Here is a 288,358-nt window from a genome sequence, read left to right as displayed (position 1 = left end):
TACGGTATTCCAATATTGAGACAACAATAAGTAGGCCTGCACAGATAGATAAAACCATCATCAGAAGCAAGTAAAGCTTCCTAGGGTATTCCAGTCTTGAGACAACAATAAGTAGGCCTACATAGATCTATCAAACCATCATCAGAAGCAAGTGAAGCTTCCTACGGTATTCAAATATTGAGACAATAATAAGTAGGCCTACATAGAACTGTAAAACCATCATCAGAAGCAAGTAAAGCTTCCTACGGTATTCCAATATTGAGACAACAATAAGTAGGCCTACACAGATAGATCTGTAAAACCATCATCAGAAGCAAGTAAAACTTCCTACGGTATTCCAATATTGAGACAACAATAAGTAGGCCTACACAGATAGATCTGTAAAACCATCATCAGAAGCAAGTAAAGCTTCCTACGGTATTCCAGTATTGAGACAACAATAAGTAGGCCTACACAGATAGATAAAACCATCATCAGAAGCAAGTAAAGCTTCCTACGGTATTCCAATATTGAGACAACAATAAGTAGGCCTGCACAGATAGATAAAACCATCATCAGAAGCAAGTAGAGCTTCCTACGGTATTCCAGTCTTGAGACAACAGTAAGTAGGCCTACATAGATCTATTAAACCATCATCAGAAGCAAGTGAAGCTTCCTACGGTATTCAAATATTGAGACAATTATAAGTAGGCCTACATAGATCTGTAAAACCATCATCAGAAGCAAGTAAAGCTTCCTACGGTATTCCAATATTGAGACAACAATAAGTAGGCCTACACAGATAGATCTATAAAACCATCATCAGAAGCAAGTAAAGCTTCCTACGGTATTCCAATATTGAGACAACAATAAGTAGGCCTACACAGATAGATCTGTAAAACCATCATCAGAAGCAGGTAAAGCTTCCTACGGTATTCCAATATTGACAACAATAAGTAGGCCTACACAGATAGATCTGTAAAACCATCATCAGAAGCAAGTAAAGCTTCCTACGGTATTCCAATATTGAGTCAACAATAAGTAGGCCTACACAGATAGATAAAACCATCATCAGAAGCAAGTAAAGCTTCCTACCGTATTCCAATATTGAGACAACAATAAGTAGGCCTGCACAGATAGATAAAACCATCATCAGAAGCAGGTAAAGCTTCCTACGGTATTCCAGTCTTGAGACAACAGTAAGTAGGCCTACATAGATCTAATAAACCATCATCAGAAGCAAGTGAAGCTTCCTACGGTATTCAAATATTGAGACAATAATAAGTAGGCCTACATAGATCTGTAAAACCATCATCAGAAGCAAGTAAAGCTTCCTACGGTATTCCAATATTGAGACAAAAATAAGTAGGCCTACACAGATAGATCTGTAAAACCATCATCAGAAGCAAGTAAAGCTTCCTACGGTATTCCAATATTGAGACAACAATAAGTAGGCCTACACATATAGATAAAAAAATCATCAGAAGCAAGTAAAGCTTCCTACGGTATTCCAATCTTGACACAACAATAAGTAGGCCTACATAAATTTGTAAAACCATCATCAGAAGCAAGTAAGCTTCTTACGGTATTCCAATCTTGAAGCAACAATAAGTACTAAGTAGGCCTACATAGATCTGTAAAACCATCATCAGAAGCAAGTAAAGCTTCCTACGGTATTCCAATATTGACACAACAATAACTAGGCCTACATAGATCTATAAAACTATCATCAGAAGCAAATGAAGCTTTCTACGGTATTCCAATATTGAGACAATAATAAGTAGGCCTACATAGATCTGTAAAACCATCATCAGAAGCAAGTAAAGCTTCCTACGGTATTCCAATATTGAGACAACAATCAGTAGGCCTACACAGATAGATCTGTAAAACCATCATCAGAAGCAGGTAAAGCTTCCTACGGTATTCCAATATTGAGACAACAATAAGTAGGCCTGCACAGATAGATAAAACCATCATCAGAAGCAAGTAAAGCTTCCTACGGTATTCCAGTCTTGAGACAACAATAAGTAGGCCTACATAGATCTATCAAACCATCATCAGAAGCAAGTGAAGCTTCCTACGGTATTCAAATATTGAGACAATAATAAGTAGGCCTACATAGAACTGTAAAACCATCATCAGAAGCAAGTAAAGCTTCCTACGGTATTCCAATATTGAGACAACAATAAGTAGGCCTACACAGATAGATCTGTAAAACCATCATCAGAAGCAAGTAAAGCTTCCTACGGTATTCCAATATTGAGACAACAATAAGTAGGCCTACACAGATAGATCTGTAAAACCATCATCAGAAGCAAGTAAAGCTTCCTACGGTATTCCAATATTGAGACAACAATAAGTAGGCCTACACAGATAGATAAAACCATCATCAGAAGCAAGTAAAGCTTCCTACGGTATTCCAATATTGGGACAACAATAAGTAGGCCTGCACAGATAGATAAAACCATCATCAGAAGCAAGTAAAGCTTCCTACGGTATTCCAGTCTTGAGACAACAGTAAGTAGGCCTACATAGATCTATTAAACCATCATCAGAAGCAAGTGAAGCTTCCTACGGTATTCAAATATTGAGACAATAATAAGTAGGCCTACATAGATCTGTAAAACCATCATCAGAAGCAAGTAAAGCTTCCTACGGTATTCCAATATTGAGACAAAAATAAGTAGGCCTACACAGATAGATCTGTAAAACCATCATCAGAAGCAAGTAAAGCTTCCTACGGTATTCCAATATTGAGACAACAATAAGTAGGCCTACACAGATAGATCTATAAAACCATCATCAGAAGCAAGTAAAGCTTCCTACGGTATTCCAATATTGAGACAACAATAAGTAGGCCTACACAGATAGATCTGTAAAACCATCATCAGAAGCAAGTAAAGCTTCCTACGGTATTCCAATATTGAAGCAACAATAAGTACGAAGTAGGCCTACATAGATCTGTAAAACCATCATCAGAAGCAAGTAAAGCTTCCTATGATATTCCAATACTGACACAACAATAAGTAGGCCTACATAGATCTATAAAACCATCATCAGAAGCAAGTGAAGCTTCCTACGGTATTCAAATATTAAGACAATAATAAGTAGGCCTACATAGAACTGTAAAACCATCATCAGAAGCAAGTAAAGCTTCCTACGGTATTCCAATATTGAGACAACAATAAGTAGGCCTACACAGATAGATCTGTAAAGCCATCATCAGAAGCAAGTAAAGCTTCCTACGGTATTCCAATATTGAGACAACAATAAGTAGGCCTGCACAGATAGATAAAACCATCATCAGAAGCAAGTAAAGCTTCCTACGGTATTCCAGACTTAGGACAACAGTAAGTAGGCCTACATAGATCTATTAAACCATCATCAGAAGCAAGTGAAGCTTCCTACGGTATTCAAATATTGAGACAATAATAAGTAGGCCTACATAGATCTGTAAAACCATCATCAGAAGCAAGTAAAGCTTCCTACGGTATTCCAATATTGAGACAACAATAAGTAGGCCTACACAGATAGATCTATAAAACCATCATCAGAAGCAAGTAAAGCTTCCTACGGTATTCCAATATTGAGACAACAATAACTAGGCCTACACAGAGAGATCTGTAAAACCATCATCAGAAGCAAGTAAAGCTTCCTACGGTATTCCAATATTGAGACAACAATAAGTAGGCCTACACAATCAGATAGATAAAACCATCATCAGAAGCAAGTAAAGCTTCCTACGGTATTCCAATCTTGACACAACAATAAGTAGGCCTACATAAATTTGTAAAACCATCATCAGAAGCAAGTAAGCTTCCTACGGTATTCCAATCTTGAAGCAACAATAAGTACTAAGTAGGCCTACATAGATCTGTAAAACCATCATCAGAACCAAGTAAAGCTTCCTACGGTATTCCAATATTGACACAACAATAAGTAGGCCTACATAGATCTATAAAACCATCATCAGAAGCAAGTGAAGCTTTCTACGGTGTTCCAATATTGAGACAATAATAAGTAGGCCTACATAGATTTGTAAAACCATCATCAGAAGCAAGTAAAGCTTCCTACGGTATTCCAATATTGAGACAACAATAAGTAGGCCTACACAGATAGATCTGTAAAGCCATCATCAGAAGCAAGTAAAGCTTCCTACGGTATTCCAATATTGAGACAACAATAAGTAGGCCTGCACAGATAGATAAAACCATCATCAGAAGCAAGTAAAGCTTCCTAGGGTATTCCAGTCTTGAGACAACAATAAGTAGGCCTACATAGATCTATCAAACCATCATCAGAAGCAAGTGAAGCTTCCTACGGTATTCAAATATTGAGACAATAATAAGTAGGCCTACATAGAACTGTAAAACCATCATCAGAAGCAAGTAAAGCTTCCTACGGTATTCCAATATTGAGACAACAATAAGTAGGCCTACACAGATAGATCTGTAAAACCATCATCAGAAGCAAGTAAAACTTCCTACGGTATTCCAATATTGAGACAACAATAAGTAGGCCTACACAGATAGATCTGTAAAACCATCATCAGAAGCAAGTAAAGCTTCCTACGGTATTCCAATATTGAGACAACAATAAGTAGGCCTACACAGATAGATAAAACCATCATCAGAAGCAAGTAAAGCTTCCTACGGTATTCCAATATTGAGACAACAATAAGTAGGCCTGCACAGATAGATAAAACCATCATCAGAAGCAAGTAGAGCTTCCTACGGTATTCCAGTCTTGAGACAACAGTAAGTAGGCCTACATAGATCTATTAAACCATCATCAGAAGCAAGTGAAGCTTCCTACGGTATTCAAATATTGAGACAATTATAAGTAGGCCTACATAGATCTGTAAAACCATCATCAGAAGCAAGTAAAGCTTCCTACGGTATTCCAATATTGAGACAACAATAAGTAGGCCTACACAGATAGATCTATAAAACCATCATCAGAAGCAAGTAAAGCTTCCTACGGTATTCCAATATTGAGACAACAATAAGTAGGCCTACACAGATAGATCTGTAAAACCATCATCAGAAGCAAGTAAAGCTTCCTACGGTATTCCAATATTGACAACAATAAGTAGGCCTACACAGATAGATCTGTAAAACCATCATCAGAAGCAAGTAAAGCTTCCTACGGTATTCCAATATTGAGTCAACAATAAGTAGGCCTACACAGATAGATAAAACCATCATCAGAAGCAAGTAAAGCTTCCTACCGTATTCCAATATTGAGACAACAATAAGTAGGCCTGCACAGATAGATAAAACCATCATCAGAAGCAGGTAAAGCTTCCTACGGTATTCCAGTCTTGAGACAACAGTAAGTAGGCCTACATAGATCTAATAAACCATCATCAGAAGCAAGTGAAGCTTCCTACGGTATTCAAATATTGAGACAATAATAAGTAGGCCTACATAGATCTGTAAAACCATCATCAGAAGCAAGTAAAGCTTCCTACGGTATTCCAATATTGAGACAAAAATAAGTAGGCCTACACAGATAGATCTGTAAAACCATCATCAGAAGCAAGTAAAGCTTCCTACGGTATTCCAATATTGAGACAACAATAAGTAGGCCTACACATATAGATAAAAAAATCATCAGAAGCAAGTAAAGCTTCCTACGGTATTCCAATCTTGACACAACAATAAGTAGGCCTACATAAATTTGTAAAACCATCATCAGAAGCAAGTAAGCTTCTTACGGTATTCCAATCTTGAAGCAACAATAAGTACTAAGTAGGCCTACATAGATCTGTAAAACCATCATCAGAAGCAAGTAAAGCTTCCTACGGTATTCCAATATTGACACAACAATAACTAGGCCTACATAGATCTATAAAACTATCATCAGAAGCAAATGAAGCTTTCTACGGTATTCCAATATTGAGACAATAATAAGTAGGCCTACATAGATCTGTAAAACCATCATCAGAAGCAAGTAAAGCTTCCTACGGTATTCCAATATTGAGACAACAATCAGTAGGCCTACACAGATAGATCTGTAAAACCATCATCAGAAGCAGGTAAAGCTTCCTACGGTATTCCAATATTGAGACAACAATAAGTAGGCCTGCACAGACAGATAAAACCATCATCAGAAGCAAGTAAAGCTTCCTACGGTATTCCAGTCTTGAGACAACAATAAGTAGGCCTACATAGATCTATCAAACCATCATCAGAAGCAAGTGAAGCTTCCTACGGTATTCAAATATTGAGACAATAATAAGTAGGCCTACATAGAACTGTAAAACCATCATCAGAAGCAAGTAAAGCTTCCTACGGTATTCCAATATTGAGACAACAATAAGTAGGCCTACACAGATAGATCTGTAAAACCATCATCAGAAGCAAGTAAAGCTTCCTACGGTATTCCAATATTGAGACAACAATAAGTAGGCCTACACAGATAGATCTGTAAAACCATCATCAGAAGCAAGTAAAGCTTCCTACGGTATTCCAATATTGAGACAACAATAAGTAGGCCTACACAGATAGATAAAACCATCATCAGAAGCAAGTAAAGCTTCCTACGGTATTCCAATATTGGGACAACAATAAGTAGGCCTGCACAGATAGATAAAACCATCATCAGAAGCAAGTAAAGCTTCCTACGGTATTCCAGTCTTGAGACAACAGTAAGTAGGCCTACATAGATCTATTAAACCATCATCAGAAGCAAGTGAAGCTTCCTACGGTATTCAAATATTGAGACAATAATAAGTGGGCCTACATAGATCTGTAAAACCATCATCAGAAGCAAGTAAAGCTTCCTACGGTATTCCAATATTGAGACAAAAATAAGTAGGCCTACACAGATAGATCTGTAAAACCATCATCAGAAGCAAGTAAAGCTTCCTACGGTATCCCAATATTGAGACAACAATAAGTAGGCCTACACAGATAGATCTATAAAACCATCATCAGAAGCAAGTAAAGCTTCCTACGGTATTCCAATATTGAGACAACAATAAGTAGGCCTACACAGATAGATCTGTAAAACCATCATCAGAAGCAAGTAAAGCTTCCTACGGTATTCCAATCTTGAAGCAACAATAAGTACGAAGTAGGCCTACATAGATCTGTAAAACCATCATCAGAAGCAAGTAAAGCTTCCTATGATATTCAAATACTGACACAACAATAAGTAGGCCTACATAGATCTATAAAACCATCATCAGAAGCAAGTGAAGCTTCCTACGGTATTCAAATATTGAGACAATAATAAGTAGGCCTACATAGAACTGTAAAACCATCATCAGAAGCAAGTAAAGCTTCCTACGGTATTCCAGTCTTGAGACAACAATAAGTAGGCCTACATAGATCTATCAAACCATCATCAGAAGCAAGTGAAGCTTCCTACGGTATTCAAATATTGAGACAATAATAAGTAGGCCTACATAGAACTGTAAAACCATCATCAGAAGCAAGTAAAGCTTCCTACGGTATTCCAATATTGAGACAACAATAAGTAGGCCTACACAGATAGATCTGTAAAACCATCATCAGAAGCAAGTAAAGCTTCCTACGGTATTCCAATATTGAGACAACAATAAGTAGGCCTACACAGATAGATCTGTAAAACCATCATCAGAAGCAAGTAAAGCTTCCTACGGTATTCCAATATTGAGACAACAATAAGTAGGCCTACACAGATAGATAAAACCATCATCAGAAGCAAGTAAAGCTTCCTACGGTATTCCAATATTGGGACAACAATAAGTAGGCCTGCACAGATAGATAAAACCATCATCAGAAGCAAGTAAAGCTTCCTACGGTATTCCAGTCTTGAGACAACAGTAAGTAGGCCTACATAGATCTATTAAACCATCATCAGAAGCAAGTGAAGCTTCCTACGGTATTCAAATATTGAGACAATAATAAGTAGGCCTACATAGATCTGTAAAACCATCATCAGAAGCAAGTAAAGCTTCCTACGGTATTCCAATATTGAGACAAAAATAAGTAGGCCTACACAGATAGATCTGTAAAACCATCATCAGAAGCAAGTAAAGCTTCCTACGGTATTCCAATATTGAGACAACAATAAGTAGGCCTACACAGATAGATCTATAAAACCATCATCAGAAGCAAGTAAAGCTTCCTACGGTATTCCAATATTGAGACAACAATAAGTAGGCCTAGACAGATAGATCTGTAAAACCATCATCAGAAGCAAGTAAAGCTTCCTACGGTATTCCAATCTTGAAGCAACAATAAGTACGAAGTAGGCCTACATAGATCTGTAAAACCATCATCAGAAGCAAGTAAAGCTTCCTATGATATTCAAATACTGACACAACAATAAGTAGGCCTACATAGATCTATAAAACCATCATCAGAAGCAAGTGAAGCTTCCTACGGTATTCAAATATTGAGACAATAATAAGTAGGCCTACATAGAACTGTAAAACCATCATCAGAAGCAAGTAAAGCTTCCTACGGTATTCCAATATTGAGACAACAATAAGTAGGCCTACACAGATAGATCTGTAAAGCCATCATCAGAAGCAAGTAAAGCTTCCTACGGTATTCCAATATTGAGACAACAATAAGTAGGCCTGCACAGATAGATAAAACCATCATCAGAAGCAAGTAAAGCTTCCTAGGGTATTCCAGTCTTGAGACAACAATAAGTAGGCCTACATAGATATCTATCAAACCATCATCAGAAGCAAGTGAAGCTTCCTACGGTATTCAAATATTGAGACAATAATAAGTAGGCCTACATAGAACTGTAAAACCATCATCAGAAGCAAGTAAAGCTTCCTACGGTATTCCAATATTGAGACAACAATAAGTAGGCCTACACAGATAGATCTGTAAAACCATCATCAGAAGCAAGTAAAACTTCCTACGGTATTCCAATATTGAGACAACAATAAGTAGGCCTACACAGATAGATCTGTAAAACCATCATCAGAAGCAAGTAAAGCTTCCTACGGTATTCCAATATTGAGACAACAATAAGTAGGCCCACACAGATAGATAAAACCATCATCAGAAGCAAGTAAAGCTTCCTACGGTATTCCAATATTGAGACAACAATAAGTAGGCCTGCACAGATAGATAAAACCATCATCAGAAGCAAGTAGAGCTTCCTACGGTATTCCAGTCTTGAGACAACAGTAAGTAGGCCTACATAGATCTATTAAACCATCATCAGAAGCAAGTGAAGCTTCCTACGGTATTCAAAAATTGAGACAATTATAAGTAGGCCTACATAGATCTGTAAAACCATCATCAGAAGCAAGTAAAGCTTCCTACGGTATTCCAATATTGAGACAACAATAAGTAGGCCTACACAGATAGATCTATAAAACCATCATCAGAAGCAAGTAAAGCTTCCTACGGTATTCCAATATTGAGACAACAATAAGTAGGCCTACACAGATAGATCTGTAAAACCATCATCAGAAGCAAGTAAAGCTTCCTACGGTATTCCAATATTGACAACAATAAGTAGGCCTACACAGATAGATCTGTAAAACCATCATCAGAAGCAAGTAAAGCTTCCTACGGTATTCCAATATTGAGTCAACAATAAGTAGGCCTACACAGATAGATAAAACCATCATCAGAGGCAAGTAAAGCTTCCTACCGTATTCCAATATTGAGACAACAATAAGTAGGCCTGCACAGATAGATAAAACCATCATCAGAAGCAAGTAAAGCTTCCTACGGTATTCCAGTCTTGAGACAACAATAAGTAGGCCTACATAGATCTATCAAACCATCATCAGAAGCAAGTGAAGCTTCCTACGGTATTCAAATATTGAGACAATAATAAGTAGGCCTACATAGAACTGTAAAACCATCATCAGAAGCAAGTAAAGCTTCCTACGGTATTCCAATATTGAGACAACAATAAGTAGGCCTACACAGATAGATCTGTAAAACCATCATCAGAAGCAAGTAAAGCTTCCTACGGTATTCCAATCTTGAAGCAACAATAAGTACGAAGTAGGCCTACATAGATCTGTAAAACCATCATCAGAAGCAAGTAAAGCTTCCTATGATATTCCAATACTGACACAACAATAAGTAGGCCTACATAGATCTATAAAACCATCATCAGAAGCAAGTGAAGCTTCCTACGGTATTCAAATATTGAGACAATAATAAGTAGGCCTACATAGAACTGTAAAACCATCATCAGAAGCAAGTAAAGCTTCCTACGGTATTCCAATATTGAGACAACAATAAGTAGGCCTACACAGATAGATCTGTAAAACCATCATCAGAAGCAAGTAAAGCTTCCTACGGTATTCCAATATTGAGACAACAATAAGTAGGCCTACACAGATAGATCTGTAAAACCATCATCAGAAGCAAGTAAAGCTTCCTACGGTATTCCAATATTGAGACAACAATAAGTAGGCCTACACAGATAGATAAAACCATCATCAGAAGCAAGTAAAGCTTCCTACGGTATTCCAATCTTGACACAACAATAAGTAGGCCTACATAGATCTGTAAAACCATCATCAGAAGCGAGTAAAGCTTCCTACGGTATTCCAATAATTGAAACAACAATAAGTAGGCCTACATCTGTAAAACCATCATCAGAAGCAAGTTAAGCTTCCTACGGTATTCCAATATTGAGACAACAATAAGTAGGCCTACATAGATCTGTAAAACCATCATCAGAAGCGAGTGAAGCTTCCTACGGTATTCCAATATTAAGACAACAATAAGTAGGCCTACATAGATCTGTAAAACCATCATCAGAAGCAAGTGATGCTTCCTACGGTATTCCAATATTGAGACAACTATAAGTAGGCCTACATAGATAGATCTTTAAAACCATCATCAGAAGCAAGTAAAGCTTCCTACAGTATTCCAATATTGAGACAACAATAAATAGGCCTAAATAGATCTGTAAAACCATCATCAGAAGCAAGTAAAGCTTCCTACGGTATTCCAATCTTGAGAAAACAATAAGTAGGCCTACATAGTACTAAACCATCATCAGAAGCAAGTTCGCCGTTATGTTTGTTTTTGTTTGATTAGATATCTAGCGATGCAATGGCCTCATCTACCAGTAGCAAGACTGTTTCCAGGTCTGGTCTGGAGTCCTTGTCCTCCTGGAGACAACAGCCAACTGCCTCCTGTAGCGTCAGACACTTTCCTCGCCTCATAATCCTCCGCAATATGTAACCAATGCTAAAGATGTCAGCCTGCAACGATGTTCGAAGCCCACGTCTAACTTCTGGTGCCAGATGTGGATGTTTGGTCACGTCTGACTGATACTGGTAGCCTCGCTTATACGTGCATAGACTCAGATCCACAAAGAAGGGTTCTAAATTATCGTCAATCAGAATCTTTGTGCCCTTGATGGCATTCACAACAAATCCTTTAGAGTGTAATGTTTGCAGCTTCATGCAGATCTTTTTACCAAGAATGATCCACTCTTTTTTGGAGAGATGTGGGCCATACCTGATAAACTCGCCCAATGTCGTGCCTTTAGTATACTCGAAGAGCAGAACTGGATGTTGAGGCTGGCACTTACGGCTGGCCACGCCGCGGAACATGGGTGTTACATCTGTGTCATTGAGAAAGGAATAGACCCTAGCTTCAAACATGAAGCGCTCCCTGTTGGCTAATATCTCACACTTTTTAGCAACACAATTGATAGTCTGGAAGTTCTTAAGACGGAAGCGAACAACAAACTCCTGCCCCAACACATTCCTCGCTGGCCTCCATCTTTGCCCTGATTCTGGTGGCTTCTGTTGCCATCGGACAGAGTCAGGCTCTATTACCTCAATCACCACAGTGGCCAGTGGATCATCCTTCGGTAGGATCTCGAGCCCAAGTCGAACCAAACCTGCTGCCTCTAATTCTTCCTGACTTCTTTCATCTCTTTGCTCTTCGGAGTCAAGAGTGGTCTGAATCGTGTATTCTATGATCCCCATTGTCTCACAAAGACTTCTTAGGCTTGCCTCGGCAGAGCTGGCTGTTGCTCTTAGATGTGGCCGTAGCTTCAGGCACTGGTCAAACTCATCAGACAGTTCAGGGATGTCGATAGTGTGGCAGATGCGACCTATCATGATTCCTAAACTCCAAACATCTCCGGCCTGGCTGCATTGGGATCCATTCTTTATCTCAGGTGCGAGAAAGTGAGAACGGTCTTGTTTGGCTTCGGATGGGACATTTGTGTAGCAATTATTCTGACCAACAATGCTCGCGTTCCCGAGGTCAATGATGACAGGTTCATATGCCATGTATGCAGGGCTATCCGCTGATTTCACGACAACGACATTGTCCGTCTTCAGATCACAATGCAGGATACCCCTGGAATGAATTGCTGCGAGGTGTTTTGCCAATCTGTAGCAAATAAAAATCCATTGCTCTTTGTTTGGCCCAGGGATTTCGCACAGAAGTTCGAATAATGTCTTGCCATCACCGACCTTCTCCGTTATAATGCCGAATGGAAGCTTGTCCTCCTGGAAGACTGGCACCAGTCCATGGAACCGAGGAACAGAGGGACAGTCACCAATATAAAGGTTCATCTTGACCTCCTTCTCAAGGACATCTTCGGCTCGGCTGTGAGATGCAAAATATCTCTTCACAACTACTTGCATCGTCTTCCCACCTCCCAAATCCAGGGAACCAGACACGGTATCACCAAAAGCACCTTTCCCCAGAATGTGCATATCGGAGTCGTAGGTTATTCTCTTGGATGGGACGAATGGCATATGCGCCTGCTGGATATACCCAGCTGTAGCAGCCCTCCTTGCCAGCACCATCATCCTGTCTATCATCATCGTAATGGTTACGTCTTCTTCGTTAGACTCGGTGGGAGCCGAAAACTTCCATGCGACCTGTCTGATGGGTGGAATCTTGTTTAAGATATGGGGACGGCATAAGATGTCTTCCAACATATCAGAATCCAAGAAATAATCTGGAAGGGTTATGGACTTGAACTCTGGCGGCGGCGGTGGTGGTGGTGGTGGTGGTGGTGGTGGAGGTGGTTGTACTTGTAGAAGTTGATAAGACAATGGCTGGTGACCTTCGTCATGTCGAGGCCGGGGCGGCGTTGGATGTGCAATATCAACCGGCCTAGGCATCAGACTAACAAACAACGCGTGGTCATCAGTTCGTGTCGGACCGAAGACGGGAGCCAAAACTGGAAGCTTTCTCGGAATGAAGTTCTCAAATCCAGGTGGTGGTCTTGGCGTTTCATAATAGAATCCAGGAGGCGGTGTGCGATAACTTAGGACAAATCCAGTGTAAGGAAACAGGCAAAGGTAGTCATCAAGTAGTCCAACCTGGTGATAGTCGGAAACTTCGGCCAATTCGGTTGGTGGAATTGGTAAGGTCATATCGCAAGGTTGTTCTTTCGGTAAGACGGAAACGGATTTATACTGATGAAGAGCGGAAACTCTGGCAGGTTCGGGCAGTCGGAAGGTCACCCACTCATGTTGTTCTTGCGGCGAAACGGAAACAGAGACAGAGTCATGTTGTTCTCGCGGCGACACGGAAGCTTCGTCTTCATGAAAAGCGGAAACTGTGGCAAGGTCGGGCGATCGGAAGGTCACAGAGTCATGTTGCTTTTGCATGGCTTGCGGCGAAGCTGAGACTTTGTCTTCAACGGCTCGAGGCTGATGAGAGGCGGAAACTATGGCAGGTTTAGGTGGTTGCCAATTTACATAGTCAGCTGGTTCCTTTGGCAAAGTGGAATTAAAGCTGTCTGTGACTTGGTGTTGAGCGGAAAGTTCGGCTCGTTCGGTTGGTGTGACTGTGAATACGACATCTCTGGGTTGTCTTGTTGGGGAAGAACACGCACTGATCCCTTCAATACATCCAAGCTGTGGCGGTGTCGGCTTCGGTTTCCTCAGTGGCGAGTCACCCATTGCTAAAATATCAGACCGCAATCTCCAGCTATGCTGAAAAACATCCCTAGCTATGATATTCATCAGACAATCACACGCATGATCAGAATTAGAATGAAAACATCTCACCCCATGGCAGCCTCCTGTCTTGAAGTTGATGACTGGAGGTGAGATCATGTACTTCTTGTAAAGGCTCTTCCTTCTTGCCAGCTCGCACCAGTGTGCACTGGTGATCTTCCACCACGTCAGGACTTTGGCGAGGGTTCTATTGACAGAACCATGGTGCTGAAAAATAAGAGCACAAATTGAAGTTATATTGATTATCCTGTAAAATCAATCATCGCGGTTTTTGTTGCAATTTTAAGAATAAGTCGAAAGATATACATTGTATATGTATCCAAAGATCTTTGGTGTGTTTTTAGACATGTTCTGGGCCACTGGTCTAGATTAGAGACCAACTAAGACCGACATGTAAGGTCAGAGGAGAGGAGGATTTGCACCTCATAGAAAACGTGTTTACAAGAAGTCGCCTCGCCCTCGTTAAAGGAGGTGGTAATTTTATCAGTCTCTCAATCGCATGCAGAAGTTCAGTTGCCTTCTTCTATTAGACTTTTTTGCCTTCTTCTACTTAATTAGACTTAGTTTTATGAGACAAAATTTAGTTTGTTCTATTGCTGAAAGTTATATGAACATGATGTTTGTGGGATAAACAAAGCCGATTAATGATAAAAATAAACAGAGGCAAATGGTCATTGGTTAGGAAAACTTGCAATGTTATTGTTAAAAATAGAATAAGCAATAGCATAAAGGTGGTTGACAACACAAAATAGCACGAGAAAGCAATCGGGCAAAATGGCTAAGAGACATTAGCAAGTAAAGCAATCAATCATTAAAACATCATGAAAAAAATCAAACAAACGCGCATATATTTGTTGCAAGGTTATGAATAACAGATCGTCACAGAAAAACGAAAGTGACGCAATGGGTGGCATCTTACCAATCTTCTTCCAATCCTGGTTTAATTGAGTTATATCAATTAAAGGACTACAATTACAATATACAAAGATAGGTGCTGTTATATCAAGTTACTTATAAGTTGTATTGTACATTCTCTTAAAATGGTCACATCCCTGAATCAATGGTAAAAAATGCTGAACAGAAAGAAATTATATTCATTGATTTTAATCATTTGTTGTGCTAAGTATTTTGTAGCAGTAGCAGTCAATGAATAAGTTGCAGTGGTGACTAATTTCGAGGCACTATTTCTGGTCACTAATTTCTTGGCAGTTTGTTGTAATAATGGGTTGAATGGGCTTTGTTGTAATAATGGGTTGGGGGGGGGGGGGGGGTGCAAGGGAACAAGAAAGGCAAGCGTCAATATTTTTGTCGAACACAAAGTAATGAAGTGAGGGGAGCTTGGAAATGTTAAGATGCAGCTTTTAGACTAGTGACTCCATTTTGCCAATCTAAGAAACAGCTGAACTCATTAAAAATCCACTAAATGGTTAAAATATTACTCGGAGGATATTGTCACCTTTGGTCTGCATGGCCTCCGAAGTCAAACAGATGTGACAGGCGGGGGGATATAGGCGATGAGAGACACACACTGCAGCCCACAGCCATTGAGCCAAGGACAGGGGTCGATGACAAAACAGTATAGTCATCCTGTGATTCTGCATGATTTATACATTGACTAAACTACACTCCGGACGCAGTGGACCGACCTTCTTCCTCTTCATAAAGGAGGCCTAATTAGGATAACGCAATGGACTGCCCCTGGAGTCAACACTGACAACCTCTGCGGGCTGTATCGTAGTACTATTAATCCGCGAAATTTCATGGGACCGGGATTACCATGCTGTATAGGTCACTTTTAAATGGATTATACTACAGACATCAGGCCGCCAAAAGTCTATTTCTGATGTTATTCTTGTGTGCCAGTCGCAAATGCACTGTTGATCTTGACCCCCAAGGTTTGAGATCGCCAAGTCATTCAGTGGAGCCGACGGCAGTTATAAAAAAATGCATCTCATCATGCCGCGAAGACGTGCAGCAACTGCGGGACCATAGGCCTGCGCCCTCACTCTAATAGTGATATCCTAAGGATGGGGAGCGGGAGCGGGAGCGGGAGTCGGCATGCGGGAGTCGGCATGCGGGAGCGGGAGCGGGAAGGGGAGGGCGAAGGCAGTGCCAAGGGCAATGGCAATGGCGATGGCGATGGCGATGGCGATAGCGAGGGGAGGGGGGAGGCCCGGAGGAGGGGAGGGCGAAAGAGTATAGAGTAAGGCTGCCCTGCTGAGATCAATTCAAATCACAAAAAACTGATAAATACTTCATGACACATGATAATCAGGCATGGCGGGAAATCATCTGACAAAATTCAACTCACCCTCCGAGCTCCGGCTGAAGCTGGCAAAGACATTGCTTTTTCGGCAGCAGATGGAATTTTCATCGGATGAGGTGATACTCTGGTTGCAGAGCATCGTCCTGGTAATGACTTCCTCATGTTTTGGCGACGAAAATTTAATAAATTCGTGATAAATACGAGATAAAATGCCAGAAAATATTCGAAACGTCTCCAACTTCGAAGAATTTCTCTGGAATGGTTGTCAAGGCGTTTGCGTAACGCTGGCGTCACGACGTCATTACCTTATTAGGCGCTCAAACGATCACGTGATCCGGATGAACCAATGAGTGGCGCGAAGACGTTCTCACGTCAATGCCGCTGGACGACGTCACCGCCAAATAAGGAACACAGGACGCAAGTCAACAAAAGAGCAATCAATTCCCGTCTTCTTCTCCGGGTTTTCGCGGTATTTTCTCAGCCAGTGCATGCAGAGGAAAACCTCCGGTGGAGCCATCAAATATGCCTCGTGTTCCAGAACCGACCAGGTACGAGGCATCCTCAGCTGGAATCCATGTAAGGTCGAACGTACATTTGAGTCATTGAAGGGTAATTTTGCTAAATTTGATGTTGTCCTGAAGGCCGCAGCCCGATTTGTCCGATATCCGCCAACCTACAGAATGCGATGCTGTCGTCTAACGCTAAGAAGCCGGCAAAATATAAGCATATTTTCTGTAACTTTGTTATTAATGTGCTGTGGTGGGAAATTGACAGAAAAGGCAGCCATTGCATTTGACATAGCGAGCAAGTGGCAGAACTTGGAGGTAGGGCCTTGCGGCTGATATATTTTGAGCGCTGACTTAGCACTCATCAGCATCAGCGCTAATTTGACATTGTTTCCGGAACCCAGCTAGTGCCACACAAGAATAAACCTGGTGCCAGGTGCAGGAGAAGGCGCCTCGCTATAAGAGATTGAGCTGTTTCAGGAACTGGGCCGTGCAATCTTTATCGGGAGTATTTGAAAGCGATGTTCTCTCCTTTTCCATACATGTCACCTTCTTTTTACTCAGTTGTACTTTGGAAGGAACTAATTTCTTTATGCAAGCGGCGATCGGCTGTGTCAATCGCACTTCTGGTCAACGCTATCGATTTGGGGATACGCTACGATAGTGATATGCTACCAACAAAAGGTGCCTTGCTGACCAAAAAAATGTCAGTGCACCAAACTTTGAACCCTGCGCCTTTGAACCCTCTATGGGCTGCCCATGGAGTCCAGTCTAATGAATCCGCCAGCGATAACTCATCCAGCTGATTGTAAATACTCAAGACTGGTAATCAATCCCCCGGCACTAACTCTTCCAGCCGGTTGTAAATACCTAGTTATGAACAAGACACAAAACACTTATTCCGCATATTATGTCAACAAGAGTACCCTTCTAAATGGTCACGATTCCTCAGCTTTCAACTCATCCAGCTGGTTATATTCCCTGTAATAGACAGGAACTGTGACCTTTCTAGCTGGTGACGGATTCCCAGGCGTTGCCTCTCACTGCTCGCAAACGTGACTCATCCAGCTGGTTATATTCCCTGTATAGACAGGAACAGTGGCCTTTCTAGCTGGTGACGGATTCCCAGCCTCTCGCTGCTCGCAAACGTGACTCTTCCAGCTGGTTATCGATTCCCTGCGGTCAACTCATCCAGCTGGTATTAACTAAATTCCTTCGATATGAGCATGGCACTTCCAACTCGCCATTATCTCCCTGGCATCTCTTCCAGCAGGTTATGACCAAATTTCCCAGATGTGTACATGTCCCTTCCAGCTGGTCATTTATTCCCTGACACCATGACCTCTTCCAGCTTGTTATGAACATATTACCCAGATGAGAGCCAGTCACAAATTCCTTGGCATTAACTCTTCTTGCTGGTTATGAACATATTACCCAGGTGTGAAGAAGATTTTGAATGTCCCGGGCACAAAAATTCTATGTGCTTTTATCTCCAAGTTATTGACGATAATAGCCTCTACAGAACTATATGCCATAATCCGTCAGAATATAGTTGATTGGACACTTTTGCCAGGGGGTGTTTTCTACTTCTCCGCCAGCATTAACTCTTCCAGCTGGTTATTTCCCAGGTAAACTGAGCTGGTCATGAACACATTCCCTAGACCATAGGCAGATGTGAACATGACACTTCCAGCTGGTCATTACCTCTTCCAGCTGGCTATTTCCCAGATAAACTGAGCTGGTTCCCCAGATCATAGGCAGATGTGAACATGACACTTCCAGCTGGTCATTACCTCTTCCAGCTGGCTATTTCCCAGATAAACTGAGCTGGTTCCCCAGATCATAGGCAGATGTGAACATGACACTTCCAGCTGGTCATTACCTCTTCCAGCTGGTTATTGACTAGCACAAAATACCAATATATAAATATGATAAGAAATGCTTAAAATCATTTTTGATTTATTGTCACATACACCACATGACTTGACCATTGTACAGAAAACAACTCCACCAGTAGAACTTGTATAGGGTCTACAATACCCAAATGATGAATAAGGAGAAAATATTTATCCAACACTTTGTAGATAAGAGTTTTGAACAACATTTCCATCATTGCCAGGGCAGAGTGGGTTAATTCAAGTCTATAACTTGGCATAAGTGATACATTGTCACATGATTTGCTCGATATTAGCGGGTAGCGATAGGTGGCGGGACGAAGAGACATAAAGAGTTCTCCTCAAAATAATTGTAGTCTGATATTTGTGTGATTTCTTCTCCATACATCAGTTGAATACAGCTCTAAAACAATTAAAAAAATCACAGCAGCTGATTTTAAGCTTGTAATTGAATGGTCATCTTAAAAAAGTTTTGAGAATCCAAGTCCAAAGAAGCACTTTTTGGTGGCAATGGCAGTTTTGCGCGAAAGCTTCAGTCATTTCTCTTGGAATCGATTTGAAGACGCAGTTGTCCTGACCTCTCACATAAAATCAAGGAACAAAAAAGGTATCTCAGCTTCCTGTACTCCACTCTTAATTTTCTTCAAATTCACTGCTATCTTCGAGATATTTCTTTGTTAGATTCACAACCTCATCTGGAAGGAGAAGAGACAAGTTAGGACGTGTTTCAAGGAGCCTCATGGCCTAGTGGTTTACACTGCTGGCCACCACGCAATGGGGCCCGGGTTTGATCCCGGGGAGAACCCATGATCGTATGTCTGGATGAACCGGCGTGGCTTTCAAGGAACTAAAATTCCTGGCTCTTCAGTCCTTCGAATGAGACTCAAAACCGAGGTTCCTTGTACCTGGTGTCTATGCCAGGGCAAGCTAAGACCCCACCAAGTGAGAAACATGAGTAGCTTGCGTGGACTTTATCTCTCTCGCCAAAGTCGGACCACTAGGCCAATAAACCCAATTGGTGCCTAACCGTAGTGGCACGCAGGATACGCTCATCCCGCCTTGGAGGAGGATTACTCCTAGGAGAATGACCCCTCCAAGTGCAGAGCGAACGCTGAAGAAGAAGAAGACAAACGTGTTTCACTTCCAGTTAGGGACTACGCCGAGTTATAACCTTTTTAAATTGGTGGCAACTTCTTATGTCTATCGTACAAAACAGCTCACAGGAGCCACCACAATAGATGTATACAAGGTTTACTGCTAAACAGATGTATATAAGGTTTACTGCTAAACAGATGTATATAAGGTTTACTGCTAAACAGATGTATACAAGGTTTACTGCTAAACCATGTACCATATTTTCACTTTCAACTCTTCAAGGCATTTTATATGTTTTGTGATCAATAGGGGGTGCCACCTTACGACACCAGCCAGATGGGGTAAAATATTACACCAAAATTCCCGGACTGGGAAACAAAGGAGCTTGTGCATATTATGCCAAAACTGTACCCTTTTAACAGCTATTTTTTCCTATATGGGGCCGTCTGCACCCAACCGCAGATTTTCCACAAAAGTGCTTAGCGTAAAAATAGTACTTCGGCTGTGTAGGTCTACGCTCTGGGACAGACCCCCCCCTCCGCTGTACCAACCCCCTCCCCCTGGTGCATACGTAGATGTACGTTCCCACTGGCCCAGTGAGCCCTTACTCACTAGCAACAATAGAACAGCTTCTTGTCTTCTGGCCCGTCCTCTGGTCCATGTAATCATCGTAACGGATTTTACCATTCACAAACAGGCGGTCACTGGAAAGAGAGAATATAAGATCATAGAGCACAGCTTCAAAAGACAAATAATATACGACCCGTCAAAGCAAAATGAGGCGGATGTCGCACAGAAGATGAAACTAAAGGGACCAGGAGATAATGGTAGAAACAGCTGTACTCAGATTCCGCAAAAGGCTGACAATAGTGAAATGAACAAACAGTCTATCTCAACCTGCCAAGCTCTGAGCAAAGTGCGCCTGGTTTTGCTGTGACAGGTCACATATGGTCTGCTTTTAGATTACAGTGAACTTTCCTCTGCATCCTGGTTGTGACTTTGTCCTCAAAAGTCCAATTTGGGACAAATGGAATGCACAATTGGATGAGAAAGACCTAGAACACTGTTAATTTAGCTTTTTGACCATAGAAGGATTTGTTTTTTCCAAAAAAGAGACAAGCTCGCTAATTTCAAGTCTCTTAGCCTTACCCTTTTCTAATATTCATGGCAACTGATTGAACGACATTTCGATTAAAGACACTAATCCGATGCCAGTCTGTCCGCGTGATAAACTCGTCTGAAATGAGAGATAATCTTTTAGATAATGGCTGATATGAATAAAGTCTAGCAAATGCTTTTACTTGAATTTTGTACAGAAAGGCCTGGTGTATGTACATGGAGTTTTAGATAAAAGTATTTGCAGGTATTTATTCATAATACCAAATGTTTATGGGAGAAATTAACGATTCCAAGAGGGGGTCAAGGGCCATTGAGTGAGTACGCAGCCTTTTTCTGGTCTTGTGCAAATATATTTGATGTTAACATCTTGAATAAAGGTGTCGTGGATCCTGTCGTGGTGCATATGCTTGTGTGTCCCTGTGACCCTGTCGGCTAAGATGGCAGGAGCCTGGCTCCTGGAAGGTTTTCACCATCCCAGACTGGACTAAGAAGAAGTCCAGACCAAAGTTGGATCCAAGTATTGGTGATGGCACTTGGAGGAGGTAGCCCCACCCAAGTATACACACTCAAAGTCAAAAATGATACGTTTTGCGGTAAAAATTTTAGAAAGTAGGAAACCCGTAAATAAACCTGCCGCAAAAGTTTTCCGGGCGACAGTATTTCTTAGAGCAATCAGGGTGTCTCAAAAGACAGTAGGCTGTCCTCCAACAAGGCCAAGATGCACCTGATGAAAAGCTGCTACGGTAAGTCAGGCTGTCTCAAAAGACAGTCGGTTGTTCTCCAACAAAGACAATATGTACTTGATGAAACACCACCAGCGCTGATCTGACTTGTGATCAATATTCCAAAAAAAGTTTGGAAAACTTACTGTCTTTTGGGTATGAGGTGTTTGTGGCCAATGTGAACACAATCACAGGTTTGTCTTCGCTGCCCCGGACTTCTGGATCACGTCCAACCCGGCCCATTAGATTGACTTGATTGATACCTATAGGAAGAATTCAAGACCGGCCCATTAGATTGATGTCAATGGAAAAGAAGCACACGATTAAACGCTTGTGATCAGAACTTGGCCATAGTGATATATAAGATAAAGGTAAAAAAATACATATTAAAATTCATGATCTGTTCTATTCCACAACCTACACTTCTCCGAAGCCATTCTCCTTTCTCCCATCTCTGGTTGTGCAGCTTCACAATAACATCGTGTTATCTCACCAACTGCTCTCTGAAACAAAAATATAAGTAGTTCAAAGAAAGTAACATGTCTCCAATCATTTTAGCCACAGAGGTCTTTCAGAAGGTGACGGGTCCCAGTAGCAAAATCCTGGATATTTTTGCTGTTATGACGATGTGACATGATCCACGATGGCAGAGTTGTGGCAACTTGTGCAGCGGTCAATGTAAACCCTGACACCCCCCTGGTCAGGGATCGACGCTACATCGACGTCTGAGCGAAGGATTTTTTTTCAAACGACGATGTCATGGCGATAAGCTGAAAAGATGTTGGTGAAAAACCGTCGACAGCCTGGACATCAGGTGAATTAGCTTTGTCGAATGCGTGGCGCATGGTTTTTTCCTTGGTGGCGAACGTCTGGCGATCAGGAATCTTGCCCGGCCAACGACGGCGTATCACCATCAGATCACCTCATTATCATAATATCACTAATATAGGCGAGATGGCGGGGATGGCCACACATGTGAAAAGGTGAGCAGAAATTGCGTTTAAAGTGAGCGGGAAGTCCGAAATTGAGCGGGAGGATCTGGGGGTGTGATCTGCTTCGGTATCACACCCTGTATGTGTTGATCTGGATTTCGTCTGTTGGATGACGTCACGAATTTCCCGATAAGTGTTGCCGCCAGGCATCGACGAAGTTGTGTCACCAGTGGAACAACGTCATGTTTCCTGACGTGATGTCATGGTGGCCGGCAGCGGGCAATTTTTCACAGATTTTGAGCACTGAATTGCCTTTTTTGGCGAACATCTTGGTATATGATAATCATAAAAGAACTCTCGTGTGATTTGTGTCAGTGCGCAGAACACACTTGTGATGGTCTGTGATTTTTCAGGCCGAAGACCATCACTCGCGTGTTCTGCACACTCACAAATCCTACTCGAGTTGTTTTATTATTGTCTCCTTTCGAAGAGTGACTTTGACAAAAAAATTAGTTGGGCAATATGATTGATTTTATTGTTGTTCTCTTTGACACATTCTTTTTTTTTCTGTTTTTATTAATATGGTGATATCCTGACGTACGTCTGTCTTCTCAATGGTGAAGAACAGTCGAAGCCCTGACCTGTGCAACCAACCTAGGGTGGTGAAGTTCTGGTGCATGTCCGCACCACCCTGGGTGCAAAAGGGTCGATTCCTGGGCGCATTGAAATTTCCAAAATGGTGATGAAGTGTCGAACGCCTGACCAGGGGGGTGTCAGGGTTTACATTGACCGCTGCATTGGTGATACCATGGAGGTATAAATAAGTCTTATTTATAGGCCTACCTCCATGGTTAATGAGGGTTAATGACAGGTTATTGGTTCATCCGGTAATCCAACCCATAGCAAGGTCCAGTACATTTTTCATTCAGAGTAGATCTAATCCCGGACAACTGATCAACTTAGAAACATCGAGCTAAAATTCAAGATTAACAGCAATACAACATCTCAAACAAATCTTACAATTGTTTTCAATGGTCCCAAGACTCTTTTCAGCATGATTAACAATTTAAAAGTGTAAAATTTAGAAGTTTGTTTTCGTTCCAAGCCCACGTGCCACCTTTATTTAGCAGACGAAACTACAATACAATCTACGGACTGAATATGCGAAAAAGTATTCTATAAAATTATCTAAAACGCTTTAAGACATAAACAGGACACAGAACTCAGCTAATTTTTTTGTTTTATTTTTCGTCATTGTCTTAAATTTAATACAAAGCTGAATAAGAAAAACGGATGGATAAAGTTGGCCGCTGTCCCGCACTTGTCAAAGTAATGATGGATTCCTTCGATTCTGGCTGAGAAATCGCAATCAAATTTTTTCTCGATTTAGCCTTCAAGAAAATCAGAAATGGCATCAATTATCAAAAACACAATACTGAAGCATTTATCTAAGTGAGTATACACGTCTGCACCATATATGTTTTGTAACATTCCGTCTAGCAGCTGTTAAACTTGCGACTACTTTAGAGAAAATGGGAAAAAAAACACCACTTTCTTCTTCTGACATCATCGAGGCCAAGGGTAGGCTATTGATCATCTTGACATGTCAGTCAGTCACGTCTGTCTGACTTGTGATTGTCTGAGTCGTCTGATCGAGAGAACTAGGCCTAACTGTAATTGACTCGAGGTTGGTTGGCTTCAACGTGCTCATGCCAGGCATAGCCAGGCATGCCATAGGCCTAATGTTTTGAGCAACCCAACTCCAGTCCAACACTTGCCAAGAACTTGTTGAAGAAGTCAAAGAACCGGAAACTACCAGAACCAAAGAGTCGGACAAGACAAGATCAGGTCACTGAGAGTGACCCTCTGAGTCTGATACTCACTGACAAGTGACAGTTTCAATGGAGTCTATGATTATGAACGAACAACTGTCACTGAGTCTATCAATGCCAGAAAATGTAAATGCCCCATTTGCCATATTTGCCATATTTGCACCATCCTCGATCCGGGCAATGTCTTCACATGTATATCATGGTCTTTGCATATGCCTGGCCTAACGTCAGACAACATAACATTGCTATGTTATCGGGACATTCTGTGTACCATTGCTTCTTTCTTATAGGATTAGGAATACGTCATGACGTTTTGCAAGAATACGCTTTGACGAGGCAATATTAGCGTCTTTGACGTTGAGAGTAAGACTCCTGAAACCTGAGGCCGGTAGAAATAAGCATGATAAGCAATGATTGTGTCTTTGATATCTGCTGATCAAAATCCTCGAAACCCTGAGTTTTTGATAAAAACCCCCCTCCCACCCCCTTTAACTAGCATCTTTTTTTAATCTTTAATACCCCGTATGGACCTTTTCAACAAAACAAACCAGGGCCAAAACAGAACAAGTACACCCACTTAGAACTCATTAGAAGGCCTAAGCTAACTTCGGACAATGTCATTTAAGCTACTGTGATCATTGCTTTAGGTTTTGAATAATCAGTCTCGCTATGGTGGTGGTCATGATATTTTGAAAAAATCAATTAGGATATTGGTTAACCCTTCTGCAAGGTAAAATTTTGTTGCCATTTTTCAAAAATTTGCTTTGAATCCTGCTGACAACATTCAGGGGAGCACTGTCCTCCTACATCTGAGTATGTGTTGTGTGACAACGCCTTGTTCGAGTATTGTCAATTGTTGTGACATGCATGATCTTTTATCCGTCCCAGGGATATTTCACCACACACTTATAAATCCATCTCCACTATTTGTTCTTGACTCACTGTCAATATTTGACTTATGTGATGTTTGTGGGACTTCACTGTCTGTTGGAGCTCTTTTCCCTCGATCTGGCTTGAACAGAAAATGGCCTGGATGAGTGTTCAATAAATAGAGCAGAACCTCTCTATAAAGGACACTGTTGGGACTGACGAATGCTCTCCTTGTCAATGTCCAAGAGGGTCCTGATTATAGAGGTCAATATCAATCCCAATGTAAACCAATTTGCTACCAAACGGCGTGTCTTCAAAAGAGAGGATGTCCTTAATAGAGAGGTATTCAGGTAAGGGAGGTTCCACTATATAACAGTAAAAACTACCCTTGCCCAAGCTTTCACTTTCTTCATACATGTCATAACGGTGGTACATTGTAAGGTCTTGTAGAATATTTAGGATTGAATGAAAAAATAAATAACAGGTTTTGAACTTTTCTTCCTGTGAGTGAGATTTAGTCCCATATCGAAACTCTGCAATGTGGGTTTGGGGAGCTCAAACGGTACCCTACTGGCCATCCCTGAGTATCCCTGAATGATAATTGTCAAAATGATATACTAGAGTAGTAGAACATGCTGTATGTTCTGTATGAAGTCACAGCATCATTGTATTTTTAAAGGGGAACTATAGGCAGGAGCAGAGGGGCTAATTTGGCCATCTTCAGATGACTAATATACACAGTAATAATGGTACTGGGTCTTGTCAAATTCAGCACTAATTATATTCCTCGTACAAGCGGGAATCACTTCGATGTACTGTGAGCTGTGAGAGACCCTTATTGGCAACTTGATGTAACTTTATCTTGCCTACCTAGCTCCTGCCTATATTGTCCCTTTAACACCCACATGATAATCGACAAGTGGTAACATCTGGGCTTAAATAATCAAGCAAATATTTGCGCAACTTATAACAGTGTAAATGGTGAATTACACTCACTACAATAATATCAAGTGGCCCATCTGCCATCTGTGTTCCTAATGCTACATACAGTTCATTTATCATGCAGTTTTTAGAACCCCATCCATATCCTACATATCCGTCAGATACAGTCTTGTAACAGATTTTATTGACTGATTCATCTGTTATTGGTGATAATTTTACAACGAACTGGGATGGCGTTTAAGAGATCTGAAATGATTTCATCTTTTGTGGCCTAGAGGTATTTTGAGATGTCCCTTAAAAGGAGTAGACAGTTTGTACATGATGTATTTACCGGTGGGTGAGGAAAATACAATGGAACTTCCCTTAGCGGAGGCCACTTCTCTATTAAGGACAACCTCTCACTAAAGGACACTAGGTTTTTTCCCAAATTGGTTGTTTCCATTCAATTTGACCTCTCTAATCAGGACACCGCACTTGTCAATCCAGAGGGTGTCCTTAACAGAGAGGTTCTACTGTAAAATGTAGTTATACACAAAGCCGTGGTGCCACTATCGCGCATGCAAATTTGCTGAAACTTGGTATTTATAGTATTTGTACTATCAGGGGAGGTGGGGGGAGGTCAGCATTACACTTGTCAGAAGGAGATAAAGATTGCCATGCAAAATAAAGACAAACATTTTCAGATATCTTGCTTTAAATAATTTGTTTCCTTGGAAATGGCTTCATGTAAATCTATACCGTAGTTTGTAATGCTATCAACTTGAAGTTATTGCGCAAGTGGTGCGTTGCAGTTTTCGCATATCCTGCCATATTCCAGATAGTAGGGGGTAAAACTCGCCTCTGGATTTCCCTGGAATCCACACAGAATCCATCAGTGTTGACAGAAAGCCATGCCTACATAGCAAACAGAGTTGAGATTATGATCAATCATTATGATGATCTACATGTAGTGAACTGTATATTGATTTTCCCCTATTGACCCGGCTGATTGGAGATGTAGATTAGTCATGCTGCATCGGTCATGTTGGCAATACTAAATAGTGCTGGAGCTAGTGTTATACATTGTCTTACTCTCCTCAGCCAAGACTAAAGCGCTAGCTGCAAACAAGCGATTTTTGTTGCGGCAACCTGCTATGTATCCATGACAACAAAGAATGTACTCATAAAAGAAGCCAAGAAACATTCATTGCCAATTCTGTGTCGTGCTTTCCGCATGTACATGTATTGTAAGACTAAAGCTCTCCGCAGAGGAGCAATTTTTGTTGTTGCAACCTGCTGTGTAGCCATGACAACAAAGAGTGTTAACAAAAGAAGCCAAGAAATTTTCATCGCCAAGTCTTTGTGGAAAAATTCAGAGCTTTCCGAACCCCGTGGTGGTTTTCTTTACACAAGACTGAGAGATCAAAATAACATGATGCTGGATCAAATTGAACAAATTCCATGTGAACTTACACACACTGCACCATCATCTAAAGAAAGGTTAAAAACACTAAACAATCTCATGAATCTGTCCTGCTTGATAATGAATTTTCGGGTGTCTTTCCTTGTTGCGTTTTACTTCCCCTCTTGAAATGACATGTCTTGACAAGAGGGTTACCACATCTAAAAAGAAAAGAATTTGTCCTTATTAATGAATTTGTGGGCGTATTTCCTTGTTTCCTTTTATTTTGCTTCATGAACAACACCAGGATAAGCGTTGATACCATATTTAAAGTAAGTTATAATGCCAATGGTCTTGTCCCGATCTGCTTACTTTGATCGGTCTCGCAGACATCCGGGTGAGAGGATTTATTCCATTATTAGTCTACTCTTGGGGACATTATGTAGGCTGTGTATTTGCTTGATGCACAGTTTCTTGTGCTGGTCCGGGAGGTCTGTGTACCCTTAAAGCTCTCCAAACAGAAGATAACGCATCTTGACCACCGAGGATTTACTCCTCAAATCTTTGTTATATGACCACTTTAAGCTGTCATCTCCTCCGCTCTAATCCACGGTAGATAGGCTGCTATATATAGCTATATATAGCATACAAGTATGCAACTCTCATCGAAGGACTGGTAAAACTGTCTATCTACCAGTAAAGTATGTGCCTTGTGGGCAGAAACCCTAGTAGCCAGGCCCTTCTCATTGTTGCCAGTTCCTTTTTGCAACACAACAATTTCGTAAGAAGATTAATACTCTCAAACTCTGTAAAGTATTTATTTGATTTGGAGATTTGGCCCGGGAATTTGGCAATGGAAACTTGACCGAGCAGGTAGGTATATAAGGTAGCTGAGCTAGGAATGCACATGTGCTACATGTACTGGCTACTTGAGCACTGCTGCCTACTTGCAAACTTTAGCACAAATGCATGCCGATCCACCGTCGTCGTGCGTATATATCCATCCTTCACCGCCGATAACTCCCCCTGATCGGCTGTCAGAAGGGCTGTTACTTTATGGGTAGTCTCCCTGCATTCCCTTCCTTTCCCGCGCGTCCTATGTCGCGACAACACCGACGTTACACTCACTAGTGGTTGTCGCATGAGACATGTACTGAAAGCCATCATATTTGAAGACCAGGTGTTCAATGAGTAAAGGGTTCCAGGGATGCTGACCTGACCCAAATGCACAGTGCATGTTGTATGGAAGAAGGGTAACCTGATCCGGAGCACTATCAGTTCAGGCCGTCATTCAATTACTTTTTGTCGAGCAATTTGATTGGCCACCCGTTTATGATGGTGCGTCCAACTGATTACCTGGTGGGAGTTATCGGCGGTGAAAGGAGGAGACTTTAGGACTGATATTCACCACTGATAAGTTGGCATGGCATGAATGCTGATTTTGCAAAGTCAAAATTCAGTCTTTCAAACAAGTAATGCCGATTAAGATAAAAATTTAAATGAGTTCACCGCCATCGCTTTGCCTGTACAATCTGCAATGCATCATTATGCATGCCTTTGCACTAATTCTAGATTTGGGGTAGAAAAGCACACTCGCTGATAATTAGCATGATAACAATGGGAAATTGTGATAATTAGATGATGTGCACTGACAGTAGGCAGCTGGTATATATTACAGATGCAGTACTGGTAGCATACGAGTCAGGCCACTGAAAATTGATGTCATGGTACTCGTCATCGCCATCAACAGCGTCAACATTTGAGGGATAGAGTGGTGTGAGATGCTGTGACTCACTCTGTGACCCTTTCCCCTCAAGCTTCTCTAGAAGTACTGTAAAAGAGAAGATTTTTGCTGCAGGAAATTTTCGCGATCACTGAAGGATGAGGCCATTTGCTGCAGGTTGAAGATGCTTTTCAAAAAAATCAAATATGCCCAAAGAAAATGGGCCTCAAACTGATTTTTGCCAACAAATTTATTGTGAGTTCCAGGCTGATGAGTTAAATTACGACCACTTAATGTCCTAGACATTGATGATAAATTCCTCAATATGCAACCACCTCCTTGATTGGCAAACCAGGAAAATACCATATTTGACACTGCCCTCGAAGGAATTGATTTCCGAGATGTGGATGACTCCGACACAATGCCTGCTAGTTCGTAGAAAGTCCTTGGTGTCAATTTTAGATGATATTCTTCCAAGAAAGTGCCTCAATTTACCATCACCTTTCAGCTGATTATTCAGTGTTCACCTTACCATTTACACTGCAAACATAAGTTGGTCAATTTGATCATTTTCACCATGCAGCCTAATTAGAGTTGGTTGTTTGGGGCAACATGTGCAGTTTGCTGGGTGGAAGAATTATCAATGCTTCCAGCCAGCCACATCGCGTTGCACGAGATATCTAAGCACCAATCCTGTTGGGAGTATCTTATACAGGGTGAGCTTCTCGCCTTTGCTCCCGTGCAAATCACTGTTTGGCCTTTACCCCTGTATTTGGACGAGAGACTAGAGACTAGAGACCAGCCACACTTCCTTCGTGATACAGATTTATCTAGGGTGAACCTATTTCCATTGCTCCCTGACAAATCCTTGTCTGACCTTGACCCCCATATTTTGTTACTCATAGCTTACATTAGATTAGCTGAGAGACCAGCTTCACTTCCTTAGAGACACAGATCTATAGCTATGGGATGTACCTGTTTTACACTGACTCCTTGACGAGTCCCTGTGTAGTCATGACCCTCTAATTTTGGCTGTTGGTAGCAAACATTAAATCAGCTGAGAGACCAGCCCCACTTCCTTCAGATAAAGATCGATATCATGATGAAGCTGTACTCGTCTCCATCGATACATTGACAGTTACATTGTGATTATATCCTCACATATCGCAGATATTGATTCATGTCTGGTGAGTTTGACGCATTCCTGCGGTTGTTTGAGTGCACTGCATTACAGCATGTGCTTTTGGGCGCTTGCTGGATTAAATTTACGCAAATTGGGCTTCCTATACTGAGTGAAAAACACTTTTTCAGGCATCAGGTTTAAACAAAAGTTTGTGAAATTATCCACCGACCGGTGTCAACGTTTCCGCACATTATTTTGAAACTTCGCTTTCTTGACCGAGTCAAATCTCACAAGGAAGGTAGAACTTTCAAGGGAGCCAAAATCTTTTCAGGTTTTCTATTACTACCCTTCAGACAATTGTGAAAGCGTGTCATCTAGGATCAAATTCAGTTTTGTGTGAAATCATTGGTTGAGTCAATTTATTGTTTTATACTTTTGGCATCAGAAACATATAAAGTAAAGTGGTACAAACATAGGATAGGTACAGTTATAGCCACTACAGTGTGAAAATAGCTGTCAAAGTACATTTCAATGCACACAAAGCCAAGGCTATCATTGTGCTGGGCTATAATTGGGGTATGGGAAAAAAATAAGACTCCATGCACAACGATTTAGATGTAAACGTATTTTCGACTTGTCACATGGCAAACAATACTCGTCAATAGTGATAGATAGATCTCAAAGTTAATATGGGTCACAGCCAAAGTCTGTTCACCAAAGTAATTTGATATTGTGAAATAAGAGCGTGAACAACCTGGCCCGGCCTACATTATTTGGTAAACAGCTTGAACAAGAAAACGTTTGCAGATTAATGTTAGACCAATAGCTCAATCCCCCCTCGCCATCGTTAGCAGAACAGTATCGAATGTCTTCTGGTGTAAATTTTCTAAATCACCCAAGACCCTTTAAAAGATTAAAGCAAAGCTGGGTTTGCTTGGGTTTGTTAAAAGTGGTAACTAAAGCTTCCAAATTGGGTCTCTAGTTATAAAATTCCTTACTATCAGTTAAGATTCTCAAAGAAACCTAGTATCAAGTATGAATTGAATTCTTGCTACTATCGATACCACAGCGTTTCTCTGCCCAGCCACACATTCTGTAGCCCTGAATTCCCTGCTGGCATCATATCCATTATCCCAATCAATATGTTCTATGAATAAGATGGAATTTAATAGTGTGTGTTATTGATTTGTCCCCCTGGTTACATAACATAGTCTGTGGGCTGTATTGAACAAATCAATCCCTCAATCAACGCGGTCAATCACGACTTAAGAAAAATTGAATCAAGTGGACTGACAGTTTGCAAAGGGTGCAGCAACAGAGATTTGAGAACTTATATCTGCACTCTTCTCAAAAGACTAAGCATTGTCAACCATAAAATTTTTGGGATGTTGAAAATTGGCAACTTAGCTCATTTTCCATTGGTGGTAAACCTGATGAATATTGCCGAGATTTAATGTTTAAATGCATCAGATTCAGCGAATCAACTTTTCACGTTTTTAAGTTCGTCTTAGACGTTTGCAAAAATTGTGTGAATAAGCATTCGTGACAAATTTACAGTTAACAGAATGACATCACCACCTGTGGACATTTATTGTAATGTCATGGCTATCTTTTACTGCTTGACATTGGTGTGAGATAAGCTTGGTGACGTCACATTACTTCTTGAAGTGCAATAACATTGGCACCATTCCTTAGCAACCAATATGAAGTTGGTGAAGTTCTAGATTGGTACCCAATCATTTCACAAGGTGGCAGCACAGAGGACGAATGAGACGATCGGTCATGCCTGCCTGGCCGAAGACTTTAGTGACTGGGCAGAAATAACCAATTATACATGCTTCCCGAAATTGGTGGCTTGCAATGTATTGGAACTAACTTTTTCCCCCTTGTCCGTCATTAAAGGCATTCAAGTGTGTTGGTCAACCATGACTATATCCTTTGTCCCTCCACCATAAGGCCTAGTTTCCCCTTATGATATCACTATTTCAGGCACTCAGCGCCCCATTTCTGGAAAGGTGTATTGGTGCCTACCCATAGTGGCAGGTAAAAATGCTCATACCACCTTGGAGGAGAAATAATCCCTGGAGAATAACGCCTCCAACTACAGAGTGGATGCTGAAGAAGAAGTGGAAGACGATTCTGCCTGGCATTTTATGCAAATTTGATTTCATCCACTACTTTGCAAAATGAACAAAAGAAAGCTTCATTCCATCATCGTCTTTTGTACCTCTCAGTATACCAAAAAGCTATTCAATCGCTGCTATATTTGATGTTACATTTCTATCGTTGAACGGCTGTATGCTGCTTTGGAAAATTTGTGAGGATGTCAGGTTAATGGGGATGCCATCAGAATCGTTCAGGTGGGAGTGATCTTCATTCAGGTCATGTCTCCGCAAAATTGCCGGTCGGTGAATAGAGTTTGATACAGAATTTTAAGTGTAAAATTAGCCAGCTGAAGATTATATAGGATTCTTTGGAGAATGAAGACTGATAAAAAGGTTAAGTTTGAATTTAGAAATGAACAATGGCACTGCTAAACCTACCGACATGAATATGAGAGAAGTCATTAACTCAAAATCGCTACTGTATCCGGTATTTACCAGGTTTGTACACTGCGTTCTAATAGTCTAATTCTAATAGTAATCCGTTCCGCTTAATTTTCCCCAAGTCCTTTTGCTCACCACAGTCCCTATAAGTTTTTGGTTTTCCCCCGGAATAACGAGATGGCTGCACTGTGTTCGATCCGATGAAGACTTCGTCCCTAAGATTTGGTAAGCAGTAGCGAAAGAGTTAATCAAAAACGTTTTACTTTCTTTTTCCAGATTCACCAAGAACCTCTCCGCTGACAAAATCAAGTTGAGCACACTGAAAGGAGAGGGGGACCTTGCCAACCTAGAACTCGATGAATTGATGTTAATGGAACTGCTAGACCTACCAACATGGCTTCAGATCAAAAAGGCTGTTTGTAATAGGGTCTCGGTCAAGGTGAGTCTATCAGAACTGAATTGATTTTCTGTTGTTTTCAGCAGAAGTCAACATGTTCACAAACCATGTAGGTCCGAGTGAACCAAACCCCCTCTTCCAGCTGGATATCCCTCAACCTTCACAATACCTTGAAGTAAAAATCTCTGCAGTGTCCATTCCACAAACTGTCCCCCTAACCTCATCTACAGTCCTAATCACTATTGACATTCCTTCAATCGCGCCTGTGGCGTATCAGTTGCGCCCCACTGATGTGCAACCCAGCGCGTAGGTCATGCGTAAAATGCGTGCAACAAGTGATTAGCGTGTCACAGACAGGCCAGTGACGCACCACTGAGCCCGAATCACACGTACGTTGCGTGTAACTGTTGCTAGGTAGAAGGGATCTCAGTTGTGACTTGGACTGTACTTGGACCAAAACCCCATCTTCCAGCTCCACTCCCTTCTCCTTCACCATACCTCGAAGTAAAAATCTGTGCAGTGTTCTTCCCTCAAACTGTTATCTGCTAGCCCACACAGTGCAATATCATTTGACCACCTTTTCTTCCTTTGCCCTCCCACTCTGTCCTTTGCTGACCAATTTGATTATTCCGGAAGGATTGACAAAGAACAAAAAAAAAATGTTCTCGAGAGTATTAATAATCTAACAGGAGGGCATTTGGCGCAGGAAGAAAGTTAAAAAATGTGTCTTCTAATTTCGGCCAAGAGAGGTTCCACTGAACGCGATTTGATTCCACCAATGAGGTGCCCTTGCACTTAAAAAGCCTGCTTTAGAATTGAGTTATGAGTGGGGGGTGAGAAGGTAAGGGGGGCCATTGACATTACAAGTAGAACCAGCAGTCCTTTTTAGACCTTAGGTTGTGCTCCAGATACGCACCTTTGTCAGATGGCTATGATCAAATGGAGCTGTCTTCATGTGGAAACAATCCTCTGCTGCAACATTGTCATCTCCTTTCATCTGTTCGTGCACCGGATGAAAGGTGAGCTGGCTCGATCATGATGAGTTTATTGGAAATCAACCCACACTGTTGTCGTGTTTCCTTTATACAGCTTACATCGTGTTGCATCTCAGAATTGTTAACCTTATATGTTGTCAGTTGAAAATGATATATACTGCAGTGCTGGAGAATGAAGACGTTCCAAAGATTTGTCGAGTGGTTGACTTCAGGAGAATTGGTGTGGGGCCTACTAATTGATAAATAGTTTTGGTCATGGGGGGACATCTCCGAGTTTTTGCACCCAAGGTGTTAAACCACAAATCACTTTTAAACTAGGATTTAAATCAGAGTTAACTACGTTGTTGGAAGACACTGTGATTTCAGGCTCTCAGAAAGAGCACTTTTGTCCATTTACTTATCGAAAAACGTCGCTCTTTATGTTGGGAATTGAATGGAAAACAATGCAGTTGAGCAAGATGAAGTCTGCAGGACATCAAAGCTAGAGTGGTTGGGCAACAATTCCCTTCGACGATAATCAGTCCCGTAAATTCCTCCCCGCCCCTTCAGCATGTTTAGCTAATATTCTCTGCCTCGTCTTCCTCTGACAACATCGATGTCGTGTCCAGATATGAATGCCGGCCACTCATTTCGATATTGGATATTGAATAATCTGCATCTGGCTGTCAAATCGAATGATGGTGCGGCAGCAATGGTATTGGTGTTCTACATCGTCATGTACAGTAGAACCTCTCTATTAAGGACACCCTTGGGACTGATTAGTGCTGTCCTTAATAAAGAGGTGTCCTGATTAGAGAGGTCAAATTGAATGGAAACAACAAATTTGGGACCAAAACTAGTGTCCTTAATAGAGAGGTTGTCCCTGATAGAGAGGTGTCTGCTAAGGGAGGTTCTAGGGCATGACGTGCTATGCACGACACTTGCACATCATGGGGCCATGTACACGACGTGCCGTGCACGTCATACACTGTGAAAGGGTTAAAGACTGGTGGCGATGGAACTTGCAGCTGAGAAATTCGAGACAGTTTTAAGTGACGTACGCAACAGTTGTAGGGGATAGAAATTAAGGAAATTAGCAATTTAGATTTTTTTAGTGAGGCCCATAGCTAACCGTGGGAGAGAGCGGGGTGATACGTGTGTCATACAGGATTTGGCCCCTTACAGTTTTGTCCCTTTGCACTCCCACATCCAACTAGATGACCTTTGCCCCCCTCTCCCTTCCCAACACCAAAGGCTCCTCTTCCATGTCTCGGTAGTTCGGGCAGGCCGGTCCAAGTCACAGAGCTAGACATCACAATGCAGCTGAATGTGGGGAATGTATATATAGTAATAGTATTCAATTTCCTTGATGGTCAGAGAAATTGCTATTGAGTCATAGTGACAGGAAATAGATATTTGTTCTTGGCTGCGAGCGATTTATTTTGGCGTCAGAAATCCCGCTATTACTGCTGATTATTCTCGCAGTTACTGCTTGTAGCGACAAGGATTGTGACAAGTCTATAAATCACGTTGGTTGATTGTAGATCCTACTATTGGTACTGTACCCTGCTAAATTTTCACTTCATTTTTGTGATTTGCAAGATTTTCCAGAAAAGTTTAGAATTCACGCTGAAATTTAGAATTTCAATTTTTCTCCCTCTAGGTTCAGTGGACCAAGTTGAAGAGTCAACCAATATGTCTGGTAAGTCAAGCTATTGAAAAACCAAGGGGAAGAACGGTTGCATAGTGGCAAGAGCGCCAAACTCTTTACCAGGAAGTTGTTGATTCAGCTCTTGGAATGATTATCACATTTGGCAGTCTGTAACTCAATTGTGGCGGTCACAGCAAAACCAGGCACATGTCGCACAGATGATGAGCCTAAATGACAACACGATATGATATAAGAAATTGATGTAGTCAGATTTCACAAGAGGCAGGTAACATTGAAATGAACACCAAGTCCGTCTCAACCGGCCAAGCTCAGAGCAACAAGTGCTTGGTTTATCCCTGGTGGGTCACAGTCGGTGACTCTAATAATTGAATGATCTTGACAACCTGCCTCCAGACCAATTTGCCAAGTCATGTATGGCATCATTTGACATTAATCCTTGTTAATTGTCATGTTGATGTAGCAATTAGCTAGCTGTAATTAAACCGTCATGACTTTTGTTTGCTTTCTTGATGAGGTCAGGCATGTCAGAGTGGTAATGTTCGTGGTATTTTGATGGAAGAATTTGTTGGCAACATCAGTGGATTAGTACTTAGTAGGATTATTTCTTCAGCAAAGAAAGCTCATCTTTTTATGCTTCAGCCCCACCGGCATTAGTAGTCCATTTTTTCAGGACAGTGGAGAACTTAGAGTTGCCTTTGGTTATATTTTTGGCTGCCTCACGTCGATAAGCAAAAAATCAGGCAAACGCTGCATTCTGAGCCCTCAGATATACAATTGTAAAGAAAATGAGTTATTGGATTTAATTCGTTGTCATGATAATGCCATATCGGTTTGACACCACATTTGTCATTTATGATATCAGTATCTACCAGTCTATGTTATACAAGAGGTCATGAATCTTTCATATTGACAACATGACAAAGAGATAAAAAGTCTGCTGGGCTCATCGTCAGGCCAAAGCTTATCCCAGCAGTGTTTCCTCCAGAAGTATATTCCAGGGCGGACAACAGAGATGTAGGGTATGAAATAAACGGAATGGTTGAAATTGCCTAGGTTGTAACAATGATTTAGCAGTTCATCTCATTTCTACGAGTGCTTTTCAGGCTAGACTATAAAAAGTGTAACGTCAAACGAAAATTTCTAGAAATACAAACGTTTCTTTTTCACAAGCTCATCTGTGAAATAACATGGTGTATTATCTGCTGGGAGATATTCTATTTCAAAATCTTGACACTGACGGAATAAAGAATAGATCAGCATTATTAGAATACGTCGAGTCAGCGTTATTAGATCAAGTCATGTCACCCCCACCTGCATTAGAGTTATTATCATAATCCTAAAAATAAATATCCACCGCCTCTGCTGTGACATTTTGAAAAACCTTATTAATTGCCTAGAGTCACATTTGCTAATTTCATTTAAAAATGATGGTATGCCTTCGTGTTTTTTTGGTCAGAATATTCGGAATATGACAATGATTTTGATGAGAAATTCTCCATGAAAACTCTGCTACATTTGAATTGATGATGTCTTAGTCTAGCAAGAGGGGAGGGGGCAGATGTCCCCCCAAGAATCACAAAAAAACAGGTTTTTCATGCAAATTCTAGTTGTTTTTTGGGTGACTGAGGGCAGAAGAGGTGTTATGCCCCCTCCCCCATGACTGAAAAAGACTGCTGAAATACAATGTGAAGTACAAAATTTTATAAACTAGGGTGAGCAGCCTGTGATGTCATGTGAAATGTACATTGTATGAATCTGGATATGATGAGCAATTAAATCAATGCCATTCTTGGAAAATCATAACGATCTTGTTTTCACATTTCAGTTCCTTGACGAGGTGATCGTAGAGATGGAGACCTGTGAAAAGCCACGAGGATCGGCCTCCAGCTCTGGCAACTCTCAAGTTCCTAGTTACAGGTAAGAAGGAAATTGTCATCTTCATTTTGGTACCCCCCACATCCTAAAGAATGAGTTCCTCAGATTGCCGAAAATCTTAGGTGATCAAAGGAGGTCTTCCAACTTACCGAGCAGCCTGCCCCAGTAAGTTGTGCACAGCTCCCGTAAATCTTAGGTGATCAAAGGAGGTCTTCCAACTTACCGAGCAGTCTGCCCCGGTAAGTTGGGCCCAGCTCCCGTAAATCTTAGGTGATCAAAGGAGGTCTTCCAACTTACCGAGCAACCTGCCCCGGTAAGTTGCGCACAGTTCCCGTAAATCTCAGGTGAGCAAAGGAGGTCTTCCAACTTACCGAGCAGCCTGCCCCGGTAAGTTGGAAGCAGATAGATTGTGCTTGGAGCATTCATGCAGCCCACGTGCAGGGTGTGCATAGGTTGCACATACATTGCTCATAGCGTACACAAATTAAGGGATGTCAGTCGTGATCGGGACTGTATCTGGTAAATAATCGGCATGGTTTGAGAATGTTCTGATTGTGAAGTGTCATCGAGAATTAATTTAAAGTTCATTTTGTAACTTGAAACTAGATAGTTCTTCATTGTAGTATTCAATGTGAAGTAGTGAATAAAGTGACAAACGTCTGCATTCCACGATAACTGAATCATAATCGTTCCAAAACTCCCTTGTGTGTTTTCAGTACGGAAGGCAAATATGGCTTCAGTGACAAGGTCGTAGACGGGATCTACCTCTCTATCAACTCTGTGATCGTCAACTTTGTGGCAAATGCCTTCAAATGCTCCCTACAGGTAAGTCATTTGTGTCCTCGGGTAAAACACTTAGTTACTGTTAGAGGGTATCTATCCCTCTATCCACTCTGCGATTGTAAACTTCATGGCAAATGCATTCATATCATGTTCTTGGCCAAAATTCTTGATTGTAGACAAATTTTAATAGAGGGCATCCATATAGGGAGGTGTCCGCTAAGAGAGGTTCCACTGTAATCTTAAACTCGTTCCTCTTTCAGTTATCTCGCGTACAACTAAAGAGCAAGACGCCAACCTGGGCAGATGGCGACCTGCGTATGACTCGGATCAGGGATCCGCAGCGGGGAGAGATCCTGCTCTTCAAGGAACTCGAGTGGCTGACCACGAGGATCGAGGCGAGCGGGCTGGAGGACCACAAGGACATCTGCTCCACGCCGCTGCGGCTGATCGCCAACCAGGCGAAAATACGAATTGTGATAAAGAAGAGATTAAGTGGTAAGTGTTGGTTGAGCAGAGTGGAGCATTCAGTGCTCTTGTTGTGGTTGTGCAGGCCATTTTAACCCTTAACTGAAAGTGTGTTTGGTTGCGTATTGAAGTGAGGGTTGCACAAAATAAAGTGACTCAAACAGAGAAATTGTTGGTCGTAAGTAACAGTTAACTAATACTCTTCTTGAAAGGGAGTCAAAACCATTTGGTGAACACCTGATTTTTCGTCAACACTGGCAAACACGAATGGAAAGTTATTTGGTTATTTCTACTGGCATCGGTCTGATGTGCTGCCTCGTAGAAAAAAGGTAGCTTTCCATTCTCATTAAAATTGTTTCCGATTTTATCATGATTGCGTCACACGCTCAGCTCATCTTGGATGGCCTGCTGCGGGTCTTTACTGTCTCTCAACTAATGAGGCGATCCCATGTTAGCTCGGTCCCAGACTCGGCCTTTATCGGGCAACAAATTTGCAAGATCTTGTCATCTGTGTACGTTACATTTTCAGATTGTGCCATAATCGCGTCGCGCGTCCAGCTCATCTTGGACGACCTACTCTGGGTGCTGACCGACTCTCAACTCAAGGAGGCCATAATGTTCGCGCAGTCGCTCAAAGAAAGCATCGCGAAATCGGCGGCTTTGAGCAAGATGGAGGCCTCGCGGAAAGTCCAGGTTGGTCTCAAGAGTAGCTGTTAAATTGACCCCGATGGGTTTCGTTTCTGTAAATCCTGTGTAAATCCTTCACTTCCCTGTTGATGACCTATTTCAGTGTATTGGTCTTTCAACCAGTCATGTCGCTGTACTTTAGATATCTTAATTGAACACATTGGGGAGAATACTTTATCACGTTTTTACCATGACCAGTGCGATTTTTGCCGGTGCAAATAATTTCATGCTGCAACCGACAGCTTTCCTGGGCTGTGAAGATTGCCACGGTGGTTTAGCCAGTCATAGCCGTCGCAACGACTTTTAGATTGAACTCAAAAATATCTGTTGTAATTACCGCTTTCTCATCGTGTAGCAACGTTACTGGAAGCGGTCCATCCATCGTGCCAAAAATGGCCAGGTTTACATAAAGCGTCACAAGTATTACGCTTGGGCAAGTAATCAAAAACAATCTCAGCATGCCAGGTACGGATCATTATGGGAGAGAAACATGTAGTAGTGTCACCAGCTTCTTCTACTGATAGAAATTAAAACCTGGTTTCAGTGCCCATGTCATACTTTATTCCTCATCTTCTGTAGTCTCTTGTGGATGGTCTGGTGCCATGTCTGTCCCTTACCGGTCTCACAGGAGAGGTTCGTTGTCTATCTCTGGGGACATATCTTTTGGGAAGGTTTTTTTTTCATTTTATTACTGCACAAGGCAGAGACTCGATTTTTTGGAGGTACATCAAGGAGAGGTTTTTTTATACTTATACTACAGCTATCAAAGAGCTTTAGATGATTAATTTGACGGTAATACCATTATTTTGTTGCTACGATGCCTTCTTTGCTGATTTATCTGCATTAGGTCCTTCCCCTTGAGGTCAACATCCCCTCACATTCCTCTCTTTGTTTTAAACAGTTAGTTCCCCAAATGCATATGATCTTGATATCATGGTTCTTCTGGTCATTTTGAGCAGTCGCTGGGGGAGAAATTCGGGTTCTCCCCCGACTTGCACCCAGAAATCAGTGTTTTCCCTGAACTTGTACCCAGAAATCAGTGTTCTCCCTGGACTTGAACCAGAAATCTGGGTTGTCCCTTAATACTTGAACCTGTAATCTTGGTTCTCCCAGACTTCTACCCAGAAATCTGGGACATGAAGCCTTGTAGTTTCAGCTTAAAGTGATACTATGATGTGATTTACAACATTTTGCGGAAATACGTCCGTTTTTAATTGTTGATCACAAATGTAAAGCTCAAATTTTCCATTTTTGATTAGATTTATTATAAAATCGCTGAATGTAAACCACCGCGACCACGAAAATGTTCATGTTGTGACGTCATCAACGAAAACGGCATCGAAGCGAGCCGTCCGGGCGGGATTAAACCATCAATTTCTAGAAAATGTGCATTTCGATTCGAAAACCTTACCGATTTATGAGAAAGTGACGTAGTCATTTGTCAAAAACAGCTAAAACATTATATGGTGACATTTGACACGAGTTACCCTTTAAGTCTTTGGCCCCAAGAACAAAATTTATTAATTTTGAATATAATGTCTCTTCATTTATTGTTTAGGAAGCATTGAAAGCGCAGAAGCCTGGGGCAAGTGACTTGTTTAATGAGTGCTATGACTTTAACATCTGTCGTTTAGTTAGTATTAACACACCTTGATTTCGTTTGTTCCTTTCACTCCCTATTAACCCTCTTGCTGTGGAGGTCGCGGTTTTCAATTTTAGATATTTGGTAAGGTACGGATGGAACATGTACATTAACATGTATTAACATATAGGTCAGACTGTTCCAAACCGAAAGTGAGCCTCTCCAGCAAGTTGACATTAATTTTTCGGTTGTGTTAATGAAAATTGATTATTTTGCCGAAAAATGAAAGGAATTCTATTGGTTTGGATGCAACCAGTTGACCTTGTGTGATTACATGTACTTCCTATCGATGCAAAAAGCTGCTTATTCTGAACAATATCACTGCTTCCGCTTCATTATCATATTATTATAATATAAACTCTTACCCTTAACCCCATTGCAGTGTGACAAACCTTTTTTCAGTGCAAAAAGGTCAAATTATTTCTGTGGCCGGTATATAAATTTACTTCACTGTTCTCCGTTCAGTAGAGGTAGCTTCATTTTCTGAGTTGGCCTTCCTCTGTAAATATACTTCCTTAACTAATGAGCCACTTCTTTCAGTAGTTCAATTAGTACCCTCACCATACAGTCCACATCACAATTGACATCTCTTAAATTGTGTCAGTACCGCGTCACTGACGCGATACCCAGTGCGTTGGTTATATGTATGTCGTGTATAATATACAGGAAGCATAGCGCACCAAGTGTCATAACATGTCATTGTGGGTAACTCACGCGAAGCAGAAAGGATGTCAATTGTGACTTGGACTGTAGAACTTAAGTCGGAACAAAAATATGTTTGGTCAGAAAAAATAAAATAATGGTAGACACTGCTTAACATCATATTACAGCATCTAATTTTGCTGTAAAAGCGTCTTATTTTGCTCTAAACTTGTTACTTCAGGAGCAGACTGTGAACAGTGCACAATACACATCCCAGCAAGGACAGTACAGCAATGCTCAGATGTCACAAAAAGATCTCCAAAGCAACGTCTCCAAGGTCTTCACGCGGTTCGATATCATCGAGACGTCGTATCATTTGTACACGGGCAGGATCGACCTACATCTGTGCGGAGACATGAGCACTGCTGCCGGTAAGTTGTGCCAATTTGCCATGGATGCCAATGGGTGGTTCTTCCCCGAATGACTTCGCTAGTACTGACAGCATAAGAAATGAACCTGGGCATGTGTTTTGTCTGATTTAACCGATTTGCTTCAACTTTAAATTGAATAGTTTAGTAATACTGACAAGCATATTCTAAATTCTTGGTTCTAATAATTGGAAAATTAGCATTAGCACTCTTCCTTCTTTAACTTGATCCACTCTCTGTTCCTCAAAACAGTCGATGTATGTAAAAAATATCTGGAGAGTAAGTAACCTCGTCCCCAGAATAACCTCGTCTCCTCTGATGCATCGTGTTGATACACTCTGTCTAACAAAACATTTGTTATAAACAAACCTCTGCACGTAGTTATTCCAACACTATTGTAGTTACACAGAGTACAGAACTAATTTTGTGCACAAAATTGTCCTGCAAATTTACAGTACCAGTCACAATAATTGACTTGTACCTAGTCTCGATATAACTAAATGTTATGTCGGGATGTTATAGACACTGAATCCAAGTACCACTTAGTCTAGTGAGCCATCTGCCTATTGGTAATTAAATAAGGATATGTCAGTTGTGACCGGTACCGTACAGTCTCTGAAATTGTAAGCCCCTGCTACAGGGTGTAACATTGAAAATGTTTTCTTAGACATATGTGTTGCCTCTTATTCCGGTATATGGTTGGACTGATCAAATGTGTTGCATTTGGCAAGCTGTCGTTCTGGGGCTATGATATCATTTTGCGTGATTTCTCCTCCGTTCCGTTCATGAGACCGCTCTACTGCTACTCATTAAGGACAGAAGGCAATTCAGATGATTCTTCACTGACCATCGCACAGTTGAGCAGTCCACAGCTAGGTTGCATCCGCGGTGTTATTCCGTGGTTGTTGAACATTTCAAGGCAACTGCGGACATGTTTGTTGGCCTTCTTGTCACAGCAACTAATATCAAAACGTACAGCATTTGAGCTTGTAGCAACAGACAATTCAACATCTTCAGAGCTGCTAACAATAATACTTTTGGAGTATTTACACTCTTTTTGGAGTATTTACCCTCTTTTTGGAGTATTTACACTCTTTTTTTGAGTATTTACACTCTTTTGGAGTATTTGCACTCTTTTTGGAGTATATACACTCTTTTTGGATTATTTACACTCTTTTTGGAGTATTTATACTCTTTTTGACTGACAGAAATGAAAAAAATACTCTTTGACTGCTGGATTTTGCAAAAAAAACATGCGTTGGGGGTACGCTTTGGATGTTGGTTGAAGTTACTAGAATACTCCAGTATTTGAAAATTGTGGCTGAAAATACTCCGAAATCCACTTGAAATACTATTTGGATATATTTGGAGTTGCCAGGTCTGTGTTTTCATCAAGTTTTCTTGGACATGTCTTGATGTTTGCCTCACCGTTGCTTACTGGTGGTTGGGAACAAAAAGTCGACATTGCCAAAGATTGGTTGAGTCTATCTGTCTTAATCCTGTATATGCTGTGAAAAAGTCGATAATATGTCGGCGCCGTTTTGGAGGGTAATTGTCAAAAGTTGATTTCCCGCGTCCGAAACGACAGCATCTCGATACCAGACTTCTGCTTTGGCTGCATTAGCGACAGCTTTCCTTGCGTAAATGTGATGAAGCCGTCCACTTTTGATGGTGCCTACTGTTGCGTCTGTCCTTCATGGGTTGGAGTATGGCTGTTTTATCATTGTGATGTTTTAGGAGACCCGCGTGAGGAGAGGGATTATGCATTTCATTCTATTGTACTGTAAACTTGTTACTTCTTTGCCTACCCAGGAGAGTAGAAATGGCACTATCAACATTTTCCGATGTAAAATTTGGAAAATGTTGAATGTGTTCAGAAGTCTATCAGGAATCATTGTTTATAACATTTCTTCCTTGCAGAACTGTATTTCTATGTTTTACTGTGAAATGTTCGTGAAGCTAAAAGTTGGCGATTTTGCTCATTTTCAATTTGCGGTAAACTAAATATCACATTTGCTGCTTTACCGCGAAAATTGTTGCGCTTTTTAAGATTGCGCTTTACGGTGCATTTGTGAAAATTGTGAAATAAGAACGCTCGCAAAAATTTCACTGTTTACTGGACAGTCCAAATCACAATTGTCATTTTAAATTTGCGTCATTGATGCACTACCCAGCTTGTAGGTCGTGCATAATTTATGCAAAACATAGAAATAAGCACATCATTTGGGCGCATAACTCGCGCGTACGTTGCACGTCAATGACGCAGAACAGGACGGAGGTCAGTTGTGATTTGGACTGTACATGCTACTTTACTGATGGCTGCTGTCAATATTTTAGAATGGATGTGGACAGTATGGTCAAGATCAGTCCTGGGTAGGCCCAAATATGGTAACGTTCTCAAATTTTGGATTGACCATGACGGAGATATAAATATATTGCATTGTTGCTGAAGTACATCCTGTACCTCATGGTCTTTTACTCCCTTTGAATGTAGCCGGCTTGGTGGTCCAGATGGTGACCAGTTTACATGGTGTAAGGAATTAATACCGTCTTTGGCTGACAGGCCTTGGTTGTCCAATCGGGATCCTCCTTGGTTGTCCAATCGGGATCCTCCTTGGTTGTCCAGTCGGGATCCTCCTTGGTTGTCCAGTCGGGATCCTCCTTGGTTGTCCAGTCGGGATCCTCCTTGGTTGTCCAATCGGGATCCTCCTTGGTTGTCCAGTCGGGATCCTCCTTGGTTGTCCAATCGGGATCCTCCTTGGTTGTCCAGTCGGGATCCTCCTTGGTTGTCCAATCGGGATCCTCCTTGGTTGCGTCTTCTTGGACCGCTGCAAACAAAACAAGGAATTGTGTATTCACAAATATTGATACAGTATCTTGTGACCAAGACCTTTTAGAATTCAGAACTTCTGCTCCAATTCTTTTGGAATCAACTCCCTGCATCCACCCATGGAGCAGATTCAGTATTAAATGCACTCTTCAGGGCCAGGGTAATAAAATTCACATGTCCAGACAAGATTTTTACAACAGAGAGAGTCCAGTACAAATCTATTTTTGATTGATTGATTGATTGATTGATTGATTGATTGATTGATTGATTGATTGATTGATTGATTGATTGATTGATGTGATCTTGACCATAAACTGCGCATCCGTCATGTCTGTGCTTCCTATCCTGTCTTTCCGTCGCGTGCCGCCCCATCCTTAATCACTAATCTTAATCTTCTCTCGTTTTCCCTTCAGATCCTGCACTCAGAGGTACACCTGCTTCACATGGTTAATGCTTAGACTCTGCGACTATACTTTGCTTCAAACTCCGTTGATTCAGATTTGCTAATGCCGCTTTTCTAGGAGTTTTGGTGCACTCATGTTATGGAAGTTTAGACCAGTGACTTGTCACAGGGCCCTATACATCCTTACAATCCTCACACATACGGTTCAAAACGTACAAAAGATTAAACCAATTTCCACAGAGTTTAATATGTATACATATAAGGATCTGTGATAAGTTGCTGTTCTCAACCTCCCTAACAAGACAGCTCTTGCCGGCTCATCCATATGTGACAGTCTCTAATTCAGATAAGGTCCAAAGAAATTATTCAGCTTAGTTTCATATAGATATCAAATGAGTTACTAGAACCAGGGAGTTTGAAGTGGAGTATAAGTCTGTTGTTCTACTAGGTTAAACTTTGTTGTGGCCGAATTCTGATGAAATAACAGGTGGACTCAGTGTTGTGATTTTTTTGAAAACTCAAAGAACAGTTTACTATTGTGAGGTCATGTGTCTTGACTGTACTGTTTTGCTGTCTTTGTTGCCATATCAAACATCATATCAACCGTGAGAAGATCAGGCTGGGCTGTAACGTGTCACTTTATATACTAACAAGTCATTTCCAAAGAGCGGGCTGCATAAGATTCACGATGTCACTTTTCACCCACATGTCATATAAGGAGCCTTAACACCATGGTGCCCAATGACGTAGTTCTACGTTATAACGCCAAACCGTTCGGTGCCAAATGACGTACATTTACGTCATGAGATAGGGGTCCCATTGACTGGCAATCGTCTCTTTGAAACGATGTACGGTAAACTAAATATTGTCAAGCTGATAACCCTGAACCAAAGAAATTTCCTGAAGGTGCAGTCATTTCAAAAACTACACTTCAGTCCAATTTTTTGGAGAACAAAACTGTATCAAAAATTTACGATTGAGTCCGCCTTTGGTACTGTTATTTCATGAGGCAAGGTATTTGTGTAAGTGTTCTGTTGACTGAGTTCTGCACCAGTGAATGTTATTTTGGCAAAATAGCATTACTCAAACCGATAGGATTGGCTTTGAACATTATTGAAAATTTACAATGTAGCAATTACTTTTAAAGCTTGAATGCATTGCGTACTGGTCTCCCAAAACACCGCTTTCTCGGTGGTGCAAATTACGTACTTTCTCAAATTGATTTTGGGAATGGTTATCAAGATGTACTTTCGTTCAGTTTCCTATTTTAATCAATTTAAAAGTTTGGGGAGAAAGGTTGAATTCTCTAATCACTAATCATCCTTATTTTGTCGTTGTTATAATAGAGACTTTTTGTCATCTCTTCAGATTCCTTGTTTTTCTTCGGGGACTTTTTGGGTTGTCAATTAATAGCATACAACATTGTGGGTGATAAGTCATGAAATTCTCATTCACAGCTTTTAACACTTTCAGTTTTTTGACGCATTTGAAATATTTTGGCCCGTTCTTTTAAATCCCCTTGTGGTTGACCGAAATGTAGCCCAGCATGCCTGATTGTTGTCCATTTTAACGTGCTGCGCAGACACCAATCACTGCGACAGAACTATTATTACTACATATGACGATTGTGGTTGCAATGCAGCCTCTGATTGGTTTAGTTGCAATCACTTGTCATATTGTCATGGCAATATCGCAGGTTGCAGCGACTAATATCGCCCGTTTGCGCAGCTTTTTATTGGAAAGACGTTTTCATTGCGTGAAGTAACTTAGTATGTAGTTTGACCGTGTTCTCTGAATTTTTTGGTGACATCTAGTGTCTTGGTGTGTACTCTATGTAATTATGTGTTCCCAAATCTTCATCTGATCGTATCCACAGCATGTGAATTACAAACAAAGCATGCGTTATGTAAGTTGTGTTTCAGATCATCAAGACGCATTCATTTCCTCATGTTTATTGTCCTCACCACCGAAATCTTCATCTTCGGTCCAGAAATAAACTTTGTATTTGTGACCCGTCACAGCAAAATGGGTCGCATGTCTCACAGAAGATGAGCCTAAAATGACACCAGGACATAATAGAAGAAATTGACACACGCAGATTTCACAAAAGGCAGACTATAGTGAAATGAACAACCAGTCCGTCTTAACTTGTCAAGCTCGAAGCGACATGCGACTCATTTTGCTCTAGTGGGTCACATATATTGTTCACTTTTGATAGAATACAAAAAGTCTTGGCCTTCACTAAAACTCCAACATGTGTAGTCTGTATTGCGCATGCGCAATATGATTTCAAGACCTTATCCCAGATGTGGGGCAGTTGATAGCCCCCCCCCTCCCCCCCCCGTCTTTGTTGAGACTCAGCTTTTTAGTTCAGATTGGATGCGCGATACTGACAAAGCACTTTGAAATATGTTTGGAAGCTTTGACTTTTTGATCTATCAAAAGTGTACATTACAAAGTTTAGAACAAGACTAATGTATATCCGAATGTACAGATGAACGCTATTTATCAATAACTTTATCGATGCCTTTTCTCTCATATGGATAACTTTGCCAACTTAAGTGCAGGAACAAGTTTACATCCAAACATTTTGTTAAACATAAAGTTCTCTGGTCCTGCTTGATTTTTGGGACGGAAAGATCTTGATTAGAAATTGAGCAGTCCCGGCATGTGAGAAGATAACACCTAGTATCAAAAATTTGTCCTACAACTTGCTTCAAGCATCCCTAATTCCTGATATATCAGTTTCGTACTTCTTTGCTATATTCCATTGTTTAATAAACTAACAAAACAAGCCGTTCTGGATTTTACTGGTCAGTGAAAACTCACATTTTGATGATCTTTCCAAATCCTAACTGATCCATTTTGTACTTGCTTACTATCTTCCCTTGTTAAATGATCCAACAAAGACGGCCACTCTTGCTTTTACTGGTCAATGAAGACTTCTCACATTTTGCTGTATTTTCCAAATTCCTGCCAAAAATGTATCCTTTAAAATTTCGCCACCTGATATTTCTCTCTTTTCCTTGTAGCTGTGAGTAATGAATACGCCAAACTCCTCGACAGCGGGGCCATGCAGATCACGCTGAGCAAACTCTCCATTGACTACTACCCCTTCCATCCAGCTGGTAAGAAAGATTTGTTACTTTTGCCTCAAGTAAGACAGAAATGGTCCCATTGAGGACCACTCATCAAGTCCATTCTGGTGAATGTCAATAGGTTTACAACTGCCACCATCAGGAAGTGCTCACCAAGAGCTCTCCGATGAATGTTCATGTCTGTTGGTAAAGAAATTGTACCATCAGAAAGTGCTTATCAATAGTTTCCAAGTGAATGCTCATATCTGTTGGTTTACAATTAGTACCATTAAAACATGCTTATCAAGAGTTTTCCAATGAATGCTCATGTCAGTAGGCTTACAAATGGTAACACCAGAAGGAACTCATCAGGAGCTTTCCATTGAGTTGTTGTGTCAATGGATTTACTAATGGTACCCTCAGGAAATGCTTACCAAGTGCTCTCTAATGAATGGTCAGTAGGCTTGCAAATGGTACCATGCCATACAAATGGTGCTAGGTAGGTCACAGATTACACAAAACTCGCAGACTATCATGCTTGTCTAAGGAATATAATTGTCACAACGACCCCTGAACAACGTTTTCTCCTCCAACAGGTGGAGAACGATCCCATTGGATGAAGTACAACGAGTACATGATCAACCGTTGTACGTGGGCACAGAAACTCCTGGCGCAGTTCCGCGACGACGTCATGATGGCCCGCAGCAAGGCGAAGCCCAGTCCAGTAACCTCACCCTCCCATGGGCCAGGCCCGAGGACACCAACAAAACAAAAGCAGACAAAATTATTAGAGTGTTGTTCCGTCGTGAGGTTGGAAGATTTCACGTTCTTCCGAGTTTCCACGGCGGATTCTACTCGACGGAAGCCGAAGAAGTTTTTTGCGTCGGATAAGAAGCAGTTGTTCCTGCCGCCCGAGATGTCTGCTGTCCATATTGAGTTCACGGATTATTACTTTCCAGAAGGCATAGACTACCCGGGTAGGAATTTGTTGATGATACATGACCCAAACTACTGATCATACGTGACCCAAACTACTAATCATACATTACCCAAACTACTCACTATACGTTACCCAAACTACTGACCGTACGTTACCCAAACTACTGATCTTATGTTACCCAAACTACAAGTTCAAACATCTAACGAACGGCGTAGGCCTTCCCCTCTCAAGGAAAATGTCTCTTTTTCTAAACCCATTTAGGGCATTATTCCTTTTCAACATCTTTGGCCAGATCAAACCCATTGATCTCCCAAGAAAAATGTCCCCATATGTCTAGAAGCGCATACACGTCCCCTCTCTAAAGAAAAACTTCTCTTTTTATGAACCCATTATTGTTTCAGTACCCCATTCCAACATCTTTGGCCAGATCAACCCCATCCATCTCCACCTTGACTATCTAACTCTCATTTGGATACAATCCTTTGCCATTAAACTATTCAAGAGTGTGGTAAGTACCTCTGGAACCAGTGGAAATACATATGTCACCAGTAACTGCAGTTAAACACAAAAGGATCTTAAAGGAGTCCAATGGATCTAAGGATTGATGGAACAATGATCAGGGCAACAGGGTCATATCCCAAAGGTTGTTGGTTCGATTCTGTTTAAGCCCATTAAACTGGACACCAACTTTATTCAGTGACCAATTTGTTTAAGTGACCAACTTGTTTTAACAACCAACTTGTTTTAGCGACCAACAAGCAGGTCAATAAAACAAGTTGGTCTCTAAAACAAGTTGGTCGTTAAAACAAGTTGGTCCCTTAAACAAATTGGTCACTGAATATTTATTGACCTGCTTGTTTTAGCAACCCACTTGTTTGAGTGACCAACTTGTTTTAATGACCAATTTGTTTTAGCAAACAACTTGTTTTAGTGACCAACTTGCTTTGAAAGACCAGGCCCATGACTGAATATCATCGCTGATTATCAAACCAAGATGACCAATTTTCTTGTAAGAGTCAAACTTGTGTTAATTTTGCTGGATTAATCGGACTTTTCTCTTGCAGACGCCATTAATTGAGACGGACAATCCCACCACACCAGTTCCCGTCGAACACAAGGATATAAGACTTGAGGCTCTCATGCCAAGGGTGAGTAACTCGGATTGTCATTTGTAATGTGTCACTTTAAGAATGAAAAGTCATTTCTAAAGAACGGGGTACATAGGAATCACAATGTCACTTTTCACCCTCGGGTCAAGTCATGTTTTCAAGCCTAAAGTCGTAAACGAATGACAATGTGATGATATGAATCCTATATCAATCCTATAGAAAATTCCATGGAGAGCACTGAATAGGTAACAAATATCCATGCAATATCTACAAAATAGACATTATTCAAAGTATTTCGAAAATCCTCAAAAAGTGTAGAAATAGTGACATGTTTTGGGCAGGCCAGGGTATATAGACTGAACAAGAAGACCTCCCTGGCTTCAAAAGGTCCACTTGCTAAGCGGTAAACTTTATCTGTGTTGATCATTTATAGATTGTTCTGCCGGCCGAAGACATAAAACCTGACGAACCGGAGAGACCGCAGGGTCTACAGATCCAAGTCTCCAAACTCGTCATCACCAACAGTCGCATTGAGGAGAAGTGTTCAAAGGATCAACTCTACGGCATTCTGCAGGAACTCAAACACGGCAATCTGTTCAATAGTAGCGGATTTCCCAACAAGGAGGCCGATTTGATACCGATTCCGATGGAATTGTTGCGCTATGCCGTAAACGGTGAGAAGCCGACTCTGGACGACATCAACGAAGTATCGGAGAAGAAGGAGGAGTTGGAAGTGCCGTCGTCGCCGGGGTCCGAGACGTATTTCAATCTGAGTACGAACTCACTCAAGGAGGAGGCCGCGGGGGACGTGTGGTATATCGGGGCGGATCAATTCTGGTTGGAGTTCACGGACGTTCCGAAGCACAAAAACCGGCCTGTGCCATTCGTTGAGTCGTTCCCCTTGAACTTGTGGGTGAGCTATCCGCAGGGATTGAAAAGAGACAATGGGAAAAAATCACGGAACGACTCGCGGTCTTCGTTGAAGAAATTAAAACAGTTCTATAGTTTGGATAGTAATAGTAGCACGGAGGATCCGTTCGAGGGGAGCGCATTCAAGAGTATGGAAAGCACGAGTTTAACCTCCCCAGCCACGATGAACCTGTTTGTAAACATTCCTGCGAAGGTATTCGTTCAACTTGATCACTATCAATTCGTATTTTTGATGCGTCTCGTGGATACCGTGACAAAATATCAAACAGAAATCGAGAAAATCACAAAAGCGTCATTTCCGTCCGCTGAAGCGTCGGTCGCTGATGCTGCTCTGCCTCCCAGTACGGTGTGCGTTTCGTTGTCGTTAGAGGAGTTGGAGGTAGCTATGCTGTGCCCGCCGATGGTCGACCGGAATGAGTCGATGGCCACGCGAGAACCGCCGGAGAGTCCCAGCTTTGACTCGAGCAGTGCGAAGCATAACGACGAGACGTGTTCTTCAGTGACCGACGACCAGCCGACATCTCCAGGTTAGTGACGGTACTTTTTAACGTCTGCCTACGACACTTGATAAATTGCATGTCCTTATTTTAGTCCTTATTTTATCATCAGAAAACTTATTTTGATATATTTATATATTGCTCGGGAACGATTTTGTGCTGGACATGTGACCGGTGTTTGAAATGACTAAATGACTTGTTGTAAAGTAAAACTTTTGTTACTTCTGTATGTAGTGGGCAGCCAAAATGCGACAGCGATGGTGCCCACTTCTTAATATAAATAAATAAATAAATAAATAAAATAAATAAATGACTACAAGTACGCTTACCCTGGCTAATTATTTTTTTCACCTTTTTAAAATTTGACTCTAGCAATCCTAAAAATGCTTGTGATTGTAAAGTCTATGAAAACTTCAAAGGACGACAAAGTCTACCAAGACTGCCAAACTTCAATATAATTTTGACCAACCTCCAATTTATCAAGCCAAAATATTGCTTAGATCTTTGTGGGCGTGTTTGCCAGTAAATTATAAATGACTTCTGATCTATTTGTTATTTTCAAATTAAGATTCCCCCTCCTCCGACCCAGCGAGGAGAATGAACGGCACCCTAGAGATTCCCACCGCCATCAGCAAGAGTTACAGCGACTCAGAAATCCTGAATGTACCGTCGATATCAGAGCCAAAATCTGACGTCACAGACTACGATCGAGGGCAACAAGCGCCCATGACATCAATGATGTCGCCGTCTCATTCTCAAAAGGGGACGGAAATCAAGAAATCATTCAGTAGTGCGTTCTCGAGTTTCGATACGGCGATCTCCAAAGGTTTTGACAAGATCAAACAGACTTTGGACGTTTCCGATGATTCGTCTCAGTGCGAGGAATGGGAGACTTCGTCGATTAAGAGCAGTATGTCCGAAGAGGACGACGATTTTCTTGTGATCACTCTGGGGAATGCGAAGGAGACTGCCGCGTTCAGACATCAGCGTCACGAGTCGAATGCGAGTGGAAGTGACGCGACCAAGGACGACGACGCGACAAGTCTGACCACGCTGAATATGTCACATCACCTTGACCCGCTCAAAAATAAGGTGAGAATATTACTACTGTGTGTCTTAAAAAAAGAAGAACAAAATATCCTATTGGTAAATTGGGGGAGAAGTGGGTGGTAAAAATAGTTAAAAATCCATCTGAGATAAGTTGAGAAAGGTTCTTTTAAAAATTCCTAGGAATTTTGTGATTTAATTGTGGAATGAGCAATCCTCTGTTAACTATCACGGAGACGACTATTCTAAGAAGTGATTTTAAAGGCGGCGTTAATTTCTGATCATCTTTGTCAATTTCAGATGAATGTGACTACATTCCGTATCCTTCACGCCGAGCTCATTGCACAGGTCAAAGGTCAAGACGTGAGCGTCAAACTCCAAGTCCAACATATCATGCCAAACGCCATGGGGAACATTCTACCGGAGGAATTCCAAAGCAAATTCAATCTCGGCCCCAAGGATAGCATCGACAAGCCTCCAAGGTTGGAATACTTCCCGATCAAGTTGAGATTTGACACTGGTCCGTCTGCCGAGCAATTGTCACCCGGATCCCTTGAAAAAGGTAATTGACATTTGTTTTTGCAGTGTTTGAAATCACCTCACCAGTACCTCATATTCTCTCTGGGTAACATGATATCTGATGATGTCTGAGACTGCGGGCTTATTATGCCATTGTGTCGTGGCTTCGGCAGCTTCCCCTTAAAGTTCTCCACTATTGCTGCATCCCACTTCACTTTCCCCAGCCCTCTCTGGTTCTTCCTCATCTCCTTTTGCGGCCATGACCAGTTCTGGGTGCCACTGCATCAGTCACTTTGGAAGTCAGCCGTCTTTACTGTAAACAGCTTGACCGTACCATCGATGGAGTCTCACTTCTGATAAATAAGACAAGCTGGTTGTTGGTATGCTACAGATGTCGGTGTTCCATATGCCTTAGAATCTTGTCAACCTCGGGATGTGGTCTTGGCAACGGTTGCCATACGTACCTATTGTCTCTCTCCATCAGAGTAGTTCCCTAAGTCACGGTGATGTATAGCATCGTTAAAATTACCTCCAACTTGGTGGTGACCCTTGGCTACATCACACCAGTTTTTGAGACTCAATCATGGAACAAAATTCCTCTTTATATCATCATACCTAATTTCTTTCCCGGTGGATTTAAAGCCTTTCTTTTGTAGACTGAGGCATGAAATTTACGCAGATGAAAAAAATGATGCATAAACTACATGATTGGGGAAAAAAAAGGCCCTATGTCTTCATAAATGAGTTGTCTTGTATTACATCGCATTCATTCGAAGGACCGTGGTTCCCGAGGTGTGTGACGTAGCCGGCTGTCACAGCCTGTCGCAAACTGTGGCCTGGTTGCTGAATGTTCTGTTTCTCTCGCTGCAGGTTTCCTTCATATCAAAGCCAAGGATGTGATGTTGGACATTGCGATGTCGAGCGTGCAGGGTCTGGGCGAAGTCATGGAGGAAGAGGTGGTGCCCCCTACCATCCCCATGCTCATAGAGGTCAACAATACTCAGATTAGCATGATGGTGAGTGATCACTTCTTCTTCTCTTCCTCCTCCTGTTCAAGTGTTTTTGCTAAACGTCTGAAAAGGCGGAGTAGAATGGGCCTCCCCTCCTCCTCCTCTCCCTCCTCCTCCTCTCCTCCTCCCTCCCCCTCCTCCCTCCTCCCCTCCTCCCCCCCCTCCTCCCCTCCTCCTCCTCTCCCTCCTCCTCCTCTCCCTCCTCCCCTCCTCCTCCTCTTCCCCTTCCTCTTCTCGTGTTTCAGCTAGAAATCTGAAAACGCAGGGCAGAATTGGACAAAGGCAGGATGCAGCGCCCTGCTTTAAATGGAAACGCATTGGCCAATGATTTTGAATAGGCTGGGCCTTAAGAAAGAAATTCGAATAGACCAGGCACACCCTGCTTAGCTCTTAACAGAAGCACTATCTTTGAAATTTTGTAGGCACACCTAGTTGGGCCATATTTCGTCATTACTGGTCGAAAAATTTCGACTCTGGTACTATGTTAGAAGACAATCTTAGTTTGACAAAGAGTTTTCTAAACTACTTTAATGGCTCAGGATGCTTTGAAGTTTACCCTAGTTGAACTGGATATCGGTACCGACTTCATGATCTGAGTTCAAATACATGATTACAGGTTTTAGAAATATGTATGATGCTCTCAGGTTTTCATTTCACCGATAATCATTTTCATCTCGACAGGAGGACCGTCCACCCAGCTTCCGACACACTGCTGCACCCATCCCTGTCGATCTACTCATTCAAAACCTTGTGATACGCCGCAATGAAGATGGGGTCATTAACATTCAAGGTAGGATGAGAGTTTAGAACTATAGCCCTGAGATGAGGAGCTTTCCAGCGTGGGGGGGGGGGTCTAAAGTTTCATTTCATCTTGTGTAAAGTGCCATTCTTTGACGCCATTAGCCATCAAGTGTTTTAGATTTACAATTTCTACTGAAATAGAAATAAGATTATAGGGGTTGGTGCCAAGCTCATCTGAGGGAAATATTTTTTGCTGAATCAAGCATAACCAAGGCCTCTAACTGTGCATACAAGTCACCCAAAGACTACCAATTTGCCCGCCTAGCTCTTGCCTATAGCCCCCCTTTAAAAAAAATGTTGAAGCCAGCAGGACTTATCCTTATACAATCATGCCCTTTTCCAGGTGGCCCTCGACCGATGTCTCTAAAGAGCATCAGTAGCATCAGTCTACCCACGCCAGATAGCGCCACCTTCAGTGCAAATCCTGAAATGTCGCCGACTCAAGATGAAAAAGACGAGGGGAGCGAGTCCCTTCTTTTACGGTTGGTCAGCAGTAAAAAGGAAATGCACCAGAAGGATAGGACGATAGACGGCTTACGAAACCAAATCGAGAAATTAAAATTAGAAACTTCAAAAATGACGGAAGTGCAAGAAAAATATAATCAACTCACTGAACAGGTTGAAGTTGATGGCGTTTCGAATTCTGCGCTTTTAGAAAAAGTCAAAATGTTAGAATTGGAAAATCGACAATTTGTCGAGGAAGTTAGTAAGCAGGCGGACGAGTTGCGCCGATTGAGGGACGATTATCAGTCGCAGGCGTCGGCGTTGATGATTTTACAAGAGGAATTGATAGCAGTGGAACAACGCGGGAAAGATGTTGGTGGAAGTTGAAAATAGGACGTGTTCGTGGGAGTTGAAAGTAGGACGTGTTCGTGGAAGTTGAAAGTAGGACGTGTTCGTGGGAGTTGAAAGTAGGACGTGTTCGTGGAAGTTGAAAGTAGGACGTGTTCGTGGGAGTTGAAAGTAGGATGTGTTCGTGGAAGTTGAAAGTAGGACGTGTTCGTGGGAGTTGAAAGTAGGTTGGTTCGTGGAAGTTGAAAGTAGGACGTGTTCGTGGGAGTTGAAAGTAGGATGTGTTCGTGGAAGTTTCCGTTGTGCCATCTTGAGACTGACGTCATATATGCTGTCATGGACACACTTTGGCACCGATATGAAATCAACAATGCAATAATAATCGAGACTCTCGTATGGTGTAATATGTGTTTTGTGTGAAGTTAGAAAACTCTTGTTCTCTGTGATAAAGATGAGCTTAGAGTTACTGTGAGACGGGCTGGTCTGTTCAATGTGGCAAAAATATATTTGGTAGAGATTGGAAAAAATTATGATTTTAATATGATGGACCGATATTTTGTCCAGTGTTTCATGATGTGCGTCTGAAATACTGAAAATTATTTTGAGAACTATGATATCAGCAAATTAACGTTACAACCTGCATGACCTGATTACAATCATCATCTTGCGGCAGTGTGGAGTGATATTTCATAATGCGGATATTGTATTACATGAGAGGGACTACTTTTTCTTGCTCAAGCTTCATCCCACCTTGTAGACCCTCAGACACCAGGTGGTTCAAGATATTTTTGCTTGCTCTGGCAAAAAGAGGCAGAGATATGTGCAGTCGAACCTCCCTTAGCGGACACCTCTCTATTAAGGACAACCTCTCAATTAAGGACACTAGTTTTGGTCCAAAATTGGTTGTTTCCATTCAATTTGACCTCTCTAATCAGGACAGCACTTGTCAGTCCTGAGAGTGTCCTTAATAGAGAGGTTCTATTGTACATGTAAAGAAGAAGAAAAAAACACCTCTAGAAATTGGAGAGAGCGTTTTTAAAAAGCAACATCCTAAAGAGTCTGTTATGAATCATTTACGTAATATTGTGAGCATACCAGAATCTTGTCTTCAAGATTTTCTTAGAATCTCTATTTGCTAGAGCAGTTTGGATTTTCCTGCACTTGGCTGATTATTTTTAAGGCACCGTATACAAAATGAAAAATGCGCACCATGAATTAAAGTGTTCCATTAAAAATGGAACGACTCGGAATATCATTGAAACACCATCTGCGTTAATTTATTTTTAGATGTATCAAATTAGTCTTATTTATTTCTGTCTCTTGAAAAAGTGTGTCTTGATCCTTCATATCCATGACAGATAGCTTTTACTGTAAACCCTGAATTAGTTGTGTTCCTTTTATTTCGATGTTTTTCTTGTCTACAGGTGATGATCCCGAAACCAGTTCAATTTACTTTTAGTAGGTTGTCAGTTTCACAAACGTGTCCAAGTTAGTGTGAATTAGGGCATAGTTAGATCATGTCAAATGGAAAATTTCTGGAAACATATATGAAGGATGTTTTTAGATAGAATCTTTTATCAGCTGATTGTTGCTATAGTATTGTTCCTGGGTTCACCGTCGCGTGACACTGATCTCAAAATGTAAAAATTCTACTCAAATTTGCATTTCTACATTACTCGATTTCATGCTTTTAAAGTTGAAATGTATGTCTTTGGCTCTGTAGGCCTTGAGACATATCATTTACAGTCATATCTTGAAAATTTGAATTCGCCTATGCATTGACCAGTGAAAAAAATTAACTTGTGTGTAAAATATCGATGTGCGACTCTGAAAATCTGAAAATAACGATATTGCCAAAGCTCAGAGAGATATATCCAGCCTGTTTCCATAAGCTTAATATGAAACAGCAATACTATTTTAGTAGAAGTCGTTACTCTTTTGTAATAAGTTGTAACTTCTTAAAAAATTTGGTAGAAGTTGTAATCCTAAGTTGTAATATTTTGGTAGAAGTTGTTATTCTTTGACAGTGACGGTGCATAATATAGGTTTGACACTTGTTTTAGAAGCACAACTTTTTTGAATTCATCTGCATAACTAACATTACGAATAAGTAAATATTAGTGTTTATTTGTTCTTGCTAACACGAAGGCTTTGCCCATATTATCACCATTTGACCATTGTCAATTCAATTTCCAATTATGTCACTTCAGAGGCCTCAAACCCGGTAAATACCGGGTGCAGTAGCAAATGGCATAATGCTTAAAGGTTGACAGACAAAGTCCGCTTTATCATGCACCATCTGGCACCCTTGGTGCTCTTCAAAGACTTGTGCTAACAAGCAGTAGCTTGAGTGCTCAGCCGGCACCACTGCACAGTTACTCAGCTTCTGTATAGAGGGCACTTCTAAAACATTTTAAAATATGTTCATAAACATTGCACCAGCTTGTGAATGCCTCTTGGCTCAAGAGAATTCAACTCTTTATAAGCATAGTTTTACTTTTCCTGTGATAAATTTTGTTTTCTGTTTTGTGCTTGGAGCTAATGATGTTTATGATTTTATAGTTGCCTGTGTTATCAGAAAACCTTTAAGCTCGATATTGGTTTTAAGACAGTGACGTTGTAATTGTTAAGTTTTTGGCCTGCTTTGTTCTAAACTTCCCACCGAACTCCAAATTATAGTTTCCCCTTTAGCCTGCAGGGGATGTGTCACAAAGTAGCTTTTTTACACAAATCTAACTCTATCAAAACCTAAGTGTTGTGCAATATTCAGAAATTCCCTAGTTTTGATATTAAAGGTCAAGTTCCTTCGTTTTAGAATTTCATTTGAAAATTGACTTTAATTTGAAAATCGGGGAGGTGCTCTGGGGGATAAGGTGTTATTTTAAGAAGTCTAGGAAACTCTTTTTCTATTTCCATTGAGCAGAAAAAATGTGCCATGCACAGTGAGCAGCCCACCAATCTATCTCCCACCTCCGCTGCAAGCATTCCTGACAACCAGTTTAGGTCCACTAAGTGGTTAAGTGGATCTTCGTGCGTGCAACCTTGGTTTCTTCAGAGAGGTTCTTCTCGATACAGTCCAAATCACAATTGACATCCATCCTGCATTGCGTCAGTGACACGCAGCGTACGCGCCGTGTTGTGCGCCAATGACGCACCAGTGATGCCCTTGTCTCTAGGTCTTGCGTTATTACGCGCAACCTGCACGCAACTTACATGTAACCTATGCACTGGGTAGCGCGTCAATGACGCGATTTACGGGGTGTCAGTTGTGATATGGACTGTAGGATAGGTAAGCACTTTGAGACTGTTGTACAGAATGCTTCAATCAACGCACCTGCAGTGGGATAGGGTTCTCCCTAGAGGGGAGTATACACCGATGTGATGTGATAGTTTGATTAAAGGTGAGTAGATACTCTAGTTTCATCGATCTAAGACCGGTTGATTAATTACTACAAAATCTCAAAAAAGCCAAGCCAGAGCATGACATCAGGAAAATCTGATAAACTTTAGGTCGTTACTCAAAATGAACATGTTGAATGTCATCAAGCAGCCATATGCATTATATCCAGGTTGAATTGAATATCCAAAACTGATCTTAGAGCGGTGAAGCTAAAGTACTTGTAAATATATGCATTATTGGTGAAACCGAGAGAAAAATAATCATGTAAATACATGTATGTGTATGTGTTGTATTTTTTACAAGATTTGTTTGACAAAATTGGTGAAAATCACCACTAATGCAAATCAGTCAGTATTTGAAGCTTTTGCACATGAAGATATCTGTGCTGTATAAAGTTAGGAACTTGCTGCCATTATACAATTCACCTTGAACTTTAAAGTGTCGTGATTATTATCTGCAGAAAAGTTTTTACAGTCATTCCTTGTTTTAACTCCCATTGGCCCTAAAAAACAATTCTAATGATACTCTGCCACTAGCATGGTGGGTAGGGTAAAGGTATTGGCTTATCTTAGCAACACAATAGTAACAAGGCCCTCCCATTACAGTGTCGGAGGAGTACAATCGGATAAAAATAATAAATGTGGGCCTTCACGCCCCTCAAAATTAACTCACCTTTTGTCTGTTTCTTTTGTGTCGTCACTTCCTCTCAAGGTAAACACGTATTTTTCATAGGCAAACCGATACCTTTAGCCACCGTGACTGGGGTCTTTGAAAGATAAGTATTTGTCTGTAGGGTGTAGCAAAAACCTATTTCAGTAACCTCGTCTATTTATTCTTGCAAAAACAGATCAAATATATTATTGGTGTCAGTGATTTTGATGTTTAAATATCAATAAGTGGTCAGGTTTCCTGCCAGGAATATCTTTGCAATATATCATTTTATGCAACATCTGAGGACAATTAAGGCCACCAATAATTGATAAAGACTAAGAATTTGGAAGTCTTTAACAATTCTTGGTTATGCTAATGTTTTAATGAGCTTTGTAGTATTAGATAAACTATTTACTTGGTAGTGTTAGAGCTGCAATGGCCTGACACTTCGGTAGTCTTAGATAAACCAAACTACTTGGTAGTTTTGCCACGTAATAATAACTACTTGGTAGGATTAGCTAAGTAATAATAAACCTATTGGTAGTTTCAGCTAAAAAAAAATTTAAAAACTACTTGGTAGTTTTAGCTCAAGTAATAACAAACAACTTGGTAGTTTTAGCTAAGAAATAATAAGCTACTTGGTAGTTTTAGCTCAAGTAATAACAAACAACTTGGTAGTTTTAGCTAAGAAATAATAAGCTACTTGGTAGTTTTAGCTCAAGTAATAACAAACAACTTGGTAGTTTTAGCTAAGAAATAATAAACTACTTGGTAGTTTTAGCTAAATGATAAACTACCTGGAAGTTACAATAAGATTGTTGTTCAGTGTTATTTTTTATACACCGTAGTTTTAAAGGGATGTTGTCAATGTCTTTGAAAACCGTATAGATATTTATGAGCATAATTCATGGGGTGTGGTGTGTTAAAAATCAAGGTAGGGACATGCAATGACTGAATCATGTGTTACTATCTTTTTGGCTCACCATATGGGAGTCTATACAATACCGCAGTGTCCGTCGTCATCGTCGTTGTCTGTATCCTGTTTCAAAAACAGTGGCACGTTTCTTAACCGCCAGAACTGTGAATTTTGAAACTTAGTACACAGGACCCCAGGTCAGGTGACCACTGACAATGAATTTGGTCGATCTGATTCTTGACTTGGCCACCAGGGGGCCAGAAGTGGAAACCTAAAAAGTGTGACATCTCTCTTATGAGTCATACCGACTTTGGTTTGACCTTGATCCTATACATGTAGAATGTTCCTTAACCAGGATGAATTCCTAACCTCCAAAGATCTAGACGGTGAGCACAATGGCCCCTGGCCGTTTCATTACGAATGTTGCATGCCCGTAGACTTTTAAATCGCTTCTGTGAACATGAATATACGATTGTCTCATCATTGACTCAAATGTTAATTTAAACCAAGCAGAATCATATTGTATATTGTGTAGAAAGTGTTGCCTGTTCGCGTTACAAACTGTGAATAAAATCATATTTTGTACAACCCTTGGTCACTGCTTTCTTCTCTGCCCAAATTAGATGAATTGGAGCCATGGATTCAGGTGACGCTCCAAAGTTTTAGCTGTTGACATCATAACCACACGTCCTCGAAACTTCATGTGGTCTTCTAAGGGCCTTCCTCTCGGAAATAAAGGTTCGGAACCTGAAGAAGCTTGTCCATTCGGGGTCTAATTATGTCCTCCTCCAATATTAGAATCCTGGAGATTTTCGTGTCTCATGTTTTGGAGGACAGTCTCTTCCAAGATGGGAAATTACAAGATTACAAATTGTGAATAAAAACCATATTTTGTACAACCCTTGGTCACTGCTTTCTTCTCTGCCCAACTTAGATGAATTGGAGCCATGGATTCAGGTGACGCTCCAAAGTTTCAAAATGGGTCAAGTGTGTCGGGGATGGACACTTTTGGCCTATTTTGAAACTTAGGACAAAAACAGTATTCCTTCTCTCTCTTGCTATAGCCACTTGAGGACAGACCCAACCACTGAGACAACTCAAATAGTCTGGTCCCTGAAAGAGCTCTCACTGTCTTCTTTTGGCCACACTTAGGTTTGTCCGGCTATTTGTTCAATTAAAAGTCTCAATCAGAAAGGACGGTTCGTAGTCGCTGTTACAGTAGTTCTGTTTCTGTCCTACCCCGCTGCTCCCTGCGATCAGCCAAGACAACGGATTGTCCACAGCCGAAGAGAGACAAAGTTCGAAGGCCGATGTATCATCTGTCAATACTCCAGGCTAGGAAAGAGTTTTTTCACTGAAAGAGGGTGCCATATCAGAAAAGACATTCTAATGAACGTGTCATCCAAATTTGCAGCAAATTACCTCGGGAGCAGTCAGGTCCGATTTAGTCTGGTTGTGACTGTCTCATGTCAATCACAGTGTTGGCAACATGGTGTTGGAGCAGTCAGGTCCGATTTCTTCTGGTTGTGACTGTCTCATCTCAATCACAATGTTGGCAACATGGTGGTGGATCAGTCAGATCCGATTTAGTCTGGTTGTGACTGTCTCATCTCAATCACAATGTTGGCAACATGGTGTTGGAGCAGTCAGGTCCGATTAAGTCTGGTTGTGACTGTCTCATCTCAATCACAATGTTGGCAACATGGTGTTGGAGCAGTCAGGTCCGATTTAGTCTGGTTGTGACTGTATCATCTCAATCACAATGTTGGCAACATGGTGTTGGAGCAGTCAGGTCCGATTAAGTCTGGTTGTGACTGTCTCATCTCAATCACAATGTTGGTAACATGGTGTTGGAGCAGTCAGGTCCGATTTCTTCTGGTTGTGACTGTCTCATCTCAATCACAATGTTGGCAACATGGTGGTGGATCAGTCAGGTTCGATTTAGTCTGGTTGTGACTGTATCATCTCAATCACAATGTTGGCAACATGGTGTTGGAGCAGTCAGGTCCGATTTAGTCTGGTTGTGACTGTCTCATCTCATCACAATGTTGGCAACATGGTGTTGGAGCAGTCAGGTCCGATTTAGTCTGGTTGTGACTGTCTCATCTCAATCACAATGTTGGCAACATGGTGGTGGATCAGTCAGGTCCGATTTAGTCTGGTTGTGACTGTCTCATCTCAATCACAATGTTGGCAACATGGTGGTGGATCAGTCAGGTCCGATTTAGTCTGGTTGTGACTGTCTCATCTCAATCACAATGTTGGCAACATGATGTTGGAGCAGTCAGGTCCGATTTAGTCTGGTTGTGACTGTCTCATCTCAATCACAATGTTGGCAACATGTTGGTGGAGCAGTCAGGTCCGATTTAGTCTGGTTGTGACTGTCTCATCTCAATTACAATGTTGGCAACATGTTGGTGGAGCAGCCAGGCCAAATTCGTATTGGTTGTGACTGTCTCATGAAAATGAACCCACAAGTGTCATGAACTCAACTTAACTACAGAATAGTTTTTATTTTTATTTATTTATAATAAATAGTACATTCTGCACACTTTGTCACACCCAAATTGACTTCAGATGCACAAAGATTGACTCTTGTTGCACCCAGATTGACTCCTGTTACATCGAGATTGACTCTGGTTGCACCAAGATTGACTCTGGTTGCAACCAGATTGACTCTAGTCACATCCAGATTGACTCTTGTTGCACTCAGATTGACTCTGGTTGCACCCAGATTGACTCTGGTTGCACCCAGATTGACTCTGGTTGCACCCAGATTCACTAGTTGACAATCTGTGAAATGAAGATGGTGATAAGCAAAAGAATTTAACAAAGAATCAGAACAAAATTTTAGCGACCATATCAAAACTACGTGACACTACAATATACAGTAAATCTTTTATACACTGGACTCGTTTATACCGGACACTCACATATAATGGACTTGTGTGATATCAAGCAATCCGGTCAAATTTCTGATGGCAATGTTTATAACTGATTATGATGTATTAAGATAAAAAGTGCCTGGTTCAGTGATACTGATGTTTACTAGGTTTACTACACCAAACATGTTGAAAATAAAATGTCAGTTCTTACATAGCGCTTTATTATGTATGACATTCTCAAAGCGCTTTATCATGTGACATTCTCAAAGCGCTTTATTATGTATGACATTCTCAAAGCGCTTCATTATGTATGACATACTCAAAGCGCTTTATCATGTGTGACATTCTCAAAGCGCTTTATTATGTACGACATTCTCAAAGCGCTTCATTAAGTATGACATTCTCAAAGTGCTTCATTATGTATGACATTCTCAAAGCGCTTTATTATGTATGACATTCTCAAAGCGCTTTACATTTATTCATTGGTCTATCCCGAAAGCTTTTTGACTAGGACTAGGATGATTTCCGACTAGTTCCCATTTACTCACCTGGATGGAGTGAGGCCTCCAAGGCAAAGACAACTGCCTCCAAGCCGTCTGTGGGGAACGAATCAGGGATCTATATAATGGTTTGGGCTCTTCTTTGTAATTAACCCGATCAGTCAAAAAATGTGAAACTTCTTTTCATATTTTGACCTACCAAAGCACATCCGAGATTTTTTGATACATTCTCTTAAACTGACAGCTTTTTAGTCATCTTAAGAACACTTTTAGCACTGTGTAACATCACTCCCACAACATATAAGACTGATCTGCCCCCTGGCGAGAGAGAAAGGAACCAATCTACAATAATACAAACAGACATACATACATAAATTCATAAGCACAAAAAAACATTAGAGCACCGTTCCCGCAGACTGACTAGCCATCCACCCTAACAAATTTTGGAATAGCCCTACCTCATATCAATTCATGTACATTGCACTGGAAGAGCTCATTCTCGAAAGGGTTCCATGGTAAAATAATCCCACCATCTCAAAGATGCTAAAGGATTTTTTGAAGAAAAATGTCAACAGCATTAGTCACAATGGGGTTTACTTTATAGTTCAAAACACCATTTTAAACTGATAGCAAAACCAAAAGAAATTACCGTCATATCAAACATTTGGCATATACGTAGAGTTTACTTTGAGCAATCACAGATAACAGCCAGGGTCCCCCTCCCCCCTATCCCACCCCATCTTGTCCAATATAATACAAGACTGCAATATTTTACAATTAGCGACATCTTGTCCAACATAATATAGACTTACTTTACAAACTGTTCTCATTAATTAATCGATTTTGTACAGATTTTCACAGATATTAAATCAAGATTGGGGAGTACCTCAGCAGTGAGTGCATCAAATCTTGAGTTTGTCAACTCCATATTCTTCGGGCTTAAAATCACAGCAACAAAGTCGTCATTTGATGCGCAAACAACTGCCCAATAGCCCCCAACACAAGCAAGTTACAGATATGGAAGGTGTGATTTTAATACGTGATGTTCGACCAGCTGCTGAATAGCGGAGACAAAGCTTCCCGATGGCACGCTCCACTCATCACACCCGGGAGGGTTATGACGACGACGCCAAACTATTTGAACTAAACGACCCAGACACGCTGCTTGTTCTCTGCAATAGGCGGCGGGACCGGAAACGCTCGATCGCCCCCTGTAAATCCTCCTCCTTTTCGAAAAACTTCACCAGCGGCACCTCGGTTAATAACGACGCCATGAACTGCTCATAAGTTATGGACCAATCCAGGTCAGGTTTGTAAGAACTCGGCGTCGAATCGGCCTGGTGTCCCTGGCCTGAGGCGGATATCGGTATCGGCTCAGACTGAGCTGGCCCCAGCGCACCTTCAGGTATACTCGTCGATTCCTCGGTTTTATCCGCATCCTTAGTGCTGGCAGAATCCTCAACTACCAGATTCGGCGTTGCATCCTCCGTAGCCACCTTGTTGACGTCATCAACCTCATCCTCCCCAACTTGACCATCCCCTGGGGCAACGGCTTCGGGATTCATATCACTCTCCTGACTCCCAGCTACAGGAGTGGCAACATCATCAACCGGCGGAGAAGAAATAACCGTATCCACCGGACTGGCTACATCGCTATTCTGGCCATCCAGATTCCCACTGCTGACGCTCTTGTCGAAGTTCCCACTACTAAGGGACTTCCCACTCTCCTGAGACGAGCTATGCTTCAGGTAGAACTGCTTCCCGACTTCCCCAATCTCCAGCAGCAGGGTCCCGACGGTGGCTATCGAGTGATACAGCTGCTGTTCTTCTGAATTTTCACTGAACATGTCGTAAAGCGTCTTCCACAGTTGGATGAACTGCTCCTGAAGTTCCAAGTGAAAAAAGAGCAATATAGTTAGCAGGACAATTGATTCATGGTGCCAAGTTCAAGTAACACCTTCAGGGTCGGAAGTAACCCCCACAAAAACACCCCCCTTTGATCAGACCCCCAGAGAAATATATCTATTAAAGACAACTGCATAAAGCAGTTGTACACACATTTTAATCAATCAGACAAATGCAAAACTTTTTTTAATTTGTATGGTTTCGAACCTACCTGGTTCATCCTGGGAATGGCCTTGATATCCGAGCGGCTGTCCTGTTTACTCAAACGACTCTTGTAGCCAGCACCATACTTGTAATCAAAACTTCCCGTCAGGTCTGAAAAAATTATATTCATCAGAAATTGAACAGGACTCTTTTGCGTTGAAAGTTTTGCAAGAGAAATGACAATTTGATTGATTGATTGAAAAGGCTTTCAACAAACACCTCACCCGTATGACATATTTTCTTTCTCACCTTTCGATGTACTTGGCTCCGACCCCAAACTGATCGAGTCGCTCTTCTCCAGCAATATAGGTGGCGCTGTGTCTCCACCGAGGCTATCCACTGGCGACGGTAACCCGGCTCCAGCAGACTGGTTGCCGATGTTTAGTGACTTTGGTGTACTCGGTATAGGCTTGGCGGGGCTCGACTCTGGGACTGGGGGAAGAGGCGAGGAGCCAAGAGGACCTTGGGTTGACTTAGCAGAATGTGGCGAGGTTCCCAACACTTCTGGAAAATTAACATGGAATAGAGGAAAGTAAATATATTGCATTCACCATGGCACAATTTCTGGTCGAATTCACCACAAAGGTATACAGTGACCAAACTATAGTGGAATTTAGGATTCATCATAATGGTATTCAGTGACCACACTTTAGTATAACTTGAATTCACCATAATGGTATTCAGTGACCACACTATAGTGGAACTTGGATTCACCACAATAGAATTCTGGATTCACCACAATGGTACTCAGTGACCACACTATATTGGAACTTGGATTCACCATAATGGTATTCAGTGACCACACTATAGTGGAACTTGGATTCACCATAATGGTATTCAGTGACCACACTATAGTGGAACTTGGATTCACCATAATGGTATTCAGTGACCACACTATAGTGGAACTTGGATTCACCACAATGGTATTCAGTGACCACACTATAGTGGAACTTGGATTCACCATAATGGTATTCAGTGACCACACTATAGTGGAACTTGGATTCACCATAATGGTATTCAGTGACCACACTATAGTGGAACTTGGATTCACCATAATGGTATTCAGTGACCACACTATAGTGGAACTTGGATTCACCATAATGGTATTCAGTAATCAGTGGACATGCTGCAGTAGAAAATGACGCAGACTGATTGACGGGTGATAGCTTAATTGAGCTATGATTTGTCCATCCAGGATCTACGCCAGTTTGAAATTTTGAGCAGACGTGCACAAGCGAGTGTCAGCCAAGCATAGTAGTAGCCATAGTAGCCATAGTAGTAAATGATACCAGTAGTTTTTATTCACAATATGTTGATTTTTTGCATCTGAACATTTTCTTCTTGTCCCTGGGCATCTCTAGTTAATTACCTGTACAAAGTTAGCCAGATAAAATATCTATGAAACATATGATTCATAAAGACCATGCCACAGTTAGAATACTGAACATACCCCCAGAGCCCAAACCTACATACCCCCAGAGCTCAAACTTACATACATCCAGAGCCCAAACTTACATACATCCAGAGCCCAAACTTACATACATCCAGAGCCCAAACTTACATACATCCAGAGCCCAAACCTACATACTCCCTGAGCCCAAACTTACATACCCCCAGAGCCCAAACTTACATACCCCCAGAGCCCAAACCTACATACCCCCAGAGCCCAAACCTACATACCCCCAGAGCCCAAACTTACATACATTCCGTGCCCAAACCTCACATGAAGAAGACAGCACAATTACAATACTTCAGCCAGGGGGAGGGCTTTAGGGATCACTTTATGACTTGGGGATGACAATATGACAAAAAAATTAAATTAAAGATTATCCCCAATGAATTTGAATACCTACACAAGCGTCTTCCCTTCCACTCCAAATACCAAAACAAAGTCCTCGTCCCTCCCTCACTACCCCCAGGTAACAAAATTATGATTTCAAGCAGAAGAAAGAGTCCTCCCTGTCCCCCGAGTGACAGATTTTGGTACCTACCGGGGCCAGGGCTCTCAGCACCCAATGATTTAGTTGGGGAGCTACTCTCATCGTCTTCAAAGAAATCAGTAGCTTCCACAGCATTTTCTGTCCCACCTGACGAAAGAAGACGGGAGACAAGTTTAAGGATAGAGACGAAACATGCGATGTCCGGAAAAGCGGGGTGAAGTCCCTGGGTTTCGTCAGATAACTGTTGCAGGATACTGGCTTCCCTACAGGCTGTACTCCTAAGGAATTGATACCGAACTTGAAACACTGGTGGTCTCACATGCCAAGGTTGGAGCTAAGTTGCAGGCAAAAGCCTGATTTTGGGCAAAATAGCTGTGGCATTTGGTTAGGCAACCAATACAGACAGCCAGACATCAATTTCTTTTCTAAAATACTTCAAACAAAACACTTAGATTTGATTTTGACTGCCTCCATATTCTGTACCGACCCAAGCGGTCATGGTTGCCTCACCACCGCTACCATCAAAAGGAGGCTCAGTGGGCGCTAAGTGCATCATGCACTGTTAGACAAGGTTCATTGTAATCTAGGTGTTTTAGAATAAAGAATGAGGTCACACGACTTGATGCTGCGGAATTTCAGGAAATTTCTGCTTTTGCAAATAATGTCGATTATTTGAGAAGTAAACGGAAGATGAGGTCATGAACTCATTGCATCATGACAAGGAAAAAGTTTAGTTTTTTTGGCTCAGATGTCCGAGAGTGAGATGCTAAACCACGTTTGGTGCTGCACTCTAGTGGAGGAATATTGTCTTTAGTCTGAGAACAGCACGGAATAGGGGAAGCCCGATATATCCTAGAACAGTTCGCCTGGACCCAGTGACTTATCTCGAGTGGCCAATTCACCACAAAGCACAGGACTTCATCAATAAAAAGGTTTCGCTACCACTAACTTATAAAACAATGGAACCTCAAGCCAAAACATGCAACTAAATTAACCGAAACTTGTGGGAAAGGAAATATGTCTGGAATCCAGCCCGACCTGTACAATATCACAAGGCTGGAATTTCCGTACTCAACTCAAAAAGGTGTAAGGAGCAATTGAGAAAAAAAATAGATAGGCTAAAGTGTTGAAAAGTAACATAACGACTAATTAAGATTAGTTGAGTTTTTACTCACTGTAATTAGTCTTTATTTTACTTGATCAACCTAATTAATGTTTTGCAAAGCAGAAGTGGCATAGCATACAAGTCACCACATCTCCTCCCTATTTCAAGAAGGATTGCCAGGGCCATTTCTGCCGGCAAAATTAAATCGTTTTCCTCGAGAGAAAAAACCCCCAGAAATCCTCTCAATACCGGAAACATCAGACATCCGACTACTTGACGAAATCCACGTATCGAGGTCTCATTTTTTCCTAGAAAGATTTTCAATCCACTGACACAGGGGCTTTTAAAGGCCTACAGTGTTCGTTAGGAATTTGAAATTTATAATTGAATTTGAAAATTTCAAATTTCATAAATATGTACCGAATACAAATTTCAACATTGCCATCGTGTTGACACGTACAAATACGATACATACCAGGTTTCAGCAAAGTTGCATGCATGATAGCTGAATTACAGCATTGTGTAAAAATGCATTTCTATTTTCCTGGACAACCAGTAGTACGAACGGCCTAACCTTTAAGTTTTGGGTGGTGGAAGTAGGGTGGTTTTTTTCAGAACACCCTGTAATATCTAGGGCAAGACGCAACACAAGAAATAAAGAAACAAAAAGTGCCAACGACACCCATGCAAGTACATACTTGACTGTGGTTGAGTTGTACCTGACTGTGGCGATTCAAGGTCCTCGATGTCCGATGGTAGCAGGGCGGGCGGGAGGTGGAGACGATATAATAGCTTGGCTCGCTCGGGGAGGTCAGCGAGGTTCATCACGCCCATACACCACGCAAACTCCTTAAAGTTGATCATGTTGTCTTTGTTCTCGTCTAGGATCTGAAATGGACGATTGTCTTGAAAATTCTGTATTGGAGGTGGCATTTACAAGCCTTGCCCCATTCTCTGAGGAGTACAGATTCTGGACGATCCTATAGGTCCGAGGATAAATGTTTCCTGCAGATCCCTGTACGGTGATGGGAGCTTCCTTGTCCTAGCGGAAAGGCTTTGGAATAAGCTTCATGTTGACATTCAAAAGGCTAGACTGTTGCCAATTTCAGGCGTGGGCTAAAAACCCACATTTTTAGATGATGTTTTTGAACCGTATCAGTGCAAATATTTTGGATTTTGCGGTATATGAATGTAAATTTCATCAACTGTAAGTTTCATTTATTCAAATCTGACTTCATGGTGCAATTATATCCTCTTTTTGGCAAAAAAACGCTTCCTACTCCTTTTCACCAAAAGGAGAAATACCCTTCCATTTTTAAATCCTGGCAGAAGGACAACCAAACCTGTGACACGTCATCATACACACTCACCCTGAATAATCGTAAAGCGAGCAAATGCGCGATGCTTCCTGCCGCCCAGGGAGACAGCGCCAGGAACATGGTCTTGAATTGATCGAAGTCGATTTTGTATTGTTCATAGTAAGGTCGCGAAGGATCATACTTCTCCGAGGTCTCGACGGTTTGGTTGGTCCTCCAATAGTAAGAAGTCAGATATTCCTCCTGTAAATATATTTATAATGATCGAGTTATTAAAAGCAAAGTCCATTAGTGCATTCTGTTTACAGTACAAGTGCACGTGTTCAACTGTCAAAGTGGTTCAATAAAAAAATTAGGGCCTGTCATCTCGGAGATCCCAGGTTCAATTCCCAGTGTACCTATATATGTTAGAGAGAGAGCAAGTCTTTGACAGCGTAGGTTTCTTCGGGGTCTCTGGTTTCCTCCTACTTAACATTACAAGTCCCCAAATAAGGTTTATAGAGCATACAATGTCCTTGTTGACACCCCTCACACTTTTGATGGCTTAAACCATCATGTTGTACTTTAGTAGTAAGTATTAAGTAGTTGATGCGCATCAGCTCAAAACTCATTATTTTTAACTCGTGCTCAACTCGACCTAGAGTAGAACCTCTCTTAGCGGACACCTCTCTATTAAGGACACTAGTTTTAGTCCCAAAGCGGTTGTTTCTACTCAATTTGACCTCTCTAATCAGGACACCTCTCTATTTAGGACAGCACTTGTTAGTCCCGAGGGTGTCCTTAATAGAGAGGTTCTACTGTACCTTGAAAACCAGGAACAAATCTTCCAAATCTTTTCCCTTCGCATGGACGTCCGCCATGACACTTCGAATCACGTTCTTCATCGTGCTATCCTCGATACCCTGTACGACCTTCAGCCGATGTTTCAAGCGGAGTTTGTCGATTTGCTGGTTGGTTATCAGACCGAAATCCTCGTAGCTTTTGGCGATCAGCTCACTCACATCAATGGAAGTCTATAAGATAGTCATATCGCAAACTTTTACTGCAATTTCACAAACTCAAGATCTATTGTACCGTAAACTACAAAATTGTACTGTAAACGACAAAATTTCTGTAATTCACCAAAAAACTATAATCACTCTTTTCATTTTTGCATATCAAGATCATTCACAAAATTTGCAAAAATAAAATTCCCACAAAAATTTGACGGATACATTAAAAACACAATACATGTGGTGTTTTCCAGCAAAAAAACGTTGTCGGGCTACTGGCTTTAAACTTTTAAAAGTTACATGGTACCAGGATCTAAACACTGACAGCATCGTTATGTTACCTTTTTCTCAGGTTTTTCCCGAGCCAAGGCAGCGGTGTGATGGGTAATGGGAAGAGTGGCATCACGGTTGGTCACATTCTCCAGATAATTGGCGAGCAGCGTGGCCGCCTCGCCATCATCGTAGCAGTCCAGCAGGTCTTCTTTCACGGTGTTTACGATGGCCAGGGAGATTTGAAATGCAACCTGGAAAGCAAACTAAATATCTTTACAAACAGTCAAGTTTATTCTAGTGTCACCCTATATATCTTTACAAACAGTAAAGTTTAATCTAGTGTCACCCTATATATCTTTACAAACAGTAGTTTAATCTAGTGTCACCCTATATATCTTTACAAACAGTAGTTTAATCTAGTGTCACCCTAAATATATTTACAAACAGTAAAGTTTAATCTAGTGTCACCCCATATATCTTTACAAACAGTAGTTTATTATAGTGTCACCATACATATCTTTACTAACAGTAGAGTTTTTTTAATATAGAGTCACCCTATATATCTTTACAAATAGTAGTTTATTATAGTGTCACCCTACATATCTTTACAAACAGTAAAGTTTAATCTAGTGTCACCCTATATATCTTTACAAACAGTAGTTTAATCTATTGTCACCCTATATATCTTTACAAACAGTAGTTTAATCTAGTGTCACCCTACATATCTTTACAAACATTAGTTTAATCTAGTGTCACCCTACATATCTTTACAAACAGTCAAGTTTATTCTAGTATCACCCTACATATCTTTACAAACAGAAAGTTTGTTCTAGTGTCACCCTACATATCTTTACAAACAGTAGTTTAATCTAGTGTCACGCTACACATCTTTACAAACAGTAAAGTTTAATCTAGTGTCACCCTACATATCTTTACAAACAGTCAAGTTTATTGTAGTGTCACCCTACTCGTCCTGCCAGGTTTGACTGTTTGCTCCCAGACTCCTATCTGTAATGCCAGGAACCTGCCGAGAACGCACCTTTGCTCCGTCATAGAAGAAGCAGTCGAGGATGTTGACGGCACTAGCAAACGGCATGACGCTGAGGAAGATGGTCAGGAACCAGGAGAGAGATATCATACTGAGGAGGCCCAGGTCATCGAGCTTGTCGTGTAGGTCAGGCAGGTACTCACGGATCAAATCCTCAAACACACCTGCAACACAGATGACAGATTACACATCAATCAATCAAGCAAATTGTCGTTTCTATGGCACAACTTTCCAGGCAGAAGAATCCTGGTCAAATGTATCATATAAACTGTTTGGAATGACAGATTTCCACCTACCTTGATCGATCAGTGCTCCGACCACCTTGGTGTTATAATAATCGGGCAAGAGCCTCTCACAGAGTGCGACGAGCAACCAAAATGCCTCCTCCTCGCTCGCATACAACAGGAGAACACTACAGACGATGTTCATGGCCTGGCAGTAGCCGATGTTAGGATTGCGGTAGGCGTACGCGGTCAGGACGCGACGCAGAGCGCCGATACCGAGCTCGGACTGGAAGGCAGGGTGTTCGGGCAGTGACCTGGAATGGTATGAAGATGCAAAAAATTGAATATGGTCAATTACAGAGATATTTCATGAATTATGTGGGCCGTGTGTCTGGTCGGCCCCCCCCCTGGATCAACGCCTGAATATTGTTCATGAATTATGTGGGCCGTGTGTCTGGTGGGCCCCCCCTGGATCAAGGCCTGAATATTGTGCATGATATTTTGGAACAGACCAGGAACATTGGTGAGAAAAGTGCTGTTGGTCATCTGATGAAAATATTCAATCATTATGTATTACCTGTGCAAGTCTCTCTCAATCTCATCAGTTGCCAGCGACGACCTTCCCAAACTCTGCTCCACCAGCGATGCATAGTAACCAGGATTAGTCGCCATCTCGTTGATTGCCCCGGAATACAGCATCCATATCTCCCCTCGCAGATTCTCTGGGATGCCCTTCAGGATCAACTCTCGAGTTCTCTGGGTCCTATACATACAGATACCTCTGAAATAGTTGATAACTTGGTTAGTGAACATAAACTGGAATGACTAGGCCATTTCACGGGCCAGTTCTATCGATGTTTCTTCCAAACTTTTTTGACAGATTCAAATAGAAAAGAGATAAAAACGATGGTTGCAATCCCAAAACTGACATCACCAAGCTGGACAGGAAGGAACAGGTGACAATCTAGCACCTACCACACTGGCACTGCCACCTTAAGAAATACATTTACAGAATAGGTTCGTGAGAATGTGCTCAATGTTAATGTTGACTCCAACTCATGCGCTTCAGACTAGCTCCCTATGAAGAATAGAGAGGAATACTGGCCAGAGGACACCACCCTGACCACAAACTCTTGAGCTCGGTGGCGAAAATCATGCAAGACTTCGTAACAGTTTTGACCCCCCTCCCCTAATTTGGACATGGCTGGCATTTTGTTGCCTCGAACTCCTCGAACTAATTGAAAGCCCAGAACACATTTGTTGAATATGTCACAAATATTTACCTTCCATACTCGGAGAAATGGACAGACCACAGGTGTTCCTTCACGGTTTCCGCAGCCGAGACCTCATCCGAATCTCGGCGGTGAAACAGACTGATGAGCGCCGGCTGGAAGTCGATTTCGTCGGTACCAGTCTGTGCCGTGTCTCCGCTAAACGAGCTGCTGATACTCTCGCTTCTGGCAACCCTGAAAATCGTAAATCGTGACAAAATTCACCACGAGGCAGCCAGCTACCCACAGACAAACCACTGATTTCTAGAGTGAGGCAATCATTTTTGATATCACAAACTCAGGATCTGTCAAGAAATCAAATTCAATACATTTAAAACTTGATCATGGTAGGAGGCCCAGGGTTATATCTTAAGGTTTTGGCCAGGTGCAGCACTAAGCCCACCTTGGGAGAACCATGCCCTCTGTTTGCATGTTTTGGGTGGGTGCAGCACCAAGCCCACCTTGGGAAAACCATGCCCTCTGTTTGCATGTTTTGGGTGGGTGCAGCACCAAGCCCACCTTGGGAGAACCATGCCCTCTGTTTGCATGTTTTGGGTGGTTGCAGCACCAAGCCCACCTTGGGAGAACCATGCCCTCTGTTTGCATGTTTTGGGTGGGTGCAGCACCAAGCCCACCTTGGGAAAACCATGCCCTCTGTTTGCATGTTTTGGGTGGTTGCAGCACCAAGCCCACCTTGGGAGAACCATGCCCTCTGTTTGCATGTTTTGGGTGGTTGCAGCACCAAGCCCACCTTGGGAGAACCATGCCCTCTGTTTGCATGTTTTGGGTGGGTGCAGCACCAAGCCCACCTTGGGAGAACCATGCCCTCTGTTTGCATGTTTTGGGTGGGTGCAGCACCAAGCCCACCTTGGGAGAACCATGCCCTCTGTTTGCATGTTTTAGCCAGGTGCAGCACCAAGCCCACCTTGGGAGAACCATGCCCTCTGTTTGCATGTTTTGGGTGGGTGCAGCACCAAGCCCACCTTGGGAGAACCATGCCCTCTGTTTGCATGTTTTGGGTGGGTGCAGCACCAAGCCCTCTTTGGGCAAAACCATGCCCTATATTTGCATGTTTTGCCCACATCATTCTGCCCTTCCTAAATATGTCAAGACAGTTTTCTCCTACTTGCATGCATCTAAGTAACACCCGTCCTTATCTAGAAACCTAGTTCAGAAAGAAACCTCTTCACACTGAGATTGTGTCAAAAAGTTGATATTTCAAACGATTTCCCCAAAGGATACCCTAACCAAACAGATATAATACCACAATACTGCTGTGGAGGAGTTGCCCATTTTGCCAGCAAGTGCCACTTTTTGGGAGATGGCATCTGCACTTCGAAATCCTAGATACTGTGTCGTTGTTAATAAGGTTGAGGGTTGCCTGTACAAAAAGCCTCTTTCACCTGTAATAGGCGTATGGGCCTACTCAACCGGCTTTATTAGGTCAACACAGTATATTCTTGAGACCCAGCAACCACCATACTCGTCACCGAAATAAGAAAACAGAAAACAAACCTGACTGCTGGCTGCCTCGACAAAAAATCTGAAATCTTCTCCAGAATACCGTTCCGGTCTTTCAGGTGTGCGAAGATAAAGTTCATCTTCCCCTTCGTCGTGATGAGAAGAGCATTTGGCATCGTGCCGCTGGAATTCTCAACTTTTTCCACGACATATATCTCCCTCATTGGTATGACGACAGAAACTTCATCTTTTATCTGAAACACCGTATTAAAGAGCTGAAAATGATGGGTTAGATTATTTTAGAGATGTGTTTGTGTCTAAGTGTATTAGTTGGTTAGTAGTAAAGCTTTGGTGTTAGTGCAGTTTATTTTATTGTTGTGAGTAATTAGAGATAAAGAAACTAGTTTATTATCGGTAACAGTTGAAAGGGACAATCCAACCCAAAGCAAATTTCCAGCATGTTAGTTACCGAGAATATGTATCAAATGTTTCCCTTGGCACTTTAGCTGAAAAGGGCAATGTCCTAGCTAATTCTGCCATGAGTTTCATTGAAGTTGTATTTGTTTTTGATAACACCCCCCCCTCCCCCACTGGGAGGTGTCAGACATATGGATAGCCCCGTGGATTGTGTTCTATTTGGACCTGCGGGTGAGTTCTTTACCCTAAGTTTTAGCCCTGTTTGGCAAGACAATACCGACAGTGAGGTATCAATTTCTGTTTAAAAACACCTCAAGCTAAACAATGAAACGTGCTTTTGACTGCCTCCATATTTGCACCAACCCAAGCGGTTACGGTTATAACCACGGTCATGATCATAATCATAACCGATGCCATCAAAACGAGGCACAGCGGACACATAGTGCATTACACATTGTAAACTGTGGTTCATTGTAACCAAGGTGTTTTAGAATTTAGATCAGACTTTCCAGCACGGCGAACGACAACTTTTACCCACCCTGCTCGTAAAGCAGATGTAATTCTCCGACAGGTACAGTCGCCCCGGTTGATGAGTCTTGCTGTACGGAGCCCACAGAGCACAATCGGCATCACCATCCAGTTTCTCCTTCATCGGCAGATGGAAGACTTGGCGGAACGCCTCGCTTCTTGCACGAGCATCCAGGTCTCGCTTCAGAGTGGAGACCTTACGAGTTTTTCTCCTAGTGGATAGAAAAGGAAAGATTAAAATGTTGTAGCAGATGGGATCGGTTGTAGTCGCCTTCATAACCAGACGGAAGACTGGGCAGAATGCCTCACTTTTAGCACAAGCATCGAGGTTTCACTTCAGGGTGGAGGCCTAGCGAGACCTAACTTTCGCAAACTGGCGTGAAGCAGGATGCTGGATGGATGTCATTTGTGATTTGAACTGTACTACGGTGCAATTATATGAGATTTCCATCTAGCCATTTAGCCATAAAATACCCCTCCCCACAAACCAACTTTTGACCACAAATGCTGCAAGTAAACTACATGTATAAGTCATTACTTGTCTGGTTCTGACAGCTATGATACGTTGGTCCAAAATGATCATGTAGCAGTCAATGACATCCCCCACAATCTCCCCCCTCTCACAAACCAACGTCTGATACATGTACGAGTCATTACTCACCTGGTTCTAGCAGCTATCATATGATCCTCTTCAAATGCTTCGTCTGATAATAATCTGAACAAAAGAGAAAAACAGGCATAAATTGTCACAACCAATTTTGCAAAAATGTAGTAAGTAGTAACTTCAACAAATTTTGGGGTTTATAGACATTTTGGGGGGGGGGGGTTTAGAGTCATGGCCAGCTCTCTGGATTGGCAAATGGCAAATGGCAAATGTGAAAGGTTAAACAGACCAGAAAATCACATCAAAGTCATCAGCACAAAGTTAGATATGATAGTGGTAAAACCTGATAAGGTCTCCTGTACCCACCAAATTTTAAAACATGACACTAAAACTTTACACAGGCGTCGGAATCGAAAGAATTAGATGAAAATACGTCACTGTGTAACCTGCCTACACTTTTCAAGTCCGGGATATCCAAAACTTATTAATAAGAACACAAAAACGTGAGTAAAATTCACTTAGAACGATCAAAACATGCTGTGAGGAGGATGAACTGGGGCATATTTCTTCCCTTTTTAACCTGCCTTAGATTATCAAATTCAAACCCTGTCGTGAATTTACCTTGGTATTCAATGCAAGGACGTGATACTGCCCTTGTCAATACCAGATGGACTCAAGCTATTTGAGTAAACTAACCCCGAGTGCACTTTTTTGCTGCTTTAATTGTGACGCACACATTTTCCCGGACCTTCCCCAAGACAGGTTAATTGGTAAGTTAGAACGCCTGGCTTGAATACTCATGATTCTCGGAAAGATGGAGAATTGACTCTCCAGGGTATTTAGGAGCCAATTGAAAGGGTTTAAGATCTTGACGGAAAGTGTTATAACATTGACCTATAACCTCTACTGCCAATACTTATCTAATTGAAAGGTACCAACACTCACTCACTCACTCACTCTTACTCAATCACTCCCTCAATCACGTACGTTATCATCCATTTTGATATTTCTATGTCACCTGTGCCACCAGTAATGTGAGTGCCACCTCATAGCAAGACCACTACTACAGTACCAGAAATCACCAGAGGATTGGACGAACAAGACACAATTAAGCGCCGTGGAAACAGGCGATTTTAGCTGCTGCGATGGAGCGATGACAACGTGATGAGTAATTGCAATTCAACCAATTGGCGGTCGATTTCCAACCGCAACCGTCATATACTGTCATCACCATATCACAGTTTGCAGCAACTAAAATCTCTCGTGTGCAGCATTTTAGTTCGGGTTTTACAACAGCACAAACAATTACCGATAAGTAAACTGATAAAACACGCAAGATCATCTAAATATGTAAAGAAAATTTGGAGATTCTATCTGAAATTTATTCAATAGAATTAAAAGTAGGGATAGTTAGTGAACCTATCCAGGCCTTCAGATCATATTGATATGGCAATGACTGCTCCTTGAGAGAAAAATTTCATTTGGACCCCCATTTTCTGCGACAAAACCCAGAAAACAATTTAGAAGTTGACTGGTGATTCGAGTGGTAGCAGACGCACAAAAAGAACATTCTTATGGTCACACTTCTGCGCAACATAATCTAATAGCATTCCGCGAAGTTACTATTTATAGCTCACAAGGTCATTTGCATAAGATATTGATGACGTTTTAGTCACGTGACAGTCGGACATCGACACTTATTTCTACGCATTTGAGCTTATTTCAAAGTCAATTATCTTTGACCCCGCATTGTTTTTAGCATGAATGATACCATAGGGTCAGAGAGAGAAATATTCAGAACAATTATGTAGTATTTCCAACACTCGGACATGTGCCAGATTGAATCTAACTGCCCTAGTTAGAAAGCCTGAATCCATTACGAAACCCCATGTTTGTCCGACATTGCCTGTAATTCAGCGATGGGGAAATAGAGGGCAGCAGCTGCAGTGACCTCATCATCGCGGAATGCTATTGGGGCTTGCTACCATGACAGGGATGCTCTGAAATGATTGGCTGAACCCCTATTGGCCGAGTACACAAGTCCTTATTAAAGTGTGTGTTCTGCAGAAGTCGAACCGAAGTGATGTTCTGACACCGTGTATGCCATCACGAGAATCACTTCACTGGTAAAAGAGTCAGTAGATAGGATTTAAAATTGTTAGAAATACAGCTCATCTGCGAGACACCAGCAAGATAAATCAAAACTTACCAAATTTCTGTGCCGAAATATTGCCACATGAACTGCACTGGCTGCTGGCACTGGCACATTCCGTTTTCACCGTGTCGAATGACCCTGCTATACTACCAATGGCATGTGCTACAATCCATGGTATAGCCCGTACTGTATGTGTTTGTACAAGTCTATAAACAGTTTCGATATAGCACATACAGTTGGACCAGGTGCACGGGACTATAGCAATCTATAGTGTTCTGTCTATCTGTCTACTGTGTAAGTCTATCATATTTCTGATACTCATTTGCAGAAGTTGATTATAGCACATGCATTGGTAGTACAGCAGGGTACTAGGTACACAGTGTTTTAATGAACACTTTAAATCTAAAGGCCTGCTACCATGCACTGTAACAATCTATGCAAGAAATGAGCCAGCTTCCCCAGGACATACAGCATTATCAGGGGGTTTGATAGCATGGACCAACTTCAATCAATATTTGTTTGTGTGAAATTGACCCGAGTTCCAAACCACGAAAAATTCGGCAGACTTTGCACTGCTTTGAACACTGTCTGGTGAGGCAATGATGTCTGAGCACCTGGGACCCTTCGACTTATGTGAAAACCCAGACTACTGTTGGGAATAAGTACTAATTACCTGCTACTGCTGTGGGCATCTTTTGATGATACTTCTGCCCACCAACTATGCTAGCAGACAATTCCCATTACCAAACCCCCACTGGGGACAACTGTACTTTGTTAGGGGTAACAAACCGGCAAACTGCATTAGTGGAGTCTCTCATGATGCAGTATGTATTTCCATTGGTAAAATAATTGATAGACATTGTCATCATGTTCAGCATTTACCAAAGTGGACATTTGAAAGGGGATCACCCATGCTGGGAAAAAGCGTTATTCCCTATTTCCACACAAGATAGCAGTATCTTCCAGGGATAGCACCTGAAGCCCTCGGCCTAGGATGTCCTGTGAAAGTTGTACCAAGCAGACGGAGAACCATCTCTAACAGCCTACCTCATATGCTTTGAGATTCTACAAGAGAAGACGTCAACATCAACAATTTCGATTCTACTCTACATGTAGGTTGCCCCGTTTCAACCACTGGCAGCCTTAACTGCACTTTCTGGTACGACCAGTGGGCCTGACCAGTTGTACAATTATAAACCCAGTAACATGTCTAGACGTTGCCCAGTTTCAAACCTCTAGCAGTCTTAACTGCCATTTCTGGTACGACACCATGTCATGCATGTAGGCCTGACTAGTTGTACAATCACAACCCCAGTAAAATCATTGCCCCAACTGTCTTGATGACAGCTGGCAGTACACACTGTTGCACCAATAGGCTCTAGTTTGAGGGGCGGGGCTATAAATGTACCACAGTACTTTACTTATCAGTTTAAATAGTCCAGCAGGAGAGGTAAGGCAATCATGTGGCTATGGCAGTCTTTTGTAGTGTAGTGTTCAACAGCAGATAACAAAGGGAAGGCCCTATATGCCAAGGTTGGCCTTGGTGGTCACGATGGTAATTCGTAGGGAAAAACACATCAGACTTGCAGAAAACACTTTCCAGCTTGCAGGAAACACTTTCAGGCTTGTTTCGGAAAGCACTTTCCGGCTTACAGAATTCTGCCTTGAAAAAAACACTTTCTCCTTTGCAAATAATGCAGTGGTTGACAATATTCATGATCTGCCCTGGAACGATGACGCAATACTCACTGTCTCATCGCGATATTAGCCAGCTGTTCCATCAGGCGGAATGTCTCGTAGCTGTGCAGCAGCATGGAGAAAAAGTGCTGAAAAGATCGAGTCAAACTTATTGTCGGAATGGGAATCAAGGCAGCGGTCACGCAGCGCTTATTTTAGCCGGACTTGGCAGCGCGGCTTGAAAATGTAAACGGAGTGGTATTTTCAATTACTTTGAACAGACATATTTCAAAGGTACAGCCATTTTGCCAATGACCCTGAAAGCACTCTTTCCCATGAGAGTCTGGTTTCCTACAATCCATGAATTGTCCAGTGAAGCAGTTGTCAGTTGATGTCTCTGTCCAAAGTACCCAGGAAACATAAATTACAAATGCATACCAGAAACTCTCCTGTTGTAGCCGAGGCCACACCAGTCACTTTATCTGTATGGCGGGCCTTCCTTCATTGTTTTGCCAATTTTGGAATAAAAATAAAGTTGTTTTCTGACTTACATGTGCGTCTCTAGTTGTGACTTTAATACTGTCGGGAAACAGCATGTTGTTGCCTTTCTCGAGTTTCTAAAATAAAAAAGTTTACAATCAAAATAACGGCGTAGCCCACACACCCAAAATTGAAAATTTGTGAATTTGAATTTCCGTGTAATGACACATTGAATAAAATTCAACATTGCTGTTGTGAACACCTATATAATGTACATATAGTCTAGGTCAATTTTGAGATGTCTGGTTACTATACAGAAGCAATGTTTAGTTCAATTTACTTGTGGCACGGATCAAAAGAATGAACACAAACTGTGTCATCTGTTAAACAATCCTGTCAGGATCTCAGTCTGTCTCCATTCCCAGGACAGGCCAGCTTCGCAAGTTAGAAGGCCTGCCTTATTGTCGGCAAGCTGGGGAACTAATTTTCCAGGGTGAATGAGGAAGAGCCAACCATGACATGGAACAGAGTCGATCCAATTTGGCGAGGGGCGGGGTCTTATTCTCACCAAAACATCAGTCCATCTGATAATCAGTTTCGCCTCTTTGCCCATCAGGAATGAATAGAAGCAGAGATGGTTCACACTAAGGTAGAGCCACCCCTGACGTGGGACGCGACCTTTCCAATAACTACAGGAGTAATCTGGAGAGAAAAATTATAGAAAATTAGAAAAGTCAAAATTAATTAATTAAGCTTTGGAGAATTTCTTCCACAGAATAGAACAGGTAAAACTCAGTGTTTTTCCTAGCTTCTGAATAAAACGCGTCAGACCTACCGCCATTTTATCATCGACCGTAGAGGCTTATAGTCCCATCATTCATGTCATCGCAAATATTATCGATGGACTCCTAATGCATAAAAGAAGTCAGAATTGTCAAAACCAAAGGACAAGACAATTGGCTGGAAAGCTAGGAAGAACTTTCTGACGTGACACTTTTCAGGACTTGTTCACCCAGGATTTTTCTTTAGCAACTCAATAAAAGATAACTGGTGCACTTACAGTTTACTAGTTTCTCCTCCAGAGGCATATTAAACAGCTTATTGAACTTGAACGAAGCAGATTTAATGTTGGTCGACTCTGCATCATCTGTAATTAGAAACCATTTGGAATTAGACTTCACAATTAGACATCAACCATCGAAAGACGTAAATATAAGAATCAAGATATTGAGTCCAGAGCACGTGAGCTATTAAACTTGACTTGTTTTTATTGTCTCTTTAGACGATACCTGGGCAATCTTTACTGCAGGAGGAAACCGGACGACCCGGAGAAAACCTACACTGTTGACAGGGGTCGCTCTCACTATCAGATGACTGAACAAGAATTGAACCAGGGACTTTAGAGGTGTCAGGTGGGGACGTTTCCATGGTGCTACTCAGGCAGAGGCATGACATTTCATAGAGCGTTAAGAACAACTCATCACAATTGGCAATATTATCACAAAGAAGGCAAATGGACCCTTGATTGTAATTCGATATATCTCTAAGCTAACTAATCATATCGTGTAGTGACATTTCAATATAACAAATTAATATAAGATGTTGCCAATATTAATTTTCTCCATCATGTCAGTTGCCAGCTCACTGATTCCGAACATGTGTCAAGCGAAATAGAAAGGAATAAGTTTGATCATAATCACTAAAGGCCAGTTTAAAATCAACTAAAACAAGCCTTTTAAAGAAAACTCACAAAATCCCTGAAAAAATTACAAAGATATTCAAATTCAAACACAAATTCAATTTTTCGTACCTTCAATATAAGGATCGATGGCGGTGTTAGCGCACAAGCTCTCGATCTTGCACCTGACGAACTCCGTCGATTCATCCTCCGACTCAAATGCCGATAACGTCTGCATCAGGTTCTGTTCCAACCATTCCCAATCTAAGAAAATCTCCTTCTTAGTCGTTGCTATGGCAACAGCTATAAATAAAGAAAAGATCGTCCTTTGAGGTCAAATGCGACAATCTAGAAAGGCCACTTTCTTGTGGGCCGTATTAACCAGAAGAAAAATATGACAGAGAGATTAACTGAGGGTATGTGGAGCGGAGTCTTTTTTCAATTCATGTACATGTAGAGACACCAATCCCATCAATTGGTTACAGCCTGTTCAGGGGTTGTACATTGTATGCGGATGATTAGCATTTTTCCATTCATGTGTATGTAGTTCAAACTCTTTTCTCCTGGAAATTCTCATAGATACTGTGCCCCCCCCCGCGGTGTTTTATTTAAGCGACCTACAAACAGGCAATTTTTGTCCACGCAACCTGCGATCAAGAATATGGTGATTGCTGCAACCATCGATTAATATCAAACCCAGTAACTTCTGGTTTTATCTGCAGACAAGAAATTTTTCATCGCTCATCACAGTGATAATTGTCACAGCAACAAAAATCGCTCATTTGGGCGCTTTAGCAGTTGGTATTACGAAATCTAACTAATACCATTGCAGATGCCAAAACTTGGTGTCCTCGGCCCATGATTGACATTTCAATTTTTTCACGCCTATGACGGGCTACACAACTTATATCGATTGGTAGGACGCAGATGGTAGACATGGTGGACCTTACACTAGTAACAGAGAGGTTCAGCCAGCTGTCAGACAGATGTCTTGTAATCCGAGATGATTGATTATTGCAGACGTTGATTGCATCTCAAGGGAATTAACACTCGATCAGCGTAAGAGAACACCATATAGATCTAATTACCGTTGTACATCGATGTGGAACTCCCCTAATGGAGATTCGAGGACTGAAATGGTGCAGCATCACGATTCTAAATCTGGATCAGAACTTTTTGAATAGCAGCATTGTGTACGCCTTTAGTTTTTAAATTGTTCCGCTAACAAGAGATTTTAGTTGCTGCAACCTGCGATCATGATCGCATGTGACAAAAATATTGTGGTGGTCATTGCATGTCCCTACAACAATCCGTGACTGCTGCAACCTGTGATAAATATCAAGCAGAAATCAGTGGTGTTACTTGTAGATGAGTGGTCATTTTAGCGCTCAACATAGCAGTATATGTACAACTGTCGCGGACAAAATGACAAATTACTCTTTTGTGGGGCACTTTTTGGCCTTTCCAAATTCTTACTCTCTATCTATTCTCATAATTTGAGTAGTAGTACCACAACCAGAAGATGAATGAGGACTGTAAGACAAAATGAGACTTACTGTAGCTGACTTCTGCTCCGGAGACCTGATGTAAAATCCGATAAGGTGGAGTCTGGAAAAAAATATTGCGAGGAGTTATTTATACAGCTCACAGTCACATAGTCAATCATAACTTGTCACAACAAATAAGCCCTACGCAAAGAGCAGGCTACATTATGATTCATGATGTCACTTTTCACTCTCACGTCTTGTCCCATCTTTTCAAACATATATGCAGAAGTGCTCTCAGCCCCTTTCATGGAAGTAGGAACTGCTTACCCTAGTATCCAAGATGGTGTCCATGGTCCCCACAAGGAGACCAGTGATTCCCCCTCCGCCATGACCCTTACGCCTCTGCAGGAGGAAAAACAAGTTGGCACGCTCTGTCACCCTAAAAATAGATTAGAACGGAGAAATCACAGTAAGTTTCCAACAATCAAAGTCAGCAGTACATGTTGTATTAAAGTATATAGAATTCCTTCAAAATCAAATGATGAAAAACTTACAATGTAAATTGTGCCAGGAAGGTGATCACTTCCAGTGTGACGATTCAAATTTTTCATTCAATACAGGGTGTGCCCAAATTAATGTACAGAAAGTCCTGAGGACTATTGTTGTACTTCTGTAAATTGTTAAAATGGCCCACGCAAAAACGTTCATGCCAATCAAAGGGTCAATAAATTAAATGCTTCTTAACTTCTTCATGTGTGCATAATGGGAAACAAATTGCAATAAAATGTTCAAATGAGACCAACTAATGAATTGAACAAAATCATCTAGGTTGAATGGACCTGTATCAAAACTATTTTCAAATATCCGATTCAAGAAAAGCACTGTAGTTTGACCTACATGTACCTGTACATACATGTTGACTAGGCAAATAGTTGCCCTACATAGTTCTCTAGGGTTGATAATACACTTTCTCCAGGGCAGACAATGACTTTTCAACTAGGACAGTTGGAAAGTTTCAACCCAATTATGTATGTAAAAATGCCACATCATCAAGACGGACATAATAGGCTAATTTGCAGCAGTTTGCTCTTGATCAACTATGAAGAATATTTGTACTCAGCATTCCGGGCTCTTCTTAGTCAGTGTTTCAGCTTGAGGGTTTTTAAGTAGGGCACAGCATCTGCCCTTTGTAAATTTTCTCTCCCTTTTTTCGCAAGTGGTGAACTGAAAGCATTTCAACTTGAAACAGGGCAATGCACCCTGCCTTTATCTGCCCCTGCCCTTTTCTGCCCCTCCTTTAGAGATTTTGAGCTGAAACATTGGCTCCTGATTGTTAAAGATCTCTTCGAAGGTTTTTAAAAAGTACGAGAAATGTTGCATGCATGTCGCTCTTTGAGAAATGTTGCATATTCGACCCCGAAGTTAAGTGTCGTTGTATTGGAACTTGGCCTTGGCTTGGGAGGGGGGACATACATTGTCAAAGAGGACTTTTGATTTGATAGTCATACACCTTTCTGAAAACTGTATGTTTACTGCTAAAAAAGAAATGATAGGGATAAAGGTTAAAATTTACAATCCCCGATCGGAATTCCGGGATAAAAATGTGAGGTCATTGTCATTTGACATAACAATTCATATAAATATGCATGCATGTACATCCATGTACATGAAATGCACTCCACCAAAATATATAGATCAGCTGTTGGGAGTCGACACAGAATTTTGGAGGATTGAGGCATCTAGGAAAGCGACAATACGAAAATAAAATGTTCTCACCAAAGGGCGTTAGCCAGCAGTACTTCCTCCGGTTTAACCCACATGACTGTCTTTGTAATAGCCAAATATCAAGCGATGAAATCGGACTTGTTTTTATTTTTGGCCAACATCATCATCCGCCATGTTTACATTTTGGAGGTGCACGTGACCACTGACGAGGGCTTCGAACAGGAATAATTTCGCAAATGCGTTAAAGAAAACGACCATTTCCAAAGGTTTTATGCTGTGTAATAGATGTATAATATAACATTATAAACAATCAAATCCTCTATCTGGCATTTAAACAGTGCCAGTTGATGTGTAACGAAAGTTAGAGTTACGATGATTTTATAATTTGTTTAACTGCGGCACCGTAGATTATTGAGAAATCCCGATAATGACGTCATGAAAGGGACTTTCCAAAAACCTACGACAGCACATTATGTATAACTGCACATTTATTTTCAACACGAACTCTTTTAATTTCATAATTCGTGCACATATCTAGTTTTTCAGTACTTTATTAGCGTTTTGTAACACTAAATACTGTTTCTAGGTGTCTGATATGTTAGAAAATGGATTAGTAAGTGGTAAATGAAAGGGAGTTCGAGTCAGAATATTTTGAAGATTATTCAACCTATCTCAAATAAGCCTTCGTAGTTACTCTATGGAATCCCGCTAATGACGTCGGCAAAAGGATTTCCCGAAAAACTACGGTGGCCGTGAATAAAGATTTTACTGCAATCCCATAGATGGCGCTTCATCACTCAAGGGAAATACTTCCAAGTCACAGACAGAACATCTGAATAAAACCACCGAATTCCGTGGGTAATGTCAAATTCATCTAGTCAGGTAAATATGATCTGTGTTTATTGTGTTATACATTTAGTGCAGTCAGAGATGAGAGCAGGAATACTGGGTAATTTTGGAGAAAATGGGATTTTTTCCCAAGGCCAAGTTGCAATGACTACTACATTTACATATAACAGAAAACAATGTACATGTATATCCTTACTCATCATGCTCATGTGCTGGTGTCTGGCAGGTGGTGTTTTAAACATTTGAGATTTAGAGTCTATAGAGAGGTTAAGATCGGCCCCGAGTCTCGTGCCATACAGATAGGTTAAAAAAGGTAGGTAGTCGAGTTGGTGAAATGAAGTCGACTCGTCATTGTGTGTCATTCCCTTCTGTGCCTGTCCAGTTATGTCGTCTGATCCAACAACATCTGTAGCAACAGCCTCAGTGAATTTTACTGTAAATAGCATATACCGGTTTCTATGTGTCCCAGTTGCGTGCGTTGGGTAATTCCTGACATTATTTCATTCAATTGGTTACTTTTGGACAGCCTAGCCCCATAGGGACACTGAGTTCCTGGAGGATCTCTCTCTCTGGACATGGACAAGAGCTGCCTCGGACATTGATCTCATTTAATCATTGCAAATTTTTTGTCAGGGTAGTGTGGGGTCTATCAGTAACCTGCTCCATATGTTACTTTGCCGCAAGCAGCAAGAGAAAATGGAGATGGTAACTATTGTCAGGGTGAAAAAAGGTGGATGGGTGAATTATGGCTTGCCCAAGAAGAAACCCATGCTACCACCCACTATGGTTGTCTTCTTATGCATTGTATTTTCCTCCCCATTTTCCTGACCTTATGTTTGTCTTTAAATTGTGTCCTTGGGCAAAGAACTTTACTTTATCTCAAAGTGCCATCATCCTGAAGAAATGTCTCGGGGGTTAGTGTGCAGGGCCGGAGAAGTGAAAATTAACCCCTGATTTCCTCAGGATGAGTGCCATGGAAATCTGAGTGTTGTCTGGTTGAAACTTCCGTCTGCTGATGTGCAAGTTTGGGTTGTATTCTTCAAACATACTGTAAAACCCTGAAATATTCATAAATGGCCATTTTATCACAAAGTTTTGTGAAATTGCAACTTTTGCTTATAATACAGTAGAACCTCTCTATTAAGGACACCCTCCGGACTGGTAAATGCAGTCCTTAATAGAGAGGTGTCCTGATTAGAGAGGTCAAATTGAATGGAAAGTACCAATTTAGGACCAAAAGTAGTGTCCTTAATGGAGAGGTTGTCCTTAATTGAGAGGTGTCCGCTAAGGGCGGTTCCACTGTACATAGCATTCTGACAACTCCCTAATAAGTATTTCAATTTTATTTTTTTCTGACATGTCTGATTACCTGTAAACACAAAAGTGCAACAATAAAGGCACACAAACATTTCTGGGTTTACAGTCAACGAGTAGTAGTCATTTCATTTGAATTCGTTGCAGTTACCTGGCATGCCATGGCATTTTCGCAAGTGGATTATTTAAATTTGCCAAAAGATTAGTTACATTACTTCGACCAACTTTCTTTTCTAGGCTAGTTGTGGCTCTTGTTCGTCAACAAATACTAGTAATCCAATATCTGAAGTAAGTGATGCGTAGCGCCCTCTCTGTCTTGGAAAGCGTACCACATATTCATCTTTAAGGGACTCTAATGTTAACAGAGCTATTGCGTTCTCGGATTGCGCTCGGTGACCTAGTGCAGTGGCATACTGGTTAAGGTGTCCGACTCAATCCAAAGGTCATTAGTTCAAGGTCGCCGCTTTGACCTTGAAAGGTCAAGGTCAGGTGATCACTGTTTGACCTCTGTGGAGACCTATGATAATGACCTTCGTTGTGAAGCACTTGGAGACGGACAGTCACTAGTCAGCAAAAATTGATACATAAAACCCATCATTCTATTTAAAATTGTTGTTTTTCAATCTATAAGGAATATAATTTTTCTCCTGTTTGATTCAGCCAGGGCCGGTCTGCTTGTTACCTACCAGCACTGAGATGCACATCTGACGAGAACACAGCTGACCAGCTTGTAACATTATAGTCCCTTTAAAAGAATATCACAGACAAGAAATCTAATGAATGCTTTTTCTGTTGTTATCACCAGACAATATAATATTTAGTCTCTTAGAGGTATAGCACCAACTATGAATGTATCAATCTGCTTTCCTATGCCTTTCACCATTAGTCTCTTATTTCTCTTCACACGGTTTATCTCTTTGCATTTCTATTTTGAAAAGAAAACCAGTGGTGATTCTGACGAAACCAATGAATGAAACCACCTGATTGTGAGCTCAGACATTGGTTTTCGGCTAACTGATACAGTGAGTCTTTACAATAGCACAGCGTCTGTCATCCATCGACATTGTCATTGTCAAGAATTTGCAATAGTGGTATCAACAAGGATAGATACATCACATATTGTACGGGTTACTGATTTGACCAAATTTCAGAGGTCATATGGTGGTTTTGGCCATCAGAGTGTAACTATGTCATATTGCTATGGACTTGAAACTTTCATTGCATATTGCAAGACCCTCTAGGTCAGATGACCTCTGAGTCTGACAGCTATTCCTGACTTGTCCACTAGGGGGCCAAAACTGTCATGTGTATCATGGAGAATTTCCATCAGGTTGGATCATAAGCACAATGACCCCTGGCCATTTTATCATTGCATGCCACAATTTTCTTCCAGCTTCACCGACAATGTATAGGGTTACCGATTTCATTGTATATGTGTATCACTAGCTATATTGTTATGGCCCACGGCTGTTTTCATGGTTTCAAATAAAAAAATCAGTGTCAATTTTACGTATGGCTGCTTCACAAATTAACTTGCATCATGAATACGTAAAATAGGTGTGGATGCATCAAACAGGAGAGATTTTTTGATTTGCTGAAACTCGGTAATTTATGGGTGTTGACATGTTTCTGACAGATTATCACATTCAAAGGTAGAAGTTGGTGGGGGGGATGGGAAAAAATGTCACTTTACACCATTTTCTGCATGAAAAACGTGGTTTGGGTGACCTTTGTAGGAGTGGTCCCCAACCCCCTCATTTCCAGCTGTGACATGCTTGGTCATTGTACTGCAATAAGAATACACCCACAGTTTTCAATGCGCAAACACGACGATATCAGATTTTAAATTGATCCATATTTTCAATTTGGTGCCATGATTGATATTACATGTATCATAAAGGAATAAACATAAAGTTCTCACTAAGAATTACGTAATTGATGGTGTAGTACTCAAATCAGCAGTTGTAAAAGGCAAATAGCTTGATACAACAATATATGTATGGCAACCTTCTATAGTATTCAAGTATATATAATTCTTGTATAATATTGGTGCTTCTTGTATCTTAATATAAAAATGAAATGTTGATTTTACCAAAAGCTGTAATATTTTGACCATTTTATTTCAGAATAACTTTGGGGTGTCACACATGGCGGGCTCGTTGCAGAATGGCATCATACATTTCAATGTCGGTGGGCGTGTCTCGTCGACGACCACAGCCACACTTCAAAAATACCCCGAGTCGTCCTTATTTAGATTGGCGCTTCATTCGTCAGGAAAACTGCATCCGATCGTCGATGAAAAGGGAAGAATTTTCATCGACCGAGATGGCACGCTATTTCGGCACGTTTTAAATTTCCTCCGTGTAGGGAAGTTAGAGCTACCGTCTGATTTTAAAGACTATGACATCCTTCACCAGGACGGGGAATACTATAAGTTACCGCAGCTTTGCGATGCTGTCAAAGTTGCTATGAATGCCCTCAAAACGGATGCAAAACCTTGCTATATTGAAGTCAGTGAATATGCTAGCAAGCACAACGACCCCGTTGATGGCTATAAAATCCAAATGCCTTTCACGATTGGGACAAATCATGCAAGTATCCTAGCGCCCTCTATTTGTGCCCACACATGTATGCCGCTCAAAGAGGAGAATTTCCAACCGCTTCTGATTAACGAATCAAAGAGCGAAACAGATATGGAGATGTGCCATACATCATCGACACGCTTACAATGGGCGCAGAAACTCCGCAGCCACAACTGGGAGAGCTGCGGTCAGATGTCAGTCCCGATAACCGAGGAAGGACGCACCGTTGGGATCCATGTGATCGAGAGATGGTGCCTCCCGGCGCGCAAATGAGGAGAATCTGAAGCCGTCTGTCAACTGTATTTCACTGTGAGTTGCGCTAACTCTAACTCTTGGTGTTGTGACTGTCTGTGCTAGCTGGGAGGCGGGTGGACGAGAGATCTCGCGACTGCCAGGTCCAACGCGTGCTTAGCTTTTTGTGTTGACTGAAACAAATCAACAGTAGAATTGAACCCAAGGCGGAGGAGGGTCTATGTTGAGATACCATAACTCTTAAAGGTGGAACTAAATTGTAGTCAAACCCTGAGTCGGAGGCAAGTAACAAGGGACAATCTTGTCAAAATCTATGTTTTGTTTTACCAAGCTTCGGGAGAATGATCCGTAGAGGGTTTTGTGTCTTGCCCAAGGACACACAATCCAGTTTATCGGTTACAGTAAAGTAGTTTGTCGTTATTCAATGTTGTCTGTTCATCTTGTTGTCTTTCTAAACTCCTTTGAGGACGTTGAATCAACACCACTCCAACACTGTGAGAAGAAGAACAATTGGAAAGTGTATTTGATCGGGTCAAGTTAGATCAGATCAATATCGTTACTGACTTGTTAAAGGCATTGGCCAATTGTTAAAAAATTGAAATTTTTAATTTAATTTGAAAATTTCCTATTGCCTGAATGCGTACTGAATGTAAATTTCAGCATTGCCGTTGTGTAGACAGATCATATAGGGTAGAATGGGGTCATTGTAGCCCCGGTTTATTTGTAGCCCCTGCATTGTTTGATGCATGGGGGATATCAATCAATATCATAGGCAGGGGCTACAATTACCCCATTCTACCTTACAAATGCTATAAATGAAGTTTCAGCAAATACCTTTGCATAATAACTAGGCCTACACTGTGGCATTGTGTAAAACTTCGCTTCTATTTTCCTGGACCATCAGTATTTACAAACGGCGTACCCCTTTAATGCTTGTTTTTGGGAGGGGTAGCCTCTCTCATTGAAAATGACGCACAGCCATAAGAATCACAGAATACTTTCATCGAGTGATCAAACTCTAAAATAAATTTTGCACACAGAATAGCTCAGACCTGACACACCTGAGTAAGTGTTCATATCAAATCCAAACTGCATACCAAATATAGAATCGATCTCACTATTGAACAATAACTTATCAAATTTCACCCAGTGTATTGATTCTCAATTGAATCCAACAGTTACCATGGTAACAGTCTGACAGTAGATAATGTTTCGGAAATGTTCTGATGGCATAAAATAACAGGTGATTATCTTTGTGTATTTACTTGTGCTATTATAACCAGCGTTATATTGCCTGCCACCATCATGTCATTTACAAATGATTTATCAGTTCTGCGCGTGTGGAAAATAGTCATGTAGGATTTGTTTTGGGATTATATTTGGTTGTAGACTGTTAACTCATTCGCTACCCGGTATATACCGTATCTTTACACTGCGTACTACTGGCCCACATAATCTGCGCTGCCAAATAATAATAATCGTAATGTCACGCATTTATATAGCGCTCCTCAGTAACGGAACTGGTAAAGCGCTGTGGGATATCAAATTATTACGCTGGTCTCCACAGAAATCAATCAGGGGTTTCAAGGAGCAACCAGAAGGCGCTCACTTGAACTTGACCAGTCGGGGAACCAAGGAGTGACTCGGCCGGGAGTCGAACCCACGACCTCCTGATCATGAGGCCAACTCTCTTCCACTGCGCTACCGCTGCCCCTAGTTACATCGTTTAACCACTTTGGTTGGTAACACATGAAAAACGAGATGGCAGCCTACATTCTATTCATTGCAGACCTCGTCCCTATGATTGGGTAATGCTAGCTTTTTTAAATTGAAACTTTTCCTAAGCTCGGATTACGATCTGTCATGAGCCCAAGTGCGGAATGGGAGCTTTCCATTGAACAGTTGAGTTGATGGTCAGCTCAAAATGAAATTCTGTAGACCCTTTCAGCTTCAGACTTGTTTATTTCAGATGCCCCATTTTCCAGTCACGGCCCGCAATGGAACCTGTTGATTTAAAGCTTAAGAGACACCCCAACGTCTAAGCTTTTTTGAAGACACCCAAGATTATAACTAACAGATGTTGTCTTTGTCCAGTTATTGATTTTGTTATTTAGGTAAATTGAGGCTTGAGAGAGGTTTTCACTTGATGGTGACGAGAATTAAAGGCGATTTTAGAGAGTGTTGAAACTGCATTTTTCCCTATAATTCCTACAACTCTCATCTGATTGAAATTTCTCGCTTGTATTTTTCAGACCTTTTAGATGTGGCCTTCACTTCCGCGTCGTAATGTTTTCACCAACTTCGGACCTTGTTCAAGTCAACGTAGGCGGCGTCCTCTACACCACAACACGTTCAACACTCACGCAGTATCCAGACTCCATGCTCGGGGCAATGTTCCGTGGCGACATCCCGTCAAATTGCGACGACAACGGACACTACTTCATCGACCGTGACGGGTTACTATTTCGACACGTGCTCAATTTCCTCCGGTGCTCAAGTTTAAATCTGCCAAAAGACTTCAACGAAATAATGCAACTTCGCGTCGAGGCGGATTTCTACCAAGTGCAGCCTCTCATTGACAGCATAGACCGGTTACAAAATAGCGTTGATATCAAACCCGGTGTTTACATCGAGGTAAAGGACCACGTCCATTGCTATAAAGGTTGGCACATTAACACAAGCATCTCTGGCCCACTGGAAATGCTGCGGACTATTTCACCGTTCAAGGAGGAAATCACGTCACGTGCGTGTTGTGCTTGGAAGGAGGGAAACATCATGGAACTGTTTTTAGAAAAATGTTCAAAGACTCGTCTCGACTTGGCGATTTCTTTGAAAAAAGCCGGCTGGACTCTCGTCTCGACAACGTCTAGTTCTCATTCGAAGAATCCCACCGATGCTTCTGTGGGGAATGAATCTCAACAGCTGAACATCATTATTGATAAATGGTTTCTGGAAACGAACTTAGCCGACAGCTTGGATTCCAAACTTGAATGATGACTTGAAATATTAGGTCTCATTCTCTTTCTCCACCCCACTTGTATGTTCTATCGTTTTGCATGAATGAATTCAAGTGCTAAGTGCATTAAATCTTTCGCTACCGCACCCGATATACTGCTGGCCCTCAGAAATGCGTACTGCTAAATTTTCGCACGAGCCTCGTAGCCTAGTGGTTAACACTGCTGGCTACCACGCAATAGGGCCCGGGTTCGATCCCGGGGAGAACCCAGGATTGTATTTCTGGATGAACCGGCGTGGCTTTCAAGGAACTAAAATTCCTGGCTCTTCACAACACGTACATTAACGTATGAAATAGTCGAGGGTCTGTCGGATGAGACTAAAAGCCGTGGTCCCTTGTACCTGAGTGTCTATGCAAGGGCAAGTAAAAGATCCCACATAGGTGGACAGTAGCCTATAGTGGACTCCATACCTCCGGCAAAAATCAAATAGGGTTACAACGCCGGTAATGATGATAATGATGATAAAAACATTCAACCACAGTCCCTATAAGTGTTTGGTTGGTTACGCCTAAAAAAACCCAGATGGCAGCACAGTGCTTGCACACCTTGTCCATAAGGTTGGGTAATTCTAGCTATTTTGCAATGAAACTTTTCCCAAGCCAAGTTGGGATCCAAGCCACCCGTTCTATGCCAGGTGCGGGTTAGGAGTACGATTCTCTTAAAAAACACATTGTGGTAGCGAAAGGGTTAATGAGAACCTGGTGAACACAATCATGCACATTCTCACAAAACTCACCACGCACATGTGGGGAACAGTTCCACCCCGGCCGGGACACACCAACGGCAGAGGTACAACCACCCTCCGAAGATAAAGACTTTTACAGCGCCACACATGTCTTCAAAATTTGTTGGAAATATGTTGGTGATGACCACTTTTGAAAATTGCCCAGTTTGTATGTGCTGTAGTAATTTGTGAATCGGACTCGGAGGCAGTCTTGGGGTCGTTACTCACCTTTTTATTTCAGGGGGAAGGAGATGGTCCTCTGGGGGACAGAACACAACTTGCGGTTGGAAAAGGGCAAAAAAATACATGGAAAAAAATTTTTCTGAGACCACTGACCCCCAACTATAAGTACGCCAGTGCAGTCTCCGTCCAGGTTTTGGGCGTTGACCAAGCCTATCATGAACAGGTTTGTTGACATGAGTGTGACGCTTCTTGGCAATCGCGGTAAAGAGAATATTTCAAAAAAAAGAATCACTCAAAAGTGTTGTTTTGTTTGTTATTTTGTGAACAATGTTTGATGTCGAAACTGATCCACAGGGTGGCCCAGAATCATTTTCCTTTGAACAATGGATTTCTATTGTGTGTCTATTGTGTGAGGGAAAATAATTCTGGGCCACCCTGTACATTAGAGATCTATGACATCCCGAATTCGAACATAGTTCATTTCACCGGAAGTATGCATTTGCAGAAACGGATTAACAAAAGATTGTCCAGACCGAATCCTAAGGACAAATACAGTGGAACCTCCCCTTGGGGACAGTTCCGTTAGTGAGACGCTCGATCTATTAGCCAGAGCACAATGACAATATTGTCATTATGTCCAGCATGCTCCCAAGACCCTGGGCAAATGGATGGATATGACCCTGTCATCAATGCCCAGAAGCTCGCCTTCAGGTGGTAGCTCAAAGAAATGTACAGTGTTTGGTATGGACTACGTTGCTGTGGCTGTCTCGATGTGCTGGACACCGGGGCACAACAAACTTGTGTCCAGACAAATAGTGGAATCATATCCTACCAAGCGCTCTATTTTTATTGACACTAGCACCTGAGTACAGACTTGTGGGTGCTGTAGGCTTTTTTGATTAAATACATCTATTCACTGCCATCCAGAAGAGAGGGAATGTTTTCTGTGCCCTGTGGAGGTCTCCGGCACATTCCCAGTGGTCTTCTAGGCTGCACATCCATTAGCTGTTCCCTTGTGACAGTTTCCATTGTCTCCATAGCATGTTCCCTGGTGCATCCAATGGGATGTCCAAACTCCAATGTCCCAAACCAAGATTGATTTTGTGTGTGGCGCATCATAAGGTCATCAGCAAATATGGAACTAGGGATAACTGCACAACGAACAGTCTATGCAGCCAAATAGTTTACGCTCTGCTCTGAACAGGCTAGACAGAGGACATTTCTATTGCTACAATTCGATCAGTCAAAAACATCAACGGTTCTTCCTTGTACAGTGCCATGTGCATTATTTAGTCAACGTTTGGATGCCATCACAAGAGCAGTGAAGATAGTGTGGAACTTGAGGCACATTATTTTCTCTGGTTGTAGAATTTGGATGCCAGTATCAAAGCAAAACAGTGTGCCACTGGAGCAAGTTGAAGACCACTTACCTGGAGCCACTCGCTATTCCCTTCACATTTTTAAGTCTACTTTGAGCCTTACAAGGTCAGTCCATCTCCTTTGCTCAACATGGTCTACACTGTGGACAGTGGGACACACTTCGTCCGTTACAGGAAGAGTCCATTGACTATGTTATTTGTTACATAGGGTTATCAAGTGTACATCTTTATGTGGCAGAGATTGAACCTAGACAAGTGAAATTGACCACCAAAATAGCAAAGATGATCAGTGGTATCTTCTTTTGTGTAAAAGAACAAGTAGTTTGCCATTGTCCACAGCAGACAACTGTCCTCCGATTGGGCCTTACAAAGGAGATGTGGTAATAGGACCTGCTCTGTCATAATACTGGTTTCAGTCACGTCCCAGCCCAAATGTGGCCGGCTTCCCCACCTTATAGGAGTGATAGGACAATCACAACCAGATCAAGTTGAGTTTGGCTCCATCACCGTTTAGCCTACATGAGAGACTAGACAGTCACACCCACCCCAAATCGGGCCAGGCAGCTCCACTGTTTAACCAACACGGTGAAGGAGACAAGACAGTCACACCCACACTAAGACAACTGTCCTTTACTTGGTCTGCGCAAAGGGGAAGTGGTGATGGACCAGCTGCCATTACACTGGTTTCTAAAAACCTTTTAATCCTCTGCATGTATATTGTCAGAAGGAGCCAGCTGTCATTATACTGGTTTCCAAAAACATTTTAAATACTGGACCTCTGTATAGATAGAGATAGATACAGATAGTCCAAAGCCCATCAGCTTCTGTGCACCAGAGACAACTGTCCTCCGATTGAGCTGTACAAAGGGGAAGTGGCAAGAGGGGCAACTGTCATTACACTGGTTTCTAAAAATCTTTTAATCCTCTATATAGTCAGAGGGAGCCCAAAGCCCTCTTATGTGGAGTGTTCAGCATTGGAATTTTTACGTCCATACAGAGATCCGTCAGTTGGCCACCTGTGTGTGCAGAGGACTGGTGTTTTCCTTCTGGAAACATTTCTCCTTGAGCACAGAATTCAAAACCAAGACACCAGGGGCACGTCCGGATCCCCCATTCTTGTAATTTTTGGACACAATATATCCAAACTGTTTTGCAGAGATTTTATCAGGAGACTTGATCCACTTTCAGATAAGAGGGAGTTTGCGACCACTACCTGCCCAACCGACCAGCAGCTTCTGAAGACTGGCTAAATATTTTCCAGAGTGACTGGGAGAAGGGTAACAGGACAAATGACATCACGCCGACAAATTCATCTCATTAGACAATGTTAAGACTTCCTGTGATTAAACACCAACTTCTATGGGCCAATGGCGTCATCCCAAGTGAACTGGCTGCAAGCTGATACGTGGACATGTATTGCCATGGCACAATTAATGTATTCTGCACTGTAGGGGCCGAAATTGTACCTTGGAATAGAAACTTTGGCTACTCAACCTTCAATGCCGAGAAGGCCTACCTCCTCAATGGACTACTGCCCAACTAACAGCAAATCCTGGGTCATTTAGGTTAAAAACCCAGGCTCTATGTATACATCTTGATGGGTGTGACAGCAAGCTGCGATTTGCCGAGGCAGTGACTGTGCAAGAGCAACCAGAAGACTCCACATGAGTGGAAAACAGCCGGTAGACAACTTGCACTCTTACAAGCCAACGGGTTTGACCTGATAACCAATAATCCTTACGATATACCAAATCTTAAAGGGGGACTATAGGCAGGAGCAGAGGGGCTAATTTGGCCATCTTAGGTGACTAATATGCACAGTTAGGGCCCTGGGTCATGTCAGATTCAGCACTAGATATATTCCTCGTACAAGCATGAATCATTTCGACCTACTGTGAGATGTGAGAGATCCATATTGGCGACTTTGTGTAACTTTATCTCGCCTGCCTAGCTGCTGTCTATGTTGTCCCTTTAAAAGTGTTTGAACCAATAAACCAAATATAACAAAATATATTCCTGAACGATGAAAACTTTATTTGTTTACCCAGTATGTAGAAATTGCCATAGACATAATATTCTGATGCAACAATGGATAGATGAAATACAATAATACTACATGTACAAAATGCATCTAATGGAAGAACTTGCTCACACTACCAGAGGCCAATATTTTTAAGTGCTCTTTGTCATTGCAACTACCCCCCTCCCCGAACACCACCAGGTATTTCTCTTTCATGGGATGTCATTTTGGCACCGCCTTCAAAGTCGCTTGGAAAGGTTTCTTCACAATATAAAGTCACAGGTTTTATGAAAGTATCCAGGTTTTGTTTTGGATTACAAATTCAAATTGTCCATATAAACCCACCCAAACACACTTATATTTGGCTTAAATTCACTCTCCCCCTCCATACTTTATGGTGAACTTAATTGTAAAGTGGAAAACTATATAGAAACAGGTAAAATTCTGGTGGAAACCTCCGATAATCTGAGCAAGTTTGCAACAAAAAATAATAAAATTTCAAGTGATCAAAAGAGTCTGGTTACAAGAAAGACCAGGGGTTGTAATTGGATATAAAATCGCCCCTGTAGCTAATGACTGGACTCAAAGAAACATGGGCCCAGTACGTTTTGTCATTAACACTGGCGTTAACTTGGGTCAACTACCGTAAGGAGATGACACGATGTAAGGTCAACACTGGCGTTGGTGAAAAAACTTCTTTTTAAAAAACCAGGCCCAAAGGCTCTTCTGAAGCCATTCTACACGATTTTTAATAAAGAGGCCTCAAATAAACTCATGGCGAAGATGATTCAGAAGATTCTTTCAAGTCTGTTGGAATACTAAAAACAAAATCTTCATTTCACCCTTTCAACATAAATCTGCAGTGATGAATCGATGATAAAATGCGTCCCCAAAAGTTAGTTTTCAGCTTCCGATAATACAAGCGAAAAAATACGATTGGTTATTTGTCTCTATTGATTAATTTGTGACCAATCAAGTTTCCCCGATGTATGAAATCCACCACAGAACACGTTACAAGATCTTGAACAGTATAATCTCACAATAATCCAATTAATAACAGCAACGGTTACAAATTCACAACAAGTGAGATATTCTAGATAGTTTTGTGAAGTGAAATTCATGGCACATCTTACAATTTGGAGCTAAAGGGCAAACGCAGTGCTGTCTAAACTATGAAGAAATCCTAGGTGTGAATTTGTTTTAGAAGATGTGTGGAAATGTCGACAAAATGATCCTGAGGATAGTATGATATTTATATAGTATAGCATACCCTCTAAACATTAAAATAATCAAATCAAACTGCTTGGAAAAGGGGCTACTTTTTAATATTGCTTGGAAATACTTGACTTTGAAATCCTGTGTTTTTTCTTAATATAAGGTTTCCTAGGTCCGATCCAAAAATTAAAAATATCTTTTGTGCAGGTCGGGTGCACATAGTTTTTCAGTGTGAAAATGTTCCATCAGTACACTTAAACTCAAGCTGGCATTAGACGACAGTAATTCACTCTTAAACTTGAAGTGGAGTCGTAAATAACACGCTACCTCTGCACTGAACACTTCTACTTCTTCAAGATGAAACACCAGAAAATTGAAAATCATTTTATGTTCAGGCCAGGGATTTCCCTTTTTAGTTCTTTGAAATCGACAACATGTGAATATCCTGACTTACGAGGCGACAAAACTCTGAAAATATTCTTGAATTTCTTTGCAGGTCCATCATACTCTGAATAAAATATTGCAAGATTTTTCTTTTTCTTCACAAATAAAATTCACCCACGAAATGTTACATCTCAATCATCATCGCCTTTATCATCTCCATTCCGTGGCGATGCGGCCGGAGACTTCTCCGGTTTAGCCGAGCGTGACCTACTACGGTCCCGCTCTCCCGAATCTCTCTTCGACTTCGACTTTGAATGACCCGGAGATTTCGACCTTGAACGATTGCGTGGAGATTTGGATCGCGAGCGCTGGTGGGACTTGGACCTGGAGCGGTTCCTGGATTTGGAACGGGACCTCGACACAGAGCGTGGTGAACGGGACCTGGACCTGGACCTGGAACGTGATCGCTTCTTATGGCTGTCTCTCCTTGACCTCTTCCTGTCACGTGACCTAGACCTCGATTTTGACCTTGACCGACTGTAGCTGCGCGCCCGCCGACGGGGTCGATCCCTGGAAGAATTAAGAAAGCCATAATTATTCAACCTTGAAATCGCAAAGAGAGCAGATGTCGTCTGCTCAGGTCTGGGTTGAAATCATGAAGAGCAGATGTCGTCAGCTCGGGTCAGGGTTGAAATTATCAAAATTAGGTGTCGTATGCTCAAGTCTGGGGTAAAAAAGTTGTCTGCTCATGTTTCGGCAAGGAGATTTGAAAAGTGGACATTCTGGAATCAGTATCTCACCTGCTCCTTGAGCGTCTCCACCTTCCTCCACGTGGGGGTCCACGGCTGTGACACTCCTTGGCCCAATGGCCACGACGATGGCACCTAAAGCACTCATCACTGCCCTGAAAACGATGCAAGAGAAGATAACAAAAGTGTTTCCGTCATAATCATTACCGGTGTCAAAACCCTACTGGATTTTTACCGGAGTCATAGAGTCCAATAAAGGCTCCTGTCTCCATTGTGGGATGTTTTACTAGCCCTGGCATGGCCACGCAGGTACAAGGAACCACGACTTTCAACCTCATCTAAATTTTCAAATGTTGTCTTGTGATGAGCCAGGAATTTTAGTGCCAAGAAAGCCACACTACTTCCTACTTCTTTCAGAAGTACAATTCTTGGAGTGGGTCCCTAGAATCAAACTGGGGTTGAACCTTACCATGTTTATGCACGTCGAAGGGGGTTTAAAGCTGACACACCAAATATTCTCTCCTGAGCAAGACCAAAGTTGACCACTTCGATCAGTTTCTAATATATGATTTAGGACATTTTCAAGAGCTTGGGAGGCCATATTTGATCCATCACTTCACTTTAGGTGTACATTATTCATGGAAAGCTAAAGAACAACAACACATACATACCATGTCTTGAGCCTGGTCGTACCAAATGTTAATGTTAGTAATTTCTTGCTTTCTTTAACCCTGGCTCTATTAGCATTAGTGCTACACAACCTGCCTGCTCAATTTAAAGGAGACTGCTGAAGTTTTTAACACCTACTAACCAAGGCTTCTGATGTAAACACTTCAGGTGCTTTCTGCAACTTTTGTGAAGCTAGATGTCACTTCCATTAACCTTCGAGGAGAGCCGGGATGGAAACATTCGGACTCCATAGTCGTCTGTGCGAGATGAGGACAAATGACAGTGACTATTGACTTTTGACGGGGCTGGCATTGCAGCCTTCAGTGAAAGCAAAGATGATGTCCAACAACCCCTCAGCCCCCAACACCTCAAACCAAATCTATTAGTATCATCCTACTTTAGAAAAATTGTAAGAATCCACAACAAGAACCCACTCCTCAACCAGGCTCAATGAAAGAGAGTAGGCAGTGTATCACTGAACTAAATCAAACCTAGGGTGTCCTCTACGAAAGCAAGATGTAACAATGTGAATATTTACTTTAAAGCTACCTACCGATCCACGACTGAACCGTCCCTGCAAAAAGAACAGATATAATGATGAATACCTCGTCCAAAACTCATAATCCAAGGCAAAAACATTATTGAAAGACTCCGCCCCATCCTGACATCTTCAAACTTTAAACGTGATGGACAATACTGGGGATCTCAAAATTGTACGGAAATCAGCTTATTTTGCGAAGTCAAAGGCGAAATCTTTTGGACAAGAAGTTGAGAAAATTACCGATCCGAATTCAAAACTACATGTGTCTGCCTGTACTGTGACTAAATATCTACTCAACTCTTGAGTAGGTCTCAACATTTGAGAACCAGGTAAGAAGTTCAATAGATCCTTTCCACCAATCTGTTTTTCGGTCTGTCGTTTGGGGCAATTTTTTATGCACAGTTTTCTGGGCTGGAAGATTCAACAACGCTTCCACCAGGTACAGGAGCTACTGCCATCACTGTGCGTGAGATACCCAAGTGGGGACCCTGGTGGAAAGAATCTATAGACATCCAGTACTTCTTATAAGTAGTTGATAAAATTTATCGTACCCCACCAACCATGGTTCTTCTCGGGTTGCCCTTGGCCCACTCGATGACGATCTCCGACCCAAGCAGATCCCGGCCGTTCTCATACTTCATCACATCCTGAAAGGCAGAGAACGCATTAGAAATCGGCAGCAATGGGAAAAGATTTATGACTAGATTATATACAATACCTGATATTGCAGCTTCTGCAGGGGTAACAGGGGAATTGTATTAGGAGGGGGACAGTCGTTGTCCAAAACCTGTTGCATCAGAAGCCATAAATGTTTAAAGTTATGGGTGTTAAAGAAACTGAGCACTTGGTAAGAAAAGTCAAAACGCCTACGCAAATGGATGGCACAACTACTGTGCAACAACAGATCAGTTCGGGGGGAAATAGATTGGACAGTTTTGTCGGAGCACGATAAAGTCAGAGTCACTAAAAATTATGAGCCCCTGTGGTGACCAACTATAGTTCGTACTTGTAAAAGTTGTCATTTTAAAGACCCTTATTTTGCACAAAACTGCCAAAATGAATAAGTTTCTCAGAGTCTATTTTTACGTCTTCCTCCCCCATGCCCCACTGTCAAGTCTAAGACCTAAGCAAACAAGAGATTCTTATAGCTGCAACCTGCGATAGTTATTGCTACGATGAGAGACAAAGAGATCTCTTTGGGTGTAGACATAATGTCGTGTGTCCCTATCACATGCGGGTGATGCACGTCATGCCCTACTATAATTTTAATCATCGGCACTTGGCTGCAGCACCTCTAGAAATGCCATCATACTCATGAATTTAGTTTGAATTTAATACTATGGATGGGTGACAATGATTTTGAATACAATTTGCCCGTTCAGACATGAGTTTGGGACAGACGAAGAAAGTAAGCAGTACCAGTACCGCTGAGAAAAACCACCACCAGCTTCGAAGAGACATCACGTCTCTCACCCAACCCTTGGATAATGAAGTCACTTTCAAGCTCCACCCCCAAGGGTTATGTGAAAGTGTGTCTAGTAAACCCTAGATATGATACCAAATCAAACATGTCGAAGGGCGTAATGCCATGGTAAAGGTTGATGACAAGGCGAGTGAGGCAACATCCCTATTCCTAGATATCAAGTTGCCTTACAAGTATTAGTGAGACTCATCATCATTATCATCTGGTTAGGAGTCATGGCTCAGACTTGTGGCCTTGGCCAGCTAATGGTTTTGGGTTGCTCGCAGGATAAACTTTTGTTTCAAAGACGTAAAACAAACACACTAGAAAATAGGTGTTGTATTTTACACCGAAAGAAAGCAAATGTGTGGACCACTTGGTTTACCACTCTCTCTGATACTTTTGGGGCCACCACCAATGTTCACGATCTGCACCCACCCTGACAAGGGATACGATTCTGTTTCTGAAGAAGTATCACATCCAGGATTTGTATGATTTAACAGTATTAAAGCAGATCCTTAGCTGGCAGGACGATTTTTAAGATTTTGGACGCAGGTTATCGTATGATTGACAGCACACTCCACAGCGGGACCAACTAAGAATTTTGAATATCAAGTCGGAGAATTTCTCACATACTTGTTCTCGATTCACTTATCAAACACGGAGGACAAACAACAGAAGCATGTTTTAAAGCAAGATATGAGACAAGTGCTAGGCTGTTCTGATACAAAGCATATGTCTGTCCGTTATATTCATTCCTGACAAAATAGTCAGAAAATATATACACCAAATGTTCGAAACAGGCAGCAGCGGTGTATCAGTCACTAGCACCAGTTGTGCACCAACTTACCTGTCGATACAAGTTAGATCATTGTTAGACTGAGGGTAGTTCTGGAAAGTAACCCAAGAACCTATTCGAGAGACCACCATGGCTATTCAAAAAGATTTTAAAAGAAAACCGAACCAGGACTCTGAATAAGTGTTTCATGGGGAGTTCTTTATGTACCATCGATGGCTCGAGTTACATGAGCCAAAGAGTGAGACTTCTTTTGAGCCCACCACTCAACTGTGAAAGAGCAACTGCGCTCGCAACCACGCTCGCAACTGCGCCTGCAACCTCGCTCGCAACCACGCTCGCAACTGCACTCGCAACCGCGCTACTTTTGACACCAATGGCTGCAAGACTTTCCCAGTTAGTTTTTATCAGTGTCAAATTCACCATTTGGCTACAAGGAGTCTTTTGATTTTAATTCTGACCATTTTAAAACTTCTTTTATCAGTTCCATTACAACTGGATGCCAGTGGGGATATCTGACAGCTTTTACAAGTTCTGTCTTTCAGCAAAATGGCCAACAGAAGTCGCAAGGTTGGGTTTACATCGAGCTACATGGTATTCGGACAAGTTGGCATACAATGACTTTGACCATTTGTTCCCAGACATGTCTATACACCAGTTTGCTCTGTGTAAACTGGACCTGACCTACCTGACTTTTCAAGCACAGGACAATTATGTCTAAAAATATTTTAGGGGGGGCACACTACTCTTCAGAACACCCTCAATCTGATGTGTGTCATTACCGTCAAACAGTCATTAACACACACACACACACAGTTTACTTTGAGTCGATTCAGAATACTTGCACAGATGAAAGAAAAAAACTTGTGTTTCCTGAACGTCCTGAGAAAACCTGGGATAAAAGGTATTTTGTATTAGACATTGCGCTGATAAGGATTTTATAGACTGCCCCTTTCTCTTGTCATTAAAAAAACTTTGAAAACATTATCTAGGAATTAAGCAGTCAGTGTTCTTACTGGAAACACAAGTATCTTTTCTAACCTTGCTTCAACACAAAGCTCCATAGTCATAGCACTGCTGCATGATCAGAAAAACAATTCATTTTTATCTGAACCCTGTCCATTTAACCCTTTCACTGCAGGTGACGTGCATAGCACGTCATGTACAATTGCACATGACGTGCCTAGGACGTCATGCCGTACAAAATTGTTAATTCACCGGCACTTGGTCCCTTCTTTCTCTAACAATATCTTATAATGAACTTTTAAAATCATCTGTGAAAATGAATTACCAGATCAGTAACCTGATCAATCCCCACCACCATTTAAACAACCGAACTGAGTCCAAACAAAATGGTTTTGTTATTGTGTTCTGCACATGCAAATATTTCGAAGTTGGATAGACATTTATAAACAACACTCCATATGATCAAGTGCCGCCATATGATATCCCAAATTCAGATGGAATTCAGGAAACTTCCAAGTCCAATGATATTTGGATAGTTTTGACAGTAAGCTTATACATGACATTAAACTGAGAAATCCTTTTACTATCCAGGCTTCAAAGCAGGTAACACAACCCAAGATTTATAAGTAAAGACTTTTTCCAAGGTGCGATTTTTACAAAGTGACTGAAATGTCTATCCAACTTCGCAAACAAGAGCACCATTTTTAAAATGCCCGCAACATATTTTACCAAGAGAGATTAGTTTCCTTCTTACTGTAAGACTCGGCGACTTTCATTCGCTCCTTGATCAACACGCTTAACTGTGGTCAAGAAAGAGTGCTCCCTGTCTATTGGCAATGACTTAATGGTGATGACAGAGAGCGGGCAAACTGGCTATCATTCAAATTCGGCTTTAGGCAGCTGTCACATGGGCTATGCAACGGCACTGGTCTCGCAACGGCACTGGCTATTTGAGAACGGGCAACCATGGCTAAGATTCGGCACTGGTCTCGCTGGCAAAAACCGAACAGGCAAACTGGCCACCAAGATCGGCTTTGTGTACTGTCACATGGCTATGCGACGGCACTTGGCTCCCTGGCTAAGACGAGCTATGGGTATAGCTGAGCTGACACTAGATGACCTGGCCACCGGGGTAAGGGTGAGGCTAAAACATGGCATGGCACGACATTGGCTCTTATGACTCTTGGCGCAAGGTGGCCTGGCCTAACTCAACTGGGGTATTCATTTACTGCCAGTGGCATGATTTAGACCTGTAGACAAAACAAAGAGCAATGAGTAATTGGGAAAAACTTGACAAATCTAGGGAAGATAGCATCGTCCGCTTGCGTGACATCGGTCTTGCCCTGTCCATGTTCACCACACCAAGACTTGCACTTGGAAAATCTAACGCGCACCAAGGCACCAAAAGCCAAGTAACACCAGTCCAGTGTAGGCGCCATCCTTGAGCTTGTACTTCGTACCAGGCATTACGTCAGTATCATGCTGGTTTGATGATGTAGAATGGCACCTTTCGAACTACCAGTTGTAAATCAAGACCTTGTTTAGTAAACAATCGTTTCATTACACTAACAGACGTACAATTTCGGGAATTACTTTTATCTGGATAACAAGACAAACACGCCAACACAGCCTAAGAGTTGACCAAATTCAATCATAAGCAACTAAACTTTATAAGCTTTTTTACGAGACAGAAAGTCTGGACACTTGGCTAGGCAGAGTTTTTGTACGCAATTTCTCAAATCTACTGCATTTTCAAACAGACGAAAACTTCAAAAATGGAAGGTCCACACACATGTACAACTTTCATTCGGTATCAGCTTAGTTTATCATCGACTTTACACAAGGAAATTATTAAGCTATACTTGTGCACACAACAAGTTTTCAGGACTTTTTGGGGCAATGTATGGGCCTTCATCAAACATGTGATAGTATTGCAATCACACAGACGACTCAAGTATATTCTGAAACTGAACCCCTCGAGTCAAGATGGTGTCACTGGGTCATGGCAACAAGTCCATTCTGGCAGATATAGGCCTAGGCCTTACCCCAACCCTTACGGCAGGATGGCATTGGTATTTATGTTTTCGAATCATTCACCAAAATTCTATTTACTGGTTAAAAATGTCAAAGGGCTGGATAATATCTTACCTCTGCATCTAGACGATCGGCAAAATCGACGAAGGCATAGGCTGTAAAGTCAAGTTTTATCGATTAGAACAGTTTCAAGAGAGATTAAGATGTGAGGCAAGCTGACCTGGTGTTAGTGGTAACATTCCATGTTGATAACTGGTCAAAATTGCTACAAGGTATGTATTTGCCTATATCACCAAAAATGTGCACTGCAGCACAGCAGTACTGTAAGCCAGTTGTAACCTTAGTTAAGCATTGTTCTTAAGCAATGATATTTCATAATTTCAGTCTGAAGGTAACTCTTTTAAACATCTATCTTAGAATGATCTCATGACATTCAAAACAAAGATCTTTTAAAGGCAAAATGCAATCTCAGCTCTCTATCACTTGGGCAAGTCAACTCCTGCATCATGACGTCCTCTAAGCCATCACTCACCCATCTCAGCACCTGAAGAAAAAAGGATATACATAGCTCAGAAATTAAGGAGCACAATAGGCCTTTTGTGAAATATCCCTGTACAACTTAGGGTCGGAAACACCAACCATCTTTTCAATAGATCTTCAAAGACATCAGGCTATGGCTCCAGACGCATGTATCCGGCATCTTTGATCATGAAAACCTCTTGTAAATATGGTTGGTTTTCCCAACCCGAGGTGGTACTTGCGTATCTGGAAATGGCCTACAGAACAATATTTGGCTTATTTATACATGTTATAAGCCATCCCTTTTTTAAAGCCTCTACTCTAGGATTGATTCCGATAGTGATAGCGCTCCGCGCTGAAGCTAAATTGGAATTTCCGGTCTCTGTCGCAGAGTCAACCATGTACGTTCACTTCTGTCGTTGACGTTAGTGATTTTGCCAGAACATGGTCTCTGCATGCATACGACACTTAAGAAGTTGGCCCGGAAGTTGCGACGGTGCGCTTGGTTGGACAATGGGAGAGACTATACTAGTGCTAGTGCTAGTGCCAAATCGTACCATCGCCACTTCTGGGCAAACTTCTTAAGTGTCGTATGGTAGTATTGGATATGCGGTCAAATGCCTTCTTACCAGCATAATCAACTAGGCAAAAAACACATGTAGGCCTACATGACGTAGGTAACTATCATCTCGGAAGATTTATTTTATGTTGTTTTTGTATTCAGCACACAAATCAAAGATGGCCGCCTCACGAAAAATTCCGATTCTATAATTATGCGCTTTTTAAACTGCTATGCTGAAGGAATGAGAGGAAGAAAAAACAAGGTAAAACTAGAAACATCAGGTCAATGTTTCATTTATTTATAAAAGGTAAAAATATATCGTTTTGTGAGAAGTATCAGCATAAAATCGGGATGTTTTTCTCACCAAAAATTTACAAAACAACAAGCCGCAGATTCGAACTCGCAAGACACAAACCCGATTTCGGATCTTCTTCAAACTCGTTTTACGTGATAAATATCGAAGTAAATAACACCAAACCGGCACCAACACATACCATACTTAATGTCACATCTATCAACAGGGCCATATTTTTCGAATACTTCGTCTAAATCGCGTGTTCTGATGTCTTTGGACAAGCGCCCAATAAACAGCGAGCCTTTCTCTGTTCGTCGCGACATGTTTGTGGTCGAGGCCGATGATTCGCAGCCGGAACAAGGCACTCGATGAAATTGCTGTGGCGGGAAATTTAAAACTGCCTACAACGTGAGGATGTAAGGGGACTTGAGGGTGAGGGAGGGAGGGAGGGAGGGAGGCGATTAAACATGGTAAGGACTGCGAAACACACTGATGTTTATAGAAGATCCAGATGCAATAGTAATCACAATAAACAAGGCAAAGCGAACACCAGAAGTAACAAAAAGGAACGTGTACTGTAAGGAGAAGGTGGTCGTAATTCAGAAAATACGACAGAACATTTTGATCTATAGTTTTTCCGGAACTCAGAATGGCTGAATGATTTCTTCTTCTTCCTCCACGCCTCCTTTGCGTTAACTGCTTATACATTCATGTTCGTCGGATCTTGAAGTATAGCCTAGGCCAAGGGCCTATTTAGACTCCCGGGGCAGTCCATTGCGTCCCGCGGGCAACAGGACGATATTTAGGCAGGAAATATTCAGGCTTCAGCGCGTCCTTTTTCTATTGTGCTGTCCCACCAGTAAGGCACGCATCCCCGCACTGCGAGTTATCGCCAAAACGAGCTATTTTGCTTCGACACCCGCCGACTAGTCCTGATCCATGGCATAACTTGTGGTTTCAGTATACTCCTCCGGTGTCTCTCGATATTTCAAAAGGAGAATCTGAATCTCAGGATGCCGATTAGTCAACTAATGAATATCTATTTATTCGACTATAGTTACTCTGTGACTTTCTCCTGGCATAGTCGTCGCCTGCATCCTGTGAGATTCAGGTTTTTTTACTCCTTCGTCATATACAAATATATCGACAGGGGAAGTATAGTGAAAAACAGTGGTTATGTCAGGGTGAGTTGCCTGCATCGGGAGTTTTGAGGGGTTGTCCGAAAAGGCGGCAACTCGCGCTATACTAGTGCCTGACTTCTCACCTTGAGGACCTTGGTCTAATATATCTGTATGGGAATAACTACAAAGCCTATTAATCACAACCAGGGAGACCGGGACTTATCCGCTAAATCCTGGCTTAACTGCTAAACAACAAACTCTAAGCTTCCCAGGCCTGGTTCATTGAAGTAATACAAATACTGTTTAAAGTATATGGCAAAGTTTTAAAAATGCTTAGGCCTAATGATACCTCCTAAGAAACATAACATTTTGTATTTTCTTTCTCATGAGTTACACAACTCGAAGCGAAATTGTGCAGATGCCAAAACGATTTACGTTTATTTAATTTTAAATAGCCGTCATTTACTTTTGGGCGAATATGTTTTCGGACGAGGAAAGAAGGGTCATAAAACAATTTGTATTGTGAAACATTCGAGGAAACATTTTGTAAGCTACATAACACGAAACATTTGCACGCGAAAACCGAAAAAGTCCTAAATTAAAGGCCAAAAGGAGGAATTGCACTAAGACGACTGAGGAGATTTTGAATCGACAAAAACGTAACCTGCATGTGTACGCCTTGATTAACTGCAAATTCGTATTCGAATGGAACTTTTGAGGAATTTCATCAGGGAATACACGCATTTTTTTAGAAGAGGTAAATATTATAGTGATCCATTCATGTCATCGTGGGGAAATCAGGGGTTGAAATCAACTTACAAGGACATGGGCAAATGTGCCGCGCTTTTTTGCGCAAACTTATTTGAATTTTAGAAAAAAATTAAAATGTCGGTAGACTGGGCGAGTTTGATGCTCCCCTATATCCAGTAGGTATAGGCCTGTAAGTATGAGAATGCGCAGAGCGCAAGAATGTTACGAGAAAAAAACACCCTAATTTGGACTGAATAATAAGCATGTTATTTTGTATTCAGCATACTTAGTTATGCCAAATACGTCGAGGTCTATATGCAATCAAACTATCATCAATCGGATTATTTGACAATTTCAAAATACCACAAAAGCCTTCTTCCATTCAAGTTAATTCACACACTATAGACACCTTGGAGAATGATGTTCAATTAACCGTGATATCCTAAAACCGGTAAAAATCTTTTCAGTTCGGTCATTTGGGGTGAAGACATTTCAGCTACAGCAGGCCATTAAGGCCTACCTGAGTTTTGTCGCATTGTTTCCTCCGGTTTAAAGACCCGATTGATGAGTATAGCTGCAGGCCAAAAATTTATACAACCTTGTGCTGATTATATCCGTTTAGAATAAACGGATGAGTCTTTAATTGGTTCTTTCGCCGGAATAATACGGAAACCTTTGATAAATCAAGAACCACAACCTCATATTTGTAAACTATGGACGAGTCATATGAATCAATCAAGGTGTAGCCTGTCAACGGAAAAAGGAAGGCTTATTGACGACATCAATAATCAAATCTTGTGAAAACCATGGACTTCTTCGCTGAAGTGTTGACAAGAGGATGCGTGCAGAGACATTTTAAGATGATCACATGTTGATCTCTATAGTGGCTATACCAAGGAGAAGGGTGGTGAAATTCGATTTACCACGTTCACCCATAATTTTATTTGACCCCGAAATAATTCTTTAAACATTGACGATGGATATCATAGATTCTGCCGAGTTCCCCGGAGTTTTACCCGTGATCGAGTGTGGTGCTCATAAGGGTCGACGAGGCAGCACAGGGTGAGTGGCGTCCAATGCCAATGGTCTCCAAATGGTTAAAAAGCGGTATGCGCGTCCCAAAGCCAATACACATTGTTAAAGGGCATCATCATCGTCATCATCATCGTCGTCGTCGTCGTCGTCGTCATTTTCACCAACACCGTCTTCACCAACATTGTCATCGTCACCTTCTCCTTCTCCTCCTCTTTCTCCTCCTCCTCATCATATCTCTCAACATCGTCCTCGTCTAATAGCTTCATGGTCCCTCGCCACCTTTGCCCATCATCTCTTAATTCTCCTCACCAGGATGATCGACCCGAGCCAACCCTCTCCGCAGGCCCGGGCCCTGGTCAACAACAAGAACAACCTGGCTGACATGACTCTCAGGAAGACCCTGGCCCAAGTGGAGCGCGAGAAAGTGGCCAGCATCACGGAGCTGGACCACGAGCGGCTCGAGGTGCTAGACTTCTTACGGAACCTGAAGCGGTGTGATTCGGACAGGGACCCGACATATCTCAAGTAAGTGCTCAACTGGCTTGCTTGGTTTTTCTAAAGCATAGAACTTGCACTAAAACTTTGTAATTAATTCACATTGACCATATATTCCAATATCCTTTTGGGCAATTTAAACGCGAACGTATACGCTTGCGTTGCTTTTCCTGAACGCACTAATTAACAAAGCAGGTCTCCCGCGCGCACCACTTTTCAGTGACCATGGTGACAGCCCCCGGAAAGTCCTTTTCTGGTGGAAAGTGACCTATTGCCGTAATTTGTGATAATTTGCGCTTATAGTGTTCCACTCCCCTGGAGTTATCTTTTAACAACAAATTATATTATCTAATTACAATTCATTTCAACTCGATTCATTGCAACTATACATCGAACTATAATTGCGATGAGTTACATGTAGCAATGGGTTGCTCAGTGTGCGGCATAACCTATAACTGATATATAACTTTTCATGTTACATGTGGTCTCACATGACGCTCTAATTAGGTTTTAACAACCCATCCCATGAACGTCACACTCGCGAGGCGGTGCAGTCTTTCTGTGGGCGAGGAGTCCTGCCCCCGCAGTGTCGTCACTCCCTTGCCTGCTCACATCCACCTCACCTTGCAACTGAGAAGAAGTCACGCTTTGTTTCAATCTTTACTCGTCAGGTATCTGAAAAAACCTAAAGATCCAAAGCCGAAAGACGGGGCGGAAAACGAGGTAAACTCCAAACATTACGCATGTTACTGTCAATAATGTATGTCTCTGTGCGGAGTCTGGCAGTCACCGGTTGACGACTAAGTTGAAAACACCGTTAATTTTCCTGCTTCACTGTGGTATTAACTTCTTTAATCTTCTTGACTCTAATGCCGAAATAACGATCACAATCTAACACATATTTGTCGTCTGCAAGTAAGTGTAGCCTACATGTTTATACTGTAAGCGCGAATTGAGACTATGGGCGGGTTTTACTTTTTCTCATGTACGAATAGCATACCATATATCAAGCATGCATAATTCAACTAAATTCTATAGAACCTACCCGCGATATTTCACATGAGAAAAATGATTTATATATTTTACTATTTGGATCATTACGAAGTAAAATGCTAACGTAGAATGAGAAATTTACACTGGAGGCGTCTCGGAACGTCTAACTGTTGAAAGTGAGACGAGGTGTTCGACAAGGTTCCTCTCTTGGCCGCACGCTGTTACCATGGCACCTGTTCGATTGGTAGTCCACCACGTGTCGACAATCCCGGCCCTTGGCTATCAGCGCCGCCCGTGGGGCCTAATGGCCCATCGTGTTTGACCGTATAGTATGTGTTAATTTTCCTCAATTCGCTCTAATTTATATTTTTTCAGGCTGTTCAAGGAAATGACCTCGCGTCGCAACGTGACGATGTCAGCCCTGGCGGGGATGCGGAATGACGGAGCAGAAGGTAGGAGGCGTAGCAGGCAGCAAAGGTCAAACTCAACCGAACTGGAACAAAATGTTGACAAGGAACTCCAAGTGGAGCAGAAAGACTTCACTCAGGAGGAAGACGTCATCAGGCCGCTGGCGTCTGCTCCTCCGCCCTACCGAACACGTTTCGTGGATCCAAACGATGCGGTCATGACGGAAGTTATGGAGACTAAATCAAAACCGAAAAAGAAAGAACCGCTGAGTAAGAGAATCGAGACATTTTTCGAGGCGGTGCAGATGTATAAAAAGGCCCAGGAAGACGCAGACGATGACTTTTTCACCGCGTCGCGGATGGCGCGCAAGTGGACAATGATGACGAAAGGGTTGGCGGAATCCGAGGACGATGATGACGATGACAATAATTTGCATACAATCTAGAATTGGGGTTTCCGACAATCAGAAATTGGGGAGATTTCCGGTCGTTTTGTCCAATCTGGAGTGCTGCATTTCCACATGGACATTTAAATAAACCATCATTGGGTGTTATTTATAGGCTTCCTGTCAGTGGACTGACTCTCCTTTCGAAAGGGGTGCGAAGGGCTGGCTAGACCCTAGCGGAGACATGGAGAACCATTGATCGGGAGGCCTATACCAGGGCCGGGGGACGGGGAGCACTGCATGTAAAGAGAATTATAAGTACATGCGTTGGTCAACTGGACATTCCAAACCTCTCTATCATGTTTCTACATATAAATGTCTCGACTATTCTGATTATGATTTTTAACGTTTTCATTACGTTTAGTCTGGACCATTCATTCATGTTTGTAAAGATGACTGAAAACTCTACCAGTTTGTTATCGATTACGCTGACAAACCTTGAAACCTCTCTTTGCATTCTCTATCATGTTTCTTCATCCGTCTCGACTTTTCCGTTTCTTAACTTGTCTATTACGTTTCTGAACATTTGCTTGTCTTAGCACATTATTTAGCTCTTCTCTGTTTCTAAACTTTGAATTGAACCATTGGGCAAGTAAATTTACGTTTACCATATATAGTTTCGTGCACTGTTGGTGTTAAAACTCGGATGTTTTGTTATGTAAAAGTATTATTAAGATTTCGTTTAATGAATCAACTTTTGTTAATTTTTTTGGCTTCGTCTTATAAACTGAGGTAGTACAATACCTAGCTAGGCAGCTCATACGTCATCATAAACATAAACACTGCATCCGGAGTGCATGCGTGTGATAGCAGGAGATAGCGATATCTGATGGAGTCGGTCGCCGTCCTCTGCTCACCCTGGAGGTGCTGACACGGCTGTGGAGTCTATAGGGGACATCACCTATCTCGTGGAGGGTGGACACCCCGACCACTCCCGACTATAGCAGGGAGAGAGATTGACACCCAGGGAAGGTGCATCTGTACCAATTTGTCTTTGGCTGCCATCATGGCTCCCAGCATTTGCGGTAAACTCGAAACAAATTGAGTCACTCGTATGAAGCTGTCTACAAGGGGTACACAATACAACATGTAACAAATTGAAACGACTGACAAGATATAGATTCAGTTTAAAGCTTTTATTACATGTCGTTGACTCTCGGGTCAAATGTGAAGAATTGTGAATCATGCTGGAGATTTAGAATGGTAAGATAGTTCAAACTAAATAAGCAGTTAAATAATAATTGTTAAAGACTGTTCCCAAAGTGTGCGACCAGCTTCTGCTCATGGAAGTCCATATTCTGTGACTGTCCGTCCAGTTAACAGTTGATAGCGTTTCACGTATTATCAGTTCCGTTGACGAAAACCATCCGGGTATAGCTGAACGTATTTTACGATTATTTTTACGAGCCTTATTTAGTTGCAATTTTATTATTGGAAAGTTTCAAAGTCACAATGTTCAATCCTTGACGAAGTCATTACCGAGAGAGTCGCAAACCGCTACCAGGGGCTAAATCTTGCCCAGGTTGGCGATTGATCCCCAGTCAAAGGAATTTGAAGGTCCGCCGTTGGTCATTCGTGTTGGCGCCGCTTTAGGTTGTCCCTGGCTCGCCTTCGTCTGTGACTTGACCACTATTCTCTTGACTATAGCCGTTCCTCCACCAGGCGACTGGATCTTCCGTATAGTGTTCGTCTTTTCCGAGACTTTCTTCGGGCCTCCTGGACCGTGGATACTGGTGACCACCCTGATAGTCTTGGCCGTGCCGTCCGGGAGCAGAGTGTTCCTCTCAGTCCGCGTGGTCACGTTCCCGTTCTCCTCAGTGGTGACCACCTTTTCCGGTTCGAAGTGATTGGAGACCGACAGATGCATCTTTCTCTCTGGGATCTCGGCATCTGACTGGACCAGCCGCAAGGCCCTCAGGCTGTCCGATATCTGTTTATTGCGGAGATCTTGTTCAAAATCAGGCGTTTTCGGCGGCTCAGCAGCAGGTGCTGTCATTCTTGAAAGACCTGGTGATGACATCTGCGACTGCTCAGCAAAAACCGGTTTCTTGGCCGAAAGTGCTGGAACGATATCATCTTTGTTGAGCGCGCCCAAAATGTCGGCAAGCGCATTCCTGCCCGTTGGCCTTGTCGCGTCCGTTCTTGAGCTCGGTGGCTTCTGAGTTGCCGGCATTGCTGGTGGCGCCTGAGTCCTCGTTGGCTTGGGCGCATCATTCGTCGCCGTACCACCAGTTCCTGCCTTGAGCGATATCTTCAGGATGCCGTTGTTTACCGTCGAGACGAGGTCGGTATTCTTGACTTGCTTCGGCAGGGTAAATTGCTTCTTCGACTCGCGGCGAGACTTGCTATCCTTATGAACACAATGGACGACCAAGTTAGAGCCGTTGATTACCAGAGAAATCTCACTTGGGGTGAATCCTCTGACGTTTGTCTCAACCGACCAGATCTGTTGGTTGCTGCAGACGTTGGGCTGCGTAAGGGAGTTGGGCTTGACGCCCCTGAAGTCTCCGAAGCCACTCAATATCTGGTTATTCGAGGCAGCTTCATCCGAGAAGAGGCGAGACCAGGTAGAGTCCATAATGTCGTTGGGTGGGTTGTGACCTTGTTTCATAGATTGAGGAGATATCAAAAACTGCATCCCGCGAAGTGCGTCCTGCTGTTGTGTCTAACTGAAAGCGTTATAGTCTGTGAATCTTTCGTGGAGGTCTGCGTGTTTATATACTAGCAACTAGCAAAATAGAAGCCAGTGGAATCGTCTAGACAGTATGACGTCCTGCTCGGGTGTGACAATCATTTTTACACTTGGTAACCCCACGGATCTACAGCACTTATATCAAAAATATAATGTATAAGGCTGCTTATGTATTTTTGCTTATACATGTATATAATACTGTACATGTATATACATGATGCCCCACCGATTTCTACCATCACGGAGAAACGAGCACAGGTCAAATCAATGGACAAGGCGTAGGCCCGGTGTAACATCTGTGGTTGTTTCCCATGTGTCAGTGTTTCCAAACAATAGGCAGCTAGAGAGACCATGACTTTTCAATAGGGGGAAACACAGAAAAACTTGTCAATCTATCTTTTAGCGTTCCCAAACAATGAGGGGAAACACTCAAAAATAGAAACACTCAAAAACATTACACCGACTGGAATTGATTGGAAGGTAATTAGTATCAAACTAAGGGAATTTAATAGAAATAATTACTTGCTTTAGTTGTCAAAACAGGTTCAGCACAGCCACAAGCCATCTTCCTTTTGAAGTGCCTTAGGGTTACAAAATGCCCAATTTGTCCACGGATGGATGGAAGGATGGAAGGACAGACACCATCTGAATAGCTATTCGACTAGCTCCGCTGACTTTTAGCTAAAAAAATAGTTGAACTGCAACTAACCATGCACTAGAATGGGAAGTGCCCGATAGGCCTGAAAGCAGGTCAGAAACCAATCAACCTCTCGTCTGGTTGTGTGAGTCAGCCAATATTGTTGTTTTTCTTTGCCACCTTCGAGAACCACAGATTTCCGTCAATCAAACACTTCCCGATGACTGGAGCATTCCTTGAAGGTCAACTGGAGGGAGGGCCATTACACCACTGTGGCAATTTAAAGTGACCTCAACCCGATTGCATAACATTGCCAACACCCACAATACTACACGGTTGAGATCCACAGAAGAGTTAACACCTGAAGACCAAGGGAGGACCGAAAGACCAGTGCACTGTTGCAACTTAAAGTTTCATCGGCCTGGTTGTGTAACAAAGCCAATGCCACCATACTATGGCCAAGTGGTGATCCACAGCAGGGGGAAACAACTTGAGACCAAGGGGGGGGGACCAAGAGACCACTGTCACACTCTTAAGTGACATCGGCCTGGTTGTGTAACAAAGCCTATGCCCCCATACTATGGCCAAGTAGTGATCCATAGCAGGGGGAAACAACTTGAGGCCAAGGGGGACCAAGAGACCACTGTCACACTCTTAAGTCACATCGGCCTGGTTGTGTAACAGCCAAACCTACCACATGGCCAACAGGATCACCACTGTGTACAAAGGTACATATATTTAACATACAGTGTCTTCAAGACAACAAGGCTAGAAAAGAAAACAAAGAGAAAACAAAGCATCTTCAAATATTTTACACTTTTACTGTAAAGTTTTCACTTTTATAAAAAATATTTGTCAACCAATTGTATTTACAGTACATAGTCATGAATTGAACACAAGTCAATTTTGTTTGTACAATACATAAGATTAACACGTTCAACTCTAGCAAGGCTTTGTCTCCGTCGAATTACTCTCGACAGCGGTATCATTAATATAATATAAAGTAGCTTATGTAATACACAGTAGTATTCAATACTTAATCATGAAGCTAGTCTAAATCACAAGAAAACTACATGATATGCATAGTATAGTTTTAGTTAGCATTTTCCATAATAGTCCCCGACTGGCACAAGACCAGTAAACCTTCTCGAAAGTGAACATTTCTGAAAGCAACCGATTCAAAGATGGGTTCAGGACAACATGACAAGTTGAAAGTGACACCAGAAGTTTGTAAAGAGGAATTTTCATTAAAATCTACAAACGTTTCAGAACTATTCAACCAGCTTTCAAAATTTCATTGACAGTTTACTGAGAAGAGGGGTTAGTCGCAGAATATGATGTGTCCTAACCACCTGACTATGGGTGATACGAATCAAGACCAGTAAATGCTTTTACTGAACACTTCCATGTACATTTACACTAGGCATTTCTGTACAAAACTATAGTAAAAGCATTTACTCATATTCATAAAGATCACCCGATGCCCAGGACATCTTCTATTACTTAGATAAGTTTTCAATTTCAAAAACGCCCATGTTTTCATATCCTCAGCACATTTTGAACTTTTTCAAAAACATTCAGGGTTGATTTTTTTTAAAGAATAAGTTCTGTCATGGTGTCTGCAAATTTAGATACAAGTATTAAGGTAAAGTGGTATAATTATAGCCCCAGTACAATTATAGCCTCCACAGTGTTGGAAAGAGCTGGTTGTACATGACAGTCCACAATGAGTCTATAATTGCACCACCTTACCTTACTCATTTACACAAAATCTTCATCACAACAAGCATTTAAAGATGAGGTCTGTGACTGGCATTTCAGAGCTCCACCAGAGTACAGGCCAAACTCAATATCAAACTTTAAACTTCACATATCAATATCATTTCATGAGGGCCAATTCCCCTCGGTTTGTTCCCCTCAAGTGAGATTTATAGAGGAGCGGCACTTTCTTCATGTAGAGTCAGATGGAGTCCGAGCAGGGTTGGGATGCACATGATAAAACAGAAGGGTTGCCCGAAGGCAGAGTTAATAGTGAAACACCCACAAGTGGGACCCAGAGAATGAAACAATTCCAGCACATTCTAGTTTGTTCCAGTTCCTAAGAGTTCTATATAATTCTCTTCGATAACCTTCAAGAAAACCTGATGACTAACATTAAACAAGAAGAAGAAATTCTCTTTCCAGCATTTGCCAGTTTGCCAAGATTCTTGAAGCAGGTGTTGCTTAGTTATGGAAGCGCAATTTATTATTTTTCTTGTTATGGTTACAGAAATCACCTTGTTAATTACGTGATAATTTGTTTTGGCTGGTTTCCAGAAATATCCTCAATATTTATAAAAAAGGGCTGTGCACATTACACCCGTGCTTATTGTGTTAACTTTGGAGGAGTGTTTTGTATTCAAGGTTGAAAGGCACACACTGTTTAATAAAAAGCGGTAATTGAATTTGAAAATTTCAAATTGCGTAAATGCTCACCGAATATAAATTTCAACACTGAAATGCCCCCCATTTACATCCCAAATCAAACAAACTTCCACTCGGAGAGTAAAAAAACAACTTTTTTGGGGGGTACATACCCCCTTCTTCTAACCACAGGGATCTGTACTCCCCGCCCCCCTGGTGGTGGTACAGGGATCTGTACCCCCCCCCCCACCCGCTGGTGGTGGTACAGGGGTGCAGACGCCACCTTTCCTACATCATTCAAGACCAATCCTTGGCATTTGATGCCAAGGAGCTTGACCCACTGCAGTTGGTACCTGCCACTCCCGCCGCTTTAAATGAGGTTACAGGCATATTTTCATTTTCTCAGGGGAGGGGGTCATTTGGAATGCAAAACTAGGGGATATAACATTCCAGGAGAAGGGAAACTTTTTTCAGAAAGGGAGCCCTGTCCACAAAAAAAATTGGCGGAAATACAAAAACAAAGTTAAAGAAATTCCTGTATCAGAACACGCGTAACACCTTTGATTACCTTTGACATGATTCATGATTTATTGATATGTGAAGTTTACTTAGCTGATCGGAGAGAGGCCGACTTTTAATTTAAATAGCGGCAAGGTTCATGGATTGCGTATTGAAGTAAGTGTGCAAATTAAATCAACCAAAAAATACATAATTAAAGTTTTGGAAAACCTTCATAAATCTGACAAAACTTCATTATTTCAGTCTGGATTAGAAGAAAACAAAGGCATTGGGTAGACTGGGGTCCACGGCAAAATATGACAGACGACAGAATTTTTCCTGAGACTAACATAATTCATTTGACAGAATGTGGCCATTGTTAGATAGCTGGTCACATTGGGAGGAACGGTGATCGATCCCAGCACATTACCATTACAACCGCTTCATCCGAAATATATTTTTCATAAAGGCACTAACATCGGAACAGCAAGAGAAAACCAAAGTAGATTACTGTCAAATAAAGAAGCATCCTAGGACATTTTCAGGAATTTTTCATACTTTGGGTAGAGCGGATTTAATCTAAACGTGTCAAATTATTAAACCAGGCAAGTTTCCGAGCATATCATCCCCCCACACAGAAATGGTGTAACTACGTAACACCTGTCACTGTCTGACTAAGAGGAAGCATGGTTGTGAGAAGAGTGGCTCCATCTGCTAACTGATAGCAATACCAATCCACTGCCTGACCAACGTTGGTTCCCAATGCTTCCAGTAGGGGGCAGTAAGCGTAGTTTTTGGCTCCCATTTTTATAAACCAGTACGTTTTAAGTTTTTAGGCAGCATCCAAAGCAACGAGCCAAAATTTGGTTTAATCCCATCAAGCCAGTCGAATTTCAAAACCGGTGGACTGGCCCAGTTAATTTTCATACGGTCAAGGATGTGTTTCGGCAGTGCTACAAGTACGGTTTCACAAAAACAGCAGCCGATACCAATGCTCACTGCTTGATGAGACATAGAGGCATGGATGAAATATTAACTGTTTTATGAAAATAGCCAACCCAAGCCGACTCCAAACACACTGATGGCAGACAAAGTTTATTTCTACGCTAATGGTGCAAGTGGGGCATTTTGCCCAACAGTATAATGTAAACCCGACATTTTTCGTGAACCTAATATCTTCATACAACTGATCGTGCGTAACATTTGAGGAATGAAATTGTTCACTTTGATGGTTGTTTCCACGTTCTGACACACAACAGGTATCGGGTGCAACTGCATCAGAGAAGACGAATTCTTAAACTTTGAAACTGCTTTTTGAGGCTTACTGGGCGATATGAATAAAGACTAGCAAATGCTTTTATCTAAAACTCCTGTACATTTAGGCCTTTCTGTACAAACTTGAAGTGAAAGCATTTGCTAGACTTAATTCATATCAGCCATGGAGTCGAGCTTCACTTCTTGTGTTAGTGTCCATCTTATGCAAAGTAGTTACAAATAAGTCTGGTTATAACGTTCGGATTCTTAAGGTCCCTGGCGGTACGTTGCAAGGAGGTTCAAAATCAGGCAATAGAGTCCCCCTGCAATAGGGTCAGATGTATTAGGGTCACAAAGAAGGGTTTACCTTACACTGCCTTTCAACACCATCTCAGCGTCTGCTACTACGGCTGTGTTATCAAAGGTCATGGTCAAAGCTCTTTCTTATAAATTTCTATTGTTCCTGAAGGACTAATGGCGAAGAATCCGGCATTACACAGAAAATTAGCAAGTTTGGCTGAACAATCTCTCAACCGTTGAAGACACTTCTGTATGTATCAAGCTGTAGGGGGAAAGTGTTTGGGACAATTTTACCCCACTTCGGTCAAATGCCATCCCATCTTACGGCACTGTCTTTCAAAATTTTGCAAGTCACATTGAGACAGTTTTAAATAGTGGTCAACATCTGTGTCTAAAAGGACAAGGTTTTTAATATTTTTACTATTGTTTTGAAAGTTCACCATCTTCAAACTCAAATGCTTAGCATTGAACAGTTGTTTTCAGGCCAATTCAGTCTTTAAATTTAGTCTTTAACAAACCAGGCAGAACTCTATTACAACCAAAATGTGACTTCTGGGTCATAATAATCGAGTGCTTTCAAAATTCAGCAATTAAACTCCTGCTGAACTGTTTTTATATGTGGGGTAGTGCCAAGTCAGTAGGTATAGGGAACGGTTTCAATGAGACAGCTTTCAAGCAAAAACACCCTTTCTACATATTTTGTTAGGAATTTTGGGAAAATATCTCCACCATTGGCATTAAAAGGACAAGAAATTTTAAGAGGGGAACACCCAAAACAAGGTCTGGAACAAAAAACCAGAGAACAATTTACAAATCACCCCTGAACACCTTAGCACTACCCTAGTCATTCCAATTTACAAACATTCAAAGTAAATCACATTTTCTTGTAAATATATATAGTCGTATTCATATATTTATAAACTTATCCAAACGTATGCTCTCCGATTATTAATACTTTCGAATATATAAAAGCTCCGATTTATGTTCATAATCTCTGCAATTTAACACGATTGAGCACATTAAGGTGTAAATTCCACACGAATCAGGTTTTGTATAAATCCTCCAGAGGACGAGACACGCAACCACGCTGGATCCAAATCGGAGACGCACAATTCCACAAATCTCCCAAAATATTGATGGATAACTACAAACGTACATTCTGACCCTCGACTGTCATCAGAGCAGCCCGTGGTAAAGGTTCAACGACTTCACACCAGGTTGCCTTCTTCAAGAGTCTTGCGTTAAAACACAAGGTATCTAGATCAAAGGTTAGTAAGGACTGCCAAGTTTCATATTGCATTCGGGACCTTAGCTCTCTTTCAAACTGTTCTCTTTCATTCATTAAACCATGATTTTACAACAGATATCAGTCCTTTACTCTTTCAAAACCAACCCCGGTGAGAAATTTGCAAAAACATCATCTTCGGGTCGTCATGCCTAACAGGAAATGGGTAACTATTCCATAAGGAGATCCCAAAACATTCACATGTGATCCACATTCACATGCGATCCACATTCACATGTAATTGGCATTTACATATGATCCACATTTACATGTAATTCACATTCACATGTAACCCACATCTACATGTAATCCACATCTACATGTAGTCCACATTTACATGAAATCCACATCTACACTGATCCATATTGAACAATTGCTCAGCAAATTCAACCGAGTCAATCAGTAATATTAATAGATCAGGATAATAACCAACTGATTTCTATGGAACAAATCCAACATTTACATGTAAGCATTGCACATACCAGAACCTCCACAAACTCCCTTTTACCCCACAGCACCATGTATGATACATTTGCTCCACATTTCATTTTAACACAGCCAAATCATGTAACTTACTCAAATTTCAATTCTTAAAGGGTCCAACCAAAACATTTCAAATACCAAAAATTACAAGATATCCTGATTTTATTGGCCAAAATATCCAATTATTTTCTAATGTATTTCAAAATAAATTGCAGGTTATCCCGATTTCACGGACCGAAATATCTAGATATTTCTAATGCATTTCAAAATAAATTACAGGTTATCCTGATTTCATGGGCCAAAATATCCAAATATGTTAAAATGATCAAGTGGAGGTGCAATTGCATCTACATCATATTCGGGAAATGGGGGTTCATATTCACTGGACCCATTGATCCCATCTGAGGATTCATCTGAGAAGTCCGATTCTGAGCATACAACTGCTGCTGAAACTGTTGGTATTGCATATTATAGTTTGGTTGATTCGGCCGCGGCGACATCCTATACCCGGGGCCTTCCATCTGGCCCCCACCTGGCGGCATATTCATTGGTCCTTGCACTGTCATCTGTTGGCCCTGAATCTGCACATGCTGACTCATATTGTTCATGTTATTCCCGGCCATCATCCCTGAGGGGTCCATCGGGCCACCGGGGCCCGGGAAGTCCATCTGATTCCCCATCATGCCAGGATTGCCCGGCACCATCGGCATTCCCTGCGAATTGCCCGACTGCGGGTAACCCCCTTGAGCACCAGGATGCATGTGCCGTGCGTGATATTGCATGGGCGACATGCGCGCGTGAGGCATACGGTTGCCCATCATTGCTGCCTCCTGCATTCCAATTGTTTGATTCGGGCTCGGGCCCGACATCGGCATGCCCGGCATCCGATTCATAGGTGGCAGTGAATTCTGTCCATCATTATTGGGGAAGTACTGAAGTTTTGACGACGGCTGTTTCGCGTCCATTGCAGGGTTGCCAAAACTTGTGTCAAAATCGGGCAATTTTGGAGGTGCAGGGAAACGCGACGGTTGAGATGTTGGTGGATTAGCGGGTAGGTACTGTATCGTGTTCGGCGCTTTCGATTGTATCTGTACGTTTGCGTTACCAACAGACGGCGTGTTCTGACTACTCCGAGACATTGGCTGCGATTGGCTTGTCATCATACTCTGCATTTGCTGCATAACAGTTTGAGAGTTCGAGTGCGGTGAATGGAGCTGGTGCGGCGAATGGAGTTGGTTAGGCACCGGCGGCCCTTGAAAGTCATTCATTTGTGCACTGCCCATCGGTGCCATATGGCTGTGATGAGGGTTGGGCTGCTGCCCACACGACATGGCAGGATTTTCAAGCTGAGGTGGACCGGGTACTTGAGATTGAGGGCCCAGGCCAGGCCCACTCATTGGCTGACCAGGCATCTGTGGCGAGTGCATTGGATGATTCATTGGATGTCCACCAAAGTGTTGGGCATTCATCTGCTGTTGAGATGCCAACTGTTGAGCATTGTGTGCCATCTGCTGCGCTCGCATCTGTTGCTCTGATGCAATCATTTGCGCATTATTGGCCATTTGTTGCGCGCTAAGATGCTGCGAACCCATGTGTTGTAGTGGGGGCATTTGGTGATTATTGTTTGCCATTTGTCGTGCTCGAAGCTGCTGTTCTGCTGCCATTTGCTGCGCATTGTTGGCCATTTGCTGTGCATTCATCTGTTGTTGCGATGCCATTTGCTGCGCATTGTTGGCCATCTGTTGCGCACTCATCTGCTGCATCTGTTGCCTAGCCATCTGCTGCTGCTGCTGCTGCTGCTGCTGTTGTTGTTGTTGTTGTTGCTGTTGCTGTTGCTGTTGACTTGAGATTTGTTGAGCACTTAGATGCTGATTGTTCATATGCTGATGCTGTGAGGACATATGATGAGGATGCATTCCTTGAGGATTCCCCATTTGTTGCGAGATAATCTTCTGCTGTTGTTGCATCATGGCAGACTGCAGCGGCCCTTGTCCATGTGGCACAGTCACAGACTGCGACTGTGACTGTGACTGTGATGGCATTTGTGGCATAGAGTTCAAAGCACTGGCGGACGTAACAGGCATGTTCATACCCATTTCAGAATTCTGCTGCTGCGCTTGCATGCTCGCGGTCACATTTGGCTGGTTCACACTTTGAATGTTCAATTGTTGTATTGACATTGTCGCATTCACATACGTATTATTGACGCTAGGGGTCTGCTGTAATGGCGGAGTATTAGATATGGGCGGTTGTGATGGTTGGGACTGCTGCGGCAGTCCAGCCACGGGCGACTGCTGCTGCTGCTGCTGCGGTGACGCCACACCTTTCTCAGTCACTTGACCCTGAATCTGAATGTTATGGAATGGCCCACCTTGCATCATGTTCTGCTGCATCTGATTGGACAAGTGTTCAACACCCTTGGCCAAATTTGCCAGACTCGCAGACGTGATATTGGACATGGTTGCACTTTTCGTGGTAGGTGTCAGCGGTGTTCCAGGTGCACTATTACTGGACGGAGGGTCATAATGTGAGAGTCTCTGCGTCCCTCCGGTAATTGATGGCGGTCTAGACATCTGATTTCCTGGACCTTGGCTCATATTGGACAATGAGTCTGTACTTGAACGCTGGCTAGCAGACGACACAGGACATGGACTATTTAGAGACATTTGGCTTTGATTTGACATGGGACTTGTCACTGGCATTTGACCTGATCTATCCGCACTGGCCGCTTGACTCCCCGGCGCTAGCGGTGTACCGGGGCCATTATGACTCGTATTTGACCTCTGAACAGACCCAGGGGTCAGCACTTGTGCAGGCGATGGCATCTGCCCATGATGGACAGGACTTGGTGTCGGATGCTGGCTTGCACTTTTGCTTACAGTAGGCGTTCGGCCCGGACCAACACTAGGCGAAAACGGACTTGGCATCCCACTTGAAGAAGACATTCCTCCAGGAGCTGATTTCGGCATCTGATTCGGAGACGACAGAGACATTTCTGGCGTAACTTGTCCAGGCATATGATTGGTTGACATTTTTTGTGATATTGGATTTGGTGTTAACGGACCAGATGGGGTGTGCGGCTGCATGTGACCCGGACTCATCACAGAACTAGGCGTGGAGGGAGCAGTAGAATTCTTATTGATCATGTTAGGCGCGACGTTTGAAGGCAGAGAACCCATATCAGGTCCCCCAGGAGGACCGCCACCACTATCTTGAAACGCCATATTCACTTGTTTGGTTATAGTCAATTCCTGGCCTTCAAACTGCTGTAAATAGTTGATCTGTTGAGGTGACGGAGTTGGTTGGAGATTTTTCTGCATTTCCTCCGGGGCTGGGACCTGTTCCAACTTTCTCCGCTTGGTAGCTTGGCCGTAACTTGGTGGCGGTTTAGCGCCCACAACATTGTTAGCAGACGGATCAAGGAACACTTCAGGACTTGATGCCTTCTGGACGAATCCCTCCTGGTTTGGCCCCATGGGTTGCATCATTTGGTCATTGAATGGCATCATGTTAGGCCCAGGCATATTATGATTGAACCCAGGGCTACCGACCATACCAGGACTCTGCCCCATTGGTGGATACGGTTGGCTTGGTGGCCTCTTTTGCGACGGAAATTGAAAATGGGACTCTCCAGGAACTGGTGATGGATGAGCTGACGAAAGATGAGGCGAAGGCATGGGTCCGTGCGGTGATGACATCGGGCCATTAAAACCAGGCGAGGTAGGTGATAAAGATCCGGGCGGCCCACAGCGTTTCTGAGCCATCGATGAAAAATAGGAAGGAGGTGGCCCTTGACCACTTGAATTCGGAGAGTTCATATTCATGGGATTGTTCTGGAAATATGGATTATTTTGAGCAGCCATAGCCATGTGGCGCCGCTTTTCGTGGTAAAATTCATGCTGTAACCGATACCATTCGCGCTGAGCAGGTGGCAAACTCTGCAACTCCTGCGGTGATAACTGAGGCGGGGTGCCACTCATCATCTGTCCGTGAGGCCCCATCATAAAGTTACCATGCGACATCATATTCGCTTGGTTGGGAGACATATTCGGCATCCCTGGCATACCCTGGGGTCCCATCGGCATTCCAGAATTCGGATGCGGTCCGCCAGGCATACCTTGTGGGTGTCCGGGCATCCCGTGCTCCTGAACCTGCTCCGGAAACAACATCTGATGAATCTTCCGGAGACTCGCTAAATGTTCCTCGCGCCGCTGCAACTGTTCAGGAGTTAAGTTCTCATTAGGCACTTTCGTTTGGGATAAGTTCATATGAGACCCGGGTGGGCCATGTGGGCCCATCTGGGCATTTCCCATCATTGCGTACTGCTGGGCCATCATAGCGTTCGGAGGCCCCGGTCCCTGCCAACCTTGCATCATGTTCGGGTTTGGCATATTGGGATTCAACGGCATTCCAGGGTTATTCGAGTTCATTCCGCCCCCTCCAGGGGACATTCCTTGCTGGTCAGGTGGCCACGATCCCACCGGACGATTTCCAGGACCCATGTGCGGAGACTGGTTCCGTGAATTCGTTAACATCGGGAATCCAGGGGGTCGATTGAATTGCGATATCTTCAGGGGATGTTTCTGAAAAAGACAAATGTGTCAGGGAGTTTTTCACAATAGTTATTCACAATAGTTAAAATGAACTACACCAAATAATCTGCCGTTAACCAACATTTTCTGCAGCAATACTAGATCAAGTAATATATGAAGCACATATAATGACTATAGCAGTACCTTGGGTAGTAGGAAATGTGAAGGAAGATCTAAGAGGGGACGAATGCCATGTTGGAGGGTACTAACTGCGACGGCAGCAGTTAAATTGGAGGCCTGTTGCGACTCTCGCATGGAGAGTACAAGGATTGAAATGGAAGCCACAATTCTTGAACAGCACTCCACACATTCGTACACTACCAGTGTACCATCACACTCCAGCAGCCAAAGGCTCTCACCTGTAAGAATTTTTTCGTTCCTGGTTCCTCTAAATGATATGCAATGATCGACTTGTACTGTCCCCGTACGACCGACTCAGCAGCCTTGTTCGCCAGTGACGTCGAGAACACAAAGATTTGACTCTGCTGCTGCATAAAGGGGGCGTCCATAGACGTTGGCGTCCTGCCAGACATGTGGTGTGGATTGGTGGCATTGAATGGTACCGTCTGGTTCGGGTGACCACCTTTCATCAAAGGTTTCTTATCTGGAATAAACAAAATTTAAGTGATAAATTCCACTCAGTTCAGAGAAAATACCAATTTTAACGACACCCTCTCTTTCAAGGACATCACACTTGGTACCGAATTCGTAATTTCCATTGAATTCGACCTCTGTAATCAGGACACCACTCAATTCGTCCGTTCCAAGTGTAACCTTAAAAGAGAGGTTCTGCTGAAATTCAAATCGACTCCTGCCAACCTACCAGGAATTTGCGCCATCACTCCATCCCCCACACCAGGGGGCGGCTTCTCATCAGGCAGACTCTGCGCCTCTGACTTCACCGACCCAACGTTTGTCTCCTCTGTGCTTCCATCTTTTGGCGTATCGTTGCCGTTGGTGATAGGTTCCAGCTTGACCTCCGGCAGGACCAACTCGACCGGCGTCTCTTTCTTGATCATGCCCTCCGTATCAATTTTTTCTTTACTTAAAATGGCGTCCCGGTCCAGGTCGGGATTTTTATCATTAAATCCGTCCTTCTCTTGCTTCTGAAAGAGTCAATTGTTCGATGATGAACACATCGTTGAAATTATTATGTAATGACGTCATTTGAGGTAATCGATAATACTATAGTCACACACTTAAGGCCTCCATGCATTGTGTTGCCAATGCATCGATATGCACAGAGACGACTGCTGCATGGAGGGCTCTCTAAGAACTGCAATCCCGAGTTTCATTAGAATTCACTCAGATTTTCTATTTATTTTTAATTTTTGCTATTTGGAATTTAAATGGAAACTACTACCGTATTCTGAATGACGATCTGTGGGTGGACAGTTTGGTACCGTCACCTGGGGCGACACATGGCAACAGATATTTCTGTCAACAACAATTCTTTCTCGACAGTGTTCGAAGTCCCCCCCCCCACCCCGTTTAAAGTCGCCCCACGCGATGGTTATAATAAGTGCCTAATGGAAATTGACAACCTTAAAAAGGTCATGAAATTTGTTTGCACAGAGGCCCCCACAGCCGTTCAAAGGACACTGACACAGCTAACGACAGCCGTTAGCGAGCATAAAGGGTTAAATCCAACACAACACTGGATACTTACAACTAACTGAGGCTCTATCACTGGAAAGAGCTCATTGTGGAGATACTCATAAAGCTCCTTTTCAGCCGGGTTCGAAGACTTTTTATATTTGTTGAGGAACGAATGCCAGTCGCTTAACGACACGGAGATGCAATCCCACTCCTTCCTGCCACCTTTTACCGCCGCACTTTCCTTGTAGAGTCTTAAATCTAGAAAAGGACAACGCGATTACAATTAAAAGTTAAGTGAATTGAAATTTAACCTTATACTCGGAGAGCATTCACCAGAAAAGGGTTAATTTGCGGTCATTGTTTAAAGCACCAGGATGTAGTCATCAGCCTTTGTTGTCAATAAACAGTTCAAATCGAGCCGGTTTCTTGTGAACTGGCCAATGATTCATTCAATGTGATGCGTGACAAAAAGGCACTGTCAGGTGCTGCCACCTGATATCAGTCCAGAAAACTACACATTTGGATAGATTGAGACACCACTTATTCTCCAATAAAACCTATTTTTTAGTGTCAGTTTTGTTTGTGATGGTCATATTGGAGTAACAATATCAGAGGAATGTAGATTTAAAAGCCACTCCTGCTCTTTTTGAGTAAACACAACTCTGCTGATGGGGCTAATGGCTTTTGACATCTTGTTTCACAATTTTCTCTTGGATCTTCTAGCATGGTTGTTACAGGTCTAAGAGCAAAAAATAACTTTCCATATGAAATTGTCGTCCATGGCTTGCGAAAATGTGAGGTGGTTTGGCCACCAAAGAGGATGAGGATGGACGATGTTAGGGGAATGGATGGGGACAAATGGAACAGTGAGCTAATCTCCCCCACAGAGGATAGGCAACTCCCCTATACTTTGCTCAGACTCTGGTTAAAAGTTGTAACAATACACCTTTGAGCAGGTGGCGTCATAATTGCGTCCCGCCTTGGAAAGGTGTAGAAAATATCAAACATGCACGCACTTACCATCAAAATACCAGTATGTATTCCCAAACGCGTCCTGGCCAACATTTATTGCTCTCTGCAAGAAAAATTGAGATTGTCAAGAAAAACAAGAATTGTGAGCTGCTGTTCCTTTTAAAAATATATCACCACGTATCGAATATGTATCTCCTCCAAAGTTCGTGGCATTCCAATTGATCTAGAACAGAAGGAAAACAGTTCTCCATATGTGCGACTTATTCCAACTACCCTGTCTGTCCTCAAGTGCCCCTGCCAGGTGTAAGCCCCAGGACAACTTTGTGTGATAAAAAGGTGTGACACGCGTACCACAAGAGACACTAGAAGCCCCCCCCCCCCCGAATGACACTCCCTGTGAAAAAATTTGATTGGCAAAATTTCTTTTCATACTCATACTCATACGCCTAAAACAAAAAGCATGATTTTCCCAAACTTCTGGCTTGACAACAACTAAGGTAACTTGCAGTGAAACAAGACTACACTTCGGTGACAGCCATCCACTCCTGCCTCAAATGACATTAGAAATAAAATAGCACACCAGACACTAGAAACCACTGCCACCAAGAAGATGAAGACTTCTGATGCATTCACAGACTTGCTGTTTTTTGCATAAGAAATTAAAACGTACAGCGGACAAAGATCTCTGGATAAAGATGAAGTTACAGCCAGCACTTGTAAAATCATGACTTAGATTCTGGTGATAAGGATATATCAATGGAACACCCCTCTTAAACCAATATCCTGCAGATGGGTATAAGAGTCATCTCTGTCGGGCACATCTTTACGGGACATGGCCCGCCAGTGTTTAAGTCGTGGCCACCCCTACCCCTGCCCCAAAGCCTAGAACACCAACACCACAACTACAATCACCGACCACACACATCTACACCCACACCACAGAGTTGACATCAACTGGTACATGCCGCAACCTCCCCAACCGAACAGAACATTGGCACCCAAACATGCAAGCCCAAGGCCACACTGGCTTGTCAGGTTTGGTGCTGGCTTGTTTGTCTTATACAGGGTCAGGATGCCCGAGATTTTTTTCTCGTAAAAATCTTGTCATTTGATCAGCACACACACTGACACTTGCACAAAAATGCCTCTATAATGCTTGTCTTTTGTCCAATGTTGAAATTTCAAGATCCACAGAGAGTTCAGACAAAGATTTTTCCATTTCTACAGTCAGTTTTAAAAAATTCAGGAGAGGAAAAACAGAAATCTTCCAAAAATCAGAAAAGTGACATCACTGTTTCAGGTTGATCCATCAAATTTCGCAGTTACCAAAGAGGAAAACGTCTAAAATCTACCTAAAATTGGAAATTTGACATCCCTGTTGCATATAAGCAGATTCCTCTCGGTCAGTTTCTATCACTTCACGTAATATCATCAACAACAGTTTATACACAACTGCACCAACCATGTTGTTTGAGTAACATCATCAACAAATGGTTTATACACAACTGCACCAACCATGTTGTTTGAGTGACATCATCAACAACAGTTTATACACAACTGCACCAACCTCGTTGTTTTGAGTTACAGCAGACATATAAATCTTTGATGGAGAACCAAAAACAGAAAGGTTTACACAATATGACAATTTGTGCGAACAGCAAAAATGGGGAGACAATATTATGAGGACATCTGAGAAAAAATTCTCAACTTAACCTCTTTAATTTTCCCTAATAGTTACTAATACTACATTAGATCAACTACACTGAAACATCATCCAGCGTTCAAATCCTCTAAATTCCAATTAATACCTATTTTAACATACGCATTGAAATAACTGAACTTTTATGGAAATAAATGACAAGACATGCGAACAATGGGAGTAACGTATATGGTCCTATGTGAAACATCAACCTTACATCAAAGTGAAGATAGAAATACAACGCAATGACACGGCGACCGAATATAGCAAAACAACGAAACGATGGAACAGGACGTTTCAAAATGATAAGAGTGAAAGGCCAAACCCACATCGCCAATAAGACCTAAAACCGACTAAACAGTGTTCTCCAATACATCAAATATTGCCGCACAATTTCCACATGCATTAATTGAAAGTCAGGGCACGGGCCACCTTCAAGTTTTAAATCTGAAGCGAGATTTGTAGACCCCATGCATCAAAACCCAACACATCAGTTCTCAAAATCAAAGAATCAGTTTGCCTGGTGGCAATTCACCAGTGGCAGTGTTCCAAAACTAAAAACCTTTCGAGCATATGACCTTCAGGTTGCATATCAAATGAGTCCCTCAAACATCAAATTTGCATATTATCTGCATACACTTTGAATATAATTTGCATATAAGATATCCACCCCTCCTTTATGCTGAACCCCGGAGAACACTGTAAGACAGACAAAAGTATACTTGCATGTTTCCACGCATAGGCCTTCTGAAAGATAATGATGGTGTTCTGTAGGTGCTAGACAGACAATCGCATCCATAGTCATTTCTCCCCAACAGGGGAGCTACCTTACAGGGTGAGACACCAAAATCCATTTAGACTGCGCACCTTAATCAACCATCAGCCAGGAGTAGCTCAGATTTTCAGTTCTGGCACATATTACTCACGAATGAATTGGCACAGGGCAGCAAAAGCAGTATACGGCCCACGATAGTACTCATGAAGGTGACGTAGTTTCACCACTTTGTTTATAAAGAAGCACACGGGGAGTTTTCAATCTACCAGGCCAAAATACTTCCTGGTGTACTCACGCAATAACACCTGGAACATATTCCTTTGAAATTACTTCAGTGGGCTTTGAGCACAGAGAAAACATTAGTGCTCGTCTGCTCGGAACTGATGTCTGTAGTGGACACCACAGCAACACGTGACAGAGAGCAACTCCTCCATCTGGCTTCCCTGGAACCTCCAGTTTCCTTCAACAGCACATCATTCTTCAATCGAAGCTCCCAAGATGTCACACTGCCCCCTTTTGTTTGCCATACCTACCATATCATCCGAACTAAATGAATCGTTAAGCGTGTCTGTTAAGTCGTCGTTTTTCTCATCGGTGACGTAGTCTATTAGCCATCGCAATACTTGCACCTGAAACAAGGATTAGTCGCGTTTACGAACAATACCAACAAGCGATTTTAGTCACAGCGACGAAACCAATCGGCCCTCATGTTCCAACCACAAGCGCATGTGGTCGTGACTATGTTGCGGAGACAAAAATTGCTTGTTTTCTTTGGCTCTTCAGACACAAGCATAGCTCAATCACATCAGACAAAACCAAGATACAGAGCTCCAAATTTTATCTCTAGTTTCCTTCAAAGTTTTATTGCACTACGCTTGACTTCTTCTCTTGTCAGGGAAGGCAGTTCACTCAAACGATTTTGATGAACTGCCATTTGAGCAGCATGATGTAAGAAAGTGTCACAGGGAAGAATCGAACATATGTACTTTGCCACAAAGAGCCTTCAGAGATTTTTTACCGATAACTGCTCACTGCTCTTTAACAGTTATTTGCACAGAGACAAGCTTCGTTGGATTTCATGATAGTTTTAGGGACATAGGGTCCACTTACCTTATCATCGGGCTTGAGATCACGAAGTTTCCCTGAACTAAGTAGGTTATTATCTTTTTTCTTCTCATTTAAAAGTTTACTAAGATGCGTCTCAAAGTTGGAGATCCTGAAAGTGGAAAGAGATGACGTGAAATCAATTAGGTTTTGGTTTCGTTTTTCTTATTCTATCAACCAAGATGAATTATTTCAATAACTACCTCTGGCAGTTTGTTTCGAGTGTTACGCGTAGTCACAATATATTTGACACCAAACGCAATGATAAATTCATTGTTAGAATTCATTGACAACCAAAGACTGAGGAATCTTAGTTTCATTCGGGTTCATTTCAAACATTATGATAATTTCTGCTGAATCTTATTTCATCGGTCATGTGGTAAACACGAAACTCACCACCCACGCCTTATTATACATATACCACACATTTCATCGGAATTTCACATCAATAAATGCCGTAACCATGGCGATGTTGAGACATAAATTCTGGTAAATTTGGTTAAAGAGCATCATTTCTCTTTTGGTAAGAAATGGATGATACCACGTCAAGAACCACAGACAGTAACATGACCACTTTCTAAAGGGAAGCAACCTGTAGAATTTGCCATACATCAGAATAATTCCAAATAACGTTACCATAATATCATCTCACTACAACATATTGGGATTTATCACAGTAAATCAAGCTATTAATGCGAAGTCATGACATGGTGGCAATATTATGAGTCGTCACCAGTAGTTTTCATACCGAATGTCACCAGTTTTCTTATGATATAACCTCACATCATAAGGATCATGTTACAATTGACAGCACAGGAAAATCACTTTGATTTCATTACATCACATTTCAAATTATCCTCATTTCGAATAAATCACTGTTTCTAATTCCTGTTAGCGACCAAAATCGTTTTTCACATCCCAAAGAAAAACTGTAACAGTTGCATCCTCAGTTGGACTTCAAACACGAGTTGCAGTGAAATGATCGCGCCGAGAAATCAGCCTCATCTAATTGATATTTAGTTTCTATGGTAACTCAACAGAAATTACAGCTAGGTATCTTATAAGTGTGCGAGTGTCAACGCTTAATATTCACTTGCAAGCGAGCTACTCCGATATCGGCCTGACTACCAACGGGATAAAAGCCTTTAGAAGTCAACGCTTTGTGTCGTCTGTTAACCCTTTCACTAGCCACGAGTCCCCTGAAGATATCACGAAGAATGCTAGATGGAGACGTCTGAACATTGATCATGCTGTCTCAAGACTGGAGTTTGAATAGTCGCCGTAACAGACACACTTGCTTCGTTTGAATCATTTCCATAACAGACAAACTTGCTTCATTAGAACCATTCTGTAACAGACAAACTTGCTACATTTGAATCATTTCCATAACAGACACACTTGCTTCATTAGAACCATTCTGTAACAGACAAACTTGCTTCATTTGAATCATTCTGTAACAGACAAACTTGCTTCGTTTGAATCATTTCCATAACAGACACACTTGCTTCATTAGAACCATTCTGTAACAGACAAACTTGCTTCATTTGAATCATTCTGTAACAGACAAACTTGCTACATTTGAATCATTTCCATAACAGACACACTTGCTTCATTAGAACCATTCTGTAACAGACAAACTTGCTTCGTTTGAATCATTTCCATAACAGACACACTTGCTTCATTTGAATCATTTCCGTAACAGACAAACTTGCTTCGTTTGAATCATTTCCATAACAGACACACTTGCTTCATTTGAATCATTTCCGTAACAGACAAACTTGCTTCGTTTGAATCATTTCCATAACAGACACACTTGCTTCATTTGAATCATTTCCGTAACAGACAAACTTGCTTCGTTTGAATCATTTCCATAACAGACACACTTGCTTCATTTGAATCATTTCCGTAACAGACAAACTTGCTTCGTTTGAATCATTTCCATAACAGACACACTTGCTTTCTTTGAACAGTCACCGTGACAGACACACTAGCTTTGTTTGGTCTCCAACACAGATACACTAGCTTTGTTTGGTGTCCAACACAGACACACTATAGATTCATGCACTTGATTGGGAACAACGTTTACATGACGTAGTGTTGGCCGTCGTCACGTCACCATGCATTTTACATTAGTTACTTAGTTCCCAATGCAGCAAGAAACTGCGGCAAACACGGAAACCTTATGTTTTTCACAGGGGTTTGATCAAGTTTGATGTAAGCGATTGGTTTTGCAATTTCAACTGACAACAATGCCTGTGCAAGCAGGAAACTGTGCAGTGGAATCAGGCGCTTTAATTGTGGTGAATTTCTATGATTTTTGCTGAATGCCATGGATACTTACAGTACAGACTGGTCATTATCAAGGAACCTCAATAACCGAGTGAGAATATCTGGTAGCACCAAACTGTCGTTGTTGATTATACTGCCCTCCAGTTCCTGAAAATAACAAAACTTCAAAATTGCAAAAACCTGAACGTTGGCTGCAGGTATATCTGAGAAAAAGTTGACAAACCTGAAGTTGGTTAAACTTGTTGAAATTCAGGCAAAAAGTGCATGATGGTACCCACATTTTCTTAACATCCGCATTACCCATGCCAACCCCTACCATGGTGTCAAAAAGTTGCCAACAGTTTTGAATATTGTAACGGGGCACTACCTGCATGATCAGCAGTTACCCTTATAGACGAAGATGATAATGGATTATAGCTGCACTGCTCCTCACTGCTTTTACCACAGTAAGCATTTAGAACGATTTTCTAAGGATTTTGCATGGTATGACGTAATTTTGGACACTGTGGCCGATGTGTGTTTTTGACGTCAAGACATAAGTCCCTTGACTTGAACAGCGAATGAAATGCCCGATGTACTCCACGTAGCGATATTTCTGCTCAGATATTGGGTCAGTTGTAATTTTTCTCACTGGTGTCTCACTGTATTCCCGAAAGATTTTAAATGCTGCCAACTGGACCTCTCCATAAAACAGAAGGACAGCGTAGGCAATGACTTGCCCACATGGTATACTGGTATTGGGAGCCGTCACAAAAGGCCATTTTAATCCAGCACAATTTTTAATTTAAAACCGGATCATATGTCGGATAATTAATTAAAAATCATCTTGGATCAGGTGCGCTGCGTAATTCAATTCTTTTTGCCTTGGGTTGGTTCTATTGTTTTCATGGTTTAAATTTATCTCGAGTTATTTTAAACGCTTGTAGCTGTCGTTCAAGTAGTCCAGTATATTTATCTTAAAGTGAACTTATCCCTGCATTCAGGTTGCGGCTTTGTCGTCCAAAGACCTATGTGGAACGAATGGAAATTTAATAATTTGTTATGTCTTCCTATTTCAACAGAGGCCAACGCCAAGTAGAAGTTTGAGTTTGTTTGAAGAACAAAATCATATCAAAGATGATTTTTGCAAATCATATTCATATGATTATCACGCTTTTAATTTGATGTGATTCAGTTTATTAAATTTTTATGAGATTATCCAAATCTGTACCTGACCCAAGGATAAACTTTGCAACATCACCGACAAATCAAGGTGTCAGATTTCAGGATCGCTATCAAAGCTGGTCTCCAAGGATGCATTTAACAACAAATAAAGTATCTGATGAGAGTGCAGCAGCTAATTAGCGCTAATTACAAGTCAATTACAGCCCCTTCATCCATCTGTCTAAATCTGTAACCATCAAAATCCAAATCTCAGCAAAGCTAATCGCAACAAATCAACAGAAAGAACAGCGGACTCGATGGCTTTTGAAATCTCACTGCGACTATAGAATTTCAAGCAGCAGACGAACCGAACCATTGCGGCTTTTCATTTGCATGCTTGTTTTTTAAGGAGAATATTCAAGGCTAAGAACAAAGTCTGTTGTTTGACTTGTCTGTTTTTTGATGAGAGGTACACCCTGGCTTACCATCCTGAAGTCAGTCGAGGATAGAAGGGACAGGGATGCATTACTACCGCATGTTTGAGAGAGACGCCGCGCTGATCAGCCAACACCCAGGCTAACTTTGGAAGAAAAGGAATTCACTTACTTTCATAGAAAGCTTAATGAACTTAAACTTTGGGCGGTGCAGATGCAGGAATTGCATCAGGTATGGAAGCTCCCACATGGCATGGACTCCCTCGGTTCGGACCGCCTCTGAAAGATAGGACGAAAGATTTGGTTAGATAAGTGCAGTTAAGTGTCAAAGGGCATGATAATCAAACTCTGGCTATTGATGCCTCCGGCCTGGATGTTCTTGTATTAATTAAATTAAATAAATAGTTAAAATAATTAAATAGTTTGGGTTCACATCTTATCAGAACTGGCAGTGGATTTAAGTGCCTGATGGTCCCAGTGCACAAATTTAAACTGGGTATGTCATCACAGTGTCATTTCGGACGGACAGCTTCTGAAAAATTGGGACACGGAGGACTTAACTCAGGTGAACGTCACAAAAGTTACATAGTATGAACTCCGGTTAGGCCGATGTCAATGCAGGGGAAAAGAGCGTAGGAGTAAATAATATAAGGTCAACCATGCCAACTCATGCAATATCACATATTTCCCCCAGCCTAATATCCCACCCCAAAATTGATATCATGACAAACAAGCAATAACATGCCACTGCCGTCTTAGGCTGTCCCCGGCCATGCATTCAGTCCCCTGGATCAGCATTATACCCGCCCCGTATAAACCCAGCAGTGTATCGTTTCAAAGTGTACCAACACAATGACGGCTCCACCCTTAGGGGAGAACGCACACCCATTGTACGATGGAAACTTTTCAATACTGACGGCATCAGCGGAATCAGATTGTGGTCCGTGTATGGGCGATCGTCTTGGCGAGATTTCGCGTTTGTTTCTCCTTCGGGTTAGGACAGTTGTCAAGCAGTCGAGTGATCTGGGTATTTTATATTTCAATCATTTTGCCGTGAGGGGTTTGCGACTAAATAATACGGTATACCGCGCACACAGTGTTTGTGGGGGTTACACTTAATGACTTTGGTGTAACGGAGCCCACTAGTTTAACTCGATACATTCAGGATGAGATGACATTTTCTCCAGATGGGCTTGCCTGATCTGATGTTAGTTGAGAAGCAGATCTCTTGATTTCTCTAGTGAGGATTTCAAGATTGAAGAATCTTCCCAATGACCTCTTAGTCAAATGCTGCACAGCAAAGCCCCAGCATTCCACATGGAACAGATTAATCCCGTTAGTATCATTGACCACACAGCAGTACCTGAAATGACATCCCAGCAACACCGCTGGAACGGCCATATAAACTCGACCTGATATTCAAAAGCCATTTGGTGTCATCTTCGAATGATGTAATGAAGATGAGCTAGTCTATCGTTGGCTACATGCTTTAGCCTACTCTGTGGCGAGCATGGAATGTGGATGGTACGCAAAATAAAATGAGTCGATGTGGTCGATCCTTCCTCCTCCTTCAAAACATTTCAAGTCAAGAACCTGGCGTTAACATTATTTTATCTAGATCTCCTTCAGTTAAGCACAGTGAACTTTTAAATAACACTAAGTTAAAGATACAAATGTAATTAGCCAAGTTAAAGATAACGCTACTGAGAAACTTCCTTGTTTGAACAACTGGGTCCCTTTAGTGACGAGAGGGTTAAAATGCTATACTAAATGCACAACGTGCGTGGAAAAAGACAGCCAACTCGAAATTTCTCTGTATGTCGAGGGTCTACAGCTGAAACGTAGAAATCTCCAAATACCTGCTGCGTATCATGCACAGAGTTTATCGACTGAACCTCTACAATCTGTAAGCTCATGCATGTAAAGAGACTCAAGTCAGATAGGTGGCCTGTACACGCATCAAAAGGACTTCCCCCCTTCCAAACCCCTTTGAAACAAGATTATTAAACGTACAAACCACTCTTTATTCCTTGATGATCGGCAAAGAACCTTGCTATTCTGCGATGTTTAGCTCCGAATGCTAGGTGATAGCTAGCGATATAGTAGATTTACATGAGAAATAAAGGTACAGGTGATGAAGCAAACAGAATGCTGGCTATCTGTATGAAATCTGACATATAGAGCATCATCTAAACGACCAACACTCTTCCCCATCTAACTCGCACTTCGCACCTAGGCTAAGCGCTACCTTGAGCAGTTGAGTTAGCCAAGTAAGCAGCCTACTATCATCAATGCTCCCATAGGCTTGAAATGAATTATCCACACCCAGACAATGATATGTAGGTCTGGCCCTTCTATCAGTGGTGTAAGGAGGAAAGGGCTGAAAATCAAAGAGAATGTAGAGAAAGGTCCCAAAAACTTCCACGTTGAAAGATAGACAGGTGACTTGCTCAAGATTACAAACAAGCAAACATGTCACTGAATGAGCTGACCCTCCAACCTACAATAAGGCTGATACCACAGCCTGTGGTCATTTTCGGGTAACCACTAGGGACATATGGCGGCATACGCAGCGTCGAAGTGGTCATAATCCATTACGCCGTCTGTCAAAAACTGGCGATCCCAACGAGTGACAGGATGGCCAAAAGCAGTCAATCAGAAACGAACTCAACATGCCAAACTGTGGATTTCCAGCATTATAGGGTGATGCAACAGAGAAGAAACCGGAGAACTTTAATTGAAATCCATAAGTAATTAGAACTGCAGAATGAAGTGAAAGCCCAACCTGGGAGGCTGTTTTCTGGAAAACGAAGAACTGACTCGATCCCACCCTTGAAATTGGCATTCACTTCGTTTGGGAAGAGTTCTAACTGCAAAAGGATTTCAAATTCTAGCCAAAATGGTGGTGCCAAAATGGTCGACCCTCAAAACCAACCTGTCGTTGCGCTCTGGACATGATAGTAATTTCTGATTGAACCTCAACGAAAACCATATGACCACTAACCAATTTATACTTAATTTTCATTGTATCTTTGTGCATGCATTCATGAAGATGTGTACAAATGAGTAAATTAAACCATATGTAGGCCCAAACACTTAAAAATCACCAAGTATTAGGCCTGTACACATTTGTTAGCGGTAAGCCCATGTTTGCAAACAAGCTGCAGACAAGTTGCAAAGTCTTGAATACCCACCACAAAGACTCAACCTAACCTTTTTAACAAAGCGGGTATGCAATAACCTCAGTTTGACAAAAGTTGCCAGAAGTTTTTCGGAATCACCTTGTACCTTTGGGTAAAATAGACATGACAACTTGCAAAGTCATGAATATACCCACAAAAACCTCTCTACTTTACTTTTTCACCAAAGTTGGTATGCTATGACCTCAGTTTGCCAGCCACTCTACCCCTGCACATCCTCTGTGGGCTGCCGGATAATGGTTTCACTTATTTTCCCACAATTGTGAAAGAATCTTCACCTGAGAGTACCTGGATTGTATCGAATTGAACCCCAGACAAACAGGAACTTTCATTCGGTAATTCATTCCGAAAAACATCTTGATGAATTTTGCAGACATTTCCTTATCGCTGGTCAGATTTTGTTGGTCGGCCAGCCCTCACAGTCACAACTTTCCATACTACAGAGTTAACCTTACAGGGTGTCCCTGAAGAATGTTAAGCGAACTGCATGGGCCTTTGAATGTTTCACGGTCCATATTCCTGAACAGACTCCAGGCTACAGGGTGTACCTGAAGACTATTATCTGTTTATATACAACTAAAATTGTTACCAGTAAGGAGATCTATTGCTGAACAATCACAATGGGTGATATGACTAAAGACTAGTAAATGCCTTTACTCAGTTTTGTACAGAAATGCCTGGTGTAAATGTACAGAGTTGTCAGTAAAAGCATTTACTATAGTCCTAGTCTTCAGTCATACAACCTGATGTACTAATTGCAGCGATGTAAGTCTGCCAAAACCGGATACTGAAGGCCTACATATCATACTGGCCAATCATCAAAAGTAGAGAACATTCACAAAAATCCATGATAGACTTTAGAGCAATCAAGGTGTGTATGATGACATTGATGTTATTTTTAAGTCGCATCTTCCTCATACATATCCAGCAAATGGGTCCACAGCTCAACACCAATTGAAATTCGTAGGATTTGCATTTCAGAATCACTGGAATGTTGAGCAGCAGATTTTTTGAGGACACACATACATTTTAGGAGCAGAATTACTGATGTAGGCCTACAATATCGAATGTTTTGTCCATGAGTAAACTCATGCACATCCAGGTCACATCCTTCACTGGCATGCACAGCATACAGCAGGAGTCAAGGACCCCAGCTTGCGACAAATGTATTTGGGGAGGATGCATCTAAAACGCTGCAGAGGGGAAGTAGCAGCACTTAGCAAGGTGGGCCCGGTTTGGTAGCCCCTAGTTTACCGTTATCTTAGCAAGCCTCCAAGTTAAAGCGAACTGGAACCGCCGAGCGATTTATTCAACTTTTCGACTTTCGCCGCCCGAGAAAGTCAAACTTCCAACTCCCTATTCGAGTTCAGATTTGTAGCTCCGCCCCCAGTGCCCGAGCATGCGCAGTTCAATTTGTTATTATTGAGAATCATGTGAGTCATGCGATCTTTCATTCATGAATTTTCGTAGTAAATTCCATAGTAGTGACGTCACTGAATGATTGACAGCTGGGCGCCATGTTTCATTCATGCCTCGTTCTGATCACCCAATACGCGGGAAATGAAAACGAGGTCATACGAACTGGCTTGGCGGTTCCAGTTCGCTTTAACACAGCATACGGTAGGATTCAAGGACCAGGCTTCCGACAAATGTTAGGGGGAATGCATCTGAAATGCTAGTGACCATTGCCCAGTTTGCGGCCGTTACATAACACAGCCAAGTTTGATCTGTTAGGTTTAGCTGCCGCTATACCACCGCTAAGTTAGCGGAACCTATGTGGTTCCACCAAGTTTTAGCAGAGCCCCAAGGGTTTTGCTAAGTTAGGTAGCGGTCAGTTTGAACAACTTGCCCCAGACACGATATTTGGGCACAGATTGCATGAAGGACTTTTATGTGTTGATATGACGTTTATAATTATACAGGCAAACCTCTCAATCAAGGACACCCTCTGGACTGACAAGTGCTGTCCTTGACAGAGAGGTGTCCTGCTTAGAGAGGTCAAATTGAATGGAAACACTCGATTTGGGACCAAAACTAGTGCCCTTAATAGAGAGGGTGTCCTTAATACTAATAGAAAGGTGTCTTCTAAGGGAGGTTCTACTGTAGTTTGACAAGGAAATTAAACTGTACAGGGTCATTTACCTAAGATCACAAGCACTCAGCCAAGTGCAGTAAACTTCACCTCTCACCATCTATCAAAATCATTTGACATCGATGTACTAAACAAGCATCAACTGAACATGTACTGTCAGAATGGTTAGCCCACATATCATGTCACACAAAGTCTACCAAGAATGTGCGCAGACAATCAAATGACAAAAGCGGGCAATATGACACACTATCTGAATGCTCAGACACTGAATAGTCATAGAAAGTTGCAGCTAATCAGTCAGTATACACCAAAACACTGCTGACCTCATTACAACTATGACATGTTATAATTTGAATGTTCCACATTCTGGTTTATTTATTGATATATTTCTCTTATTCAGTTGGCGATTAATTTTGACTTGTTGGTATACAATCCATTAAAATGTATGTATGCGGGCTGAATGGGACTTGAAAATAAACTTGACAGCTCTCAATGAAATGGCCAGGCCATTGTGCTCACCTGTTTCCAGGATGTGCTGCGTTAATAGCCAGAACTCCCCAAGTACTCTGAATCAGTGCGACGATTGGCCGAAGTCGAAACAAAATATCCGGATTTCTTATCTGGTTACGCGACAGGATACGCGACAGAGAACTTTTGTACCGACTTCTGCCAGCTCCGGCGTCGATTCAAATCCCTCAAAGGAGTAAAGAGCTGCACATCAGATAGATGATCGCAACGTTTTTTTAGCTACATGAGCTACAAGCTTTTTCAGCTACATGTAGTTTATGCTAGTCTATTGCTATCGACTAAGAGGTCAAATTAAAGGGCCGCAGCAGTTGCCAGTCACTGTTTGGTTCCTGGCTCAAGAAACTTCCTCAAAATCACAATAGGGGGAGCCAGCTACGTGGAAAGGTTTGCCAACATAGGCCTTGTATTTATAAACTGTACAACCTGTCAGTTAACAAACCAATACAAATCGTATAAAGTCTACTTCAGCCCAAGGATGATCGGAATTCATATAGATTTTTGCACATATTTACATGTTCTCTTTCCGAGCAAGCAGATTTGAACCAAACACAATATAAAGCAAGTATTACCACTGTATGTACAAACACATTATGCTCTGATTCCTGGCGAGAATACAAGAACGCTTCCATGGACTTGTCAATCGTACCCAATCCAACCTAACTTTACCAAGAAACAGTGTACACCATGTATTATGGCAGGTACACAAATTTCAAGTTGACGTTAGCTTGAACTTGACTAGACAATTGGCCTGTCGGAGTGTATGCACTCACATGCTCTAAAAGGTTTACCGACAATATGTCAGCACAGAGAGGGCAAATAATTATGAAATACTGATATTGTGCTGAATATCAAGCATTCTATGCACTTATTAGTTTGATAGGCCTTTTAGAATGACATTTAGAACTCTGGATCCACCTGAGTGAACATCAGATTTTTTCGCAACTTTTCCTGAGCAAACGTCATGGGTCTATAGCAAGGCCCTAGATCATGATAAAAGTGAGGGGTGGTCAGCTATGGTGTACAATAATGGATGGTTGAGTCGACTGCATCACCACATGCAACAACGAATGCCGAGCCAGTTATCTTTTGCGAAAGTTTGATGGAATTAGCAATTCTTGCGTTTGAGACTTGGAGACCAAATGGTACAGTATATGCGAACTCGTCCAACGCAAGACAACACCATCATGCCATGAATCAACAGCACAGCAAATCGGTGTTTCATCAACCTAATTTGATAGGCCTTTAAGCATGTGAAACATGTAAAGCCCGCATATTTATGTAGCCAAATACTCTAACACCCACATGCAGTAATCATGATTAATAAAAACTTCTGATGAGCAAGACCACAAACATATTTTTGAAGTGAGTTTCAGATTTTTACGAACGGTGTGGCCCGAGTTTCAGTTGCATGGACTGTTTAGTGATCATGACTCCCAGAAGCGCTGGGGAAGAAGGATTGATAAAATGAATGGAGAAGAACGAATGCACAACATTATAACTCTTTGGCTACAAACTCAGACCATGATATTGATGGAGTCAAATCACGGATCTGGGTCTGTTTTGAAGAACTTCGGAACAAAAACAGTCGCAAAAACCGTATATCGCCACAAATGCATCCTTTAGGGGTACCGTAAATCCCTTTCTGCTGCCCGGTATATTTTAATGAAAAGATACTTCTCACAACCAAGGTTCAAGAAACCACAAATTGCTTTGACGAGGCCCATGACAGATTAAGAACAGATTAAGAACGGCTGCCTATGGCCTGTGCTCAGGCACAGACTGCATTTACAGGAACATATTCACACAACCGTTCACAATCACATTCTCCAACAATAGATTGTAAAACACCTAACGAAAATATTGACATCAGTCTTCAATCAGGGTGTATGGAATTTCAATAGAGTCAGCTCCATGAAGCCGGGGAATTGGCCAAGGGGCCTTGGTCTGGCCCTGCATTATTCATGCCAGGCGATTTGTGCAGTTGCTCATGTCCGCAAGTTAGGGTACACCATCAACAAACAGGCCATGAGCTCTGACTGACTGCCAACGTTCGAAATAGACTGAAAGGGGGTTTCACTTGGGATCTGGACTGGGGAGCGCGGGTGCTGAACGGGCTGAACTGAACACTTGCTGCATGCATCATCCCCCTGGAAATAGCCATGACCATGCCCTGTGTGAATCAGCAGTACAGTTATGACACATGCCTCATTCTTCCGCTGAAGCCAAACCTGAGAACACAACAAGAGAGGCAAAACCACACAAACTTACCCAGAAAACAAAGTCGGGCCAGTATTCATCACAACACAAGAGCCATTCCCCTTACTTTTTTGCCATTCGGGGTAATCCTGGTTCGTTCTCCTAAAAATCCTTGCTCTTCCCCTGAATCCTATGTGGATACCGGGCGCTAACAGTGACTGGAAATCAGTGTAGGCATGCGATTAGCTGCACAATGTGATCATGACGCTGACACAGGACACAGAAAGAGAAAACTTCATGCGAAGAGCACATCTTTTCTTGTGCTGACACACGCACAATAGACCTTTTGTGACAGGACTGTCTTGACTGTAGCAGGCTGCTATTTGCACAGCAGAGATTGAATGCATCGTGCTCCATTCAGTGGACCTAGCTATGGACCCTATGTTCCCGTATCTCGAGAGGTGTTCACGAGATGGTCTGAACTCTGTAGAGCATGGGGTCACGGGAGGCAGAATAGAGAGTTTGGTAGTTGCAACGGGTAGGAGCAGTGCACCATTCGCAGCACAACTGAGTTAGTTTGAATCAAAAGCAACGGAATGGACATCAGCTTCCTTGAACAAAGAAAGAAACAGCTACTTAGAATGTGCAAATAATGTCATCTATCACAATATGATTCATATTCATTGCATATTTCTAATCAAATGAAAAAAAGAATTCATGATGATACAAGCACCAGTGGTACGACTACAAGGCATCTGATCTTCCTTTGGAAATCGTAATGCAGTTTTGAAAATATCAAGGCTCTGTGATACGACTGGCCAAATTTTGCCTTTCTTGAAAGCTGATGCCTCAAACTTACACCAAGAAAAGTCAACAAAACTGTGTCCCTTCTGGGTAATAACCATGTCATAATCAAGTGTACACAGGTCAGCGAGAGCCCCTAATTCAGCCCTCAAGGAATAGACAAGGTGTTTGCCTCAAGTTGTTTCACAGCTTCCGGCGCAGCCTTTTTAGAGATCAGAATCAAAACGACACCTAGCATATTGCATCCAAATCGCCTTAGTCTATATCACAAGTGTGCTCATATCCCGCAAGCCGAGCCTCAGGGCCCATATCATCAACTAACCCGGGGCAAAATGTCATCTTCAATCAATTTTTCAATTGTCTCGTTCGCGCAGAGCATGCTGATGGTGTCATCGCTGTACTCTCATCGGCAATAAACGAGAGCATTGTCGGGCAAGTTTATGCTGCTACTGCGGCTGTGATTTTATTACTGCAAACTAAGAGTACAAGAATTTCACAAGCCTCGGGGCCATGCCGTTGCCTCGAGCTGCATGTTGACACTATTTGATCTGTAATTGACTATAGCATCACGAATTGGCCAATCAAGCAGAGTCGCAATCTGTGCGAATCCCGATTGAAAGCCAGCAATGAGAAATCAATAGCGAGGTTTAGCAACTTTCCGACTCTGACTTGAACTACGCCGGCTGTGAACATCCTTGATATAAGCCATCTGATCGATGTTTTCAAGTCATGTAACCACTTTTGGTGGAAAAAGAAATTGCGTCATTAAGCAGATATGCCCATACATCGTAAATATCTAAGTCATAACGACTTAAAATATGACTTCACACATCCATGATATGCACAAATCCAGCTTTCAACGCTAATTTTTATGCTACAAGAGATGGTTTTTTGTGTGCTGAAAACGTTGATTACATCTTCTATATCGACAATGTCCATAGCGGACTGCAATTCAATCTCGTAGTTCAAGTCGGAGTGTTGGAAAGTTGCTCGTGCTGGCTAATAACTCTACCCCTTCGTAACTGTTCACTCAACACATATCTGCTATACCTTTGCAGAGATTTTGGAAATAGAACGCATCTATCTTCTTAAATGCGGGTAAAAACCTTTTTGGCAAGCTCCCAAGCTCAAACCACGCTGATGGTCCAGCACTGGTTTACCAAGAGTGAACTACACAATACTGCAACTGGGTGAGAAGTGAGCATCTTCCTGAATGAAAACTCATCCCAAGTCCATGCAATACTGACCCCGCAACCCCTTTCTTCCAGTAAAAGTAACTGCAGTTTTTTTCAGGGAGGTGTCTTGTTTGTAAGGAAAGACAAATCTCCCAATCAAGGTCTTTAATTTGCTCCTCACGCAATTGAAGACGCATCCCAATCTGCACCTCAAACCACATGACTATGTGGTAACCATATTTCAGGCCACATTTTCAATTAGTCTGCATGGCCACAAAAAAACCAAATGGCTATAAATTGCACAGCCTTGACAACGACATTCACTGAAATACACTGGGCTGACAACAGAGGCAGGCACACCTCTGTGTCCAAAACACATTCCTGGGACCAAACCCATTGTGGTGATGGTGTACCCGGGCAATAGTCGGCCGCGTCTGACAATAGGGCCGACGAATTGACAGAACTTGCCATTTATGGTAGTGATGACCCGATAATAACAAGATCTGTTACAACAGGCCGAACAAAGTCCATGGCAACCATCTCATGCACCCGTATTGTCCCCATCTAATTTTTGTCTTTGTCGACGACGCCATGCTGTCATTTCCTACGACACCATCTCAACCTTCATCAAAGCAATTCATGTCAATTTTTGTTAGAATTTGTCTGTTTCGGAGAATAAGGATCATTAAATCATGATTCATGCATACAGTATAAGAATCTCGCCGGGGCAGTTTGCAAATGGCACTGAAACATTCAGACAATGATGAGGTGATAGCAGGTCACACGCACGATTCGTGACAACTGAGACAATTGCCATCATAGCTTTTTGATACGTGCTACACCACCCCCAAACTTTCATGCCAGCATTTTCAAAGTTTTTTCATGCACAAGCTTAAGGGAATCAAAGATATTGATAGGTTTACCAGAATCTGTTGTATTTTGAAACGTCTGACTGTCTGTCTTTTGTCATAATCTGCACATTTGAAAGAACAGGGCATTTGGGGAAATCGGAAATATGATACCAATAAAGAGAGTTCCTTTCTGTGTAAATATGAACTTTACCTTACAGTTCAAAATACTTGATTGGGACTTCAGCCCTTTCACACAACTGTAAAGTCTGAGGGACATAAAGGCACCTCATTGTCTGATATTTAAGCAATCGATGTTTGAGGAAATTCTGATCAGGATCAAATTACTGGTGATAATAGCCCGTGAATTAGGGAGGCAAGGATGGAGACAAAAACAGTTACTTTTTACAGTAGTTCATCCCAACCTGACTCCTTTTCTTGGTGCACTGATGAAGGATTACTTCAGAACACCCACAAGTGTCTCTGATCAATTTAGGATGAGTTGAACAAAAAACTTCCATTTCAACTTGATCATACCATACCACAGGTACATCATGTACGAACACCAGCACTGATCTTATACCTTCTAAGGTTGGAAAATCTCTCGCAGACACAGGGCCCGACCTTCAAAACCAGTAGGAGGATGAATTTTGACAGAAGGCAACAGTTTCAAGGTCAGGACATGGCAGTGTCTTTGTTGCTGAAGCGAACGTCTGACCCTGATCGCTGGCATGGGGTACAACTACAGGATTTCACTTGTACTGCAAGCCGGTTTCATAAACCCTCCTAGTAGTGCACTGATGCCTCCAGTACAACATGTTTCAAAATCATTGCAAATCATTTTTCTATGAGATGATAAACACTTTCTCCCTATACTACACCAAACCAGGACATTCATCAGAATGTTTTGAAAATTTTTTCGTCATTTTCAAATCAACAACCTACAGCAATTGAAAATAGATATCAGTAAAGGTTAAAAAGATCCCCCGGCCTTTTAAGGCCTTCAGCTCTTATTCCCTTCGAAATAAAATCGCACAGAGAGGAAATATTTCATATTACATCATGAATACCTTGGGCATATGGAAGGCGCGCATAGACACCGCATGAGGAAAGAAGGTATAGGGATAGCCTCGAGGGTAGCAGGAGTCTCACCCCTGACATTTTCTGATTGGGTATGTCAATAATTGACCCAACACTTAATTGATGGATATAGAACTGTCCCCTAGTTTTGAGTTCTTCTGACATATTTCTCATGTAACAGTGGACAAATAAACAAACAGTGGTCTCAGTCTGATGTTGGAATCGAATGAATAGCAATCAATTCAAGGACACAGCCACTTGACAGCAGGCGCTGCCATAAAAATATTTTCAAAATCAATTTTTCTCTCGGCAACGTCACAACAATCGATCTGTCAACCTGTGGCTAATACATATCAATAGTTATTTTGAGAATTCACCATCGGTATAAAGTCACAAATGAAGTGCATCACTTGTTTGAGTTTTTCGTAATCTATAGGGGCAGCAGAGTTTTCGTCAGTTGAATTGCAGGGTTATACCGTCGCTTCAAGGATTTTGCCTGAAGGCGACAGATAAATGTCTTCCTGAACTCACTGAGTGTATCTATCGCTTTACAACGACAAAGCACTTTGACTTTCGCTTGTGGGAGATGAAAACAAACTTTCTTACCACAAGACCTGGCAGAGTTGAGGAAAACTTCAACCTAAACAATTTAATACCTGACAAGAAGGAAGTCGAGTGCAGGACACTGACGGAATTTCAAATCGTCAGTGATCAGAATAATCCATACGAACGCCACACCATTAAATCTATTATTCATTACGGCAACATCTCTTCTTGAAGTCATGACACCGCATAATCACTTCCAAGGCTAAAATCACCCACCCGAAACTCAGAAATGCATATTTGGCAGTTAAATATTTTTATTTTTCTGGGGGAGGGCCCAAACCCCCTTAATTTTCCAAAATGACTGCACCCTGAGCCAACTTTCCCAAATATTTGGATGTGCCACTTGCAATATGTCATGTATACATTTTAATGATTTTCAATGATAGCTAATAGTCTTGAGTTCCTAATATCTATCGTCTAGAAAATTCCAATGAATCAGCGTTTATTGACCAAATGAGGGAAAGTATGTAACAAAAATACAATGCCAATCATTTCCTTTTTTAACTTGAGCTCACTGTATGCCCTTTGTTAAAATGTACAACAAGAACATCAGAAACTACTAGAAAAATTACAAATATTTGGTGTTTTTCGTAAGCATGGAAGGAAGTCAAATGATTTTGACCTTTGATTTGAGAAAATTACCCTGAGTGAGTTTACATCACAAAATCAATCAAAGGCAGCTAGGGTTTACATATGATTCACAATATCACAAGTCACGTTTCACTTGTCACAAGAATGTTTGTTCACGGACTTGAAAACCTGACTTTATAAAAGTGACATCATGAATCCTATGTAACCCGCTCTTCGGAAACAACTTGTTCATTCTTAAAGTGGAATCCTATGTAACCCACTCTTCGGAAACAACTGGTTCATTCTTAAAGTGGAATTCTATGTAACCCGCTCTTTGGAAACAACTTGTTCATTCTCAAAGTGGAATTCAATGTAACCCGCTCTTCCGAAACAACTTGTTCATTCTCAAAGTGGAACCCGCTCTTTGGAAACAACTTGCTCATGCTTAAAGTGACAATGTGAACTACAAATTTAAAGTAAATACACCAAATAGAGCTTTACCAAGCGATGCCTAAAAAGTCGGAAAATTTATCTCAGCTCCGTCTAAGTCAGTTATCATATTTCCCGATCGGCTCTTAATTGGAAACATCATCGTTAGTTTTGCAAAACATTGCACTGATCTGTGATTCACTCGCTCTGCTGCAACGCGCATATACGCCGGAATAAAATGATGACGGAGAAATTACGCATATTCCCCCAAGATTAACACCCAGGAACAAATAACGTTATGTGGTGGACTCACTATACCACATTCACAACAAGCAGCAGTATCTCAAGTCAAGTCGATGTGTAGTCACTTTCTACACCTTTGGGACCGAAGCCAAATAGATGAAATTGTACACTGATAAAAGTGTGGACATGCATGTCCTCGGCTTTGAGGCAGAAGTGATTTTCATTTGCACATAAAAGCAAGAAATACATTCCTATAGTATTTCCCTCAAAGATGCTGAGGTCATGGTTAATCTTTCAACACTTTCCCGGGAATTTGACTGAAAATACAATATGGCAAATCCTTTCATTTATTACACAGATACATACCAATCATAACATTTATGACAGTCATCATATCATAACAGAAATATATGCCCGACATTTTTTGTTTATTTAAAATTCACAATTTTTTCTTTTTTAAACTCAGGCCAGACCAACAGAATCATCATGAAGAGGAAATGACAACATGGCAAAAAAGTTCTCAACATAAAAGTTGCCTCGAGACCAGCGATTTGCATGTCATGTTTAAGCGCTCGACAAACAAGTGAGTTTTGTCACCGCGATGTAGATATGACAACTTGACGATTGTGATAACAAAGCAGACACCGATTGGTTTGATTGCAATCAATCGTAGTATTGTCATGGTAACGTCGCAGAGAGCAGCAACAAAAATCGCTCCTTTTCAAAGTGCTTCAGCAAATGCCTTATCGAACATGAGCTGCCTTGCCATCATCATCATCCTGGTGGTGTTTTGCCCATTCTCGCCACATGCATGATTTCTCACTGAATTTGATCAGTCCATTGATCACGCTGCTCGCGGAATCATTTCACATTCATGATGCTCCGTTTGCGTTCATGGTGCTTTCTCAACAAAGGTCAATATCTTTCTGTGAATGAGTATATTAACCCTTTCAGATCAAAGCACAATTGTTGAAACCAAGGGTCAACTAGACATAACGCAATCGAGGTGTATCGCAACGTATGCCTGCCCCGCTCCGTGGGCACCAGAGATGTTTCTGGCTGTTATTAAACTGGTTCTGAAGTTGTGGGGTGGAAAAGAAAGATGGCAGCCTGGCAGCCAAATTGGGATTCATGGCGGGACATAAATGGATAGGGAAGCTCCCCTACACTAGGCCATCACCTCATAGAAGCTTTAGGTCTGTCACTCACCAAAGACTATTCACTTTTGGATCTCTACAGCATGTAACAGCAATGACTAGAAGTCATCTCAGCTAGAAGTAAATTGTTCACCAAAGCAATTACACGAGTCAAACTCGAAGCAATTAAGAGTAGCTCATGCTCTTCAAGGGAAGTGAACTAAAGCCAAGCATCTTGCCCAAGGAGCCAAGCGAACAAAGTCAAAGTGGGCATACGCTTTCTGATCTCTGCGGCAAATATCAGCGATCATCTCAGAAGCAAATTGTTCACCTACGCAATTACGCGAGTCAAACCCAAGGCAAAGAGCGGCTCAAGCTCGACATGGAATACAAGTGTATGCCGCCAACTATCGTCAAATCCACTTACTCCCACAAGAAACAATGTACAACATGCACTGAAACATGTACATGAATCAAGCTAAAGTTAGATTGAACTTAGCTATGGAGCCCATCTTTCAAACCTGCATTGACTAGAGGCAGGATATCATAGAAAAATATTGAAAAATCTTACGCAGGTGTATCCCTCGCATCGCTGCGGGCGCAATTGCTTCATATCGTGTAAAGTGCATCATTTGACAGATCATTGCCAAGAACGGCAAGACGTTCTTGCCAATTAATTTAGAACATGCAGTGGTAATCCACTGCGTATTATGGTTACGGAGGTGTTGGTTCGAGGGTAAATAATGGCACAGAGGGGACAGGGGATTGACAGATGACGACCTCGTAGGATGCTGCCGGGCTGAGGAGGCGGTGAAGTAGGCATTGCCATGTCGAAGGATGGATAACGTGACATTTTTCACCAGAGGGGACATGTCTGAAATTGTTTTGTCAGAATGGCTGATGTCAACATGTCAGGTTTACATCTGAATCTGAATATCATTTCCCTGGAGAGATCAACATGATCGATATTTAGCGCTTTCGATTACTAGTGCCGTGCTTGGGGTAAGCATCAGATCCAGTGTCTTGAAGCCCATGCCCAGTATTACCTGAATGCAGAGGTTCGCACGTTAGGCCTGGACAACAGTAGCGTGAAAAATAATGACAAGGCACCAGACCAGGTCTGCATTCTCACTTTGGCCTGGCGCAAGATTAGGCGCCAGAGCCAAAAATAACGCAGTAGGGCTAACTCTCGCAAGCACCGCACTAGTGATTGAACAAGCTATTTGAGGGGGAGTGTGCGTCACCGTCAGCTAGTAAAATATGGTACATTGCCATCCCATCCTCATCACCAATATTTTGATCTTCAAATTGAAATGGAAACATGGAGACACAGAAAAGTGTTGCGAGTTGGAACTTTGAACAAGGGTGATTGGCAAAGCATTTCAATCACCAGCATGCCAGAGGTTCATGGGAAAAGGATTTTTGTCAGGTTCACCTGATGACATGACAAAATGACCTTTTAGTCACAGTAAGTGATATAAGGGAACACTTTCCCTTTGGTTTTTCAGCCCAGACTTAACTGACATGATGGCCTTTTCTGATGCATTCAGCAACACTTACAGCTACCTTAGATCTGCCATGAAAGAAATGTCAGTTTGTCAGTGTTAGCAAAATAGGGAGTGTTTTAAAAACGGATTGAACGACCGAGAATAATGCCAAGTTGACATTTTCGTTTTGCAGCGATGTGTAACTAGGTAGGGAAGTGTGAAGGGTTGGATACCAGTGTTCTGTCAAATAAAAGAAGCTTTGTTGCACTGATCAACTTTAGAAGAGAAGCGCTGAGGAAATGTTTATCAGGCGGAATTATTAACAATAGACGCGTAAATATGAAAGATGTGCAACCATAGTTACAGTTGGCAGCAGGATTATATTTGCCTCGTAAAAGGTGGAACAAGCCGCCATTTTTATGCTCTATGGGAATTTTTAACAGTCAACAATTCACCTGGCAATGTCATGTATTCTCTTTTCTAAACGAATCTCAACTAATTTCTAAAAAGTCTATTGAGCTTCAAACTGATATTATTAAGTTTAGAGGTGTCATCCCACTTTATTTAAATTCTAAGACCAAATCGGCTCCAAGACCGGGTTTAGATTCTAATTGCATATAGACAGCTAGGTTTTACTTTTAGTTAAATCAGAGCCACCCTCAGTCTCTACTGAATTGCCAAAATTCAGAACATAGAGAAAGCCCTCATCCCCATCCCAACCCCAAGAAAGTAAAACAGATCTTTTGGCCAATTTGTTGTCTTCTTTCGATGCCTCACACCGGCTTCCAGTCCATTGCACCCGAGTCCTCGTCAGACAGTGCTCCCTTATACTGCTCAGCTACACAGTGCCAGACATAATGTTATCTATTAATTTGTACAACATAACCACCAATGTAGCGATCATGTCCCTCCGTCTTTGAACATGTCAATATGGCTGCCCCGAAGGCAGTAACGCGATGTGCGGAGAAGCGGCCGTCATCAGGAAACCGATACGAGCGCTCCTCTGAAAGACTGGGGCCAATTTCTAGGAACAGGATACTCTGTGGTATGCTTATAATGTTATTACCACAACAGGAAGAGTCAACCTAAACTGGAGGGAATAATTGTAAACATTTAACCCTACATTATCTTTTTGTTCTTCTTAACATTTGACTACCTTACACTTTTTACAGTATCTTATCAATCCACCAGATTTTCCCACTGCAAGGGCTCAGTGGCTGTGATAACTCACGTGATTGAGACCATTTCACATCATTGATTCCACAGCTAAGATGTTACTGGCCAGAATCACCTCAAGTTTTGTATGGTATTTGAAATAAGATCACACATCAAAATAATTCACAGATCCGTATTGGTGTCGATTATCACACACATTCACCTTTAATGTCAGCTAGCCTTTCACAAAGATAACACCTTGGGTGTTTGAAGGCAACAGCGCTACTAGTTAGCGGTGTACCTCACTGCAAGGAAGAGCTACACACCGCTACTAGTTAGCAGTGCACCTCAATGGAAAGATAGCTTCTGATGGTATTATTGCTGGACAATCATTAAAGTTCCACTATTCATACATTTTGCAATGAAGTTCCTGAAGTCATACAGTAGAACCTCTCTATCAAGGACACCCTCGGGACTGACAAGTGCTGTCCTTAATAGAGTGGTGTCCTGATTAGAGAGGTCAAATTGAATGAAAACAGCCAATTTGGGACCAGAACTAGTGTCCTTAATAGAGAGGTTGTCCTTAATAGAGAGGTGTTCGCTAAGGGAGGTTCCACTGTATCTGCAAAAAATAAGATCTTAAAAGTAAATCAGACTTATTTTGCTTGTAATGAATTAAACAACTCCTAATAATTTAGGAATACACCACAAAATAGTTGTTTTATTGCATTCTTTTCATTCTAGCAGAAATAGCATTTTGATATAATGGACTTGAAGGGGTACAATTGGACAAGAAAGGGTGCTGTAACTGTTCAAATGCTTCTCAGCTATTGGCAATTCATTTTACGGGCAACATCGACCCCGCAGGCAGAAGGTATATTGTGTCGGGTGACAGGGTAATCGATTTGTCCTTCTTGCGAAGATCCTTTATCTTATTATCAACCTGCCTTTTAGTTAGACAAGCTGAGTATGCCATTGCTGGAGTCAGCTCATTTCATAACATGATAAGAGGAAAAAGAAGAGGAAGTATCATGTACTGTGAGAAGAGGAAGTATCATATTCTGTAAGAAGAGGAGGTTTCATATTCTGTATTAAGAAGAGGAAGTATCATATTCTGTAAAATGTGAAAATTTTGAAGCACCTCTGCACTAAACATTGTCCTGACTGTATTTTGAAAATTCAGACATAAAATTGAGAACATGTTGGATTATCATAGCATAACACTCCATCCCACCGATGAGACTCAAACAAGCCATGCTATGTCAGACTATGTCTTTACTGTGCAGTTATTGGTGATGCTGTTCGTGAATCATCGCAGTTACTGGAGGGCGATATCAAGTCGCCGAAATCAAAGGAGGGGCTGCGAATCGATGATGGTTAAAATCAATGCGGATTCGCCACGGTTACATGACTAACAAAGGTCAAATGTACATGCAAAATAACGAAGCTAAAAATTGACGTCAAATACCAAAATTGTACAAAGGTTTTTTTAGTACACCGGAACCTCCTTTAGCAGACACCTCTCTACTAACATGACTAAGGACAACCTCTCTATGCAGGACACTAGCTTTGGTCCCAAAGTGATAGTTTCCATTCAATTTGACCTCTCTAATCAGGACACCTCTCTAGTAAGGACAGAACTTGTCAGTCCCAAGGGTGTCCTTGACGGAGAGGTTATACTGTATAACGAATACCATTTGAAGATGACACTTGTTACTTGAGGACCTAATTCAATATTATTTATGGTGACATAATTATACATGAGGTTTGGTAATTTCACCTGAAGGGTAGTATTTTACAAACAAAAAAAATAAACAGAGTAGGATGATGAATAGAGGCTTAGAAAGAGAATAAGAAAATAAGTATCATCTTAGATTATCTCAAAATAATACAATACAAACATTTCATTTCAAGTTGACAGAAAAACAAATTCAGTTTCTGGGGCAGTTAAGTTTAAGTTAAGTCATGAGGACTGGTGTGCAAAGAATGCAAGGATTTATTGATGTCATCAATGGCGGATCTCTGAATCGAGTCGAAGTTGCGAATGCCGGTTTCACAGGCAATCTCAACAATGTTTACATCATCAGGCATTCCACACTATATTTAACTGCATAAATAAACAATCAATATTTATAAACTGTTGTGTCTTTAAAAGTTCTAAGTAAATACTTTACCTGGAACAGATTTCGTTTCAAGAAGACAATATCATTTTCGCAATACAATCTTTTTAAAACGTAAAATAGAAATTTCAAAAAGTGAACTTCAAAAGGAAGACAAAGGAGTGTGAAGAGAAGGAAAGAGAAGAGAAGAGAGGAGAAGAGGAATGGATATGGAACATAAAAACAATCTGGAACTGGAAGTCAACAACTGCAAAATGTTGATTTCACAACCAGCAGGGTTTCCTCGAAGGGAGGCAATTACATGCCCCCTTTCATGATCATGGGGAAGTTCCCCCCCTTTTTAATTATTAATACTTTGCTCAGTAGTTATACCATTGAAATGCTTTGAAAACTCATCTCGGGGCATGCATGCAGCAAAAACATTTTTCTCAAACGGAAAGGCCCCCTCCCCTGCTCCGTAGCTTGCCTTTATCATGCTATTGTTTGCTATCCCTCCATTTTCTTTCTGGCAGAAACCCTGAACACTGGCAAGTCAATTTTTAAAACAGCAGCTCTTCATTTCGAAATGTACTTACCAGTAGTGCAACACATTCAGTTGGAGTAGCCAAGTTGGTAAAAAAGTTCAAAGATAAAGAGTTAAATGGTTTTAAAAATCACTCTTTGACCGTGAGGTTGCCCTCTCTCGACAATTTCTGTGATGATTCCGTAGAAGGAAAATCAAACTGAAGCAAAAACTGATGATGAAAGTGTCCTTTGATTGATATGACAACAGAATTCATGACAAAAACAAGCAAAGGAGCACAGTCAAAAGTAGTTATGCAAGGAAAACAGCCTGACGAATTTTGATTACCAATATATAATTGTGTCATTTGAAACTGCAAAGATGAGCAAAATACCAACAAACATTTTTTGGAAAATACAGAACAAGTAAAAAAGTGCAAAAGGGAAAACATGGCAATCAAAACATGTAATTTGGCAAAAGTGGAGGAAAGTTTGGTGGAACTGGGTGTTTCTTTTGCTTACCTTGTTCAAATAACCTTTACGAATGATTCAATGCACTTTGCCATGCAATATGTTTCAAATAACCTGCAAAATGTTCGAAGATGAGATAAGACTTATTTCAAAGACTGCATCTAAATCGAGCTTAAGGCTAATTCTGACTGTTTTGAAATAACAAACAGAGACGTAAAAGCGACTGCATGGTTAAGCCATTTCCCGGGCCAAGGGAAAAATGTCCACCAGAACAACCAGGTAGTGCCACCATACAGCATGAGTTTGGGATCCTCGTCTACTAGTTTGATGTTGATGCTGTCATCACTGGCATAACTGAACCACAAGGCCAGCAGTACCTGACTGTATGCATGAGCCTATACAGCATCTCAAGCAATATGATAGAAAAAACTTGCAAACAACATCCACTGGTTATCTAGACAAGACGCAAAAACCTTGGTGATCAAGATAAGGGTAGCCTGATGAATATAATTATAAGGACAGGCCTTGCACAATAGCAATCTTCCACAACATACAGCAGAACTTCTCTATTAAGGACACCCTCAGGACTGACAATGCTGTCCTTAATAGAGAGGTATTCTGATTAGAGAGGCAATTGAATGGAAAGACCCAATTTGGGACTAAAATTAGTGTCCTTAATAGAGAGGTGTCTGCTAAGGGAGGTTCTACTGTAATTTCCCTAGTGGGCCCACTAGTGTCCAAACGTCCGATTAGAAAGCCAAGAAGGATGCGCGAGTCAACAACCTAACACCAGTTTCTAACCTTGCCTGGCAGAATGCTATAAATGCTGGTATTTTGTAACTAGCCTACAAGCTATCTGTCATGTACCGGCCTAGCTTACTCATGTACCTGGGCAGGTTGATGCACATGCTACATGATACGGTACTACTCCAATGAATAGCCATATTTCAGCTTTCAGAGAGGCTAAGCCTATGAACCTGTCTTCACATTTCTGATGTAGTATTCTCATAATAATGTACTCAGCAGGTCCACAGATTACATGTTTGACTACACCCACTATTTTTCAGCCCGTTGGGCACCAAAATTTGGCTTTCAAAATTTGATAATTTTTTTCACTACGCTGCGCATGTGCAATCCAAAGGCCTCGTACAACAACTCAATCCTTCAACCCATCAGGGTTTCCTCTGGAGGGGGGATGAGATGGGGACATGTCCCTCCTTCAAGAAGTCAAAGGATGGACATTTTAGTTCTTCTGACCAGGAAGTTCACTGCTGTTGTCCCCACGGGAACTTATTTCTGGAGGAAACACTGCCCATGCATTGCGCCCAAGAGCAGTGCCCAACTTTTTATGATCTCTTCTATTCCTGAAAATAATCGTCCCCTGAATACTCTTTACACAAGTATGTCTCACCATCCCCAACTGCCGCAATGTGCACTTGCCTCAGCCAGCCCTTGTTTATGTCGAGCCATTCCTGCGTGTTATCAAGTTGCAGAGGAAACCCTCCCACGTCGCCACACGTAAGGCTTCCCTTTGATTCTATTTTATATGTTTGAAATCCAATAAAGTGATCAGATCACCTCAGATTTTTATGGTTGCAATCAAACACCATGGACGGTCCCATACTGAGAACAAGGAAGCTCATAGTCTCAGAGGAGAGCTTCACACTAGTCATACATGTCAGAGCCATGTGGTTCAAACTCCTGGCTTCCACGCAAAAGTGCCTGGGTTTGATCCTGGGGAGCCTTGCAAGGAACTCCTGACTCTTCACAGACCTTCCAATAAGACGTAAAACAAAGGTTCCTACCCTGAAAGGATAAGGCCCTATCCAGTGAGAAACATTCGTAGCTTGCAACGGACTTTGTCTCTGGCCAAAACCGGGGTCTCTACATAGGCCAATGAGATAAACACCTCCAAGTGCAGATCTAGTAGAGTTAATATTGAAGAAGAGGTAACAAGACTTGACCACCAAACCAATTTTGATGTGGAGAATCTTCTGAGCAGAAAGCCTGGGTTGGACTTTGCCTTGAATCTAAAATAAGATTTTTCAGTAATTCGTATTCCAGGAATGAGATGTATCATTCATGTCATTTTAAAACAATGTTTTTATCATGTTTTGATAGATACATTTTTACTGTTTGGTACTGGTAGTGGTACAAATGTGCATAACAGGATGATCTACAGTTTCTGAGCACTTGACACATATTCTGAATGATTCATTCGGCAACATATATTATCACCCAAACTACATATAGTAGTTCAAGAATGTAAACTAAAAGAACCAACAACAAAGGCCAAAGATATTGGCCATCAGAGGAGTTGATAGACCTGTGTGTTCATCTGTATCATTCCAAGGCACCATTGCGGGGATCAGGTGGAAAGTAGTGCAGTGGAGGAGCAAAAGTACCGTGTAGAGGTCGTTGGTTCGACTCTAGGCCAAGTCCCCCTACTCAGCTACTGGTAGAGTTCAAATGAGGGCTTAGCAGTTCCTTGAAACCCCAGATGGATTTCTCACTGTGGGGACAGAGATGATAATCACACCCAAAAATCACTTCGAGCAAAGTTTGCCGGACCGTGGAAGAGAGCAATGCAGGGCTTCCGATAACTCCGAACCAGTCTTTTTACACCTCAAAATGAAGAAAGCAACCTTGGTATTTGGAAATCTCCTCAAAAAACTACCAAAGGGACCCTTCAAAAATTAAAGTGGGACCCAGTTTTGTGAGGATCTAATGGAAGCCCTGAGAGATGAAGTGACAAAATTGATGTTTTATTTAGTTTGCAGACTAGTATAGTAGTTCTACATGTATACCAGCTGACGACTGGTGTATTGTAATGCTTTGAATCAAAAAGAAGCATTTTCCCAAGATAGTATTAGTAATAGTATTGGATTCGAAAACGTTCATGGTGTTCTGATCCAATATCAATCCTGCCCAAACCAACCACACACTTCAAACTTATCAGTACCCGCTTCCGCATTCACTAGCAATAGCATATCATGACATGCAAAACTAACCACCACATCGCATTGAACGCAAATGGCCAGCGACATTCTCGGTGACGCGGTGGTGCGCACATAGCAGCGGGAAGGATCAATACTGTCAATAGTAGAATACACCTTACAAATAGTGTACATCAATCAGTTACAGGCCATAGGCTATCGAGCGATTCCGCTCAATCCACAACAGAGTAGCACGATTGTCAAATGGATTTTCTCTTTACATTATGCAGTCCACTTCAGTTTCAACATTCAAAGAGTCATCACCTGCCAGACAGATTTTTGCACAAATCAACTTCAAGAACAGAATCTGTTCTGATTTCAGTCACATTTTCACTTTGAATTGTCCAGGTTTCAAATATTATAACCGACAAGGTTGTTACTGTACAACCTGTGGTATCCTACCTTTTTAAAGTTCTGTGTTTTATTTTGGTTTCTGTGCCAGGGCAAGTTGAGACAAAACCAAGTGAGAATCATGAGTAGCTTGTGTGGACTCCCCCACCTTGGCCGAAAGGCTCCGGGCATAATGGTCAGTAAGATGACCGTGTCCCAGAACGTGGACGAAGAAGACTTCACATCTCTGACTACTGACTACAGAGCAAGGCAGAGCGTATCCATAGACAGTTCCCTTTTGCTGTTGTGGAATCCATTGGTTCAATTGTCTCAATAGCATTTTCCTTGGTACATTTCAGCACCACCAACAAGATCATCTGATAAGCCAACCAAAACTTGTGTGTGGTGCGTCACAAGGTCACAAGTAAACACAGAACAAGGGAAAGAAACACAAGCAAAAAGTCTATTGATATGTAACCTCGGCATATCAGTGGTAGACTCAAGTTTTCTGCCCAGCAGTTGCCAAACGGCAGTGCTCCAAGATGTCTGGTTGTCTGTCACTGGACAGTAGCCCCGCAATAAGTTTCATAAACTCAAGTATTTCTACTTGTCCACAGGGCAACTAATTTACTGAAGTAACTTGAAACACTCATCATTTGGGTGTCCAGGGGAAGCGGACAGTTGGGAAAATCAAACCAGGGCCAGGGATCTCAAGAGTCTTGACTCTTGAGGTTAATGATAGACTTGATACTGGGGAGGTTGAGAACAGCGGCTTATCAAGGGTCCTTGCGGATAAAACTCTGCAGAACGAGGACGAATTATGTGTACATTTCTATCCGTATATGTTACATAACTCATAAGTATCCGAGATAATTAAGTCCATGATCTCAACCTCCCTGGCCTGATGACAAAAGCAAACTTACAGGCACTGTAATCTCAACATTTTAGTTCAAACATACCCAAGACCAAGTACAAAATGACAACCTAAATTAGACTCCAGGCTCCCTATGGTTTGTATTTCAATCCTATATAAAGGAGCATACAGGACTACTTGGAATGTCAAAAACTCGGGGGGGGGGGGGGGGAGAATGCAGATGCAGAATAAGGTGTACATGTATCGTGGGACTGCATTATTGTGCATAACTTGACAGAAAGTTTGCAATCAACTACAACTCGTAAAGGAGTTCATTTTGCACTTGTGGAAGAAGGCATGATTGCTATTTTTAGTTCTACAACAATGCTACACATTCCAAGATACACTCGAGCAATGTAAGTTTTTTTGCGTAAAACGCCACAGTCTCAGTTCATACCACAACTGATTCAGATTTTGATACCGCCCCAGGCTAATCTATTTTTACACAAAAATTCCAAGGCAAAAGATCGCATCCCAACCTTTTCCACAAAATATGAACCAGGTGGTGAAAGAATCTGATTGAAAGTTTTTTAAGTTGGTCACCATGGTAACCATTGGAGTCAAGAAACAAACTCAAAAGATGACTGCAACTTATTTCAAGAAGGCTAGTTCACAGGCTCAGGGACGATGATAATCTTAGCACAGGGAGTGGAATATTCGATCGGGAAGACTACATGTCTAGAATTTGATTCAGCAGATTATTAGCAACTAAGAATGGAAGATGGATGCAGTTTCGAACATCAGCTGGTGGCTCCCTTCAGACAGGTATCCAGGTACACATACTACCAGCTACTGCTACCCAGCTAACTCTGCCAGTGCTACCCTATGCTCAATAGCTATGCTTAATTGTGGATTACTTATAATTGGCCGAGATGGAATATATACTGCTGGACTGGTCAGAGAATAGGTATTCCAAGATGAGAAGGGTTTTAACTTTAGATGATTGGGAGGTGTTGGCAAGGCTTTGGCTGATCTGCTGACTGTACTCACACTTCCCACGCAAACTACAGCTTTATTGCAATTTCAGCAACAACAAAACATTTCTAATTCAGACAATAGAGGAAGTGAGTGCCTGCCTTCTCCTCGATATGAAATAATCTCTCCAAACGCATACATCGTCTACTCTAACTGAATGATAAACTATACACAAGCAGTTTCTGACACTTTCAATTAACATGTCACATGTTAATTTAAGCCATCCAACCAACAAATATTTACAAATTAAATTCCTCAACTGAAATACAACCACCATCCAGTCAGCACTCTCATGCATCAGGAAGCACAACAATGGCACCACAGAAGAACAGGTGCCCTCAGTCTGACCTATCTAGGGCACTGTCAATCATAAACTACTTGACATGAAATCATGTCAACAGCCCATCTTGATAATGCATCGAGAACAATCTTGTACTTGATACACTCCCGACTCTTTATTGCCTCTTTATTGCACTTTATCGCCTACAGTTTGGCTTTTTTACCAGACTACAACAATGAAGGATGTCTGGGACTACCAGAGATGCTCTCGCTAGGCCTTTGAGTTCTGAAGAATCAGCAGTCTCATGAAACTCAATTTTCTTTTCAGATGGTAAGCCTAGACTTTCTTGAGGTTAAAAGTCAAATGTTCCTGACTTTTACAAAACTGTCTGGTGGTGGCACTGGTGGTCTACTCTAACATATTTTGATAGAAAATTCTACAACCCCTTGTTTACAAGTTTGATGGATTATGTATCAACCTTCTTTCTGATCAAAAACTAATTTTGGTGAGAGAACTACATACTATTACAAGGAAAGAACATTTTCGGTGGATTATGCCTGAAATATATAAGTGTGAAGTGTGTTTTGATAAACTGATACCTAGTTGCTGGTATTGGTTGCCTCACCAACCCGAAAAATCATGAAGAAAAAGAAAGCTTAGGAGCTTGTTCTGCTCATGCTTTTGGCCTCATTTTCTGTGCTGTTCTGCAGGTCAGGCAAATGGCAGCAAAACAGAAGGGGTTAACAAGAGCATTTTTTGTTATATCGTAGGGGTAGTAGTACCGGTACATTTTTAATTGTTGTATTGAAACATGATAATCGGATGACAATACAAACACTGACGGAACATGACCATCTGGAGGAACTGTGCCTGGGTGACGCGAATCAATATCCCAGGATGCTATCATAAATAGTCTGGGAATTTAGGCCTATACTTCATTCTTTCTGAAATTGAACAATGAATATTATCTCATATTCAAGAATTTCTCTTTTTGCATGTCAAATCAAAATCAGTTGTTATATCAGACCATTGAAAATGACATACAACATTGATGACAGGATGAAACATTGTATCTCAATAGTGTAGCAGATGCTGGAAAGTGACAACGCCCCCTAGGAAGAAAACACAGAACTACTGTCAAGCTAAAAAATAGATAGTGTGCCTGAAAGCTGGGCATCAAAGTCATGGTATTTTAACAGCAATCAAACAGTGCATGATCAAAAATAACATAAGGCTTAAGAGAAAACATCAATTACAATCAATCACCCAAATCTCAACTGGTTTTATGCAGTAAAAAGCCAGAGAACACCAAAGACCCGGAACAAATAATTCCAAGAAATTTGTGAAGACAGTTCTGCATGTAGAAACAAGAGGCACATGTTGGCGTTGTTGTCAACTTGAAGGCTGAAGGAATCCCCCACATTCCGACAGTGAGGGGTGCTTGGCGTACCTCAAATACTGCAACAAAGTACATGAATCTGTAGAGAATATTACAAAGTATTGTTACATACCTTGGGATTTCCTCCTTCGTGGCATTTTAGAGCAGAAAAGTCAATTCCTCAAAAATTTCATGGCTCCCGAACTTGGATTGACCTCCATGTTGGGGTAGTCATTTTGACCCATGTGACCGAACGGGAATCTGTGATTGGCTGCACGGTCTATTAGGCAAATTGGCGGTAAAAGATCAGAGGGATGCCGACTGTCCTTAAAAACCGCTCTATTGTCTAATTACATACTTGTAATTGCAACATCTTGGTGTTAAAGTTATACAAGAACTCTAAGTCAAAGTAGTGGTTGTGTTAGGTCTCTGATATATTGAGTTTTCAGGGCGTATTTCTCAAATATTTGTGAAATATTTGGAACAGGATGTCAATTTTGCGCTATGTAACGCCAGACACAATTGGTTTGTCTGGGAAAACTAGGTCAACCACAACCAATGAAAGTGAGCAATACAAATAGTCCATGACATAGACCTTTGGCTTTTCCAAAGATAGTTTGCCCCCATATTGATAATTGGTTTGGATGTAATCACTTTTCCCATGCATAGATAAATATTTCAATTGTAAAGAGAGTACACAGTGATTATGGGGCAATGTTTTAAAGCAATTCATGGTTTCAATACAAATATCAATGAAGTTGCATGGTTCTTGAGGGTGTGTTCAATTGATGGAAAAGCCACAACAAACCATTTCTGATCCAAAACAGTTCACAAAAAACACTGATTTCTCATTTTGTGACTATCTGATTCTATTCTGTCTTTAGCAGATTACTCTTATTGATCTTAAGTATTCCAGGATGTCGCAAGAAAGCAGGAATTTCAAAGAAAGACGTAGTTTTTGTAGGTATTTCATTTTCAGATGTACCGAAGCTTGGTATTCCGCATTTTTGTTTAGTTTCATGTTTGGTGCAGTGCAAGTGTTTGGTTTTGTTTTCATTGGTGATTGGTAATTTCTTGCAACGATTTGCTGTCAGGTTGCCAGAACGTCATGCGTATTTTCGCTAATTGGAATAACGTCATGACGTAATATTTTTGCCCCTTATCAGATATGGTACTATACCTGTACCATGCGACGATGTGTACCATGCATGTATAAAGCTCTGTACACACTGACAACATTTTGGGAAACATGTTGGCCAACATGTTGTCCAGGTGCGATGTTATCGAAAATTTTGCCCTGTATACACATGACAACATTCGACAACATGTTGGGCAACTTGTTGTCGAATGTTTCCGAGAAATGAGGATTTTTGAGGGAATATTTTTGAGGGAAATTCATAAACAATCGAAGATTCCAAGAAAAGAAGATGTATTGTCGGTGGCTCTGCCATAATTTTACGTATCCTGATTGAAAGACGGCGAAGAAGACGTAAAGATGAGAAAATCCGCGTTTTATAACAGCCGAGAAACGAGTGTGGACAAGACCATGGATTTATATGAGACACCAGCATGGGGCAAATTTTGTAGCTATTTCTAGAATAGCAGCTTTCTTTTTGTTCTTGTCTTTATATTCCCTGGATGTTACATCCCATAAACAGGCACAACTTTCTCATACTGCAATAAGTTGTTCAACTTCACTCATTAACCATTCCTTGCTTGAGGCTGCCATTTTGACAACATCACATGGCTTAAGGTAGATCATGTGATTTGTGGCCTATTTCTGATTGGATAAAACTCGACAACATCATTAGCATCTCGGCAACAAAATTGATTTTGTATTATTTCGACAACATTTGAGCAACATTTGGCCAACATGTTACCGAATGTTTCCGAACTGTACACACTGCCAACATTTTCGATAACATCGCACCTGGACAACATGTTGGCCAACATGTTTCCCAAAATGTTGTCAGTGTGTACAGAGCTTTAGTCCACCTAGTCCTAGGCCTAGGGTAGGCCAGGCCCCAGGGTCAGAAAAACCATCTTTATATAAATAGATCTTTGCGGTCAAAGAATCCAACAATGGCATTACCTATCTTCAGACGTTACCGTAGCGTTTTTGTTTCTGTTGCAGCTGCCAGAGTGAGAGATGTCCAATCAATCCGGGACACTCATCAGAATAAAATACCGGTAAGTCTAGTCCAGTTCCAAAAACACCTCCTGTTTGTGGAGAGAATGTCATTATTGAGGACCGTCATGGCCTAGTGGTTAATACTCTTGGCTGTCGGGCAGTAGGGCCCAGGTTTAATACCAGGATTGTATTTCTGGATGAACCGGCATGACTTTCAAGGAATTAAAAATTCCTGGCTCTGATGATTACCAGTATCTTTTCCAATTTTCAGGTGATCATTGAGCGGTACCCAGGGGAAAAGAATCTGCCTGTCTTGGACAAGACAAAATTTTTGGTCCCTGACAATGTCAATATGAGTGAGTTGGTGAAAATAATTCGGTGAGTGAAAAAAAAATTGGGGGTTGGCAAGGAGTCTGGTATTCTGAGTATATCATCGGGGATTATGTTCTCTCCTCCATCTCTTGGCGTGTTCAGCCCCCCCTTAAATCCTCAGGATAGGGGTTTTGTGACTGAATAGACCACATTCGAAAGTCGGCATGCGGGGAATAACATTCTTCATTTAAATGCAAAATGTGCCCTTGATCGAACCAGGCAAAATGACAAAGCTGTGTCCATCCCTCCAGCAACAAAGCCTAAGCCTGCAGGAGGTAAATAAATTATATTGTTGAAGACAAATTCAACTTGTTTGTGGGGAGAAAAGTCGTAGAATTTAGCATAAAATCAAGTTTTGAAACATTAGCCTTATCCATGTATTGAATCTCTTTTGCAGCCGACGACTCCAGCTCCACCCAAATCAAGCGTTCTTCCTTCTGGTAAACAACCGCAGCATGATCAGCAACACGACGCCATTAGTGGAAGTTTACGAGAAGGAAAAAGACGAGGATGGTTTCCTTTATGTGGTTTACGCATCTCAGGAGACATTTGGATAAATTGTGCATCTTTTTGCTTTCAAAGACTATATAAACTTGCTTCTGGGATATTACGGTGCATGCGTTATGTAATAGGCCTAAAGGGAAAGTGGACCATAGATGAAATCGATCTCTCTGGATTTGATTTTTTGAATCATTTGAATTATTAGAAAATCAACGCATCAATCTGGTTTTGTCACACTTTAATCGAAATTATGACTGTTTAACGACCAAAAAGATAATTTTAAACTCCAAGGATTCTGATGAAAAGCTACAATTTTGCCTAGTAAACGATGATTTTGCCGATTTTTTTAAGGTGGCGAGTCTCATCTATGACTATATATGTGACGCATATCATCCGTTCTGACAAAAATTCTTGAACATAAAGTGTACTATTAACCTACCTCGAGAAAACCCTGTGGAGAACTCTGTAACTGTATAAAAAGTTGGTTTAATTGGAGTCATTTTGTTCACTGTCAATTGGATTATTGTTACAGTCAGATGAATACAACGTGAATGTAGAGTATAGTATGTACATTTGTAAATAGCATATCAAATATGGGCAATGCAGACTGATTTGAATGCAGTTATGTGTTCAAAATAGTGTGTTCAAATTTGATTTGGGTGAATATCCCCCAGGTCTCTTTGTTTTTCGTTTGTATCGGCATTCTACTAAATCATAATAACAGAGAAACATATACTGTAAGCTGTGACATTTTCGCGACGCTAAAATTTAGCAAAACGCTAATTTTCACTAAATACAGCGTGATCTGTCAAAATTCTCATTACTTATCTAGTCAAATACCGCCTCACGCAGTAGACTTATCTGATGTGTTTATAAAGTTATTAATTCAGCTCAGATATACAATGTTCATGTATCAGTGGATGCAATCAGTTGTTTTGATATGGGAGGAGAGAGAGAGATAAATTTGGTTGCAATCTTAAAGGGTCGTACCGTTAAAAATTACTGGTGGTCCATTTAAATAGAAATTCACTAATACACAATGCCGTAGTGCAGTTATTATGAATTTGAATTTGTTGAAACTTTGTATTTATAGTATTTGTATATCTGTCTACAGAAAGGCAATGCTAAAATTTCAGTATGTATTTATGCAATTGAATCAAATTTTAGAACAACTGGTATGAATATTGGAAAACTCTCTCCATATACATGTAATAAGAATATATCTCAAAGTAAAATAAGGGGGACTTGGAGAATTAAGAAGGAAGTCTGCAGTGACCAAACAAGCCAATACATTTTTTCTGGTTAACGGTACTGCATGAATCCAGTTGTTAATGGTGTATAAAATTTTCTTCTGTATTTATTTGTAAATAGCTTTAATATCAATCATGAAAGTCAAGACTTATGGTTATTGATATCACGCGATAATTCAGTGATCGTCACAAAAATGGCTCATTTGCACAGCGCTTAAGTTTTGTGACTTGGTTTTAGCAATCGGTCTTTACATCTTCAACACTGTGAGGGGCCATCCATTTAGTATATACGCACTAAGGGGGGGGGGTCTCAAAGTCCACAGTTTGTGTACATACTTTATGGATGGACCCAAATGCAGTCGGGTATACTTTCAGGGATATCCAGGTCTTGCTGTGATGTGACGTTAAATGTTTTTTGTCATTCAGGTTGAAATGATCACGTGATAGAATGACTACTTTACTTTCAAAATGCTTTCTCCGACTTGGAATTTTCGTCAAATTCTGTGTTCAACTTTGGATGTTGTGTTTTGTACTCGCAAGAAGATGGTGCAATGTAAATTGATACATTTTGGCAATAATTACATCAAAACCCCATTTTTGAAGAGATATTTTCTTTTTCTATTCTTGACATCAGAATTTTATTTAAAATACTCATGTAATAATGTTGGAGTGCCAAGAAAAAATCAAAAAGAAAAAAATAAGTTACTCTAGCTCGGAGGCTGGTTCTGGGATTTATAAGAAAATGTGCACCAGACTGTTAGTGCATTTCAAATGTATTTTTGACTCAAACTATCAAAATATCGTGTATTACAATTGGAGAGTCTGGAGCACAGAGAGCAGACCCTCCCTTATTCGAAAAACATGGTTAGAAAATATAACCAGGGTAACTTTCCTTTCTGAGGGTCCGACTCTGAAATCACTCCAGTAGTATGCATGCAGTAGCAATCCTACAATGAATTTGGGGCACAACATTTTCTTTCATCCAGTGTTCTTTTATCTCGCATATTATCATTGTATATATCCACCTTGTAGATATAAGAGCAGAATTGAGATAAATCGTGTAAAAATGAAGTAAAAAACTCTTTGAAAAACTAGCATTTTCTTTATTCTTTTAATCTACCAATTACATTGTACTACTCCAATTTACCAAAATATTTTGAAAAATAACCAATCTCCTCTTTCCAATAATATTTGGATACATCACTTATGACATGAATAATACACCAAGGACGGAGCACAATCATGGCATGGCTTGATCATCTCCTCCACTCCTAAAAACTTGGCCAAGGGTGTGAAACCATAAGCGAGAAACAATATTCCAACAAAATCCAGACATCTCATTTACCCCGAGGATCAATATTATGCAGTTCTGAGCATTCTGTGCTCCTGAGTACAGTGTCTAGTTGGCGAAAACTTGCTGCCCTGTTTTCAATACCCAATTCAGTTGATATTTTACTTGGGCATTCAGATCTGGGACTCTCTGGGAAGATAAAACATCCACCCAGTGACAAAGAACGAGCAAGTCTTTTCCAAAGCTACATAAGGTGTTCACATGTCACTTCTAACCCTCCGGTCGTGTAACGCCTTCAAGTGTCACGACAAGTGACTCCTATGTAAACACATGTAAACCTATGCGGTGACTCCTATGTAAACACATGTAACCCTATGATGTGACTCCTATGTAAACACATGTAAACCTATGCTGTGATTCCTATGTAAAGACGTGTAAACCTATGCTGTGACTCCTGTGTAAAAACATGTAAACGGAACCTATGCTGTGACTCCTATGTAAACCCAGCCTAATAGAAACAAGTCATGCGTCATCGAGTTGGTCAGAGCCAATTATTGCTGGGACCACCTTGCCTCCCACAGAGCCTCCAAGGCATCAAGCCAGCTGCATATTCATTGTCCATATACGTACAGCTGTATACAATTTTAATTTATCGCTCTCCTTTGCACTGGCATGAAATCAAACTTGACCTGCTATGTTAAGATCACAGTTTTTCATACAGCCTGATGAATCCTATTACAGATTGAGATCAATCTCACATATATATATGAAAATATAAATACAATATAAAATACAATAATTTCATATACCACATGCTCTACAATACAGTAGAACCCCTCTATTAAGGGCACCCTCGGGACTGAAATGTGCTGTCCTTAATAGAGAGGTGTCCTAATTAGAGAGGTCACATTGAATGGAAACAACCAATTTGGGACCAAAACTAATGTCCTTAATAGAGGCTGTCCTTAATAGAGAGGTGTCTGCATAAAGGAGGTTCCACTGTATTTCCAAATGAAGAGCTTCATCGCAAAATGCACTATATTAGCCATATCCAACATTTTGGAGTTACCATGGCATTGCCGATATGATGTCTAATCTGTCCTGCATATTTCAGAGCATTCGGGCCAAAAGTAAGACTTTCATGAAAAAAGAGGTCCGAAATATTCCAATGCATTATCAGTTTAACTTTAAAGCCATTTTATTTGAAGTTGCGAAATTTAATCATTTTGCGTTAAAACTCTTCAAAATCACCCTCTAACTTATAGGTGTCCCATTCACATAAACATTGTAACTATTGTAATTAATAACTATATGTAGCTGAGAACAGTACTATACCTCTAATATATATACCAATAATTCCCTGCTGCCCCCCCCCCTCCCCAAATTTGCCTACAATGTGGCCCACATAGCAATTCTCTCTTCAACGCCGTACAAGTTATTGAAAATGCTAAATGTCATGTTCCATTATTTGATAATGTCATATCATATCTAATGAGCATCACATCTTTCCATAGTCTGGCAAAATGGCCCACATGGCAATCCTCTCTTCAATCAACGCTGTATAAGTTATCGAAAACGCTAAATGTCGTGTTCCATTATTTGATTATTTCACATCATATCTTTATATAAACATCACATCTTTCCATAGTCTGGCAAAATGGCCCACGTGGCAATCCTCTCTTCAACGCTGTATAAGTTATCGAAAATGCTAAATGTCGTGATCCATTATTTGATTATTTCACATCATATCTTTATATAAACATCACACCTTTCCATAGTCTGGCAAAATGGCCCACGTGGCAATCCTCTCTTCAATGCCGATGGCAGTGTCGGTGTAGTCAAGGGAATCGGCATGCCACATGCCAACACCACGCATTCCCAGTTGCACTGCATAATCGTATTTCAGCTTGAGACTTACTGGATCATCATACCATACTTGGTGCATTTTGCCTGTCTTGGCATCCTAGAAAAGAAACATAATGGACTTTATACTTAAGGGAGAATATGGTAAATGAGTGCTCTTGGTATAAGAGGTCATAAAAATGTACAGTATACTCAAATTACACCCTAAATTCTTGACCCCCTCTTCACTCAGTTGCCTACACACTTGACTTAGAGCAGGAGTCCTAAACGCGTGTGTGCCTAGTCAGAGTATCTCAGAGCCATGATCAGTAGCCGGTTGAGGTCACTCGCATCGGGCACCGACCCCTTGGTGGACAGTCCTTCTTTCCAGCAGACCACAGATCCTGCGTATGGTTGTATGTCAAGCATTTCTGTCAGGTATGCTGGGGCCTGTCAATGAGGGCGCTTGAACCCTTTTGTCAGAATCTTGAACTTGACCCTGGCTCTTACCGGTAACCATTGAAGACCAGTAGCACTGTCATGATACGGTCAGGGTTGTTAGTGTGAGGTACCAGCTGAGTTATTTTGCACCATTTGAACCATTGATGCCAGTTTGTAAGTTTTGTTTAACAAGAGACTGTAGCACAACAGTCATAGGTTCTGTGTTCAATGGACGGATGTCAATCTCTCTCTCCATCCATGATGCATGCCCACCTTATAATTGAAATATGGCGAGAGACTTTTGTCATCCCACAATCTGCCAGAAACGGACGTGTCTACTCTGGGAATAATGTCAAAGCTGTTGACCTGACGACCAGCCGCGTCACTGCAATTGATGCCACGGAACGGTACGTGCGGGATGGTACATACATTATCCTGCAAGTGAAAGGACAGATCGTAAAGCTTAAGCACACTCCAGCTATGATCTCGAAAAACACGATTTTTGATGTCATGTAACTCGATTGCCTTACCATGACCGCTGAATTCAAATCGAGGCATCGCAGGTGCATAGTGCATTTACACGGTAAATCTGTGGTTCATTATAAATCTAGATGTTTTAGAATGTTCATCCAAAACTCTACCTTAGTCAAAGTGATGCATTCGTAGTCATACCCATACCAAGGAAGTCCCAAGACCAACTGTTCCAGTTTGATACCAATACTGACAAAGTTCTTGATACCTGGAAGATGCAGAAATGTCGTATTCATTAGCATATCACAATATCTCACATCCTTGACTTGTGAAACACAGGGATTTGGGTCACATCCATACCAAGAAGCCCCCAGGACTATCTGGTCAAGTTTGGTAGCAAGAACGACAAGCTCTTTATTCCTGTAAGAGGAAGAGATGCCATAAGCATATCACATTGTCTCATGGCATGCAATACGCATGGATCCAGGGACCGCCTCATGCACTTGGGGCACCCAACCCCCAATTTTGAGAAAAATTATTTGAGACTGACCATAAACTTGGGGAAACTGGCTAGAAAACATGCTGGTTCTCTCTGGACATGCCATAGCCAGAGACCGTTGGTTTTGGCCCCCAACCCTACCATAGCACCATCTGTCCTAAAAATAACTTGGCACCATAGGTGAGCATAAAAAAGCGACTGCATGGTGTAACACAACTTTAAAAATGTTGGTTAATACCATCATCTTGCAAGCAGTGGCATTGGGAACCAACATAACCAAATCTCCTTCTCAGACCCTGTGTAGCAGTAGAGATTCTCATCTTCCATTTCTATGTCATGCAGTAGCATAGAACCAAATGCAAGCCATTATAGAGATAAAGATAAAGAAATATTTCTGACTCCGACTCGCCTTTGATACGGAATTATACGCAATTACAGTCGTCATGTAATGTTTCTGACTCAAAGATGAGTCAGAGTTCGAAATTCATTCTAACCGATCTATTCTTTGACCTTATCCCTATAATGCACACTTGACCTGCCCACTCACCATTAAAGGTATTGGTAAAGTCCGAATTAGCCCCTGCCGACCACGTAGGACCAGGAGAATGCTCATCATAGGCCATAATAAACTGAAAATCCGTCACCTGCGACAGGCCCTTATAATCGTAATGTCTGCCGCCCCAAGGTGTATAGGCGATGTCAAAGGTTATCTGAAAATTGACAAATAAATGATGAGGCAAAGCTCAAGATACCTGAAAATCCCTTTGGTAATGTTTGTTATTGTCCACTAAGAAATGCACCACTCGTACCGCAGAACACTACAGTGGAAGAGCAAACACCTCTCTATTAAGGACACTTGTTGTGGTCCCAAAATGGTTGTTTCCATTCAATTTAACCTCTCTAATCAGGACACCTCTCTGTCAAGGACAACACTTGTCAGTCCCGAGGTTGTCCTTAATAGAGGTTCTACTATAGCTATAAACAGTCAATAGCTGCAGTCTCCTCTTTTGTTATTTTTTTCGTTTTTCTTCATAGTTCTCATCATCTCGGGCCTTTTTTTGTGAGTTGTAGTGTGATTTCCATCAGGGTAAAAGGTGTATTTCTTAGCAAACATTATCAGTTATTAACAAAGGATATTTTCAGGTCTCTACAGAACAACCAGCAAATACCTTACCTCCAATCGTCTTACTAAAGCCTGAATTGGCTTTTGCTATGCAATCGCCGAGAATCTGACTTTGTTCATCATATGACATCACAAAGAGGAAATCTGCAGCTTTAGAGAGACTAACAATGTCATAACATCGGCCATCAATGCAGTCGGGAGACCATGCTACATCATACGTTACCTGAAAAAGATGTTTTTTTCAACTGGTGAGGCCTGAGGGTTGGAAAGGTCTAGTGTCCATTTGTACATGTTATATTCGCATCGAGTTTTGGCTCTGTAGCGTGAAGTACTGTTCGGATTTCTTTAAAGTTTGTTTTTTTAATCTGTCTGGGATTCGAAATCGTATTTTAGGGGGGTGGAGATTTTTCTAGTCACATCGTGAACTTTCTTGTGAGAAAACTAATTATGTTATATAATTGACACCTGTTTTTCACTATCTCCAAATAAAAAACGATTCTGCCCACCTAGTACCGACCTTCCCCATCTCAAATCAAGGATCAGTTTACTAGAAGCGTACATAATTTTAAGGACAGCCTCAACTTCAAATTTTACATCAGATGAGAATGTGGAGCTTACCTGGTAATGCGGACTCAAACGTTTCAGCACTCCTGATGTTTCAGCAACCAAAGCTGTCAGGGCATTTATTCGACGAGTGTCATTTTTGGCGATCGGCTCTTCAATGTCAAAGTTCACACCATCCAAGTAGTTATCTTGAATAAAGCTCACTGTGGTTTTCACCCATGATGTTCTATTTGTAAGATTGGTCAGGTTAGCGATTGGAAAGTTACCTGAAAATAACGATTTTTTTGTCAGCAACAGGATCAGAAAAACCATTCATTTTTTCATTCCTATCTCTTCCGAGTTATTTTTCTTGCTTGTGATAGAACATGTCATTCCACAAACAACCTGCAAGAAAATATATTTCACTGCCACAAAAGCCCCTAAAGGTAATATGATGTTTCTACTAGAGATATGATCAAGACCATGACCATACTGATTCTTTTCAAAGTGGTTCTGTTCAATTAATCAAGTTATTTATTAACTCACAAATAATCTTGAAGTAAACATTTTTCTCAGAAGTACTGAAAATGACTTGGGCTTCATATAACATCTGATAAAAGAGCCTCAGAGTAATAGCCTTGTGGATAACATCTGGCTCCTAAAGAAGTTTCCAGATTCCAGGGAGAACCCAGACTTGTATAACTGCATGAACTAGAGTGGATTTCAAGGAACTAAAATTCCCTGCCCTTCTCAGTCCTTTGAAAGAGGCTTAAAACCAAGATTCTCCTCACCTGGGTCTCCATGTGATTAGAGTTGGCTAGCTAGTCATACTGAGTTCTGAAAGCAACTTGCATAACATAACTAGATGAGTAAATTTTAATGCAATATGATACTATTCTTAATCAAGCTGGACATCATTTCGCATAAATCTAACTGAAAGTGTACAAATTCTCCAGGATATCTTACCAAGTGTTACAGCTCTCGCACCATGTTTGTGAGCATAACAGACCAGCTTGTGGTCCATGAAACCAAATAGGACAACAGTGGTAATTTTGGACCAGTCAAACTTCATCCAATGATTACTGTCATTCCGGGTGGCAAAGACGAACAACTGAAAACATTAAGAATAATTTCAATTGATCAGGGGATTCCTGTGATAGCCACATTTAACATGACTTTTCTCATTATGGAAGATCACACTGGAGAAAAAACTATACTGTATTGCTATCAATCTGATATTTTAGAGGTATTCCTTTTTTGTATTTGGGAACAATTTGGGAAAAATGTATTTGGGAACAAATGATCAAGTTAAAACATGAAAGGACTATTTTATTGGCATTTTAGAATCGACTCAAGTTGTAAATCAGCCTCTCAAGACCAGAATCGGCCGAATTGCAAAATCATCTGATGTGTCAACAGTAACTAAAAAAGGAATTTAGAATTGTCCAAAAATTACCTCTTTTTCATATGTCTTTTCAATTTGGTCACACCACTTCGGATCATCACAGGGACATGTCGCTTTGGGCTGATATTTCAGGGAATTTGGTAACTTCCAATCTTTTATTTCAGTTGACGGGTGACCAGAGAGTTGTTTGAGCAAACCTGACTGCCTGGTTTCTGTATTTGCAGTGGTCTGTACACCATGTACAAAATGTACAAGGCAATGTACATAGAAAAGCAGGAAGAGAAGAACTTTTGCAATCAACCAGCCCATTTTGAGTCCGAATAGAGCAGATATCTACTACTACGGTGCTCACTACACCCGGTATACACCTGACTATACGGTGATATGAAACTTTGCACTAAAATGAGCTATCTTGCGACAACAAGACGCATTTATATCGGAGAAAATTGACCTAATTTGTCAAAGACTGGGCACCGACATCTTGTTCGGTCACATGATCTTTATTTTTTCTAATTATTCTTTTACAATTTTTTAATTATTTTATTGGGCATCATTTGATAGTTATTATTAATAAAAGTCAGAATTTATCAATTAACAATTAAAACATAGTTTAGTTTTTGCATAAAATGCAATTCTGTTATGATTCTCGCTCAGACGAGACCAGGAAAAACGAGAACTCGAAGGGCAAGGCGAAAGCAGGAAAAGGCTGAAAGATGGCAATGAGCAAAAGTTTTCGTGTTTTTCACAAATTAGAGCCCCCTTATAGCGTCCTTTTGGACTGCAGGGACAAGAAAGAGAGCTTAATGTTCGAGTCGAATGCTGTGGCAGTCCTCTGTAAGTGAAAGATCGTTTTGTGTGAAGAAAAACGACCACCCGATTTTGACAAATTTCCGTCTGCTTTTCAAATCCAGTCCATGATGATCTCTCCGTCCATGCAGTTCATATTTTTTACATCCACACAGTCATGACATTATGCAGATCATGAGATGCAGCACAATGCAGTCATGCAAAATATTTACAAGCAAGCTTGCATTTTGAGTGTTCAATTACTGATTCCTGCAACCATCTATTAACCATGTCATGCCATGGTGCTGCAGCAAGATTGATTGGCGTATCATGTCACTGTACGAACAGTGGAGCCGCCACTCATTTGATTTGGCAAGACCTGGTGATGATGAAACCAAAGTTGTCCAAAGTCTGATTTGGAGGATCGTCTTTGCATATACCCTTAATAGTAATACCATTGCCTCTTGGGAAAGGCATACTTCCCTAAACTAAGTCAAAAGTAAATGACTCTGGCTAGGGGGGGAAACAGCTTTTCCCTCATTTGGGCCAGGTGTGAGAGGAGACACAGCCACTGTTCATATTTCACTGTAATATTATAATTTAGAGAGGGTTTACACGCTAAGGCAATTGAGTATACTAGTCTAGTCTAGGTGTTGCCAACATTGAACATAGTGGTAGTTTTACCCATATTTCACCTATAAATTCACTCCCAGGATTGCTAATTGATTAGTCGGCTGTTTGACACAAAGCAAAGATGCTAAGATAAAGAGTAATACTAAGAGTACTGCCAGCTGGAACAAAGACTATGCATGATGTACTGCCAACAAGGAACACTACAAACAAGTTGAGAGAGCAATGTTTTGCTTGTGTTTCTTCCAGATATATCTTTTTCACTTTCAGAACAGTAAATGCATATTTCAGAAGAGCGCCAACTCTGCCCTGGTACTGGCGGAATGAATTTCAGTTGATTTTTCTTTTCAGCTAATCATGAAGCAGATAGCCTCCGCAAGAAACAGTACATCAAGCTGCTCGATGCTTATGGATGCCTTGGAGTGCTAATTCTAAATGTTGGTAAGTGACTCCGGTTCCAGGTTACAAGTTATGCCCCATGGCCATGTTTAATTGATACCGACAGGCAAATGAGTGATCTTCAGTTGAATTTTAGCAATACTTGTCAAACTTAAGGTGCACGAGATAGGAAGAAGAAGGTTTTCTTGGCAAAGATGAACGAATTCGGATGGGTCGCATCTAAAAGGCTTTGATAATGTCCAGTGGAAATGGTGACGTATATCTCTTCATGTTTGAATCATGACCTCTCTGTTGTACAGAGACAAGAGAGTCTTGCATGGCATCAGAACCCAAGCCTATTTTGAATAAGATTACTCGGTAAAACATGCAAGACAGGAGCACAGGACCAAGAGCATCATCTGTACTTTAGGAAGTGGAAACATGTATAAGTTGTCTGTCTAAAAGTTGGCAGATGTCATCTCTGAGGTTTGCTTTTTAGCGCAAGTGCAAATTAGGTGTATGATCTTGGAGAGAGGTAAATTTTAATTGCAGTTTTGCTACAGTCATGACAGTACATCATTCTAAGCTTTCAATAGCTCTCATGTCTTATGTTGAGATAAACACATTTGTAATGGACTTGTGACAGCTTTCCTATTGCCAAATGTTGTACATAGAGATGTACTCAGATGATAGCAGTCTATTGATTCCAAGTTTTGGTATGGATTTTATCCTGCTGTGATTGATATCCCATCTTGAACAAGATTCTTAACTAGTAAATGACAAGTTATGAATCCTAACCTGAATGAAATGGCCAGGGATTTTCTCTTCTCAAGATAAAACACCCCAACTTCAATAAATTGGCCAGGGATTTTCTTTTCTCAAGATAAAACTGCTTGTGAACAGAATAGAATCTCAGTTCTTGTTATCCCTACTGTCCCTTTAAACCAGAGCAGACATTTGGGTTAATTGTACTTGGACAATCATTATATGATGGATTCATATTTCATTTTATCTCTGTACAAATCTGACCTGGAATCTTGTATTTAATTTCCTGACTTAGCTGTTGACATTGTTTATTTGGTGCCAAAGTTTTGGGCCTACATTGTCATTGTACATATTTTGTAGAAACAGAATAAAGGTCCGTCCGAACTATAAATACAAAGTGTAAAGGACTATGTCATGTGTACATTTAACCTACATACGGTAAATATACATTGTAGGTTGTAATATTGTATCAATAACTTGAGCTGGTAATTAAGTGTAGTATTTTTGGCCAAAAATTTTGGGAAATATTTTGGAAATGATGTTAATCACGACAGGAAGACCACAGTTGCAAATCAGTAGAAAATAATATGCATCTGATTTGTACATTTGTAATCCAATCATGTTCGATTATATAATGTCCTTGCAAACCAAGTATGCAAATAATAATAATACTGAAAATCGCCAGGATCGTCCTACTCCTTCCACATTTAGTCTTTCTATTGTTCCAAAAGTACACTCCGTCAAAGTCTGGGTATATTTTCGAAATACAATCCAAGGACCGTAGTATTTTAGCTGGGTATCTTAAAGGTTAAGTCAGAAAAGGGTACTAATTAATATTTAAAATAGAAGAAGAAGATTTTTGGGATTATTATTTTATTGTACAACACAATACTTCTTCTTCAGCATTGGGAAAATCATCACAATACAAATAACAAACTCTTAATTGCATCTCATTTGTAACATGCAGTATCAATTTGCAACTGGTTGATGTCTGATTTCATATAATTTGTTTATTCAGAGACTTTATCTGTAAACTGAGAAAGGCATCATTATATTCTATAAGTGTGGTCAGGATGCAATCTCTGATATTAGGCAGACAACAGTCAGCAATGCGTACACTGTTCATTTTTAAATGCGTAATTGTACAAATTGTTGCTAATCTGTAACAACGTGTAAAAACTGTTGCGATATATCTATGAAATGTAGAAAACTATGTCCTACTTTATGTAATAAGATAATTGTGAAAATCAGTGTTTTCATTTCACAAGATTGATGTGTAGTTTTTGTTTTGCCATCAATTCAAATTATCAAAGTCAGAGTATGGCTATTGAATTTTTTTGTTGTTGACCATTTCGTTTGAAAGGGGTGAAGAAAATTTGTTACTTTGTGCTCAATACTAATAGTTCCTAAGCATTCCATCACCCCTTGAGTGAGTCAGAAGCGTACACGATATCATTAATTAATCCCTTTAACATCAATATCTATTGTCCCTTTAACACCAGTACATTGTAGGTATTGCTCATTTCATAGTCCCTTTAATATTCATTCATTGTTTTCATTAGGTGATGAGTTCATCCTGTATCTGGTCATGGTGACGGGATGTATATCGGTCGGGAAAATAGGTGAATCAGAAATATTCCGAGTAACGTCGACAAGTTTCGTGTCACTTCGTAACCAGCCCAGTGATGAGGAACGCGTTGCTGAGGTCCGACGTTTGCTGAATTCTGGGACGTTTTACTTCTCGTGGTCGGCGACGGGTGTGCCGATTGATCTGAGTCTGTGCGCTCAGCGGCGGATGAAGGACCATGAGACGGATAACAGGTTCTTCTGGTAGGTTGATATTCTCCAGTAAAACAGACCTTACTGCTGTGTAACTGGGCAAGTTACTTGACTTTAACTTTGGTAGCTGGTACAATTCCATCCATGTAGATGAAACAAGTTTACTGGAACTGGCAATGCACTATAAGTGGCAATCTATCCCCCCTCCCCCAGCCTTACCATCCCCTTCCCTGCTAAAGGCCAAGTTTCATAATTGGTGTTTCCAGGAAGCTGCTACTTTGGGTCAGAACATCAAACCATGACTAACGGGTTTCAGGGGACTGGGCGAATTTTGGGTTAAACAGGGCATAGTGACACCCCATACATGTAGCGACAGCAGGGCACCAGGCCCTCCTAGATATGAATGTGCCTTGAAGACTAAGCTCAACAGTCAAACCTTCCTAATCATATACCGGTAATTGGAATTATTCATTATTCCATAACTGTCAATCTTCTAGGAATCGTGCCCTTCATCTCCACCTTCAAAGATTCAGTGTAAACACAGGCGAATGGCTGCTGAAGACCATGTGTGGCGGCATCGAGATCAGGACAATATATGCTGCAGACAAACGTGGCAAGGCATGCCTGATATCCAGGTTGAGCTGTGAGCGTGCTGGGACGAGGTTTAACGTCAGGGGGACTAACGATGACGGTCATGTGGCTAATTTTGTTGAGACAGAACAGGTAATTCATGACATTCTAAAATGTCAGTGTCTAAATTTGTACAATGAAAGCCGCCCTTGTGGGTCTTCTTTAAGGACACTGATTTTGTCCACGGTACTGATTGACCTCTATAATCAGGACACCTCACAAGGGTATTCCCAATAGAGATTTTTTGTTATATCCTGCAAAGGACTGTCTGGTAGACACAAAGAAGAATAGATCTTGCAAAGCATTCAATACATTTTGCTCACAAATAGCTGTAAATATATGAATAATATAAATTATAATTTCAGGCCATCTTCATAGACAACAGTATTGCCTCCTATCTTCAGACCAGAGGTTCTGTACCGCTATTCTGGGAACAACCAGGAATACAGGTATAGTATCTATTCCGTGTCATCGAGTCGCAGAACGATAATAATAATAATGATAATAATGAAGTTTTTGTATAGCGCTTTTCCATAGATTTGGTCCGTGCTCCCTCTCCGTGTGATCTTATAAATAAGTGTGTTTTTAGTTGTGCCTTGAAAGTGTCAGTGTTTTGGCAATCTTGTATGCGCTTGGGGAGTTTGTTCCATAGCCGTGGCCCACATGCAGCGAAGCTACGGTCCCCAAAGTTCGTTTTCAACCAGAGGCCAGACAGCCAGGAGAGCTCTGCGTACATTTCCGAAGGAAGTTAATAGAGAGCTAGCATTGAATCTAGGGCCGGTGATTAATTCACACCGAATCATTCACACTGAATCATGCATGATTCGGTGTGAATTAATCGCCGGCCCTAGATTCAATGCTAGCCCTCTATTAACTTCCTTCGGAAATGTACGCAGAGCTCTCCTGGCTGTCTGGCCTCTGGTTGATTTATGTCAGGATTTATGCTATAGATTTTCTGTTCTGTAGATGTTTCGGCCAAATTTGTAATCCTTTTCACAGTAATTTCATGTCTCAGAGTCAGAACTTGAGAAGGAAAAATTCTTTGTGTTCAATTGAAATTTGGTCAAAATATTGCAAAATGTGACTTTTGTCATCCAAAATTAACTTCATACTGTTGTTAATAATGTAAGGATTGATCCGAATGTAAGATTTAATTTATAGTCTAGTCAACGTTTTTATAACTTGTCTTATATAAAATGAACTTTCATTTTTGTCAATTTGTTATTTATTCAACTTGTTTTGGGCACTGATTTCATTATTTCTTCATTCTATCCAGGTTGGTTCACACAAAGTGAAGATGTCTCGTGGCCATGAAGCGTCTGCACCAGCCTTCGACAAACATCTGACCACACAGAGGAAGCAATACGGGGAGCAAGTGATAGTCAATCTCCTTGGAAGTAAGGAGGGAGAGCGCATGCTCAGTCAGATATTCCAAGTAAGTAAATTGACTGGACTGTGACCCTGCACCAACTGCTTGACTTTACCATATCACTGTCGGACTCCCTAATTTTCCAACGTGGCTGGAGTCCCCTGTCTTCGGTGGTCAGACCTTTGGTAGGGATTCCTCTAACCTTGGTGGACTGCCTGTCAGGGCTCTCGGGCTCCACCTGTCTGCTTTAAATTCTTGACTACCAAGTCTAACACGTGACATCTCCCCAGGTTTTGTATCAGACTCTTCCTTCTCCTAGACTGATTACCAACCAAAGCTGAGGAGGCCAGTCCCCCATGGAGGCACAGGTATCTTAAACCACTTTGACTTTGAGACATTTTCTTATACCTGGCCTTGCATATCATTGTTGTCGTTATCATTTTGACAGGCCTTGAATTCAAAAGTTATTAGGGCACCCATTTTAGAGCTATTTTGGCCTTGAGTACTGGAAAATTTGAAAGAAAATGAAGAGGGCATGAAGGTCATTTTGCAGGGCACCTACTGCCATGGCAGCAGTTTAATTCAAGCCCTGTTATAAGCCTGTGCTCTTCTGTTCCAGAGCCACCATAAAGCATCGAGCCATAAACAGGACATTCCCCACATTGCGTTCGACTACCACACCGAGATGAAAGCCAACCCTAAAAACATCTACAATCTGAAGAACAAAGTCAAGAAACAACTCAAAGAGTTCGACATATTCTATGCAAAGGGTGACAAGGTGACGCGACAGCAGACGGGGACGATACGGACCAACTGCTTAGATTGTTTGGATCGGACGAATGCAGTGCAAACTCTATATGGCTTAGAGGTAAGTCTTTGCGGCCTTGGGAGAAACGACTTGACCCATAAAGTTTGCCTCCAGGACCAAGGGTAACATTACCAAGCTGTTGGCTGCCCAGTCACCTTTCACTCCAGTTCACATCATCAAATTGCACTTAAATGGACAAATTCAAAATGTGGCTGAATTGTCATGCCATTCCGATTTTAATCCGGATTGGACCCGAGTGTGCCCTCCATGCAGTGATCCTTTCTGTGCAGCTTGATGCATTGACAACGTGCTGCACGTAGTTGAGGACTGAAGACATCTTCATGTCGGCGCTCAATTACCCGATACCATTACCATGACAACGCAGGCAATGACGTAAGAGCGGTAATATCAAGGTGACGTTATTAAGTTCGATCTTAACGTGTATTCGAGAAGCACGAAATGTATTGAATGCCAGGAGTTAAGCGTACTCCAAGACAAAGCCTTGGAGACTACCATTGATGATAGTTTTTTTCATCGCAGCATGATGATGTTGTATAATCTGTAACCATTTTTGTCCATCAAGGCCGTAGTGCGTGAAAAAAAAGGATTGACTCTGATCTTAGTGGACACTCTAAATATGGCTTGCTCTCTTTCGAGTGCAGGTTCTGGTACAACAGCTCGAGTCCCTCGGCCTTGCTGACAAACCACAGATGATGTCACGTTTCGTTGAGGTGTTCAAACAGATGTGGGGCTTGAATGGAGACCATGTCAGCAGGATTTATGCAGGAACGGGAGCTCTGGGAGGCGGGCGCTCAAAGGTGAGTGTCGAAGCGTATCAGATCAGCAGAGATATTACTGGTTTTTGTCAAAAATGTAACTTGCGATGTATTCCTTCATTTTCAAACTACCGACTACTCTGTCGGTAGTTACAAAATCTGGCCAGTAGTCTTTTGCACTACAGAACCCCAAACGTTGAAAACAATGAATAAATGAATAGACAGTGAAAGCTGTTATGATAGTGTTGATGTGTTCAATCTGAGTTTTTAGTTGCATGATCATCTGATCTCATCATTTTCCAGGCTCTTGTTCAAAAGGTAGTATCCCATCATTTCATGCAGTATCTCCTGTTCCTTTCCTGTTCTAACCTTGCGGCGTTCCTACACATATTGGCCTACATTTCCATCCTCGCTGCACAGGTGAAGAGGTTTCAGTCAAAAACGACCCAGCCTTGCTCATTTTCTTGATGAAGAATGGTTTGTTGGTCACTGAGTCACAGACAAGGTTCATCAACATTTCACGAAAAAATGGCACTACATGCATAAAAGTTAAAGTGGCTGGGAAAACTTGTCAGTACTTCACTTGAAATGGCTCGTTCTTGACTTTGAAGTTTCGGATGAAATATAAACTCTTGTTCAAGTATTTCATTTTCTGCGCAAAACAACCAAAAATCTGAGTAGCTTATAAAAAGTGACTTTGTTTGTGAGTTTATTCCAAGCAGTGAAATCGACACTAGTTTTGTTGGATACTTTTGGCTGAGGCCTCTTCAGGTGACCTCCAATGTTCCAGAAAGCTGCAAAGATTGATTATTGAACCTTTAGGTGGTGGCAGTTTTCACCAACAACTTCAACAAGGTTTCATCACATTCGGAGCAGAAGAGTTTGCCACATCCGGTTTTATTTTCTGGAACATTGACATTGTTTAACAGGAAACATGCTTCCTCTGCAATTCTTCTCAGTTCTGAAATGACAAACCAAGTTCCATGCTGTTTTTTTGCAAAACCCTCGACAACATATTCCAAACAAATGAATAGATTATTACAAAACTTTCAAGTTTCAGAAAAAGATATTATGTTTTCAATTCCATTAGTCCTTTGTGTGGTAAATGTCGATGGTTCGAACAAGCTTTTTACCCTATTGTCGCTTACGGACATTTGATGAAGAGTACAATTTTCCATTCCAATAAAGAAAATAATCAAGAAATTGAACAAAGTGAGTTCATTCATTAGGCAGCCCACACTACTGTGATGACCATGCACCTCAGTTGCTGTAGTATCCTCAGCCGATTGCCATTCTACTATCAGGGCCCCATACTCCCTCTGGTAGTAGGATTAGGAATCGGCCGTCTCTAGATTGATGCACTTGATTGGGAACAGTGTTTACGAAGACGTCACGTCACGTCACGTTACAAGTAATGTAAAAATGCATGGTGACGTGACGACGACTAACACTACGTTATGTAAACGTTGCTCCCAATCAATTGCATGGATCTACAGTATCTGATCAGTTTTTCATTGATTGTTTGTCGCTTTCCGTTCCGGGGAAGCCAAAAGTAACAGTAGTGGGATGAAATGAAAGTTCATTTAGGATATATATACACAAGCATACATAAACACAAGCATCTAGATATAGATGATTGTTATATGCGTGAGAAACTGCAATTTTAGTCTCACTTTAAAATATGCCATGGTTTAAAGTAATTAATTTCAAGTGAATGCAACTATTCAGTGCCAGTCTTGTGTTCCTGTCTGCTAGAATAGCTTGCAAACATCAAACGGTAGGGCACAGCTGAATTACCTTCTGGCATAGATTACCAATGAATTGAGCATGGAGAATTATTTGGATTTTGCTTATTCAAACAGACACTGTTTTAATACTGTTTAGCCAATAGATGGATATCTTTGTTTACAAAATGACGTCATTTTGACGTCATTACCGTTGGCTACGCGTGCATACTCGTATCTCAACGGAGGGAATGGCGTGACTTCACAATATCAACTTCCACGATCGTTGTTGGTTTCACTTGGATACGAGGAGTTTTTCTCCCCTGTCTCGTGACTTGCATGATATTCTAGAATAAAACTTCGATACGATTTTATCACAATAACAGTCTTACATCATCGGTTAAGCATCATTATGTTATTGAGAGAAATCTCAACAGAACGACGGTTGGTCGCAACTCTTCTTCATGGAACCCATGTTGAAGAGATAAGAGTGTGCGCGCATGATGTTTACAAATTAGCCGTGACGTCAGTGCATATCCGTCGATTTAGCAACGCCTGTACTGGACAAATTGAATATCTTACGTGTTTATTGGGCTTTGTGTAACAGATGCAACTCAATGGGCTGGTGTCGACACAATATATAAACAATACAATCTTTGTTTCACTCTTCATCATTACCCCAGTCCTTTGCATTGAATTACACCCTTGGCACAAATCCCAACCTTTTCCCCTTGTCTTTCTCGTGAAGACCATTGAAAACTTCCAACAGCCCAGAAGCACACATATCGGCCCTTTTGAGGCTGGTTTTGTTCACCGTAGACAGATATTTTTTTCTAAATGAGGAGGTCTGTGGTGACAGTAACAGGTGATGGTGTTAAATTAGTTCATTTTTTCTGACTCTGAGAAACACACTGTTTTCAGCTGTCGTTTTAGGTCCGATACCTTCATTCAAAAATGGCAAACAGATTTGAGATAAACACAGAATACAGTGTTAGCTATCTTTTAAAACGTCATGATATTCATAAAAGACTATAGCGCAGGCTAACTTCTGTAATTACTAAATACAGTGGAGCCTCTCTATTAAGGACCCCCTGGGGACTGACAAGTGCAGTCCCTACTGAGATGTCCTGATTAGAGAGGTCAAACTGTATGGGATCAACCAATTTGGGCCAAAACTAGTGTCTTTTATACAGAAGGTAACCTTAATAGAGAGGTGTCCGCTAGCAGAGGTTCACTGTAACATAGTCCATTTTCTTTCTTTCCAGTACACAGACGCGGCCCGCTCGGCAACCCGGACAATCCAGAACAACTTTCTTGACAGCAGTAAACAGGAAGCTATTGATATCCTGTTGCTGGGCAACGCGTTACGCAGTGAGCTCTCAGATCGCGCAAGGTCATTACTTTCAAACAGAAGTTTACACGGTATGTTACATCCCATAATAAGTGACAATTGACATGTGATTTTATATTACTGTGAACCCAAAAATGTTTGTGTGGATTTTTTTTCACGTTTTTCGTGTTTAGGGAAAATCCCGGCTGAACTTTTTCTTTACTATTTCAGCATCTCCGATGGTCCTGCGAGACATGGTTCTACGGCACCGAGAGTACACAGACACAACCCATCTCCGCGTCTTCGCCGGCACCTGGAACGTCAATGGCGGAAAGCATTTCCGGAGCGTTGCATTTAAACACGAGTCGATAGAGGATTGGCTGCTAGATTTACCGAAAATTACAAAGGAAAAGGATCCAGACATGTTGATAGAAAAAAACGCAGATTATGAGAAGCCTGTGGATATATTTTCCATAGGATTTGAAGAGATAGTCGATCTGAATGCGGGTAATATTGTTAATGCAAGGTAGGCAAGAGGTCATATCTATTATTTCAGTGTGCCGAAAGAATTTGGACATATCGTGGCATGTCATAAGATCCAGGTTTTCCAAATCACCAAAGTGATTTCTGAAACTTCTTTGAATGTGCGATGTTTTCTTGACAAATTGAAATGTGTACGCAGCAGCAAAACGTCAAATGTTGTGACCTGGACTTAATATATCATCTTCTTTTGATCTGTTAGGACTAAGATTTAGACATCAGAGAGAGTATTATAGATTTTGTTGTCGACGCTCGAAAACTAGAATCAGACACTGGCCTGTGTCCACTGTTGTGACAGCCCCCCCCCCCAGCAGAGAGCCTTACCCCTGGACCATATATTTGTAGAAGGATAATAAAATTTGGTTACTTCATCAGAGATAACAGGATATAGATGTAACAAATTGTTTTCTATTTCAGTTCTGCAAATGTGAAAGAATGGTCAACATTCCTCCAGAAAACGATTTCTCGCGAACACAAATATGTTCTTCTGACGTCTGCTCAACTTGTTGGTGTCTGTCTGTATATATTCATTCGGCCTCACCTCGCACCATACATCAGGTATGTCTGCTCAACTTTTTGTGTTTTTGTTTGTCACTTTGTATGACCACCTCCCTCACCCTCAGGGCCTGGAAAAATGACGCACCTCGCCACAGTCTTGTTGCACCACAGGATGTAAATGGCAGCCTCCATGGACTATTGCGGGTCATTTTTGGTTGGAATGACCTACTTTAAAACATAATAGGCCCATAATAGCCATATGTAACCTGATATCAGCTCAGAACATTTGCGATGACTATTTCACCCAACCCTTTCCTTTCCAGGGACGTTGCTGTGGACTCGGTTAAAACCGGTATGGGTGGCGCCGCCGGTAACAAGGGTGGCGTGGCGATACGTTTCCTCATCCACAACTCAAGCTTCTGTTTCGTCTGTTCACATTTCGCGGCAGGACAGTCGCAAGTGGCGGAGAGGAATAGCGATTTTACGGACATCTTTAAGCGGATTTCATTTCCTATGGTAAGTCGGCCGGTTGGCACACCGGTACTGTTCAGCTTTTTCCACTAATGTTCCTTAAAATGCCTGCGATTTTCTTGGCTTTCTTACAAGTGCAACCAAACGGGATGTCGTTTGGTCTAAGATTATGAGAAGATCTTCAAATCTCTCTCATAGCAAAATATTTGTAAATCAATTGAAATCAAAATGACTGTGAAGGGGCCACTGAACAATTTGTAAGCGCTTTCGGAAAGATTCAGTGCAGGAAATTTGACACCTATGAAGAATTTGAACAAAAGATAAAACTGAGTTTAACTGTCATGACCTTGTGTTTTGAGATTCTGCAATAATGAAAACCTTGATGTTGTTACTGAAGTTATGTAGCTCATTTGCTTTAGACCTGCTTCCTTATAAAGAATTGATAAAAGTACTGGCAAAAAGGTACCACACTCACCACAAATCTCTAGGGCTCTGTAGGGGAAATCTCTTGGATAGCCGACTTCATTACCGAAAATGGACAGACTGTCAAGTGTGGATCTAAAATATAACAAACACTAAAGTTTCTAAAGCAAAGGGCATGAGGTTGAGGGTATAAGATTTCCAGTTGTAAATATTTTTTCAGTTTTTCTACTAAAAATTCTAGCTTTTATGCTGAATAATTTGCTTGTGCATGGTGTTCTGCTGCTCTGCTTGTGTCCAATCTACTATTAACATTCATTCTTTACAAGACTATTGCAGAGTTTTCTCTTCATAATTTTTGATATCTTTTTGGGGGGTTACCTGTGGATAGTTTTTTCATTAAATAATCATAGAAAAAAATTATACCGACATTTTTTTTACGTGTGCTTTCCACGTTGTCTTACTTTAACTCTGTTCCCACAATGCCTTGCGCAGGAAGTGTCCACGGTAAGTTTGATTCCAAAATTTGTTTGAGATGTTATTGTTGCAGTTGGTACGCCAGTGGCTAAATATTTCTTTCCTTTGACTTTGTAATAAAAGTCTTAAAAGGGAAAGAAATGTGTAATTCTGTTGTAAAATGAAGCACAAAAGTCATAAAAAATCTCATTCACACCAGTATTATCAAAAATATATAGCACGCCTTATATACTCTGGTTTCACTGCACTAAGACCGATTCTAAATTCTGAAGAAATGGGTAATATTACCCATTTGGTCATTGGATGCCATTCAAAATGTAAAAACTTAGATAGGCAACACACTTGCATTACCAAGATGTGCGATGATCATGACATCATGTACCAGCTTAGCCTTTGTTTCCATTTTGTAGGAATTCTTTAACTGGTCTTAGATCGATGAAACTAGAGTATTTTTGGTATCATATAGAATCAATGTTTAGTTCATTAAGAAAAAGAAAATGTGATGCTATTTCATTGTATCACATATTACGACTACTCACCCACTAGAATCAGAAATTTTTTTGATTAAGTCACTCATCAGACTGGATTTGGCGATTTTTTTTTCTCCCAACTTTTCTGCTTCTGTCAGGATTTCTTTTCAAAACAAATTGCGAATAATTCCTCATGGTTAATGGGAGACTCTGTGTCGTCCATCAAGTCTTTCTTAAGTGTCTGAGCCGTACCATTTGTCCGTTTATGTTTGCCATTGTTGTGTTGTGTTGTTTATAGCTTGTGTTCTCTGCATGCGTGTTACAGGGTGTTTCAAGTAGTCGAGCAGTAAGTTCAAATAGGTTCACTTAGACGTTTACAACTTGTGGACACTTCAACACTTCTTGGACGAAAAACGATGACAACAAAAAAGTCAAGTGCGTCTGTGAAGTTGTTTGGTTGAAACAGCTATGTCCAGGTCCAGGAAGTGTTGAAGGATTCATCTCAAGGATTCCTGTGTAGTCGTGGCTTTATTGAAGCACAACGTGCTTAACCCTATTTTAGGCAATTCGAACTCATCATATAATAGTAAAACCTTTAACTCCCATTATGTCAAGTGGTGTTATGTAAATTCAGAAAATCTATGATACTAGTATTTGAGGTGATGGCATGTTATCATTTATACACCAGTGGTCTAGTTTGGGATTATGGTTTCTCTGAATGGGCTTTATATTGAATTAGCTGGGGAAAAATTTCTACCGAAGGTGTCAACTTAGCTCCCTAACGTTCAATGAATCCAAACTATTGATATTTGGGCATCGATGGCAGAGAGGGGGAGGGGCATCCCAATATTCCCATACTTTAGAAGGTGAGACATATCTTTCCGCATAGCAACACCTAGCTATAATAACAATGGAGACTGCACTGTTGTGTAGGCCTGTTTCCCATGAAGGAAAACGTTCTGATTTCTGTCTTGACCAACCCAACTCCTCTCTTACTGCTTGAAATTAAAAACTACAAGCTTCACCTATGAAATTTAACCCATTAGTAAATCGTCATAAAGCAATAAACTGATATGGAACAGTAATTACTTATATTGTATTCTGATTCAATAGTTGTGACTTTTGTCTGGTTCGGGATTCCCCACGTGCACATCCAAGGTGTTGAGGTTGCCACTATGAGGTCATGACTGCTAATCCCAACGTGTGCCGTCTTTTAGTGTGGTGTGATCTAATCTAAAGTTTTAAATGTTCGTAGATATTTTGTCCTCGTTGCTTTGAACTCTAGAGCACAAACTATGACTCAATCGTTTAGTTCTGTTTGCACCTTTACTGTTCCATTTGAGGAGTACCTCTCATGTCGTGTGTGTCAAAGCTGCCACACCAATGCAGTCACTGTCCACACAACGTCTGCTCATAACACTTTCACACTGTTTACGTCTGCTAATCTTATTTGCCGTGATTATGTGCTGTTAAACAAAGGATTCAGCCTACTACCTATTATTGCCTAATGCTATGCCAATCTCATTATTTGGGTCTTGAAAGTACAAATCATGAAGATAAATTTGTAATATTTTTCTTATTTTGCCATAATTTCTGCTCCTGTTTTCATTGTAAGCCAATTGATTTAGTCTGATCAAACATAAGGAATAAATGTAATTTTGTCAACAACAGTTTTTGCAAGATAACTGGCAAAGTAGATTTGCAACACGTAATTTGCAAACGTCTGTCGATTTCAGGGCAGGACAATCGACTCGCACGAATATGTCTTCTGGATGGGCGACTTCAACTACCGCATCGACCTACCAAATGAGGAGGTCAAACAGCTGATAGTGGATGAGAATTGGAGCGCGTTACAGTCATGTGATCAGCTGAATAAACAACGGGAAGAAGGAAAGGTATGTGACGATAGAAAAATGTAACAATCGGGTGTCGGCATCCCGATAGGCCGTGCTGATTTTTGCTAGGGTATGAATCAAAGTGACGTCAGAACTCAAACACAATTGACGTCACTTCTCCATCACTACATTGCAACACTTTAGTGAATGTCGGCGCCACATATCAGCAGCCGCAGTTTTATTTCCTTCTCAATATTAGATGGACAGTCCTGGTCTGGTGACGTCTGTCTAAATAAGCCCTGGTCACCAATGGATGGCCAAAACTCCTTCCTCAAAATTCGATATAAGTGGCTTACCTGTTTAGCAGCAAATGAAATGCAGCAATGTTGGCTCTTGAAAAAGAATTAATTATGTACTATATTTCACCTCAGCTCTATTCTTTCCGATTTCAGACATTCAACGGTTTCTGGGAGGGCAACACAGACTTTCCTCCAACGTACAAGTATGATCTGTTCTGTAATGATTATGATACGAGTGAGAAAATGCGGACACCCGCCTGGACCGACAGGGTCCTCTGGAGAAGGCGATGGTTACCCACTTGTAAAGGTGAGTTGGTGACTGATAATGTTCTGTTCCACTCTCAAGGCAACCCCAACATCACATTCATGTATGGCTATGATCTGTGTACCGTATAGACTGATACGAGCGAGAAACAGCAGACACCCACTTGGACAGACAGGGTCGATGATGTCAATAGTGATTGATCACTCTTGACTGTACTGGCAATGATTTTTGGTCATTTCCTGCTTGAAAAATATCAGGATGACACTTGGAAGTCAAAAGTCACACTACATGTAGCTCTAGAAGAGGTTTATCTGAGCTGGTAGTCCAGATTTTAGTTCATTTTGAAGTCAACTGCCCCGGAAATTTTTTTCTAAACAACATTTCATTATTAAAAAATGAACTTGTCTATGCTAGCCATCTTCTTCTTGTGACTTCTGAAGTCATTTTCAAGTTACTGATGTAAGTCAATCTAATCTCTATTTCAAGCTGAGGGCGAGTGTGAGTGGGACACGGGCAAACTCCTCTTGTACAACCGCGCCGACTTTAAGACGTCAGATCACCGGCCTGTCATGGCGTTATTTGACATCGAGGTGTTACAAGTCAAAGATAAAGACCGGGACGAGATATTACAAGAAGTGATCGAACAGCAGGGACCGCAGGATGGTACCATTGTTATCACGTCAGCAGAGATGGGCGAATTCAGCGACGCGGTGATTGATAATGTTCTGGAGACGATCGGCCAGATCGGTGATATAGTTTTAGTCAGGTAGGAATGAGGAGACTATCAGTTGTGATGCAGTTGTTGTCGATAATGACAATTAGGCCTCTCGTCTTGTCAGAGGGGTTGATTTGAAGGTTGAGACCAACCAAGCCAGTGGTCACGGTCTGGGAACTGGGGTGGTCGTGTTAGCGAGGGCCAGTTCATGGTAATTAAGGAGGAAACAAATCGGGACCGGAGAATGTTGGGTGTCATTGCACAGTTCATTCTAACTTTGTCTGATCTTGATTGTAGGTTTATTAGTGATGATATGCTAATCACGTTGCGAAGTGGGAAAGATGCTTTGGAATGTCTCAAATTTGATAGACAAGAGGTAAGTAGCTTACGTGCTTAAAAATAACTATATTTGATGACTAAAATTGCTTGGCTGAGTGTCAGCCCATCAAATTTAACAAGATCTTTAACAAGTATGGAAGCACTCCTGCATTTCTTTACCATAATATCATACTTCCGAACAGGTGGACAAAAATCTAGATGAATATATTAAAGTAGACTCTCCACATTTTATGTCATGGTTCTGTATCTTGTAGCGTATCTTGATTCAATTGCTTAGATTTTACTTTGCTCATTTCCATTATCTTTTTTACGTCTGCAGATTGGTGGTGAAAAAGTCCGGGTGAGGTTACGGACAATAGACTGGAAGAGACAAATTGAAAAAGAGATTAACTTGACGGGACTTGAGTCGGAGGGCTTGTACAATCCGTTCACTAACTCGTTACTTGGTGAAGACTTTGAAGAGGCATCTTTGAATTATGACATGGAAGGTGAGTCTGGGTTGCGTATGTTATCAGAAAGAATATTGTATCATCTCATGAGAGCTTGATGAAGACACTAGAGTGTTAAAAACTTGTCTCAACAAAATTTATGTCCTAAAACTTTAAACCCAAAAGTATCTGGAAATACTTACTTTGCCAGAATCGGACAAAGCATAGCCTAGGACGAGCCATTTGAAGTGAAATTTTGGGAGCTTTTCCCAGCCAGTTTTAATAGGTAGGCAATGTGATAAAAAATTTCCTCTACATTATCTTTTGGTCACATTAGTTTAGAAATTTCATCTCGGAGTCATTTTCTCGAACTTCAGGAGACGACTTAGATGAGGAACACATGGAACCAGACAGTGATGAAGACATCACAGGCTTCGGCCTCGAACTGCCGCCATTTGATATGCCGTCTGGTCTGCATACCCCAGGGGATGGATCACCAACCGAGGAGGATCTCGAGCCTATCAAGAAAACTCCACCATCGCGGCCCTCTGCACCTCCGCCACGACCGTCTGATGGACCTAAACCGGCGTCTGGACCAGTGGTACGTTTTGTTACCATAACATGATAAGTCGCACTTGGTGGGGTCTTTAACCTGCCCTGGGATAGACACCACATACTAGGAACCTCGGTTTTAAGTCTCATTCGAAGGACTGAAGTTGTTCCTGAATTGTCAATCATTCTGTCATACTATAAAAGTTCTATAGAAACTGTTAACATCCCTATTCCTCATTTTCTAGGCTCCTCCACGGCCCTCAAGACCTCCACCACCAAAGAGGCCTCCACCTCCCTCGAGGCCGGCCAATCCCCCTGCTAAACCGACGACCCCGGACTCGCCAAGCCGTAGCCGACCCATCAAGCCTGCACCACCGGCTGCTGCAGTGGCATCCTATCCGCCTGTGGCCGTTGCACCAAAACGACCATCAACACAGCCGCCTAGCATACGACCAGTAAGTTGAACGCTCTTCTTTTTCTGTATTCACCTTTGGAGCGTGGTTTGGGAGTCTGTTGATCATTGAAAATTGAAAATTGGAGGTAATTCGGGTCCCAAACATTTTGGCAGGCTGATAACTTCTATTTAAGTTACCAATTGTCATTCTACTGCAAGAATTAGAATTATGAACTCTTCTTTCAGAATTCCATGATAAGTCGGCCGATGAATGTGCAGCACCAGGGCTGTAAGGATGTCGGGGAAGCTGAGAAGTTGATAGAAAAGTTAATGAGTGGGAATAGTGTTGACCAGCATGAGCTGCCTGCTCCTTTACTACCAGCAGAAGGTAAGTAAATGACCAACCACTCAACTCATACCTCCGAAGATTTGAGCAGAAGATGTCTATCCACTACCATACATATTCCCCAAAGCTATGGTGTAGATGGGAATTATTTGATGAAAAGTTGATATTATTAAAATTATTTGATATAACAATTTTCCTTCAATTTCGTCCAAAACATGTTGTCCTACTCAGCAGACGGTACTGCCCAGGATCCCAAATTGTGGCACTGTGGTTCAATGAGTAAAAGATACCAGTCAACTTTGCTAATGAATTTGCCTCTTTTCTGATTGGTGTCCCTAGTAGTGAGGCTCTGTTGTGGTACAATAAAATGGCCAACTTATGGGGTCAGCTTTTGATGTTTCTAACATTACACAAATCGTGAGTTCAAAATCAACAGAGGCTGGCCCCATAGCTCGGCTCGGCAAAGTTTTGCGACTCTACTGCCAGAGGAGCTTGTCTGGAATGAGGCAAATTGACCGCAAGTACGCTACTTTCTTATATTCTGCAGGTGCCAAGGCATCACCAATTGAAGAAAAGGAACCAGACATTCCTAAAAAAGTTACACCGGAGGAAGAGTCAGTCTCCCTAAGGAAGAAAATTGACGATGCAGGCCCCGCACCGCCGCCTCGGCCATCTGTACTCGAAACGTCTGCACCAGGAGGTCCTCCGGTCCCTGCACCTCGTGCAAGCATGATCGCCCCTAGTCAGCCAGCACCAGCACTGCCAGCCCGTGGTCCGCCACCACCCGTGCCTGTCCCACGGTCAAGGGATGGGCCACCCCAAATACCCACTGGTCCTCTACCGGTGGTGCCGCCAAGACGGAAGGGAAACCGGCCGCCAGGTCCACCACCTGCTCTACCAAACCGACCAGATGTTAAATCGGAATCTCCTGCAAACCTAGGTAGCCCTGGTACTCCGCCTAGTCCAGCCGATCAGCCGACTCCACCAAAACCATCTCCGAGAAATTCTGTACAGAATTCGCCTGACTCTGACGTGCCACTGCCCCCTGTTCCCTCGAGACCCAATGTGGAGGTGAACGGTTCAGAGCCGAGTCAACCTCCCCCTGCATTGCCTCAATAAATTTCCACACTCAGGGCACCCGTAGAATCACCAAATGCTCACAGTAGTTCACTTAAGAAACCCCTTGGAGCACTCCATTGCATTGCCAAACAGTCAAATATGCATTGTTCATTAGAGCTTGTACTCTTGCCACAATCTCGCCATCTCAGGATAAAAAAGTTCTTCTGGCATTTTCTCCTAATTTAAATGAACAAAAAGCAAAGATGAAGACATTGTCAGGGGCATTTTAAATTTCCTAACTGTACTTGCTACGAACTATAGTCTTAGTTCTTTCAGATCATCAAGCCAACAGGGGACTAAGTAAATGGGAAGGCACTTGAACTGATTTAGTCGGTATAATAATAGTTTCTGCAAGTCATGTACCTAAACAGTAGAATCTCTACTAAGAACCATCTCGGGACTAACGAGTGCTGTCCTTATTAGAGAGGTCAAAATTAATGGATACAACTAATTTGGAACCAAAACTATTGTCCTTAATAGAGAGGTTGTCCTAAATAGAGAGGTTGTCCTAAATAGAGAGGTTGTCCTAAATAGAGAGGTGTCCGATAAGGGATGTTCGACTGTAATCTGTTTTGGTAAGGTAAGCTGGTACAAATATAGTCCCAGTGCAGTCGTAACTTATGTGTGCATTGATATGTACTGCCAGCTGTTTTTTACACTTAAGTGACTGTATTTAGTGTACCACTTAGCCATACATTCAGATGTTTAAAAGTTGCCTAGAATTATTGCTGAAAGCTGAAGACTATGAATAATGTAATTAGATTGAAAAATGTGATTTGCATAATACTGTGATGACGCTAATTACTAATGAGTGGGTTGAAGGGTGTCTGTCCAAAGGCCTATACATGTATTACGTGTAATAGGCCTATGTTAAACAGACGCACCAAAATCGGCTCAGTATCGTCTGCAGAATATTCTCAGAACAGTTGTTGCTGTATATGTGTCAGTTATTGATGTACATGTCATGAATTGTGTGTTGTAACTTTTGTGGCAAAAGCAGCTGTATAGAATTCATATGCGTACCTTAATCATGTACTTATGGTTGTTAAGAATTGAAAAATCTCAAAATGAAAAAGAAGAGTGTAATTTGAAAAGGGAAGGAGGCGTGCTAGAATAAAGTGAGGAATGTGTCAGGATTGTTTAGGGGTCATACTGCGTGCGCATCTGCGGGGATCAAGAATTTGGGCAGAGATTTGCTTATGCTGTACATGTTCCTGTACCTGTTTTTGGCGTACAGGAGTGGGGTCATGAAAGTCGGGAAAGTTGGGAAAATGTACATTTTCCTGTACCTGTTTTTGGCGTACAGGAGTGGGGTCATGGAAGTCGGGAAAGTTGGGAAAATGTGCGTACATACTTAAGTAAGGCCCCTAGTACATGTGGTGATCAGAACTGTTGTTTTAGAATATCAAAATCCTTTTATTCTCATTTCTCCTTCCCTTTAAAATGTTTACACTAGTTGTACTTGAATTGTATGTTAAGTTTGAATTGTATGCTAGTTGGCAGCAGTACTTATGCAACACATGTTCTCGATATAGCAGGGTTTCTCAGAGGCTAACCTTAAATTAGATAATTCTATAAAGATGTCAAGAACAACTACTGCATTGGATGATCTAGATAAAATTCTTATACTAAGTGTCAAAATAAACATGATACACTTGTGTGGACAGATGTGGCTTTGGGTTAGTTCCTAGTTGGGAGACTTTTGATAAATTGGTCCTAGGGGGGGGGGGGGGCAAATCAACAGGTTCCAGTAAAAAACTTTTGTTGCAGTTTTTAGTTTTTTCACAGATTGATTGGACTGCAATGCATGATGCGTCACATGGTTTCTTTCCACTGGAGTGTATCATGAAATAACTTCCATCGCAGCGAATGGAGTTAAATTTGTGGGGTTGGACAATTTGAGGTTTTATCAATTCTCTGGCTTTGTTTATGAACTACACATATGTAACTCTTGAGTGTTTGTGATGTTCTATGAGTTTGAGTGTGATATGTTCTTAGATCTGTTATAATTTTCAATATGGTGCTTTATTTTCGTTGTTGAATATACTTGCAGAACTTAACATAAACGATTGTCTAGAAATGTTGTGCGATTGCTTACACCATCGCAAACGCCACTATATGTTCTTAACAATAAATTGGGGTGTTCCAAATATTTAGTGTGCCAAATAACTTGTAGAGATAAGTGTCTCTGAGAAGGAAATCAGATGTAGCTGCCGATGAGGATGGTCTAGATGTAGTTTCCTCAATGATTGAATGCGAATTGCAGCTAAAGAGAACAGTGTATTCCTAAATTTTGTGTGCCGATTTCAACGCCAGTCTAGATGTGTTTTTCCTCAATTGTTGAATGCCGATTGCAAAGAGGCCAGTCTAGATAAAAATTTAAACAACACCAAAGATGCGATTTCACATAACTGCAAACTGCTGTGAATATTTTCTGGTTTACAGTAGTGAGTTGTCTATTCTGGCATCTTGATGCTGAAGTCCCCTGACTAGTCATCGGGTGCTTCGTTGTTATTTGATTGTAACATTCCCAACAAAACTATGTATGAATTTGGTTAATTAGTACTGTTAAAAGACGAGTCGGGTGAGGGTTGGTTTCCAATGAGTGTGATTGCAAGAACGCATACAACTTGGCTTTGTTACTTCATCCTTCACTCCCCCCAAACCAAACCAACAAAAGCTTTTTCTTTGCAATGCCATGCGGTGAGATTCAAGCAAAATCGCGTTCAGTGGAAACCTACACTTAACCTGACTGTTAGTAATATCCTGTTAGCTAAGGGTGTCTTGATCATAAGACATTGGGCCTAGTTAGATAGCTTATGAAAAGCAATTATTCAAACTACATGTACTACACCTCTCTGATTATGTCAGGACCTAGGACAATCTCGTAAGGTTCATCACTGGGAATTCTGTGATGGAACCCAAAAGAGTGTTGCACTGTAAAATGTTAGTTATTTTCATAATGAGTATACATGTGTATGTGATAATAGATAAATGTATCGTTTATGAATGTGTACAGTAGAGTATATGATATATCTATGTTCCTAGGGTAGGCCTAGGTGAATGCAACGAAAGTATAAAATAAAATAAGTATCTATATGGAAACATCAGTCTTTTCTTCTTTCCACCTCCTCCCAGTTACTTCAAAAGTAGGCCTCATGGAGCGCAAAGATTGCAGTTGTGAGGGAAAACACACAATAAATCAACCTTATACCGGAGTTGTGCAAAGAGAGATTCTGTTACATTGGATACATTTCCATTCCTCCTAAATCTGTCCTTTGAGGACGAAGTCACACCCAGAATGTAGGGATAAATTCACTTTGAGGAGGAGACTGTCATTTGACCAACCCCACCAGAGCCTCGAAGACTAGTGGTTAGCACTGCTGGCTACAATACAATAGTGCCCGGGTTTGATCCCAAGAAGAGCTGAGGACTGTATTTTTGAACGAACCTGCATGACTACATGTACTAAAAGTCTACATTCTTCACAGTCCTTCGAATCTGAGTTCCTTGTAGCGGGTGTCTGAGCCAGGGCAACCAAAAGACACCACCAACTGAGGAACTTGAGGTGCTTGCAATGGACTCTGTCTCTGGCCAAAGACAGTCACTGGGTCAATAAACCAAATTGGCACCTAAATGCAGTGGCACATAAAAAACACTCGTCCTGCCTTGAGTTGGAATACTCCCCAAATAATAACACCCAAGTATACTCCCGGGCAGTGATTGTAGTGTCCTAATAATATATTGTGCTTGAATACTATGTCTGCTTTGGAGGACCTCCAAGTGCAGCACAATTACTGAAAAAGACCCAGGAGTGTGGGGTTTTCTTCAGGAAGATTCCAATATTCGTGTACTCTGCTGATGCAGTGTGTCATCTTTTATACGGGTATGTGGTTAAAGGGACCAATAGCCTATACATGTACATGAAATCCAACCATTCAAGAATGGATATGGGTGCAAGACGCTTCTTGTCTTCAATACATGTTCATGTCCAGCTTCTTCTTCAGAGTCCGCTCTGCACTTGGAGGTGATTTTCTCCAGGGAGTATTCCTCCTCCAAGGCTGGATGAGTGTTAATGCATGACACTACGTTTGTGCGCCAGTTGGGTTTATTGGCCCAGTGAATCCGACTTCGGCGAGAGGTCGAGTCCATGCAAGCTACTCATATTTCTCACTTGGTGGAATCTTTAACCTACCCTTGCATAGACACCAGGTTTTAGTCTCATTCAAAGGACGGTGAAGAGCCAGGAAGTTTAGTTCCTTGAAAGCCACGTCGGTTCATCCTGAAATACAATCATGGGTTCTCCCCGGGATCGAACCCAGGCCCTTTTGCGTGGTAGCCAGCAGTGTTAACCACTAAGCTATGATGCTCCCAATCCAGCTCAACAGACTGTGTCAATACCATCAAGCTGGTTGCACCGCATCCCTCATGCATAGGCCTCTTCCACTGCAAGTCTGAGGGCCATTCCTTGTGGCAATGACTGTTCCCTGGTACAACCAATGAAAATGTCAAATAAGCCAAAGAAAGCTTTGTTTTGTGTTTAGTACGTCAAAGTTAAACACAGAAATCTGCACAAGTGACCAGCCAAGGATAGGCAGCCTCACAAGGTACATATGGCCTTATACAAGCTGCCGTCATGAGGCTCAACTGGGTGGACAGTTTCTACAGCTTACAAGGGAAGTCATCCTTTGTACCAACATGGCACACCAGAATCACCAGAGAGGACTTCCCATGCGAGACGAAATCCATGAGGCTGCACATGGAGATGCACACACTCACAGTAATTTGATAAGGGCCTGCCAAGTTGAAGACTGGGACTTTATTGGAGAAATGTCTCACTGTGGGTTGTGCAGGGGACATCTCTCGAGTAATTGCACTGGCTTTCCCAGCTAAAAGCCAAGAAGCATGACCTTCATTTGGGAATTGCTCTCCTTGAAATTGCAGAAATGTCTCCAGATTGTCCTCCCAAGCAGGATGTGGACTCAATACTGACAATAGATCCCAGACCAGAAAGCTTGTGTGGAGAATCGTCCTCCAGGCTCCAGTGGCAATGATTTGAGCCACAGTGGGTGATAACAAAGTAAACAGAAAGAAACTGACACTTCTTTTCATTAAAATCATCTTATTTCATCAGCAGATATCCGCATAATTTAAACAGTTGGTCTGTTCACAATATCATTCAATTAGGCAATACGCATGAAATAAAACTCTTATCTTGTAATTTAACACAAGCCCCAAGGGATTATACATTTCATTTGGTGACCAGCACTTGCATGGATACTTTATCAAACATTTTAAAGATCAAAGGAAAGCGGCATATTCTAAAGAATTTTACATGATTCTGATACGTATACAAACATGGACACACCTTCCCCACTGAACCCTGGGGCTCTGCTGAACTATGTTGGACACTGGACTTCATTCCCCAAAACGGACTGACTGGTTAAGCTTGCACTGCTGAAGAAGAAGAAAAAGAATCTCTTACAAGTGACCCCACAAAATTATTAAGGATATCAAGAGACAAATATCAAAATACACAGCTACATGAACAGAAACAGACAAAAAAAAACAAACTGATGTGGTTAATATTCAAACTGTGAAGAAACATTCACTTTGTGTTAAAGCACCATGAGACCAAAACCCGAGTTTTACAGTTTGAAAATCAGTATTATTACAATGATCTTAACCCTTTCGTTGCAGTTGACACTCATAACATGTCATGCCCTACCGTTTAACAGGATTAACTGTCTATAGTTTCTCACTGGAGACAAAACCAGACCTCACACCCCAATAACCCGTTACACTGAGAATATTAGACCCTTTGAATTCAGTCCAGCCCAGTTCATCAAAGGGCACAGTCTTACCCGTTGCCTTGTCAAAATAGTTCTGCTTTGGCCCCCAGTAATTCTTCATATTAACAACAGGATCGGCTGACGCAGACGATGCATTCTTTTCTTTAACAAGTTTCCTTTTCCTTGTCTTCTTAGATTCAGTCTCACTTTTTTCACTTTCATCTTCATCAACTTTTCTTTCACCACTCGACTCCTTTATTTCACCATCTTTTTTAACGTCTGCCTTCGCCACTGCCTTCCGTTTCCCCTTTTTAGTCTTCCGCACACGTTCTTCTTTCTCTACAATTTCAGAATTGGTAGTTCCTTCCTCAGCTTCACGGTCCTCCTTTTTGCCACTTTTCTTCTTTTTCTTTTTCTTCTTCTTCCCTTCATCAGCACAACCAACATCAACATCAACATCCACTGCTGTATCAACAGCAACCTCTGTTTCTTCCTCCACACCATCTTTGTCTAAATTTTCATCAGAAACGCTTTCTTTCATCTTCAACTTCTTTTTCCCTTTCTTTTTCTTCCCCTTAACACTATCTTTTTCAGTTACAGCACACACAGCCTCCTCATCTGCTGCCTTTCTCCTTTTCTTGTCCTTTTTTCGTTTCTTTTTACTCGGCACAACAACACAGTCTACACTCTCGCCCAAGTCCACAGTCTCCTCGGTTACATTCTCTCCTTCATCAACCATTTTCTTGTCCTTTTTTCGTTTCTTTTTACTCAGCACAACATCACAGTCTAAACTCTCGCCCAAGTCCACAGTCTCCTCGGTTACATCCTCTCCTTCATCAACCATTTTCTTGTCCTTTTTTCGTTTCTTTTTACTTGGCTCAACATCACCACCTACATGCTCGTCCCCAGCCCCCTCCCCTCCTTCATCAACCATTTTCTTCCTTTTCTTTTTACTTGGCTCAATAGCACAATCTGAACTCTTGCCCAAGTCCCTATCCCCCTCAACAATATCCTCTCCTTCATCAACCATTTTCTTTCTTTTCCTCTTTTTATCACTCTTAGACTTCACAACGATCTCATTTTGAATACCACCCTCTATTCTGTCTTCAAAAGAACACCCGTAGTCATCCTCAACATCTTCATACCGCACGCCAAGTTCACATGATGCCCCAGAACCGATAACCGCAGCACCAAACTCATAATCAAAGTCATTATTTGCAACTTTTCCTTTCTCTGGTGATTCTGTCTCTTTGTCCCTTGACTGCTTCAATTCGGCCATCTTCTGTGCAAAATACTCCTGGACACTTTGTTTACTCGTTGTCGTGACAACGCCATAGTTGCTATCCTTGTCATCGGCTGGGGCAGGGTCTGCGCTTACGATTTCTTCCTGTTAAGGAAAAGGAATAATAATTTGAGAGATCAATGAGTTGTCTATCTTGCTTCATATTTGTCAAGAAAGTCTGCTTTGCATGCAAGGAGTCAAGGAGAGGAAAGGGAATTCACAGACTGAACAGCTTTTTGTCCTGGACTGGAGGGAAATGCTGATCAGGAGAAGAGAAGACCAACTAAAACTTCATCACAGTCAATCTCAGATTATCCTGGCCTGGAGGAGAAATTACAATGCACCATAGAAAAATACCAACCTCTGCTCGCATACTACTTGTAGTATTACCCTTCGACTTTCGTCTTCCAAACACACAATTCAAGTCCGCAGTGTTCTTAGCCGAGAGATCTTTGCTGCGTGTGAATTTCTTGTAACTGGAAAAGAAGCAAGTATTGTTTAGTGTTTGTAACTGGTGAGACTGACATATACAACTCACGACACTTACACAAGAAGTGGACTGGTTAATAGATTAGGATCATTTCAAGAATCTTAATATTCTAGAATATCAGTGGATGTTGGAATACTGAGACATTACATTACTCAAAAGACACAACCAATGTAAAAGCAAATGTTCCAACAAGCCCACATCTCCAATGAAATCACTGTCCTGTTTTATCTTTCTCAAAAACTTACTGAACTCTGCCTTTAGCGGACTTCGAATGACTTTCAAGACTAATGACTTTCTCAGCATCAGGAGTGTTGGTTCCACTGTTGGTGTTAGAATGATTTGCGTTCAAATTCGCCAACAACGCGCCAAAATCATCTTGATGGGCTATCCAGTTATCTGCATGGCTCTTTGTGCAACCGACACCAGTGTTGTCACTTTTGAGAGTCACTGCTATGTGGTCCACCTTCCCATCTTCATTGGCGCCAAGGCCTTTACCTTTCTGCCAACCCATCCGCTCCAACATTCGCTGACCAAACTTGTCTTCATCTAAATAAAAATCAAAGAATTTTGGGTAAAAGGAAGACAACGCCGTGTTTTCTTAAAGAGACAGTATAGGCAGCAGCTAGGCAGGCACAATAAAGTTACACAAAGTCGCCAATAGGGGTCTCTCACATCTCACAGTACGTCAAAATGATTTGCGCTTGTATGAGGAATATATTTAGTGCTGAATCTGACATGACCCAGTACCATTACTGTGTATATTAGTCAACTGAAGATGGCCAAATTAGCCCCTCTGCTCCTGCCTATAGGCTATAGTCCCCCTTTAAGGTGATGCTCAACACTAACACTAGCAACAGGTCTGGTCATATAAAAGGAATGCGCAATACTACACTCAAAACATACTGCCGCAACTCTCGGGCCAACTTTTTAAGTGTCGTTTAGTACTGGTTTAACATTTTGGGCCAGGTGACAAAATCACTGTTACACCACTCATTTCGTACAGCACATGTATCGGTGTGTGCATGTACATGTGCGTGAGCACGCCCGATCTATCATTGACTTAAGAGCACCCTTAACAGCACGGCTACTTCATGCCTATTAGCTTTGTCGATTTCATTTTTTTTCTTTGTACAATCAGATGAAGTCAAGCATGCTTCAAAGCGTACCGTTACTCCAATTTAGGTTGTTAGGATCTTTAGAAAGTTTCACTTTTCGACGAGGACCAGCCAGCATGGACATTTCGGATGAGTTCCGGCAGCGGACAGTACCTAAATTTTGATTGGTTTACAATTTAGACCTTTAATTTTCTTAGCCAATGAGATTTGTTTTTACAATGTACTACAATGTACCTTTAAATGTCCGAATGTTTACGGAAATTACCGATATATACCGACCTTTTAAACCAATCAGAATTCAGTATACAAAATTTGGCCAATCGCGCCTCGGTTAACAAACGAGTGGGAATTACTGGTAATTTTGAACCGTTTCGGCTTTTCTGAATCTCGTGGTTGCTATTTTTCATCATTTTTTGTGATAAAAGTTATAAAATCCGTGAAAATGACCAGCAGTAGAGATGCAGCCAGAGCTAAAGAAATACCAGATATCATTATCGATGAAAAAAATAAGAAGCGATATGCAAAAGGCAAATTTTTAGGAAAGGTAAAAATCGAGTGAAAATCTCATTTTGTTCGTTGTGTGCATTTTGTGTGTATTGCATGTGCCGTGCCGTGGTAACCGATTAGGCGCCTATGACTTCACCTCTCAATTGGTATGGCTTCTCTTTATATTCATGAATTTCATTTACATGCCCTTTTCATTCAGCAGGTTTTCCATAGTTTCCAGTCTTTATTTTAGAATTAGGGTTCGACTCGTGATCGCTGGCGTCATACTATGAGTATAATTCATTGACTATACTCATCGAGATCAATTATAGAGGCTTTTGTCTTATCCGATATTGGCAATTGCGATAGGCCCTAATTGATGAGATGACTTGAAAATTTCATGCCTCATCTTCATCTTGCCCATAACCTTTCACTGCTTGGTTCGTTTGAAAAGACAAAAAATTCACCTATTTTTTATTAGTATTTTAAAACCTTCCTTGGCATCACATTGAGCAATTAAATCTGTGAGAGGTTATTGTTCAGGACTTTATTTTTACAGTGGGCGGGGGGGGGGGGGGGGCAACTGCTCTCAAATGTAAAAAAACCCATGTCTTTTGTGCTGTCTTGGTCCCATTTGGGCTAAAAAGATGCCTTCTGCTCCCCCTAAGTCAGAAGAGCCTTTTGCCACCACCCACAGGCCCATCTCCCTTAATAAAACTAAAAAGTAAGATTTGGTCCTGGTTTATAAAGGTTTTGTGTACAAGTAGAAATTTAGTTCCAGACTTGAAGAAACCATGGGCCTGGGGCCAAGACCAAAAGCTGACTGACTTGATGATAGATGAGGTCAGCATTAGCACAAGTGATCAGAAGTGGGCTGCAGCATACAGGCTAGGGGCAATTCAATTCTACACCACTTAACTAAGTGAAATGTAAAATCAAAACCACATTTTCTAATTCTTTTCATTCAGGGTGGTTTTGCAAAATGCTACGAATTGACAGATATGGACACCAAGCAGATAATGGCTGGGAAAATCGTTCCCAAGTCATTGCTGGTCAAACAACATCAAAAGGACAAAGTAAGTGCCAAATTTTGGGCAGGATGTGACAAGTAATTTCTTTTAGTTTCTTCTGAAGTGAAATACCTCAATGCCTTGCCTCTGTTTTGAATGCTTTGAACCTTCATCCTTTGTGCAGAGATCAATTTTGTTGATTCTTTCGTCCAATTAAAAAAATAACAACCACCATCAGTCTGCCCAGTCATCAAAATTTAGCAACAAATTAGACCAATATGTTGCTTATTCTCTTTTTCAGATGACACAAGAGATCAACATCCACAGGAGTCTGAATCACAAACATATCGTTGGTTTCTTTGGCTTCTTTGAAGACAATGACAATGTTTACATACTGCTTGAGCTGTGTAGAAGGAGGGTAGGTATTGCTATGCAAAACTGATCAAATTGTCTTTTTCTCTCCGACTTGAGTCAGATGTAATTCTATGAGATTGACAAATTCTGCTACAATGTCACAACCAACCATCCAATTTATTTCAGTCGTTGATGGAGTTGCACAAGAGGCGACGAGCCATCACCGAACCAGAAACACGTTATTTCGTGCGACAGATCCTGCTGGCGACATTATATCTTCACAATGGCCGTGTCATCCACAGGGATTTGAAACTTGGAAATCTGTTTATGAATGACGATATGGAGATCAAGATTGGCGATTTTGGTTTAGCGACACGAGTCGATTACGATGGAGAGAGAAAGAAGTAAGTCCTTGCATGTTAGCGAGTTGTCCTCCTAAGGAACTGTTTGAAAAATTAAAGTGCCGTCTGATTTTAGAACTGTTTTCTTCAGACAACTCCCAAGGCTTGAATTTAACCAAGGGCATGTCGTGACGTAGAGATTTCTAAACTGCTAGAGTAGAACTAATTGTTGATGTGTTTATCTTTGCAGAACGTTGTGTGGGACGCCAAACTACATTGCACCCGAGGTCTTGTGCAAGAAGGGACACAGCTTTGAGGTGGACGTTTGGTCACTTGGATGCATTGTGTGAGTTGCGCCGAGATTCATAACAAGAGTTCCAGTGGTCTGAAACAATTTTAACAAAAGTCAATGCCAGATGAGATGGACGTACCCTTGACAAATTCCATGAAGCCCTAAAGAATGGCTTATTCAGGGGTAACTTCATGCAACAACTGTCATTAAGTACGTGTAAGGGGCATTTGACTGTTTTTCTGAAATTGGAAATGGCACCTTTAAAAATCGAACTTTATTTTAACCTCTTGAGTAACACTTGCTTTGAGGCTCTGATACTGGCCATGGTCAGCGAAAGCACTAAAAAACTCAAAATGAACTGAGTCATTTTAACCCTACATTTCAGTTACACACTGTTGGTAGGAAAGCCTCCATTCGAGACTGCCAACCTGAAGGATACATACACACGTATCAAACGCAACGAATATCACATTCCATCGCGAGTCAGCCTCCCAGCCAAGAATCTCATCACGCGACTCTTGAAGGCAGATCCCACTGACCGCCCATGCGTGGAAGCCATCCTGCAGGACGAGTTCTTTTCATCAGGTGTGTATCGCTATTTGAGAATGATCCAATAGAGGGTGAGAAATCGTGGGCCCGTGGCCAGGTCCTTGAAGTTTGTTGCGTGATTGACGTGATTTGCCACAGGGTTATGTTATATTAGTAACTATAAGCAAATTAGTCCCATGGAAGGTACTACACAGGAGATATGATAGTTGAACAATGACTATGAGTAGCACCAACTTTTGGTTTCCCAACCAAAGGGCTTCATTTGACCACAGAAATAGGAATATCTTTGCCTCCGCTGTCTGTAGTGCTTTGAATTTTTTATATCATCAAAAAAAGACATGTCGGAGGTATATTCACAGACTGTCCATGAATCAGCACTTACCTGTTTGCTGTAGATAAATTCAGAGCTGAGGTATGAACTTCTTGACTCTGACCTAGGAGTGGGAGTGGGACTGATATGGTGCATACAGGTGGCTTCCTTCCTGTTGGCTGCAACCGCTGCATTTTTGACTAATTTCACGCTTTGTGCTGTTGCGTTTGCAGGTTATCTACCTCCAGCCTTGCCCACCAGTTGTCTGACAATGGCGCCCAGGTTCGACATGCTGAAGAGCGAGGCCAACAGGAAACCACTGATGGAGCTGAACGGACTTGGTAAGTTGGGTTCCTACAGGAAAAACTGTTCGGTGACCAGTGTCATTGGAGAAGGGTGACTGTCTAAAGAAGTGAACAGAGGGAAAAAACTTCTTGTTTGAATTTTAAAAAGCAGTAATGTGACAAAAAATTGTCCTGAAAATGTGTCTGAAAGACGCACAAAAACTCTCGTGGCTGTAAGTGTAGAACTTTTGTGTTTCTTCTGAGTTCTTTCACGCTGTTTTGTTTATTATTTTCAGCTAGCGGCACTGAAGGAAAGTCAACTAAAAGTGAACCAAGAAATGACCTGGCAGCAAAGAGAGAAGGTGCATAAGGGCTTTTGTCACACATTCCAGATTACCATTGATTCCAATGACGTGATATTGATTACACAATCACACATGAGCACGTCAACTTACATCAAAGCTACTTCAGAAACACGTTGTCATTTATGACTTTGAATGGCATAAGAGCCATGAGCGTGAGAATCAGAAATGCTGAATTAGGGTTCAAAGTGCCAGCTCTCTATCACAAAGACATTACGTTTTTTAAATTTCGAATTTTCAGATGAGCCAAGTGACTACTGGTTAAAGGACCTCCATGATCAAATCGGCAAAGTGTGTGATGTCAGGCATATAGAAGCTCATCAAATGGGTAAGGAAGACTGTGAAAAAATTTATATCGTACACATTTCACAATCAGATGAACGTTTTCACAGAAAGAAGAAAACTTTTCATTGATGTTGTGATATTTAGAGCTAAATGAGTTGCCCTATGTAAGTGTTTGCACAAAAATGACATGGGACTGGTTTTTTTTCAGATGATGCCGAGGACCCGGCATGTGTGCCTATCTACTGGGTCAGCAAGTGGGTGGACTACTCTGACAAGTACGGCCTTGGCTACCAGCTCTCAGATAACAGCGTGGGAGTGCTTTTCAATGATTCGACCAGGCTTCTGCTCACAAGTAACGGAGAGTAAGTAATCCTGCGTACATTTCGGAGAGCTCCTTCCATCATTTGATCCAAAAAGTCCAAGAGCAAATGCATCCTGTGCAGATCGCCGAGAGACGTACAGTGGAACGAAGACCGTGAGCGTCTGGCAAGGGTCTAAAAGTCCCACAATGACTGTGTTTTAGCCAGCTGTTTCTGGCGCAGCATTAGTTATAGAGCAATATTTTGAATTTTCGGCATTCCTTTGCCTTTATATTTGACATCCATGATCTCTCCTTTTCAGAAATATCCAGTACATTGAGCGAGACTTGACGGAGCATCTGCACACGCTCACCGTCTACCCGGAAGCGCTCCGTAAGAAGGTGACGCTCCTGAAATACTTCCGCAACTACATGTCAGAACATTTACTCAAAGTAAGTGATTTTACTATTTCATGCGCGTTGTGACCAGAGTTTTCAGTCCTAAAAAACGGTTTGGAGGAAATATTCTATTCCTTCTATTCTTTTTGACTGGCCGTTCCAGACTCGTGACATTGCTTTAGAATATTTTTATTTGGCCCTCTGAAACCTTTACTTGGTCCGTATGTACTTTATTAACCACCAACCCCCCCAAGCTTATCTATACTGACCGTTTGCTGTTGTGTTTCAGGCTGGTGCTAATGTGACTCCACGTGAAGGAGATGAGCTCGTCCGTCTGCCGTTCTTGAGGACCTGGTTCCGAACCAGGAGTGCTATCGTCCTCCATCTTAGCAACGGGACTGTTCAGGTGAGCTTATTTAAATAAACCATATGACTGGCAGGGAAAAAAATCCCCATGACCTCATAAATGAGTAGTCTTGTAATACATTGCGTTCAGTTCAAGCATTACAGTTCCCTGGTAGTGTACCTGGGGACGGAAAAAGGTTGAGGTTTAGTGACGCTGCTGATAATCATCTCCTGTGCTCCAGGCCAGCTGTTCCTTGTTTGTCACCTCTTTATTTTAACATTCCACTATTCTTCTTTCAGATCAACTTCTTCGGAGACCACACCAAGATCATCCTGTGCCCTCTGATGGGTGCCGTGTCCTTCATTAACGAGAAGAGAGAGTTCACCACATTCAAACTCAGTGCCATCGAGAAGTGTGGTCAAACCAAGGAACTCGCCAGCCGAGTGCGTTACGCCAAAACCATGATCGACAGACTACAGGGCGGCTTACCTAAATCAGGAGCATCATCGGGCCGCCCTAAAGTCACTGCATGATTGGTCACTTAATGAACATTGACTTCTGATATTCTGGGGGTTGTGAGGTATTCTGGACTTTTGTGATCATGTGTCCATGGCATTTGATGCCTGTGAAAATCTTGGTTAAAGCAGTGATCGTAATGTACAGCTGCACCTTGCCAAAGGTGGGAGGCCTTATCACTTTGTTTTTATCCCCTTTGGAACTTCCCAAGGTTGTTCCAAATGAATGCGCGCCAGGACAAGTCCGTCTTACCGTTGTATGAGAATGAGGCATGCATACAAAGTTGGTTTGTTTGACTGCATACAAAGTTGGTTTGTTTGACTAAGGTCAGCTAGTTGCTGGATATTGTTTCCATTCAAACTTGCCAAAATTCCCTGTTCACCCTGTATTCATTTCTTTATGACACTGTACATAAAACGTCAGTCGAGTATTGGCAAGGTTAGATTGAAATGAGATGGGTTGATCATATTTGAGTATGGAAGGGAGAGTGTGTGAGGATAGTGATAGAATATAGCGTTTGTGAGTGAGTGAGCTTAGTGACTTCATTGGGAGTCGATAGCATATGTTGGTTGATGAAGCAATTGGGGAAATTAGATTGGGGATTAGCATAGCTTGGGGAGTAATTTGTCAAAAATTGAATTCTGACCTGAGTTTTAACATGTTCTGTGTTCAACGAACCTTTAAATGTGCTGCGATGTTTGTCAAGTCTAAGGTGATTGTCTAAAAGCAAACTCAAACTAAGATACCGTAAGTTGGGATAGCATTGGCCCAAAGTGTGGTGGATTTGTCCCATACATTTTCCACCCTACAGCTTGAAGCATACCTGGTAAATCTTCAATTGAATCACTGTACAAAAAGAGATGTTAGAAGATCATTCAATGCGCTAACTTAACATCATAAGATTTGGAAAGTTGGGGATTACCCCACTATGGTATCATTTCTGCAGCTTTTACTGCCAAGGTAGTGGGGATTTGTATTGTAATATGGGCACATTGATTTTATCGAATGTTTGGTTGTGAAGATTTCAAGTGGGGGAACTTCATAGAGAATATAATATTTTTTCGCAAATTTCTTGATTCACTTGTGTTGTATGGGGGTGATTCTGGATGCAAAGTATTGCTTATTACGATATGTCTCATTTTATCTTCTCATGGCTTTGGATACAGTGTTCAGCCTCATTTATGTACAGTATTGGACAGAAGTTTATAGTCGTCTAAGTTTTCAAAAGATGCATCTCTTTACTGCTGGGCAGACTGGCAGATTCCTTAGCTGTGTGTACATTGAGAGACATCGGAACATCTTAATTTTGTTCGATGAAAGATAGATGGTAGTAGAAAGCGAGATATTCAGTATCTGGGGTGTGTATATACTTTTGTCTAAGGTTGTACTTCAGGCTTTACTACAGTTTGATTTTCAACTGGTATTCTAAGCATTTCTTTATTATAACGTGTACAGCTGTTTATAAACTTCACAATATCATTCATTACTTTATGTACAGATACAGCATTTTTGTGCAAAATGATTCAAACTAGAGCAAGATTTAGGATATTCTGGGTCTTAGTTTCAAGCTTCAGAATTCCTAAGGCAGTGTTCACAATGCGTAACATTTTCAATATCGCACTCATTTCTAAAAATTGTGTTTGTTTTCACTTGTAACCCTACCTCAAATGAATCTATACATACAGTTGCACATATTTCATCAAATCCGACTTCACAGTGAGCACATACTCTCCTGAAAAAACCTAAATAGCAGCTTAAGAAACTCTCCTCAAAACACCTGAAAAGCAGCTTCTGAAACTCTGCCAAAAACACCTTGATAACAGCTTCGGAAACTCTCCCCAAAATACATGTATGGCAGCTTCCCAAACCCCATGAGCCAAATTTGTACATGACAGGGAGTATGATCTCCTGACATTTATTTATGACATCATAATTGATCTTAAAGTGGCCTGTCGCGCTTAGATCAGAGAAGACAAGCCACAGCTTGCAATCCATTTCACATTGGAGTCCAATCCTGAATTTCAGCAATTTTCAGAGGGGTACTGGTCGTGTGAAGTGTCGTTTGAAAAAAAGATATGTAACAGGGTGTAAAGTAGGACTTTGAAAACTCCAACAAAAACTCCAGAAATGGATGAAGATATTGAAAATTTGTTAACTGTGTGAACACCACCATGATAGATTGGTATCTGCTTGTTGCCAAGGAAGACTATGCAACCTTTGTAAATAGCCAGTTTGTTTATTATTTGAGTCATTTTGTATAATAATGTCGACTAGATTATCGTGACTTAATAAAAGATATTTCATAGTGAATGTTTGTTGGTTTAAGAGAATGGAAGTAACCCATCGGTATTCCAACCAGTCTGTGTTTACCGAGATGTAGTTGCTGCTCATCAATCTTTGTAATTTGTATTTACTGATCATGGTGGTCTTAATGTTGTCAACACAGAGGAGCAGCCTGGCCAAGCCCTGTGTGGTTTGGACTGTCTCGTATATCCAACCATGTTGGCAAGAAGATGGTGGAGCAGCCAAGCACAATTCACTCTGGTTGTGTCTATCTCATCTTTCTTACCATTTTGGCAAGACAATGGATGAGTCGGGCGCGATTCAATCTGGTTCCGTTGGTATATCAATCTCACCATGTTGGCAAGATGATCATGGCACACCAAGGCCCGATTAAGCCTGGTTGTGACTGTCTCATCAATCTCGCCATCATCGGGCAGCCAGCCCCATCGGTTGTGACTGTCTCATCTCTTATCTGTCTAACCATTTTGGCATCCTGGTCCGATTTGGTACGGTTGTGCATGTATCATCTCTTTCACAATGTCGTGAAGCTGATGTAGATTACAGCCCTGATTCGGCCTGGTTGTGACTGCTTCATCTCACTCACCGTCAGCTTGGTGGTGACGTAGCAAGGCCCGATTAAGCCTGGTTGTGACTGTCTCATCTCTTATCTGTCTAACTATGTTGGCATCCTGGCCCAATTTGGTCCGGTTGTGACTGTCTCATCTCTTATCTGTCTAACCATGTTGGCATCCTGGCCCGATTTGATCTGGTTGTGACTGTCTCATCTCTTTCACAATGTCGTGAAACTGATGTAGATTTCAGCCCTGGTTCGGCCTGGTTGTGACTGCTTAATCATCTCACCGTCAGCTTGGTAGTGACGTGGCAAGGCCCGATTTCGTCTTGTTGGAACTGTCTCATTCTTTCATCACATTGTCAACATGGTCGAGTCGAGCAGCCAGGCCCAGTCCTGTGTTGTTGGGAATGTCATATCTTTCTTACCATAAATTGCAATATGGTCATCATCACACAACCAGACCTGATTTGGTCTGCTTGTTAAGATCTCATCTCTTTCATATTGTTGAAAGAGACAAGAGAGTAAGAGAGAGTGTGACAAAATTAGGCCTGGTTTCATTTTCCTCATCATGTTGGAAACACGGTCGCTGAGCAGCCAGGCGGATTCAACCTGGCTACGATTATCTGAGCTCTCTGAGCAATGCAGTGGTTAAGCTGCCAGGCCCAATTTCGTCTCGTTGTGACTGTCTCATCTCGTTCACCGAATTGTCAACACGGTGGAACAGCAACGCACAGTCCTGTGTGGTTAGGACTGTCTCATCTACCTCACCATGTTGGTAATATGGTCATCACACAACCAGACCCAATTTAGTTTGGAGGCAACTGTCTCATCTATCTCACCATATTGACAACGGTGTTGAGCAGCCAAGCCTGGTTCAGTCTGGTTGTGACTATCTTGTCTCTATTGCATTGCGGTGTCTCGTGTTGCCACTATGGTAAGAAAGAGACAATCGCAACCAGACTGAATTGGTCCTCGGATGGGAAAAGAGACGAGACAGTCACAACAAGACGAAATTGGGCTTGGCAGCTCCACTACTATGTGGCAGCTCCACTATTAAACGAGCTAAAAGAAATCAGACAGTCCAAACCAAGCCAAATCGCGCCAGGATGCTCCACCGCAGTTGAACATGTTGGCAACACGGTGGTGGAGCTGCCACTCCCAATTATGTCAAGTTGTTACTATCTCGTCACTTTCATCATGTTATCAGCACTTTGGCATAACAAGGCCCAGTCCTGTGTGGTTGAGACTGTCGTATCTATCACATCATGTTGGCAACACGGTGGTGATGGAGCAGCTATACCAGGCTCCGATACAGTCTGGTTGTGACTGTCTCATCTATCTCATCACGTGGGTTGTTTTCGATATGCTCTGCCCCTCGATTTTTGTATATGACGAAGGTGTAAAAAAGACTGGTCTCATGACGGAGTCTCTCTGGTTGCGACTGTCTGATCCTTTTGAGCACGATGTCAACCTGGTTGTGGAGCTGATAAGTCAAACTTCGTAAAGTGTTCTTCTTCTTCTTCTTTCGTTCACCACGTTTTAGACAGTCAGTCCGGATTTTATTATAAAGTCGGTGGTCCTTCGTAAAGTGACTGTGACTGTTTCGTCTCTTTTACTGTGGTGAGGCCAGAGTAATTTATTTCAGCATGTTAGCAAGTAGCGGTGGTGGAGCAACCTAGCCCCATTCAACCTGGTTGCTAATGAATGATATCTCTGAGCGTGTTGGAATCACGGTCGTGTTGCAGCCAGGCCCGATTCGGTCTAGTTGGGACTGTCCCATCCTTTCATTTTTTGGCACAAACTGTGCTGGAGCAGCCAGCCCCGATCCAATCTGGTTGCCGCTGTCTCTTCCATCCCACAATGTTGGCAGAACGGTTGTGGAACAGACAGGCGTGATTTGGTCTTGATTTCACACGAACTGGCCTGGCATGGCATGATGAGAGATGGAAGAGTCACAACCACAACGGGCCTAGCTGCTCGACTATCTCCGCCACCGTAATGCCGACATTGAGAGATAGATGATACAGCCGGAACCCGACCGTATTGGGCCAGGCTGGTCAACCATCGTGTTTCCATCCTTCTGAGAGAGATAAGACAGTCACAACCAGGCAGAATAAGGGCTAAAATCTGCAACGCCATGAATATTTTGAGACCGATGAGACATTAACAACCAAGCCAAATTGGGCCTGCCAGCTCCACCAATGGGATGCCAACATGTTTAGAGATAGAGAGATAGTCGCAAACATACCAAATCGGGCCAGGTCACTCCACCACAGAGCTGCCAAGCTGAACGTGTTGCCATTATGGTAAGAAAGAGACAATCACAACCAGACTGAATCGGTCCTCGGATTGGAAAAGAGACGAGACAGTCACAACAAGACGAAATTGGGCTTGGCAGCTCCACTTCCATGTTGTAAACGGCCTAAAAGAAATCAGATAGTCCCAACCAAGCCATATTGCGCCAGGATGCTCCACCGCAGTTGTGAATGAGACGAGATAGTCACACCAGCAAATTGAATTGGGCCTGGCTGCTCAGCGATCGTGTTCCCAACATGATGACAGAGATAAGACCGTCACAACCAGGCCGAATTGGGACTGGAATCTTCAAGACAGAATCGGGCCTCGATGCACCACGACCGTCATCGCCACCAAAACGAGAAAGATGAGACAGTCACAATCACCCCAATGAGCCTGGCTGCTCCACCGTTTTGCCTACACGGTGAGAGAAAATGGTGACTGAACTGTCACAACCAGACTGAACTGAGCATGTCTTTTCCAGCGTATTGACAATGTGGTGAAAGAGTCGAGACAGTCATACCTAGACGAAACTGGACCTGGCACCACCATCACTGTATTACAACCAAGGTGAGACAGATGAGACAGTAGGAACCAAACCGAACCGAGCCTGGCCCGCGCTTCACAGTGTTGACAACATTGTGAAAGAAAGGAGGTATTGTTAACAATAAGTCAAAGTCGGACTTGATTGCTCCACCAGCGAGTGTGGCTAAAAGTTAAGAGGAAGACACGGCAGCCTTTATTTTGTTTAGAGATAGAAGGGTCGACAGTCTTTCTTTGGTTTAGAGGAGGAAGGGGCAGGCTTTCGTTAGTTCAGAGGAAGAAAGGACAGCCTTTTTGATTTAGAAGTAGAAGGGACAGTCATTCTTTGGTTTAGAGGAAAAACTTTCTTCAGTTCAAGGGAAGAGTCTTTGGTTTAGAGGAAGGAGGGAGAGTCATTCTTTGGTTCAGAGGAAGAAACCACAGCCATTCTTTTATTTAGAGGAAGAAGGGGGAGTCCTTTTTGGTTTAGAGGAAGAAGGGGCAGTCTTTCATTAATTTGGAGAAACAAATGACGATGCTTCTTTTGGTTCAGGGGCGGTCTTTCTGTGCTTTCGAGGGCAACACTAATTTCGATCTGCTTGGACACTTATTCCAGCGCAGTGAAGTTCACCATCCCGATCGTCCTTGGCGACAGCCATCCCTGGACCGTACGAGGCCGGTCCGCGCCTGTAGCGGATGGTGTTGTAGTTCTGCGACTGCGCAGTAAGTCTGTCCCTCGTCTGCCACGTGTAAATTCATTGGCTGGCGGTCCTTCAAAACTTCCGCACAAAAACCTCGATTTTTGGGTTTCTTTTCCGAACAAAGACATTTTTGGGCGGTATGTTGATAGCTTAGATATCATACCTCATATATCCATCGATTTTCTATCACTTGCGATGCATTATTTCGTGATTTTTTTTGGAGGTGCGCAAAACATCGAAATGGCGCCGACATTTTTGGCGAGTGATCGGCCCTCAACTCCTGAAAAAGTGTCAATTGGAAGTTTTTGGCATCTTGATCGCGTCATCTAACCCAAACTTTTGTGTTCTATATGTATTTTTACTTTTGGTAAACTGGGCTTTATCAACATTTTGAGCGTTTATTCTGGTGAAAAAGCGTGCACCAAAAACAAAAGACTTCGTATGATTGAGATAACGTAATACACTGTTTCGTTGCGCATGCCATTGCGCATGCCTGTGGACCATGTGCTTGGCCATGGCCATGTTCTGCGCGTGCATCCATTGAGAATGGATTCTCATTGTCCTAGACAATGGTAATCTAGACAATGATAGATTAGACAATGGTAATCTAGACAATGGTAAACTATACTAAGATAGTACCTCCATTGTCTAATTTGCCTATCCTTTTGTCTAGTAAACCATTGTCTACTTTACCATTGTCTAAAATGACCATTGTCTAGATTAACATTTTTACATTGCCTAATTGACTTTGTCTAAAATACCATTGTCTAATTTACTCTAAATTATACCATTAATATGTGGCCTATGAATACAATTTTATTGTAAATGCATGGGCAAAATGTTACCCGTTGGACCAGAATTGGTTCAATTGAGCATATTTGGTGCCAGACCCTACATAATATGTCTCCTTGTTGCAACTCCGACCCCGACCCCGCCCCCTCAACTCATCATGTGTATCATAAGATAGACTTTAGTATAGTACCACCGAGTCCGATCTTCTTTTTGGGAGTTGTCATGATCTCTGGCCTATCAACACAAAATTGATTAATTGACTAATTGACTGTTATTTCTCAGGTAATTAAAAGGTGTTGCCTTTAGGGGTGAACAGGTGAAGGTGTTGTTCTCTATGAGTGAGCTAATTGCTGGGTTCTTGTGGTGTAATCGGTGTTTGACATAAGACTTGACAAGCACGCCATTGGAATGCCTCATGGCTAGGCCTTAGATCATACCAACTCCCAAAAAGAAGATCTTTCCTAATCGGGAGATACTGTACTAAGATAGTACCTCCATTGTCTAATTTACCATTGTTTAAAAAGACCATTGTCTAGATTACCATTGTCTAGATTAACATTGTCTAATTGACTTTGTCTAAAATACTGTTGTCTAATTTACTCTAAATTACCATATACCATTAATATGTGGCCTATTATGAATACAATTTTATTGTAAAATGCATGGGCAAAATGTTACCTGTTCGACCAGAATTGGTTCAATTGAGCATATTTGGTGCCAGATCCTACATTATGTCTCCTTGTTGCAACTCCGACCCCGCCCCCTCAACTCATCACGTGCAACATAAGATAGACTTTCCCCTCTCCCGGGGTGCCATTCCTTATGGTATCTGTAGTGCATCCATCCTTGTTCCAAAAAAGAGTGATCAGGGGTGTTTTTCAGATTAAAATGCAGATTTTGTGCTGGTCACATAGGTACCATCTTCTGTCAAGCCCAACAGTAATAACAAAATACCAGTTAAGTAAATGTAGGATATAAAAAAGTGGTGTCTCCAGAATCTTTATGTGTTACTAGTTAGTTTGTCAGCAACAAGAGTGCTGTGTATACAGTTTAAAATTATTTTTTTGCAGTGATGCCAATTGAAGTGAAAGCTTGTCAGCAATGCGATACAACTACTTTGGGATTGCACCACGACACAAAGGGGCATCTATAGAACGCAGTGTTAGCCACCAGGCTATGAGGATCCAAAAAACCAAAAAATCACAACAATCCCCGCTATGCGCTTACAATTGGTAATTTAAACCTTACCACATATTTGAATAGGCCAATAAATGATAAAGTGGACAGAGGGGAAGGGTCTTGAAAGAGATGCTATTAATAGTAGTAATACCCTGCTACATTGCCCCAAGGTGGGCATCTGTCGCCTATCATCTTGTAAAGATTAGTCTAATTGAGAATTAGCCATTGAAGGGACAATATACTTCAGCATGATATCAAAGAATCTTGTGAGTAACAATGGCCTAAGATTACATGTAAGACCATTCTAATGATTTATTTCCTTTTTCAGCTTGTTTGAAGATCTTGTTTGAAGATCTTGTTTGAAGATCTTGTTTGAAGATCTTGTTTGAAGAGGCTGTTCAAGAGTGGCAGGCGCTAAATTGCAGGAGAAAAAGATGAAGTGGTAAGGTTTGACATGGCAAAGTATTCACTGACAAACTGTCAAAAGAGAGTGGGATTTATGTACCTCCTAGATGTTTTGGGTTATGTGTCAGTTTGTTTGGTGATGTCCAATTCACTGCACTGTAAATATACAGTTTAAAATGGTTCCTTGCCTATGATCTAGGCACAGTATTAAGAGGAGCTGCTGAACAACAATGCCAGTCATTGCACTTATGACACTGCTTTCTAACACAGGAACAAGAAGTTGTGGTTGGGCCAAAGACAGCAGAAAAATGGATGAATGCCATTAGGATGTCAAAGTGACAGAATATGTCACATGTATTGGTCTGCAAAATATTGATAGTACTAATGGCTCGAACCTTCTGTTTCAGCATTGTTTCAAGATTGGAGGACAGGGATATCACAGATTCCTGAAAACATCACTTGACAATTAGGATCCACTTCTATAATCTCAACTGGAAACCTGCTGTGAATAAGAGCTGGAGATGCATCAATGTTACCTGGCAGTGGGACCAACAGCAGAACTGAAATTGGTGTCTGTTGGAACTAAAAGCTTTTCATGTAAGTTTTCAAATTCATGCAGAGTTTTGTCATTGAGAGCCTCTGCAATAAAAGCCTATACAATAAAAGGACAAAGCAGCTTGGTTTGACCTGGGGAAATATCATCTAAAGATGAGCTGCCATCATAAATATGACAGAGGGCAATGGTGATTCCAAAGCTGCCTAATTTACCGCTGAGGCAAGAAGAAGCATCTTCGTTGTTTTAGTGACAGCAATACTCTTCTGTAAGAAAACATCTTGAACTGCTTCATTTTTCCTGTGATCGAGGCCAGTTAGAGACACCAATGATCATAGCACTTGGTGAGACGGTGACTGTTGGTCGGAAAGAAGGTACACAGACACATGTTGGAAAAAGTTATAAAAAAAAGAAATTGCTGCTGTCAAGATGTCTTTGCAGGAAAAAAACTTCAGGATCTGCCAAAGTCACACAATGTTTTAGAAAGATTGAAAGAAATTTGGCTGCAGTCAATACTTCCTGGCAGTAAGTAGAATTGGGGTCGTGCCACAGACACAGTGGCCGAGTCCTGCTTTAAACTTCAGAAAAGAAAAACCAGGGGAGGTGACAGTGAATGCTTTGAGATATCAGAGAAGTGGGGAATTACACCAAGAATCAATAGTTACTTTAGTTGGCGATTTATGCATTCAAACTATTTTTCAGCCTCCATGGTTTCAAGAAAGATAAGATGGCGAGATGCGCATTAAAACATGGCGTGTGTTGTATCTGTCTATACACGGCGGTTCAATTCTGAGGGAGGCAGAGCTGAAGGAGCAAATGTTTCTGGTAAGGAAATAGCTCCTTGTTTTCCCTGAACTGTTCGGAAAGATGTAAAAGCATTGGACTTTTGTGTAATTCATTCAGCATGAGAAGTGGTATTTTCTTGAGCCTGTGCAGACTTGCTTGCCTTTTCAATAAAGCCAAGTCGCACAACAACAGGTTGCCCTAAATTTTATGATGCCAGTGCAGTATAAGTTTGTGAATGGAAAATACACAGTGCACAAGTGATCAAGGCTGACCATGGTCCTGCTATATAAACAAGCCAAGATCAGTCCATAAAGCTCCAACACCCTTCCCAACATCTCACTGAGATCGACTGACCGCAGCAATATCTGAGTGGAGACAACGATGAAGGAATCTACAATGTCTTCGCAAGAACAGGCCACCTTAGGTTTTAAGGTTGGTGTGCAATGTGAATCTGTGCAGGATAGATTACCCAATAGAATGATGATAATGATTAGCAAAGAATTTATAACACGCTCCAAAACTGGTAAAGCACTGTCCTGTTATATTCCTTGAATATAAATTTTTTAACAGCAAGTTCCTGGCAGAGAAGATTTCCAAGTAAACTACAATCACTCTTCGATCCTGGTGCGTTTGACCAAGGGTTTATTGATTTTTAGGTAGAAATCAGTGTGTGTGTGTCTAAATGCAGTAAATCGAGCTAATATCCTCACAAGCTCCGGATTACCCTGCAGCTATCGTTCTTCACAACGTTTTCACCAGAAAAGAGTCCGTGGAGTTTGATTGTAATTTCCAGTGGTAAGACGTCACAACCAGATAACTTGTAAAAAGTTATTTTAGAATTTTATATGACAATGATATCTTGTGATATGACATCTTGTAAACATCTTGAATGAAGGACACATATCAATTGAAGGTACACCGGCAAGAAACCGGTAACCCCCACGGCACTATGACGATTCTAAAACTGCCCATCTCAGTAAAAGACATTAAAACCATCAGTTAAATAAGAACTATTGTCAGTTTCAGCCACCAGACCACCGATATTGTATAGCTGGTAGAGCGCCGTAACTTCTCTCATAAACAAGCTGGGCATGGGAATGGACATGGATCACCCACCAAGACTTGCTGGGCCAGAAGATTCTGCACGCATTTCAACAACTGTGCATTTCATTGGGATCGGCTTAGCGTGGTAGGGCCTCTTCCATTCTTACTGGAAAAGACATCTATAATCTATGGTTGGTGATCAAGGGAATCTGCAATATCTTCGCTTGAACAAATCTAATCAGGCTATTACAAAGATTAAATCTCGATTCCTGCCCAAATAATGAACAAGTCTGCTCAACATCAAATCACCTCAGACGGCAGACTCGGCTGATTAACTGGAGATGGTGTTTAGTATTTCAAGGCATCTTGTGATGAAAAACAGTAGGAGCTCCCTGTGTGGAATGAAGGTATGTCGGCCTAAACAAGGCATAAGAAACATGACAGCAACGCAGACAATTCTCAACATTTTATCTTGCTGAATGTATGTAATAAGTTACTGACAACTATTCACAGAGTCTGAACAGACGTGATGTTGTTTGTGTTACACTTAAGACCTGTGATCTGCTTATGGCAGGTAATGCACTTGTTTCTAAAACAGCTTCATAGTTTCCTATGTCTTCATATTTGGCAGATGATTATCTAGGTGTGCCAAAAAAGTGCCAGGGGACTGTTCAGTGTCGTTGTTTATTTTGTTCAGAAGTTTTTAAAAGTGAAAACTGGTCCTTTCCAGCTCCTCCATCTGATGGCACTAGAAAAAGAGAACAGCTACCACACCATCCTCCTGGTAATCAAGCCAAGATCAGTGCTGTGGGTTGCAACTCCAACACCACTAACAAGATTTCACTGTGATCAGTTGACCGCAGCAAAATCGGCATGGAGAAAATGATGAAGGAATCAACAATGTCGTTGCAAGGACAAGCAATCTTAGAATACAAGGTTGGTGTGACATGTGGATCTTAGAATACAAGGTTGATGTGCAAAGTGGATCTGTGCATGATAGATTTTAAAAACGGTAGCCTGCCTGCCAGATAACTTATCAGAAAGCAAGTATGTCCAGAATGACGAGAATAATAAGTCAAAAAGTTTATAACAGGATTTTAGTCATAACACTGGTCAAGTTCTGTCCTGTTGTGTTCCTTTAATAGAAAATTTTACATTCTGAATAGTTATTAGTCTGTAGTGCTGGCAAGTTCCTGGCGGATAAGGTTCCAGAGTGAACTGCAATCACCATACGATGTCCATGTGCATTTGGCAACCCCCTCTTAGTAAGCCAGAGGCCTTTCATGGTACTGTTTCTAAAAACTCTGTCTTTGTAGAAGAAGTCATTAAAATCAAAAGAACTATTGTCTTATTTTCAGCACCTCAGTGGGAAAACCACTTGTAATGGAAGCTGGTAGAGCGCCGTGACATCTCTCATAAACAAGCTGGGTTATGGACAAGGATCACGTCAACCAAGTTCAAATGTCTTGAACACGATAGGGCCCCTTCCATTCTGATTGGAAAAGACATCGATCATCTATGGTTAGTACATGATCAAGGGTATCCAGTTTCTTTGCACGGATAAATGGAAAGCAGCGGAATTCAATGATGGTGCGACAGTATTTCCTGTCCTTGCGAAGGACCTAAATATTTGATGACATTATTCCGTCATATATTACAATGTCCAATCATTTTATTGCCAACTTTTAGTGGCTGTCGTTAATTGAAAGCTTAAGAATGAATAGTAGAGCATATTTGTTAAGACCGGCCATTTGGGATCAAAGTCCCTGTCCCTGATCAAGAGAGGCTCAATCATCAATCGCGTGTAGACCACTTGGCTATACAGCGTGCTTAGGTTAAACGTGGCCGTTTGGAAACACCACGGTTAAATGAGTGCAGGAGGAGATCATTGAAATTACTTGACAGAAAACTGTGCTGAACATCTTTTTCCTTTACTCACATTCAGTCCTTATCATTATTTCAGGTTTGGTTCACCAGTTACATCCTCGGATAATACAGGACATGCAGGACATTGTAAACATGAAGAATATCAAGAAAAACATGGAGAATATCGAGAAGAACTGTGTATCACCGAAAATACCTGAAGATTAATTTTTTCAGCTAAAAATGACTTTGTAGGCCTAAAGGTTTAGAAGTTACCTAAATTCCTCAGGACTATGGTTTACTCCTAAGGTAGCCTGGAAAACAGTTCATCCTGGATGCAGAGAAAGACTGTAGTTAGATTACTTTTTATTGAGTTTTCACTTGTTTTACCTCCCATCTCATGGGCAGAAAGAACAGTACCGGTAGTGTTGGTTTTCACTGTTCAAGGATACAAACGCAGATGTGAATCAACAGTGAAGGTCCTTCTGAAGTGAGGAACCAATGTCTTGGTATTGCAGCCACTGTAGCTTAGGTAGAATAGTGACCTACATGTAGTTGTTTTCAGTTTTTTAAATCCATGGGGTTAGTGGCATTAACCTTGAGTCCGTTCAACTGGGTCCACTGAATGTGATAAGATAATTAACACTGATTTATAAATGACAGTGGCAGTGTTCAAGTCTTGCCTGCCTCGATGACATATCTGCATACCAGTAGTTATGTGCAGACTTGGCTTTTTCTTTGGAGCAGTACAGTTGCAAGATAAATCCTGTTTGTAATTTTATAAATTAGGTGCTCATTAAGGGCTTAAGAATTAGTTTTGATGCCTTGCTGGCATATCTGCATACCAGTAAATATGTGCAGATTCATTTCTTGCTTTGAAGCAATATTGTTGCTACACTCCTAAAGCAGTGGCAATGTTCAGGTCTGTTCTGCCTCGCGGGCAAATCTGCATACCAGTAATTATGTGCAGACTTGGCTCTTCCAGAGATTGCAGGACTGGGTCCATTGAATGTAACAAAAATAATCGATGCCTATTTACAAATGAAATGAAGAGTCTGCATTTTGATGCAACTCCATATAACTGTCAGGTGATTTCGCTCTGAACTTGTGACACTCTGATCGGTCTGAAATAATCATTATCCTGCCCCTCTGGGAAAAATTTGCAGCCAGATTGCACCATTTCCTGTTACTGTCTGAGAGATGGCAATGTCGGGGGTGCATGACGGTGGTATAAACCTATTGCGAATGGGCAGCACAATTGGGTGTAGGATATTCATAAACCATTGCACACTCCTGAATCTGCGGTGGGTTGGTACCCCACGCTACGTAAGGAGTAGGTTTGTGGGTAAGACTTGGTCCACGTGAATGGGTCGTGCCTTAAAAATGATGAGAAGTTGCGAATTGACGCCCTGTGAAGTGTCCTTCGACCAGCTAGTGCTAATCCGGTCACTGTCTCCAGGTCACCATGCCTCGGTCAATGAGCGGGCGAAGCACCCAATGGCTCCGTCAGGAGTACATCGTCAACTTCAGCCCGTAGACAAACCGGTACGCGCACAAATATCTTAGCTGAGAGTGGGGGACATCAGTAAAGTGCTTCTCATCGGGGTAATACAGTACCACTGTATACAATGACCCCATTTTTTGTTGGATTCATTTCCACTGAGGAGTGGTCGATAATGAGAGTTTCGGGCCAGTCTGATTGTCACCAGTCCAGAGGGAAAATACCTGATAGTTATGTGGCTTTCCCTCAAACTGTATACTCTTTCATGTCAATTGTAAATTAGTGTTGCTCGGTAGTGTTCAGGGTCTTTTTGTCGAACAGGCACATCTGCATACCAGTAATTATGTGCAGACTTAAGTTTTGCTTTGAAGCAATATCACTGCTACACTTGTGAAGCAGTGGCAGTGTTCAAGTCTTGCCTGCCTCGATGACATATCTGCATACCAGTAGTTATGTGCAGACTTGGCTTTTTCTTTGGAGCAGTACAGTTGCAAGATAAATCCTGTTTGTAATTTTATAAATTAGGTGCTCATTAAGGGCTTACGAAGGTTTTGATGCCTTGCTGGCATATCTGCATACCAGTAAATATGTGCAGATTCATTAATTGCTGTGAAGCAATATTGTTGCTACACTCCTAAAGCAGTGGCAATATTCAGGTCTGTTCTGCCTCGCGGGCAAATCTGCATACCAGTAATTATGTGCAGACTTGGCTCTTCCAGAGATTGTATGACTGGTTCCATTGAATGTAACAAAAATAATCGATGCCTATTTACAAATGAAATGAAGAGTCTGCATTTTGATGCAACTCCATATAACTGTCGGGTGATTTCGCTCTGAACTTGTGACACTCTGATCGGTCTGAAATAATCATTATCCTGCCCCTCTGGGAAAAATTTGCAGCCAGATTGCACCATTTCCTGTCACTGTCTGAGAGATGGCAATGTCGGGGGTGCATGACGGTGGTATAAACCTATTGCGAATGGGCAGCACAATTGGGTGTAGGATATTCATAAACCATTGCACACTCCTGAATCTGCGGTGGGTTGGTACCCCACGCTACGTAAGGAGTAGGTTTGTGGGTAAGACTTGGTCCACGTGAATGGGTCGTGCCTTAAAAATGATGAGAAGTTGCGAATTGACGCCCTGTGAAGTGTCCTTCGACCAGCTAGTGCTAATCCGGTCACTGTCTCCAGGTCACCATGCCTCGGTCAATGAGCGGGCGAAGCACCCAATGGCTCCGTCAGGAGTACATCGTCAACTTCAGCCCGTAGACAAACCGGTACGCGCAAAAATATCTTAGCTGAGAGTGGGGGACATCAGTAAAGTGCTTCTCATCGGGGTAATACAGTACCACTGTATACAATGACCCCATTTTTTGTTGGATTCATTTCCACTGAGGAGTGGTCGATAATGAGAGTTTCGGGCCAGTCTGATTGTCACCAGTCCAGAGGGAAAATACCTGATAGTTATGTGGCTTTCCCTCAAACTGTATACTCTTTCATGTCAATTGTAAATTAGTGTTGCTCGGTAGTGTTCAGGGTCTTTTTGTCGAACAGGCACATCTGCATGCCAGTAATTATGTGCAGACTTAAGTTTTGCTTTGAAGCAATATCACTGCTAAACTTGTGAAGCAGTGGCAGTGTTCAGGTCTTGCCTGCCTCGATGACATATCCGCATACCAGTAGTTATGGGCAGACTTGGCTTTTTCTGTTGGACTGGGTCCACTTTACAAATGAAATGAAGAGTCTGTATTTTGATAGTTATGTGTTGTTCCCTCAAAGTGCTCTTCCTTTTCAATTGTTAAATAATGTCGCTTGTTTCATGTCAGATTTGTTTGCTCCATTTTTGTGGGAAGAAAGAACAGTCTGATGGATGGAGTTTTGTGCATTGTTATTTGTAAATTTAGTAATTCAAGTAAAAACCGTTAATTCATAAGTATTGCCATGATGTTTGCTTGTTTATTTTATGGCATAACATTAGAATTGGAACTGCAGAAGAATAAGATGAAGCTGAAAAATGCTTTGACTCTCGGTGCCTGGAAAAAAATTGAAGTGCATTTTATGATTCTATGGTGTATCATACATGTACTTGAAAATGATGCGCCACTTCTGTCATGTTTATACATAGGTGTCTTCAAATTTAGATTACTTTGTAGTTGGCCTTACACCTCAGCTTTGAGTGAGACCTGTTTAATCTGGTGGTCTGTCACAAGCCAAGAATTGACCTTGTACTGATTGCATGGCTTGGACAAGGCCATCAATCTGAACAGATTAGTGTTGTGGTTGTGACTTTGTCCCAGCTATAAGTGTCGCCACAAAATCTAGAGCTATTAACAGTAAAGTCTTACGAATAATATGCCTTTGCAATGACAAGCTTAAGAACAGCTAATGACCCCATGCCAGTGTACAGTGGTTGAAATATCACAAATCTGCAACACGGCAGTGAAGCTGACGGACCTGTTTGGTGTGGTTGTTAACGTCTCTTCTCTTTAACAATGTTGTCAAGACGTATGGCTTCCAGCCATAATTATTTAGACAGGTTGTGACGGTCTTGTCTCTTTCACCACTGGCGTAGTAGCCAGTCGTAACTCATCCTGGTTATGACTGTCTGATCTACAAGAACGTTGACAGCACTGGGTCAGCTGCCATGCCCAAATTCGTAATCTTGTTGGCAAGACACTGGAGCAGCCAGTCTAGTTCTGGTGATTGTTACTGTCTCGAATGTCTCACCATGATGGCAGCACAGCAGTGGTGCAGCCATGCTGATTAAGTCTCGCCAATGTATCATCTCATTCACAAGGTAGATTGTCAACACAGTGCAGCATCCAGCTCCTATTTAATCTGGTTGTGACTGTCGCATCTCTCTCGCCAGCTTTGCAATTTGGTGGGAGGCTTGCTTGGGTGATTGTGACTGTCGTTGTCTTTTTTGTTTGCCCCATGATTTCAGATTTGCAGTATGAAAATACCTTTAAAGGTAATTTCAAACAAACTTAGAACAACGCGATCATAAACAATGTAGATGTAACAAATTTATTTATGAACATATCTGATAAACTTACATATAAGGACAATTAAATGCTTTATCATGCAAAGAACAAGAACAATTTACACACGAGGATGATGATACATGTTTTACCACTCAAAGAATAAGTAAAATTTACATGAGAAGATAATAAGATATTTAGGAAGACAATTAAAAGTTTTGTCATTAAAAGAAGAAGATAAATTTACATACCGGTATGAGGATAATAAAACGTGACCCATCACAGCAAAACCAGGAGCACAGCGCACAAAAGATGATAGAAGAAATTGATGTACTTCCAATTTCACAAAAGGTAAACAACAGTGAAATGAACAATCAGTCCATCACAACTTGCCAAGCTCAGAGCAAAGTGTGCCTGGTTTTGCTATGACGTGTCACTCAGGTTTAACCATTACAAGGATTAGGGACTCAATTTGTAACCCTTGAAGTTTCAAAGACATGAAGTAACAACCGGCATCTAACAACCTACTAAATGGGGCTTTTACGCACTTCCAAGAACCATAGCCTCGAAGCCCCACTTGCATGAACAGTTTGGAGGCATTTGTAGCTCTGTTGTATTGTTTGGTCGGGAGACTTTAATAAATACACTGTTTTCCCAGATCTTTTCCTCTTTATTGCTTCTGCTTACACTTTGTTAGTCTGTCTGCTGGGTTCTCCTCAAGGGCAAGAGAACCTCCAGATTTATACATTTCTTTGTTAGTTACATTGTTACCAAGGTGATGGTGAGATCTCTCCCTGGTACAAGTGACGTGGCCGGTCCCTCTTAACGGGCTAAGTGTCCGTCACGTCATCTTGCATCATTGGATCAATGAATCAACATCGCCTTCCTCTGGAAAAAACCCTAAACCAAATAAACTCACATACAGTAAACAGCTATAAAGCCATGGACTTCATGAAAGAACTACGCCATCGCCATCTTCAGGGCAAGGTAGGAACTGAAAAGACCAATCCACTGAATAACAAAATAAAGCTGTTACGACACCAGGAATTTTTAGGGGGTAGGGGGGTGTTGGAAAAGGGGGTCATTTTTCAACCAAATAATAAAATATAGTAAAGGAGTGTGGCTAACATAGCTCTATTGATTCATGAAGACATTGTCTTCGAGAAATTACTGCAAAAGACCTTATGCAGTCATCACTGGTAGGTGATAAAGCTTGGTCCAATCATAGATACTGCTCTAAAGGAATCAAGGCATGCCCTTCTTCAGAAGGAGGACCAAGAAAGGGAGAAGTATGAGAAATACATTGAGGACTTATTCAAAGTTGGTGGGCTGTGGCTAGATCCAGGAGACATGACACGTCACATGAAGGACATGGGTAAAGTTGGTGGGCTGTGGCTAGATCCAGGAGACATGACACGTCACATGAAGGACATGGGTAAAGTTGGTGGGCTGTGGCGAGATCCAGGAGACATGACACGTCACATGAAGGACATGGGTAAACTGAAATCAATGGCAGCTCTGAAGGCTCAGATCAATGTTAGAACTAAAGTGCTGAACCCTGGAAATAAAGTTGTGTTTGCTCGGAAGTCTTGTGAAGAACTGAAAGACTGTGTGGTTGAATTGACGGCTTTGCCTGTTGTCACTGAACTACAAGATCTGTATGAATTAATCTGTGCGCCACATCAAATGATGGGCATGGCATTCAGCCATCGCGACTCTCTCCTTCCACAATCGAAGTACCTGTTTCAGAAAGTATTTCATGGAAGTTTTGGACAACTTGAGTACAAACTGTATTGTCCTGTTTGTGAGTGCTTTCTTGAAAATGACATAAATAACGTTGATGTGTTCATTTGTGTCAGTTGTGACGAAAGGTACCAGAAAAAAAACCTGATGGAATTAGGTAAGTTTTTCATCCATTTCCCTGTCCAACAACAGTTATCGAGAGTGCTTCAAAGAGAAGACATTGGGGCCACTCTATCTTATAGATTCAACCGTGTAAAAGTTGACGACAACACAATTGAAGACATATATGATGGGATGTTGTATCAAACAATAGCAGGTGGTATGCTGATGCAAGACCGCAATGCTCTATCCCTAACATTCAGCACTGATGGCCTTCCCTTATTCAAATCCTCTAATTATTCTGTGTGGCCACTGCAAAGAATAATAAACGAGTTGCCACCTGATCTTAGGGCACAAAATGTCATTTTGTTAGGTATTTGGTTTGGGCCCCAAAAGCCAAATACATGTATTAACACCTTTTTAGAACCATTTGTAAATGAAATGTCACATTTGAGTGAAACTGGCTTCAGCTGGTTGAAAGGAGAGGAAATAGTTACATCAAGGGTTGTTCCATGCAGTTGTGATTCTTTGGCAAGATGCTTACTGCAGAATATCAAGCAGTTCAATGGTGAAAATGGTTGCAGTTGGTGTTTGCACCATCAATGTACATGATTGTATGGCAGAGACGTTGGTGTGTGTCATCTTCCCTATATTTCTGATTTTGAAGGCATGGGGGAAGTGTAAAAAGCCTGGTAGAGAGGAAAATCTGTACGATATACCCTGAATATATTTCTATCAGCTCTTGGTCTGCGGCTCCTTTGGCGTGACCAGGCATTTGAATGTTAACGCCATACAATGAAACAGAAGAATCAACATAGGCCTGAATAACATGTCTTTTATCATAACTGTTGGACTACAATACAACCCCCGGTAACCAAGGCTCTAAAGTTCACCACCAGCCCTTTAGTACTCTATTATCTTGTTGTTTTTTTTCAGGTTCAGATGGCAAAGAAATACCTGACAGCAGAAGAGCTTTTTGATCTCATCGAACATCTGGATTTCGATTGTGGTGAACTCGAAATCGAGGATGAGAGCATTATTGAAGATGACTCTGACTATCAACCAGAGGAAGAAGACCAGAGCAGCGATGACGATGATGTGCTAGCAGGGGCAGCTCAGGAAAAACGTGCCCAAGAAGTAGAAAATCACGTGGCAGCTCAGGATGTGCCGCGACCTGAGGAAGTTTCACCAGCCAATCCTAAAATACCTTTGGGAGCTGAAGGCAATCCACATAATGAAGGACAAATGACAAAAGGAAAGAAACGCCGCAGGAAACCAGAGACGTGGTCAAGAAATGTCCTAATGCAAAATAGGAACTATGGTCAAGAACATGTGTCCACAAAAAACAAGATTGTGCCGTCAGCAGCAATGGGTCCTCCATGTAACTGCAGAAAAGATTGCTTTGAAAAACTTGGAGAGCATGCGCGAGGTATCTTTAATTCATTTTGGGCTATAGTTGACAAGGAATTGCAGGATAATGCCCTATTCGGTGGAATCCAGTGCTTTCCTGTAGAATGCAAACGACCAAGAACCGGCGAACGAACAAATACAGAGCATGCACGCCAAAACACATTTAAATACGTTGTGAAACTTTCAGAGGGACAGACTCTTGAAATTTGTAAGAAAGCATTTATGTCTGTGTACGGTATTGGCAAAAAACGCTTTCAACGAATTCAAAAGTCATCAGGAAGTGGAATTACATCGCCATGAGATAAGCAAGGAAAACATGACAATCATCCAAAGATCAGTCAAAACGTTATTGATCAAGTCAAGGAACACATACACTCATTTCCTAAAAGACAGTCGCATTATAGCAGGATAAAAAATCCAAACAGACTGTATCTTCGTGAAAACCTTACAGTACGTCATATGTGGCTTATGTATCTTCAGGTCCATGAGCCGGCAGAATTAGAGAAACTGAGACGACGAGATAAGGCCAATCCCAAGGTGAAATATTGGCTGTATCTTGACATTTTTAACAAGGATTTCAATCTTAGTTTCGGGCAGCCGAGGTCAGACAAACGAAACTGCAAAGATAAGGTCCATAATGTGGTTTTCGGACTGGATGAAGTTCAAACCATTGAAACGTGTTTTAGACCTTGCACAGGATGTACAACCAAGATATGTAGCCTATGATGTAAAAATCAAACATGCCAAATACAGGGACTTAATTGAACAAGAGGCCCAAGGGCCTGGCGCTCAGCTGAGTTAATATCATTAATATCTTCCCGGTGTTTAGTTCATTATGCATGAAAATGGCATGCTCCATGGTATTTGATATCCTTTTGCGTTCACTACGGTACCAATGTTTTTGGTTGACATAATTATGCCACTGTTCATTCCTCAATCCTGACCATAATTCGGGTGAAATCATCGTATGAAAATATTTACCGAAACATGAAGTTTATGCCATGAATGAGGACACTCATTGTCATAGCCTCGTTTACAAGTACGAAGTATTTTCCCGCGAATATTCAAAACTGCTTGGCTCCTTGCCAGTTAAATAACATGTGACTATACACAAAATAGAAAACTTTGATGGAAATTGTAAATCATTTTTTTATCTATCAGGGGAAACAAGCTGATGATGATCAAATAAATCATTCATGAGAAATCATTTTGTTGCTGAAGCTTGCATGACGAAGTTAATGCTAAACCTTTTCTTGTGCTCTACTGCGCCACCGTAGTTTTCTATTTAGACCAGCGATGACGTCATTTCTGGTGATTCCCTACGTTGTCCAATGAGCGCTTTTTAAAATGTGCCATTTGGTATTGTACAGTATGCAATGTATTTTTTCAGCGCTGCCAGTTGCCGAAGAGAATGCCGTAGCTCCCTCAATTTCCAATCAATTTTTATGGGAGTGACATTATTGTATTGCTTAGAATGTCTACTTTTTACTCATGAAAGAATCGTAGAACTAAAACATAATAGGCGAACAGAATCATGCCGATTCACTGCACATACTGTGGGAATTCTCCACTTCAAAATACATCGGCGATGTCATCGCGAACAGAGCATGCACTTCCGATATCGTTTTCACAGAAATGTCGCCAAATATTCAAGAACTAATTTCTGAATTTAGTCCCTAAAGACCTTATGACTACCACTGAAACGAACTAGTGATAATATCGCCTACCAGACTACTTTTTAAGCAGAAAATTGGGTACTTGAGTGTCATTGAGCTCCAAGATTATTGCACATAGCGTAAACAACATGCCGCCATTTTGCCTCCGCTTCGGTATTTCGTACGCCGCTTATAATGCACCTTCTCAATTAAAACCAACATAATAAGGCCTTACATCGTTGATTGAATAGGAACACCACACAAAACACAATAAAGTGGGGGTACAATCGATTACGAAGCTGAAGTGAACAGTGATTTATTCCTGGAGCTACTGCTTTTGTTGTGTAGCTGCCATGTTTTGAGAACTGGCAAATATGAGACTTCATTGATGGCTGACGTCATCGGGCGGGAATTTGAATCGGCAGAAATAATTAAAAGGCAGGTAGCGCCCTCTCCTGTTAAAATTTTGAACTTTTTCTCAATAAAATAGATTTTCAAGAATTTTATCTTAATATTAGAGCATATTTCGACTAATTCTGCTGCTCCTAGGCCGATATAGGCCATTTTCCTTCATGCACTCTCGCTCGCAGGAAGTAGGTCGAATGGCGACAAATTTTGTTTTGAAAGTAGAGTTTGACCAGAAGTATCCAGAAATGCAAAATTGAAGTCTCTAGGTCTTACGGTTACAAAATGTGCACCATGGGTTTAACGGACGGATGGATGGATGGATGGATGGATGGATGGATGGATGGATGGACAGACGGACGCCACTGAACAACTTATTTGACAAGCTCGGCTGACTTAGTCAGCTGAGCTAAAAAGTAGTTGACAAAGGAGTTCTGCCTGAAGAATATATATCGTTCTATAGAGAGCCACCACATGATGGGCCTGCAGCGCCAGCACGGCCACTGCAAGGGAATGAAGATGAGGACAGTGATGATGGAGATGAATATGTTTACTGAAGCAGTTGCACATACATGACCATGAAATTGACATTGCTGATTACATGTAGGTCCTGGTATTATTGATAACAAACACTGTTTTGTAGTACCAATGATGCTGCATTTATTCCAATGAAATCTACCTTTTTGCACGTTGAAGGTCTCCACGTAATTGAAAGGCCTGTACAATGTAGGGGGTATGGCAAATTGACTGACAGAACAATAAACAGGATGCAGCAATATTATGAGTGGGCCATAAGAAACAATCTAAAAAAGGGTAAATGTATAACAGCTTTCTTTTCTTCCTCAGATGGCGAATAATGGCACCACGACGGCACGAGGACAACGGGTGAGCCTACCCGAGCTAACCAAAAAGCAGCAAGGAACTCTTTGCCGCGCTTCCGGCTATGTAAGCGCGGTCTATCGATTTCGAGGGATGCAGGGCCAGTCCGTGGGGGACCTAACCCATCACGATTGGCCGGCGATGGTGTCCGGTGTTGTTTTTGTGCAGTTACTAAGGTATTTGCTGCATTTACCCACAGACTTTGGCCGCTATCCTAACTATTTTGAGGCGGCGTTCATATTAAACAGCTCCTCATTACAGCAGACTGTCTTCCGACAATATATAGAGGGTAGCATCAACGTTTGTTACCGTAGGGTTTCGGAGTGGCCGTACACCCAACTTCAATGTCAACATTTTGACATGATTCGTCAAACCGTGCAGCAGCATCTGAATGTTCAAACGGCGGCGTCCATTTTGACCCGTCTACTAAATTTGTTCGGGGTTCACAACTCTTTTACACCAGCTATCGTAAAATACATTTCGGAAAAAGGGGGGATGTCTCGGTCGCATATTTATGGGTTAGTAGATCGTTCAGGAGTGGGTAGAGGCCCTTTTGTGGCAACTTCTCTAAACAAAGAACTTCGGCGGCGTACTAGACATCAAGCTCATCTAATTCAAAAATTTTTATATGGGAAGACCTGTGCACGGTGCGACAAGTCATATACGGAGTTGGAGTCGTTTTACCACCCTCAGCCCTCGGTATATTTTATGCCTTGTTGCCATCACGTCATACATGTCAGATGCGTGATCGTATTAATATGGCACATGTTTAACTCTTTCACAAAGCTATTGTGTCCGGCCTGTGGTACCCATTTCAGTTATCGGAGGCATGGTCCTCTCTCTATAATAGCGGGGAGGTCGACCCCCCAAGTCCTTGCGAAGCGCGAGGAAATTTTAAAAAATTGTCCCGTTCCACCTAGGGCATTTATTAAACATTTAAATTATCGACCAAACACGTGGCTTGCCAGCTTGCTAGATCACTTTACTCCCACAGAGGAGGAGGAAATGCCTCCTCTGGCCGACATCGATGATTCGACTAGAGCGGTGCGCTCTGTCCATCCACCATCTATTCCTAGGATACGGTTAGCGTCACACTGTATATCATATATATATCATATATTAAGCCTCGGGCGATAAATGAGGACAAGTGAGGTGGAGCATAAGATTGGGAAACAGCTGGACTGGTTTTCCTGAGTGAAAAGCTTCAGCCTCTGTCCAACGCAAAATGAGGCCACAGTTATGCATTGACCCACATATCAAATTTTAAAGGCAAATATGGGGAACAGCTCCTGGTGAATGGCGACGGCTGGTCATTTGGTCGCTGCGGAACCAAAGCCTACTAGATTATCATCACTATGTGATGGCTATATGGTGAGATGGACGAGCGATAGTTATTTTTGGTCGGGATTATTATTGCAAGCGGGTTTGCTGCGTCGTAATTTTTTGGTGGAAATATCGGAATAATGGTCACAATATGTCAAACAAGGGTGTCCACGGGCTGGGCGTCACCTACATTACAAATTTTTTTCGTCCACTGAGTACGACAGAACAGTCTATGATATCTCGAGTTCTCAAAATTCCAGGGATGTGAACGATCTAGACAAACACCAATCCAGCCTGAACGTTCGCATTGTGCCCATATATCATAATGATACCCATAATCTTTCCCCAATATTAAGTCGGACACTACACATGCCAGGAAATTCAACCGTTGATGACTGTGTCCGGGAATACTGTAAAATCATTTTTGGGGATGTATCTTTCGTGAGAGAGATTTCTGTATATGGACGTGTGTTGTCTCCACACAATATTTCCTGCGAGGACTTGCAATTTTCTATTAATGATCAGAATACCATGGTTTCTGATGTAACGTCTATACCACCTATGAAACACTTGTTTGTCGAGTGGTGAAATCATTTAGTGACTATTTCTCCTATTCCAATTATGCTTCTATTCCATCTAGTATTTGACAATGAGGACATTGCCTTGTGTCGACGGGGAGGGATGTTACGTGATATACATAACATATTATCAGATTGTCAGGGACATTACGGATTTTATTTTTATATACTCAGGTCGGACCCCTGTTATTTATAACACAGCGGATATACTGTGCAGCTAGATCGATGTAAAAAAAACAACAACACCAAACATTACTTTTGAAATATTACTGGCGCTACATAGGCCAGCGACGGAGAGAGAAATTTATGTATATCACTGCGTATATACTGGTGCACTGAGCAGCCACATATAGCAATTATACTGATACGAGTGACAGACAATGAGGGCACAGCGTTTTGGAATGAAAATATATAGTGACGTTCTGATGACGCCGATGATTGTCAGTTACAAATAGGACAAAATACATAGGCTCGGCATGGGATACGCGAGACATTTCCGTCAGGATAATACATGAGACTTGCTAGAGGCATATACGGCTAATATGGCAAGTTCTCCGAGCTAAGAAAACTATAAAGACACCAAAGCGGCCTTACGATTAATGATATGTTGGCCTAGACTTTATGTCACTCGACTTGTTTCCGAACGTTCGTTGCCTCAGTAGGTTTTCAGGCTTGATTGTCCGTTATACCCAACGATTATGCAGCTTAGTAATAAGACTAATGGAGTGGTTGACTCGTTGGATGTGCAGGTCACCACCGAGGTGTTTTATTATACGGACCTTACTTTATACACGTAGTTTTAACGTAATTCCCATTTCCTGTGGAAATGTGATTTTATTAGTTCATACCTACCCAGGTCAGACTTTTGCATATGTACTCATATCGGATCTACCCGAGGAATTATTTAACTAATTACATTAGAAAAATAACCAGCCAGTTCACAAGGCTACGTCCAGGCGGCGCCCCTGTACAGCCCATCAACCGTGCAAGCCGCCATATTGCCAGTACTTTTTCCTTGGCGCCTTGTACCACAAGCTCCGAGTTTCTGCTGCTGTTTACGTCGAATTCTCCGTGACTGTATCGAGAAGGATCCTTCCCCGGACGTCCGTTTGGAGCTGTCCATCTCAGGAAGCGGGTGAGACCACTCCTTTACTCATCTTTCCCTGATTTCGCCACTTTAGAACGCTTTTTCTCCGCCGTTCGCCCAAAAATTTTTCACTCCAGGCTCCGGTCACGTGACCAAGAATAAATATAAATTTTCTTATCGTTCACTTCTTTTGTGTGGCCTTTCAAGATGCTGGCTCTGCCGCTCTTGTTAGCGTCTTTCTTATCATTATTGGGCTTTCCAGCCCCCTTATTGGGCCTGTTACCCTTCTGGGTATTCAGGTGCCCGGGTGCCGGTGTATCGGGGATTGTTAGTCCCCGGCTCGCCAGTCCGCCCCGTCGGACTCTGCGACTGCGGTTTCGTCCGCTGCCAAGACGCAGCCTTCAGCTTCTCCGGCCCCTCGGCCGTCGAAGAAGCAGAAGCCGACCCAGAGAGGCCCCAGAAAGTCTGGTGTGGCCTCTTCTAAGTCCCCCTCCGCTGTTTCTTCTCAGCGGGGGCGAGGCCCCCCGGAGCTCTGGCGCCGTTTCGGCGCCCGACTCCGGGGCTCGGGCCGGGCCCCCGAGTTTTCTCCTAGGTTGAGCGCCGGTGACCCCTTCATCGGGGCGCCCCCTTCATCGGGGCGCCCCCTTCATCGGGGCGCCCCCTTCATCGGGGCGCCCCTTCATCGGGGCGCCCCCTTCATCGGGGCGCCCCCTAGTGAGATTGGCCCCTCCCCCCTTTCACAGGGGGTCGTAGTGAGCGGGACTCTGGACGCTTTGCGTCCCGATCCCCTGGGCGTCGAGCATACCCCGCTGCTCACTGATCACTAGATAGTCTGGCCTAAGTTTTTAGTGGATTTATTGGAGCTAGTATGTTATTAAGCACGACTGTCAATCGGAGAAATTGGGCGAGGATCGTGGAAGGCGTTAGACTATTACCGTGGAGGACTATGTACACGTTTCATACAGGAACATTAACTTTAACGTATAGATTATGAGTATTAGGGATTATCGAATCAGGTTCCAGTCACTTATTTGTGGCAATTGAAGATTGATCTCTTGTTTTGTCAGTGACTCGCATTGGAATTGTTCACAATATTATGCAAGAACTTGTACGTTGAGACCCGAGTTTTTGCTTAGAGTACGAAATGTGCTAATCATGTTTATGTCCACGTCACTGTTGTCATTGGTCACGATCGTTCGGTTGTTAAGTAGGGAGTTCTCGTATAGCTATCCGTACGGGAAAGACCTGTACAGGAAATGCTCCCGTTCTCATCACAAAAAACCCTCTGTAGTTTTGTACATCTTGCTAATATTCTGGAACCCAGGATAAATATATATATCATCTTTAACTTCGGATCGTTATTTATCTCTTCGTCGGTTAGAACAACTCAAATGCTCCAGAGGTTCCTTCCACGCAGTGCGCTCCAGCAGTACGGGAAAGACCTGTACAGGAAATGCTTCCGTTCTCATCACCAAAAACCCTCTGTAGTTTTGTACATCTTGCTAATATTCTGGAACCCAGGATAAATATATATATCATCTTTAACTACGGATCGTTATTTATCTCTTCGTCGGTTAGAACAGCTCAAATGCTCCAGATGTTCCTTCCACGCAGTGCTCTCCAGCAGTATTCTATCGACTGCTGGATTGGAGCGAGAACCTGTGTTATATAAGTAGCCAGAGTTTGGTTACATGGTTGAAATTGCGAAGGAGGTAGTCTTGCTGATGCGGCTGGAAATTGCATTTGGAAAGGTCAACCTGCTCGACCGGATAGCGGGTATCGTCGGAAGGCAAAGGTTTATTATGAGGGAAATCATCTGAAATGAGGTCCATTGGATCCTCCACAAGGGTGACTTCCTGGATCGAGGGGGAGTCCGTGAAGGTAGCCACACAAACCCCAGCTGGGAACAAGAGGCCCAAGGGCCTGGCGCTCAGCTGAAATATATGAACATGGAAAGTACCCGATAGATCTCTTTCAACCTCAGTTTTGTCAATATATCAGGCAAACATACCAAAGTAAAAAGACTTTTAAATGGTGACAAATATGCCGCTTATTAGTCAAATCTAAGTGCCTGAGCCAGGCTGACCTTGAAAAGTAGGTCAAATAGAAAGCCCATGTGATATCATGTAAAGGAGACTTATTGTACACCAACCATAAAATTCATGTCACTCTGGATACAGCAAAGGCTTTAAGATAGAAAAAAAAAACCAAGATGGCCGCCCACCAAATTATTCAAAAAAGTAAAGAAAATGTATTTACAAGTGAAATAAGTAAAAATTAAAAAAAAAAAAAATTGACCCGAAGTGGGATTGGAACCCACAACCTTCAGAGTCATACAAGAGCGGGAAATTCAAATCAAGCTTAAACTAGGTCAACACAGATTTCGGCTCAGTAACGCCAACTGGTAGTATCAATCAAAACTACTCTTAGTAATTTCAAGACCTACATGCATGCGGTCCTTTTCAACTTTATTTCAAGCTTCTATCTGCTTGAATAAAGCGCCAAAAAATTGTTTTGTGATTTAGGCTTTTTGCCCCCTGGTGGCCAAACTGTTAATCCTGCCGGACCCACACTTGGTCTATTCAGGAGTCCTGAAGGGTCTAAATGGCTTATAGGGAAAATCTATCGCCTATCCGCCATAGTTTTGAAACGTGCCTGTTTAACGGACAGACAGACAGACAGACAGACAGACAGACGGACATTCATTCTACCATTTACTCATATGAATAGCTCAGCTTGTCAGCTGAGCTAAAAAGCAGGTGGTTGACAAGAAAGACAAAACTCCCTTACTTGAAACATTGACAAGAAAGCTGTCCAAGTTTGATAGCGATGATAAGGCGTGCTGGGAAGCATTACTTAGTATTCTGTTGCGGTTCATCTCAGACACTCAAATAAAACTCGTCCACCCAAAGAGAAAGCTATGTATGACTGTTGGCTTTGCAATTAAAGCCAAAGTCGTAATTCAACTGGGAGAAGAGAGCGTGCTGGTTACGTCTTCACCAGTTTATTCACCTCTGTCAGATAGCGAATATGAGGAAGAAGAGAGTGTTCCTTCATCATCTCAACAAAAACAAAAACAAAAACTTGCACTTGACTTAGCTGTTTCAACTTCTGGTGAAAGTGAAGGAGAATCAGATAATGAATGCGCCAACCTTCTTCAACGTTCGTTAATGGCAAAGTTAAGTGAAAGTGAGTGCTCCGACCATGATGTTGAGGTCAAAAAGGGTAGAAAGAAAGAAACAGATTCAGATGAGGACTACCCTCATCCTCCTGCAAAAAAACAAAGAATAGCACACACACCAATCATACATGACATGCAGGAGGTGAAAAAGATTTCTTCATTCATAGAAGAAAGAGATCAGACTCCAGTTCAATTATCAAAAGATGAAATAACAGTAAAAACTATCTTTAAGTGCCTTGACAAGAAACTTCCGGTGGCAAAGCGCAGAGAGTTAGAAGACTCTTTTGACAGAATGTGCGTTGACAGAGGTGTACAACGCGATGCTTATGAATCATTTGGGGGGTATCATTTAAAAATGAACGAAGAAATTAAAAAAACAACCAAACAGGCGGTTAGCCTAAGAAATGTTCTGGAGAAAACCGAAAGAAGTACCGAGAAATTTTTCCAAAACAAACTGGAAACAGATGAGATATCAAAACTCACCTCCCAATTCTTCAAGTTCGATATATCACTACGGGATTGTCAGAACTGCCCGCAGCACTGCCTGCCAATTTTGAAAAAATCTTACAAACCGCCGCAAGGCAGACCAATAGCTGACCTGGATCTGAATCTGAAGACTAGCATTATAAAAACTTTAAAATAAAAAACAACAACAACATTGAACCAAATTGTATTAACTCGAGGTGTAATTTAAAAGGGACAAAGTGTTTTTTTCTGCATCATTGACTTCCGCAAGAGTAAGCGCTTATTTGATTTGTGAATGGTGAGCCATATAGACATTTAGCACGTGTTGCACACCTCAGCAAATATTAGCGTGTATTACAAGAGTACCGAATGTAAACATACAGTAGAGTCATGGAGGTACCTCCGTGGTAGAGTCAACTTTAAACCCGTGGTTTCTTACCCTCGTGATCAGTCTATGCATAAACAAGTAGGCCAGTTTAGGCTCGCAATTGAATTGATAGGATGAATCATCCTTTTGGATGTTAACAACGGTGGAAAAATAGGCAAACATTTACGCATAATTTTTCTTTTTTTTTTTTCCTTTTTTTTTAGTAAATCCCATCATGTCGAGGACACAACCATATCTTGCCGATCAAGATCCGATAACGGGAAAAATCCCTCTAAAGGTTAGGCCTACTAGGTTGATGATTCTGACGAAGACTCAGTTGTTTATATCAGCAGTGATAATGATAGTGTCAGTATATCTTCTGACAGTGAAAGTGATGACACTTTTTCGATATCATCCCTGTCATCCTCTAATGCTGGTGATGATTCTGTTAAGGTAAAAGTAAAATTGCTGTCAGCAAAGGGAAGAATACCGACTAAAATGTCGAAAGAGGCAGCGGGGTTTGACATATATGCCGCAGAAACAGTGAGGTTTACTCCTGATGGGAAAGTGCAACAAGTGCCCACCAAAATTGCGGTGGAAATACCAAAAGGGTATTTTGGTCGTATTCTTCCAAGACCGATTTATACACTGAAACATGGTGTCCAAATATATGATGGTATTATAAATTCAGACTCAAGGGGAGAAATTATACTCCACGGATCCTACCACAACTGTACAGATCCTTATGCCTTTGTAGGAGAGGGGGCAAGATTAGCACAGCTTGTGATATTACCCATTCTCAACGTAGAACTTGTTCATGTAGATAGACTCTCGTGCACAGTGAGGGGTAAAGAGCAGTTTGGGAGTACTTTCCGTTATTGACGGGCGTGCATTGTGAAAACGATGGATGAGGGTTTTCTGTATTTTCTTAACTTGCTTACTGTTTCAAATTGAAAATTTCCTCAGTATATGTAAACATATATATATATATATGGTCGCGTCTACGCATGTTCATAATAGAAATAAAAAGGTATGTTTTGGCACAAATGATAGCCTTGTTCCTTTCAATGACGTACATGTATCCATTTAAAAGTCCATGACTATGACCTATGAAGTGATATGTACCTATTCATCGTTGTGTTAATCACTGATACGCTAACATTTGTGCAACATATCACTTTATAGAACTATACATATTTGTAGTGGAGTGAGAAAAATATGAAATGGCCAGGGCCATTGTGCTCACCCCATGTGGAGGAAAGATGGATAAAGAGCATGGTATTGTGTCATGTAGTGTTAGGTTTGATGTAGGTCCAAGCAATTACAATTTCCCCAAAATGGCCAATTTACAGTACATTCGACCTCTGTGACCTTGAAAAGTAGGTCAAATCAAAGAAGACCCGGGTGACACATTGAATGGTTGTTAGAATTAGATGTACCTATGATATAAAATTGGTGCCAATCGGGCAAGTCATTACTAGGAATAATGGCATTTTGAAGAATTTAGGATTTGGCCCCCTCCCTGGAGGCCAAACGGCAAATCAGATCGCACCAAACTTCGGTACCTGAGATCACCTGACTAAGGGGTACATGTGTACTTAATTTGTGATCAATAGTCATTGCAGTTAAGAAACGTGCCATAGTTACGGCCTGACGGTCAATTTACGCCATTTGACCTCTGTGACCTTGACAAGAAGGTCAAATTAAAAACCTGTGTGACATATACTGTATGGTGGTTAGATGTACCCATGATATCAAATTGGTGGCAATCGGGCAAGAAGTTAAGGAATAATCACATTTTTAAGGTTTTTGGATTTTGCCCCCTGGTGGTCAAGTGGTGAATCATATTGGACCAAACTTCAGTCCCTGAGATCACCTGACTAAGGGGTAAATGTGTACCAAATTTGGTATCAATAGTCATTGCAGTTTAGAAACGTGCCATCGTTACATCCTATCGGCCAATTTACACCATTTGACCTCTGTGACCTTGAAAAGGAGGTCAAATCAAAAACCCGGAGGATATATGATGCACCTTTGCTAGAAGTACCTACCATATTTTTTTCAAAATTTCCCGACTACTATTAAGGGAGATATTGCATATTTTCACTTTTAACGTTTGGCCCCCTGGTGGCCAAACCATGAAACGAATCGGACCGAAACTTGCTCTCCAAGGTGTCATTACATAAGGGTACATGTGTACCAAGTTTCAACTCAATAGCTCTAACAGTTACGAAACGTGCCCTGCTAACGGACGACGGACGACGACGACGACGACGACGACGACGACGACGACGACGACGACGACGACGACGACGGACGACGGACGCCACGGTATGGGATAAGCTCACCTCTGCTAAGAGGTGAGCTAAAAAGAAGAGTCAAGTTCATGAAAAGACTCCCAAACCGGAGAAAGTTGAATGTATGAATGAATGTAAATGAAATTTCATATAACTGTTTTCTTCGCCATGGAGAGATCATGATTAGCGACATCACATGATAGAAAAAAAGAGGTAAAATAGTAGAATTGATTACACACAACGCCGCGTACCATGCTATATGGTATCTAATCGATGATTAGATAAGTGTACGTTCGTTGATACTTGAAATTGTGGTTTGCATAGAATAGACCAATAACGTCAAATTGAGACGCAGAATGTGACGCGGCGTTGTATGTAATCAATTATCTACTACTCACGATTGGCCGGCGGTGGTGTCCGGTGTTGTTTTTGTGCAGTTACTAAGGTATTTGCTGCATTTACCCACAGACTTTGGCCGCTATCCTCTATATGACTATTTTGAGGCAGCGTTCATATTAAACAGCTCCTCATTACAGCAGACTGTCTTCCGACAATATATAGAGGTTAGCATCAACGTTTGTTACCGTAGGGTTTCGGAGTGGCCGTACACCCAACTTCAATGTCAACATTTTGACATGATTGGTCAAACCGTGCAGCAATATCTGAATGTACAAACGGCGGCGTCCATTTTGACCCGTCTACTAAATTTGTTCGGGGTTCACAACTCTTTTACACCAGCTATCGTAAAATACATTTCGGAAAAAGGGGGGATGTCTCGGTCGCATATTTATGGGTTAGTAGATCGTTCAGGAGTGGGTAGAGGCCCTTTTGTGGCAACTTCTCTAAACAAAAAACTTCAACGGCGTACAAGACATCGAGCTCATCTATTTCAAAAAATTTTATATGGGAAGACCTGCGCACGGTGCGACAAGTCATATACGGAGTTGGAGTCGTTTTACCACCCTCAGCCCTCAGTATATTTTATGCCTTGTTGCCATCACGTCATACATGTCAGATGCGTGATCGTATTAGTATGGCACATGTTTAACTCTTTCACAAAGCTATTGTGTCCGGCCTGTGGTACCCATTTCAGTTATCGGAGGCATGGTCCTCTCTCTGTAATAGCAGGGAGGTCGACCACCCAAGTCCTTGCGAAGCGCGAGGAAATTTAAAAAAATTGTCCCGTTCCACCTAGGGCATTTATTAAACATTTAAATTATCGACCAAACACGTGGCTTGCCAGCTTGCTAGATCACTTTACTCCCACAGAGGAGGAGGAAATGCCTCCTCTTGCCGACATCGATGATTCGACTAGAGCGGTGCGCTCTGTCCATCCACCGGGTCTAGGAAAATTGCCCCCCGGACAACTCCCCCCCGGTCAATTGCCCCCCCGACAACTCCCCCCTAGGTAATTACCCCCAGTGAAATTGCCCCCTGTAAAATTGCCCCCCCCCCCCCGTGAAATTGAAACTGCATAATTCGCCTCACTGGGCAGCTGATGGAACATTTAAAACAGTCCCGGAGATTTTTTTCCAGTTGTATACTGTTCATGCTTTTTCCTGGAAATGGGCAACTATTCCCCTGTGTTTACGGGCTGCCCACCAACAAACGCCAAAAAACCTATGTTCCTAGGATACGGTTAGCGTCACACTGTAAATCATATATATATTATATATTAAGCCTCACAAAAAGACTATTGTGCTATTATTTTATAAAATGTTTATTAGTCATCTCACCCAGCCACCCTGTTTCACAAAATATAAAAATCTCCGAGGTTGTTGTGAAACTACATACGGTTACGTTAGATAGTTCGACTACTTAATATAAAAAAAATGACAACCACACCTAATCCGAATCAGTTGGCGGACAACATTGTAAAAAGTCTGCTATCCACGGAGATCACCTTTACGAAGATGCCTATGATTATCAAGGCATTTCTAGGTGTGCAAGGAGCTATTTACGTACTGTTTCTCATTCTGATGCTGATTATTCTCATAGTGGTGGCGTCTATAAGAAAAAACATTGTCATCGACAATAACAAACGCACTAAGAATTTCTCCAGGAAAGAATACAGTTCAATTATTGACGAAGACGACGACGATGACAAGGATATCGAAATGGGTTCTCTGAAACGCAGTGGCAGCAGGACATCGGTTGTACGCAATAGTCGCGTGCACAACTACAGCGACAAGAACAAATGCAGCGACTGTCGCGGAGTATGTGTCTGTGGAAACAGTAGTAGTGGTAAATCGCGACGAAAATAATGCAGTACACCTCGATGGAAATAAGAAATTGTATCGATTTAAAGGACAGAACCAAGGAGTGAAACTGACAATGATTTTGTTCCAAATATTGTCTATATGATAGTACAAGTGTGGAAATATATAAAAATAACCTCCTGCACTCGTATATCAATCATGGATTATTTTTCAGAACATCAACAGAAAATCATTTTGGTGATATATTTATTGTGAAAGACAAGGAGGTCGATGAATTTGTGAAGGAAGTGAAGAACATTGGAGAACAGGTAAACATATCTTACTGCTTTTTCAATATCCATGCATAATGTGTATTTTCGGTCTACAGGAGAAATGTGGTGAACGCAGCATGTACATGTAGTTGGTCGTTAACAACAAACAAGCAGTTATAATGACTATGGGCTTATCTATGACATTCTCACTTCACATCAATGGGTTCACATCAATGTATAATTCCTGAAGTGCTTCAAAACCCAATCACGATTTTGCTGCTGTTGCTGGAACTTGGTGAGGCCAGCACAAATAGCACCATCTTTGGTTGTCCTAAATTTTATGTATAACTTGGTAGTTTAAAATATATAGAATTCTAATTTTGACATAATTGGACAGCACACGACCAAGAACTAGCCATTTGAAGTGAAAAACTAAGAAAACAATTCCCAGCCATTGAAGGAAGGGATAACCTTAAGACCAGTTCAGACAACATAATAGCAGCAACATTGGTAAATACACCACTGTCCCTTGCACCTGTGTCTTAGTGTTTTGATTAAATCTTTTCTTGGGACACTTTCCAGGGTACAAGCACGTGTGGAGAGACGCATTGGAAGGCTGCCAGAAGCCAGAGCAAGCAGCACAGAGCTTTAGCGGAAACTGGGCTGGAAATTGCCGTTTGCAGACATGCTCACCTGTTGAAGTCTCTCAACATGTTTCAAGGAGAGATATACGCCTACCCAATGTTTCTCCACAAGCTGCTTGATGATATGACGAATGTGGACTTTGTATGCCAGGATATCATTTGCAAATATTGGCCTTACCTGGAAAGGATCCTCCCAAGTCTTGCAAGTGACCACTCAGCACTTGTTCGTTATACAAAGCCTTTCCTGAGTGTCTTCCACGCTACAGCTCATGACTGGACATGCCAGGTATTTTCTTCATTTCTCTTGTCCACAATAAAGCACTTTGGCATAAACCACAAACTCAAGTTAACATCTTGGTTTCTGAAGCTAAGATGCCAAACATGTTTTCTAAATTGATTCTTAGGCTCAATAATGTGAATGCAATTGTAATTTGAATTTTCTGTGTTCTGATCATGAAACCAAAACCTGAAACAAGTCATTAGGTCATGGTGATTTGAACTTTCAAAGCTTTACACTAGAACATGACGTGGAAATTCAACAATTGCATGTTGATAAAAGATTTTATAGATATTGTATTCATAAACTCCCATTTTGGTTGCCAAATTTGTGTGTATACTGAGCTCTCATCTTCAGGTAATTTGGGGTGGAAGGTGGCAAAAAGGTTCGGGGGCACAAGCAGGAGAAGAGGCAGAATATTTATTTATATTTTTTTCACTTTAAAGGGGATGCCCATTGACCATCACCAGGGACTTCATTTGTCTCAGGGGTTTTAATTAATTGGCAACAAAAACGGGGAAACCAAACAAAATTTTACTAGGGGTTCGTCAAGTGGTTTGTTTTTTTTCACAAGGACTATTAAAAGACCTTGCTCTCACAATTAGTATCCAATGTATCTTCTTGAGATTTTCAGGACATATTCTAGACACAAAAAACTGTGTTATCAAGCATTTTTATCAACCTAGGACATAAATGTGCACTCTGATGAACATTTTGGTTGGAACACCAGTCAGCGAATTTCATACCAGTGATTCAGTATTTCTGATGAATGTCAAATATGCTACATTTAGGCACAGGAATGCTTGATAACACATATCTTATTGTTATGCTTCATTAGGAGGTGGTTGCATATCATTATCTTGCTTAGTTTTTGAGACATGGCCGTTTCCGTGCCTTGTCCTCAGAAAATTCAAAATGGCCGCCATGGCGGCCATCTTGGATTTATATAAAAAAATTTTCCCCAATTCTTAATCATTTCCCATTCCAATCAAAGTATAAAAAGATGGGTTTTGTGGTGCGGAGGGGTACCGAGCGCATCGCCAACAGCCGGTATCCCGTGACGTCAGCAGGTGGAGGGCCCAGTGACGTCACTCCTGGACCGCATAAAAGCCCTCGCAGGCCTAGTCTCGGGGCAGAAAACAACAGAAGTCAATAAAGTAAGTTCATCACGTATCTTGTCCGGTTTCATGCACATTTCATGCATAATGCACCGTATCATGCTCGCACCTGAATATTTGTAGTAGTGCACACCTGTATCAGCCCGTGGGTCACCCCGTCCGGCCCCTCGCTAAAAGTGGCCGGCACTACAATTGGCGACGAGGATTTCTTAGTTCGAACCCACTGCGGCTGTAGTTTTGCGACGGTGCAAGTCACTGCACTGTGCTGACAACTTCGGGCGAATGCATTTTTGCCTTAGTAAATATATTTAGCTCAGACATTTTGGGTGTGGCAATTAGTATCTCTCGTATCTGAAGTTTTGTAAAAGTTTGCGACTAATATTTCACTTGCACATTTTGAATTTGTTGGTTTATTCCGCACTGTATTTTTGTACCGAGCACCGGCTACGTACCCGCATATTCAGTCGTATCAGTTTCATTAGTCAGATTGTGAATTATTATTGTGTGCCACACCCGTCTAGGCCTTTGAATTATTTCTCTCTCGTCTAGTGAATACCTAGGCCCGGTTCTTAGAATTTCTATTCTGATTTCGTAATATTACTATTTCGTCCGCCTAGTTCTTATCATTATATTATTATATTACCATTTTCGTCATGGCATTTAAATTTGCTTCCGCTTCGGAAGATTATGACAATCAGGTTTCAATAAACAAGTCCTCGGATGAGGAATTAAATCGTTTACTTCGCTTTCCTTCTGCCGCTCCGGCGAGTCAGACGGAGTTGGCATCTTTGAAAGAGGCGCGTGCGCGGGGTCAGATATTCCATTCATACGACAACTTGTTGTCCGTCTTTAACTATAGGACCCTTGACATTTGGCGTAACTTGTCCATCATTGATTTCTCTTCTCCATCGAAGGACCAGAGTGTTCATCCAAAGGAACGTAATATCACTTGGGGGAACCCTCCTCCTGCCAATGTCAAGGAATTAGGCCGTACTGTAGGCCTATTAGCTCCTAATGGGTGTTATTCTCTTAGGCCCACTGCGCGAGCTCCGCCAGGTTTTGATGCGCGACCGCAAGTTGTAAGCACGCCATCGCACGATCCAAGAGGCTGGTCTGAATTCGACTTATCGGACGGTTTGGAACCGATTATATCACGTGGGCCACCCACGTCACAGTATCATGGTAATCCTATGTTGCGTTCTTTGGTCCAATCTCCGGACGGCAATGACCTGGGGAGGGTTTTACACTCAGTTTACTTATACGGGTTTGGCCTCTTCGGACAATCAAAGGCTGAGGAGGCCCTAGTTTTTTGTATTAAAATTAAGTTGTCTTGGGAACGGGGTGTCCTAATTTAGCATGCTCCTCGGACTTTGTGAGCTGAGGGGTCCTTAAGGACATTCCAGTTTCCTTTATGTATCTATTAGCTTGTCTTTGGAATGGGGTGTCCTAATTTAGCATGCTCCTCGGACTTTGTGCGCTGAGGGGTCCTTAAGGACATTCCAACTTCCCTCCGTGTATACAGTTATTATAATCATGATCTAAAGTGCCCTTGGAACTGAGTGTCCCATCGTAGCACGCTCCTCGGACTTTGTAAGCTGAGGGGTCCTTCTGGGCATTCACAGCCCAAGTTTTGTATAATATACTATAAAGTCTAGTTTTTTCATACATATTATAGGCCCGAGTGGGGTTAAGTTTTTTTTGGTAAAAACCCGGCGTGTCTCTTCGGATATAAAAAGGCTGAGGAGGCTCGTGCAGGGAATTACATTGTAAATACGTTCATCGACAAGATCATGCAGCCCCCAGAAGACTGTGATCACCATCATCATCCCAAATCCCGAGACGACCTAAGGGGGAGGAATGTGGTGCGGAGGGGTACCGAGCGCGTCGTCAACAGCCGGTATCCCGTGACGTCAGCAGGTGGAGGGCCCAGTGACGTCACTCCCGGACCGCATAAAAGCCCTCGCAGGCCTAGTCTCGGGGCAGAAAAACAACAGAAGTCAATAAAGTAAGTTCATCACGTATCTTGTCCGGTTTCATGCACATTTCATGCATAATGCACCGTATCATGCTCGCACCTGAATATTTGTGGTAGTGCACACCTGTATCAGCCCGTGGGTCACCCCGTCCGGCCCCTCGCTAAAAGTGGCCGGCACGACAATTGGCGACGAGGATTTCTTAGTTCGAACCCACTGCGGCTGTAGTTTTGCGACGGTGCAAGTCACTGCACTGTGCTGACAACTTCGGGCGAATGCGTTTTTGCCTTAGTAAATATATTTAGCTCAGACATTTTGGGTGTGGCAATTAGTATCTCTCGTATCTGAAGTTTTGTAAAAGTTTGCGACTAATATTTCACTTGCACATTTTGAATTTGTTGGTTTATTCCGCACTGTATTTTTGTACCGAGCACCGGCTACGTACCCGCATATTCAGTCGTATCAGTTTCATTAGTCAGATTGTGAATTATTATTGTGTGCCACACCCGTCTAGGCCTTTGAATTATTTCTCTCTCGTCTAGTGAATACCTAGGCCCGGTTCTTAGAATTTCTATTCTGATTTCGTAATATTACTATTTCGTCCGCCTAGTTCTTATTATTATATTATTATATTACCATTTTCGTCATGGCGTTTAAATTTGCTTCCGCTTCGGAAGATTATGACAATCAGGTTTCAATAAACAAGTCCTCGGATGAGGAATTAAATCGTTTACTTCGCTTTCCTTCTGCCGCTCCGGCGAGTCAGACGGAGTTGGCATCTTTGAAAGAGGCGCGTGCGCGGGGTCAGATATTCCATTCATACGACAACTTGTTGTCCGTCTTTAACTATAGGACCCTTGACATTTGGCGTAACTTGTCCATCATTGATTTCTCTTCTCCATCGAAGGACCAGAGTGTTCATCCAAAGGAACGTAATATCACTTGGGGGAACCCTCCTCCTGCCAATGTCAAGGAATTAGGCCGTACTGTAGGCCTATTAGCTCCTAATGGGAGTTATTCTCTTAGGCCCACTGCGCGAGCTCCGCCAGGTTTTGATGCGCGACCGCAAGTTGTAAGCACGCCATCGCACGATCCAAGAGGCTGGTCTGAATTCGACTTATCGGACGGTTTGGAACCGATTATATCACGTGGGCCACCCACGTCACAGTATCATGGTAATCCTATGTTGCGTTCTTTGGTCCAATCTCCGGACGGCAATGACCTGGGGAGGGTTTTACACTCAGTTTACTTATACGGGTTTGGCCTCTTCGGACAATCAAAGGCTGAGGAGCCCCTTGTTTTTTGTATTAAAATTAAGTTGTCTTGGGAATGGGGTGTCCTAATTTAGCATGCTCCTCGGACTTTGTGAGCCGAGGGGTCCTTAAGGACATTCCAGTTTCCTTTATGTATCTATTAGCTTGTCTTTGGAACGGGGTGTCCTAATTTAGCATGCTCCTCGGACTTTGTGAGCTGAGGGGTCCTTAAGGACATTCCTACTTCCCTCCGTGTATATAGTTATTATAATCATGATCTAAAGTGCCCTTGGAACTGAGTGTCCCATCGTAGCACGCTCTTCGGACTTTGTGAGCTGAGGGGTCCTTCTGGGCATTCACAGTCCAAGTTTTGTATAATATACTATAAAGTCTAGTTTTTTCATACATATTATAGGCCCGAGTGGGGTTAAGTTTTTTTTGGTAAAAACCCGGCGTGTCTCTTCGGATATAAAAAGGCTGAGGAGGCTCGTGCAGGGAATTACATTGTAAATACGTTCATCGACAAGATCATGCAGCCCCCAGAAGACTGTGATCACCATCATCATCCCAAATCCCGAGACGACCTAAGGGGGAGGAATGTGGTGCGGAGGGGTACCGAGCGCGTCGCCAACAGCCGGTATCCCGTGACGTCAGCAGGTGGAGGGCCCAGTGACGTCACTCCTGGACCGCATAAAAGCCCTCCCAGGCCTAGTCTCGGGGCAGAAAACAACAGAAGTCAATAAAGTAAGTTCATCACGTATCTTGTCCGGTTTCGTGCACATTTCATGCATAATGCACCGTATCATGCTCGCACCTGAATATTTGTGGTAGTGCACACCTGTATCAGCCCGTGGGTCACCCCGTCCGGCCCCTCGCTAAAAGTGGCCGGCACTACAGTTTAATAAAGTTGAAAATAAAATTTTTTTCTTGGAACCAGGTGTCTCCCCTTAAAGGATAGCTCCTGGAATAAATCGCTATAGCGATAATCGGGAAAACTAACGCACCTGCATATTCCGTATATCATTATTATTCCAATATAGGACTGTATATCGCTCAAAAATTTGCGTTTGTACCATAAAGGTGTTTTCAAACCACTAAACACAGAGTTTATGGAGGGCGCCATTTTCTCACTTTTTTCGCGACCTCTCCTCCAAAACCGGAGAGTCGTGACGTCACGTGTGCAATTCACCGCATGTCAGTATTGTCACAATAGCAGTCAGCCGATTGATATTTTGAGATCGTGTTATTGTATTGTTATCATGGCGGCTTCGGATGATGAAAGCTACGTTGACAGCAGTGACACTTCGATGAGCAGCGGGAGTTATGAAGATTTGGATGTAGGGGGAAATGCTGGTGTACAGGGCTACCAGTTTGAGCCAGAATATGAAGAGGGGGAGCTTGCCGCTATGGCTCAAGCTATTGAAGATGCAGCTGGACCCGATGTTGATGGCCAAAATGAGGACCATGCACCGAGGCATTTTGCATTCAAGCAATCCATATATTACGCGAATGTCCAAATAAAACGAAATTAGAAAGATTTAATTGCGTAAAATCTTGAGACATGCGAGAGAGATGTGAATCGCGAAGAAACGGATATTGACATGGATTCACACACTGCGCACGATATGCACGATCGGTGCTTCGGAATTTCAGCCAATCACTGCCATTGCACACACCGCGTCATCACCGATGGAAATTTGACTTAAAATGGCGTCGTTCATGTCAGTAAAATAGGCACTATTAATATCACTTTTTCTTCCTGAACTATAATATTTCTTCCACTTTCAAAAGGTTTGTGATAAAGAGGAATACTCATTTAATACATTTCCATTGGTTTCGTTCAAAAAGGCTGCCAACGATTTATTCCAGGAGCTATCCTTTAATAGCTACACGGCTTCATTTAATTTCCAGACTACCGCCAAAACGACCAATGGAAAGCATTTATGCACAGTCTGTAATATGGAACTTGCCAGTCGACAGTCCTTGTGGCGCCATAAGAAATTAAAGCATCCCGATCTTCAGTCAGAAAAATCTGTAACGTCAAATATCACATGTCAGGATTGCAAAAGATTCTCGTAAGTTGAAAAAATTTCCTATTGTGCAACCAGTTATTAAACTTGAGGAGGATCTACGTTCTTTCCGCCTTGAGGGAAAGCCTCTGGATGGATACAATTAACAAGGTTTACAACAACTACCCAGACCACTTTCTGTTCAACCTCAACTTGACGTCCTTTCGCTCATCTCCAATGATCACAGCCGTCCCTACCTAACATCAAGAAATCACCGTGTATTGAGCAATCCATCTTTCCGTATTGGTTATCTCTGTTACCTCTCCTTCCAACCTGCAAACTTAATCACAGAGAATTTCAAAGGCATCCCACTACAGCTGCTGTCATCCCCAAGAAACCGAATCATCTATTTCGAAAATAAGGGTCAAGTTACGATGAAACATGTGACACTCAAGCATTATTTCAACCAAGTTCCTAGTCAGGTGGAAGTTCAAGAGCCCAATTTCCCAGACACTATTAAACCCGAGCCTGCCAAGAAGACCAGGAAAGTGGCCGGACGTGTTGTGAAGATTAGTCAACAGACTCTCAAAAGCCGTGGTCACACTGGGGTTTTAACACAAATTGAATTAGAATTAAAAAGTTGATACGTATTGGGGCGTCACACTCAATTCGGTTCATACCAATCTCAATCCGCTTTAACAAACACGGTTCTTAAACCGAATTGAATGCGAATCAGCTAATCCGAATCAACGAAACCGTATAGAGATTTCAAGTGTGACGCGCTTGATACTGTAAGGATGTTAACCCGATTCCAGGACAGGTAGCAATGTTAATGCATACGGTAACTGCTCGACCTCAGAAACTAACGATCAATAAGCCAACTGTTTAATAATTTACTTAACCAACACTCTATATCGATCGTTCTTCTCGGACCAAGGACCAAAATAATAATTCTTGGCACCTTGAGGATCGATAACCGGGTCGATGGTAAATCAATGTAATTTCCTGAGTAAAAGTTGATCAATATTAGATCTTCCGAGGTCGATAGGAGCGGGCAAGTATTTAAGAAAATGCACCGCCATATCACACACACTCCTTTTCTCGCTCCTTCTGAAAGGCTCTCTACAAAGATTTCCCAAAGAGACTGCTTCACAAAAGGCTAATTTAACTGACTAGCCTTCTCAGGAACACTTATTGCTTTACCGAGACTTACACTATCTTGGAATTACTTTGACAGTTATTTGTAGTTTTAACATCCCTGACTTATCACATGCAGTGTTATATTGGATTACTGAATAAACTCTTTATGTTGTTAATTTCAGTCGTGGACTTTGGTTCTATTTTCGGTTGCGGCAGGCTACACACACACACGGGGCAATCTTGGGCCTTCTCACAAGCGATCTCCCCATAGGCTAGTCTTCCCCCCAAACAACGGACTCTCTAAGACGGATACATCATCATCACCTTACAACCGGATTGGACGGACATCCATCATTTCTCTCATTCCTCATCGTTTAGTATAATTAACACCCCCCCCCCCCCCCATTTACACTCCCCTGCCATACAATACGAATTAAGAATTTCGATCGCACTGCGCATGCACCCGGCGCACTTCCTCTTCCGTTAATTCTCCGCGCCAAACTTCTACAGTTCTATCAATTCAGTCATTGTCGTGTCAAAATCATCATTATTTCATCAATATTCGATCAATTTTCACTCCGAAACATGGCAAACAATCGGGGGAGTGTCTGGACTCGGGCAGAAATCCTGCTCCTGCTGAATATATGGCGAGATGAAGACGTGGAAGGGCAGTTGCAGGGGATGCATAGGAATTTGCCCATTTACAGCAGAGTTTCTGAACTGCTGGAGGTGAGGGGCGGGTTCAAACGCTCCCAAGAGCAGTGTAGAAATAAGTTGAAATCACTTAAGTCGGACTGGTCGAAAGCCAAGACAAACTTTGGGCGTTCCGGCACCTCTGGTCGGAACAATGTAAACAATGAAGAGTTTGTGATTTTGAATGATGTGTTATCTGCACGGCCGATCCATTGTCCCGTCAACATTGTCGACACCATGGTCCCCTCTGGCTCTGCAGCTGCACGTGCTGATGTTAAGGATAACCCTTCAGGACCAGTCGGGCAGGATCCGTATCAGGATGACGATCATTCTGATGTAGCGGAAGAGGACCCCTTTGCAACCTTTGATGATTCTGGTGAGCATACCAACCTATGGCTCTACTTGTTATGTAGGGCCTAATGAATTCAGACATCCCGACATGTCAGACTTCTTTCATCCTGCTTCTAGTCCTACTGAACTTTGTTCCCTAACCAGTAGTGAGTAACCCACTGAGTGTGCAGGAGCATGATATCTAGAAGAGGTGCTCGATGTTCACCCATGCCACCCACCAAATAAGTTTGTATTTAGAGTTCGAAATAAGACTTGTGAATTAATGTTCTTTAAATTTACTTAAGATGTTAACATTTTACTTAGGATGTAAACAAAGATCTTGTTGCTGTTTGCGCACCTACTGCATCTTTATTGGATTTTCATCCTTATGTTAACTTCAAGTTAAAACTTGTTGAGCTTAGTGTTATATTTTAGCACTATCATTCCCCCACAGAGGACGGTTTTATTTTGAATGAGTACAGTGAAGATGGGGAGATCATTCCAAATTCTTTTTGCACTGTTACAGTTGAGGATGACATCCTGAGATGTTGAGAAGTTGAGAAGTCGCTTTGGAAGGCTTTGGCAATTATAACAGACTAAGACAACATTGAGCTTCATTTCATTCTATGAACATTCAGAAACTAGTCCCCCACCCCCATTTACAACCAACAAAGACAATAATATTCAACGGAAATTGCCTAACATTATATGTTGCCATGAAAAAAATCCTTTTCCAGACACCAAATGGTAATATACCCCCCCCCCCCACCCCACCCCCACCCCATAAAATACTGAATCGATGCTCTTGGTCCAGAACCAGAATTCCCATTTCCTGTGGAAATGTGATTTTATTAGTTCATACCTACCCAGGTCAGACTTTTGCATATGTACTCATATCGGATCTACCCGAGGAATTATTTAACTAATTACATTAGAAAAATAACCAGCCAGTTCACAAGGCTACGTCCAGGCGGCGCCCCTGTACAGCCCATCAACCGTGCAAGCCGCCATATTGCCAGTACTTTTTCCTCGGCGCCTTGTACCACAAGCTCTGAGTTTCTGCTGCTGTTTACGTCGAATTCTCCGTGACAGTATCGAGAAGGATCCTTCTCCGGACGTCCGTTTGGAGCTGTCGATCTCAGGAAGCGGGTGAGACCACTCCTTTACTCATCTTTCCCTGATTTCGCCACTTTAGAACGCTTTTTCTCCGCCGTTCGCCCAAAAATTTTTCGCTCCAGGCTCCGGTCACGTGACCAAGAATAAATATAAATTTTCTTATTGTTCACTTCTTTTGTGTGGCCTTTCAAGATGCTGGCTCTGCCGCTCTTGTTAGCGTCTTTCTTATCATTATTGGGCTTTCCAGCCCCCTAATTGGGCCTGTTACCCTTCTGGGTATTCAGGTGCCCGGGTGCCAGTGTATCGGGGATTGTTAGTCCCCGTCCCGGTTCGTCCCCGGCTCGCCAGTCCGCCCCGTCGGACTCTGCGACTGCGGTTTCGTCCGCTGCCGGGACGCAGCCTTCAGCTTCTCCGGCCCCTCGGCCGTCGAAGAAGCAGAAGCCGACCCGGAGAGGCCCCAGAAAGTCTGGTGTGGCCTCTTCTAAGTCCCCCTCCGCTGTTTCTTCTCAGCGGGGGCGAGGCCCCCGGAGCTCTGGCGCCGTTTCGGCGCCCGACTCAGGGGCTCGGGCCGGGCACCCTCCATTCGGAGGTGTGCCCCCCGAGTTTTCTCCTAGGTTGAGCGCCGGTGACCCCTTCATCAGGGCGCCCCCTAGTGAGATTGGCCCCTCGATCCAGCATACCAAACATCCCGGTAGCATATAAGAGGAAAAGTCATTTCTTTTTCCCAGCGGCGACACCTGATAATGAACAGGCAAAAAGAAGTGTCCGAATGGCAGTTGATGGATTAGTTGTTTGCCTTGTGCTGGGTGACTTCTGTCGAGGTTTGTTGGAGGAGTATTGTCCAACGTTAAGAACAGAAGGATTAAAACTCATGGATTACAGTACATAAGTCTACCCAACAGACGCAACAGAAAGGACGGAATCATCAAGTCTACTGAATGATACGTGGTGCTGCCCTGATCAGATTTCGCAACAATTGGGGGCTCAATGCATTCGTAAAGACAAACTTGAATGTATTTCTGTTGCGCTGGGATTCTGTTAGGCGACACAATACATTCATTCAATAAGGGCAGTCACACTAGACCATGTCCATGAGGACTGCCCGTGTGTGGTGCGACATTGTATTATGTTCATGACCTCTTTTCTCTTTTACAGCCAAGTCATCCAGTGCATCTGCTGTCAACAGTTCCAAATACAAACTTTAGGAGTTCGACCATGTTCTTCTGAAACTAGCCGACAAAGACGCGTACACCAATTTTGCGAAAATCAGGATGACGCACAGAGATCTCATGACAAATACTTCTATCATCATATTGTATTACAACCGATGAAGTCCAATAATTGTCACAATGGCGACTCATGCTGTTCTCTTGTGGGAGATAGACAATGAAAATTACATGTGATTGGCTCAGCCCTGAACCTTTCATCTACTCCACAAGAGATCACAAATATCGCAAATATAGAACATTTGTAAGGTTAGGTGTTTGCGATGTAGTCCTATGGCTTAGTATATAGCTCACATTAGCATGTAACGTATTACAGGTATCAGGAATCCCAGGGTTGTTTGCAGGTTGCCACAAGGGTTAAAATATGTGTTGGCCTACAGGTTCAGATCACACCATTGAATATTATATATCATTTTGATTAATTATTGGGGCGAGCTACCAACAATTTGTTGTGTGAGAGTCGGGTCTGAGCAATGTCGTCGACTAGTTCTACACAGGATTTGTTGTATGAGAGAGTGTACCATATACCATACGCCGAGATTAAACCAGAATCATGAGGAATCATGAGTTGTCCTTAGATTGATCAAGTAGCTGAGATGTAAACCAAGATGAGGCAACACCTGGTGTGGTGGCCCTATCCCAGCTAGTCCCCGCAGAACTGAGAGGAGCCACCCAGCAGCATCGACACCAGTTAGGGAGTGGACCTCAAGTCTATTTCCGAAGAGAGTGTGGCGGCTACATCAAACAGACCCCTGTTGAGCAGCCACTTAACTTATCAAGTCAGCCATAAATATCTCTCTAGGATCTGGGGCATCCCCAGCCTCTCCTTGCAGTTTTAGGTAGCTATAGCCTGTTCTCAACTTTTTGGAATATAGCATTTTGATTGCTTGCATACATTTATGTGTAGATCATAAGTGGATATAACGCATTCATATGAACATTTTACTCTAAAATTCAGAACAGGGTATTGTTTTGCTTGGAAACAGCGGACCTCACAGTTTACTGGGAATTTCCTGTCTCAGTCCAGAGTATTTATATCATGGTTTGAGCTTTCTAAGTGCTTACAATGATGTATGATGTATAGTAACATGTAGGTAAACTTAGATTGAATCGGAATGAATTAGTGGTACCGGTACAGGCTTCTGGGATCTGAAGATTGCTTCACTTTGTCTTCACACATACTTCAACATGATACCCTGTAATTTCTTATGATATATTTTGTAATTATTGTACGTTACCGTTGGCCCCTAGTGGGCGTTTTTAGTGTAATAAAAGAATTTGAATTTTGATGTTCCCAGTGCCAGGACTTGTTTCTTGTGCTTTTATTTTAAAGTTATTTGTGTATTTTATGCTCCCTATTTTACAAGGAGAGGATGTAGGGGCATCGTGCAGTAGACTGAGCAAGCACAAACCAGGGGCTACTTTGAGCAGCAAAGTCAAAGTTGTTGTCCTTAACGTGTTTGAGTTTTTTCAAACGAAACATCCGAAATGGACAGTCAAAAGTTGTGTCAATAAGACTGCTGAAGCATGTGGAATTGGAACGACTTCAGTTTGGAATGTGAGAAGAGAGAAAAAAGACACCGGAACGGAACGTTAGTGACCCCAAGGAAGAAGAGAAAGACCTCTGAAGAAGAAAGGACGCCTTCCCCTAGAATTTATGATTCATTTGTACGTTCTGCCCTCAGACGTCTTGTCCATAGTTTCTTCATGAACAATGAGCCTCCAACCCTTGGCAAGGTGAAGAAAGCGTACGACAAAAAGAGAGAGGAGGAGGATGGAGAGGAAGAACATCTCCCAATGATGTCACGAAGCACCATGTGCAGGTTGATTAGGAAAATAGGATTTCGATACAACAAAAGGAGTAGGAAAAGTTTATTGATTGAACGTGATGATTTAATCAAATGGAGACACCATTACTTGCGTCAAATTAGACAATATAGGGAGGAGGGTAGGCCAATTTTCAAAAAGCAATCATATTCGTTTATTCAAAGAAAAGGGTGTGATTGTAACAAAATCGATTGAAGATCTAAAGAGTATTGAAAGTCATTTTATCAATTTCATCAATCATTGTCAAGCAAAACAATATGGCTGAGATCATAGTGCGGATAATGAATGTTTTACTGAAAAAACAGGTCATTAGCAAATATCAACTAAAACAAATGTATGAAAGTATGAATGATGAACCAACCTTGAAGTCATTCGATAATGAAACAGAATCGTGGCAATTTCTCTGCAGGTTTCTTCAAAATGGGCTGTTGAATACATTCCAAGTTATCATTAGCGAAGAGAAAAAAAACTTAACGTTTGAAAGCGGTTTTCCAGTGGAGGGGGTAACAACAATTATCATCAAAAACTCGACCGATAAACCCCCTATACTTTTCTATTCTAAGGGCATTCCCATAGATCTTCATGTGTCAAATGACGTCCGTGCTAAAGTCGTCGCTGACAAGTATGTAGACTTGGACTCAATGCTGCCCAAACCCTCCATTTCAAATCTGGTCCCCGAAGCTGGCACCTTCCAGTTAGTGGACGGTACCCTGAAGGTCGTTCCCTCCTCTAAAGCTCGTCGCATAAAATCCATAGAGGATTGGTGTACTGCATTCAACGTTTTTATTGCGGTGTATTCAAAGGTTCACCCCGACTCCACTGCTGGTTTGGTTCAGTATGTGGAGACAGTCCGCAGTTTGGCTTCAGAAGGGGGTGATTGCCTTTTTTACGATCAAAATTTTCGGTACCTCAGGTCCCAAGATCCAGTTGCTTATCCCTGGTGTTCCATCAACCGGGAACTCCACATGTCCGCCAAGTCTAGGGGTTGTCCCCATCTGGGGTCTTGTTTTTCCGTAGATACTGAAACGGTCACCAAAATTACCTTCTCATTTTCGTAACCTTTTATGTAAACCTAGTTCCAGGCACAACGGATTATTTCGTTTATTTTCGGACAAATTGTCAACAACTCTTTCTATCAATTTCCTGGATGCGTCGCCATTTTATCGGTCATGTGACCTAGACGGCGGCCATCACTGTTTACAATTTTCTCGTATTTTTATTGGTTCTTCATATCACGTGAGTGGCTGAGGAATGCCGAATCACCTCCTTTCCTACAGCACCGCTAAAGTCAAAATTACATTGTTACCTCTCTCACGAAAACTTCTTTTAACTTGCAAATTTGGAACTTATCTCGATTAATTGTAAGCTTATTTAATCACTCCTTAGCATGTGCCTCGAACTACGGTGTTTTAAGTTATATTCAGTGCGATCTCTGCCAGGAAACGAAGGCTTTTGTATCGGGTTGCTTGGTGATCTTTTCATATTTTAATTGGGGGTGTCTTTGTGTACGCAGTGCATTGTGGATCAGAATGTCAGTTGAATTATCATGTGGTCACGCGGACTTCGGGTATTTAATGGGATAGCGTGGGTTTCCGAGCAGACCGGCTCAGATGCGATTAGACGCAGACGTTTTTCTCCTCTTGCTAAGAGTCGAGCGTTGGTACGTTTTTTTTATCTCCTTTCTTCAGGAGTTGAGGGTACCCTTTTTATTCCTCTGTCTGTGGAGAGGCCAGTGACTTGCTCAAGTCTCTGACTGATACAAATTCTTTTTTTTTCTGCATACCCCTCGTGCTGCTGGTGGATCACTGGGGCCTTGCGGTCACTGCAGACCATTTCGAAATCGCTAGACCTCCCGATATGCGTGTTGAGCTCGCGTAATTTTCTTTGGACCAGTTTTTTTGCTTCTGGCGAGCTCACCAGGTTGGACTGGTAAACGGGCCCAGAATCTCTTGTATTGGGTAGTTTCAATTGCGGGAATCTTTCTGTTTTGCTGGGGCAAAACTTTTATACACCTGGAATCGAGGTGTGGTTTGATTCTTCTTGGAATAGTTTTATTCCAAGAGGTTTTTAAAAAAAATATTTTTCCATGCCGGTCTCCTGAGGATTAACCCCTTGCCATCCTGCCTTGATTTGCAACAGTTGCTAACTGTTGCCCTGACGACTAGATCTGAAGTGATTGTATTGCCACGGATGAGTGGTCTGTCTCCCTGATGTTTTATGAGGGACCATTTATGTGCGATTGTATTGACTATTGTGATGTACCTGTATATATTAATGTTGTAACCGGGTGTGGGTGGGGTGATTATTGAGGATAAATGCCGTATATTTTAACTGTTGGCCTGGACTTTATTTAATTGGATTACCCGCCTGATGTCAGTGTATATCAGGGGGCGTCATTTTGGGATGAGATAATTTATGACAAGGAGGATCAGTAAGTTTGGCCAGAGGCTCTGACCTGGAGGTCACCACTGGTACTTTTAGCCCCGAGGTTGTGACAATACGTCTTCGGGGGTTAAAAGGCAGTCAGCTCGAACCGCCCAATCGGGACATGATATCCCCTTTCGTTTGATGGTACCTCTATCGGGAGGCTATATCCCCTTTGGGATATTGACGATATACCAATCAGGATGTTGAGAAAGCTTTTTGTGTCTTCGGTTTTTATTGGTCCTATCTCACCCTAAAACCCAAAGGTGGACTGGTTTTGATTGGTCAATATGGAAGCAGGCGTTCCAATCTCGCAATTTACCGCTGGGTTCGAGATTTCACCGGCGCACTTTTTCACGGTCGAAGGTCAAGTTGATGCAAAGCAAGAGGTGAGTGATTAACATAACAATGCCAGTTGACCTGGTTCATAATTCAAAATTCAAATATATCATAATGCAAGAATGGCGCCAAATACAATTGTCAGATAGTGGTGTGGCACGTGTTGTTCCTATATTAAAGGCCGGGGCGGAATGGGGGGGGGGGGGGAGGGTGACTGGGGTTAAGAATGTGAAGAGCAAAATAGGGATGGAACTGGATGATAAGAATAAAAAGGCGATGCACTCTGAAAGATTCCACAGGACTGTGCGTCCGTGGTATTGTCTTATCTCATGGCACAACCATTGTCACATCCAGTATGTGAATGACTTTCCATTGCTTTCCCACGCACTGAATGAGTCTAAAGAAATATATCGGAAAAACACCTTTTCCTGGTATTCCTTTTCTAGATGAAATGGCCAGGGCCATTGTGCTCACCTCATGTGGAGGAAAGATGGATAAAGAGCATGGTATTGTGTCATGTAGTGTTAGGTTTGATGTAGGTCCAAGCAATTACAATTTCCCCAAAATGGCCAATTTACAGTACATTCGACCTCTGTGACCTTGAAAAGTAGGTCAAATCAAAGAAGACCCGGGTGACACATTGAATGGTTGTTAGAATTAGATGTACCTATGATATAAAATTGGTGCCAATCGGGCAAGTCATTACTAGGAATAATGGCATTTTGAAGAATTTAGGATTTGGCCCCCTCCCTGGAGGCCAAACGGCAAATCAGATCGCACCAAACTACGGTACCTGAGATCACCTGACCAAGGGGTACATGTGTACTTAATTTGTGATCAATAGTCATTGCAGTTAAGAAACGTGCCATAGTTACGGCCTGACGGCGAATTTACGCCATTTGACCTCTGTGACCTTGACAAGAAGGTCAAATTAAAAACCTGTGTGACATATACTGTATGGTGGTTAGATGTACCCATGATATCAAATTGGTGGCAATCGGTCAAGAAGTTAAGGAATAATCACATTTTTAAGGTTTTTGGATTTTGCCCCCTGGTGGTCAAGTGGTGAATCATATTGGACCAAACTTCGGTCCCTGAGATCACCTGACTAAGGGGTAAATGTGTACCAAATTTGGTATCAACAGTCATTGCAGTTTAGAAACGTGCCATCGTTACATCCTAATGGCCAATTTACACCATTTGACCTCTGTGACCTTGAAAAGGAGGTCAAATCAAAAACCCGGAGGATATATGATGCACCTTTGCTAGAAGTACCTACCATATTTTTTTCAAAATTTCCCGACTACTATTAAGGGAGATATTGCATATTTTCACTTTTAACGTTTGGCCCCCTGGTGGCCAAACCATGAAACGAATCGAACCGAAACTTGGTCTCCAAGGTGTCATTACATAAGGGTACATGTGTACCAAGTTTCAACTCAATAGCTCTAACAGTTACGAAACGTGCCCTGCTAACGGACGACGGACGACGACGACGACGACGACGACGACGGACGACGGACGCCACGGTATGGGATAAGCTCACCTCTGCTAAGAGGTGAGCTAAAAACTATCTTATCAACTGGGATCCAGTCTTGACAAATGTAATGTCAAATCATCAAGTTCAAATTAAGACAAAAATTTGTAGTCTACTGGAAATCTTAAATGGTGGAAACCCAAAAGGATGGAGGCAAATTGCTCCTTTATTCCAACATTAAGAGCCACTACCTAATGGAAGATTATCTAAATGATATTAAGATAAAGGCCAAAAGGGCAAGATTTACTAAGCTTGTTGCGATATTGGACATTGCATGTTAAACTGGTGTCCATAAAATGCATTGGGCATCTTCTCCTCATGTGGAAGGGGGGCAGTTTTCAGGGAATCTGCGGGTTTCTCATGGCTATTTTGCTTCTGGCATCTTACCAAATCAATATCAACGAATTTGTGATGGGGCAGATATTGGTAAGATTGGTGAGAAATCTCTTACTACATTGCAGCAAACCTATAAAACTGTGCTAGAAATAAAAGCGAACAAGTCCAAGTCTGATGCCGTCCTCGAGGAGATTGCTGCCTCTGTTGAAGTAAATGGCCTGGATGGCATTGACATTGCGACGGATGCGAGACATTGTTGGCGAAAGAATGCCAGATTCACCAATGTTGTCCGTCTCGGGGATAAAACCCACAAGGTGATTGCAGAAGCAGTAGTTTCCAAAAAGGATGATGAGATATCACAGCGCCATGAACTGATAGGAACAAAACGGATTTATGGGCATTTTGATGATGAAGGGATGCCAGTGATAATCCATTCCCATGATTCTAATGCGTTGGTGACCAAATTCGTCAGGGAGGAGCGGACTCCAACAAGGACATCCCTGGATACTTGGCATATGACCAAGGGTATTGCGAAAGGGATGGCAAAGCTAACAAAGGGCAGGAAGAACTTGGAAGGGAAGTCCTGGTTTAGTGAATTGTCAGATAAGGGTGCCTCTGTTAAAACTCATGCCTATTACAGCATAAAACGATGTGGCGGTGATTCCGAAAAAATCAAAGAAGGGATTGATAGTATCATACCTCACAAAAAAAATGACCATAGCAGTTGTCACCAAGACTCACCCTGCAGGGCAGATCCGGATTATGAGCCGAGTAAAGAACCGATTACTTCATTGAAAGCTGAAGAGGCCCTCAGAAAATATCTCCACAGCCCTCCAATCTACAAACAACCTGAGCTTTACAAGGACTGTAATGACACTCATTATGTCGAATCTTATAACAATGCCCTTTTACAATACCATGACAAACGTATAGTTTTTGATAAGATAAGCTATGAGATGAGATCGAATCTTGCTGTATTGGATTGGAGAAACTCTGGGCTTTTTTCAGAATGCTGATGAAACTCACTCGACGTTGGACATAACGACTGTCAACGGCTGTCCTACGTTCAATGGCAAGACTAAAGTAAGTTTCTGTGTGATCTGTTGACTTTATCTTGGATAAATGGCATTGAGAGATTTATTTGTGATTTTAAAGAAAAGTTTATAGTTATAGTAGCATAGATGCGTTGGTTGAGGCCGATATTTAGTGAGAGAAAGGACTGAGTATAAAAAATTCTTGCCTGTTGAAATATGTAGGCATGGTGAATATCAATGTTCATGCAAGAAACTTTTTTAAGGCAGAGCTTCTTACAGCCGTTGAAAACCTAAAGAAGCCATCGCATGCTGTGAGAATGCTCTTCTCGATGTTATTCACACCAAGAGAACTTTTGAGATGTTCCCTCGTTGGTGTGGACACCAAAAAAAAAGGAAATTCTGTCGGTCTCCCGCAGGAAAAGAAATCTGTCATTGAAGGTGAGCTTAAAATAATATGTCACTTTTGTCATTGTTTTGTGAGTGGTGCACACTGTGATCTAATCTGACCATTCTCGTAGAGGACTATGTAATCACAACAAAAGGTTAGGTTCAAAGGCAGTGTGAGTTTCGGCAATCTAACCAGGCGCTGTGCCTGGTCTTAGTGAACTGGGCAGTGTGCCTGGTCAGATTAGGAATTGTGGGGAAGGCTGGAGAGGTTCTATAGGTGCCAATGAATGTGAAACTAACCTAAAGACCATTATGAGTGTGACAACCTTTAGGGTTTTTTAGCGCCTTTATAAAAGGTCCTTTATTTTGGTGGTTACAAAGACAGTGTTCTCTGAGATTACTGAGCTTATCTTATGGCACAGCGTATGCCCTCTGGCCTTTCATTTTTCTTCAGCAATTGTTTTGTCTGGCAAGTACATGATGTTTTTTTTCCTTCAGCAATTATGTCTAAGAAATATAATCTATCGATCAAGGAGATCAACGACAAGATGAGGAGCCGGCTGAAAATTGCAAAGAAGATGCACAAGTAAGTAATATCTCTTTTGTTTTGAATAAAACGTGTATTACACTCATTTCAATGTTAGTAAAGTAGAAAAGCGATCGACTCCCGTTAAATCGTTGCTCATAACACTAAACAGCCTGACGTCCCCGTCTGGCTAATAAGGTAATGTCATTTGATTTTGATTACTTTACATATACCAGGCAATATTAATGTAGCATGTGCTGACAAATATCAGTTGTGGACGATGTGTGAAAGTTTTTTTCAACCTTTTTCTTTTCAGAACCGTGGAATAAACATGATAAAGAACTCGACAGGCCTGTACAGACCTACTTAAACTTAAACTTAAAAAGAAATTCTAGAACTCTTTGTTTTCTTTAAATGTCCTGTAACTTCTTATGTCTGATTAAAAATGATTTCAGTGATTTGTAATTCCTGCATTTGGTTAGTTTTTGTAATTATTTTATTCAAAATTGATGTTTTTTCTTTCTTCTATTGATTTCTTACATGATCACGTCTTAACATGCGCAGTGCAAGAAGCAATAATCGTATGTCTTATATGAGGAGCCTTGATTGACAAACGTGCTTATCGTTAGGACTTCAGGAGGCAACTACGGAGGATTCGGAATACAACATGGCGACCTTCCCAGTCAAAATGGACTAACGCAACACGTGTGTTGTTCTATACCGGATTTTCTATACCATTTGATGGAACCTTTCATCATCTAAACTCCGTATGCTATTCGTCTGATACGAACTTTTGTTCTATATTCGTCATATTCTCGTCTCGTGCGAACTTTTCTGCCTCGTGCAACTTTCCAGATCTGTGTACATTTGTGTGCACATTCACCTATGCATCCAATGCATTGACTGTACTGTACATTGACTGTACATTGGACTGGACATCATCTTGAAATCCCTAGATTTAGCTTTGTGAGGTGACTCAACAGAGCCATCAACATCTCTATCTTGCCTACATTGTCTATCTTTGGATACCTGTCGATGTTCAACCATTCAATCAGCCCTGCAGTAAGTCCAAATGTGACGTGATGTGATGTGATGAAATGTGATACCATTCTACAACCCCCTCTGTGATGCCCTAACTGGTTTCAACTGAACTCTAAGTGACTATAAACTGTGAACTTTTCATTCTCCGGATTATCTAAAGACACTCAGATTCATCACTCCAGCTGATCATATCCTTTTTACCTAATGAAACGGTCACCGAAATTACCTTCTTATTTTCGTAACCTTTTATGTAAACCTAGTTCCAGGCACAACGGTTTATTTCGTTTATTTTCGGACAAATTGTCAACAACTCTTTCTATCAATTTCCTGGATGCGTCGCCATTTTATCGGTCATGTGACCTGGACGGCGGCCATCACTGTTTACAATTTTCTCGTATTTTTATTGGTTCTTCCTATCACGTGAGTGGCTGAGGAATGCCGAATGACCTCCTTTCCTACAGCACCGCTAAAGTTAAAATTACATTGTTACCTCTCTAACAAAAACTTCTGTTAACTTGCAAATTTGGAACTTATCTCGATTAATCGTAAGCTTATTTAATCACTCCTTAGCATGTGCCTCGAACTACGGTGTTTTAAGTTATATTCAGTGCGATCTCTGCCAGGAAACGAAGGCTTTTGTATCGGGTTGCTTGGTGATCTTTTCATATTTTAATTGGGGGTGTCTTTGTGTACGCAGTGCATTGTGGATCGGAATGTCAGTTGAATTATCATGTGGTCACGTGGACTTCGGGTATTTAATGGGATAGCGTGGGTTTCCGAGCAGACCGGCTCAGATGCGATTAGACGCAGACGTTTTTCTCCTCTTGCTAAGAGTCGAGCGTTGGTACGTTTTTTTTATCTCCTCCTTTCTTCAGGAGTTGAGGGTACCCTTTTTATTCCTCTGTCTGTGGAGAGGCCAGTGACTTGCTCAAGTCTCTGACTGATACAAATTCTTTTTTTTTCTGCATACCCCTCGTGCTGCTGGTGGATCACTGGGGCCTTGCGGTCACTGCAGACCATTTCGAAATCGCTAGACCTCCCGATATGTGTGTTGAGCTCGCGTAATTTTCTTTGGACCAGTTTTTTTGCTTCTGGCGAGCTCACCAGGTTGGACTGGTAAACGGGCCCAGAATCTCTTGTATTGGGTAGTTTCAATTGCGGGAATCTTTCTGTTTTGCTGGGGCAAAACTTTTATACACCTGGAATCGAGGTGTGGTTTGATTCTTCTTGGAATAGTTTTATTCCAAGAGGTTTTTTTAAAAAATATTTTTCCATGCCGGTCTCCTGAGGATTAACCCCTCGCCATCCTGCCTTGATTTGCAACAGTTGCTAACTGTTGCCCTGACGACGTATATCTGAAGTGATTGTATTGCCACGGATGAGTGGTCTGTCTCCCTGATGTTTTATGAAGGACCATTTATGTGCGATTGTATTGACTATTGTGATGTACCTGTATATATTAATGTTGTAACCGGGTGTGGGTGGGGTGATTATTGAGGATAAATGCCGTATATTTTAACTGTTGGCCTGGACTTTATTTAATTGGATTACCCGCCTGATGTCAGTGTATATCAGGGGGCGTCATTTTGGGATGAGATAATTTATGACAAGGAGGATCAGTAAGTTTGGCCAGAGGCTCTGACTTGGAGGTCACCACTGGTACTTTTAGCCCCGAGGTTGTGACAATACGTCTTCGGGGGTTAAAAGGCAGTCAGCTCGAACCGCCCAATCGGGATATGATATCCCCTTTCGTTTGATGGTACCTCTATCGGGAGGCTATATCCCCTTTGGGATATTGACGATATACCAATCAGGATGTTGAGAAAGCTTTTTGTGTCTTCGGTTTTTATTGGTCCTATCTCACCCTAAAACCCAAAGGTGGACTGGTTTCGATTGGTCAATATGGAAGCAGGCGTTCCAATCTCGCAATTTACCGCTGGGTTCGAGATTTCACCGCCGCACTTTTTCACGGTCGAAGGTCAAGTTGATGCAAAGCAAGAGGTGAGTGATTAACATAACAATGCCAGTTGACCTGGTTCATAATTCAAAATTCAAATATATGATAATGCAAGAATGGCGCCAAATACAATTGTCAGATAGTGTTGTGGCACGTGTTGTTCCTATATTAAAGGCCGGGGCGGAATGGGGGGGGGGGGGAGAGGGTGACTGGGGTTAAGAATGTGAAGAGCAAAATAGGGATGGAACTGGATGATAAGAATAATGAAATGGCCAGGGCCATTGTGCTCACCTCATGTGGAGGAAAGATGGATAAAGAGCATGGTATTGTGTCATGTAGTGTTAGGTTTGATGTAGGTCCAAGCAATTACAATTTCCCCAAAATGGCCAATTTACAATACATTCGACCTCTGTGACCTTGAAAAGTAGGTCAAATCAAAGAAGACCCGGGTGACACATTGAATGGTTGTTAGAATTAGATGTACCTATGATATAAAATTGGTGCCAATCGGGCAAGTCATTACTAGGAATAATGGCATTTTGAAGAATTTAGGATTTGGCCCCCTCCCTGGAGGCCAAACGGCAAATCAGATCGCACCAAACTTCGGTACCTGAGATCACCTGACCAAGGGGTACATGTGTACTTAATTTGTGATCAATAGTCATTGCAGTTAAGAAACGTGCCATAGTTACGGCCTGACGGCGAATTTACGCCATTTGACCTCTGTGACCTTGACAAGAAGGTCAAATTAAAAACCTGTGTGACATATACTGTATGGTGGTTAGATGTACCCATGATATCAAATTGGTGGCAATCAGGCAAGAAGTTAAGGAATAATCACATTTTTAAGGTTTTTGGATTTTGCCCCCTGGTGGTCAAGTGGTGAATCATATTGGACCAAACTTCGGTCCCTAAGATCACCTGACTAAGGGGTAAATGTGTACCAAATTTGGTATCAATAGCCATTGCAGTTTAGAAACGTGCCATCGTTACATCCTAACGGCCAATTTACACCATTTGACCTCTGTGACCTTGAAAAGGAGGTCAAATCAAAAACCCAGAGGATATATGATGCACCTTTGCTAGAAGTACCTGCCATATTTTTTTCAAAATTTCCCGACTACTATTAAGGGAGATATTGCATATTTTCACTTTTAACGTTTGGCCCCCTGGTGGCCAAACCATGAAACGAATCGGACCGAAACTTGGTCTCCAAGGTGTCATTACATAAGGGTACATGTGTACCAAGTTTCAACTCAATAGCTCTAACAGTTACGAAACGTGCCCTGCTAACGGACGACGGACGACGACGGACGACGACGACGACGACGACGACGACGGACGACGGACGCCACGGTATGGGATAAGCTCACCTCTGCTAAGAGGTGAGCTAAAAAGGTGATGCACTCTGAAAGATTCCACAGGACTGTGCGTCCGTGGTATTGTCTTATCTCATGGCACAACCATTGTCACATCCAGTATGTGAATGACTTTCCATTGCTTTCCCACGCACTGAATGAGTCTAAAGAAATAGATCGGAAAAACACCTTTTCCTGGTATTCCTTTTCTAGAAAACTATCTCATCAACTGGGATCCAGTCTTGACAAATGTAATGTCAAATCATCAAGTTCAAATTAAGACAAAAATTTGTAGTCTACTGGAAATCTTAAATGGTGGAAACCCAAAAGGATGGAGGCAAATTGCTCCTTTATTCCAACATTAAGAGCCACTACCTAATGGAAGATTATCAAAATGATATTAAGATAAAGGCCAAAAGGGCAAGATTTACTAAGCTTGTTGCGATATTGGACATTGCATGTCAAACTGGTGTCCATAAAATGCATTGGGCATCTTCTCCTCATGTGGAAGGGGGGCAGTTTTCAGGGAATCTGCGGGTTTCTCATGGCTATTTTGCTTCTGGCATCTTACCAAATCAATATCAACGAATTTGTGATGGGGCAGATATTGGTAAGATTGGTGAGAAATCTCTTACTACATTGCAGCAAACCTATAAAACTGTGCTAGAAATAAAAGCGAACAAGTCCAAGTCTGATGCCGTCCTCGAGGAGATTGCTGCCTCTGTTGAAGTAAATGGCCTGGATGGCATTGACATTGCGACGGATGCGAGACATTGTTGGCGAAAGAATGCCAGATTCACCAATGTTGTCCGTCTCGGGGATAAAACCCACAAGGTGATTGCAGAAGCAGTAGTTTCCAAAAAGGATGATGAGATATCACAGCGCCATGAACTGATAGGAACAAAACGGATTTATGGGCATTTTGATGATGAAGGGGTGCCAGTGATAATCCATTCCCATGATTCTAATGCGTCGGTGACCAAATTCGTCAGGGAGGAGCGGACTCCAACAAGGACATCCCTGGATACTTGGCATATGACCAAGGGTATTGCGAAAGGGATGGCAAAGCTAACAAAGGGCAGGAAGAACTTGGAAGGGAAGTCCTGGTTTAGTGAATTGTCAGATAAGGGTGCCTCTGTTAAAACTCATGCCTATTAGCATAAAACGATGTGGCGGTGATTCCGAAAAAATCAAAGCAGGGATTGATAGTATCATACCTCACAAAAAAATGACCATAGCAGTTGTCACCAAGACTCACCCTGCAGGGCAGATCCGGATTATGAGCCGAGTAAAGAACCGATTACTTCATTGAAAGCTGAAGAGGCCCTCAGAAAATATCTCCACAGCCCTCCAATCTACAAACAACCTGAGCTTTACAAGGACTGTAATGACACTCATTATGTCGAATCTTATAACAATGCCCTTTTACAATACCATGACAAACATATAGTTTTTGATAAGATAAGCTATGAGATGAGATCGAATCTTGCTGTATTGGATTGGAGAAACTCTGGGCTTTTTTCAGAATGCTGATGAAACTCACTCGACGTTGGACATAACGACTGTCAACGGCTGTCCTACGTTCAATGGCAAGACTAAAGTAAGTTTCTGTGTGATCTGTTGACTCTATCTTGGATAAATGGCATTGAGAGATTTATTTCAACTATTTGTGATTTTAAAGAAAGTTTATAGTTATAGTAGCATAGATGCGTTGGTTGAGGCCGATATTTAGTGAGAGAAAGGACGGAGTATAAAAAATTCTTGCCTGTTGAAATATGTAGGCATGGTGAATATCAATGTTAATGCAAGAAACTTTTTTAAGGCAGAGCTTCTTACAGCCGTTGAAAACCTAAAGAAGCCATCGCATGCTGTGAGAATGCTCTTCTCGATGTTATTCACACCGAGAGAACTTTTGAGATGTTCCCTCGTTGGTGTGGACACCAAAATGAAACGGCCAGGGGCCATTGTGCTCACCGTATACATCTTTTATTAGGCAGGATCATGCTTAGTTTAGAGGTGAATATGGTGAACACAATCAGGCATGAAGACTTTTTTTAGATGTGTATTGATGTCAAGTAATAAGACAGGGCAGTATATATAAGTTTATGATCCAACCAATAATTGTCTATGACATCAACAAGATCAATATCGTGTGATTGCTAAGAGTCCCTGCAATAAAAAATTCATCGAAAAAAAGTCATTAATAAGCGAGATATTGCACGTCCTACTTTTTCAGTTTTGACCCCCTGGTGGCCAAATCAAGAATCAGATCAGGCCAAAATTCGGTGTCAGAGATTATCTGATGTAGGGGGTTACATGTACCAACTTTCAAGTTCATAGCTTTAGCAGTTAAGAAACGTGCCATAGTTAACCTCGAACGGTCAATTTACGCCATTTGACCTCTGTGACCTAGAAAAGGAGGTCAAATCCAAAAATCATAGGAAATGTGATGTATCCTTGCTAGGAGTCCCTGCCATAAAATTTTATCGAAAACAATTCACTCAAATAGGCAAGATATTGCACTTCTTCCTTTTTCCGTTATGGCCCCCTGGTGGCCGAATAAAGAATCAGATCAGGCCAAAATTCGACATCAGACGTTATCTGATGTAGGGGGTTATATGCACCAAGTTTCAAGTTCATAGCTTTACTGGTTAAGAAACGTGCCATAGTTTACACTCTAACAGCCAATTTACGCCATATGACTTCTGTGACCTTGAAAAGTAGGTCAAATTGAAAACCCATAAAATATGTGATGTATTCTTCCAAACAGTACCTACCATAAGAATTTTATCGAAAACAAGTCACTTATAAGTGAGATATCACACTTTTTAGATTTCCACTTTTGGCCCCCTGGTGGCAAAGTTAGGAATCAGATCGAACCAAAATTCAGCGCCAGAGGCTATGTGATATAGGGGCTTATATGTACCAAGTTTCAAGTTCATAGCTTTAGTGGTTAAGAAACGTGCCATAGTTTACACTCTAATGGCCAATTTACGCCATATGACCTCTGTGACCTTGAAAAGTAGGTCAAATTGAAAACCCGTATAATACAAAATGTATATTTGCTATGAGTACCTACAACAAAAGTTTTATCGAAAACAAGTCACTTATAAGCGAGATATCACACTTTTTAGATTTCCACTTTTGGCCCCCTGGTGGCAAAGTTAGGAATCAGATCGAACCAAAATTCAGCACCAGAGGCTATGTGATATAGGGGGTTATATGTACCAAGTTTCAAGTTCATAGCTTTAGTGGTTAAGAAACGTGCCATAGTTTACACTCTAATGGCCAATTTACGCCATATGACCTCTGCGACCTTGAAAACAAGGTCAAATTAAAAACCCGTATAATATAAAATGTATATTTGCTATGAGTACCTACAACAAAAGTTTTATCGAAAACAAGTCACTAATAAGCGAGATATCACACTTTTTAGATATCGACATTTGGCCCCCTGGTGGCCAAACAGAGAATCAGATCGGACCGAAAATCAGTGTCAGAGGTCAGCTGACCTAGGGCATTCTGTGTACAAAGTTTCAAGTTCATAGCCCTAGCAGTTAAGAAACGTGCCACTGTTAGGATACGACGACGACGACGACGACGACGACGACGACGACGACGACGGACACAGCGCTATCGTATAGACTCCCCTTACGGTGAGCCAAAAAATGGAAATTCTGTCGGTCTCCCGCAGGAAAAGAAATCTGTCATTGAAGGTGAGCTTAAAATAATATGTCACTTTTGTCATTGTTTTGTGAGTGGTGCACACTGTGATCTAATCTGACCATTCTTGTAGAGGACTGTGTAATCACAACAAAAAGTTAGGTTCAAAGGCAGTGTGAGTTTCGGCAATCTAACCAGGCGCTGTGCCTGGTCTTAGTGAACTGGGCAGTGTGCCTGGTCAGATTAGGAATTGTGGGGAAGGCTGGAGAGGTTCTATAGGTGCCAATGAATGTGAAACTATCCTAAAGACCATTATGAGTGTGACAACCTTTAGGGTTTTTTAGCGCCTTTATAAAAGGTCCTTTATTTTGGTGGTTACAAAGACAGTGTTCTCTGAAAGTACTGAGCTTATTGTAAGGTAGTGGACCTATTTGACCATTCAGTTTATAAATAAGTAAGGGAGTATTACTAAATTTGGTTTGTGGCAACTTGCCACAGGGGTTAAAAAAGGAGTACGGAGCGGACAGCGTGCATTCCTGATGCAGTATCACTGTCTCCGCTTCTCCTGGCCAGGACCACAAGGATGCTGAAAACCCCCTATTCAGCATTGATGTATAAGGTCTATGGCGGCTTAATGACACCATTGTCCCTGGTTGGGACGGACAACTTATTAAATGATTTAGATGCTTCATCTGAATCAAAACTACTCAATATAAATTCTGAGGGAAGTGAGCACAATGGCCCTGGCCTTTCATTTTTCTTCAGCAATTGTTTTGTCTGGCAAGTACATGATGTTTTTTTTCCTTCAGCAATTATGACTAAGAAATATAATCTATCGATCAAGGAGATCAACGACAAGATGAGGAGCCGGCTGAAAATCGCAAAGAAGATGCACAAGTAAGTAATATCCCCTTTGTTTTGAATAAAACGTGTATTAGTACAGTAGAAAAGCGATCGAATCCCGTTAAATCGTTGCTCATAACACTAAACAGCCTGACGTCCCCGTCTGCCTAATAAGGTAATGTCATTTAATTTTGATTACTTTACATATACCAGGCAATATTAATGTAGCATGTGCTGACAAATATCAGTTGTGGACGATGTGTGAAAGTTTTTTTCAACCTTTTTCTTTTCAGAACCGTGGAATAAAGAACTCGACAGGCCTGTACAGACCCACTTAAACTTAAAACAAACTTCTAGAACTCTTGTTTTCTTTAAATGGCCTGTAAATTCTTATGTCTGATTAAAAATGATTTCAGTGATTTGTAATTCCTGCATTTGGTTAGTTTTAATGTAATTATTTTATTCAAAATGTTTTTTTTTCCTTCTTCTATTGATTTCTTACATGATCACGTCTTAACATGCGCAGTGCAAGAAGCAATAATCGTATGTCTTATATGAGGAGCCTCTGGTGCTGGTATATCATGCCATGGTCAACGCACACGATCAGCTACCTTCCCTTGGCATTAGTCCAATTGAATTTCAATCTTTTACATGCAGCGAGGAGAACAAATAACCTCATCAACAGATATCCGGCATAATGGACTTCTTTGCTTACGTAAGGAACACGTACGTCAACAGAACGTTATCACCAGCCCTGTGGAATGTCTATGATCGCAACATGGATCTACGTATGAACAACAACGTTGAAAGTAATTACATGTTGAAAATAATCCCACTAATTCTAACTTTCCAGAACTAAAACGGGGTTATTCAAAAATCCCAAATTGAAAAAGTGTTCTCAATTCTATGTTCCTGACCAGTGGTATTAACTGATGCTTTGTGTTAGCACCTCCTTTTCACAAGTTGTAGCCGTTTTTGATACTGTCGACTTTTGTAGACTCTGTTCCTGAGTTAGTCCTGAGGGGGTTAGTGATGTTCTTCAATTTGAAATGTTCTCATTACAGGTTATCATAAGCAGCTTAATGATACTGTTGTTGTGAAGCACCCTTCACTGTGGATGTTTATCAGGTATTTAAAGGACAACCAGGCATCTGTTGAGACATCCATCGATGCTGCCGATCGTGAAGACGCACCAGCACCAAGGAGAAGGAAGTGGCGCCAGCTGGAGGCCAGGCTTGTGCGTCTCAAACACCAATATGAAGATGGGGACCGGGACCTAAATTCGTACTGGAGGGCAGTATCGCATTGCATTGGGTACGAATAAAGTCACATATACATATCATTGTTTATGCCTCCTGTGATTAATGAATGTAATTAGCTATTGCAAAAGGCTGTCAACTGCGACCGATCAATCACCTTAAAATCATCTATGTTAATATGTTTTAACTCGAATTGTTTCGTTTCGTTTGTGTTAACAGATTTTTATGTTTTTTGTTTGTGTTATAAGAATTGTGAGACCCGTATTGAAAAGATAAGTGCCACAGTAATTCAGTATTATTAAAAAAGTAATTCGGTATTATTTGATTTGTAATAAAAGACATGTTAAGGGAGACATATCTCGTGTAGTTTTATTATCTCGAGACTTTAGATAATACCCCTTTTTTAACATGGGGACACATAGGTACCGGGACACATAGGTACCGGGACACATAGGTATGACCCCTTTGGCACCACAGATCTATGCCATTTTCTCCCTGTCTGTCCCTGTGACAACATTTATAGTAATATTATGGTTTTCATTTACACAGGTGTTTGCGTGAATTATTGACATAGTACTTGCTGTGAAAGGCCAACCTATTGGCTACACTGACATTCACAACAACACACATGAGTCACCAGCTTCCTACATACATGTCCCATTACCAACTCAATCATACACACCTGGCATCTACTCTCACTCCACATACAGTACACTTGAAGACACCAAAGATACATTTGCACAATATAAATCACCATATGAACAAGACAATTCAAAGGCTATGCGAGACCTCCTGAAGCGTGTAGCTACTCTCGAGGCTGAGGTAGCTGAATTAAAAAGAGCAAGAGTAAGTTTTTGGTCAAGTTTCAAACAGTAGATTTTACTTGTTAAATATTTTGGTTGAAAATTGCCTTTTTTCAGATGTTATGGTGGCCCAATTGGGATACTAAAACGCTATCACTTTCAAATATCGGAGGCGTCTACTCCCGAAAACCAAAATTACCTAAAATCCAGGAAAAAACTGGCAGATTAACAGTTACCCAATTCGTCGATATCCCATGTAATTGAAATGCCTTCAGTGTTCTGTAAGCCTTGGCTGATGTTGATTTCGGCAAGCCTTCATTGTTCTGTAAGCTTTCGCTTAAAGTTGATTTTGGCTCCGCCTTCACATGCCGACTTATCGGCGGTGAATATCAGTCCTAAAGTCTCCTCCTTTCACCGCAGATAACTGATTCTAACTACTTTGATTTTGTGAATTTCAGCAGGATTGAGCCTCCAGGACAGTTTATGCTGCCAACCATTTTGTTGTAGGAAAAGGGTTTTCAAAAAACAAAAACATGTACATGATAGCAATTCTAGACGTTGTTTGAGAAACTCTTGGCTTTTTTCAGAATGCTGATGAAACGACATCGACGTTAGATATAACAACTGTCAACGGCTGTCCCACGTTCAATGGGAAGACTAAAGTAAGTTTCTGTGTGATCTGTTGACTCTATCTTGGATAAATGACACTGAGAGATTTATTTCAACTATATGTGATTTTAAAGAAAAGTTGATAGTTATACTTTTATAGTAGCATAGATGTGTTGGTTGAGGCCGATATTTAGTGAGAGAAAGGACTGAGTATAAAAAATTCTTGCCTGTTGAAATATGTAGGCATGGTGAATATCAATGTTAATGCAAGAAACTTTTTTCAGGCAGAGCTTCTTACAGCCGTTGAAAACCACAAGAAGCCGTCACATGCTGTGAGGATGCTGTTCTCAATGATTTTCACACCGAGAGTACTTGTGAGATGTTCTCTCGTTGGTGTGGACACCAAAAAAAATGGAAATTCTGTCGGTCTCCCGCAGGAAAAGAAATCTGTCATTGAAGGTGAGCTTAAAATAATATGTCACTTTTGTCATTGTTTTGTGAGTGGTGCACACTGTGATCTAATCTGACCATTCTCGTAGAGGACTGTGTAATCACAACAAAAAGTTAGGTTCAAAGGCAGTGTGAGTTTCGGCAATCTAACCAGGCGCTGTGCCTGGTCTTAGTGAACTGGGCAGTGTGCCTGGTCAGATTAGGAATTGTGGGGAAGGCTGGAGAGGTTCTATAGGTGCCAATGAATGTGAAACTAACCTAAAGACCATTATGAGTGTGACAACCTTTAGGGTTTTTTAGCGCCTTTATAAAAGGTCCTTTATTTTGGTGGTTACAAAGACAGTGTTCTCTGAGATTACTGAGCTTATCTTATGGCACAGCGTATGCCCTCTCTTCTTGTCATTGTCTGTTGTCAAGGCATGTTTTGTAACTAGTTGGAGCATTCAACTTCATATGATCCTCTTGTTTTTATCATGGGTGCATGTAATGATGATACAAATATGACAAATCACACTGGTTTTTAGTTTGACCCACTGTTCAAGGTCACATAGGTCAAATAGTGTGAATTAGCAAATGGCGGTACTTTCGTGGTCTCAATGTATGGACTTGATAGTTGGTGCATATGTAGCCCTCCTTGAGGCAATGATCCAAAAGGGTTACGATGCTTCAATGATGATGTTATAAAACACTTCACACTAAATTTTGGTCCAGTTCAAATCCTTGTTTGGCCACCAGGTGGCTAAGATCAAAAACTCTGAGGGAAGTGAGCACAATGGCCCTGGCCTTTCATTTTTCTTCAGCAATTGTTTTGTCTGGCAAGTACATGATGTTTTTTTTCCTTCAGCAATTATGTCTAAGAAATATAATCTATCGATCAAGGAGATCAACGACAAGATGAGGAGCCGGCTGAAAATTGCAAAGAAGATGCACAAGTAAGTAATATCTCTTTTGTTTTGAATAAAACGTGTATTACACTCATTTCAATGTTAGTACAGTAGAAAAGCGATCGACTCCCGTTAAATCGTTGCTCATAACACAAACAGCCTGACGTACCCGTCTGGCTAATAAGGTAATGTCATTTAATTTTGATTACTTTACATATACCAGGCAATATTAATGTAGCATGTGCTGACAAATATCAGTTGTGGACGATGTGTGAAAGTTTTTTTCAACCTTTTTCTTTTCAGAACCGTGGAATAAACATGATAAAGAACTCGACAGGCCTGTACAGACCCACTTAAACTTAAAAAGAAATTCTAGAACACTTTGTTTTCTTTAAATGTCCTGTAACTTCTTATATCTGATTAAAAATGATTTCAGTGATTTGTAATTCCTGCATTTGGTTAGTTATTGTAATCATTTTATTCAAAATTGATTTTTTTTCCTTCTTCTATTGATTTCTTACATGATCACGTCTTAACATGCGCAGTGCAAGAAGCAATAATCGTGGCTAAGATCAAAAACTCTGAGGGAAGTGAGCACAATGGCCCTGGCCTTTCTTTTTTTTTCAGCAATTGTTTTGTCTGGCAAGTACATGATGTTTTTTTTCCTTCAGCAATTATGACTAAGAAATATAACCTATCGATCAAGGAGATCAATGACAAGATGAGGAGCCGGCTGAAAATCGCAAAGAAGATGCACAAGTAAGTAATATCCCCTTTGTTTTGAATAAAACGTGTATTACACTCATTTCAATGTTAGTACAGTAGAAAAGCGATCGACTCCCGTTAAATCGTTGCTCATAACACTAAACAGCCTGACGTACCCGTCTGGCTAATAAGGCAATGTCATTTAATTTTGATTACTTTACATATACCAGGCAATATTAATGTAGCATGTGCTGACAAATATCAGTTGTGGACGATGTGTAAAGTTTTTTTCAACCTTTTTCTTTTCAGAAACGTGGAATAAACATGATAAAGAACTCGACAGGCCTGTACAGACCTACTTAAACTTAAACTTAAAAAGAAATTCTAGAACTCTTTGTTTTCTTTAAATGTCCTGTAACTTCTTATGTCTGATTAAAAATGATTTCAGTGATTTGTAATTCCTGCATTTGGTTAGTTTTTGTAATTATTTTATTCAAAATTGATGTTTTTTCTTTCTTCTATTGATTTCTTACATGATCACGTCTTAACATGCGCAGTGCAAGAAGCAATAATTGTATGTCTTACATGAGGAGCCTTTGGTGCTGGTATATCATGCCATGGTCAACGCACATGATGAATGATAGAGATAGATTTACATTAAAACAGTGTTACTAGATCGTGTCAGAAATCTAAAGGATTAGGTCGGCCACATCAATGTGCTCAAAACTTGATAGTGCTACACATCTCGTTGTTGCTGCATCTTGTGATCATTGTTTGCAAGTGACCACATGGTTGCATAGATAATTTCAGGTACACACAACAAGAATTGGTTATCCAGAAAACCTGTGTTGAAGGCAAAATCAACCTGCAAACTCTTATCATGTTTCTGTGAGACAAAAATTGCTTGTTTGCGGTTTACTGCAGACGCCGACAGTTAGAATTGGAAATCGCACAACCAGAGATCAAGCAAAATCAAACTGCGATCATGACTGCAAGTGAAAAAATTGCCTGTCTGCAATGATAATATCAGGTGTATGTGACAAGATTGCTGCCTATCCTGTAATTGGCGAAATCAAAACCGACCGATTACCCATTTTACTCAAAAAAGTCAGACAAGAAATCTTCTTTTTGCATGCCACAACAATTATAATCATTTAGGTCACTCAGTTGAACAACAAAAGCGCTTGTTTTCAGCGCGGATCGATTAGATGCGAACTTACCCGGTCGCATGCTGAATTTGTAATTTCCAGCTAATGTCAACTAATGCCAGCTATTTCCAATAAATGACAGCAAATGACAATCCTGAGGATACAGTCTCATTCCTCGTTGCATGCTGAATTTGTAATTTTCAGCTAATGTCAACTAATGCCAGGTATTTCCAATAAATGACAGCAAATGACAATCCCGAGGATACAGTCGCATTCCTCGTTGCATGCTGAATTTGTAATTTCCAGCTAATGTCAACTAATGCCAGCTATTTCCAATAAATGACAGCCCTGACATTGGTAAATCAGCTGGAAGGCCTGGGTCAAGATTTTTCCACCTAATTCCAGCTCTGGAAATTAGGTTCCAGCTAATGCCAGGTTATGCCAGCTTTTTCCAGAGCTGGCATTTTCTGGCACTGCCATTTACCAAAATACTGCCAAACTCAAGCCCTGACATTTTCTGGAATTTCCAGCTAATTCCAGCCTCTGGCAAGGAAAAATTGTTTGGAATTAGGTGGAAATTCCCGGCTTTTGCCGACAATTTCAAGTCGAATTTCGCAGGGGATATTGGCTGCCCACAGATTGTGTGTTTCTTTGACAGAAGATTTTTCCCTGTTCATGTTAATTAACTGTTCGTCTATTGCGTGTTTATTCGTCTCAATCGGTGAATCGAATGTATTGTTCTTCTGTGAGCGTCACTGTTGTGTCACTGGAATGATGCTGGGTTTATTTCAGCTAAAATATGAATGATCTTAAAGGGTTTTTTATCGGATGTCATCAGCTTTGCAGATAACGTACTTTTGATAATTTAGGATTTGGCCCCCTCCCTGGAGGCCAAACGGCAAATCAGATCGCACCAAACTTCGGTACCTGAGATCACCTGACCAAGGGGTACATGTGTACTTAATTTGTGATCAATAGTCATTGCAGTTAAGAAACGTGCCATAGTTACGGCCTGATGGCGAATTTATGCCATTTGACCTCTGTGACCTTGACAAGAAGGTCATATTAAAAACCTGTGTGACATATACTGTATGGTGGTTAGATGTACCCATGATATCAAATTGGTGGCAATCGGGCAAGCAGTTAAGTAATAATCACATTTTTAAGGTTTTTGGATTTTGCCCCCTGGTGGTCAAGTGGTGAATCATATTGGACCAAACTTTGGTCCCTGAGATCACCTGACTAAGGGGTAAATGTGTACCAAATTTGGTATCAATTGTCATTGCAGTTTAGAAACGTGCCATCGTTACATCCTAACGGCCAATTTACACCATTTGACCTCTGTGACCTTGAAAAGGAGGTCAAATCAAAAACCCGGAGGATATATGATGCACCTTTGCTAGAAGTACCTACCAGATATTGCATATTTTCACTTTTAACGTTTGGCCCCCTGGTGGCCAAACCATGAAACGAATCGGACCGAAACTTGGTCTCCAAGGTGTCATTACACAAGGGTACATGTGTACCAAGTTTCAACTCAATAGCTCTAACAGTTACGAAACGTGCCCAGCTAACGGACGACGGACGACGACGACGACGGACGACGGACGCCACGGTATGGGATAAGCTCACCTCTGCTAAGAGGTGAGCTAAAAAGCCGCATGCGCTTCCGCGCAGCCCCTTTTTTTTACCAGATCTCTCTAGCTTGTACATGAGGAGACTGGCTGTGCCGATCCGGTGATTATACCATGTGGAACAATTGACCAATTGTTCTGAGCTATCTTTCTATGGAATAAACCACAGTAAGTATTCCGAGTGTGTGAATTTTCAGGAGGCAACTACGGAGGATTCGGAATACAACATGGCAACCTTCCCAGTCAAAATGGACTAACGCAACACGTGTTGTTCTATACCGGATTTTCTATACCATTTGATCATCTAAACTCCGTATGCTATTCGTCTGATACGAACTTTCGTTCTATATTCGTCATATTCTCGTCTTGTGCGAACTTTTCTGCCTCGTGCAACTTTCCGGATCTGTGTACATTTGTGTGCACATTCACCTATGCATCCAATGCATTGACTGTACTGTACATTGACTGTACATTGGACTGGACATCATCTTGAAATCCCTAGATTTAGCTTTGTGAGGTGACTCAACAGAGCCGTCAACATCTCTGTCTTGCCTACATTGTCTATCTTTGGATACCTGTCGATGTTCAACCATTCAATCAGCCATGCAGTAAGTCCAAATGTGATGTGATGTGATGTGATGTGATGTGATTCTACAGATACCATTCTACAACCCCCCTGTGATGCCCCAACTGGTTTCAACTGAACTCTAAGTGACTATAAACTGTGAACTTTTCATTCTCCGGATTATCTAAAGACACTCAGATTCATCACTCCAGCTGATCATATCCTTTTTACCTTATAAGATCATCACTATTATCACTTTTGTCATAATATATAGGCCCACAATTCTTCCTTTGATGCCATAGTGACGTTTGGTCAGACTCCGCACTCGTAATATTAGCAATCACAACATTCATCCATTGAGACACATGTTTTAATCTAAACATTTTCTAATCCATGTCCCCTTTCAGGACGCCTGACAACCTCTGACTGACCCATGGCATTCCCCATTTCATTGCAGATCACTATTAACTTTTTCTTCCCAGATATTATGACTTTTGCTTCCACATAAATAATCCGCTTGATTCCAATACCCCATGTAGCTTTCTAGCCTGGCATGCCTGACAGCTTTCAACCTATATCAACAACTCTAGACTTCAATTCATCTAACATAGTGTAGACAGTTAGCTTGCAGTAAACATTATTCCAGTAGTTTGCAGTAAAAGGTAAGACCCTTCACTCATACAGGTACATGTCATTGTACACTGACCCCATCTTTACATCGCTAGCTAGATTCAGATTACATTATTCCAACTATAGCTCACAATGGCCGTACAACTACGTCCCACGGACTTTCTGCCTAAACCATTCACAGGCGAAATCATTGACTATGACATTTGTCATGCTCACTACTTGTCATTTTTCGACTTCCTGTTGGCTCATGATTTAGATGACCCTCAAAATGTAGCTCAAGTTGCCCACATTAACACTCTCTTCAAAACCACTCTAGTTGGTAAAGCCCGTCTCTGGGCAGAGGGCAAAAATTTTGCAACCCTTAATGAGATCAGGGATCAGGTCTTACAGCGTTTCAGTCCATCTCACTCAAACTTTGGCAATGTCAAATACTTCCACAGTCTCACCCACACCGCTGGTGAATCGGCTGAGCAAACCCTAAATAAGATACGATTGGCAGCCCAACGCAAGGTATCGGTTATGGTAACCAACAAGTCCGAGACAAATTTCTCCAGGTTCTCCCTTCGCAGTGTCAGGCTGCTGTTATTATGTCTGTCCCGGCAGACGCCAATGCTGCGGCACTCGCCGCAAGGGCCCAACAGTTCTTTGATTTTTCGCCAGATCTTGATGGTTCTCAATCTCAGTCTGCTTCCAACACCAGGCAGGTTTCTTTCCAACCTACGGACCAAGTCCATGTAGCTCAGGCTTCCATGGCTTCAGAGCCTAGCAATAGTACTTTTGCTGCTCAAGCACAAGTGTCATCTGATCTATCATATTAAGTTTCCCAGAATCAAGACGATCTGAAGTCGCTTCGACTCGACTCCAGTCGTGATTCTGTCCATTTCTCTCAACGTGTCAAGGACTTCGGGAGGCAACTACGGAGGATTCGGAATACAACACAGAGATGCCATTCCTTTTAAAATTGGATTTAAAGAGACAGCGCAAGGTCTCTCGCGAATTTCGGCTTTCCTTATTAATTTCCACATAAACATGTGCCAAATACCACAAAAACCATGCACCAGAGATAAAAATTCGATGCGTCACCTATTAGCCCCGTAATTAGCCTTAGAAGATTTACCCAAATTATAGCTCGCGCCAAATATTATAATGAGGTCCTTGACCTCATCCCGGGATTCCGCCGGCATCAAAACACAGCGTAGTACAGAAAGACAGCAATGATCTCTCCTGGGTCCAAATGCTACCCCAGCACAATGGCCGAGTGGAAATCGGTACGTCGAGGCCATCATGCTCAGGCTGTGTGAGATCCATCCCAAATCGATTTCGGCGCGTAAGAATAAACAGACAACCACCCTGCGCTGGACCCTCGTGTTGAAGGAGTACAAGAAAATTCGTAATCTGGTCTTGGCAAATCCACAGGTCATGAAGGACACAGGGATACAACTGTTCGAGGTGAACAATTCAACGTTGTCTACCTGGTAAGAGTCTTTACATGTTACCGGTACACTTTCTTCCAAAAAAGATTGTAACACATGTATAACACATGTGTTTGGTACATTCAACAGTTATACATGCATTTCCTATAATAATTCCAGCTGATATTGATGTTGTAAACTTGCTTGGCATGATAAACTGCTGATGCTTCAGGGTTTAGTAACGGTGGCAAACAGGCTTTACTTTCCTAGAGCCTTTTATCAAATCTCAATCCCATTTGATTATATTTTTAGGTACAACAACAAAGAGAAAAAAGCCGAGAAAGCTGTCCTTGGGCAGGCAATCACAATGGACAAGCCCACAAGGATTGCGCCCCGACCATTGCCACCAGCCATGGCGTTACCGGCAACCTTGCCCCAAGTACCAGAGGCACAACAGCATCGCTTCCTACTTCCAGACAATACAGCTGGCCAAACTCCCGTCAGGAAACAAAAACCTTCTACCGTTAGTACGCCTACGCCGTTATCTGCCACCATCAGTACACCGGCTCCAGATCTGCCAGAGAACACTGCAAT

At 41.7% G+C, this 288,358-nt stretch overlaps 13 protein-coding genes and 2 long non-coding RNA genes across 33 annotated transcripts in view; 9 read left to right on the top strand and 6 right to left on the bottom strand.

Annotated features, from left to right (window-relative positions):
- Positions 1 to 18,620: 18,620 nt before the first annotated feature.
- On the bottom strand, positions 18,621 to 23,571 carry LOC135492659 (single-stranded DNA-binding protein, mitochondrial-like). Its single transcript, XM_064779231.1, has 6 exons — positions 23,462 to 23,571; positions 21,931 to 22,012; positions 21,656 to 21,772; positions 20,818 to 20,905; positions 20,281 to 20,372; positions 18,621 to 19,268 (listed from the first exon to the last, which is right to left on the bottom strand). Exons 1-6 carry the CDS (start codon positions 23,495 to 23,497, stop codon positions 19,207 to 19,209), a joined length of 477 nt encoding a protein of 158 aa, XP_064635301.1. The 5' UTR covers positions 23,498 to 23,571; the 3' UTR covers positions 18,621 to 19,206.
- A 199-nt stretch (positions 23,572 to 23,770) lies between these two features.
- On the top strand, positions 23,771 to 61,922 carry LOC135492064 (bridge-like lipid transfer protein family member 3B). Of its 3 annotated transcripts, XM_064778206.1 has the most exons (20): positions 23,771 to 23,893; positions 33,135 to 33,297; positions 35,893 to 35,931; positions 37,727 to 37,818; positions 38,493 to 38,601; positions 38,820 to 39,054; positions 39,554 to 39,717; positions 41,270 to 41,344; positions 42,237 to 42,426; positions 45,667 to 45,681; positions 48,689 to 48,784; positions 49,330 to 49,710; positions 50,075 to 50,181; positions 50,738 to 50,821; positions 51,216 to 52,239; positions 52,778 to 53,301; positions 53,557 to 53,818; positions 54,646 to 54,791; positions 55,467 to 55,575; positions 55,930 to 61,922. In XM_064778206.1, the coding sequence occupies exons 1-20, from the start codon at positions 23,850 to 23,852 to the stop codon at positions 56,415 to 56,417; spliced, it is 4,347 nt and encodes a 1,448-aa protein (XP_064634276.1). In that variant the 5' UTR covers positions 23,771 to 23,849; the 3' UTR covers positions 56,418 to 61,922. The 3 variants fall into 3 exon arrangements, with proteins under 3 accessions (XP_064634276.1, XP_064634278.1, XP_064634277.1); XM_064778208.1 differs by lacking the exon at positions 41,270 to 41,344; XM_064778207.1 differs by lacking the exon at positions 45,667 to 45,681.
- Positions 61,923 to 63,865: 1,943 nt separating this feature from the next.
- On the bottom strand, positions 63,866 to 87,407 carry LOC135492054 (TBC1 domain family member 9B-like). 7 transcript variants are annotated; one of them, XM_064778178.1, is made up of 24 exons: positions 87,272 to 87,407; positions 85,823 to 85,934; positions 85,565 to 85,616; positions 84,141 to 84,311; positions 83,391 to 83,477; positions 82,899 to 83,032; positions 82,402 to 82,467; positions 81,923 to 81,999; positions 81,221 to 81,238; positions 78,076 to 78,129; positions 77,425 to 77,626; positions 76,524 to 76,744; positions 75,021 to 75,203; positions 74,315 to 74,518; positions 73,810 to 74,051; positions 73,505 to 73,677; positions 72,534 to 72,716; positions 72,004 to 72,213; positions 71,255 to 71,443; positions 70,583 to 70,772; positions 68,831 to 68,926; positions 67,089 to 67,343; positions 66,847 to 66,950; positions 63,866 to 66,613 (listed from the first exon to the last, which is right to left on the bottom strand). In XM_064778178.1, exons 1-24 carry the CDS (start codon positions 87,313 to 87,315, stop codon positions 65,846 to 65,848), a joined length of 4,035 nt encoding a protein of 1,344 aa, XP_064634248.1. In that variant the 5' UTR covers positions 87,316 to 87,407; the 3' UTR covers positions 63,866 to 65,845. The 7 variants fall into 7 exon arrangements, with proteins under 7 accessions (XP_064634248.1, XP_064634251.1, XP_064634250.1 ...); XM_064778181.1 differs by having other exon boundaries at positions 70,604 to 70,772; XM_064778180.1 differs by having other exon boundaries at positions 76,524 to 76,723.
- Positions 87,408 to 88,012: 605 nt separating this feature from the next.
- On the top strand, positions 88,013 to 96,430 carry LOC135492559 (BTB/POZ domain-containing protein KCTD19-like). Its single transcript, XM_064779104.1, has 5 exons — positions 88,013 to 88,102; positions 89,621 to 89,671; positions 91,510 to 92,235; positions 94,312 to 94,331; positions 94,470 to 96,430. The coding sequence occupies exons 1-5, from the start codon at positions 88,082 to 88,084 to the stop codon at positions 95,209 to 95,211; spliced, it is 1,560 nt and encodes a 519-aa protein (XP_064635174.1). The 5' UTR covers positions 88,013 to 88,081; the 3' UTR covers positions 95,212 to 96,430.
- A 3,101-nt stretch (positions 96,431 to 99,531) lies between these two features.
- LOC135491981 (serine/arginine-rich splicing factor 6-like) lies at positions 99,532 to 110,055 on the bottom strand. 2 transcript variants are annotated; one of them, XM_064777996.1, is made up of 7 exons: positions 109,932 to 110,055; positions 108,889 to 108,900; positions 108,471 to 108,511; positions 103,650 to 103,745; positions 103,096 to 103,131; positions 101,940 to 102,043; positions 99,532 to 101,709 (listed from the first exon to the last, which is right to left on the bottom strand). In XM_064777996.1, the coding sequence occupies exons 1-7, from the start codon at positions 110,053 to 110,055 to the stop codon at positions 101,331 to 101,333; spliced, it is 792 nt and encodes a 263-aa protein (XP_064634066.1). In that variant the 3' UTR covers positions 99,532 to 101,330. The 2 variants fall into 2 exon arrangements, with proteins under 2 accessions (XP_064634066.1, XP_064634067.1); XM_064777997.1 differs by having other exon boundaries at positions 103,111 to 103,131.
- Positions 108,519 to 115,336, top strand: LOC135491982 (uncharacterized). 4 transcript variants are annotated; one of them, XM_064778002.1, is made up of 4 exons: positions 112,288 to 112,665; positions 112,951 to 113,163; positions 113,805 to 113,856; positions 114,502 to 114,637. In XM_064778002.1, exons 1-4 carry the CDS (start codon positions 112,580 to 112,582, stop codon positions 114,565 to 114,567), a joined length of 417 nt encoding a protein of 138 aa, XP_064634072.1. In that variant the 5' UTR covers positions 112,288 to 112,579; the 3' UTR covers positions 114,568 to 114,637. The 4 variants fall into 4 exon arrangements, with proteins under 4 accessions (XP_064634071.1, XP_064634069.1, XP_064634072.1 ...); XM_064778001.1 differs by lacking the exons at positions 112,288 to 112,665; positions 113,805 to 113,856 and adding an exon at positions 108,519 to 108,628 and having other exon boundaries at positions 114,502 to 115,336; XM_064777999.1 differs by lacking the exons at positions 112,288 to 112,665; positions 113,805 to 113,856 and adding an exon at positions 111,340 to 111,610 and having other exon boundaries at positions 114,502 to 115,336.
- Positions 115,337 to 119,109: 3,773 nt separating this feature from the next.
- Positions 119,110 to 167,115, bottom strand: LOC135493046 (B-cell CLL/lymphoma 9-like protein). Of its 2 annotated transcripts, XM_064779883.1 has the most exons (11): positions 166,785 to 167,115; positions 159,831 to 159,893; positions 139,311 to 139,417; positions 137,614 to 137,708; positions 135,279 to 135,384; positions 134,702 to 134,797; positions 131,743 to 131,797; positions 130,793 to 130,980; positions 129,947 to 130,229; positions 129,483 to 129,727; positions 119,110 to 129,114 (listed from the first exon to the last, which is right to left on the bottom strand). In XM_064779883.1, the coding sequence occupies exons 3-11, from the start codon at positions 139,386 to 139,388 to the stop codon at positions 124,879 to 124,881; spliced, it is 5,382 nt and encodes a 1,793-aa protein (XP_064635953.1). In that variant the 5' UTR covers positions 139,389 to 139,417; positions 159,831 to 159,893; positions 166,785 to 167,115; the 3' UTR covers positions 119,110 to 124,878. The 2 variants fall into 2 exon arrangements, with proteins under 2 accessions (XP_064635953.1, XP_064635952.1); XM_064779882.1 differs by lacking the exon at positions 159,831 to 159,893.
- Positions 167,116 to 167,408: 293 nt separating this feature from the next.
- On the top strand, positions 167,409 to 171,999 carry LOC135492057 (microtubule-associated proteins 1A/1B light chain 3A-like). The gene is made up of 4 exons (XM_064778188.1): positions 167,409 to 167,611; positions 168,786 to 168,841; positions 169,054 to 169,160; positions 169,552 to 171,999. The coding sequence occupies exons 1-4, from the start codon at positions 167,569 to 167,571 to the stop codon at positions 169,709 to 169,711; spliced, it is 366 nt and encodes a 121-aa protein (XP_064634258.1). The 5' UTR covers positions 167,409 to 167,568; the 3' UTR covers positions 169,712 to 171,999.
- Positions 172,000 to 172,309: 310 nt separating this feature from the next.
- Positions 172,310 to 179,001, bottom strand: LOC135492056 (di-N-acetylchitobiase-like). Of its 2 annotated transcripts, XR_010448018.1 has the most exons (8): positions 178,572 to 179,001; positions 178,082 to 178,226; positions 177,191 to 177,402; positions 175,997 to 176,159; positions 175,121 to 175,218; positions 174,753 to 174,914; positions 172,676 to 174,159; positions 172,310 to 172,602 (listed from the first exon to the last, which is right to left on the bottom strand). XR_010448018.1 is itself a non-coding variant. In XM_064778187.1 (7 exons), the coding sequence occupies exons 1-7, from the start codon at positions 178,827 to 178,829 to the stop codon at positions 173,959 to 173,961; spliced, it is 1,239 nt and encodes a 412-aa protein (XP_064634257.1). In that variant the 5' UTR covers positions 178,830 to 179,001; the 3' UTR covers positions 172,310 to 173,958. The 2 variants fall into 2 exon arrangements, 1 of the variants encoding a protein (XP_064634257.1); XM_064778187.1 differs by having other exon boundaries at positions 172,310 to 174,159.
- A 209-nt stretch (positions 179,002 to 179,210) lies between these two features.
- Positions 179,211 to 201,761, top strand: LOC135492083 (synaptojanin-1-like). 4 transcript variants are annotated; one of them, XM_064778238.1, is made up of 24 exons: positions 179,211 to 179,354; positions 180,288 to 180,377; positions 182,642 to 182,909; positions 183,356 to 183,581; positions 183,854 to 183,937; positions 184,765 to 184,923; positions 185,477 to 185,725; positions 186,328 to 186,483; positions 186,745 to 186,759; positions 189,431 to 189,587; positions 189,727 to 190,021; positions 190,453 to 190,593; positions 190,857 to 191,049; positions 192,697 to 192,717; positions 194,108 to 194,266; positions 194,659 to 194,812; positions 195,257 to 195,536; positions 195,783 to 195,861; positions 196,144 to 196,312; positions 196,630 to 196,853; positions 197,050 to 197,259; positions 197,445 to 197,586; positions 198,092 to 199,165; positions 199,202 to 201,761. In XM_064778238.1, the coding sequence occupies exons 1-23, from the start codon at positions 179,234 to 179,236 to the stop codon at positions 198,661 to 198,663; spliced, it is 4,164 nt and encodes a 1,387-aa protein (XP_064634308.1). In that variant the 5' UTR covers positions 179,211 to 179,233; the 3' UTR covers positions 198,664 to 199,165; positions 199,202 to 201,761. The 4 variants fall into 4 exon arrangements, with proteins under 4 accessions (XP_064634308.1, XP_064634309.1, XP_064634310.1 ...); XM_064778239.1 differs by lacking the exon at positions 186,745 to 186,759; XM_064778240.1 differs by lacking the exon at positions 192,697 to 192,717.
- Positions 201,762 to 203,771: 2,010 nt separating this feature from the next.
- On the bottom strand, positions 203,772 to 207,477 carry LOC135492236 (PIN2/TERF1-interacting telomerase inhibitor 1-like). 2 transcript variants are annotated; one of them, XM_064778549.1, is made up of 5 exons: positions 207,394 to 207,477; positions 206,473 to 206,773; positions 206,099 to 206,213; positions 204,528 to 205,842; positions 203,772 to 204,120 (listed from the first exon to the last, which is right to left on the bottom strand). In XM_064778549.1, exons 1-5 carry the CDS (start codon positions 207,464 to 207,466, stop codon positions 204,107 to 204,109), a joined length of 1,818 nt encoding a protein of 605 aa, XP_064634619.1. In that variant the 5' UTR covers positions 207,467 to 207,477; the 3' UTR covers positions 203,772 to 204,106. The 2 variants fall into 2 exon arrangements, with proteins under 2 accessions (XP_064634619.1, XP_064634618.1); XM_064778548.1 differs by having other exon boundaries at positions 203,772 to 205,842.
- Positions 207,478 to 207,716: 239 nt separating this feature from the next.
- LOC135492835 (serine/threonine-protein kinase PLK1-like) lies at positions 207,717 to 215,465 on the top strand. Its single transcript, XM_064779501.1, has 13 exons — positions 207,717 to 207,886; positions 208,797 to 208,904; positions 209,140 to 209,256; positions 209,379 to 209,596; positions 209,784 to 209,879; positions 210,211 to 210,410; positions 210,918 to 211,025; positions 211,265 to 211,330; positions 211,572 to 211,658; positions 211,824 to 211,977; positions 212,237 to 212,366; positions 212,602 to 212,718; positions 212,958 to 215,465. Exons 1-13 carry the CDS (start codon positions 207,785 to 207,787, stop codon positions 213,189 to 213,191), a joined length of 1,737 nt encoding a protein of 578 aa, XP_064635571.1. The 5' UTR covers positions 207,717 to 207,784; the 3' UTR covers positions 213,192 to 215,465.
- A 6,409-nt stretch (positions 215,466 to 221,874) lies between these two features.
- Positions 221,875 to 228,420, top strand: LOC135492357 (uncharacterized). The gene is made up of 7 exons (XR_010448066.1): positions 221,875 to 221,962; positions 222,333 to 222,522; positions 223,181 to 223,303; positions 224,285 to 224,715; positions 225,039 to 225,244; positions 225,667 to 225,829; positions 226,272 to 228,420. It is a non-coding gene; the product is annotated as an uncharacterized LOC135492357 (long non-coding RNA).
- A 50,749-nt stretch (positions 228,421 to 279,169) lies between these two features.
- On the top strand, positions 279,170 to 281,240 carry LOC135492806 (uncharacterized). Its single transcript, XR_010448123.1, has 3 exons — positions 279,170 to 279,770; positions 280,315 to 280,389; positions 280,621 to 281,240. It is a non-coding gene; the product is annotated as an uncharacterized LOC135492806 (long non-coding RNA).
- A 6,396-nt stretch (positions 281,241 to 287,636) lies between these two features.
- Positions 287,637 to 288,358, top strand: part of LOC135492557 (uncharacterized) — a 2,939-nt gene continuing 2,217 nt past the window's right edge. The window contains exons 1-2 of the mRNA XM_064779103.1: positions 287,637 to 287,827; positions 288,077 to 288,358. The exon at positions 288,077 to 288,358 is cut by the window's right edge and continues 215 nt beyond it. Coding sequence (XP_064635173.1) covers positions 287,637 to 287,827; positions 288,077 to 288,358 — 473 coding nt within the window. The remainder of the gene's footprint in view (positions 287,828 to 288,076) is intronic.

This window comes from Lineus longissimus, chromosome 8, assembly GCF_910592395.1.
Source record: "Lineus longissimus chromosome 8, tnLinLong1.2, whole genome shotgun sequence".
Classification (NCBI taxonomy): domain Eukaryota; kingdom Metazoa; phylum Nemertea; class Pilidiophora; order Heteronemertea; family Lineidae; genus Lineus; species Lineus longissimus.
The sequence above is the reverse complement of the archived record's forward strand: the minus strand, read 5'-3'. Positions and strand labels throughout refer to the sequence as shown.

Excerpts from the sequence above, each read along its gene's own strand:
- LOC135492659 (XM_064779231.1), bottom strand. The coding sequence starts at position 23,497 with ATGCTGAAAAGAGTCTTGGGACCATTGAAAACAATT. Across the intron at positions 21,773-21,930 it reads GAGAATGGCTTCGGAGAAGT|GTATCAATCAAGTCAATCTA; the intron begins GTAGGTTGTGGA and ends TTCTTCCTATAG. Across the intron at positions 19,269-20,280 it reads AAGCTGTTCTATTGTTGCTA|ATGAGGTTGTGAATCTAACA; the intron begins GTGAGTAAGGGC and ends TTCTCCTTCCAG.
- LOC135492064 (XM_064778206.1), top strand. The coding sequence starts at position 23,850 with ATGGCATCAATTATCAAAAACACAATACTGAAGCATTTATCTAA. Across the intron at positions 33,298-35,892 it reads GTAATAGGGTCTCGGTCAAG|GTTCAGTGGACCAAGTTGAA; the intron begins GTGAGTCTATCA and ends TTCTCCCTCTAG. Across the intron at positions 54,792-55,466 it reads ATACTCAGATTAGCATGATG|GAGGACCGTCCACCCAGCTT; the intron begins GTGAGTGATCAC and ends TCATCTCGACAG.
- LOC135492054 (XM_064778178.1), bottom strand. The coding sequence starts at position 87,315 with ATGTGGGTTAAACCGGAGGAAGTACTGCTGGCTAACGCCCTTTG. Across the intron at positions 85,617-85,822 it reads ACACCATCTTGGATACTAGG|ACTCCACCTTATCGGATTTT; the intron begins GTAAGCAGTTCC and ends ATTTTTTTCCAG. Across the intron at positions 71,444-72,003 it reads ATTTGTTCCTGGTTTTCAAG|GAGGAATATCTGACTTCTTA; the intron begins GTACAGTAGAAC and ends ATATATTTACAG.
- LOC135492559 (XM_064779104.1), top strand. The coding sequence starts at position 88,082 with ATGTCAAATTCATCTAGTCAG. Across the intron at positions 88,103-89,620 it reads TGTCAAATTCATCTAGTCAG|GCTAGTTGTGGCTCTTGTTC; the intron begins GTAAATATGATC and ends TTTCTTTTCTAG. Across the intron at positions 94,332-94,469 it reads TTATTGATTTTGTTATTTAG|ACCTTTTAGATGTGGCCTTC; the intron begins GTAAATTGAGGC and ends TGTATTTTTCAG.
- LOC135491981 (XM_064777996.1), bottom strand. The coding sequence starts at position 110,055 with ATGTCGCGACGAACAGAGAAAGGCTCGCTGTTTATTGGGCGCTTGTCC. Across the intron at positions 102,044-103,095 it reads GATCGGTAGGTAGCTTTAAA|GGCAGTGATGAGTGCTTTAG; the intron begins GTAAATATTCAC and ends CATCGTTTTCAG. Across the intron at positions 101,710-101,939 it reads TGGAGACGCTCAAGGAGCAG|GGATCGACCCCGTCGGCGGG; the intron begins GTGAGATACTGA and ends TAATTCTTCCAG.
- LOC135491982 (XM_064777998.1), top strand. The coding sequence starts at position 112,580 with ATGGATATCATAGATTCTGCCGAGTTCCCCGGAGTTTTACCCGTGATC. Across the intron at positions 112,666-112,950 it reads GGTCGACGAGGCAGCACAGG|GATGATCGACCCGAGCCAAC; the intron begins GTGAGTGGCGTC and ends TCTCCTCACCAG. Across the intron at positions 113,164-114,501 it reads AGGGACCCGACATATCTCAA|GCTGTTCAAGGAAATGACCT; the intron begins GTAAGTGCTCAA and ends ATATTTTTTCAG.
- LOC135493046 (XM_064779882.1), bottom strand. The coding sequence starts at position 166,809 with ATGCCACGAAGGAGGAAATCCCAAG. Across the intron at positions 135,385-137,613 it reads GATAATGACCAGTCTGTACT|GATCTCCAACTTTGAGACGC; the intron begins GTAAGTATCCAT and ends TTCCACTTTCAG. Across the intron at positions 129,728-129,946 it reads AGTGATGGCGCAAATTCCTG|ATAAGAAACCTTTGATGAAA; the intron begins GTAGGTTGGCAG and ends TGTTTATTCCAG.
- LOC135492057 (XM_064778188.1), top strand. The coding sequence starts at position 167,569 with ATGTCGCAAGAAAGCAGGAATTTCAAAGAAAGACGTAGTTTTT. Across the intron at positions 167,612-168,785 it reads CAAAGAAAGACGTAGTTTTT|CTGCCAGAGTGAGAGATGTC; the intron begins GTAGGTATTTCA and ends TTTCTGTTGCAG. Across the intron at positions 169,161-169,551 it reads GAGTTGGTGAAAATAATTCG|CCGACGACTCCAGCTCCACC; the intron begins GTGAGTGAAAAA and ends TCTCTTTTGCAG.
- LOC135492056 (XM_064778187.1), bottom strand. The coding sequence starts at position 178,829 with ATGGGCTGGTTGATTGCAAAAGTTCTTCTCTTCCTGCTTTTCTATGTA. Across the intron at positions 175,219-175,996 it reads CTTTACCAATACCTTTAATG|GTATCAAGAACTTTGTCAGT; the intron begins GTGAGTGGGCAG and ends TGCATCTTCCAG. Across the intron at positions 174,160-174,752 it reads CGCCATATTTCAATTATAAG|GATGCCAAGACAGGCAAAAT; the intron begins GTGGGCATGCAT and ends TTTCTTTTCTAG.
- LOC135492083 (XM_064778238.1), top strand. The coding sequence starts at position 179,234 with ATGGCAATGAGCAAAAGTTTTCGTGTTTTTCACAAATTAGAGCCCCCT. Across the intron at positions 183,938-184,764 it reads GGGAACAACCAGGAATACAG|GTTGGTTCACACAAAGTGAA; the intron begins GTATAGTATCTA and ends CATTCTATCCAG. Across the intron at positions 195,862-196,143 it reads TCAAATTTGATAGACAAGAG|ATTGGTGGTGAAAAAGTCCG; the intron begins GTAAGTAGCTTA and ends TTACGTCTGCAG.
- LOC135492236 (XM_064778548.1), bottom strand. The coding sequence starts at position 207,466 with ATGTCCATGCTGGCTGGTCCTCGTCGAAAAGTGAAACTTTCTAAAGAT. Across the intron at positions 206,774-207,393 it reads CAACCTAAATTGGAGTAACG|ATGAAGACAAGTTTGGTCAG; the intron begins GTACGCTTTGAA and ends ATTTTTATTTAG. Across the intron at positions 206,214-206,472 it reads TCCGCTAAAGGCAGAGTTCA|TTACAAGAAATTCACACGCA; the intron begins GTAAGTTTTTGA and ends CTTCTTTTCCAG.
- LOC135492835 (XM_064779501.1), top strand. The coding sequence starts at position 207,785 with ATGACCAGCAGTAGAGATGCAGCCAGAGCTAAAGAAATACCAGATATC. Across the intron at positions 211,659-211,823 it reads TATAGAAGCTCATCAAATGG|ATGATGCCGAGGACCCGGCA; the intron begins GTAAGGAAGACT and ends GTTTTTTTTCAG. Across the intron at positions 212,367-212,601 it reads TGTCAGAACATTTACTCAAA|GCTGGTGCTAATGTGACTCC; the intron begins GTAAGTGATTTT and ends GTTGTGTTTCAG.